The following is a 288,358-nucleotide window of genomic DNA, read 5'->3' on the forward strand; positions in this document are numbered from 1 at the left end:
GTTGAGCTCGAGTTTAAAATGGTGCATTCGATCCACTTTGAAAATGCATCTACAACTACAAGGAACATTTTTGCCCATGAATGGGCCCGCATAGTATACATGCACCCGCGACCACGGTTTGGTAGGCCAGGGCCAGGGGCTCAGTGGAGCCTCCCTGGGAGCATTGCTGAGTTGGGCACAAATGGTGCACCTTTGGACGCAGAGCTCCAAGTCCGCGTCAATACCAGGCTACCAGACGTGGGATCTGGCTATGGCCTTCATGAGAACGATCCCCAGGTGCTCGCGGTGGAGCTCCTGGACAAATGCCTCTCTGCCTCACAGAGGCATGACTACTCGGCTGCCCCACATCAGGCAGTCTGCTTATAGTGATAGCTCATGCATGTGCCTGTGAAAGGGTTTTAATTCCTCGGGGCAGGCATCGCAAACCTCTGCCCAGTCACAGGTTAGGACACATCTTTTTACTAAGGATAACGTGGGGTCACTGGCCGTCCAGGCTCTGATTTGGCAAGCCGTCATGGGCGAACCTGTGGACTCAAAGGCATTGATTTCCATGACTATCTCACAGTCCTGTTCGTCAGACCCTTCCGTGGTCGCCAGGGGTAGCCTGCTGAGCACGTCGGCACAGTTGTCTGTGCCTGGTCTGTGTCTTATGGTATAGTCGTAGGACGCCAGCATGAGTGCCCACCGTTGAATTCACGCCGAGGCGTTGGCATTTATTGCTTTGCTCTCGGATAGGAGGGACGTGAGGGGCTTGTGGTCGGTTTCTAACGTGAACTTGGCCCCGAAAAGGTATTGGTGCATCTTTTTGACACCGTACACGCATGCGAGCGCCTCCTTCTCAACCATTCCATACCCGCGCTCTGCCCGCGAAAGTGACCTGGAGGCATAAGCTATGGGTTGTAATTTGCCCGCACTATTGACATGTTGCAAAACGCACCTGACCCCATACGCTAACGCATCGCATGTGAGAACTAGCTTTTTACCTGGGTCAAAGAAAGTCAAAACACTGTTGGAACACAGAAGATTGCGTGCCTTGTTGAAGGCACGTTCTTGGGCATCCCCCCAAAACCAATCGCACCTCTTCCTGAGTAGCACATGGAGAGACTCCAGCAGCGTGCTTAAGTTCTGCATAAAGTTCCCAAAGTAATTGAGTAGCCCAAGAAAGGCGCGCAGTTCTGAGACATTCCGGGGCCTGGGTGCCAGGCGAATTGCTTCTGTTTTGGACTCTGTTGGACGGATTCCATCAGCGGCAATCCTTCTGCCCAAAAATTCAACCTCGGGTGCGAGAAACAGGCACTTGGATTTCTTGACTTGTAGGCCTACCGATCCAACCGCTTTAGTACTTCCTCCAAATTACGGAGATGGGAGTCGGTGTCCCTGCCCGTGATAAGTATGTCGTCTTGAAATACAACCGTCCCCGGGATGGACTTGAGCAGACTCTCCATGTTGCGCTGGAATATGGCAGCTGCCGACCTGATGCCGAATGGACATCGATTATACATGAAAAGGCCTCGATGTGTGTTGATGGTGGTGAGTAGCTTGGATTCCTCGGTCAATTCTTGCGTCATATACGCAGATGTGAGGTCTAATTTTGAGAGAAGTTTACCTCCAACCAATGTGGCAAATAAGTCCTCCGCTCTGGGCAGCGGGTACTGGTCCTGTAGGGAGACTCTGTTTATGGTAGATTTGTAGTCCTCACAGATTCGTATGGATCCATCAGGCTTCATGACTGGGACGATGGGACTTGCCCAGTCGCTAAATTCCACAGGTGATATATTGCCTTCCCGCAGAAGCCTGTCTAGTTCGTGTTCAATCTTTTCCCTCATCACATAGGATACAGCTCTGGCCTTGTGATGGACCGGTCTAGCATCCTGTGTGATGTAGATTTTGACTTTGGCCCCTTTGAAAGTGCCCACACCTGGCTGAAAGAGATGTTCAAATCACTTTATAACTGTTGAACAGGAGGTCCGTTCCTCTAATGACATGGCATGGACATCATCCCATTTCCAGTTTAGTTTTGCCAGCCAGCTTCTCCCCAGCAGTGCAGGGGGTTCTCCGGGGACAGTCCACAGGGGAAGTCGGTTCACTGTCCCTTTGTGTGTGACAAAGAGCATGGTGCTGCTGAGGACTGGTACGATTTCTTTGGTATAGGTCCTTAGTTTGGTGTCGATCCTTGTGAGTTTTGGTCTGTCTCTTTTATGCGGCCACAGTTGTTCAAATTGTTGAGCGCCCATAAGAGATTGACTTGCTCCCGTATCCAGCTCCATGTTGACAGATATCCCGTTAAGTAGGACCCTCATCATTATACGAGGCGTCCTGTTGTAGGAGCAGCGGCCATTGATCGTGTTGACCCGCTGTACATCGGTGTCCCGGGTACTGTCCCCACCATCTTCTGATCCGCTTTCCGACCCATCCGATTCGTATACCAGCCGAGCTGCCATTTATTTGCACATGCGGGCCAAATGCCCTGTATATGCACAATTTCTGCATACAGCCTGCTGAAATCGACATCCCCTTGACAAGTGCCCACCCCCACACCTCCAGCACAGACCTGTTCCATTGTTCAAAGTGAACCCAAAGAATGAGCTGCGTCTGGCTGATCTCTCTTGAGCTTCTCTCAGTTTGTAGTTGATTGCTCGCATTGTGGGTTGATGAGGTGTGAACGGCCGTTCCTGTGGCCCTTGATGGCTTCTGCCTGCTGTCGAGAGCCTGTTCTCCCGGTTTTGTCTGTGTGTGGGGGTAGCAGCTTGTTTAGTGCTGTGAACTTCTTGTTCCGATATTTCATCAGTTGTCGTACCTGCATTGTAAATCAACCTCGTTTCTTCTTCCCCGACCAAGAATGTCTGTGCAACCAGTGCTGCTGCCTCTAAGGTCAGGTTCTTGGTCTCTATGAGCTTTCGGAATATGCCTGCGTGGCCTATTCCTTCAATGAAAAAGTCTCTCAGCATTTCTCTCCTCAGTTCATCGAAGAACTCACATAAACTAGCCAACCTCCGAAGTTCCGCCACGAAGTCGGGTATGCTCTGGCCCACACAGCGTCTGTAGTTGTAGAACCTGTGTCTGGCCATGTGTAGGCTGCTCGCTGGCTTCAGGTGGTCTCTTACCAGTGCGCTCAATTCTTCAAACGACTTGCTTGCTGGTTTCTCGGGTGCTAACAGATCCTTCATTAAAGCGTATGTTTTCGAGCCACAGCTGGTCAAGAGATGGGCTCTTCTCTTGTCTGCTTTATCATCGCCTAACCAGTCTTTGGTTACAAAGCTTTTCTGGAGCCTTTCTATAAAGTCCTCCCAATTGTCTCCCACATTGTACTTTTCATCTGATCCGTTGTTCGCCATTCTGTGGATTCTGTAATCCCATAACTCGTCGCCATTGTAAAGTCCTGTCCACTCAGTACAGATTCACACGAGGCATGTAGTGAAGTCAAGGTCACTCTGGACCTGCACCTTTATTTCACAGCTCTGGAATGCTGCACTTGCCTGAGACCTGTCCTTATATACCTGTCTCTTGCAAGTGCACCCCTGGTGGTAAGGTATGCTGGTGGTTACAGGTCATATCTTATTACAGTCATGTATAGCATGTTAGGATACAGTTATATATAATAATGTAAGATACATGACAGGATATTTCGCAATGGTAAAGTCATGAAATTTATTTCTTTTGTCCCTGTTTGGACCAAGGCTGGAATGAGGTCTGCAGCCGAGTGGTCCTGGCAGAATCTAAACTGAGCATTAGTGAGGACGGGTGGTAAGTAGTAGGGGATTTCCTTGCCCATGTTTCACTTGATCATAACAACCTGCTCTGTTCATAGAAAAAAAACATTCTGCTCATTTCCCCTTTGGTTCTTTTGCCAATTATGTTAAATCTGTGTCATCTGGTTACCGATCCTCCCACAGTCTAGGATCTATAAAATGTGCTCTTTACACTGACTGAGTTGAATGTGTCAATCTCATGCACTGCAGAATTAGGTTTAATTGCTTTCTTTTTTCACCTCCAGTTGTGATCTGATGTGTTTTGGTTTGCTGTAGCTGTATTTTGTTGAAGTATTTAAGACAGCCATAGACTGGACACATAGTTTGTGTATTTTCCAATAGAAAAACCTCCTGAATAGCATGTTTTACTCTAATGCTTTCTATTCAGTGTTGAATCTGAAGGTATTTGTGAAAGTTTTTCTCTAATCCACATTCTTCCTTAAGATTTTTGTCTTCTCTTGCTATAACTTTTAATGCTACATATTTTTGTCCCACGCAAGGCAAGATGATTGCTCTTACCTTCAGTAAAGGGATCCGACATAGTGGTGCCTTCCTAGATTTAGCCTAGTCGACTTGGAAAAGCTCAGTCAGAATTCTCATTGATTTAATTATATGATTTCATATTACCACATCTTAACGTCTTAAGTAAAACTAAGAAAAATTCTTAAGGAATTTCACTTCTTAAATTAATAATCATGTAGGTGTCTTATCCAGTAGCTCAATCAACTGATGGTATTTCACTTTGAATGACAAGTTGTAAAGATCAGTTAAGCCAATTTCCTATCCATTTATGACATTTCAATTTAATAACACTGATCCTGGGTGGTTTGCTCTCCCACAAAATCTAAACATCATGTTAATTATTCTAAACTATTCTTGAGCATAATGAAAAATACGTAGTTTATTCTTGGCCTCATATTTATTTTGAAAGGTATTATCTTGCTACATACTAAACCAGAAGGGGCTTGACAGGGTAGATGCTGGGAGGAAGTTTCTAGCTGGAGAGTCTCAGAATAAGGGGTCGACCATTTACTACAACAACAACTTGTATTTATATAGCACTTTTAATGGAGGAAAACGTCCCAAGGCGCTTCACAGAAGTGTTATAAGACAAAACAAATAAATTTGACACTGAGCCACATAAGAAATTACGGCAGATGACCAATAGCTTGGTCAAAGAGGTAGGTTTTAAGGAGTGTCTTAAAGGAGGAAAGGGAGGTAGAGAGGCGGAGAGGGTTAGGGAGGGAGTTGCAGAGCTTGGGGCCCAGGCAGCTGAAGGCACGGCCACCAATGGTTGAGCAGTTAGAATCAGGGATGCTCAAGAGGGCAGAATTTGAGGAGCGCAGCCATCTCGAGGGGATTGTGAGGCTGAGGGAGATTAGAGAGATAGGGAGGGGCGAGGCCATGGAGGGATTTTAAACAAGGATGAGAATTTTGAAATTGAGGCATTGCTTAACCAGGAGCCAATGTAGGTCAGCGAGCACAGGGTGAATGGGTGAGCGAGACTTGGTGTGAGTTAGGACACGGGCTGCCGAGTTTTGGATGATCTCAAATTTATGTAGAGTAGAATATGGGAGGCCAGCCAGGAGCGCGTTGGAGTAGTCAGGTCTAGAGGTAACAAAGGCATGGATGAGGGGATTCAGCAGTGGATGAGCTGAGGTAGGGGCAGAGATGGGCAATGTTATGTAGGTGGAAATAGGCAGTTTTAGTTATGCTGTGGATCTGTGGCCGGAAGCTAATTTCAGGGTCAAATATGACACTTGGGTTGTGAATATTTAGGGCTGAGATGAGAAATGTCTTCACTCAAAGGGTTGTGAATCTTTGGAATTCTCTGCCCCAGAGTGCTGTGGATACTCAATTGTTGAGTATATTCAAGATGGAGTTCGATAGATTTTTGGATACTAAGGGAATCAATGGATATGGGGACAGTGCGGGAAGGTGGAGTTGCTATAATATTGAATGACGGAGCAGGCTCGAAGGACCCTATGGCCTACTCCTTCATCTATTTCTTATGTTCTAGAAGATTTCTGTAACAATCAGGACTTTACTTATTCATTAAAGTAGTCAACCCAGATTCACCCCCACATTCAGTTCCAACTTGAAAGCAATTGTAATCCTCAGGTTTAACATTCCCACCGGTTCTAGGTGAATGAATTTTGTTCCTGCTCTGAAGGCAGTAATGATTTATCCTTGTTTCTTTTGTGTTTTGATATCTCTATCTACCTATAAGTTTGTGTACTGTTACAAAAAACACGGCACTTGTTCCACTAGACCACTTCAGGGAACTTTATCTAATGTAAAAAGGATAGCCTGTTTGCTACATGATCTAACAAAGAGGGCAAAGGTTGCTTGCTTCTCCCTTTTCTGTTGCCATGATTCAATTTTTGTCATCATTTCTGTCTTTTAAATTTTTTTTTATCAGATTATGTTTCTGTGAAGAGACATGGGAGTTTTTCCTATGTTAAAGGCGCTATATAAATACACGTTGCTGTAGCTGTGGGAGCACAGGCCCGCATTTCTGAACTCTTTGCTTCAGCATGGTCTGGAGATCGAAAGGGTTAAAAGATGGAAGATTCAAGATTGGATTAAAACAGGCTGCTAGACGATATGGTGCCTTTAAGCCATTGAAATGAGTAGCTGGTAAATATTTGAGTACCTTGTTACTATTTGATGGCATCATCTCTATGTTAGGCATTTAGGTGTAACTTGTTACTAAGCGAATTCATGACATTGTCTGTATGTTAGGTATTTGAGTACCTTGTTACTATGTGAATAATAGTAATTCGTGACATGTTTGTATTTGAGTGTATCTTGTTACTATAAAAGTAATTCATGATATATTTGAGTACCTTGTTACTATTTGATGACATCTGTATGTTAAATAATCTGTTTTGTGTAAAGTAATTCAGAAAGCAGTAAGCCGTGATTGAACTCTTATTTCTTTGCATTTAGACAAAGGTTTTTTAGGTATAAAGGGATGGAACTGGCTTTTGTCACACACGCACACCCGTAAGACTGGAATCTCAAAAGGTGTGTCACAGCTTGGAGAGTTGCCTTTGCAAGCAGAGAGTTTGTTTAGTATGAATGTCGAAATAAAAGACCTGATCTTGCCTTTACTACAACTGAGTGTGTGCGTAATTCGACGTTTAAAGCAACAAAACGAAAAGAGCAAGACAGCCGTACAACTATAAGTGATAACTATAGGAAGTTATCTTATACAGGGCTATGGTGAGACCACACCTGGAATACAGTATTGGTCTCCTTATTTAAGGAGGGATATACTTGCATTGGAGGCAGTTCAGAAAAGGTTCACGAGGTTGATTCCTGAGATGAAGGGGTTGTCATATGGAGAAAGGTTGAGCAGGTTGGGCCTATACTCATTGGAGTTCAGAAGACAGAGGTGATCTTATTGAAGCGTATAAGATTCTGAGGGGGCTTCACCGGGTAGATGCAGAGAGGATGTTTCCTCTCGTGGAGGAATCTAGAACGAGGGGGCATAGTCTCAGAATAAGGGGTCAGCCATTTAAAACGGAAATGAGGAATTTCTTCTCTGAGGGTTGTGAGTCTTTGGAATTCTCTACTCCAAAGAGCTGTAGAGGCTGGGTTATTGAACATATTTCAGGTGGAGCTAGACGGATTTTTGAGATAAGGGAGTCGAGGGTTATGGGGAGAGGGAAGGGAAGTGATCATGCAGGTTGGGGTGAACCAGCGAGAGTCTGGTTTTCAGTGTCCTTTTCATGAGTAGCTCAGCCGGGGGCACCCCTGTGAGTGAGTGGGGTCTTGTGCGGTAGCTGAACAGTACTCGGGATAGGTGGGTTTGGAATGAGCCTTCTGTGACTCATTTAAGGCTCGGTTTGATTGTTTGTGCTGCCCGCTCTGCCTGCCCATTGGAGGCTGGTTTAAATGGGGCTGAGGTGACATGTTTGATCCCATTGCGGGTCATGAATTCTTTAAATTCAGCACTGGTGAAACAAGGCCCTTTGTCACTGACCAGCATGTCAGGCAGGCCGTGGGTGGCAAACATGGCCCTCAGGCTTTCAATGGTGGTGGTGACGGTGCTTCCCGACATTATTTCACATTCAATCCATTTTGAAAAAGCATCCACCACCACCAAGAACATTGTACCGAGAAACGGGCCTGCATAGTCGACATGGATCCTCGACCATGGTCTGGAGGGCCATGACCACAAACTTAGTGATGCCTCTCTGGGCGCGTTGCTCAACAGAGCACACACGCTGCATTGCCGTACACAAGACTCTAAGTCAGAGTCGATACCGGGCCACCACACGTGGGATCTGGCTATCGCTTTCATCATTACTATACCCGGGTGTGTGCTGTGGAGATCCGAGATGAACGTCTCCCTGCCTTTTTGGGTAGCACTACGTGGTTGTCCCACAACAGGCAGTCTACCTGAATGGACAGCTCGTCCTTTCGCCGCTGGAATGGCTTGATTAGCTCTTGCATTTCAACGGGGATGCTGGCCCAGCTCCCATGCAGTATGCAGTTTTTTTTTACTAGGGACAGCAGAGGATCTTGGCTGGTCCAAGTCCTAATCTGGCGGGCTGTGACAGGTGATTTATCATTTTCAAATGCTTCCATGACCATCAACAAGTCTGCGGGCTGCGCCACCATCAACAAGTTTGCAGGCTGCGGAATTTCCACCCCCGTGGTGGGCAACGGTAGCTGACTGAGAGCATCCACACAGTTCTCGGTGCCTGGCCTGTGGCGGATGGTATAGTCATACGCTGATAGCGCGAGTGCCCACCTTTGTATGCGGGCTGAGGCATTAGTATTTATCCCCTTGTTTTCAGCGAACAGGGATATGAGGGGCTTGTGATCGGTTTCCAGCTCAAATTTGAGGCCAAACAGGTACTGATGCATTTTCTTTACCCCGAACACACACGCTAATGCTTCTTTCTCAATCATGCTGTAGCCCCTCTCAGTCTTAGACAAGCTCCTGGAGGTATGGGCGACAGGTTGCAACTTCCCCGCAACGTTAGCTTGTTGTAATACACACCCGACTCCGTACGACGACGCATCACATGCCAGCTCAAGTCTTTTACACGGGTTATACAATACAAGCAGCTTGTTGGAGCATAAAATGTTTCTGGCTTTCTCAAAAGCAATGACTTGTTTTTTTCCCCATACCCAGTTCTCACCTTTACGCAATAACACATGTAGAGGCTCTAAGAGGGTGCTTAACCCCGGTAGGAAGTTACCAAAATAGTTGGAGTCCCAGGAACCGACCGCAGCTCCGTGACATTCTGTGGCCTGGGCACGTTCCTGATAGCCTCTGTCTTGGCATCTGTGGGCCGAATGCCGTCTATCGCGATCTTTCCCCCCAAAAACTCCACTTCTGTTGACATGAAGACGCATTTCGACCTCTTCAGCCGCAGCCCTACGCGATCCAGTCGCTGGAGGACTCCTCCAGGTTTTGTAGGTGCTCGACGGTGTCTCGACCCGTGACCAATATGTCGTGCTGAAAAACCACCGTGCGTGGTACCAACTTGAGTAAGCTCTCCATGTTTCTCTGGAAGATCGCTGCAGCTGACCGAATTCCAAACGGGCATCTGTTGTAGGTGAACAGTCCCTTGTGTGTGTTGATCAGATGAGGCCCTTCAAAGACTCCGCCAGCTCCTGCGTCATGTAGGCTGAAGTCAAGTCGAGCTTGGTGAACGTTTTGCCTCCTGCCAGCGTCGCAAATAGGTAGTCTGCCTTACGTAGCGGGTATTGGTTCTGTAGCGAGAAACGATTAATAGTTACTTTATAATCGCCGCAAATCCTGACTCTGCCATCACTTTTGAATACTGGAACAATCGGGCTGGCCCACTCGCTGAATTCCACTGGGGAGATGATGCCCTCATGTTGCAGCCTGTCCAGCTCGATTTCCACTCTCTCCCTCATCATGTGAGGTAGTGCTCGCGCCTTGTGGTAAATGGGTCGTGCCTCTGGGACCAAGTAGATCCGTACCTTCGTCCTGGAAAAGTTTCCAATGCCTGGCTTAAAAAGGGAAGGAAATTTGTTAAGAACCTGGTTACATGAGGCCTCATCGACCTGTGATAGCACTCGGATGTCATCCCAGTTCCAGCGGATTTTGCCCAGCCAGCTCCTTCCAAGCAGTGTGGGGCCATCGCCCGAGACAATCCAGAGTGGCAGTTCGTGCACCATGCTTTCATAGGTGACCTTGACCATGGCGCTGCCCAGGACAGTGATGAGCTCTTTGGTGTACATTCTCAGTTTCGTGTGGATGGGGCTCAGGGCTGGTCTGAATGCCTTGTTGCACCACAGTCTCTCAAACATCTTTTTACTCATGATGGATTGGCTAATGCCAGTGTCCAGTTCCATGGCTACGGGTAAGCCATTCAATTTTACATTTAGCATTATAGATGGACATTTCATCGAAAATGTGTACACTCTGTGTACTCCAGCATCTGCCTACTCTCTCTGAGGTTCAAAATTGCTTTGATTCACCATAGACTGATCTTCCTCTGCCACGTGGTGGTTAGCAGGTTTTGCAGAGCTTGCAGCTTGTCGGAGGTGCCCCATTGTTCCACAGCTCTTGCAAACATACCCTTTGAAGCGGCATGAATAGCCTGAATGGAAGCCTCCACAACATCAACAAGGTGTGAATTGCTTTGCATTCAGCCTTTGTTGCGGATTCTGAGTCATCTGGGTCACCTGAGGCCTGCTGGCAGTTGCAGACTCGTGGGTTCTGCCCTGTACATTTCTGCTTGCAAACACAGTTCCAGTTAATTTATGAACATTGCTAGCACTTGTGTGCTGAGAGATTTGTTTGGTATTATCACTGGTGGACATAAACGCCTGTGCTATCGCAATGGCCTTACTGAGGGTCGGTGTCTCTACAGTCAAAAGTTTCCGTAGGATGGTCTCATGGCCAATGCCCAGTACAAAAAAGTCCCTGAGCATCTGCTCCAGGTAGCCATCAAACTCACATTGTCCTGCAAGTCGCCTTAGCTCGGCGACGTAGCTCGCCACTTCCTGACCTTCAGATCGCTGCAACGCTTCCTTCTCCGTCCAGCTCGTTGGCTACAAAGTACTGGTCTAGCCATTCGACATAGGCTTTCCAGTCCGCACCCTCCGAGAACTTCTCCAGGATGCCCATAGTTTGCTGCATCTTTGCATGGATTCGTATACTCGTCGCCAGTTATTGTGTTCCTAACACAGATGAGACTGCACACAGGTTAAAGTAACAGTGACCTCAGTCTTTATTAAGACACTCCAGAGTCAAGAACAGGCCTTGGGGCCTGGCTTATCTATAGTGCTCCCAAGGGATGCTGGGATCCCTTGGGACTTCAGGGGATGCACTCCCTGGTGGCAGAACATGGGAATGCATGCTTTACAGATACACAACACACATGTCCCTTCATTATTTTATAAACGTCAATCAAATTGCCCCGAGTCTCCGCTTCTCTAAAGTTTACAGACCCAATTCTTTAAGCCTATCTGGGCAACTAAAGTATTAAACAATTTTCTTATCCTCCTCTATACTTTTCTTTGAAGCCTTTTGGTGTCATAGTCAATATTTATCCCTGAGCCAACATCACCAAAACAGATTATCTGGCCATGTATCATGTATTAGAAAATAGAAGACTTAGAGGATACCTGATAAAGGACTTTAAAATTATGAATGGGTTGGACACGGAATAACCAGAAACTAATGAGATGATTGGTCAAGAAAGACATACACAGGTTCAGCTTTTTCCCACAAATAGTTGTCGCCTGGAACCAGTTAAATAATAAAATAATAACTGCAATGTCATTAGACGTATTTAAACATAAGTTGAAGAATCTGAATTAGTAATTTCACTGTTGCGCTTGCTCAGTGACCTTACCCCTTACAAAGTTAGTGGAGTCATCATATCATCATAGGCGGTCCCTCGAACGAGGATGAATTGCTTCCACAAGTGTTCACAGCTGTTTCAATGAAGGACTCGATGTTTCAATCCTGAATTCCAATTGAGGGGGTGGAAGATGCCTGTGTGTGGATTTTTTTAACGTGTGGTGACTGTTGCACATCAGCCACCACATGGGCTCGACAGAGCTAAGCCTTTATCCAGTGGCAAGATGTTGAACCAGGACGACTGGAGACCTGCTCTGCTGCACTGACTTGGTGGAGTACAGCTAGCTAGACTGCATATGCAGACTCAACCGAGACAAGACCAATTTGGAGAGAATGTTTTCACTTGTGGGAAATACAAAACTAGGAGCCATCAATACAAGATAGTTACTAATAAATCCAATAGGGAAGTAAGGAGAAACTTCTTTAGTCAGAGTGGTTAGAATGTTGAACTCACCACAGAAAGTAGTTGAGGAAAATAACTTAGATGCTTTCAAAAGGAAACTAGACGTGTACATGAGAAAAAAGGGAATAGAAAAATATTCTGAAAGGCTGAGATGAGGCAGATGGAATGGGAGGGAGACTCGTGTGGAGTATAAACGCCAGCACAGACTAGTTGGGCCGAATGACCTGTTTCTGTGCCATATATTCAATGTAATTCTATGTATAAACAACCTGTAAACTGCTAGAAGTAAAGGAGTGTTGCATTGTTGAAAGTGCCATTTTTTTGAATGAGAGGCCCTCACCTTCCTGATGATAAAATGAAAGATTGCACAGCACTATTTGAAGAAGAGCAGGGAGTTCTTCTGACGCACTGGCCAACATTTATCCCTCAACCAGCAACACTGAAGCAACTCGCTTGCTTGCTGTCTGTATCACCTTGCATTGGCTGCCGTGTTTGCCTTCACTATGCTTCAAAAGCAATTCATTTGGCGTCATCTAATCAGCATTTCATCTCTTTTTTTCAACCATGGTATATAGAAACTCTTTTATAAAAAGTTGTACAACTCTTTTGGGAGGAAACTAAACATTAAATTGTGCCCCCTGATCTGGGGGACACACCAAACATTTTCAAGGCCCTTTTTTTGTGTTTTTTTTTTGGGCACTAAAATCATATTTTTTTTTCCCAAGTGCCCCCTATAAAAGGGGAGGGGGACACTAAAAACACCGGCAATTAAAACAAATTAAACTTTAAAACATAAAATCAAATTAAAATTTGGTTGCCGGGGTTGATGATGCACTCCAGTCCCTCCGGCACCCACCTCTCGCGGAAGGCCACGAGCGTACCGGTGGACACCGCGTGCTCCATCTCCAAGGACACCCTGGCGTGGATGTACGCGCGGAAGAGAGGCAGGCAGTCAGGCTGAACGACCCCCTCGACCGCCCGCTGCCTGGACCGGCTGATGGCACCCTTGGCCGTGCCCAGGAGCAGTCCTACGAGGAGGCCCTCGGACCTACCCGCTCCCCTCCGCACAGGGTGCCCAAAGATCAGGAGTGTGGGACTGAAGTGCAGCCAGAATTTCAGGAGCAGCCCCTTTAAATAATAAAACAGGGGCTGCAACCTCGTGCATTCAATAAAAACATGGAACACGGACTCTTCCAGACCGCAGAAATTGCAGGCGGCCTGGGAGCCCGTGAACCGGCTTAAAAATTTGTTGCACGGGACTGCTCCGTGCACCACCCTCCAGGCCAAGTCCCCGATAAATAGTGGGAGGACTCCCGCGTAGAGTGCCCTCCATCGGGGACCCCCGCCTCCTCCGGACGGCAAGATGGTACAAAGTTGTACACATTTTTTTTTTCCTCCAGTGCCCCCTATAAAAGGGGAGGGGGACACTAAAAGCACCGGCAATTAAAACAAATTAAACTTTAAAACGTAAAATCAAATTAAAATTTGGTTGCCGGGCGTGATGATGCACTCCAGTCCCTCCGGTGCCCACCTCTCGCGGAAGGCCGCGAGCGTACCGGTGGACACCGCGTGCTCCATCTCCAAGGACACCCTGGACCGGATGTAAGAGCGGAAGAGAGGCAGGCAGTCAGGTTGAACGACCCCCTCGACTGCCCTGCTGCCTGGACCGGCTGATGGCACCCTTGGCCGTGCCCAGGAGCAGTCCTACGAGGAGGCCCTCGGACCTACCCGCTCCCCTCCGCACAGGGTGCCCAAAGATCAGGAGAGTGGGACTGAAGTGCAGCCAGAATTTCAGGAACAGCCCCTTTAAATAATAAAACAGGGGCCGCAACCTCGTGCACTCAATAAAAAACATGGAACACGGACTCCTCCAGACCGCAGAAATTGCAGGCGGCCTGGGAGTCCTTGAACCGGCTTAAAAATTTGTTGCACGGGACTGCTCCGTGCATCACCCTCCAGGCCAAGTCCCCGATGAATAGTGGGAGGACTCCCGCGTAGAGTGCCCTCCATCGGGAACCCCCCCCCCCGCCTCCTCCGGAAGGCAAGATGGTACAAAGTTGTACATATTGACAATGTTGCCTTCAGCTGACACTTCCCTGCAGATGGCGATGTCGGTGGAGCCGCCGAGTCACGTTGGTGCGTCTGTTGACTTTCGTTTTTAACGGTCGCTGTTTGAACAGTTGGAACGTTCCCGCGAGCTGTACCGCGCGAGGAAGCCGTTTAAAAATAATAAAAAGAAAGAACCCGCAGGGAAAGAAGAGCAGAGCGGCACACATACGGGAAGAGGAAGAGAAAGAGAAAGAGAAAGAGGCAGCACCGCACGGTCAGTGGGCATTAAAGTCCCCCGTGAGAGCTGTTGTCATTTAAACAGGGTTTAATTATTTAAAGGAAGGAAGGCAGGAGGGCGAGGCAATGGGCGAGTCCGCCTTCCCCCACCCCGGGCTGCCAGCTTCTTGTGGAGCCCTGGCTGCTGGAAAGGTCTTCTAAACGAGAACAAGAAATTTATACGATTTAAAAAAAACTTGTAATCTATATATTTTGAGTATGGCACAGCCATTATGAAAGAACCTCAATTAAATGCTGTAAATACTAAAAGAAAGCCATATTTTTTGTTCTTCAGCAATGGCTGGACTGGACTTTACAGATCAAGATGTTATAGAGCAGTTGCATCTGTTGGGCTACCACAATGTTCCACAACATCAACTTCGAGAGTTTAGAAGAGGTAAGGAACTGCGTCACGCCAAGCAGTGGTTGTAGAAAATAGCTGTTTATTTCCACGAGGGGGCTATTTAAGTCCTACACATAAATTCGACACTGATAGGATAGATGGGTTTTTAATTTTAATCCTTTCCTGAAGATGGAGATATATGATGGGATATTGTAACTTTTACAATCGTGTGACTTTGATCAAGTGGCCGCCCCCAAGTGTAGTTGGACTATTTTGAGCTGTGACCATTCCTGTTCAAACCTGTGTGAAGAAAGTGGGGCAAGTGGAGGAAAGGAAGAAGATACTCATCTCGTTCCCTGATCCTAAGATCAAGCACCGTGCAGTTCATCTTGTGAGAGTGGAATTGTGCAGCTCTTAACACCTATCCGATTTAATAAAAAGCTGCATGAATTGATGCACAAACTATGATTGATTGGGGGGGGAACCAAGGAACCAAAGAACAATCAAACTCGGGAACATCATCTGTTGCTGAGACATACATTTAGTAGCCTGGCTTGCTCTAAACTAAAGCCTACATCATCTGGCTAGTAAGTCAGGGCTGTAATAGTTAACACTATGTGGGTGCAGACTGCATCCCTTTTTAGTATTAACAATTTAATTTGGTTAGTGTTCCCACTCTAACTGGAAATCATAAATCTTCATGAAAAAAAATGAAGTTACAGATCAGTTCAAAACCTTGATTAAGGATGCATTGCTGTAACTCTTCCAAACAGAATCTGTGCTAGGACTAAATGCAATTACACTTTCTGTTCTTTCAGATCTGGAGGAGCTGATCAAGCATGAGCGTTCAAAGAGTCAAAGCTCCAGTAAAACCAGTGATACAATGGAGTCACGAGGCAGTATAAAGTCATCAAACTATGGTATGACAAGTTATGCTTATTCTGGGCATTTGTGATTAAAATAGCTTGTCTTGTGTTTGGGCAATCAAGCAAGTGAAATGTAATCAATGAAGGATAAAAGAGGAAATAAAATACTGTCCCTTACAATGTTGGTTTATTAAACCTGGACTGAAATTTTGTGTGGGACTGTCAAAAGTTGGGAGCAATTCTTTGAGTTGTCAAAGTTTCTGGTGATAGGAGTGTATGGAATCTATGGGAAGATGGTGGACGGGATGGAGGCGGGGAGCTTGTTTCCGCTGGTCGGGGGGGCTGGAGCTGGGGGGCGCGGCCTCGGGATGCGGGGGAGCCGGTTTGTAGCCGAGTTGAGGGGGAATTTCTTCTCCCAGAGGGTTGTGAGTCTGTGGAATTCTCTGCCCAGGGAGGCGGTTGGGGCTGGCTCATTGGGTGTGTTCGGGTCGCAGGTGGATGGATTTTTAACCAGTGAGGGAATTAAGGGTGGGTGGAGCTGGGTCCGCGGCCGTATCAGCTGTGGTCTTGTTGGGTGGTGGAGCGGGCTTGGGGGTGCTGGATGGCCTGCTCCTGTTCCTAATTCTTGTGTTCTTCTGTTCTTCTGTTCTTATTAATGTTGGGGAGGTCCAGAACCAGGGGTCACAGTCTGGGGATGGGGGGTGGGCCATTTGGGACCGAGATGAGGAGAAGCTTCTTCACCCAGAGAGTGGTGAACCTGTGGAATTCTCTGCCGCAGAAAGTTGTTGAGGCCAATTCACTGGATGTGTTCTTGGGGGGGAGTTAGATGTGGTCCTTGCTACTGGGGGGATCGGGGGGTATGGTGAGAAAGCAGGAATGGGGTACTGAGGTTGCATGTTCAGCCATGAACTCATTGAATGGCGGTGCAGGCTCGAAGGGCCGAAAGGCCTACTCCTGCACCTATTTTCTATGTTTCTATAAGATTATTACAAACATTAAGCTTAGTATTGGAGCATTTGAAGAGAAAATAGGAGTTTAGATTTTTGAAGGTCATAGTACTGTATAACATTAATCCATTCATTTTGCAGAAGGGGGGACTTTCTGAATGCACAATGTAATTGCAACTTCCAGTAATCAGGCTCAAAATTATGGGGGTTAATTTTAACCTAACCCACCCATCGGTAAACGGATCGGATTGGCTGCCTGTTTTACACCCCGCTCAATTTTACTTTCCATTGACTGCCAGCCTTTTCCTTAGCTATACTCCTTCAATCTCATTAGTCCGTACATGCATAGGCCAAACTGGCAAATGGTCGAACTCTTGTTTCATGTTTCTCTCTGCCTATTCTTGGCTTATTTGGTTGTTTGATGTTACCAGTATCAGGATTGAGTGCTGCTGTCAAGCAAACGAATGCTGCAGATGAGATGATAACTATTTAGATCCATGAAACAAATGTGAAAGGTTTCCTTTGAAACTTTGCTTTAATAATTTATAATATTGATTACCTTTAATTGTGATAATTAAAGTGATAGCTGCCCCAAACTGTTGGAAGTTGCACTAAACTGCATTCAGAAAATGACATGAAGGGCCATTCTGTTAGTCAGCTGGTCTTGTTGCATGCATGTTTTCAGAGAGCGAGAGATACTGGACAAAGGATCATAGAATCATACAGCACAGAAGGAAGCCATACGGCCCAGCGTGTCTTTGAAAGAGCTATCCTATTATTCCCACACCCTTGCACTTTCCCCATAGCCCTGCATTTTTTCCCCCTTCAAGTATTTATCCAATTCTATTTTGAAAGTTACTATTGAATTTGCTTCCATTCTACCACCCTTTTAGGCAGTGTATTCCAGATCACAACTAGCTGCTAAAAAAAAATCTTCAGTCTGATAAACAATTGTGCACCACTACTCTTGCTTTCTGTCCCTCAGCCAATTCTGCATCATATATCAATGAATATGCTGGTTTGAATTAACCAATAGAATATTAGCTCACATAAATGAAATGTAAAAATGACCGCTATTATGGAATTATTGATTGATACGTGACACCAACACACGGTACTGTCAAATCAATACAGCAGCCATGCTAAGATAGAAGGAAAAAGGTTACTGAGAAAGTAACCTTGAAGCAAAGTGGAAGACAGATGCAATTCATTATCTAAATTGTTTACATGAAAAACTTAATGTTTCTTATATGACTTTGCTCATATGTTAAATGGCTGGTCACTTACAGAATTTTAAAAATTCCACAAACCTATCCCTCTATGTGAAAAGTTTAGCTCTTGTGACTGCTGAATTCATTTGCAATACTTTTGATAGATTAGACTGTTCAAATGCAATAAGTAGAAAATATTTGTAGAGAGCAGGATGCTATTTTTAGAACATTTTTTTAAACTCTGGTTTCCTATTAAGTTTCACAGATGAGAAATCGTTCCATACATCATCCTCTTTCAGCAACCCAAACTACAACTCAACGAGCGTTCAACTCAGAAAAAGAAAATCTGGTTAGTTGATTTTTGTTTGCTAGTAACACAATAGAGAAAACAGTGGAGACAGAGGATGCAGCTAAAAGTTTACAAAAGGATTTAGGTTGATTATGTCATTGGTCAGACAAATTGAATATTAAATTTACAAGTATAAGTCAATAAATACAGATTACAAATGTATAATGAATGGAATAAACTTAGTCCCGTGAGACCTCTTGAGTAATAGCAGACATATCATTTTCATTTTCCCGACAATATGGCGAATGAATGAAATTCTCCAGAAGTTATATTAAGACTTTACAATGCACTGATCAAACAACATTTAGGCCCGTAATTTGCGGTCAGTGGCAAAGAAAAGCTGTGCCAATCTCACAACGGGAAGGTTGGCTTTTCTCACGTTCAGTTGAGATCAGTGTAAGTTAATTGGGATCCCCTAGTGCGAGCTGCTGTGACATCAACAAGCTGTCAATGCAGCTAATCATAATGCAGAATTTCTCAGTGGGAATCAGGAAGTGACTTTATAAAAATGTTGGAGCGAGTAAATCAAAGATTGGGGCTGTCACATGGAGAAATGGTAAACATGAAATAAAGTTAAACAAACTTTTTAAAACAATTTTTTTTAAAGGTTTCTTAATTGTAAATTTTATTAAAATGGATAAATTTGACACTCCATAAAATTAAAAATAAATTTTTTCAGGACCATAATGTTTGTTTAGGAGTCAATGCACTGTTAAAACCCCAGTTACACCTAATCCAGAAAGGTCTAACTTTTAATGGGGTATTTAGCGGCGATATTACTGCGGAACATAAGAATTAGGAACAGGAGTAGGCCATCTAGCCCCTCGAGCCTGCTCTGCCATTCAACAAGATCATGGCTGATCTGGCCGTGGACTCAGCTCCACTTACCCACCCGCTCCCCATAACCCTTAATTCCCTTATTGGTTAAAAATCTATCTATCTGTGATTTGAATACATTCAATGAGCTAGCCTCAACTGCTTCCTTGGGCAGAGAATTCCACAGATTCACAACCCTCTGGGAGAAGAAATTCCTTCTCAACTCGGTTTTAAATTAGCTCCCCCGTATTTTGAGGCTGTGCCCCCTAGTTCTAGTCTCCCCGACCAGTGGAAACAACCTCTCTGCCTCTATCTTGTCTATCCCTTTCATTATTTTAAATGTTTCTATAAGATCACCCCTCATCCTTCTGAACTCCAACGAGTAAAGACCCAGTCTACTCAATCTATCATCATAAGGTAACCCCCTCATCTCCGGAATCAGCCTAGTGAATCGTCTCTGTACCCCCTCCAAGGCTAGTATATTCTTCCTTAAGTAAGGTGACCAAAACTGCACGCAGTACTCCAGGTGCGGCCTCACCAATACCCTGTACAGTTGCAGCAGGACCTCCCTGCTTTTGTACTCCATCCCTCTCGCAATGAAGGCCAACATTCCATTCGCCTTCCTGATTACCTGCTGCACCTGCAAACTAACTTTTTGGGATAACCAAATTTTAATTTGATTTTACGTTTTAAAGTTTAATTTGTTTTAATTGCCGGTGCTTTTAGTGTCCCCCTTCCCTTTTATAGGGGGCACTGGGGAAAAATTGTGATTTTAGTGCCCAAAAAAAACCCAAAAAAACCAAAAAAAAGAAAAACACAAAAAAAAAAAGGGGGAAAAAAAAAGGGGCCTTGTAAATGTCTGGTGTGTCACCCAGGTCGGGTGGCACGGTTTAATGTTTCTTTGTTTTGCAGATAAACTCCAAAAAGAGTTTCATGCACAAGGACCCCCAGGTCCCTCTGCACCCCATTCAAATAACATTCTAATTTCTCCCCATTCAAATAATATTCCCTTTTACTTTTTTTTTTCCCAAGGTGGATGACCTCACATTTTCCGACATTGTATTCCATTTGCCAAACCTTAGCCCATTCGCTTAACCTATCTAAATCTCTTTGCAGCCGCTCTGTGTCCTCTACACAACCCGCTTTCCCACTAATCTTTGTGTCATCTGCAAATTTTGTTACACTACACTCTGTCCCCTCTTCCAGGTCATCTATGTATATTGTAAACAGTTGTGGTCCCAGCACCGATCCCTGTGGCACACCACTAACCACCGATTTCCAACCCGAAGAGGACCCATTTATCCCGACTCTCTGCTTTCTGTTAGCCAGCCAATTCTCGATCCATACTAATACATTTCCTCTGACTCCGTGTACCTTTATCTTCGGCTAAGAGCCGAAGCTTTTGTCAGTTTCACTGATTTTCCTGATTACACTGATTGCCGGCCGGTGAAGCCAATGTTGGAGCAGTGAATGACTGATCGCAACTTCAGGATTTCCACGTTAGGATGTGCATGCACCAAATCCTGAAGTTGCAGTCAGGTTCAGAAGGGTAATTACAGCAAACGCTGTTCGTTCACTGTTATTACCCACCGCAAATTCCAGGCCAATGAATATTGTGTTCAGCTTTTCCACAAATAATATGTATGCACATAAAGGGTACTGGGAATAACAACGCAGCTGATCTCAAATGTAAAGGGGATGACTTATGAGGAAAGCATTTAAACTTTATACTCTATAAAGAAGGCACTTGAAGGAGGATCTCAGTGATGAATTTAAAATATTACATAGTGCAGATAAGGTAAACTCAGATTAGTGCTTCAAAGTGACTAGAAAGCAACGAGAATTCGTGAAAAGTAAATTTTATAACCGATATCGGGAAGTACTTGTCCACTCGGGTTGATAAATGTTTGGAATAATCTACCAGGCAGAGGAGTAAAGGCAAGAATATTGGGACTGCAATGGGAGATTTAGGGACTGAAACTATGAACATCAATGCACAGAATAGCCTATTCTTAACTGTGGAGTGCCTGGCACACTCGGGTCAATTGCTTACTGTCTTAATTATTAAAAAGAAGTTCAAAATCTTAAACTTATTTTCCTCATCAATAATTATGGATATAAATATATAGGAAAAGTTAAGTATTGGAAGCATAGGTATGAACCTAGTAAGACTGTCTACCTGAGTCAGCTTGTTGAGGTTATCTCCTGAGGCCTGGACTAATAATCCAGAGAACATGAGTTCAGTGACTTTCTAATGAAATTGTTGAGTTTAAAAACTACCTTTTTAATTGGTGCATTCTTCTCTCCTATTTTATAGTCTTCATATTGGAGGGGGGTAGAGACTTTTTATGGTCATCCTACAGAATTTCATCAGTGTGACACATATAGCAGATACTCAGTAGCCCCAAATCGTTTTCGATGTACATCAGCACCATCTAGGCTAATTCTTCAGACCAGCCCAGATCAGGAGAGTAATTGCAGTCAAGTGGAGCCTGAGAACAGCAACACATGCAGTCCTGAAGCACCATCTGAAAGCAACAGAAAACCGATTATCCGGAGAAAAGTATTGCGGTATGTAAAATGAAAATTCGCTTTTTGGTCAGGTTAGAAGAATGTACTACAGATCTATACATCAGTTTGCTGAATTTAAATTAACTTGATGATTAAAAATTTGTGTAGCACTAAATTCACAATTTGCTGTATTATTTAAATTGCTTAATTTGAATTATTGATTTGTTTGAGAGCAAAAATGATGTTGCATGGTCAGGAATAGACTGTAATACAATTATCACCCTTCTCAGCTTTGTTGAAATGTTGAAGTAATATTTTGAGTTCTTAATTTCCATGGTAACATTCAAAATATCTTAAGCAGACTAATTTCACCTGTAAAGTTTGAGTGCTGAACAATGTAAAGTAGAACCATGAAATATATGGAACCACAGTACATTTTTCTGTTCACAGTACTCTAGGGACAACATCAGAAACTTGTTGCATTTCATTTTCATAGCTGGAATATTCTTGGAATTCTCAGAATTAAATAGCTGTGATACAAATGTGGAAATTGTCAGGCTTTTGTTTTTATAAGTGGCAGATGAAATGGCCAAATAAGTTTTCTTAACACAGCTATGTATTTATCAGAGTTTGACTGCAGCATTACTTTTATTTAATGGCCAGTGATTTTCTACTCTTTGATCTCCCCCACAAATTATTGCTAAGCCATGCACCTTCAATCATTATGGGATAGGAAGATGGCCTATTCTGCAATGGCTTGCAGTGCTCACAAGTGGTGGGGTGACTGCCTGCCTGTTTCTCTTCCCAGCTTTTGATGTTTGTAAATAGAAACAAAAGTTCTAAATACCATATGCAGAATGTTTTAAAGGGTTTAAATGACTACTGTTAACGATTTATAGGATCCACATTGGATTTCTGACTGGTGCATTAATACATTGTGTAACAGGGAATCGACCTCGTTTGTCCCAGTCACAGCTACATTTGGTTAACTGTAAAGGACATTTTTTAATCTGGAACGTAAGAGAAATATTCTTTTTTAAAAAAAAAAAAGTAGCAACCAAATCTGTTAATATAGAGTGAATTTTGTGACCATAAAGGAAGCAGTGTTGATGCTTGAAAATTGATCAATTTCTCACTTTTTGCACCCAGTATCCAGTACTGCCACAGTTTGCATGTTGCATGGGTTCGACACAGACTTTTGTATTTAGAAAATTAATTGATCTATATTTTGCAGGAAGAAGAATGGACAATTGCACATTTATGATGAATCAACAATCAGTGAGACTGACTCTGGTAAATATAATGGGTTAGTTATTTGTTACTTCTTGGGGCGTACTTCATGCATGTAAGCCATTTCTAATTATTGAAGGACAGCTTATTCCATTAGGCAGATTGCCCAAAATGAGATTTGGTTGTCTGCTCAGGTATTGGCTCTGCAGTAATTAAATGCTGCTTCATGTAATTGTGCCCTAAGCCTCTTACCTTACTACTCTCTTCATGAAAGAGTTATTAAGCCTCTCCATCTGCTGAAATGTATTGCCGGTGAATTGTTAGTTGTCAAAGAGGACGTAGAAAACTAGACTGTGTAGTAGTTAATTGAGTAATCATGTCTAAAAATGCATGATCACTCACTGAAGAGTGACAATGATGATGAAGAAGAAAAATCATCATCCTTGTTTTGTTCTGAACAATCGAGTCAAGAGGACTCTGATCAATCCACAGTAAATGTTAAAAAGTCTCAGGCCTTGGGAGACGTTGAAGAAAATAGCTTCTCAGACCACCTGACTGGGACTGATATTTTGAGTCAAAGCAAGGACAATTCACAGGATCAGACCAACAGTGATTTACCCAATTCTTTCAACCAGCGGCCTCTGCTTACACTGGATAGCATAAAAAGTGATGGGTCGTCTAATAATACAGATACAGTCAGCCAGCATAGCAGTAGAAATGGATCTTCTAACTGCATTTCAGTAATAGATGATCTTGACAAACCACAAGAGGAAGTGTTCGGTAAGAGCGCATATTTAGAGGATGGGGGTGCTTGAAGGTTTATCTGCTTCTTGCCTGTGTATTCTTAAATTTTGTTTTGAGTATACAGGAAATTATGGGGTCAAGTTTCGGCCTGAGTTGCTCCTATTTTTTTGGAGTAACTGGTTTAGAATGGAGTATTTTAGAAATTGCAATTCTCGGCATTTAGTTTGCTCCAGTTCTAGTCTGTTAGAACAGTTTCAGTTTAGAACAGATTTGTTTTTCAAAAGGGGGCGTGTCCAGCCACTTACGCCTGTTTTGAAAGTTTAGGCAGTGAAAACTTACTCCAAACTAACTTAGAATGGAGTACGTGTAGATTTTTGTACGCTCAGAAAAACCTTGCCTACACTTAGAAAATCAGGCGTAGGTTACAAATCAGGCGTAGGGAACGAAGGGGTGGGGGGGGGGAGGGGGTTAACAAACACTAAACACTTCACTTTTACAAATAAAGAGCCATCATCAATAATAAATGATAAATAAACCAATAAATCAATCCAAATAAATTAAAAAATTAAAATTAAAAAATAAAATTAAAAATCACAAATAAAAAATTATTTCTACTCACCAGCACCAGGGAGAAGAGGGGAAGAGAAGATGATGATGGAGGGGGGGAGGGAGGAGGAGGAGGAGGAGAGAAGAAGAGGGGGGGGGGAAGAAGAAGAGGTGGGGGGGGGAGGGAAAGATGATGATGCCGGGCCGCCGACTCTTCGGGCGGGGCACGCCCCAGCGAGAGACCGGGTGGGTGAGCCCCGCCACTGAGGTAAGATGTGCAGGCCACTCGGCCGGGGATAGGGGCGACGTCCTTTCGGCCTGGGATAGGGCCGTCGCCCCAGAGACAGGACGCCGGCAGCTACTGAGCATGCGCGCAGCCTCCACTGCGCACGCGCGCAGCTGCCGGCACTGTTTTCGGCGCAGGGCTGTAGCTTCGCCCCCAGCAGCTCCTGCTGCGCCGCGCCGAGGTGGAATTGGGCCCACAGCTATTGGAGAATCGCGAGGTAAGTATTCGCCGCAATTTTTGTTCTATAAATTAGGCGGGCCTCTCCGATGTGCACCATTCTAGGGGCCAGCCGAAACTTGACCCCTATATGTTCAGAGCTCTTTGATCAGCTTTAGAATGATATGTGCTTGCTTTGTGTTTTTTTTAAATAGACCTTTGTGGTTTTAAAAATCACATGGTCACAGGTTTGAACCCCTACTGCATTCCTGCTCCTGCCTTGGCTGAGATCATGTAACTTGGGGATTAAACAGGGAACCTTCCTAGCCTGTGTGGCTAATTACATTTTTTTTTTTGTTAATTTTGTGCTCATCAAAATGAGGGATGAGCTAGGGAATGGAATATTTCCATTTTGGCTACCCGGAATTAGAATCATGCACTCCCAGGTCAAGAATGAAATGTTTAGATGCAGAGTAAAGCACCCTCTGTCTCTGCTCCAACTTCCAGAAAAAAATTCCCCAGTGCAGAAATGCGCAACCTTTCGGAGCGGGGGTACAGGATCCATGTGATACAAGTAATGAGTGGGTTGCATGTGATTATACAAAAATGCAGTTCCCCATATGCAATAAATCCAAGCCCCCAATACAAAGACTTTCTAGACTGGTAGTTGCATAACTCAATAATCAAGTTGCTGATTAATTGTCACAATCAGTCTCTCTCAATTTATCTACAACAGACCCAAACGTGAGATGAGGAAAATCCTCAGCAGTGGAAAGCTTTGGGAACTGTAGGTCCAATGTTCTCTGTTCTCCCCAAGCATGCTACACTTGCAATATGTCATGTCTCAAATTACTCGTGCTATATTCGATAATATTTTCTGAAAGAAAGCTATCTAATTTATATTTGAATGAATCAACACTGTCTGCTTCCACCATCTCCCTAAAGTGCTTGTTCTATGGATTTTCCACTTGCTCACTGAAATGATCTTTCTTCAGATTCGTTTTGAATTTACCGCCCTTCAAGTTCAGGCCATGTCTTCTGGTTCCACAAGGATCAGTGCTCGGACGACTGTGCATAATTTACATTAATGATCTGGACTTGGGAATAAGTAATTCAATATAAAAAATTTGCAGATGATACCAAAGTGGGGGGTATAGCTAACACTGAGGAAGAATGCAACATAACACAAGAAGACATTCATAAACTTGAAGACTGGGCAGTTAAGTGGCAAATTAACTTTAACATAGATAAATGTAGGAAAAACAGAAACATCACCGACACCTTAGAAAAGAAGAAAGCAGAGATCTAGGGATACAGGTGAACAAATCATTAAAAGCAGCATAGCAGGTCTGCAAAGCAATGAAAAATGTTAACAAAGCACTGGGATTTATTTCTAGGGGTTAGAATTCGGAAGTAGTGAAGTTATGTTAAACTTGTGTGTAGGATCTTGGTCAGGCTGCACTTAGAACTGTAGACTAGTCAGCTTAACTTCAGTGATGATAAAGATACTTGAATCTGTGCACAGCTCTGGTCTCCATACTATAAAAAGGGCATAGAAGCACTGGAAACAGTGCAAAAATGTTTTACAAGGATGCTACCAGAACTAAGAGATTACAGCTATCGGGAAAGATTATACAGGTTGTGGCATTTCTCTTTTAGAAAAGTGAAGGCATAGAGGTCTTTAAAATTATGAATGGGCTGGACAAGGTAAATGTGGAGCGAATCCAAAAATAGGGCCATCAATACAAGATAGTTACTCTTAAATCCAATATGGAAATGAGAAATGTCTTTTACTCGGAGAGTGATGAGTAGTTGAGGCAAATTGCTTAGATGCTTTTTAAAAAGGAAACAAGATGAGTACATGAGAAAAGGGAATAGAAAGATATGCTGAAAGGCTGAGATGAGGTAGATGGAATGGAGGAGACTCCTGTGGAGAATAGAAACATAGAAAATAGGTGCAGGAGCAGGCCATTCAGCCCTTCTAGCCTGCACCGCCATTCAATGAGTTCATGGCTGAACATGAAACTTCAGTACCCCCTTCCTGATTTCTCGCCATAACCCTTGATCCCCCGAGTAGTAAGGACTTCATCTAACTCCTTTTTGAATATATTTAGTGAATTGGCCTCAACTACTTTCTGTGGTAGAGAATTCCACAGGTTCACCACTCTCTGGGTGAAGAAGTTTCTCCTCATCTCGGTCCTAAATGGCTTACCCCTTATCCTCAGACTGTGACCCCTCGTTCTGGACTTCCCCAACATTGGGAACATTCTTCCTGCATCTAACCTGTCTAAATCCGTCAATTTTAAACGTTTCCATGAGGTCCCCTCTCATTCTTCTGAACTCCAGTGAATACAAGCCCAGTTGATCCAGTCTTTCTTGATAGGTCAGTCCCGCCATCCCGGGAATCAGTCTGGTGAACCTTCGCTGCACTACCTCAATAGCAAGAATGTCCTTCCTCAAATGAGGAGACCAAAACTGTACACAATACTCCAGGTGTGGCCTCACCAAGGCCCTGTACAACTGTAGCAACACCTCCCTGCCCCTGTATTCAAATCCCCTCGCTATGAAGGCCAACATGCCATTTGCTTTCTTAACCGCCTGCTGTACCTGCATGCTAACCTTCAATGACTGATGTACCATGACACCCAGGTCTCGTTGCACCTTCCCTTTTCCTAATCTGTCACCATTCAGATAATAGTCTGTCTCTGTTTTTGCCACCAAAGTGGATAACCTCACATTTATCCACATTATACTTCATCTGCCATGCATTTGCCCACTCACCTAACCTATCCAAGTCACCAGCACAGATTAGTTTGGCCAAATGGCCTGTTTCTGTGCCGTATGTCCTATGTAACAAAGGCATGGATGTTTCAGCAGCAGATAAGCTGAGGTACAAGTGGTGATGGGTGATACTATAAACTTGCTATTTAGTCTGCATGTATAACACCTTGTTCTGCTGCATGGGCCTAGTCGTCTTGGTTAATCCTTACCACTGGACCAAGACCTAGCTCTGTCAAGCCCGTGTGGTGGTTGGTGTGCAATGGCCACCACACGTTTTTAAAAAAAAAAAAAAAAAATCCACACACAGGCATCTTCCACCCTTCAACATGTAGTTCAGGACCTGGAATATTAAGTCCTTCATTAAAACACCTGTGAACTCCTTTTTTGGTGTGGAAGCAAGTCATCCTCGTTTCGAGGGACTGCCTATGATAACACCTTGCTTTTAATTATTCTTGTCTTGAGTACCTATGGTTGTGCTGTGATAAGAAACAAAAGGGCAATAAAGCAAATTAATATGTAGGACCTGAAAGTTTATCGCATCATTCGATAGGTTTATGTTGATCTTTTTTGGACAATATTCTAAATTCTGGGTAACAGATGATGTAAACAGTGGCACCAGCTTTGGTGAAGCTGTAAACTGGAGAAACCTCTTTTACAGTACACAAGTCAGGACTTGAGAAATATTTTAAAATATAATCTGTTTTCAAATACAGAATTCTCCAGGGACAGATGTGTTTTTTTAGTACCAACCGTATTCAGAAGCGAGAGCTTGGATATAATAGCAGTTCAGGACTGCCAATATGTTTCTTCGTACATCGTAGTAGATGGTGACAAACTTTTGAGGTTTCTCAAAGAAGACGTGCTGCAACTTTTCCTGATCCTCTTTTGATGCAGCAAAGAACCGATGAGGTTCTGTGGGAGGAGAGGGAAGAGTGGGAAGCCTATCTGCTGCTTTTGCTCACACTTTGAGGAATTTATCGAATTCTTCACTCTTGGTCACAGTAATTGATTATAATCCTGAACTGAAAAGTACTGGTGGACTTTTGCATTATTTATTGCACATCACAACAGCTTCCTTATCTTTGGTTACATTTTTTAAAAGATGCAGTCAGTGAATTGGGACAGAGGATCAGCAGATTTCAGACTCTCCGCAGTGAAGCAGAGTCTGACACTGAAAGCGAAGAATTGAGCAGCACAACTGATGCTGGAAGCATAGCTGGAAGACGACCAAATTCTGCCCAACCATTCTTCACAAGAGATCTGGTAACTAATCTGAACTTTGCTTGTTTTGTGGTCAGGGACATTTCTTTCTCGAGTACATTTAATTCTGATTGATGTAGGATATAAATTGCAGAATTATAAAATATATTCAAATAAAATATGATCAATTCATGTTCTAATGAGGACACTTAAAAATAAAAAATAAATAAATTGCATGGAATTAAAAATATACGTAACTGCTTTTCATAAAAATTATTTGTTCTTGGGATGTGAGTGACACTGGCAAGGGTATTGACCAGCCTCAATTGCCCTCTGGTAATAAGAGTCAAACTACATATTGCGGTACAGGAATCATGTGTCGGCTAGATTAGGCAGTTTTTCTTCCCTGAAGGTTTGTTGGGATAGTACAAACGAGGCATCAGGCTGATTGAGAAATATTTTCCTCTCCTCTGCAGTGGAGCCATAGGCCTGTAGGCTACAGTTGTATTTCAAATGCACCAAAATCATGTGAGTATTACATTTTCATCTTTCCTCTATGTTAGCTTCTCACAATTTAAGAACTTTTTGTAAATCTTTTGTCCAAAGAAACTAATGTTCAATGAAACTATTCTAATCTATATTCTAAGCTGAAGCATGATTAAAATCAAGAGGCTATCAGAGACTTTATTAAATTCAGTTTTATACACTGCTTTCTTAGTTAGGATTCCAGGAGACTAGCATAAAATATTCAATGACACTATTCAAAGGGAAGAGAGTTCTCCAATTCCTGGTCAAAATTCCTCTTCTACCAACAACTGATCATTCATCTCGCTTGTTTATGGGACCTTGCTATACAAATTGCTTCCCTGCATAAGACTGAACATTCAAAAGTATTTAATTGACTATAAAGTGCTTTGGGATGCACTTGGTATGTGATGAGGCACTGTATAAATTTAAGTTTATTCTCTCATTGAAATGGCACGGAATATGCGTTTAACTTTTTAAAATCAATGCCATTGCAGTTATTAGACCAGTAATGGATCATCCTCATACAAGAAACATAAAGAAAACTGATCCTGTAGCAAAGTAAGTGCTGGATTTGTTAGTCATTTCCATTTTTTTAAATCAGTAACAGGATTGGAATGTAAGATTCTCCGAGCTGGGCGCCGTTTTTCGTGCCACAAAGTGCGCCTAAAAAAACACTCCGTATTCTCCACCTCCCTGCAGGTCCTCTGGCCCTCGGCGCAGCAGGAGCTGTAGGGGGCGGAGCTAGGACCCTGCGCCGAAAACAGTGCCGGGAGCTCTGCACATGCGCGCTACAGTGGGCACGCAAGTGCAGTAGCTCCAGGTGCCCGAAACTGTGTGGGAGGGGCCTGAAGCACGCAGCCCTGGCCGAATGGCCTCACTGGGGCTGCGTGAATAAGGCTCCTCCCACGGCCAGCTTCTGCTTCCTGCCGACTCCCGCTTTTCCCCCCCCCCCCCCCCCCCCCCGACTCTCGCCCCCGGACTAGATCCGACCCGACCTCCCTCTCCCCGACCCGACGCCACCTACCTCTGGTGCTGGGGACGGGCCCTGCCCGAAATCCCTTCCTGACGGCAAACCGCTTCCTAAAGACCTGCCTGAAGAACTTTCACACAGGTAGGAACATGGTTTATTTAATCTTTTCTTTGCTTATAAATGTTTATTCAGGTTGGATTTATTTGTATAATATTTGTATAAGTATAAATAAGGATTTATTGTAGAATTTAATGACTTCCCTCCCCCCCCCCCCCCCCTCGTTCCCTACGCCTAATTTGTAACCTGCGCCTGATTTTTTAATGTGTAGAACAGGTTTTTTCAGTTCTACAAAAATCTTCACTTGCTCCATTCTAAGTTAGTTTGGAGTACGTTTTCACTGTGGAAACTTTGAAATCAGGCGTCAGTGGCCGGACACTCCCCCTTTTTGAAGAAAAAATTCTGTTCCAAAGTAGAACTGTTCTACCTGACTAGAACTGCAGAAAAAAAAATGTGGAGAATTGCGATTTCTAAGATAGTCCGTTCTCCACCAGTTGCTCCTAAAAAATCAGGCACAAATCATGTGGAAACTTGGGCCCAATATTTCAATTATTTTGCTCTGTGCTATTAATGCATACTTCCTCTTTTTAGATGCTGACATACCTGACACACATTTTCAGCAGTGCAGTTCATTCTTGTTAAGTTCCAGTGCTATTTAAACAGGGGTCACGACCCAAAGTATTTCTCAAAACTGAGGGTTAATCGTCATTCTCCCATCTCTCATATTTACTTAAGTTTTGTCATCAGTTGAATACTTCCAGTTTTTATTATCGTGCTTCCAAAAAGATCCCCTTTACTATTTGCCATAAAAATGTACCTTCTTACCTTCAAGAGTGTCCACTACTGCATTAATGTAAGTTTTTCTGGTTCTCCAGCCATCTTGGAGTGTTTATGCCGATTATGATCAAAATTTTGCTTGTGAAGCCACTCACTATAAATATGATTACTACAGAAACCCATTACTTTTGAATCCTTAGTGAAGATAGTTGAGACTTTTATTCGTCTAGAGCTGTTTTTACCTAATTGGAGTTCCCTTGCCCAAAAGGACCATCTTACTTTAATTTATCAGATACCATAGACCCAAATTCTCTCGAGTCTCACCAGCTGCAGTTGAGTCTCTTGTGCACCAATTCTTATGTAAAAGTATTGCAGTGTTTCTTATCTAGCCTGTTAAGCCAAGTGATGAGCTACACATCTTGGGTGTCTGTTGAGCAGAGATTTTACTACATATATGCAATTGTCTCTTTCAGGTATTTTGAATACAAGCGAAACTGGGAAACATTCAAAACTCCTGGAGAAAAAGATAGGAAAGAACTGCGATGGGGAATAAGGGTATGTATCTCTTCCTTTACCAGGACAGCTGCAATTTTAAAATAGTGATGTTAGCACTCTTGGATAAATATCTCAAGTATAACTTGTTCTTCCTCAGGAACAAATGCTTTATAAGAGCCAACCAGCTCTGGTGAGTCTATTTTCTTCTCTCTATCTACTGACTCCCACTATCTCTCACAACCACTAATGTAAGCTAAGTTCTCTTGAATCAGGGTGGTCATATTAACTTTAATATAGCTGGTGTAAATCCAAATTAAAAGATTATATACCTTGCTGCTGATTAGTATTTTTATACTTTGCACTTGCAATATTGTAAATAAATATCTGCTGCAGTTTATATCTACAATATTTTCACTGTTTATTGGACTAAGTTGATATGTTTGCTGTGCACTTCTGAGTTATGTAACTGAGTAGATCTCCATTTTTTTGTTGTTGTAAATGTTAATCTGGCTGTTAAATTGCTTCGTAAGTTTAGAAGTAGCTTTTGGTTTATCAATAGATTAATGATCTTTGAATTCCCTCCACCCCTCTATAGAAACCTCAACGTATTTATGTGCCAAATGACTATGTTGTACCAACAGAGAAGAAAAGGTCTGCATTGCGATGGCAAATTAGACACGAACTAGCAAGTGGAACGATTCCACAGAAGTTTTTCTTCCCTTTATAGCTGAATTAACTTGGGACACTTTTAATATAAATAATGACCTTTTGTAATTGAAGTCAAATGATTTTATTGAAATCATACAAAATAAAAATTATTTTGTCTAAATTTGTTTTTCCAATCAATTCTTAAGGAAAGTCTCTGTAAGGTAGTTTGAATGGATAGAGGGGGGAGAATCTGGTATCATGCCACAGCAGCTTCTTCTCTAGAAAACAGACCGCATCCAATGTTAGAACCAAGGTCTCATGTTTCAGCATACTGTGAACATTCAGCCCTGAAAGAAAATAGAGCAACATTTCAAAAGCCAGTAAAACCCAGACCATTTGGAAGCAGCTTTCCTTTGTGATTAAATTACAATGTTTTTTTTACATCTCATGATAGCACAAGTTTTTAAGGTCAGCATAAAGTGAAAATTAGATGTAGGATAAATCCTCAACATAGCTCCAATTATGCTTATGACAGCTAATTAATATTGAATTGAGTAGGTTTGTGATTGAGGACTCAACCAACTGTAGAAGCATGGACTTCTTAAAGTTGTCATTCATCTCAACAGGTTCCTAAATAAAAAATATAATCTTTTCTCCCTCCCCCTTCAGAATTTAACAAATTATACTATAGTCATACAGTTCATACTCTAGGAACAGTGGGTCTGGTGAAGGATCTAAAACAAATTCAGATTAAAGCAGCCTCCTTAAATTACAATCTTTACTGAATGACCTGTTCGTTCCTAATATATTGCATCTTTTTTCCCTGTGAACACTGGCAGTAATGACAAGAAGCATGGTAGGGTAGCAATAGATCATCATCATAGACAGTCCCTCAAAATCAAGGAAGACTTCCACTTTAAAAGTGATTTCTCAGGTGACTGTACAGTATGGGAATTACAGTCTCTGTCACAGGTGAAGAAAAGGGTGGGTGGGGAGTCTGGTTTGCCGCATGTTCCTTCCACTGCCTGCGCTTGTTTTCTGCATGCTCTTGGCGACTAGACTCTAGGTGCTCGGGGCCCTCCCAGATGCTCTTCCTCCACTTAGAGCGGTCTTTAGCCAGGTATTCCCAGGTGTCGGTGGGGATGTTGCACTTTATTGGAAAGCAGGTTGGAAAACTGCAAATGTAATGCCCCTATTTAAAAAAAAAGGAGGCAGACAAAAAGCAGGAAACTATAGACCAGTTAGCCTAACATCTGTGGTTGTGAAAATGTTGGAGTCCATTTTAAAGAAGCAGTAGCAGGACATTTGGAAAAACATAATTAATTCAGGCAGAGTCAGCATGGATTTATGAAGGGGCAATCATGTTTGACAAATTTGCTGGAATTCTTTGAGGATGTAACGAACAGGGTGGATAAAGGGGAATCAGTGTATTTAGACTTCCAGAAGGCATTTGACAAGGTGCCACATAAAAGGTTACTGCACAAGATAAAAGTTCACGGAGTTGGGGGTAATATATTAGCATGGTTAGAGGATTGGCTAACTAACAGAAAACAGAGAGTCGGTATAAATGGTTCATGCTCGGGTTGACAATCAGTAACTAGTAGGGTGCCACAGGGATCAGTGCTGGGACCCCAACTATTTACAATCTATATTAACGACTTGGAAGAAGGGACCGAGTATAACGTAGACAAGTTTGCTGACGATACACAGATGGGAGGAAAAGCAATGTGTGAGGAGGTCACAATAAAGCTGCAAAAGGACAGACAGTTAGGCTAAGTGATTGGGCAAAATTTGGCAGAAGGAGTATAATGTTGGAAAGTGAGAGATTATGCACTTTGGCAGAAAAAAAATCAAGAGCAAGTTATTATTTAATTGGAGAAAAATTGCAATGTGCTGTAGTACAGCAAGACCTGGGGGTCCTGGTGCATGAAACAAAAGGTTAGTATGAAGGTACAGCAAGTGACCAGGAAGGCCAATGGAATCTTGGCCTTTATTGCAAAGGGAATAGAGTATAAAAGCAGGAAAGTCTTGCTGCAGTTATACTGGGTGTTGGTGATGCCACACCTGGAATACTGTGCACAGTTTTGGTTTCCATATTTAAGAAAGGATATACTTGCTTTGGAGGCAATTCAGAGAAGGTTCACTAGGTTGAATCCGGAGATGAAGGTGTTGACTTATGAGGAAATGTTAGAAACATAGAAAATAGGTGCAGGAGTAGGTCATTCAGCCCTTCGAGCCTGCACCACTATTCAATAAGATCATGGCTGATCATGCAACTTCAGTACTCCATTCCTGCTTTCTCTCCATACCCCTTGATCCCTTTAGCCGTAAGGGCCACATCTAATTCCCTTTTGAATATATCTAACGAACTGGCCTCAACAACTTTGTGGTAGAGAATTCCACAGGTTCACAATTCTCTGAGTGAAGAAGTTTCTCCTCAACTCGGTCCTAAATGGCTTACCCCTTATCCTTAGACTGTGACCCCTGGTTCTGGAATTCCCCAACATCGGGAATATTCTTCCTGCATCTAACCTGTCCAATCCAGTCAGAATGTTATATGTTTCTGAGATCCCCTCTCATTCATCTAAATTCCAGTGAATATAAGCCTAGTCGATCCAGTCTTTCTTCATATGTCAGTCCTGCCACCCCAGGAATCAGTCTGGTGAACCTTCGCTGCACTTCCTCAATAGCAAGAATGTTCTTCCTCAGATTAGGTGACCAAAACTGCACACAATACTCAAGGTGTGGTCTCACCAAGGCCCTGTACAACTGCAGTAAGACCTCCCTGCTCCTATACTGAAATCCCCTTGCTATGAAGGCCAGCATGCCATTTGCTTTCTTTACTACTTGCTGTACCTGCATGCCTACCTTCAATGACTGATGTACCATGACACCCAGGTCTCGTTGTACCTCCCCTTTTATTAATCTGTCACCATTCAGATAATAATCTGCCTTCCTGTTTTTGCCACCAAAGTGGATAACCTCACACTTATCCACATTATACTGCATCTGCCATGCATTTGCCCATTCACCTAACCTGTCCAAGTCCCCCTGCAGCCTCCTAGCATCTCGCACTGCCACCCAGCTTAGTGTCATCTGCAAACTTGGAGATATTACATTCAATTCCTTTGTCTAAATCATGAATGTATATTGTAAATAGCTGGGGTCCCAGCACTGAACCCTGCGGCACCCCACTAGTCACTGCCTGCCATTCTGAAAAGGACCAATTTATTCCCACTCTTTGCTTCCTGTCTGCTAACCAGTTCTCTATCCACATCAATACATTACCCCCAATACCATGTGCTTTAATTCTCTTGTGTGGGACCTTGTCAAAAGCCTTTTGAAAGTCCAAATACACCACATCCACTGGTTCTTCCTTATCCACTCTACCAGTTACATCCTCAAAAAACTCGAAGATTTGTCAAGCATGAATTCCCTTTCATAAATCCATGCTGACTTGGACCGATCCTGTCACTGCTTTCCAAATATGCTGCTATTACATACTTAATAATTGATTCCAGCACTTTCCCCACCACTGATGTCAGGCTAACCAGTCTATAATTCTTTGTTTTCTCCCTTTTTTAAAAAGTGGTTACATTAGCTACCCTCCAATCCACAGGAACTGAACCAGAGTCCATGGAATGTTGGAAAATGACCACCAATGCATCTACTATTTCTAGAGCCACTTCCTGAATACTATGGGATGCAGACGATCAGCCTTCAGACCTTTCAACTTCCCTAACACCATTTCCTGACTAATAAGGATTTCCCTCAGTTCCCCCCTTCTCGCTAGACCCTCGGTCCTCTAGTATTTTCGGGAGGTTATTCGTGTTTTCCTTAATGAAGCCAGAACCGAAGTATTTGTTCAATTGGTCTGTCATTTCTTTGTTCCCATTATGAATTCCCCTGATTCTGACTGCAAGGGACCTACATTAGCGTTCACTAATCTTTTTCTCCTCACATATCTATAGACGCTTTTGCAGTCAGTTTTTAATGTTCCCTGCAAGCTTACTCTCATACTCCTATTTTCCCCCTCCTAATTAAACCCTTTGTCCTCCTCTGCTGAATTCTAAATTTCTCCCAGTCCTCAGGTTTGCTGTTTTTTCTGGCCAATTTATATGCCTCTTCCTTGGATTTAACACTATCCTTAATTTCCCTTGTTAGCCACGGTTGAGCCACCTTCCCTTTTTTATTCTTACACCAGACAGGGATGTATAATTGTTGTAGTTCATCCACGTGATATTTAAATGTCTGCCATTGCCTACCTACTGTCAACCCTTTAAGTATCATTCTCCTGTCTATCCTAGCCAATTCACATCTCATACCGTCGAAGTTTCCTTTCTTTAAGTTAAGGATCCTAGTCTCTGAATTAACTCACTCTCCATCTTAAATGAAGAATTCTACTATATTATGGTCACTCTTTCCCAAGGGGCCCCGCACGACCAGATTGCTAATTAATCCTCTCTCGTTACACAAGACCCCGTCTAGGATGGCCTGCTCTCTAGTTGGTTCCTCGACATATTGGTCTAGAAAACCATCCCTTATACATGGCAGGAAATCCTCTTCCACAGTATTGCTACCAGTTTGGTTAGCCCAATCGATGTGTAGATTAAAGTCACCCATGATAACTGGTTGAGTAAGTTGAGCCTCTCCTGAATTCTAATGAGTAATGAGAGGTGATCTTATTGAAGGGGGCTTGACAAGGTGGATGCAGAGAGGATGTTTCCACTGATAGGGGAGACTAGAACTAGGGGGCATAAACTGAGGATAAGGGACCGCCCATTTAAAACTGAGATGAGGAGGAATTTCTTCTCGGAGGGTTGTAAATCTGTGAAATTCACTGCCTCATTGTATAAATTTAAGACAGAGATAAACGGTTTGTTAACCGATAAGTGGTTATGGGGACTCGGCAGGGAAGTGGACTTGAGTCCATGATCGGATCAGCCACGATCGTATTAAATGGCTGAACAGGCTCGAGGGGCTGTATGGCCTACACCTGCTCCTAATTCTTATGTTTATCAAGGAGGCTATGAGGGTGTCCTTGAAAAGTTTCTTCTGCCCACCTGGGGATCGCTTGCCGTGTAGGAGTTCCAAGTAGAGTGCTTGCTTTGGGAGTCTTGTGTCGGGCATGCGGACAATGTGGCCTGCCCAACGGAGCTGGTCGAGTGTGGTCAGTGCTTCGATGCTGGGGATGTTGGTCTGAAGGAGAAAACTGCCATTGGTGCATTTATTCTCCCAGGGGATTTGCAGGATCTTACGGAGACATCGTTGGTGGTATTTCTCCAGCGATTTGAGGTGTCTACTGTACATGGTCCATGTCTGAGCCATACAGGAGGGTGGGTATCACTACAGCCCAGTAGACCATAAGCTTGGTGCCAGATTTGAGGGGCTGGTCTCCGACCACTCTCTTCCTCGGGCGACTGAAGGCTGCGCTGGCACACTGCAGGCGGTGTTGGACCTAGTTGCCTGTCTGCCCTTGCTGATGGTAGCTTCCCAAGATATGGAAAGTGGTCCATGTTGTCCAAGGCCATACCATGGATTTTGATGACCGGGGGGCAGTGCTGTGTGGCGGGGTCAGGTTAGTGGAGGACCTTTGTCTTATGGATGTTTAATGTAAGGAATGTTAAAGAATGTTCTATAGGTTCAGCAGAGACAAGAAAATCATCACCAAGATTCTCACTTTCCCTAACATGAGGACTTTTTACCCCTCTTTTCCTCACCCAATGTTACACAGGATGTATAGCACAGAAACAGGCCATTCGGCCCAACCAGTCTTGGGTGAGGGGGCCAGTGTAGTGTTCAGCAGAGACCATGGATTTTACTGATAAAATGAAAACCATTGACAAGATTAGTGAAAAATAGACATTTCCTTAAAGTATTCCTCTTAATTGCTTCAAAAAGCAATTCAATTGCAGCTCAGCAAACCAGCTAACAGCTGCTAAGTCAATAATTAGAAGTAGAATAGCATTACTAGATTACCTGCAGGCTTGATAGCCAACAAGTTTTTACAGATAAGATGAGTGCTTTTCTTAACTTTATTTTCTCACCTCAAGGCACTGACTACTTGCCAGATTACACTTCCTTGGGCAGTAGTCACCCTCCATGAACCTCTCCCATGATCGTTATTCACAGTCAGTATAGGCAGGATACCTAATAGCAGGGGCATCACAGCTTAACCCAATCCTGTTCTCATGCAATAGCAGCAGGATTGCTGGAGCCAATTGTAATTCAGGGATTCCGACCTGGTCTATATGACTCGGCATTCTTGCATTTATATAGCACCTTTCACGCCCAGTTGATGTCGCAAAGCGCTTTACAACCAATTAAGTACTTTTTCCAAGTGTAGTCACTGTTGTAATGTAGAAACACTATTCATTTTTGAATTGGTACGGTTACTGAAACATGAAAATAAATTCCCTATTCTAACATATTGACCTAAGTGCTACTCTCTGGAAACAATGTACAACAGTTGCAATCCACTTAATGAAGGAATATAAAGGGGGTTTCGATATTATACTGTGAGAGAAGAAAACAGTTGCTGATGTTTTGTGTTATTTTGCTCGCCCCACCCTATTCTGAAAGCATTGATTCTTCTTGTAGAGTGCCATGGGCATTGGCAGCACTAATATCTCACCCAGATGACCATTCGTCATTAGTTAACCTGGAAAAAGACATCACAGTCCAACTTTATCCTGTCCTCATCCAAAATCTACAGACACTTTCCATTAGAGGTTAATGATTAAGAATCAGAATCCCTGGCTGATTTTGTTTTCCCTCTCCCTAGCCCAGAGACACAGAAGCCAATTGCGCTTCTGCAGCAGAGATATTGAGATGGGCCCAATTTTGGCTATGACTTGCATCAATTTTTTTGGAGCAAGTTGTTTTTTCTGGCGTAAGTTAGAAAATGCCATTTTCCCCCAAAAAGTTGCTCCAGAGTAAGTCAGTTAGATATGATTTTTTTTTTCCAAAAGGGGGCGTTCCCACACACTTAGGTCAGTTTTGGCCATTTATGCCACTTTGGCCAGCAAAAACGTACTCCAGATGCACTTAGGTCAGCGTATGTGGCCAGCTCTGAAAAACCTTGCGGGTAGTTAAGAAAAAGCAGCGCACATTCAACAGACATTAGAGCAGGGATAGGGGAGGGAAAGGAACTGGAGGACCTCAACATACAAGCAGCAAACATTAAGGAAAAGCTCAAACCAAATACAATTTAAAAAAAAAAAAGTAAATCCTACCTTATCTTTAAAGTCTGCCAGGAAAGGCAGCCGGTCAGCCTGTGTGTGAGGCCATTCGGCCTGGGATAGGGCAGGGAAAACACACCGGAGAAGTTGCAGCTGCTGGAGCTGCAGCGCGTTTAAGCGCGGTGGGGGGAGGGGGGGGAAAGAAAAGAAGAGAGCCCGCCGAGTCACCAGAGAAGGTCGGCCTGGGAAAGGCAGCGGGCCTGGGATAGGGGAGAGAAGTTGCAGCTGCTGGAGCCAAGTTTTCTTTCTATCTCTGTCTATTGCGCATGCGCGCACGACGGGGCCGGCACCACTGCGCATGCGCGAAGGTGCTGGCAGTGTTTTCGGCGCGGGCGTTTGGCTCCTCCCTCCACTTCAACATCGACGCCACGCCAGGACTCAGGGGACTGCATGCAGCGGCCAGGATGGGGTGGGTTTTTGCCGGTGCCATTTCCAGTGCGCAAAGTCGGCGTGCTTGAGGTCAGTGCGCCGACAAAACTTTTGGGAGAAAATCTAGCCCATTGAACCTAGAGAACCTTCCTGTTCTGTAAAGCTTCGAATCATGTCAAGGCATGGATTTACCTGCTGAGCCACTGGGCGAATGTATATTGCATGTTAAAGGTTACACCACAATGACAAATGGATATGGGCTATTTGATATGAATTGTTAGATATTTTGAAATGTTCCTTAGATTTATTTTGGACCAAGCAATAAGTTAAGCAAAAGAAACAAAATCTTACCTATAACAGGCATCACCGTTACAGTTTTAGAATATTTTGTTGCCTCTAAAATATTTTCTGGCATGTCTTCATTACTAAAGGAATGAACAGTAAGTGAATCAATTTCATAATACATACAGAAACTTTTAAAGTAATTGTTCCATCTAATTTAAAGTATCTTGCCACAGTAAAACAAATTTCAGTTGATATTTCTTGGAAAAATAACCTGTTTTTCTCCTCAACAGCTTGCTTATAAAACTACTGGAATAAACTACTAAAACTTAGGATTTCAGAGATTTTTAGGTCATTAATTGCACCAAAAAACAAGCATTCTTTTCATGTTACCCAACTGTTGAACTCAAAAGGGAAAGTCTATAAGGTAACATTTTTTTGTTGAAAGTACTGGCCCAATGCCCACTTTTTTTTAATCATGAAAATAATTATTTTAAAATAATAAATCTGCTTCCTTTCCTTACTTTGTTGATGTCACTGAGGGGGAAAGCTGTCAACATCTCAGAGCAGCACCATTCATTCTTACTGCAGCTGCAACTCTGAATCTACCCAAGAGCTGATCCAGAGCCACCACACCCCCCAAAAAAAAGTTACATGCAGCATATTGCAAATTTTGCTGGTTGCATGTTTTAGTTGAACTGCAATGCAAGATATTAATGTTAGGGTATTGCAGGAACATTTTAAGCTCCACTGAAAGCCAAATTTACTCCAATTAAAAAGTAATGGAAAAACACTGCTTATGACACTTTTTGAATAATTCATTCAATTCTGAATAAGTCCACATTTTGCAGAATCCCTGGAAATGTTTGAGTTCCTTTTCTACTTTTTGGTTTACCATGGCTAGTTTCCTTTTAAATGGGTGTCTTGTGTAGTAGGGTAGATAATGTGTTTGGGTAGCTCCTGCCAGGTTGAACATTCCCATTTAAGGAATTTCAAACAGAAAGAGATGGCCACAGTAAAGATTGCGTATGAATTGTCATAGTGCCATGCCTTAAAGTAAAAACGAATTTAATAGAAAACACGTTTGTTTGTATTTATTCTCTGGATGTGGACACTAATTGCAAGACCGCATTTATTGCCGATCGCTAGCTGCCCTGATAGCGTTGGACAACTGAATGTCATGCCAAATCTCTTCAGAGGGTTGTGCACAGGTGGACGGTACTCCTTCCTGAAAGATTAGTGCACCATTTGGGTTCTTATGACAATCTATCAACTTTCATGGTCTTTTTCAACCACTTATGAGCAGATTTATTTAATTCAATTTCACAACTTGCCATGGTAAGATTTGAACTGATGATCTTATGGTAGCTCATCCAGTACCTACTACACTACCAAAACTTTTACACTACGATACCCTCTATACTCTGAACCGAGTGATTCAAATAAAATGCATTTCAACTGACTTTCCTTTGGTAGACTAAGTTTTGATTTTTATTCAATAGTATTCAAATTCAAATTTTCCTGTGATGACTAATTGACCAGCAGTTGAACTCAATTCCCCAGAATAAGGGTAAAACATGATCAAATGCTAGTGACAACTGTACAATGAAAGAATCAATCATTAAATGGCACATTTATTAATGTATAGCCAGTAAAGGCAATATTGCATCTACATTATCTTTCTTCAATAGTGGAAATTAAAGAACTTGCACTAATTTTCTCTCAAGTTATATTCAGTTAACCCTATGCTTATAGGAAGTTCACATATTACATCATAGTAGTACAAAAGAACAAATACTTACACATCTACAATAAGGACAGAATCTCCCCAGTGTCTATACTGTGCCAAGTCAAGAAGGTATTGAGGATCTGGGCTGGGCATCTCCAGGGAATCGATAATGTGAAGGTAATCCTAAAAATACAGCCATCAGAAGTTACTGCCAGTAAGTGCCAGTTAGGGTGTGGAATAAAAAAAATCAGTAGTAGGTGAGTAAAGTGATTAAATATTCTGACAAATTTTGCTTTGTATTAAAAGGTGTAGTTTCGCTGGCAAATAATTGCCTTCATTTTTATAATTCAACTATCTGGCATGGTTTGGAGAAAAACTGGAGAACAACCTAATTTGCAGATTTCTCCACTACAACCATCAGCATAACTCAGTCAACGAGAGATATATTTACACTGAGACTAGGCAGATAGTGACAGATGTCACTTCAACCCACCTGTGGTGGTGGAGTTAAGAACTGACAAAGCTTCACTATTGAAAGTCACTTTACTTAGTAGCTCCCATATGATAATTAAATGAATAAAATGTTGTATGTGGTTAGAATAAAGGTGATTCACACCGTAAATCTTTGTTCATTCTAATCGCGAGCATAGTGGGCTGCTTTCCTCAGCGGACATGACATAACAGTGTGTGGGCAGGGATTAGTTTTGCATTAGAAATAGTCTCAATTTTTCTTAATGCATAACTGCAGAAAGTCACTGGTTTAAAAACTAAAGAAATAGATGCATAGCTGTAATTTATGTTCAGCTACCTTTGGATTATGCTGCTGCCTTGATTAACCCAGAAACCTTAGCAGTGACAGAAGAGGTTTGTTAGGTGCTGTACAGCTGGTAATTATGAATAAAATTGCCATGGCTAGATATGCTACCTAGTGGTCACAACTTAAAAGAAAATTGAGGTTTGGAGACACCAAATAGGGGAATAAAACTTATAAAATTTACATCAATCAGGGTTACAAAGAGCAACCACTAGTCCTTACCTGAGCAAACTTCATAGTGAGAGCCACTTTCAGACCCATTACACGAACTTTCATGGGCAACATATAATAATAACTAGTTGGCCCTCGAGGACCATGGGCAACACCACCTATGAAACAAAACAATTTCTTTAATGCTTGATAACTTTTTTTCGTCCAGATCTTTGCCCAGCTCATATTTTGGTGTTCTCTTCAAACTGGCTTGCACCAATTATTTTACGATAAATAGCAAACAGTGGAAACCTTTCCTCATAGAAACATAGAAAATAGGTGCAGGAGTAGGCCATTTGGCCCTTCGAGCCTGCACCACCATTCAATAAGATCATGGCTGATCATTCCCTCAGTACCTCCCTTCCTGCTTTCTCTCCAGACCCCTTGATCCCCTTAGCCATGAGGGCCATATCTAACTCCCTCTTGAATATATCCAATGAACTGGCATCAACAACTCTCTGGAGCAGGGAATTCCACAGGTTAACAATTCTCTGAGTGAAGAAGTTTCTTCTTATCCTAAGACTGTGTCCCCTGGTTCTGGATTTCCCCAACATCGGGAACATTCCACCCGCATCTAACCTGTCCAGTCCTGTCAGAATCTTTTATGTTTCTATGAGATCCCCTCTCATCCTTCTAAACTCCAATGTATAAAGGCCCAGTTGATCCAGTCTCTCCTCATATGTCAGTCCTGCCATCCCGGGAATCAGTCTGGTGAACCTTCGCTGCACTCCCTCAACAGCAAGAATGTCCTTCCTCAGATTAGGAGACCAAAACTGAACACAATATTCCAGGTGAGGCCTTACCAAGGCCCTGTACAACTGCAGTAAGACTTCCCTGCTCCTATACTCAAATCCCCTAGCTATGAAGGCCAACATACCATTTGCCTTCTTCACTGCCTGCTGTACCTGTATGCCAACTTTCAATGACTGATGAACCGTGACACCCAGGTCTCGTTGCATCTCCCCTTTTCCTAATCTGCCGCCATTCAGATAATATTCTGTCTTCGCGTTTTTGCTCCCAAAGTGGATAACCTCACATTTATCAACATTATACTGCATCTGCCATGCATTTGCCCACTCACCTAACCTGTCCAGACTCCTAGCATCCCCCTCACAGCTCACACCGCCACCCAGTTTAGTGTCATCTGCAAACTTGAAGATATTACACTCCATTCCTTCATCCAAATCATTGATGTATATTGTAAAGAGCTGGGGTCCCAGCACTGAGCCCTGCGGCACTCCACCAGTCACTGCCTGCCATTCTGAAAAGGACCTGTTTATCCTGACTCTCTGCTTCCTGTCTGCCAACCAGTTCTCTATTCACATCAGTATATTACCCCCAATACAATGTGCTTTGATTTTGCACACCAATCTCTTGTGTGGGACCTTGTCAAAAGCCTTTTGAAAGTCCAAATACACCACATCCACTGCTTCTCCCTTGTCCACTCTACTAGTTACATCCTCAAAAAATTCCAGAAGATTTGTCAAGCATGATTTCCTCTTCATAAATCTATGCCAACTTGGACAGGTCCTGTCACTGCTTTCCAAATGCGCTGCTATTTCATCCTTAATAATTGATTCCAACATTTTCCCCACTACTAATGTCAGGCTAACTGGTCTATAATTACCCGCTTTCTCTCTCCCTCCCTTTTTAAAAAGTGGTGTTAAATTAGCTACCCTCCAGTCCATTGGAACTGATCCAGAGTTCCATAGGAACTGATCCACTGTTCCGTACTACAATAATTGTTTACATTTTCTGCACATGGCCTTATTGTATAATGTTGCAAGAAGCACTCATTTTAATGTACAGATACAGCAGAGAATTTGGAACTCTCGGGACCGAGGCCATTCCGGGTATTTCTGGACTTCGGAACGTCTTGCTGACATCACGAATCCGGAAATACTCGGACCGTCAAGGTGGTGTTCGGACGGGCGGACCCCGCCAAGGAGGTGTGCGGGCCGGCAGCGGGTCCGAATTCCGGAACATTTTATGGATTCCGGACGACCCCGCCACCGATCGTCCCGGAGTCTGGACTCCGGATTTTCAACGCTGCACCTATATATATTTTCTGTGAGCACTGTTTACATTTCCAAAGATTTCAAAAAAGACTATTGTAGCTTTTTAAGAAAAGAGTGAATAAACATTTAAAGCAGAGGAAGATACATGGGAATGAGGAGAGCAGAGCAGTGGGATTTGTACTGGATTGCTCTGCAAAAAGCCAAATGCCACCACCTATGTTTTAAATGTCTATGATTCTGCTTTAACTTAGAGTTATTTAAAATTTCAAGCTAGGCTTTGTCTAATCCATAAAAATAATAGTTCCTCTAACAATTTATTAGATAGTTGATACATATTATTGGAGAAGACTAAAAGGAATGCAGCTATTGCTAGGAATGTGGTCAGTCAGGGCAATAGTCTAGGGACAATATTGTCCTGGCTTCTGGAATACAAAAAAATTGAGATCTGTGAAAACAATCATCATAGGCATCCCTCGGAATCGAGGAAGACTTGCTTCCACTCTTAAAATGAGTCCTTACGTGGCTGAACAGTTCAATATAAGAACCACAGTCCCTGTCACAGGTGGGACAGATAGTTGTTGAGGGAAAGGGTGGGTGGGACAGGTTTGCCGCACGCTCTTTCCGCTGCTTGTGCTTGATTTCTGCATACTCTCGGCGATGAGACTCGAGGTACTCGACGCCCTCCCGGATGCACTTCCACTTAGGGTGGTCTTTGGCTAGGGACTCCCAGTGGGGATGTTGCAATTTATCAGGGAGGCTTTGAGGGTGTCCTTGTAACGTTTCCTCTGCCCACCTTGGGCTCGTTTGCCGTGAAGGAGGTCCGAGTAGACCGCTTGTTTTGAGAGTCTCGTATCTGGCATGCAGATAATGTGGCCTGCTCAGCAGAGCTGATCAAGTGTGATCAGTGCTTCAATGCTGGGGATGTTGGCCTGGTCGAGGACGCTAATGTTGGTGAGCCTGTCCTCCCAGAGGATTTGTAGGATCTTGCGGAGACATCGTTGGTGGTATTTCTCCAGTGACTTGAGGTGACTACTGTACATGATCCATGTATCTGAGCCAAACACGAGGTTGGGTATTACTACAGCCCTATAGCCAGAGCTTGGTGGCAGTTTTGAGGGCCTGGGAAAACACTTTTCCTCAGGCGGCCGAAGGCTGCACTGGTGTACTGGAGGCTGTGTTGAATCTCGTCGTCAATGTCTGTTCTTATTGCTAAGAGTCTCCTGAGGTATGGGAAATGGTCTACGTTGTCCAAGGCCACGCCGTGAAAACAAACAATGCAAATAAAACACCTGCAGATTAAAATGTGTGCTTTGTGTGGAAGAACAATTGGGAGGGGGAGTGAAAGAGGAAATTCGACTGTTAGTGACTAAGTGCTTACTTTATAACAATTGCAAATTTGTATTGAGAAACAGCAAAAATCTTCCCCAAAAGTCACTGTGAATAAAAAATTAAATTAACAGAATTATTGAAACGATTATGCATATTTTAAACAATAGATGATTACCTCCTCTCCATATTGGTGACCGGATGCTGCCATGGCGTGCCCTGCCACTTCCTTTCTGTCGCCATGGCTTCCTACCTCCACCACGCACTTCAGCTCGAGTCTTTACCTTAGCATGGCTCTACAAATTTCACAAAAAAACTGAATTAAACCTGATTTTTCCCCCCCTCCCACCCCGAGTATTTTTTCAGTACTGATCTACATTAGTGTTAAATTATGAGAACGGTTTGTTTAAACTTAGCTTACATTCCCTGAGTTTAGAATCAAAGTGTTTAAAACACCGGATTGCCGCCCAAATGATCGGCAAGATCCTTAAATTAACGGCGTCGAAAAATTGCACAAAGAAAGGAAAAAATACCGCCCGGCAAGAAAAAAATGGGTCTTATACGCAGATTCCCAGCAGAAAACGTGATCCTGGGCAAATTGGCCGATTCTTAATCAAATTGGGCAGTAATTACTCAAATTTAGACCGAGGCTGTGGGTTGGGCCTGGGGGGGGGGGGGGTGGGGGGTGGGGGGTGGGGGGGAGGGGGGAAACACACAAAATATTTTTTCCAAAAAACATTCTCGGGACCCTTTTTAAACTTAATCGCTGTAAAATAATTTTAAAATAATTATAAAAAAACACTAACTTTCGTTTTTTTGCAGGGCTACTTACCTATCGCCCAGCTCCAGCTGATTTTCTAGGGCATTTTTTTTCAATCTTAGCTACAGGTCACCACTGAGTCCAAAATTGGGCAGTAACGTGTTTTTTTTAAACGGTGCACACCGCGGTCCGCTCCCTAGCGGTATTTCGAAACCAGTGACGGAACTCTGAAATGGAGTGGAAATTTTCGCCGGGTGGTTTTCCGCCAAAAATGAGCAGTACTGCCGAGAAAATCGGTGGAAATAAAGAGTGGAAATTCTAGTCCTTTAAAGAAACTTATTTCCTCCAGAGTAGTGGAAATCTGGAACACTCTTCCCTCAAAAGGTTGTGGATGCTGGATCAATTGAAATTTTCAAGACAGAGCAATAGATTTTTTTTTAGGCAAGAGTATCAAGGGATGCAGTGCAAAAGTAGTAAATGGCGTTAAAGGTACTGATCAACCATGATCTAATTAAATAATGGACAGGCTCAAGGGGCTAAATAGCCTACTCCTGTTCCTAGATCTGTATGACCTTGAAAATGAGATTAGTTGTGACCTGAACAGACTGCATTCTAAACAAGCAGAAGAAAAAATACTTACTATTCTTTTAAAGTTTTTCTGCCATATTGCAACTTCATGTAGTATATCAATTCTGTTTAAAAATGAACAAAGTGAATCCTTGGCATTTGTTTTCTTAAGTAGCAACAACCATAAGCACATCATATTGGTCAACATTAGTTCAAATAATAAAGTATGTTACCGTAAATAAGAAGTGCAACAATTGCTCTAAGAATTACATGCGTAGGCGCTACTTTTCATACAGCTGACAATTACAACAAAAGCTTGGTCCATTTTTTGGCACCCAAGGACAAAGCAGGCTACTTGATCAGTACCTCATCAACTAGCCTAAACATTCACCCCAACATACCGTGCCTACAAATGTATTCTATCTACAAGATGTACAGCTTTTTTGGCAGCACGTTCCAAACCTGCGACCACCAAGAAGGGACAGGGATAGCAGGTGCATGGGAGCAGCAGCACTTTTGCAAGTTCCCCAAGACACACATCATCCTAAGTGGGACATATATCGCCATTTCTTCATTGTCGTTGGGTCAGAATCCTGAAACTCCGTACCTAACAGCATCACATTCACCACACGAACTGCGGTAGTTCAAGAAGGTCCACCACCACCTTCTCAAGGGCAACTAGGGATGGGCAATAAATGCCTTGCCATCGCCACCAACATCCCGAGAAAAAATGGGGAAAAAAATCTCTTCTTCCTTATCAGATTCCCTCTGACCAGCTAAACCCTGTAATGAGTTCTATCACAGGGAACCGTATGCATTAAGTGATTATATTAAACAAATAGAAGGTATTAACTTGAAGCGTCTTAGCAAACCTGTTTATTTTTAACCTCAGTAATTTTAAGCAGCCTTTGAATTTGCCTTTGAATGCTACAAAATCTACTAAGGGGATGAAGAAACAGCATATCCTTCAACTCACCATGAGCAATGCCATGAGAGATCAGCAGATGATACATAAAAATTCTTGTGTGTAGGGTGCACTTACTTCCCGCCACAGATTTCTGTCATATTTAACCATCATACTTAAACTTACCATGTATTATACTTAGCTACTAATGAATCCTGCCTCCCTCTTCAGGCTGTGACACTGCGCGCCACAGTGCCACCACCTTCGATCTATTAAAATCAAGCCTGTTGCCCAATGGTCCCTTGCTACTTCGCTCACTACTGAGCCCCTTTTCCCCTTCCCAAGGTGGCTGTTTACCACCCTGCAGTCGCTTACCCCATGACTCAACCCTACTGCTCGACCCCTTCCATCTGGCCCCACATTGAAAAATCCATGGTCTTGGGAGTATCAAAGCAAAAGTGCTTAATACTTGTAATAAGAATACAATTTCAATTATTTAATTGCCATAAATCATTGATCCCGATAATATATTGTACCTTAAATAGCATAAAACAGTAGATCCTCTAAATTCACCATGAGCAATGTTACAGGAGACCCACTGGTTAGATTATTGTTATATCTGTGGACAGGGACTAATCAACAGTGTTACATTAGAAAAAATACATTTTCAATGTTCTAATTGTTTTGGGAGTCCTATATTCAGTAAACTTGGTCTCCACTTGTTCTTACATTTATTTGTATAACTATGCACATAATCGAATACCATAGGGAAACACACTGGTTATAAAATGCAGCTTCTGAACTCCAAGAACACACTACATTTATAGTGCCAAACTAATACAATGACATTTAGTGTTTTCCTTTAAGGTAGTCAGGAAAGATGGTGGAACAACATGAAGACAATCTTAAATAAACAAATTAGATGATATTTCAGTTTTGTTGCAATCTTGAAATGTAGTGAACATATTACCTTGGAGGTACTGCAAAGACATCAGGATGCAAATCAACGATGCCTAGCTTGTCATCATCATACCCCTGCAGAGACTCTAGCCAGGCCTGTTTCGGCTTCAGATGTGAAGGAACTGCTATCTCACACTTTCTCAAAACAGGCAGCCCAGATTCAATTGGGGATGGTCCTGAAATATATTAACCAGAGTATGAATGCTGACGTAATAAAACACACACATTGTATTCAAGACAAGTGAGATCAATGTTAGCAATTAAAACTGTCGTGAGAAGATTATGTTGCTAAGAGTCTATAAAAAACACACTATCTCAGACTGAATGCAATGCATTCAAGTAAATAAAGCCTACTATGGCCCTTCCAATTTTGGCTGCAGCAAATGATCGACCATTGAGTTACTGAAATCAGAATCACCTAGAACTATAGGCAGGGTGCTGGTTTTGGTTAGTTTTCCTCTTCAAGTAGTCAACTTTATTGGTCTCTTAGTATTAGAATGTAAAATAACTTGTCCATCACCTTTTGCTTTCAATAAGCCTGATTTTTTTCTACATAAACTGTAAGCTATTGGTGATAACTGTATTCACAGCCTTATTGCTTAGTCTAAAACAACTGCTACAATTTAAATTGTAGACAGCAAAAAGTAATTTTTAGATGCTGAGGCCATTAGTACCAGCAAGTAATGATAATCGCCCGATGATAATCTGTTCAAAACTACAGGCTGTTATTAACTTGCGGCAGAATAGAATCTAGTTTCTTTAGCAGAGGATTACCACAAAGGAAGCAATGAGATAATTCATTGTACCAAACTGATAGGATAGATGGATGCACGTCCAACCCACCCATTTCCAATCTTCTTGCCAACTGAATAAAAGCACAGAACCGAAGTTAGACTATGCCGACAAACTGAGGGGAGGGAGGTAGGGAGAGTCACCCTGGCCTTTGATAAAGTGCTTCATTAACCAAAACAATACTGAATAGCATACCTTTTTTTTTAATTTCAATTAAGTTTGCTTCGAGATGGAGATTGGTTGGCAACTCACTTCCTCCAGATAGAGTTGACACAAACTATTTCAAGAGGAACAAAACACACCTTTAATTAAAGCAATGGCAGCACACTAAAATATTGTCCCACTGAGAACATAATAGGAGCAGGAGTAGGCCATACGGCCTCTTGAGCCAGCTCCGCTATTCAACAAGATCATAGAAACATAGAAAATAGGTGCAGGAGTAGGCCATTCGGCCCTTCGAGCCTGCACCACCATTCAATAAGATCATGGCTGATCATTCACCTTAGTACCCCTTTCCTGCTTTCTCTCCATACCCCTTTAGCCGTAAGGGCCATATCTAACTCCCTCTTGAATATATCCAATGAACTGGCATCAACAACTCTCTGCGGTAGGGAATTCCACAGGTTAACAATTCTCGGAGTGAAGAAGTTTTTCCTCATCTCGGTCCTAAATGGCTTACCCCTTATCCTTAGACTGTGTCCCCCGGTTCTGGACTTCCCCAACATCGGGAACATTCTTCCTGCATCTAACCTGTCCAGTCCCGACAGAATTTTATGTTTCGATGAGATCCCCTCTCATCCTTCTAAACTCCAGTGAATACAGACCCAGTCGATCCAGTCTCTCCTCATATGTCAGTCCTGCCATCCCGGGAATCAGTCTGGTAAACCTTTGCTGCACTCCCTCAATAGCAAGAACGTCCTTCCTCAGAGTTGGAGACCGATCATGGACCTCAACTCCACTTTCCTGCCCGATCTCCAGATCCCTTTATTTCCCATGACTCTAAAAATCTATCTCAGCCTTCAATATATTCAGAAATTCCACATCCCCAGCCCTCTGGTGTAGAGAATTCCAACCCTCTGAGTGAAGAAATTCCTCCTCATCTCTGTCTTAAATGGCCTACTCCTTATCCTGAGACAGTGCCCCCTAGTTCTAGACACTGCAGCCAGGGGAAACAACCTCTCAACATTTACCCTGTCAATCCCCTTCAGAATCTTGTATGTTTCAATGAGATCATCTCTCATTCTTCTAAACACCAGAGAGTTTAAGCCCATTCTACATAACTCTGTATTTATCTATTTGATGAAAAAAAGTTGTGTTGCTATTGAGTGAGTTGATTGGCTTATAGGACATGAGATAAACAATGATCGACCTGAAAGAGGTCTGATTTCATTCATTTTTCTAAAGCAAGTTTTCAACAGTTGCATTTTGTTAAGATATGTATACAACTAACACTAGAGTATCATATTTATCAGAAAGTCTGGAAAGAACCCTATCTCCAATCAATTTTTAGATCTCTGAAAGCAGTATTATTAGATATAACTGGTTGGGAATTATTTTTCTCACTGTCCAATGTCCTTTCATTTATGGCACAACGGCAGCATATTACATCAAGCATGGGGCATCTGAGATACAGTAACAACTTGATAAGGGTGTTTGATTAGAGGGAGAGAGAGACTGATTAATGGTTGTGATCATTTAAAATGTCAAATGAAAAGCACAATTCAGAATATATTTATATTAATTATAAGTTGTATAGTCTATGGAGAACAGTCAGTAGGTCTGACAGGTGACAAGTGATATGCAAGATCTCAGTGGTCTAGACAGTCAATTGTGCTTGGGCAAGCACAGATCTTATCCGGCGCCTCAGGACTTTTTCCTCCCAACATGACAGGTTAAATATCCAGGAAAGGAATCTGGTAAAGTAATATTAATGCATGTGTGAGGATATCTGTTAGTTGTGGCTCACTGGTAGCATACTCACCTCAGTCAGAAGGTTGTGGGTTCATGTCCCACTCCAGAGACTTGAGCACAAAATCTAGGCTGACACTCCAATGCAGTACTGAGGGAGTGCTGTACTGTCGGAGGTGCTGTCTTTCGGATGAGACGTTAAATTGAGGTCCTGTCTGCTCTCTCAGGTGAACGTAAAAGATCCCATGACACTATTTTGAAGAACAGCAGGGGAGCTCTTCCCAGTGTCCAGATAATATTTATCCCTTAACCAACATCAGTAAAACAAATTATCTGGTCATTATCACATTGTTGTTTGTGGCATTGTGCGTGCAAATTGGCTGCCGTGTTTCCTACATTACAACAGTGACCGCATTTCAAAAGTACTTATTTGGCTGTAAAGTGTTTTGGGACGCCCAGAGGTTGTGAAAGGCGCTGTATGGCATGTTTGCCTTTACTGCATGGTGGTTCGAGTACAAGAGTAAGAAAGTCTTGCTCAATTGTACAGGGCTTTGGTGAGACCAAACCTGGATTACTGTGCAGTTTTGGTCTTATCTGAGGAAGGATATACTTGCCTTCATCATCATAGGCAGTCCCTTGAAATCGAGGAAGACTTGCTTCCACTCTAAAAATGAGTTCTCAGGTGACTGTACAGTCCAATACGGGAATTACAGTCCAATACGGGAATTACAGTCTTTGTCACAGGTGGGACAGACAGTCGCTGAAGGAAAGGGTGGGAAGTGGGTCTGGTTTGCCGCACACTCCTTCCACTGCCTGCGCTTGTTTTCTGCATGCTCTCGACGACGAGACTCGGGGTGCTCAGTGCCCTCCCGGATGCTCTTCCTCCACTTAGGGCGGTCTTTGGCCAGGGACTCCCAGGTGTCGTTGGGGATGTTGCACTTTATCAAGGAGGCTTTGAGGGTGTCCTTGAAACATTTCCTCTGCCCACCTGGGGATCACCTGCCGTGTAGGAGTTCCAAGTAGAGCGCTTGCTTTGGGAGTCTTGTGTTGGGCATGCAAACAACGGAGCTGGTCGAGTGTGGTCAGTACTTCGATGCTAGGGATGTTGGCCTGATCAAGAACACTGACATTGGTGCATCTATCCTCCCAGGGAATTTGCAGGATCTTGCGGAGATATCGTTGGTGTTATTTCTCCAGCAATTTGAGATGTCTACTGTATATGGTCCACATCTCTGAGCCATACAGGAGGGCGGGTATCACTACAGCCCTGTAGATCATAAGCTTGATGCCAGATTTGAGGGCTTGATCTTCGAACAATCTTTTCCTCAGGCGATTGAAGGCGGCGCTGGTGCACAGGAGACGCTGTTGGACCTCGTTGTCGATGTTTGCCCTTGCTGATAGTAGGCTCCCGAGGTATGGAAAGTGGTTCACGTTGTCCAAGGTCAGCAGTGGATTTTGATGACCGGGGGGACAGTGCTGTGTGGCGGGGTTAGGTTGGTGGAGGACCTTTGTCTTACGGATGTTTAGTGTAAGGCCTATGCTTTCGTACGCCTCAGTGAAGATGTTGATGATGGCTTGGAGTTCAGTCTCTGAACGTGCGCACACGCTAGCGTCGTCCGCATACTGTAGTTTGACGACAGTGGTTGGGAACGGTCTTGGATCTAGCCTGGGGCGACGAAGATTGAACAGGTTCCCACTGGTTCCACTCCAACGGGGAGCTTGTTTAGTGTGAGATGGAGCATTGCAGCGAGGAAGATTGAGAAGAGGATTGGCGCAATGACGCAGCCCTGCTTGACCCCAGCCCGGACGTGGATTGTGTCTGTGGTGGCTGAGTTGGCCTTAAAGGCAGTGCAAAAAAGGTTCACTAGACTGATTCCTGGAATGAGAGGATTGTCCTATGAGGAGAGCTTGAGTAAATTGGGCCTATACTCTCTGGAGTTTAGATGATCTCATTGAATCATACATGATTCAGAAGGTGACTGACAGTGTAGATGCTGAGAAGTTGTTTCCCCTGGCTGGAGAGTCTAGAACTAGGGGGCATGGTCTCAGAATAAGTCGGCCATTTAAGACTGAGATGAGGAGGAATTTCTTCACTCAGCAGGTTGTGAATCTTTGGAATTCTTTACCCCAGAGAGCTGTGGATGCTGAGTTGCTGAGTATATTCAAGGCTGAGATAGATAGATTTTTAGACTCTAAGGGAATCAAAGGATCAGGTGGGAAAGTGGAGTTGAGGGCGAAGATCTGCCATGATCTTATTGAATGGCGGAGCAGGCTCGAGGGGCCATATGGCCTACTCCTGCTCCTAATTTTTATGTTCTTATAAATGCAAGTCTTCCTGCCAAAAAGTATTTAATTCAATACTAACAATTGTTCGCATAAATATTGTAACTGGATCACAGTGAAGTCATACAGATTTATTGATAAAAGAGCATTACCTGTTTTAATTAGAGGAAGAAAAATAATGAGAGAATGTCAAAAAAGATAGAGGCAATGAGAGATAGTTTGTGTGAGAAAAGAGGGAAGACAGAGTGGAAGACAAACAGAACAAAATGAGAGTGGGATACAAAGTAGTGTGAGATACAAACTTATTTATAAAATCTGTCCATGGATAACAACCAGATATCAACTAGTTTTCAATTAGGAATAATAAGAAATAATGTTGAAATATAGATGCCCTTGACCCATCTCCCAAAAACTTTTCAAATCTGTACAGCAACTGTTGTAGTGGAAGAAACAGTATAGTGGACTAAAGCTATTTCCAAATTGTAGTTAATGCATGACATTTTCTTCCCCTGTAATCTGCAATGCATACAATAACTTACATTTATATATCACCTTTAGTGTAGTAAAACATCCCGACGCGCTTCAGAGGAGCGTTATCAAACAAAAATTAACACCAAGGCACATATGGAGATATTGGTCCGGATTTTGCAGTCAGCGGCAAACGAACGGCTCCAGCCGTTCATTGCACTTACACTCGCCCAGACTTTCTATGAGCTTTTGCAGTGTTGAGAAATCCATTTCAGCGCAGTGCCCTCTACAGGGGATCTTGGACCTGAGTGAACAAGGCAAGTAACTGTGTATCTCCTCAATCAATCAGATTGAAGAATTCTTAATGAGGAATGCAGAGTCTGAAGCAGGAAGTGTAAGTTAGAGTTCAATGCCAAATCACGTACACAAAGTGAAGAGAGGAAAAGAAAGACTGGATTGAGATATAATAGAGACAGAAAGAAAAAGATTTAAAAAATGTAATTACATTTTTTTTAAATCTCCAACAATAATTAAAATCTGAAGGAATTGTAAAAATTAATTTTCAGTGCCATAGTGGTTGTCTGGCAGTAATTAAGGCCTATCACATCGTTAAAAATTTACTTATACTGGAATGGACAAGCCCCAACGGGGAAATATTCAATTGCTGGCGCAGAGTTGGGCTAATTGCCCACCAACCGCCCAGTAATTACGGATGAAAATGTTACAGTTAGTGAAAGCAGGCGCAGGAGTCTGTTTCACTGGGGAAGGAACCACCTTTCTGTTCTTTAGCAGGTTAAGCCACGTTAATGGTGAAAATAAATAAGAGTTTGCATTTAACCAGGCTGGTTCAGCAATAGCCAAAATGCTTTTTTAAAAAAAATTTAATTTGTCAAAAGTGTTTTTCATTTTAGACAGGCTGTAATATAATTTGATATCTTGAATAAATACACTACAATTTAATTAATGTGAAGAAAAAAATCTAATATCAATTTGTATGTCTCCCTCCCCGTTATGTGTAAAAGCACCTTCCTTTCTCCTGTCACCTTAGTACAACAAACAACAGCTTGACGCCTGGCAGAGGCAGGGGCTTTGGCTCTCTTGCATAAAGGACCGTGTTCTACCTGTTTAAGCCCTGAAATGAGTTCCAAAGTTAGCTGGTGGACCCGAGTTCAGGCCAGGGACGTCCCAATTCGGCAGGAAAGACTAAGTCCCAGCCTGGGTAAATCTAACCAAAAAAGACTTGGTTGCTGAAAGGTCATACCAAGTGATTCATGACAAGAGAATCAAGTCTAGCATCACAGTCACAACCGGCAACAACCTGAGCAGACACTCTGAACGTAACTGCAATTAATGAAGTGACAGACTTTTAGCAACAGAATTTTACCTCTAAACTGTAACTTTATTCCTGTGTGTACCAGTATCCTATTGAACAATTAACTATAAAAGCCTGATGCTGGTTCCCACATATCTGTCAAGAGGAAACTCGGCGTTTCCACTGATTGGAGCACCAGACCCACGTGATCCCAGGTAAACTTCCACACAGGCTGTGCCCCTGGGATCCGTGGGCCATTGTGCTGCTCTCGAGTACGCAGCGTCAGAGAGCAAGTTCACGAAGGAGGGCCGTCGTCAGGTAGGTTCGTACTCTTGTCGCTGCTCCGTGGTGTACTCCATAGCTATGCCACTGAATGCAATTTCTGGGGTACACGTTTTTTGGTAACATCTAAAGCTCTGATTGGGTCCCCTTGATCACAAGGTCTGATTGTTGATTAGTCCTCTTGGAGGATAAAACACACCCAGCAGTGACTTCGCAAAGTGGAATTCGAGCCATCCTGACTCCCGACAGAACAGAGCTCACTTGGAACAGACAGGGCTCACTCTCGCGGGTTCAGACCATCTCCCACCCGCAAACTGGTTCCTGCCCCCACCCCCCCCGCCCCAATCCAAGTTTTTGACCTTCTCTTCCATGCCCCCCCCCCAAGTTTCTGACATTCTCCATTGGGAGTTAGATATGGCCCTTATGGCTAAGGGGATCAAGGGGTATGGAGAGAAAGCAGGAAAGGGGTACAGAGGGAATGATCAGCCATGATCTTATTGAATAGCGGTGCAGGCTCGAAGGGCCGAATGGCCTACTCCTGCACCTATTTTCTATGTTTCTATATTTCCCCCCACCTAAGTGCCTGACCTTGTCCCCCCCCACCCGAGTCCCTGACCTTCTCCCCCTCTCGCCCCCCCCCCCCGGTTGTTGACCTTCTCCCCCTGCCCAAGTCCCCCCCCCCAGGACTCATGACCTTCTCCCCCCAACAAGTTCCTGGCGTCTCTGCCATAGAAGGGGCATTGTGTGGGTCATGGATTGCTAACAGATTTATTGGGTATGAAGTGAATAGAGAGCGTCGAGACTTCTGGATTTCGTCCACTCCAATGATGTCACTTGCCACACACGCATCGAGCTTTCCAAGAAATCAACCAGGTGTAGGGGGAGGAGAGGGAGAACATGATGTGGGTGTAAAGGGGGTGGAGTTGGAAGAACGTGAGCCATCTCCCGTTTAGAAGTGAATCACGTTCTTCCCCCCTCCCCACCGCCACGGTTCCTGATCTCCTCTCCGAGTTCCCGCTCTCTCTCTGCCCCAGTCTCTCTCTTTTTCTGTCCCCCACTCTCTCTCACTGACTATCCCCAGTCTCTCTCTCTCTCTCTCTCTAATCTATCTCCCACCTCCAATTTCTTCTCTCTCAGAAGGCCGCAAAAATGTTCATGTGGATAATCACAGCGATATTCTAGGCAAAAGTCCTGGAGGCTCCTTTAGCATAGCCATTGATTTTCGATAGGTAACCCAAAAGCCCCAGTAGCAGCTCCAGGCTCAGCAACATGGTTCGACCCAACTTCCGGCTTCCTCGTTTATCGTATGGCGCATACACAACCGGATCGATCACGTATGTACATAAAGGGGCGGAGTCCATGGTGTGCATGCGCAGGACACAAAACTGTTGGTGCAGCTAATCACTCCGATTTCTGGACCAATAAATAACAGATGCACTGATATTCTCCCTTACAACAGTTGTGCGTGTGCAAACACTTCTAAACGCAAAGGGTGGTAGAAGTTTGGAATTCTCTTCCGCAAACAGCAATTGATGGCAGATCAATTGATAGCTTTTTGTTAACCAAAGATATTATAAAAGCAGGGAAGTCTTGCTACAGCTATATAAGGTACTGGTGAGGCCACACCTGGAATACTACATGCAGTTTTGGTTTCCATATTTACAAAAGGATATACTTGCTTTGGAGGCAGTTCAGAGAAGGTTTACTAGGTTGATTCTGGGGATGAGGGGGTTGACTTATGAGGAAAGGTTGAGTAGGTTGGGCCTCCACTTATTGGAATTCAGAAGAATGAGAGGTAATCTTATCGAAACGTTTAATATTATGAGGGGGCTTGACAGGTTGGATGCAGAGAGGATGTTTCCACTGATGGGGGAGACTAGAACTAGAGGGCATGATCTTAGAATAAAGGGCCACTCATTTAAAACAGAGATGAGGAGACATTTCTTCTCTGAGGGTTGTTAATCTGTGGAATTCGTTGCCTCAGAGAGCTGTGGAAAGTGGGACATTGAATAAATTTAAGACAGAAATAGAGTTTCTTAAACGATAAGGGGTTATGGGGAGAGGGCAGGGAAGTGGACCAGAGTCCATGATCAGATCAGCCATGATTGTATTAAATGGCGGAGCAGGCTAGAGGGGCCGTAAGGCCTACTCCTGCTCCTATTTCTTGTGTTCTTATTAAGGGCTATGGGCCAAAGGCGGGGGTATGTGGAGTTAGATCGCAGATTAGCCATGATCTAACTGAATGGCGGGACAGGCTCGAGGGGCTGAATGGTCTACTTCTGTTCCTATGCGTGTGTGTCTGGTAATTCAAGAGTACACATTTGCAGATCATCCAACCTGTGAGCGTGAAGGTTTAACCCTCTGCCAAAAGCTGGAGACGGGATTGGGGAGCTACTGGAAGCTTTAGGCGGATTATTCATTCTAATTGGTGAAAAATACACCAGCAAACTGAGTAAGGTAATTGCATAGAATGTAATTTATTTTTACAACCATTAGTTGGACGCTCTGCGGCTGTGCCCCTTTAAGACGCTTCAGCCACGCTGGGATCAGGCTCGCTCCCGCCCACCGGGAGCCGCCGACCTTTTAACGATCCTTACCCTTGTCCCAAAATCCCTGCAACACGTCGCGCGAGCAATGCGCGTGACCCGGGCGATCAACATCCTGTCACGTCCGAGGATCACACACCGACCGCTTAATGTTTGCCCATGGCAATCGCCACTTCCCACACCGAGGCAAAGATCCGGGACACACAGAGGGCGCCAAACTCATCGCGAGATCGGCGGCGTGAAATCCCGTGCTGGCACATTGACGCCAAACTCTCCGCGGTGAAGAAGCCGCCGCCGCCATCTTAGTAGTGGTTCAAATGTTGACGTCATGGCGCACGAGCGAGCGCGACGGTTATGCGGCAGCGCGCCGCCCAAAGGCCGAGCGAGGATTGCTGCTGCGATCAGACAGAAAGACTTGCATTTATCATCATCATCCATCATAGGCGGCCCTTCGAAGGAGGATGACTTGCTTCCACATGAGTTCACAGATGTTTCAATGAAGGACCCGATTTTCTAGTCCTGAACTCCAATTTAAGGGGTGCAAAATGCCTGTGCTTGGATTTGTTTTTAAAGTGTGGTGACTGTTGCACATCAGTCACCGCCCGGGCTTGACAGAGCTCGGCCTTTACCCAGTGGCAAGGGCTAACCAGGACGACTAGAGACCTGCTCTGCTGCACGGATCCTAGTGCCGCGCACACATATCGCAGTGTGGGCTGGCCTGTGCTGCCCCTGGACCCTCGCCCGTGTGGTGACTGATGTGCAACTGATGGCCTGTGGGCGGCGCGCTGCCGCATAACCGTCGCGCTCGCTCGTGCGCCATGACGTCAATACGAGACGAATTTAAGGAGCTAGGAGCTAAATTAAAAAGTAGGACCTCAAAAGTAGTAATCTCAGGATTGCTACGAGTGCCACGTGCTAGTCGGAGTAGGAATTGCAGGATAGCGCGGATGAATACGTGGCTTGAGCAGTGGTGCAGCAAGGAGGGATTCAAATTCCTGGGGCATTGGAACCGGTTCTGGGGGAGGTGGGACCAGTACAAACCGGACGGTCTGCACCTAGGCAGGACCGGAACCAATGTCCTAGGGGGAGTGTTTGCTAGTGCTGTTGGGGAGAAGTTAAACTAATATGGCAGGGGGATGGGAACGAATGCAGGGAGACAGAGGGAAACAAAATGGAGACAGAAACAAAAGACAGAAAGGAGATGAGTAAAAGTGGAGGGCAGAGAAACCCAAGGCAAAAAACAAAAAGCCACTGTACAGCAAAATTCTAAAGGGTCAAAGTGTAATAAAAAGGCAAGCCTGAAAGCTCTGTGCCTCAATGCGAGGAATATTCGGAACCCAGGAGAGGGCTCTGAGCTAGTTAGAGTGGGTGAGAGCGCAGATGAACAGGACCCCAAGAATGAATACAAAAGGCAGGAGGCAACAGAGCAGAGTAGCACTTGGGTAAGTGTAAACCACAAGGTGATAGGAAGGGACATTATGTATGAATATAAAGGGGCTGCAGGAGGGGTCAAAACTAAAAATCATGGGTTAAAAACTAGTATTAAAACACTCTACCTAAACGCACGCAGCATTCAAAATAAATTAAATGAGTTGACGGCACAAATCATTACAAATGGGTATGATTTGGTGGCCATTACAGAAACGTGGTTGCAGGGTGGCCAAGACTGGGAATTAAACATACAGGGGTATCTGACAATTCGGAAAGATAGACAAGAAGGGAAAGGAGGTGGGGTAGCTCTGTTAATAAAGGATGATATCAGGGCAGTTGTGAAAGATGATATTGGCTCTAATGAACAAAATGTTGAATCACTGTGGGTGGAGATTAGAGATAGTAAAGGGAAAAAGTCACTGGTGGGCATAGTTTATAGGCCCCCAAATAATAACTTCACGGTGGGGTGGACAATAATCAAGGGAATAATGGAGGCATGTGAAAAAGGAACGGCAGTAATCATGGGGGATTTTAACCTACATATCGATTGGTCAAATCAAATCGCACGGGGTAGCCTGGAGGAGGAATTCATAGAATGCATACGGGATTGTTTCTTAGAACAGTATGTTACAGAACCTACAAGGGAGCAAGTGATCTTAGATCTGGTCCTGTGTAATGAGACAGGAATAATAAATGATCTCCTAGTAAAAGATCCTCTCGGAATGAGTGATCATAGTATAGTTGAATTTGTAATACAGATTGAGGGTGAGGAAGTAGTGTCTCAAACGAGCATACTATACTTAAACAAAGGGGATTACAGGGGGATGAGGGCCGAGTTGATTAAAATAGACTGGGAACACAGACTAAACGGTGGCACAATTGAGGAACAGTGGAGGACTTTTAAGGAGCTCTTTCATAGTGCTCAACAAAAATATATTCCAGTGAAAAAGAAGGGCGGATTAGAGAAGGGATAACCAGCCGTGGATAACCAAGGAAATAAAGGAGAGTATCAAATTAAAAACCAATGCGTATAAGGTGGCCAAAGTTAGTGGGAAACTAGAAGATTGGGAAAATTTTAAACGACAGCAAAGAATGACTAAGAAAGCAATAAAGAAAGGAAAGATAGATTACGAAAGTAAACTTGCGCAAAACATAAAAACAGATAGTAAAAGCTTTTACAGATATATAAAACGGAAAAGAGTGACTAAAGTAAATGTTGGTCCCTTAGAAGATGAGAAGGGGGATTTAATAATGGGAAATGTGGAAATGGCTGAGACCTTAAACAATTATTTTGCTTCGGTCTTCACAGTGGAAGACACAAAAACCATGCCAAAACTTGCTGGCCACGGGAATGTGGGAAGGGAGGACCTTGAGACAATCACTATCACTAGGGAGGTAGTGCTGGACAGGCTAATGGGACTCAAGGTAGACAAGTCCCCACGATCCTGATGAAATGCATCCCAGGGTATTAAAAGAGATGGCGGATGTTATAGCAGATGCATTTGTTATAATCTACCAAAATTCTCTGGACTCTGGGGAGGTACCAGCGGATTGGAAAGCAGCTAATGTAACACCTCTGTTTAAAAAAGGGGGCAGACAAAAGGCAGGTAACTATAGGCTGGTTAGTTTAACATCTGTAGTGGGGAAATGCTTGAAGCTATCATTAAGGAAGAAATAGCGGGACATCTAGATAGGAATAGTGCAATCAAGCAGACGCAACATGGATTCATGAAGGGGAAATCATGTTTAACTAATTTATTGGAATTCTTTGAGGATATAACGAGCATGGTGGATAGAGGTGTACCGATGGATGTGGTGTATTTAGATTTCCAAAAGGCATTCGATAAGGTGCCATACAAGAGGTTACTGCAGAAGATAAAGGTACGTGGAATCAGAGGAAATGTATTAGCATGGATCGAGAATTGGCTGGCTAACAGAAAGCAGAGAGTCGGGATAAATGGGTCCTTTTCGAGTTGGAAATCGGTGGTTAGTGGTGCGCCACAGAGATTGGTGCTGGGACCACAACTGTTTACAATATACATAGATGACCTGGAAGAGGGACAGAGTGTAGTGTAACAAAATTTGCAGATGACACAAAGATTATTGGGAAAGCGGGTTGTGTCGAGGACACAGAGAGGCTGCAAAGAGATTTAGATAGGTTAAGCGAATGGGCTAAGGTTTGGCAGATGGAATACAATGTTGGAAAATGTGAGGTCATCCACCTTGGAAAAAAAAACAATAAAAGGGAATATTATTTGAATGGGGAGAAATTACAACATGCTGCGTTGCAGAGGAACCTGGGCGTCCTTGTGCATGAATCCCAAAAAGTTAGTATGCAGATGCAGCAGGTAATCAGGAAGGCGAATGGAATGTTGGTCTTCATTGTGACAGGGATGGAGTACAAAAGCAGGGAGGTCCTGCTGCAACTGTGCAGGGTATTGGTGAGGCCGCACCTGGAGTACTGCATGCAGTTTTGGTCATCTTACTTAAGGAAGGATATACTAGCCTTGGAGGGGGTACAGAGACGATTCACTAGGCTGATTCTGGAGATGAGGGGGTTACCTTATGATGATAGATTGAGTAGACTGGGTCTTTACTCGTTGGAGTTTAGAAAGATGAGGGGTGATCTTATAGAAACATTTAAAATAATGAAAGGGATAGACAAGATAGAGGCAGAGAGGTTGTTTCCACTGGTCGGGGAGACTAGAACTAGGGGGCACAGCCTCAAAATACGGGGGAGCCAATTTAAAACCGAGTTGAGAAGGAATTTCTTCTCCCAGAGGGTTGTGAATCTGTGGAATTCTCTGCCCAAGGAAGCAGTTGAGGCTAGCTCATTGAATGTATTCAAATCACAGATAGATAGATTTTTAACCAATAAGGGAATTAAGGGTTATGGGGAGCAGGCGGGTAAGTGGAGCTGAGTCCACGGCCAGATCAGCCATGATCTTGTTGAATGGCGGAGCAGGCTCGAGGAGCTAGATGGCCTACTCCTGTTCCTAATTCTTATGTTCTTATGTTCTTTCACGACCACCAGGACGTCCCCAAAGTGAAGCACTGACCACACTCGATCAGCTTCGCTGGGCAGGCCACATAGTTCGCATGCCAGATTCGAGACTCCCTAATCAAATGCTTTATGCAGAGCTCCTTCATGGTAAAGGAGCCAAAGGTGGGCAGCGGAAACGTTACAAGGACACCCTCAAAGCCTCCCTGATAAAGTGCGACATCCCCACTGACACCTGGGAGACCCTGGCCGAAGACCGCCCAAGGTGGAGAAAGTGCATCCGGGAGGGCATGGAGCTCTTCGAGTCTCAGCGCAAAGAGCATGAAGAGATCAAGCGCAGGCAGCGGAAGGAGCGCGCGGCAAACCAGCTCCACCCATCCCTTCCCTCGACGAATGTCTGTCCCACCTGTAACAGGGTCTCTGGCTCTTGTATCGGACTGTTCAGCCATCAAAGAACTCACATTGGGAGTGGAAGCAAGTCTTCCTCGATTCCGAGGGACTGCTTATGATGATGAAAGTGCTTTGCAGCCATTTAAGTATTTTTGAAGTGTAGTCACTGCTGTAATGTAGGAAACACAGCAGTCAATTTGCGCACAGCAAGCTCTCACAAACAGCAATGTGATAATGACCAAATCATCTGTTTTTTAGTGATATTGATTGAGGGATAAATATTGGCCAGTACACTCGGGATAACTCCCCTGCTGTTCTTTTAGTGCCCTGAGATCTCTTTCATCCACCTGAGAAGACAGATGGGGCCTCAGTTTAAAAAAAGAAAGACTTGCATTTATATAGCACCTTTCATGACCACCAGTCGCCCCAAAGCACTTTACAGCCAATAAAGTACTTTTGAAATGCAGTCAATGTTGTAATGTCTCATCTAAAAAATGGCACCTCGAACAGTGTGGCACTCCCTCAGCCTAGATTTTTGTGAAACTTGAACCCACAACCTTCTGACTCAGTAGCCAGAGTGCTGCTCGCTGAGCCACAGCTGACACGGTCATTAATATTGTGTAAAATGTATCAGAATGAAGTAAAGACATTACATTTGTATTGCAATAAAAATAGAAAATGCTCAGCAGGTCAGGATAGCATCTGTGGAGCGAGAGAAACAGAATTAACAGAGTTGGACAGCTATTTGAGGATGAGCAATTTACTGGTTGTGGACAAAAAGCAGGGATGTGTGATTAAGCACGACTGCTCTTTCAAAGAGCCAGCACAGGCACAATGGGTCGAATGGTCTTCTGTCTGTAAGTATCTATGAATCTATTTATGAATCTATGTGTTAATGTTTCAGATGACCTTTGATCAGGACTGGAAGAGGTTAGAGATTTAACAGTTTATAATCAAGTACAGAGCCAGGAAGAAAAAAGGAAGAGGTGAAGGAGAGAAACATAGAAAATAGGTGCAGGAGTAGGCCATTCGGCCCTTCGAGCCTGCACCGCCATTCAATGAATTCATGGCTGAACATGCAACTTCAGTACCCCATTCCTGCTTTCTCGCCATACCCCTTGATTGCCCTAGTAGTAAGGACTACATCTAACTCCTTTTTGAATATATTTAGTGAATTGGCCTCAACAATTTTCTGTGGTCGAGAATTCCACAGGTTCACAATTCTCTGAGTGAAGAAGTTTCTCCTCATCTCGGTCCTAAATGGCTGACCCCTTATCCTTAGATTGTGACCCCTGGTTCTTCCCCAACATTGGAACATTCTTCCTGCATCTAACCTGTCTAAACCCGTCAGAATTTTAAACGTTTCTATGAGGTCCCCTCTCATTCTTCTGAACTCCAGTGAATACAAGCCCAGTTGATCCAGTCTTTCTTGATATGTCAGTCCCGCCATCCCGGGAATCAGTCTGGTGAACCTTCGCTGCACTCCCTCAATAGCAAGAATGTCCTTCCTCAAGTTAGGAGACCAAAACTGTACACAATACTCCAGTGTGGCCTCACCAAGGCCCTGTACAACTGTAGTAACACCTCCCTGCCCCTGTATTCAAATCCCCTCGCTATGAAGGCCAACATGCCATTTGCTTTCTTAACCGCCTGCTATACCTGCATGCCAACCTTCAGTGACTGATGTACCATGACACCCAGGTCTCATTGCACCTCCCCTTTTCCTAATCTGTCACCATTCAGATAATAGTCTGTCTCTCTGTTTTAACCACCAAAGTGGATAACCTCACATTTATCCACATTGTACTTCATCTGCCATGCATTTGCCCACTCACCTAACCTATCCAAGTCACTCTGCAGCCTCATAGCATCCTCCTCACAGCTCACACTGCCACCCAACTTAGTGTCATCCGCAAATTTGAAGATACTACATTTAATCCCCTCGTCTAAATCATAATGTACAATGTAAACAACTGGGGCCCCAGCACAGAACCTTGCGGTACCCCACTAGTCACTGCCTGCCATTCTGAAAAGTACCCATTTACTCCTACTCTTTGCTTCTTGTCTGACAACCAGTTCTCAATCCACGTCAGCACACTACCCCCAATCCAAAGTGCTTTAACTTTGCACATTAATCTCTTGTGTGGGACCTTGTCGAAAGCCTTCTGAAAGTCCAAATACACCACATCAACTGGTTCTCCCTTGTCCACTCTACTGGAAGCATCCTCAAAAAATTCCAGAAAATTTGTCAAGCATGGTTTCCCTTTCACAAATCCATGCTGACTTGGACCTATCATGTCACCTCTTTTCAAATGCGCTGCTGTGACATCCTTAATAATTGATTCCATCATTTTACCCACTACCAATGTCAGGCTGACTGGTCTATAGTTCCCTGTTTTCTCTCCCTCCTTTTTTTAAAAGTGGGGTTACATTGACTACCCTCCAGTCCATAGGAACTGGTCCAGAATCTATGGAATGTTGGAAAATGACTGTCAATGCATCCACTATTTCCAAGGCCACCTCCTTAAGTACTATGGGATGCAGTCCATCAGGCCCTGGGGATTTATCGGCCTTCAATCCCATCAATTTCCCCAACACAATTTCCCGACTAATAAGGATTTTCCTCAGTTCCTCCTTCTTACTAGACCCTCTGACCCCTTTTATATCCGGAAGGTTGTTTGTGTTCTCCTTAGTAAATACTGAACCAAAGTACTTGTTCAATTGGTCTGCCATTTCTTTTTTCCCCGTTATGACTTCCCCTGATTCTGACTGCAGGGGACCTACGTTTGTCTTTACTAACCTTTTTCTCTTTACATATCTATGGAAGCTTTTGCAGTCCGTCTTAATGTTCCCTGCAAGCTTCCTCTCGTACTCTATTTTCCCTGCCCTAATCAAACCCTTTGTCCTCCTGTGCTGAGTTCTAAATTTCTCCTGGTCCCTGGGTTTGCTGCTATTTCTGGCCAATTTGTATGCCACTTCCTTGGCTTTAATGCTATCCCTGATTTCCCTTGATAGCCACGGTTGAGCCACATGCCCTTTTTTATTTTTACGCCAGACAGGAATGTACAATTGTTGTCGTTCATCCATGCGGTCTCTAAATGTCTGCCACTGCCCATCCACAGTCAACCCCTTCAGTATCATTCGCAAATCTATCCTAGCCAATTCACGCCTCATACCTTCAAAGTTACCCTTCTTTAAGTTCTGGACCATGGTCTCTGAATTAACTGTTTCATTCTCTATCCTAATGTAGAATTCCACCATATTATGGTCACTCTTCTCAAGGGGCCTCGCACAACGAGATTGCTAATTAATCCTCACTCATTACACAACACCCAGTCTAAGATGGCCTCGCCCCTAGTTGGTTCCTCGACCTATTGGTCTAGAAAACCATCCCTTATGCACTCCAGGAAATCCTCCTCCACTGTATTGCTTCCAGTTTGGTTAGCCCAATTTATATGCATATTAAAGTCACCCATGATAACTGCTGCACCTTTATTGCATGCACCCCTAATTTCCTGTTTGATGCCCTCCCCAACATCACTACTACTGTTTGGAGGTCTGTACACAACTCTCATTAACGTTTTTTGCCCTTTGGTGTTCTGCAGCTCTACCCATATAGATTCCACATCATCCAAGCTAATGTCCTTCCTAACTATTCCATTAATCTCCTCTTTAACCAGCAATGCTACCCCACCTCCTTTTCCTTTTATTCTATCCTTCCTGAATGTTGAATACCCCTGGATGTTGAGTTCCCAGCCCTGATCATCCTGGAGCCACGTCTCTGTAATCCCAATCACATCATATCTGTTAACATCTATTTGCACAATTAATTCATCCACCTTATTGCGGATACTCCTTGCATTAAGACACAAAGCCTTCAGGCTTGTTTTTTTAACACCCTTTGTCCTTTTAGAATTATGATGTAGTGTGGCCCTTTTTGTTTCTTGTCTTTGTTTACTCGGCCTTCCACTATTGCTTTTTACCTTTCTACCATCTGTTTCTGACTCCATATTACTTTGCGCTGTCTCACTGCATAGGTTCCCATCCCACTGTCATATTAGTTTAAACACTCCCGAATTGCATTAGCAAATGTTACCCCCAGGACATCAGTTCCAGTCCTGCCCAAGTGCAGACCGTCCCTTTTGTACAGGTCCCACTTCCCCCAGAACTGGTTCCAGGGTCCCAGGACTTTGAATCCCTCCCTCTTGCACCACTGCTCAAGCCACGTATTTATTCTAACTATCCTGCTCCCTCTACTCTGATTAGCATGTGGCACTGGTAGCAATCCAGAGATTATTACCTTTGAGATCCTACTTTTTAATTTAACTCCTAGCTCCCTAAATTCAGCTTGTAGGACCTCTTCCCGCTTCTTACCTATATCGTTGGTACCTACATGTACCACGACAACTGGCTGTTTACACTTCCTCTCCAGAATGCTCTGCAGCCGCTCCGAGACATCCTTGACCCTTGCACCAGGGAGGCAACATACCATCCTGAAGTCTCGGTTGCCCTTACAATAGAGTCCCCTATCACTATAGCTCTCCCACTCTTTTTCCCGTCCTTCTGTGCAGCAGAGCCACCCATGGTGCCATGAACCTGGCTGCTGGAAAGAACAGCAGGGAAAAGTCTGTAATATAGGGTTGCAAACTCTCCAGGGTTGTTTTGGAGTCTCCAGAAATTAAATATTAATCTCCTGGAGCAACCCAGGAGAAAAATGATAGGGGCATTGAAAAAAAAATATTTTTAATGTTCTTTGAACACTCTTATTAGTTATAAAAATATTGAAGATATTGAAAAAAAAAGCTATTTGACTGGATAGGGCAGTTGGAGGTGGGAGGTCATGCAATGAAACCTCCAGGAATACATCCAACTAGAAATGGTAACCTACTGTGATAATGTGGAGGACAGGAGTGATTAAATGTCAAAAGGGTTGATGGTGGAAGGCAAACGGGAGTGGTAATGGAACAATGAAGAACCAAAAGACAGGTCCAAAGAAGGTGTAAATGTGTCAGCAGAACCATGACCAGCAACTGGTATCTGAGAAAATGGGAGCAGTGGTTTTGATCTGAAGTTGTTGAATTCAGTTTTGAGGCTGGAAGGTTGTAAAGTGCCTAATCAAAAGATGAAATGCTGTTCCTCAATTTTGCATTGCGCTTCATTGGAACAGTGTAGGAGGCCAAGGACAGAGAGGTCAGAGTGGGAGGGTTTCATTAGCTCCAAATTGCTATTGCCAGATATGTCATCATGGAGACAACTTGATCCCAAAGAGGCCTTACGTAACCCCTGCCCCCCCATGTATAGTTACTGGATACTTGTTAGATAACTGATGAGTGGAGATTCAATATGTGAACACCTGGTAGCAGAAGTTTTTGTGAGAGCATGGTGAGCGACATGACTAGTGAGGTTGGGGACAGCATCAAACAAGAAATAAGATATGTGTGCAATAAAGGTACAGCAGTAATCATGGGCGACTTTAATCTACATACTTATTGGGCTAACCAAACTGGTAGCAATGCGGTGGAGGAGGATTTCCTGGAGTGTATGGTTTTCGAGAACAATATGTCGAGGAACCAACTAGAGAGCTGGCCATCTTAGACTGGGTGATGTATAATGAGAAGGGACTAATTAGCAATCTTGTTGTGCGAGGCCCCTTGGGGAAGAGTGACCATAATATGGTAGAATTCTTTATTAAGATGGAGAGTGACACAGTTAATTTGGAAACTAGGGTCTTGAACTTAAGGAAAGGTAACTTCGACGGTATGAGGCGTGAATTGGCTAGAATAGACTGGCAAAGGATACTTAAAGGATTGATGGTGGATAAGCAATGGCAAATATTTAAAGATCACATGGATGAACTTCAGCAATTGTACATCCCTCTCTGGAGTAAAACATAAAATGGGGAAGGTGGCTCAACCGTGGTTAACAAGGAAAATTAAGGATAGTGTTAAAACCAAGGAAGAGGCATATAAATTGGCTAGAAAAAGCAACAAACCTGAGGACTGGGAGAAATTTAGAATTCAACAGAGGAGAACTAAGGGTTTAATTAAGAGGGGGAAAATAGAGTACGAGAGGAAGCTTGCAGGGAACATAAAAACTGACTGCAAAAGCTATAAATACGTGAAGAGAAAAAGATTAGTGAAGACAAACGTAGGTCCCTTGCAGTCGGATTCAGGTGAATTTATAACGGGGAACAAGGAAATGGCAGACCAATTGAACAAATACTTCGGTTCTGTCTTCACAAAGGAAGACACAAATAACCTTCCGAATGTACTAGGGGACAGTGGGTCTAGTGAGAAGGAGGAACTGAAGGATATCCTTATTAGGCGGGAAATTGTGTTAGGGAAATTGATGGGATTGAAGGCGGATAAATCCCCGGGGCCTGATAGTCTGCATCCAAAGTACTTAAGGAAGTGGCCCTAGAAATAGTGGATGCATTGGTGATCATTTTTCAACAGTCTACCGACTCTGGATCAGTTCCTATGGACTGGAGGGTTGCTAATGTAACACCACTTTTTAAAAAAGGAGGGAGAGAGAAAATGGGTAATTATAGACCGGTTAGCTTGACATCGGTGATGGGGAAAATGTTGGAATCAATCATTAAGGATGAAATAGCAGCGCATTTGGAAAGCAGTGACAGAATCTGTCAAGGTCAGTATGGATTTATGAAGGGGAAATCATGCTTGATGAATCTTCTGGAATTTTTTGAGGATGTAACTAGCAGAGTGGACAAGGGAGAACCAATGGATGTGGTGTATTTGGACTTTCAAAAGGCTTTTGACAAGGTCCCGCACAAGAGATTGGTGTGCAAAATCAATCTCATGGTATTGGGGATAATGTACTGACGTGGATAGAGAACTGGTTGGCAGACAGGAAGCAGAGAGTCGGGATAAACGGGTCCTTTTCAGAATGGCAAAGCAGTGACTAGTGGAGTGCCGCAGGGCTCAGTGCTGGGACCCCAGCTCTTTACAGTGTACATTAGCGATTTAGATGAAGGAATTGAGTGTAATATCTCCAAGTTTGGAGATGACACTAAACTGGGTGGTGGTGTGAGCTGTGAGGAGGACGCTAAGAGGCTGCAGGGTGACTTGGACAGGTTAGGTGAGTGGGCAAATGCATGGCAGATGCAGTATAATGTGGATAAATGTGTGGTTATCCACTTTGGTGGCAAAAACACGAAGGCATAGAAACATAGAAAAAAAGGTGCAGGAGTAGGCCATTCGGCCCTTCGAGCCTGCACCGCCATTCAATAAGATCATGGCTGATCATTTCTTCAGTACCCCTTTCCTGCTTTCTCTCCATACCCCTTGATCCCCTTAACTGTAAGAGCCATATCTAACTCCCTCTTGAATATATCCAGTGAACTGGCATCAACAACTCTCTGCGGCAGGGAATTCCACAGTTAACAGCTCTCTGAGTGAAGAAGTTTCTCCTCATCTCAGTCCTAAATGGCATACCCCTTATCCTAAGACTGTGTCCCCTGGTTCTGGACTTCCCCAATATCGGGAACATTCTTCCCGCATCTAACCTTTCCAGTCCAGTCAGAATCTTATATGTTTCTATGAGATCCCCTCTCATCTTTCTAAACTCCAGTGAATAAAGGCCCAGTTGATCCAGTCTCTCCTCATATGACAGCCCAGCCATCCCTGGAATCAGTCTGGTGAACCTTCGCTGCACTCCCTCAATAGCAAGAACGTCCTTCCTCAGACTAGGAGACCAAAACTGAACACAATATTCCAGGTGAGGCCTCACTAAGGCCCTGTACGACTGCAGTAAGACCACCCTGCTTCTATATTCAAATCCCCTACCTATGAAGGCCAACATACCATTTGCCTTCTTCATCGCATGCTGTACCTGTGTGCCCACTTTCAGTGACTGATGAACCATGTCACCCAGATCTTGTTGCACCTCCCCTTTTCCTAGTCTGCCGCCATTCAAATAATATTCTGCCTTCGTGTTTTTGCCCCCAAAATGGATCTCACATTTATCCACATTATACTACATCTGCCATGCATTTGCCCACTCACCTAACCTGTCCAAGTCATCCTGCAGCCTCTTAGCGGCCTCCTCACAGCTCACACTGCCACCCAGTTTAGTGTCATCTCCAAATTTGGAGATATTACACTCTATTCCTTCATCTAAATCGTTTATGTATATTGTAAAGAGCTGGGGTCCCAGCACTGAGCCCTGCGGCACTCCACTAGTCACTGTCTGCTATTCTGAAAAGGACCCGTTTATCCCGACTCTCTGCTTCCTGTCTGCCAACCAGTTCCCTATCCACGTCAGTATATTACCCCCAATACCATGTGCTTTGACTTTGCACACCAATCTCTTGTGCAGTACCTTGTCAAAAGCCTTCTGAAAGTCCAAATACACCACATCCACTGGTTCTCCCTTGTCCACTCTGCTAGTTACATCCTCAAAAAATTCCAGAAGATTCGTCAAGCATGATTTCCCTTTCATAAGTCCATGCTGACTTGATCTGATCCTGTCACCGCTTTCCAAATGCACTGCTATTTCGTCCTTCATGATCGATTCCAACATTTTCCCCACTACTGATGTCAAGCTAACCAGTTTATAATTACCCATTTTCTCTCTCCCTCCTTTTTAAAAAAGTGGTGTTACATTAGCTACGCTCCAGTCCATGGGAACTGATCCGGAGTTGATAGAGTGTTGGCAAATGATAACCAATGCATCCACTATTTCTAGGGCCACTTCCTTGAGCACTCTGGGATGCAGACTATCAGGCCCCAGGGTTTTATCGGCCTTCAATCCCATCAATTTCCCTTACACAATTTCCCGCCTAATAAGGATATCCTTCAGCTCCTCCTTCTCACTAGACCCTCGGTCCCCTAGTACTTTCGGAAGGTTATTTGTATCTTCCTTCGTGAAGACAGAACCAAAGTATTGGTTCAATTGGTCTGCCATTTCTTTGTTCCCCATTATAATTTCACCTGAATCCGACTGCAAGGGACCTACGTTTGTCTTTTTAAAATCTTTTTCTCTTCACATATTTATAGAAGCTTTTGCAGTCAGTTTTTATATTCACTGCAAGCTTCCGCTCGTACTCTATTTTCCCCCTCTTAATTAAACCCTTAGTCCTCCTCTGTTGAATTCTAAATTTCTCCCAGTCCTCAGGTTTGTTGTTTTTTCTAGCCAATTTATATGCTTCTTCCTTGGCTTTAACACTATCCTTAATTTCCTTTGTTAGCCATGGTTGAGCCACCTTCCCCGTTTTATGTTTTACTCCAGACAGGGATGTACATTTGCTGAAGTTCATCCATGTAATCTTTAAATGTTTGCCATTGCTTATCCACCGTCAACCCTTTTAGTATCGTTTGCCAGTCTATTCTAGCCAATTCACGTCTCATACCGTCGAAGTTACCTTTTCTTAAGTTCAGGACCCTAGTTTCTGAATTAACTTTGTCACTCTCCATCTTAATAGGAATTCTACCATATTATGGTCACTTTTCCCCAAGGGGCCTCGCACAACAAGATTGCTAATTAGTCCCTTCTCATTACACAATACCCAGTCGAGGATGGCCAGCTCCCTGGTTGGTTCCTCGACATATTGGTCTGGAAAACCATCCCTAATACACTCCAGGAAATCCTCCTCCACTGCATTGCTACCAGTTAGGTTAGCCCAGTCAATGTGTAGATTAAAGTCACCCATGATTACTGCTGTACCTTTATTGCACACATCCCTTATTTCTTGCTTGATGCTGTCCCCAACCTCACTACTACTATTTGGTGGTCTATACACAACACCCACTAGCGTTTTCAGCCCTTTGGTATTCTGCAGCTACACCCATACCAATTCCACATCATCCAGGCTAATGTCCTTCCTTACAATTGCATTGATTTCATCTTTAACCAGCAACGCCACCCCGCCTCCTTTTCCTTACTGTCTATCCTTCCTAAATGGTGAATACCCTTGGATGTTGAGTTCCCAGCCTTGGTCCCCCTGGAGCCATGTCTCCGTGATGCCAATCACATCGTATCCGTTAACTGCTATCTGCGCAGTTAATTCATCCACCTTATTCTGAATACTCCAGACTGATTCCAGGGATGGCTGGACTGTCATATGAGGAGAGACTGGATCAACTGGTGGGCCTTTATTCACTGGAGTTTAGAAGGATGAGAGAGGATCTCATAGAAACGTGTAAGATTCTGACAGGACTGGAAAGGTTAGATGCGGGAAGAATGTTCCCAATGTTGGGGAAGTCCAGAACCGGGGACATAGTCTTAGGATAAGGGGTAGGCCATTTAGGACTGAGATGAGTAGAAACTTCTTCACTCAGAGAGTTGTTAACCTGTGGAATTCCCTGCCGCAGAGAGTTGTTGATGCCAGTTCATTGGATATATTGAAGAGGGAGTTAAATATGGCCCTTATGGCTAAAGAGATCAAGGAGTATGGAGAGAAAGCAGGAAAGGGGTACTGAGGGAATGATCAGCCATGATCTTATTGAATAGCGGTGCAGGCTCGAAGGGCCGAATGGCCTACTCCTGCACCTATTTTCTATGTTTCTGTTTCACCATAAAATGTGAAGTATATGTGAAGAATGGGTCCTCATTTTTACATTCAAATAACTGGGTCTCTGCACTCAGCAGAGCCCAGATGTGTAATTCAAAGCATAAATAGTAAAAAAAAGAGGTGCATTAAGGTAATTCTTACTAATCAAGGAACAGTGGAAAATAGGCTTCATTAAAGCACCTTTAACCCTTCATCAGCAACATTAATCTCTTGTGATTAACAGTTAAGATATTGGGGTAAGTTTACCATAAAACTACAAAAAGACCCATTTTAAATTTTATAAATGTCACAGAACAATAACTGTCTTCATACTCTCTTCTTACAGTCTCAGAATAAGGGGTCGACCATTTAGGATTGAGATGAGGAGAAATTTCTTCAGAGGGTGGAGAATCTTTAGAATTCTCTATCCCAGAGGACTGTGGTTGCTCAGGCGTTGAGTATATTCAAGGCAGAGATCAATAGATTTTTGAATATTAAGGGAATCAAGGGACATGGGGATAGTGCAGGCAAGTGGAGTTGAGGTAGAAGATCAGCCATGATCTTATGGAATGGCAGAGCAGTCTCGAGGGGCCGAATGGCCAACTCCTGCTCCTAATTCTTATGTTCTTATGTACTAATAACTATTGGATACGACTGCTGCCAACGAACCGGAAGTAGTTGCAATAGTTTTTGTATGTTTGTTATCGCCGAACTTCCCAAATTGATAATTAAGGAGCGAATTTAGAGAATTCTGTTCGACATTCATTTGAAATAAAATTCGAATTGTGAGTTTATTTGTAAAAGTTGTCATTTGTCCTATTAGAACTGTTAATTTTAAATAAAATTCAAACTGTGAGTATATTTTTAAAAGTCGGTGTGTCCTTCAAGACAGCCTGGTAGGAGTCACACTGTTTCTTTAATTTTGTCAAGCATGTTTAACTGGTAAAACACAAGTGAACCAGCAGTAGGGGGCAGCACCCCTCCAGCTTAATTGATGTCCATCCATAATCAGAGAAGGGAGAGAATAAGTACCAGAGCTTAACCAAAGTTCCTTGAACTTGAATTGTTTCATCTAATTGCAATGTGTGTATCAGGGGTTTTACTAGAAACAGGCAACAGAAAATTTCCTCATTTAATCTTTTTTGAATAAATGGTTACTCATTAATTCCTGTGGGTTTAATTTCTAATGGGTGCCAATTTTAGGGACTTGTTTATGCATTCACATAAATTTTGCACTATTTTAAGTTATTTCTTAAAAAATAAAAGGGTTAGAATTAGGAAGGCAAATGGAATCTTGGCATTTATTGCAAAGGGGATGGAGTATAAAAACAGAGAAGTTCTGCTACAACTGTACAGGGTATTGGTGAGGCCACACCTAGAGTACTGCGTACAGTTTTGGTCTCCTTATTTAAGGAAGGATATACTTGCATTGGAGGCAGTTCAGAGAAGGTTCACTAGGTTGATTCCGGAGATGAGGGGGTTGACTTATGAAAGGTTGAGTAGGTTGGGCCTTTACTCATTGGAATTCAAAAGAATGAGAGATGACCTTATCGAAACGTTTAATAGTATGAGGGGGCTTGACAAGGTGAATGCAGAGAGGATGTTTCCACTGATGGGGGAGACTAGAACTAGAGGGCATGATCTTAGAATAAGGGGCCGCCCATTTAAAACTGAGATGAGGAGAAATGTCTTCTCTCAGAGGGTTGTAAATCTGTGGAATTCGTTGCCTCAGAGAGCTGTGGAAGCTGGGACATTGAATAAATTTAAGACCGAAATAGACAGGGGATAGGGGGTTATGGGGAGTGGGCAGGGAAGTGGAGCTGATTGCATGATCAGATCAGCCATGATCTTATTGAATGGCGGAGCAGGCTCAAGGGGCCGTATGGCCTACTCCTGCTCCTATTTCTTATGTTCTTAAATTCTCAGATAGGAATTAACATATACTAAAAATGGTCCATGGAGGGGATTAAATTCCCCCGGTATATTGAATAACTATCTATCACAAATGGAAGTAAGCCTAATAATATTTTCATGAAGTTCTAAATATCTTCAGCTGAAGTTACGCACCGCTCGCAGAATGGATAGCAAATTGGCTACGAAACAGAAAACAGAGAGTAGGGGTCAAGGTAGCTACTCAGTGGCAAAAGGTGGGAAGTGGTGTTCCAAAGAGATTGGTGCTAGGACAACTGTTGTTCTAGATAAGCACAGGAGGGAGAAAGGAATAGAAGGATATGCTGATAGGGTTAGATGAAGAGGGGTGGGAGGAAGCTTGTGTGGAGCATAAACACCGGCATGGACCAGTTGAGCCAAATGGCCTGTTTCTGTGCTGTAGACTCTATGGGGCCGAAATTGCACTTCACCTTAAGGCCCGTTATCGCCGAAATCGGCGGCCACGCTGCGGAGTGCAATGGCCGCCGGTTTATCGTGTAATGGCCGCCATTTTAAAAATTCCACTCCTGCGGTATCCCGGCTGACCTGCTCCGCGGCTGCCGATCCGTCCTAAGTGCGCCATAAGAGCGTGCACCGCCGATATTCGCCCCCGATGGCGAAATACCGCCAAAAAAATCTTGCTGCCGCTGCGCTGCTTTTTTCTGCCGTTGCAGTGAGGCTGTAGTCCTTGCAAAATGGCAGTGTGGTTCCTATTAAAGGGGAGGACCTACTTCCGTTGCCGCTGTGTTTTTTTTTTGTCGGCAGATTGTCATGTCGGGCCGACAAACATGCCCCCGGGTCCGGCTGGGTCGCCAACAGGCCAGCTTGCAACCCCTCTTGGGGACCGCTGGCCTGGCTGAAATCCTCCCTGGTGAGCCGAACTTAAACAATCGTGTAGGCTCTCCCCTTTAAGTGAAAGGGAGAACTGCGGTGACGCGGCACAGTGATGACGTTATTAGCACTACGCTGATGACTGACAGCGGCGGCCATTCCGTCCGCCCCCAACTTCCACCCCTCCAATGTGCTCACGGCCACACTTGCGCTCCCATTATGACCGGCTTCCAGTCCGCCAGAAAAAAAAGCCAAAGAGCAGAATTTCACTCAAAAGGCCACCGCATCCACTGCGCCGGTAAAAACACGAGAAACAGGGTGGGTGCAGCCCGTTTCCAGTGGTGGGCAATTTTGGCCCCTATGTAACAGATTCGACCTGAGAGAGTAACTAGGGAGAATGATGGTGTTGGAGCCGGAGCATGTTGCTGCTGGTGGGAGCTGAAAAGGATGGTTTCATTTATTGACATTAATTCATCCAGGGCTTGATGTTAGTCAAACTAACTTTTACCAAATTGTATTACCTGTACTATTTTAGACAAAGTTTAAAAAGTATTACATATTCTCAATTTTGCTGTTTGGACACACAAATGATTCACGATTGTACATAGTTATGATACAATGAGACACAAATGTTTAAAGCTGTTAGAATTACAGTAAAGAATGATTGGTGGGATCATTTTTGGGTACAGCCAAGTGCTTTCAAGATAACATCTCGACCAGTATTCACAGTAGATGCAACTTCTTCCTCTGTTTTTCCTAAAGATGGATTAACTTCCACTAGATCAATTGCTGACAGCAATCCTGTAGAAGAAAATATAAAATACTCATGTACAGTACAATTATATAGTTAGAAACAAATTTAACATTTAATATAGCATTGGTCAGCACAAGAGGCATGAGCAGTGGCAGCTAATTAGTGGCGAGTACTAAGATTATAGGAGAATACTAAACTATTCGGTGAAAAATTGGAATGGTGCTTCGATTTAAGACTGAATCTTCCTTGAACGCCCTTGATTAAGCCAGGGAGAGTTTATACCAAGTGACATGGACAAAGGGGAATGTCTAGAGAAGATGCAATGCAAGTAATTGAGACCATAGCAATATGGAATCGAGATAAAGCCATTCATCAATGTGTTCCATTATCTAAGTTTGACTTCAGTTTCTGATCGGACATTTTTTTTTATTAACTCCTCTGAACTGAATCACGATTTTTTCCAACATATTTTTGAATGATCCAGCTGAGTCAGCATTTACAACATGCATTGACAGATAACACAAGCCAATGACTGGAATACTCCTTCTAGTGGTGGTGTTCTAACAGGGCGAAACTTCCATCTGGCCTTCCAACAATACTGGGATACCGACCTATCTCTCTAAGTCAGCCTTCATCAGATATACATGATGGGCTCCTGTTGGGATTACCGCAGCCAAGTGGGAGCCTGTCATTGGCTGGCCATAAAGTTACAGCATTTCTGTAGCTGGATTGCCACTGCAACAGCAGAAGAGTTGGGAGTACTATTAAAGAGGCAACGATCAGACTCGTCCCACTGAAGGCCTTGTCTAGGACCAGGGCCTTTGACAGGTGGAATGGAGGGAGAGTAGTCCAATACAAGGTCCTCTCCTTCCATGGCTCAGAAGATCAAGATGCAGAATCAGTCTGGGTGGAGATAAGGAATAATAAGCGGAAGAAGTCATTGGTGGGCCTAGTCTATAGGCCCTCTAGTAGTAGCTACATTGTTGGATGGAGTATAAATCAAGAAATAATGGAGGCTTGTAAAAAAGGAATGGCAATTATATATATATATATTCAAAAAGGAGTTAGATGTAGTCCTTACTACTAGGGCAATCAAGGGGTATGGCGAGAAAGCAGGAATGGGGTACTGAAGTTGCATGTTCAGCCATGAACTCATTGAATGACGGTGCAGGCTAGAAGGGCCGAATGGCCTACTCCTGCACCTATTTTCTATGTTTCTATGTTTCTATAATCATGGGCGACTTTCATCTTCATATTGATTGGACAAATCAAATTGACCAAGATAGCCTTGAGGAAAAGTTCATAGAGTGTAGCCGGGATAGTTTTCTTGAACAGTACTTTGCGGAACCAACCAGGGAGCAGGTTATCTTAGATCTGGTGCTGTGTAATGAGACAGGATTAATAAATGATCTCATTGTAAAAGATCCTCTAGGAAAGAGTGATCATAGCATGGTTGAATTTCAAATTCAGTTGGAGGGTGAGAAAGTTGGATCTCAAACCAGTGTCCTAAGCTTAAAGGTATGAAGGCAGAGTTGGCTAAAGTGGACTGGGAAAATAGACTAAAGTGTGGGACGGTTGATGAGCAGTGGCGGACATTTAAGGAGATATTTCATAACTCTCAACAAAAATATATTCCAATGAGAAGGAAAGACTTTAAGAGAAGGGATAACCATCCGTGCACCTGGAGTACTGCGTGCAGTTTTGGTCACCTTACTTAAGGAAGGATATACTAGCTTTGGAGGGGGTACGGAGACGATTCACTAGGCCGATTCCGGAGATGAGGGGGTTACCTTATGATGATAGATTGAGTAGACTGGGTCTTTACTCGTTGGAGTTCAGAAGGATGAGGGGTGATCTTATAGAAACATTTAAAATAATGAAAGGGATAGACAAGATAGAGGCGGAGAGGTTGTTTCCACTGGTCGGGGAGACTAGAACTAGAGGGCACAGCCTCAAAATACGGGGGAGCCAATTTAAAACCGAGTTGAGAAGGAATTTCTTCTCCTAGAGGGTTGTGAATCTGTGGAATTCTCTGCCCAAGGAAGCAGTTGAAGCTAGCTCATTGAATGTATTCAAATCACATATAGATAGATTTTTAACCAAAAAGGGAATTAAGGGTTACGGGGAGCGGGCGGGTAAGTGGAGCTGAGTCCACGGCCAGATCAGCCATGATCTTGTTGAATGGTGGAGCAGGCTTGAGGGGCTAGATGGCCTACTCCTGTTCCTAATTCTTACTAATGTTCTAACTAAGGATGGTATCAAATTGAAAACAATGGCATACAAAGTGGCCAAGATTAGTGGGAGACCAGAGGATTGGGAAACTTTTAAAAACCAGCAAAGAACAACTAAAAAAAATAAAGAATGGGAAGATAGATTATGAAAGTAAACTAGCAAGAAATATAAAAACAGATAGTAAGAGTTTCTACAGGTATATAAAAAGGAAAAAAGTGTGGCTGAAGTAAATGTTGGTCCCTTAGAAGATAAGACTGAGGAATTAATAATGGGAAACAAGGAAAAGGCAGAGATTTTGAACAAATATTTTGTATCGGTCTTCACGGTAGAAGACACTAAAAAAATCCCAATAATGGATAATCAAGGGGCTATAGGGAGGGAGGAACTTAAAACAATCACCATCACTAAAGAAGAAGTACTTGGTAAAATAATGTGAATAAATGTGGACAAGTCCCCTGAACCTGACGGCTTACATCCTAGGGTATAAGAAGTCGCTGCAGAGATAGTGGATGCATTGGTTGTAATCCACCAAAATTCCCTGGATTCTGGGGAGGTCCCAGCGGATTGGAAAACCACAATGTAACGCCCCTATTTAAAAAAGGAGGCAGACGGAAAGCAGGAAACTATAGACCAGTTAGCCTAACATCTGTCATTGGGAAAATGCTGAAGTCCAGTATTAAGGAAGCAGTAGCAGGACATTTGGAAAAGCATAATTCAGTCAAGCAGAGTTAGCATGGTTTTATGAAAGGGAAATCATGTTTGACAAATTTGCTGGCGTTCTTTGAGGATGTAATGAGCAGGATGGATAGGGGGGGGGACCAGTGGATGTGGTATATTTGGATTTCCAGAAGGCATTCGATAAGGTGCCACATAAAAGGTTACTGCACAAGATAAAAGGTCACGGGGTTGGGGGTACTATATTAGCATGGATAGAGGATTGGCTAACAGAAAACAGAGAGTGGGTCACTTTCCGGTTGCCAAACAGTAACTAGTGGGGTGCCACAGGGTTCGTTGCTGGGGCCTCAACTATTTACAATCTACATTAATGACTTGGATGAAGGGGTCGAGTGTAATGTAGCCAAGTTTGCTGATGATACAAAGATGAGTGAGAAAGCAAGTTGTGAGGAGGGCATAAAAAATCTGCAAAGGGATATAGACAGGCTAAGTGAGTGGGCAACAATTTGGCAGATGGAGTATAATGTTGGAAAGTGTGAGGTTGTCCACTTTGGCAGAAAAAATAAAAAAGTTAATTAATTAAATGGAGAAAAATTACAAAATGCTGCAGTACAGAGTGACCTGGAGGTCCTTGTGCAGGAAACACAAAAAGTTAGTATGCAGGTACAGCAAGTAATCAGGAAGGCAAATGGAATGTTAGGCCTTTATTGCAAGGGGGATAGAGTATAAAAGCAGAGAAGTTCTGCTACAACTGTACAGGGTATTGGTGAGGCCACACCTAGAGTACTGCGTACAGTTTTGGTCTCCTTATTTAAGGAAGGATATACTTGCATTGGAGGCAGTTCAGAGAAGGTTCATGAGGTTGATTCCAGAGATGAGGGGATTGAATTATGAAGAAAGGTTGAGTAGGTTGGGCCTATACTCATTGGAGTTCAGAAGAATGAGAGATGATCTTTCTGAAACATATAAGATAATAAGGGGGCTCGACAAGGTGGATGCAGAGAGGATATTCCACTCATGGGGGAATCTAGAACTAGGGGGTATAATTTCAGAATAAGGGGTAGCCTATTTGAAACTCAGATCAGGAGGAATTTCTTCTCTCAGAGGGTTGTAAATCTGTGGAATTCTCTGCCCCAGAGGGCTGTGGAGGCTGCTCATTGAATATATTTAAGGTGGATAGACAGATTGTTGAGCGATAAGGGAATAAAGGGTTATGGGAGCGGGGAGGGAAGTGGAGCTGAACCCATGATCAGATCAGCCATGATATTGAATGGCGGAGCAGGCTGGAGGGGCCAAATGGCCTACTCCTGCTCCTATTTCTTATGTTCTTATGACGGTATCAAAGGGCCATTCCCATTGCCTACCATTAGCTTTCCCATGGCTGTCTTTGGAAGCTGTGGCAACAGGTGGATGGAAATCCACAAGGATCTAGGCCTCACCCTTTTTGCCATTAACAAGCAGTAAGAGGCAAGAGTGGCCAGCAGCATTCTCAGTCAGGGTAAGGAATGCAGGTCAGGTGGTGAGGCAACGCTAAGGCTCACTGTCCAGATTTCCCCTCATGGTTTGCCGCATTCGCACACGATTTTGGTCGGGATTGTAGAAAAGCATCTCTCCCACTGACTCTATATTTGAAGAAAGATTTCCCTCAAGTTAAATTTAGCTTGTGCCTTCTTTGGTTTCTATTCATGGTCTATAGTTCTCTTGCCCTGGTTCTTTATGTGATGAATTCATTAATTCTGTGCTCCCAGTGGAAAGAAAAAAAGAACTTACATTTATTGGTAACTTGCATTTACTGTGTCTATCAGTTCTGACAGAGTTTATGGAACATATATTGCGGTTGTAATGATGACGAAACTGTCAGTCCTCGCTGTCATTACAACTGTGAAACTGACAACAACGTCTGGTGTCCACATATGTGCAATTAAATGTGAATATCCAGAAGTTGCTGTCAGTCATGCTCCTCCACAGACTGCGCTGCTGAACTCTCTGCAGCTGGCAATCAATTGAAATGACTTAACTGACGAAAATGTCCCTTTTTACGCTGTAATATCACTGTTACTGTCATGTCTTGAATAAAGAGTCAGACTAGATACTGCAAGCTCAAAGTAGGTGTGACCATAGTCCTTTATTACAGATCTCAGAGTTCCTTTCCAGCCTGTGAGGCCTCCTTATATACAGGTGCTCGCAAGGGATTGTGGGATCCTTTGGGACGCCAGGGGATAAGCCCTCTGGTGGTTAGACATTGTAATTACAGGTTTACATACATAACAACTCTCCCGCCCCTCCCTCCAAAGTCAATAGTGTAACTATTTACAATGTGAGTCGATCTGGGGCCCTCCTTTCCCTGGTTGATCATCTCGGTGCAAATGCTGGTGTTGGCGAGTCATTTGTTGGGCCTTCGCTGGGCTGCTGCGCAGCTGGCCTTGCTGGACTGCTGGGGATGGTGAGCCTTGCTGGGCTGCTGCGGGTGATGGGTTCTGCTCCGTGGTCAACCGCTGGGTCGGTTGAGTGTGTGTGTGTTGGAGGGTCGAACAAGGTAGAGTCTATTATGGGTTGTTCTAGATAGTCCGTGAATCCAAATGTTTTCTGCAGGTGAGTCCATTTGCGAGTTTGACCACAAACACCCTACTCCCCTCTTTGGCCAAAACAGTGCCAGCAATCCACTTGGGACCTTGTCCATAGTTCAACACAAATACAGGATCATTTACTTCAATTTCCCGTGACACATTTGCACGATCATGCTATGTGTTCTGTTGAAGCCGCCTGCTCGCTACCTGTTCGTGTAGAGCATTGTCTTAAGTGCCCAGTTCAGCGGGAGGGACCCCGGTGAGCGAGTGAGGTCTTGTGCGGTAACTAAGCAGGACTCGGGATAAGCGAGTCTGCAGTGAGCCTTCAGTTACCCTTTTCAAGCTCTGCTTGATTGTTTGAACTGTTCATTCTGCCTGACCGTTGGACGCTGGTTTAAACGGGGCAGACGTGACATGTTTGACCCCATTGCGGGTCATGAATTCCTTGAATTTGGCACTGGTAAAGCACGGCTCATTGTCACTTACAAGGACATCGGGCAGGTCGTGCGTAGCAAACATGGCCAGTAGGCTTTCAATGGTGGCAGCGGACGTGCTTGCCGACATTATCACACATTCAATCCATTTGGAGTACGCATCTACAACCACTAAAACATTTTTCCTAAGAATGGGCCTGCATAGTTGACATTTGAACCCTAGACCACGGTTTGGAGGGCCAAGACCATAAACTTAATGGCGCCTCCCTGGGTGCATTGCTTAACTGGGAACATTTATTACATTTGTGCACACAGGACTCTAAGACTGCATCGATACCGGGCCACCACACGTGGGATCTGGCTATCACTTTCATCATTACAATGCCTGGGTGGGTACTGTGGAGATCACTAATGAAAGTGTCCCTGCCCTTTTTTGGCACAACGACCCGACTGCCCCATAGGAGGCAGTCTGCCTGTATAGATATTTCAACTTTGCGCTGCTGGTACGGCTTTATTTCTTCCTGCATCTCTAACGGGACACTAGACCAACTCCCGTGGAGCACACAGTTTTTTACTAAGGACAGTAAGGGGTCCTGGCTCGTCCAGGTTCTAATCTGTTGGGCGGTAACAGGTGATTGCTCACTCTTGAATGCTTCCATCAGGAACATAGAAAATAGCTGCAGGAGTAGGCCATTTGGCCCTTTGAGCCTGCACCACCATTCAATAAGATCATGACTGATCATCACCTCAGTACCCCATTCCTTCTTTCTCTCCTATCCCTTGATCTCTTTAGCTGTAAGGGCCATATCCAACTCCGTCTTGAATATATCCAACGAACTAGCATCCACAACTCTCTTGCTCACTCTTGAATGCTTCCATTAGGAACATAGAAAATAGGTGCAGGAGTAGGCCATTTGGCCCTTTGAGCCTGCACCACCATTCAATAAGATCATGACTGATCATCACCTCAGAATTCCACAGTTTAACAACTCTCTGAGTGAAGAAGTTTCTCCTAATTTCGGTCCTAAATGGCTTACCCCTTGTCCTTAGACTGGGTCCCCTGGTTCTGGACTTCCCCAACATCAGGAACATTCTCCCTGCATCTAACCTGTCCAGTCCCGTCAGAATTTTATATGTTTCTGTGAGATCCCCTCTCATCCTTCTAAACTCCAGTGAATACAGGCCCAGTCGATCCAGTCTCTCCTCATATGTCAGTCCTGCCATCCCCGGAATCAGTCTGGTGAACCTTTGCTGCACTCCCTCAATAGCAAGAACGTCCTTCCTCAGATTAGGAGACCAAAACTGAACACAATATTCCAGATGAGGCCTCACCAAGGCCCTGTACAACTGCAGTAAGACCTCCCTGTTCCTATACTCAAATTCCCTAGCTATGAAGGCCAACATGCCATTTGCTTTCTTCACTGCCTGCTGTACCTGCATGCCAACTTTCAATGACTGATGTACCATGACACCCAGGTCTCGTTGCACCTCCCCTTTTCCTAATCTGCCGCCATTCAGATAATATTCTGCCTTCGTGTTTTTGCCACCAAAGTGGATAACCTCACATTTATCCACATTATACTGCATCTGCCATGCATTTGCCCACTCACCTAACCTGTCCAAGTCACCCTGCAGCCTCTTAGCATCCTCCTTACAGCTCACACCGCCACCCAGCTTAGTGACATCTGCAAACTTGGAGATATTACACTCAATTCCTTCATCTAAATCATTGATGTATATTGTAAATAGCTGGAGTCCCAGCATTGAGCCCTGCGGCACCTCACTAGTCACTATCTGCCATTCTGAAAAGGACCCGTTTATCCCGACTCTCTGCTTCCTATCTGCCAACCAGTTCTCTATCCACGTCAATATATTACCCCCAATACCATGTGCTTTAATTTTGCACACCAATCTCTTGTGTGGGACCTCGTCAAAAGCCTTTTGAAAGTCCAAATACACCACATCCACTGGTTCTCCCCTGTCCACTCTACTAGTTACATCCTCAAAAAATTCTAGAAGATTTGTCAAGCATGATTTCCCTTTCATAAATCCATGCTGACTTGGACCGATCCTGTCACTGCTTTCCAAATGCGTTGCTATTTCATCTTTAATAATTGATTCCAACATTTTCCCCACTACTGATGTCAGGCTAACAGGTCTATAATTCCCCGTTTTCTCTCTCCCTCCTTTCTTAAGAAGTGGTGTTCCATTAGCTACCCTCCAGTCCATAGGGACTGATCCAGAGTCAATAGACTGTTGGAAAATGATCACCAATGCATCCACTATTTCTAGGGCCACTTATTTAAGTACTCTGGGATGCATACGATCAGGCCCTGGGGATTTATCGGCCTTCAATCCATCAATTTCCCTAACACAATTTCCTGTCTAAGAAGGATTACATTAACTAAATCTGCAGGCTGTGCCATCTCCACCCCAGTGATGGGCAATGGTAGCCTACTGAGAGCATCGGCACAGTTTTCTGTGCCTGGCCTGTGGCAGACAACGTGACAACGTGAGCGCCCATCTTTGGATGCGGGCCGATGCATTCATATTTATTCCCTTATTTTCAGAAAAGAGGGATATAAGCGGCTTATGGTCGGTTTCCAATTCGAATTTGAGCACGAACAGATATTGATGCATTTTCTTTACCTAGTAAACACATGCTAACACTTCTTTTTTGATCATACTGTAGGCCCTCTCGGCCTTAGACAGACTTCTGGATGCATAAGCAACCAGTTGCAATTTCCCAAAATCATTAGCTTGTTGCAATACACACCCGACCCCGTACGATGACGCATCATATGCCAGTACCAAACGTTTACATGGATCGTACAACACAAGCAATTTGTTTGAACATAACAGCTTCCTAGCTTTCTCAAAGGCATTGTCTTGGCTTTTACCCCATACCCATTAATCTCCCTTATGCAGTAAAGAGTGCAGGGGTTCTAACAATGTGCTAAGATCCGGTAAGAAGTTATCAAAATAGTTCAGGAGTCCTAGAAACGACCGCAGCTCCATCAGGTTCTGTGGTCTTGCTGCGTACTTGATTGCCTCGGTCTTTGAATCGGTGGGCCTGATGCCATCCGCCGCAATTCTTCTCACCAGGAACTCCATTTCAGGCGCCAGGAAAACACACCGAGTGTTTTAGCCTGAGCCCCACACGATTAAGCCAACTAAGAACCTCCTCCAGGTTCTGCAGGTGCTCGACTGTGTCCCGACCTGTAACCAAGATGTCATCCTGGAAGACCATAGTGCGCGGGACCGACTTCAGCAAGCTTTCCATGTTCCTCTAGAATATCGCCGCACCTGTCGAATCCCAAATGGGCATCTGTTGTAAACGAAAAGACCTTTGTGCGTATTGATGCAGGTGAGGCCTCTCGAAGATTCTTCCAGCTCCTGTGTCATGTAGGTCGAGGTGAAGTCCAGCTTCGTGAACGTTTTCCCATTGCCAGCGTCACAAATAGGTCTTCTGCCTTTGGTAGCGGGTATTGATCCTGCAGCGAGAAATGATTGATAATTACTTTGTAATCACCACAGATTCTGACGGTGCCTTCTCCCTTGAGGACTGGAACGATCGGACTGGCCCACTCATTGAATTCGATCGGCGAAATGATGCCCTCTCGTTGCAGCCTGTCCAGCTCGATCTCCACCCTCTCTCATCATGTAAGGTACTGCTCTCGCCTTGTGATGGATGGGTCGTGCCCCCGGAATCAAATGGATCTGCACTTTTGCTCCTTGGAACTTCCCGATGCCTGATTTGAACAGTGAGGGGAACTTGCTTAGGACCTAGGCACATGAGGTGTCGTCGATGGACAAGAGCGCTCGGATGTCGCCCCAGTTCCAGTGTATCTTTCCCAGCCAGCTCCTGCCCAACAGCGTGGGGACATCGCCCGGTACCACCCAGAGTGGTAAATCGTGCATGGCTCCATCGTAGGAGACCTTTACGGTAGCATTGCCAATTATGGGAATCAGTTCCTTTGTGTACGTTCTGAGTTTGGTACGAGTGGGAGTCAGGACTGGCCTTGAAGCCTTGTTGTACCACAACTTATCGAAAGTCTTTTTACTCATTATGGACTGGCTTGCGCCCATGTCCAGCTCCATGGACACTGGGAGTCCATTTAATTCAACCTTCAGCATTATCAGGGGACACTTTGTGGTAAATGTGTGCACCCCATATACCTCTGCCTCCTTGGTCTGAGGCTCTAGTTCGTCATGATCCAGCGTGGATCTGACCTCCTCTGCAACATGGTGGTTTGCAGGATTAGTAGGGTTTGCAGTTCGCCTGCACATACATTGGAGGTGTCCCATTGTTCCACAGCCTTGCAAACGTATCCTTTGAAGCAGCATGAATGGCAGCGCCAACAAGGGGTGTTAATTGCCTTGTATTCACCACCCTTGATGGCGGACTCTGAGTCATCTGCGGACGTGTAAGTCCTGACATGTACATTTCGATTCGAAAACAACATTACTTTATTCACAATACTTGCAGCAGTACTAGTGTGCTGGGAAATTTGTTTGGTATTGTCACTGGTGGCGATAAACGCCTGGGCTCTCGCAATGGCTTTACTCAATCAAGGTTGGGGTCTCTACAGTCAAAAGTTTGCGAAGTATTACCTCATGACCAATGCCAAGTACAAAGAAGTCCCTGAGCATGTGCTCCAAGTGTCCTTCAAATTCGCAATGTCCTGCAAGGCGCCTTAACTCGGCGACGTAGCTCGCCACTTCCTGGCCTTCAGACCTCTTGTACGTGTAGAACCGGTACCTCACTATCAGAATGCTTTCCTTCGGGTTTAGATGCTCCCGGACCAGTGTGCACAACTCATCGTACGACTTGTCTGTGGGTTTTGCTGGAGCGAGCAGGTCTTTCATGAGGCCATACGTAGATGCCCCGCAAACGGTGAAGAGGATCACCCTTCGTTTGGCAGCGTTCCCTTCTCCTTCCAGCTCGTTGGCCACAAAGTGTTGGTCAAGTCGCTCCACGAAGGTTTCCCAATCATCTCCCTCTGAAAATTTCTCTAGGATGCCCACAGTTCTCTGCATTGTTGCGGTGGGGTTCATCATCTGTATCTCGTCGCCAGTTGTTATGTCTTGAATAAAGAGTCAGACCAGATACTGCAAGCTCAAAGTAAGTGTGACCGTAGTCCTTTATTACAGATCTCAGAGTGCCTCTCCAGCCTGTGAGGCCTCCTTATATACAGGTGCTTCCAAGGGATTGTGGGATCCCTTGGGACTCCAGGGGATATGCCCTCTGGTGGATAGACATGGTAGTTACAGGTTTACATACATAACAGTTACAAACCCCTGAAAAAGTTCAGCCTTGTTCACTCAGGTGTAATTGGGTTTTCAATAGCGTATTGAACAATGTTCCCTCTAAAAAAAAATTTGAGAGAGGTTCTTTTAAACCGGCTGTGCATGCGTGGTATCCTCCAGCGGCAACCACTTGTGAGCCGCCTGTGCGGGACCTCCCGAATGATGCGCAGCCTTGCGCCTGCACACCTTAGGGGTAACATTGGTACTGAGTCATAACTACTGCTGAACAACCATTCAGGCCCTGAAAATCTAGTTTTATCTTTGTGGAATGTCAAATGTTTCCATTATGATAAAAATCGCATGGTTTTTAATATAATTTTTTTTACAAAAGTTTGTTTATGATATTTCAGCTTCGACCTTCATCTCATGTGTATGTCCTAATCTCTATTTCACTCTCTGGAGTGATGTCACTGAGCAGTTCCAGAGCAATCTGGTTTGCTGTCTGTGAGAATTCTGCTTAGCCTGCTTGATGACATCACTATTGCTGGACATAGAAACATAGAAAATAAGTGCAGGAGTAGGCCATTCGGCCCTTCAAGCCTGAACCACCATTCAATAAGATCATGGCTGATCATTCACCTCAGTACCCCTTTCCTGCTTTCTCTCCTTGATCTCTTAACCGTAACGGTCATATCTAAATCCCTCTTGAATATATCCAATGAACTGGCATCCACAACTCTCTGCGGTAGGGAATTCCACAGGTTAACAACTCTCTGAATGAAGAAGTTTCTCCTCACCTCAGTCCTAAATGGTTTACCTCTTATCCTTAGACTATGTCCTGTGGTTCTGGACTTCCCCAACATCGGGAACATTCTTCTTGCATCTAACCTTTCCAGTCCTGTCAGAATTTTATATGTTTCTATGAGATCCCCTGGCATCCTTCTAAACTCCGGTGAATACAGGCCCAGTCGATCCAGTCTCTCCTCATATGTCAGTCCTGCCATCCCAGGAATCAGTCTGATGAACCTTCGCTGCACTCCCTCAATAGCAAGAATGTCCTCCCTCAGATTAGAAGACCAAAACTGAACACAATATTCCAGGTGAGGTCTCACTAAGGCCCTGTACAACTGCAGTAAGACCTCACTAAACCTATACTCAAATCCCCTAGCTATGAAGGCCAACATACCATTTGCCTTCTTCACTGCCTGCTGTACCTGCATGCCAACTTTCAATGACTGATGTACCATGACACCCAGGTCTCCCCTTTTCCTAATCTGCTGCCATTCAGATAATATTCTGCCTTTGTGTTTTTGCCACCAAAGTGGATAACCTCACATTTATCCACATTATACAGCATCTGCCATGTGTTTGCCCACTCACCTAACCTGTCCAAGTCACCCTGCAGCCTCTTAAGAGTTCTCCTCACAGCTCACACCGCCACCCAGCTTAGTGTCATCTGCAAACTTGGAGTTATTACACTCAATTCCTTCATCTAAATCATTAATGTATATTGTAAATAGCTGAGGTTCCAGCACTGAGCCCTGCGGCACCCCACTAGTCACTGGAGATCCCCCAGACTCGGCATTAGATTCAAACTGGGAGATCACTAGAATTTTGTGGGCAGCTTCTTCGAGGTCAGCGGCGCGCGTCACCACTTCGCCGCTGACTGCAAAATCAAGGCCACTATATCCCTAGAAAATTTAAAGTGAGGTGATTATTTCAATACCAGCTCCCTCTGCACCAAGCTACCGCCAATGGCATTGCCACAGACTGTATATCATGAGTTAAAGACAATGGTTATCTTACCTAGGTTTTTTAAAAGTTCTTTTGTAAGAAATCATGCATTGAAAGAAATTGCGAATATGGGGTCCCTAGCTCTGCAGTTTGCCCAAGTTGATGACACAGAAGGATTCCAGTCATATCAGATAAGGAGTTGTACAGAGAGCTGAGTTATAAGGCTGTAATGCAGAAACATAAAGAGGTCGAGCAAGGAGCCTTGAGATAAACAAACTGTCCAAGAGAAGGTAACCTGAGGCCCAAACAACAAAAGCAAGGTATGATCTCATGGGACGGGGGAGGGTTTCATCTGAGAGTTGAGACAAAGAACTCGACATACCATTGGGCACCTTGGTTTGGGAAGAGCCCTTACAGGTTAGATAGTCCTGTCCATCTTCTACCCCAGGCCCACCCCTAAAAAGAGAATAAAAGAGATATCTAAAGGGCTTTTTAGCACAGACGATGGAGCGAAGAGCTGTTCGCGCATGCCAGCTGTCTGTTCGATCAGGACCGATACCAGCTGCTTGTCACAGTCGTATGTCTACTATGTCTATCCTGATTATGTGTTGCATTTGACTATATTTGAACTACTGCTCCTTAATAAAATGGCCTATGACTTCTAAGACCCTTTTTAGGTAATGGCCTATGACTCCTAAGACCCTTTTGGGTAATCTGTGTGTGACCCGTGATCCAAATCTTACACCTTCTTGAACAATCCACAACTACCCCAGCTTTGGTATACAGAAACCCGACAAACTGGTTTGGGATCTCTAAATGTCTCTGTCTCACCGGGCTTCCCAATTTGCATAATTATCCAATGGGGCCATTCACAATATAAACATCTTCTATTTTGTTCCTCTTTCCCATACCTGTTTTATGGATTTCATTTGCCACGAAGATACCCTGTTCATATGTGAAACCTCCATCTACGGGCGTTCCTGTAGCAGGTGCCAGAGTGGGATCAAATCCATCAATGTCAAAACTAAGATGGATCGGTTTCTTTACTCTATGAGAAAGTTAGATATAACATTAGAGTTAGAGTTTATTACAAATCAGTTTACACCCCAGTAAAAATAATGGACAAAAGAATGTAATAGAAACTGTTAAGCATTTGTCTACTAACATCAATGGTAAGTTCTAGCCTTGAAATAACAGTTGTTTTTGGGTATTAAATATAATTTATTCTGGTCACTTCCATTTAGCGGTACCAAACCAGTTTGTTTGGTACCAGTACACCAAAACTGGGGTAATTGTGGTTTGTTCAAGAAGTAAGTGAAAAGAAACCTAGGTAAAATAACCATTGCTTCGGCTCATGCCATCCAAGCTGTGGCATTGCCACCAATTCCATCCCTCCCCCAGGCCACTGTTTCAGGCTTGACCAGACTCTTTACAGCCAGGTGTCCTATTCAACCTGGAGATGAGCTTCTAACCAAATATTCTGTTCCTCTCAAAGACTGTCGACTTCCACCTCTGTCACATCGTCTGCCTCCACCCCTACCTCAGACTACCTGCTGCTTCAACCCTCATTCATGCATTTATCACCTCCACACGCAACAATTCCAATGCTCTCCTGGCTGGCCTCCCATCCTTCACACACTGTAAAGTTCAGGCCATTCAAAACTCTTTTGTCAGTATCCTATCACACACCAGGTTCGTCTCACATATTGTTCCTGTCCTCGCTGACCTACATTGAAACATAGAAATCTACAGCGCAGAAGGAGGCCATTTTGGCCCATCGTGTTCGTGCCCGCCAACAAAGAGGCACACGGCCCTCAGTCATCATCATCATCATCATCATAGGCAGTCCCTCTGAATCGAGGAAGACTTGCTTCCACTCCCAAAGTGTCGAGGAACCAACTAGAGGGCTGGCCATCCTAGACTGGGTGATGTGTAATGAGAAGGGACTAATTAGCAATCTTGTTGTGCGAGGTCCCTTGGGGAAGAGTGACCATAATATGGTAGAATTCTTTATTAAGATGGAGAGTGACACAGTTAATTCAGAGACTAGGGTCCTGAACTTAAGGAAAGGTAACTTCGATGGCTAGAATAGATTGGCGAATGATACTAAAAGGGTGGACGGTGGATAGGCAATGGCAAACATTTAAAGATCACATGGATGAACTTCAACAATTGTACATCCCTGTCTGGAGTAAAAATGGGTTGACGGTGGATAGGCAATGGCAGACATTTAAAGATCACATGGATGAACTTCAACAAAAATTAGGGATAGTGTTAAATCCAAGGAAGAGCCATATAAATTGGCCAGAAAAAGCAGCAAACCTGAGGACTGGGAGAAATTTAGAATTCAGCAGAGAAGGACAAAGGGTTTAATTAGGAAGGGGAAAATAGAATATGAAAGGAAGCTTGCTGGGAACATGAAAAGTGACTGCAAAAGCTTCTATAGATATGTGAAGAGAAAACGATTAGTGAAGCCAAACATAGATCCCTTGCAGTCAGATGAACCTTCAATGCACTCCCTCAATAGCAAGAAAGTCCTTCCTCAGATTAGGAGACCAAAACTGAACACAATATTCCAGGTGAGGCCTCACTACAACTGCAGTCAGACCTCCCTGCTCCTATACTCAAATCCCCTAGCTATGAAGGCCAACATACCATTTGCCTTCTTCATCACCTGCTGTACCTGCATGCTAACTTTCAATGACAGATGAACCATGACACCCAGGTCTCGTTGAACCCTCCCCTTTTCCTAATCTGCCGCCATTCAGATAATATTCTGCCTTCGTGTTTTTGCCCCAAAAATGGATAACCTCACATTTATCCACATTATACTGCATCTGCCATGCATTTGCCCACTCACCTAACCTGTCCAAGTCACCCTGCAGCCTCTTAGCGTCCTCCTCACAGCTCACACCGCCACCCAGTTTAGTGTCATCTGCAAACTTGGAGTTATTACACTCAATTCCTTCATCTAAATCGTTAATGTATATTGTAAAGAGCTGGGGTCCCAGCATTGAGCCCTGCGGCACTCCACTAGTCACTGCCTGCCATTCTGAAAAGGACCTGTTTATCCCGACTCTCTGCTTCCTGTCTGCCAACCAGTTCTCTATCCACGTCAGTACATTACCCCCAATACCATGCGCTTTGATTTTGCACACCAATCTCTTGTGCGGGACCTTGTCAAAAGCCTTTTGAAAGTCCAAATACACCAAATTCACTGGTTCTCCCTTGTCCACTCTGCTAGTTACATCCTCAAAAAATTCCAGAAGATTCGTCAAGCATGATTTCCCTTTCATAAATCCATGCTGACTTGGACCGATCCTGTCACTGCTTTCCAAATGCGCTGCTATTTCATCCTGAATGATTGATTCCAACATTTTCCCCACTACTGATGTCAGGCTAACCAGTCTATAATTACCCATTTTCTCTCTTTTCTTCCTCGCTTTTTAAAAAGTGGTGTTACATTAGCTATCCTCCAGTCCATAGGAACTGATCCAGAGTCGATAGACTGTTGGAAAATGATCACCAATGCATCCACTATTTCTAGGGCCACTTCCTTAAGTACTCTGGGATGCAGACTATCAGGCCCTGGGGATTTATCGGCCTTCAATCCCATCAATTAAGACAAGGCTCTCGTTAGTTCACCCTGATCTACATGAACAGGTAGAGAGCAGGCGGCTTCAACAAAGTGCATACCATGATAGCGCAAATGTGTTACGCGAGATTGAAATCAATGATCCAGTATTTGTGTTAAATTACGGACAAGGTCCCAAGTGGCTTCCCGGCACTGTCGTGGCCAAAGAGGGGAGCAGGGTGTTCCGGGTCAAACTTTCAAATGGACTCTTTCACCGGAAACAGTTGGACCAAATCAAACTCAGATTCACGGACTATCCTGTGCAACCCACCTTGGACCCTACCTTTTTTGATCCCACAACATACATACCAGTGCCACGTTGACCACGAAGCAGAACCCATCATCCACAGCAGCCCAGCAGGACCCAACACACCAGGCAGCCCAGCAAGGCCAGCTGCACAGCAGCCCAACGAGGGCCCAACAAATGATTCAACAACACCAGCTTTCACACCGAGACGATCAACCAGGGCAAAGAGGACCCCAAATCGACTCACATTGTAAATAGTTACACTATTGACTTTGGGGGCGGGGTGGGGGGGCGCGGGGGAGTGTTGTTATATATGTAAACTTGTATTTACTCTGTACAGCCACCAGAGGGCTCATAACCGGGAGACCCAAAGCATCCCATAATCCCATAATGGGAGCACAGGTATTTAAGGAGGCTTCGCAGGTTGGAGAGGCACTCTGGAGACCTGCAATAAAAGACTAAGGTCACACTTTACTTGGAGCTCATTCTTCCATACTGACTCTTTCTCCATACACAACAGTTACCTCCTAAAAAAATTAAATCAGGTTAGTCAAACGTGATCTTTCTTAACAAACCCGTGCTGACTGTCCCTAATTAATCCTTGCCTTTCTAAATGTAGATTTATCCTGTCTTTCAGGATTTTTTCCAATAATTTTACAACCACTGAGGTTAGGCTGACAGGCCTGTAATTACTTGGCCTTCTTAAACAAGGGTACCACTTTAGCAGTTCCCCAGTCCTCCGGCACCACACCCAAATCCAAAGAGGACTGGAAAATGATAGTCAAGGCCTCTGCTATTTCCTCTTTTGCTTCGCTCAACAGCCTGGGATGCATTTCATCTGGGCCTGGGGACTTACCTACTTTCAAAGCTGCTAAACCCCTTATTGCCTCCTCTCTCACTTTGTTCATTTCATCCAGAATTTCACACTCCTCCTCTATAGCAGTAACTGCATTGCCCCTTTCCTTTGTGTAAACAGACGCAAAGTATTAATTGAGAACCATACCAACATCTTCTGCCTCCACACAAAGATTACCCTCATGGTCTCTAATAGGCCCTACCCTTTTTTTAGTTATCCTCTTGCTCTTAATATAGAAACATAGAAATTAGGTGCAGGAGTAGGCCATTCGGCCCTTGGAGCTTGCACCGCCATTCAATAAGATCATGGCTGATCATTCAACCTCAGTACCCCTTTCCTGCTTTCTCTCCATACCCCTTGATCCTTTTGGCCGTAAGGGCCATATATTTATAGAACATCTTTGGGTTTTCCTTACTTTTACTTGCCAAGAATTTTTCATGCTCTCTGTTAGCATTCCTAATATCCTTTTTAATTTTACCTCTGAACATTGCCAATGCCTCAATTTTAAAATGATCATCTTTGTGGTTAAATCTCTTCATGGCCTCGCTCCTCCCCTCCCGATCCTCCCCAGCCCTACAACACATCCTGAACTCTCCGTCCTTCTGACTTAGATCTCTTGTGCACAGCTCCCCCCATCCTTTAGCCCCACCATTGGTGGTTGTGTGTTCTGCTACATAGGTCCACTCCACACTTTGGAATTTTCTCCCTACCTCTTTGACCAAGCTTTTGAGTACCCTTCCTAATATCTCCCCCTTCGGCTCGGCATCCATTTATTTCTGATTCTGCCTCCGTGAAGCATTTTTATATATTAAAGGTCTGGATAAATGCAGATTGTTATTGTTGAGGATAATTTTCGAGGCAACAAATGAACTCAGGGTTGGTAAAATCCATACCTTGAAAACAAATAATCGCTGGTCACTTCCATGACTTTCTGTATTCCCATCTGATTCACGTCTGTCATTGAGAAGATTTTAATTCCTAATTTTTTTATAATATCCCTGAAAAAAATAAAGTATCGTTAACGTAATACATAAGAACATAAGAATTAAGAGCAGGAGTAGGCCATTCGACCCCTCGAGCCTGCTCCGCCATTCAATAAGATCATGGCTGATCTACTTCAACTCCACTTTCCTGCACTATCCCCATATCCCTTGATTCTCTTAATATCCAAAAATCTATCGATCTCTGTCTTGAATATAATCAACGACTGAGCATGCACAGCCTGCTGGGGTAGAGAATTCCAAAGATTCACCATGCTCTGAGTAAAGAAATGGAGATTCTGAGCAACGAATGCTGCACAGTAGGCTTCTGCCTCCAAAAAAAGAGTGCCAAACCAGCACTGCAAGAGAGGGGGGCCCGAAATTTCAGCATGGTGTAAGGCTGCTCCTTTTATCCCCACTGCCTCCGGTGTTCCCTCCTAGGTCGGGTCGGCACATTGTGTCCTGGGGCTGGCTGCTCCTCTTATCCCTGCTGCCTTCGATGTTCCCTCCTAAGTTGGATCGGCGCAGAGAGGGAGCGAGGCCTGAGTTTTGCAGCCGGAGGCGTTCTGGAGCCCAAGTGCTGTCATCAGGACCCGGTAAGTCTATGGTCGGCATGACCTCCTGTGGTCCAGAAAATTCTCTGGTATGGCACCGATCAGGTCCCAAGGGTGCCGGACTGGAGGGGTACAACCTGTACTATAGAAGCCCATTTTCAGTTTAAAAAAAATGAAACCTGTCTTTCTGTTTTTGCGACTCTTTACCCAACTTTCTGCAGGTTTGCTGCACAGCTTCCCTGCTCATACACTGGTTCCCCCTTATCTACTCTGCTAGTTACAACCTCAAAAAACTCAACAGATTTGTCAAACATGATTTCCCTTTCATAAATCCCTGTTGACTTTGCCCAATCCTATTATTATTTTCAAAGTGCACTGTTACCAATTCCTTAATAATAGATTCTAGCATTTTCCCTACTACTGATGTCATGCTAACTGGTCTGGAGTTTCTCTCTCCCTCCTTTCTTAAATAGCGGCGTTATATTTGCTACCTTCAATCCACGGGAACCTTTCTAGATTCTATAGAATCTTGGAAGAAGACAACCAATGCATCCACTATTCTATAGCCACCTCTTTCAAAACCCTAGGATGTAGGCCATCAGGTCCAGGGGATTTATCGGATTTCAATCCCATTAATTCCTCCAGTACCATTTTTATACTAATTTCTTTCTGTTGCTCTTTCTCGCTCGCCCCTTGGTTCTGCACTATTTCTGGGAGGTGTTTTACTTCTTCTTCTGTGAAGACACACACAAAGTATTTGTTTAATTTCTCTGGCATTTCCTATTCCCCATTATAATTTCTACTGTCTCAGCCTATAAGGCCACATTTACTTTTGCTAATCTTTTCCTTTTTACATAGTGTGTCTTTTTACATAGTTTTACTAGAGTCTCATCTGTGGCTCAATGCATAGCACACTCGCCTCTGAGTCAAGATTGTCGGTTGAGCACATAAATTTACACTGATACTCCAGTGCAGTACTGAGGGAGTGCTGCACTGTTGGAGGTGTCGTCTTTCAGATGAGACATTAAACCCTGCCCCTGTCTATTCTCCCAGGTGGACATAAAAGATCCCATGGTACTATTTTGAAGAAGAGCAGGAGAGTTATCCTCGGTATCCTGGCCAATATTTATCCCTCAGTCAACATAACAAAAATTATCTGGTCATTATCACATTGCTGTTTGTGGGAGCTTGCTTGTGCAAATTGGCTGCCGAGTTTCACACATTACCACAGTGACTACATTTCAAAAAAGTACTTCATTGGCTGTAAAGAGCTTTGAGACATCTGGTGGTTGTGAAAGGCGCTATGTAAATGCAAGTCTTTCTTTTCTTTCTTACATATCTATAGAAGCTTTTAGAATCTTTTTTTATGTCTCTCGCTAATTTATTCTCATTCTATTTTCCCTTTCTTTATCAATTTCTTGGTCCTCCTTTGCCAAATTCTAAAAACCTCCTAACCCTCAGGCTTACTGCTCTTTTTGGCAACATTATAAGCCTCTTCCTTTGATCTAATACTATCTTTAACTTCTCTTGTTAGCCACGGTTGGACTATTTTTCCTAGGGAGTTTTTGTGCCTTAAAAGAATTTATATTTGTTGTAAACTATGTATTAATTTAAATGCTAGCCATTGCTCATCTACATAATATGGTGGAATTCTGCATTAGGATGGAGAATGAAACAGTTAATTCAGAGACCATGGTCCAGAACTTAAAGAAGGCTAACTTTGAAGGTATGAGGCGTGAATTGGCTGAGATGGATTGGCGAATGATACTTAAGGGGTTGACTGTGGATGGGCAATGGCAGACATTTAGAGACCGCATGGATGAACTACAACAATTGTACATTCCTGTCTGGCATAGAAATAAAAAAGGGAAGGTGGCTCAACCGTGGCTATCAAGGGAAATCAGGGATAGTATTAAAGCCAAGGAAGTGGCATACAAATTGGCCAGAAATAGCAGCGAACCTGGGGACTGGGAAAAATTTAGAACTCAGCAGAGGAGGACAAAGGGTTTGATTAGGGCAGGGAAAATGGAGTATGAGAAGAAGCTTGCAGGGAACATTAAGACGGATTGCAAAAGTTTCTATAGATATGTAAAGAGAAAAAGGTTAGTAAAGACAAACGTAGGTCCCCTGCAGTCAGAATCAGGGGAAGTCATAACGGGGAACAAAGAAATGGCGGACCAATTGAACAAGTACTTTGGTTCGGTATTCACGAAGGAGGACACGAACAACCTTCCGGTTATAAAAGGGGTCGGGGGGTCTAGTAAGGAGGAGGAACTGAGGGAAATCCTTATTAGCCGGGAAATTGTGTTGGGGAAATTGATGGGATTGAAGGCCGATAAATCCCCAGGGCCTGATGGACTGCATCCCAGAGTACTTAAGGAGGTGGCCTTGGAAATAGTGGATGCGTTGACAGTCATTTTCCAACATTCCATTGACTCTGGATCAGTTCCTATGGAGTGGAGGGTAGCCAATGTAACCCCACTTTTTAAAAAAGGAGGGAGAGAGAAAACAGGGAATTATAGACCGGTCAGCCTGACATCGGTAGTGGGTAAAATGATGGAATCAATTATTAAGGATGTCATAGCAGTGCATTTGGAAAGAGGTGACATGATAGGTCCAAGTCAGCATGGATTTGTGAAAGGGAAATCATGCTTGACAAATCTTCTGGAATTTTTTGAGGATGTTTCCAGTAGAGTGGATAAGGGAGAACCAGTTGATGTGGTATATTTGGACTTTCAGAAGGCGTTCGACAAGGTCCCACACAAGAGATTGATGTGCAAAGTTAGAGCACATGGGATTGGGGGTAGTGTACTGACATGGATTGAGAACTGGTTGTCAGACAGGAAGCAAAGAGTAGGAGTAAATGGGTACTTTTCAGAATGGCAGGCAGTGACTAGTGGGGTACCGCAAGGTTCTGTGCTGGGGCCCCAGCTGTTTACACTGTACATTAATGATTTAGATGAGGGGATTAAATGTAGTATCTCCAAATTTGCGGATGACACTAAGTTGGGTGGCAGTGTGAGCTGCGAGGAGGATGCTGTGAGGCTGCAGAGCGACTTGGATAGGTTAGGTGAGTGGGCAAATGCATGGCAGATGAAGTATAATGTGGATAAATGTGAGGTTATCCACTTTGGTGGTAAAAACAGAGAGACAGACTATTATCTGAATGGTGACAGATTAGGAAAAGGGGAGGTGCAAAGAGACCTGGGTGTCATGGTACATCAGTCATTGAAGGTTGGCATGCAGGTGCAGCAGGCGGTTAAGAAAGCAAATGGCATGTTGGCCTTCATAGCAAGAGGATTTGAGTACAGGGGCAGGGAGGTGTTGCTACAGTTGTACAGGGCATTGGTGAGGCCACACCTGGAGTATTGTGTACAGTTTTGGTCTCCTAACCTGAGGAAGGACATTCTTGCTATTGAGGGAGTGCAGCGAAGGTTCACCAGACTGATTCCCGGGATGGCGGGACTGACCTATCAAGAAAGACTGGATCAACTGGGCTTGTATTCACTGGAGTTCAGAAGAATGAGAGGGGACCTCATAGAAACATATAAAATTCTGACGGGGTTAGACAGGTTAGATGCAGGAAGAATGTTCCCAATGTTGGGGAAGTCCAGAACCAGGGGTCACAGTCTAAGGATAAGGGGTAAGCCATTTAGGACCGAGATGCGGAGGAACTTCTTCACCCAGAGAGTGGTGAACCTGTGGAATTCTCTACCACAGAAAGTTGTTGAGGCCAATTCACTAAATATATTCAAAAAGGAGTTAGATGAGGTCCTTACTGCTAGGGGGATCAAGGGGTATGGCGAGAAAGCAGGAATGGGGTACTGAAGTTGAATGTTCAGCCATGAACTCATTGAATGGCGGTGCAGGCTAGAAGGGCCGAATGGCCTACTCCTGCACCTATTTTCTATGTTTCTATGTTTCTATAACTTTTAATGTAGTTGCCCAATCTATCTTAGCCAACTCGCCCCTCATACCTAGTTTGCTTTGTTTAGATTTAAGACCCAAGTTTCGGATTTAACTAAATTACTTTCAAACTTAATGTAAAATTCTATTATATTATGGTCACTCTTCCCTAATGACCCCCTTTACTATAGGGTTATTAATTAACCTTTTCTCATTGCACAATACTAGATCAAAAATAGCCTGCTCCCTAGTTGGTTCCTCAACATACTGATCTAGAAATCTATCTTGTATACATTCCACGAAGTCATCATCCACATTATTACTGCAAATTTGGTTTGTAGATTAGAGTCCCCTATGATTACCGTATTACCCTTGTTACATGCGCCTCTAATTTCCTGATTTATACTCTGCCCTACATTAAAACTACAGTTTGGTGAGAATGAAATAAGCAAAGAATGTTATAGTACAGAAGGAGTTCACCCGGGGGATCATGCCTGTCCCTAGCTCATCCCATTCCTCTACCATTTCCCTGTAACTTTTTACAGAAATATATCCATTTTCCTTTTAAAAGCGATTATGGATTCTGCATCGATCATTTTTCCTGATTGGGTATTCCGTATCCTAAATGCCTCTGCATAAAAAATTCTCCTAACCATGCCCTTCGTTCTATTAATGTTGATCTTAAATGTCGGACTACTGATTAGGATAGCTGTTTTTCCCTATTTACCTCATCAAAACCCCTCATATTTGTGAACATATCTATCGGATCTACTCTTAAACTTCTCTATATTCTAATGAAAACTACCCCAATTTCTCTGTCCTTCCTCAAAACTAAAGCTTTTCATCCCTGATATAATCTTATTGAATCTCTTCTGTACCTCTCCATGGTCTTGACCAGTATGTAAAAAGTGGACATGTTATTTTAGCAACGTTGGTGCCAATTAAAGCAGATTAACTGTTATGGACACTCCTAGGTATATCCAAGGCTGCATCAAGGGTCTCAAATCTAGGCATTTATAGTTTGGAGGGGTAGACCCATCATTGGGTACTAGGAATTCTTTTCAATTGGCCCCAGTCTTGCAAACCAAATGTAATAGGTAGAGTGTTCCTAGCTGTACAAGTGGTGGGATACTTACCAATGTTCTGTGTTGGTAACCTGTGCAATTTTGGCTGTGTAACTCCAGTAGTATGCTTAGCGTTTTTGTCTGTTGACCTGCACCTAAACTTTCTGGACTTAGATAGGTGGGCTGGAATCTTCCCAGCCCTGTGAGTGCAGGTTTGGAGGCGAGCCCACTGTCAAAATGGCCGAGATTGACAGCGGGGCGGAATCACGCTCTAAATCCGCCTCCATGCCAGACCCGAAAGCAAGCGGCGGGCCAGTTAATTAAGATAGTTAGGGAGTTGTTGAATGCTACTTAATAGTATTAAAAGCAGGCACTTGCAATTTTACTAACCTTTTAACGGGTTTGCTGTCCCTCGGGGAACACGCCAAGTAAGTGGAGTTGGGTCCTCACTTACTCTCCATTACTTTGGCTAGTTGACAGCTGCTGAAGTGGTATAACAGCTACTATTTCATAGCTGTTCACTTTCCAATGTCAGAAGCTGAAGGCTTCATGATTTGGAAGAAACTTTTGACCTGTATGCAGTTTGGAAGTGTTTGCAGTGAGCTCTCTATTCACTGTCACCTCCTTGAAACAACCTCTCTCACCATTGACAGATCGCTTCTGTCATTTCAACCTCACCTGACATCTATTCCAGCAGCACCAGTGCCTTTGAAAAATCTCACCTTGGTCCTTGAATCCCACCACAGCCACTATCAGCCCCAACATCACTAAACTCACCAGCATCACCAACAACACCACCAACCTTCTCCGTAATCACTTGATACTGTACAGGACACAGGGCATCAGCACCTGATCCCACTGCTGCCCAAGGGGCCAAGGATGACCTCACCATGACCACATTTACTTTACTTGATGCTGTACATCTTGGCTGCCACATAATGTGCCAGGTTGGCACCACCCCACACCAGCTCCATAAAGCATCCCTGCAATACCCAAGCCATTCCTTTCACACTCATCACCATTGTCTGTGTGTGTGTGTGTGTGTGTGTGTGTGTGTTGCGGGGGGGGGGGGGGGTAACCTTATGTCTCACTATTCACTACAACTCACTAAGTCACTTGCAAAGGTGCCCACCAAATCTGTCCAAGAATGCAAAGTGCTGAAAATAAAGATTTCAATGTTTGACAACACATCAACAGAGACTTTACATGAACATTGGATAAAGGACCTAAGTGCCTATCCTTGATTGTTATTAGTTGGTATGATTGGACAAGGATGAGGACGAGTGTGAGGGGTGGCTAGTGAGATGGGGAAGTGATAATGTAGATAGAGAGGGATGGGTGGAGGTGCAAGGTTAGTTGGTGGGAGTGAGGATGTGCAGGAGTAGGGTCGAGAAGGCAGTGATGGGGATGTGATGAATGGCACAGCAGGATGAGGTTGAGTCTGGCTTTGCAGTAACATTTCGTGATCTACTGAGATCATTGAAAGGTTTGCGTCTAGTCCTCCTGACGACATCCCCAGGCTGCATTGGTGTCCTGGGGAGGTCTCTTCCGTCCATTGGAAGGGAAGAGGACCTCCCTGCATGCTGTATGGCAGAGCCTGGGTGCAGCCGTGCACCTCTGTGCAGTGCTTGTCAGTGTTTGCAGCAGTTCAATGCTGCAGAACACTGAGAGAAGAACTGTCAAAAGCAATGTGCGCATGATCCCTTTAAAGAAACTGGCTGATGACGCGTCATCAAATTATATAATCAGATCAGCTTCCTGTTAATTGGCCGGGAACCCTGCAAGGCGGGCTTAACAAGCCCCATCAACGGAAGATTGGGTACAAAGGGCGGGATGGAGTCGGGAACGGCTTTCCCACACACCACCAATGCTGGTCACACCCAACCTGTCACGGGTGGCGAAATCATGGCCGTGAAGTGGGTTAGTGTCAGGAGAGAAAATGAACTTCATACCTATGTAGATTTCTCAGTATCTTGATTTGTAATCTCTTATACATGGTAATGGGTTTCTGGCAATGACACATACCTGGCTGACTATAAAATATATAGTTTGCAATGCAAAATATAATTTTTGCCTTGTTTGCATGTATATTTTGTAAGTGCCCACTGCATACTGGGTTGGATTCTACTCTTTGAGGTGGAATTCGCAGACCTATTTCCCTGGGTTTGGGTCATGGCAGGCTCCAGGCAGGATTCTTGCTGCCAAGATGGAGTCCACAGTGGAAAGGAGGGAAATCCCAGCAATGCTGCAACAGTGATACTGGTCCAGCACCACAAGAGGCAGTGAGGAACTATAAAGGAGCAGCATTGACCCGAAATGGGAGAGGACAAGGCCAGAGCAGGTGGAGCTTTGGGTAGAAATAGAGAGATAGGAGGCCCTCTTCCTCCATTTGAACAATTTTAGGACCTTCCTGCCGCTACTCTATGTCTATCTCTACCTTCCTCCTGGGGAGCGGCAGTAACTGGGGCAGATGAGAGGGAAGGCCAGTCCGCATGCCCCCACCAGAAGTTGCATGCGGTGGGCAGAGAAGGGTCTCGGCAGGGGCAGGGTGAGGGAAATCAAGTTTGGGGTGATGAAACAGTAATAGCCCTGATCACCCTATTTTCATGCCGTTTTCTCCATGATCCTGTCTGATTTTTGGCAAAATTATGAAGGAAAGTCCAGACATATATGCCCCTATTTCCTTCACCAATTTTATGAAGATGTTGGATCTTTTGTTTGAGTGATCATTCTTCATTTGTATCTTAAACTGGAAGATATAAATCGTGTCCCTCATTTGTAAAACGAACGCACAAGTATGACTATGAATAATTAAGACCATAGAAGTTTACAGAAAGAAATACTTGAATTTATATAGCGCCTTTCACAACCTCAGGACATCCCAAAGTGCTTTACAGCCAATGAAATAATTTTAAAGTGTAGTCACTGTTGTAATGTAGGAAACACGGCAGCCATTTTTTACACACAGCAAGCCCCCACAAACAGCAATGTGATAATGACCGAATAATCTGTTTTTTTTTTAGTGATGTTGATTGAGGGATAAATATTGTCTAAGACACCAAGAATAACTCCCCTGCTCTTCTTTGAAATTGTGCCATGGGATCTTTTACGTCCACCAGAGAGAGCAGAGGGGGCCTCAGTTTTACGTCTCATCCGAAAGATGACACCTCCGACAGTGCAGTGCTCCGAGTACTGCACTGGAGTGTTAGCCTAGAATTTTTGTGCTCAGAGGCAAGGGTGCCATGGTTGACACAGCACAGAAGGAGGCCATTTGGCTCATCATGTCTGTGCCGACTCAATTAGTGGTAGAGTACTTATCACTGTTCTCAAAAAGCTTCCTACCACCACAATTTAACCACCCAGTTTTCTGAGTTGGCCGAGGCACCACCAGAGACAAGCAGGGGCCTTGTGAGTACATATAAATTGGGGTTCTATGATGTAATTAGCACTCCGATGCCAACTGTACACAAAATCACAGATCCTTCACAGTGCCTAACCTGCCAGTAAAGCCTCGCGGGATTGGTCTCTTGGAGCCAGTGAAGCAGTATTTAAAGGGGCACTCAGCTGCAGGTAAATGGATCAGAGGATCTTTGTCAATTTGGATTACCAGAAGAATTATTGCAGCTTCAAGGTCACTTCTTTCTGATATTGTTTGCTTTATTTACCGTTGTAAGCTTAATCTACTTTTCATGGGTGTTATTATAGGCAGTTTTATTTGGATGCAGGAATAGTTGGAGCAAGAGAAGCAGCAGCCAGCAGCCTCGGCAACCAGCACTGAGTTGCTCAGCATCAGGTGGGGCATGGGCTGCTCACTGGCCAAACCCAGCACACAGGCTGTACAGGTGGAGTCATTTTCTTCGATTTATCCAAGGAGCAGTGCATCAGGAGGCTGCACTTCTCCAAGCAGGCCTCTGTAGTCTCCTGAAATCTGCTGCCTGTTTTACTAAATGGTCATGTTTTGTCAGTGGCTGTTAAAGTTGCATTAAGCAGGCCACCGATGCCCTGTTCACCAGGGCTAACCAGTACTTAACCTTCTCCATTGACCTCAACAGTCAGCAGGAAACGGCTTGGAGACTTGCAAGGGTGGCTGGCATCCCTCATGTCCAGGGTCTCATTGACTGCACACAGGCTGTCATCAGGGCACCAGAACATCAGCCAGCAGCATTCATGAATAGAAAAGGCTACCAGTCCATTAGTGTCCAGGTAGTGTCCAATCATGGAAACAGAATCATGCAAGTTTATGCAAGATACCAAGCAGCTGTCACAATGCATTTATCCCGCAACAGTCTACCATCCCCCAATACAAGTTGAGCGTCTGAAATCTGGAAACCTCGGGACTGAGGCCGTTCCAGATTCCTGGCATTTCCGGATTTTGGAACGTCTTTGCCTGGGCCGAGGTAGGTAAGGTCGGGCAGCCAAGGTAAGGGGGCGAGGTCGAGTCACCGAGGTAAGGTGGAGGTGGGGGGGGGGGCATGGGAAGGCGAGGTCAGGCCGGCGAGGGCCAGGGCGTGGTCGGGCAGGGGCGAAGTCGGGCCGGGGTGAGGTTGGGCCGCCAAGGTAAGGGGGCGAGGTCGGGCCGCCGAGGTAAGGCCGCCGAGGTAAGGAGGCGAAGTCGGGCCGCCGAGGTAAGGGGGCGAGGTCGGGCCGCCGAGGTAAGGGGGCGAGGTCGGGCCGCCAAGGTAAGGGGGCGAGGTCGGGCCACCGAGGTAAGGGGGCGAGGTCGGGCACCAAGGTAAGGGGGCGAGGTCGGGCACCGAGGTAAGGGGGCGAGGTCGGGCCACCGAGGTAAGGGGGCGAGGTCGGGCACCAAGGTAAGGGGGCGAGGTCGGGCCACCGAGGTAAGGGGGCGAGGTCGGGCACCAAGGTAAGGGGGCGAGGTCGGGCCACCGAGGTAAGGGGGCGAGGTCGGGCACCAAGGTAAGGGGGCGAGGTCGGGCCACCGAGGTAAGGGGGCGAGGTCGGGCCGCCGAGGTAAGGGGGCGAGGTCAGGCCGCCATGATAAGGGGGCGAGGTCAGGCCGCCGAGGTAAGGGGGCGAGATCGGGCCGAGGTGAGGTCAGGCCGCCGAGGTAAGGGGGCGAGGTCGGGCTGGCGAGGGCCAGGGTGAGGTTGGGCCGCCGAGGTAAGGGGGCAAGGTCGGGCCGCCGAGGGCTGGGGCGAGTCCGGATTTCGGAACATTTCCGGTTTCCGGAAGACCCCGCCACGGATCGGCCCGGTGTCCGTATTCCGGAACTCTGGATTTTGGATGCTCAACCTGTATTCACCTCTTCTAGGAATGTGGCAGATTGGCTGCTGGGGGATAAGGGATACCGCCGACAGACGTGGCTCATGGCACCTCTCCCCAGGCCCACCACACCTGAGCAACACAGGTATAATCAACGCCACGGGATCACCAGGATGATTACTGAGCACACTATAGGGCTGCTGAAGATGAGGTTCAGGTATCTGGCCAGGTCTTAGATCTCCCTACAGTATGCAACCAGAAAGATTTTCCTGCATCATAGTGGCGTGCTGCATACTGCACAAGTTAGCCATACAGAGAGACCTGCATTTGGAGGAGGTACAACAGCAGCAACTATCCTTGTCAGATGAGGAATACTAGGGGGAAGACTAGGAAGTAGGAGAAGGAGATGTGAGGGATGAGTTAATTGTGAAGCAATTCTGGGGACCTGCTCACTCTTCTGTCCTAAAAACGTACAGAAACCTCCTGTGCATTAACAGTCCTTGTTACATCTTCATCACTCCCTTAATCTGCATTAAAGAACACTGAAGCCATCTGGCTCAAGTCTATATCAATGACATAATGACGATGCAGACTTAGAAGCTGCTATGAAATCACAGTGCCTACCAATGTGTCAAATGTGATAAAGGTGATGAATTTAATTCCCAACACCAATTGTCTTCTGTTCATTTCTCACCCGAGTGTCAAGCATGCTTACTAACTCTACTATTTCTACGAGGTGTTCCCCAACGACCTCAGCAAAGCTGGTGGAAGGCTGCTATTACTCATGTGGGGACGCTTGAGATGCTCATGGCCAATGAGTTCTGGGTGCTTGAGCCTGTGAGGGTACGGCTGCAGACTGCTGCACCGTGGCTGCTGTTGGGGCCGTTTGGTCCAACCACTCAAATAAGCCGCCAGTTGTGTCTTCCCCATTACTCTGACTCTGCCTTGGCCACTAATCTCCAGGGCTTTGTGCTCTGCTTGAGTGAGCATTATGATATCGGACACATCTCCCTGGGTCTCTACCTCGCGTTATGTGCTGCTTTATCCTGCAGAAAGAGAGGGCATAAGTTAGTGAGTGGCTGTTGATATATAGTAAGTAGCGATGTGTAGGTCATGTTCATATAGTGCATGTGTTGAGAGGTGGAGAAGATGCAAGATGGAATTAGGATGGGTGGTGATGAATGTAAAGGCAAATGTGTGCAATGGAAGATGAGGAAGGAGTGCTGGGAGGAGTTAGTTGGTGGTTATGAAAGTGCTAAGATGCAAGAAAAAATTTATGTTAGTGTATGGTTGAAGAGAGTAAAGGAAGAGGTGTATGTGTTTTGAATCAGAAAAAGAGGTGTTGCAGTGTGGCTTTGTGATTGTATGCTGAAAGATAGATGGAGGGGAGGGAATTGTTCAGAGTGGTAAAGGAGGGGGTGAAAGGAGTGTTGTCAGGTGCTGTGGAAAGTGAATGAGAGAAGAGCTGTACTCACCCCTTGCTGTTTGTGTGAGGTCATTGAATTTCTACCTATGCTGAAGCCAGATCCTGGGCATGATATTGCCGGCGCTCATCTTGTCAGCCACACCTCTCCAGGTTTGCTGAACAGTGGCCCTAGGGATGCACCTGTAGGTGCTGGGGACCAGTACCTCCCCCGATCTCCTCCACAAGGACCTCCAGGAAAGCATCGGAAAACCTGAGGGCAGCCTTCTAACTCTTTAGTCCCAGCAGAATAGTGTGCAGTCTTGAAATGCAATTTGTCTTCAGGGAATGTCACCTTGCTTGAAGATAGGACTTGGGAGGCCCGCTTGAAAATTCTTGCATAAAGTGGTCACGATGCTCATTTTGGGGAGAGATTGGGGGGGGGGGGCAACTTGTCAATTATATTGAAATGAGGCTTGGAAGTTGAAATCGCCCAGGCATTACACTGTCATGGGAGCTTCTATAATAGATTTGTGGCAATTACTGCACAATTACGAGAAGTTGATCTACCTTACAACAGTGACTGCGCTTCAAAAATACTTATTGATGGTAATGCACTTTGGGACATCCTGAGATCGTGAAAAGCGAAGCTTTTTATATATTAATGGAAAATTATACTCAAACAGATATAAGGGGGGAACGGGGGGGTGGGGGGAAATTGTGGTGGAAGGCTTCCTTCATATGAATGCTTCCAACCCGAAAAAAATCTACGAAAGTACCTGGTGGTCCCGGAGGAACGTAGGATTCCGGTCGGAGGCCTAGATTCGCTGCGCAGTGCATGGGAAGATGTCTTTCAGGTACGTATGTACATGCTGGAGTCATGTGGGCCTGGACCACCAATCACTATGCAGTATTGTCATTGATAAAAATGGAAGCTCCGTTTGTACGAGTTCCCATTACTATCAATGAGAATAACCCAATAAAACACTGAAACACAGCACAATAAATAAATAAAACACCTCACATATTTAAAATTAATTGAAATTAAATGTAATTAAATGTTTTAGAAAAAAAATCTATATTTTTTAAATGTGTTTTAATAGTGTTAAAAATAAACTTATGGTTTTATGAAAGGGAAATCATGTTTGAGGATGTAACGAGCAGGGTAGATAAGGGGGGAACCAGTGGATGTGGTGTATTTGGATTTCCAGAAGGCATTTGCTAAGGTGCCACATCAAAGGTTAAAGCACTAAATAAAAGTTCACCGGGTTGGGGATAATATATTAGCATGGATAGAGGATTGGCTAACTAACAGAAAACAGAGAGTCGGGATAAATGGATCATTTTCCGGTTGGCAAACAGTAACTAGTGGGGTGCCGCAGGGATCAGTGCTGGGTCCTCAACTATTTACAAACTATATTAATGATTTGGATGAAGATACCGAGTGTAATATAGCTAAGTTTGCAGATGATACAAAGATCGGTGGGAAAGCAAATTGTGAGGAGGACACAAAAAATCTGCAAAGGGATATAGACAGATTAAGTGAATGGGCAAAAATTTGGCAGATGGAGTATAAGGTGGGAAAATGTGAGGTTATCCACTTTGGCAGAAATAATAGAAAAGCAAATTATAATTTAAATGGAGAAAAATTGCAAAGTGCTGCAGTGCAGAGGGAGCTGGGGGTCCTTGTGCATGAAACACAAAAAGTTAGTATGCAGGTACAGCAAGTAATCAGGAAGGCAAATGGAATGTTGGCCTTTATTGCAAGGGGGATAGAGTATAAAAGCATAGAAGTCCTGCTATAACTGTACAGGGTATTGGTGAGGCCACACCTAGAATACTGCGTACAGTTTTGGTCTCCTTATTTAAGGAAGGATGTATTTGCATTGGAGGCTGTTCAGAGAAGGTTCACTGGGTTGATTCTTGAGATGAGGGGGTTGACTTATGAAGATAGGTTGAGTAGTTTGAGCCTTTACACATTGGAGTTCAGAAGAATGAGAGGTGATCTTATCGAAACATGTAAGATAATGAGGGGGCTCGACAAGGTGGATGCAGAGAGGATATTTCCACTCATAGTGGAAACTAAAACTAGGAGGTATAGTCTCAGAATAAGGGCTGCCCCTTTGAAACTGAGATGAGGAGAAATTTCTTCTCTCAGAGGTTTGTAAATCTATGGAATTCTCTGCCTCAGAGAGCTGTGGAGGAATTCTCTGCCCCAGCGAGCTGTGGAGGCTGTGTCGTTGAATATATTTAAGGTGGAGATAGACAGATTTTTCAGCGATAAGAGTTCTTCACCGCAGTCAAGACCACCTACGGCCCAAGCACCCAATGCCCCACCCCAATGCTGGCCAAGAACGGGGAGACACTCATCAAGGACAACAAGGCAGTCCGGACCCGCTGGAAAGAGCCCTTTGAAGATCTCTTGAACCGAGACTCTGCCTTTGACTTGAGTGTCCGTGACTCCATCCCGCAGCATGCTACCCACCACCATCCCAGCAAAACCCCAGGCCTGCACGAGGTAGAAAAAGCCATAAGACAGCTTAAGAACAACAAGGCTACGGGAGCGGATGGAATCCCCGGTGAGGCACTATTGGCATGAATGCATGACCTCATCTCTCTCATCTGGAAGGAAGAGAGCATGCAGGGAGATCTCAGAGATGCAGCAAACGTGACCATCTTTAAAAAAGGGGACAAGTTTGACTGCGGCAATTACAGAGGAATCTCCCTGTTATCAGCCACTGAGAAAGTCATTGCTAGAATCCTCTTCAACCGTTTTCTCACTGTGGCTGAGGAGCTCCTTCCGGAGTCTCAGTGCGGATTTTGTCCACTACGAGGTACAACGAACATGATCTTTACGACGCGACAACTGCAAGAGAAATGCAGGGAACACGACCAACCCTTGTACATGGCCTTCTTTGACCTTACAAAGGTCTTTGACACTGTCAACCATGAGGGACTATGGAAGGTCCTCCTCCGTTTCGGCTGTGCCCAAAAATTTGTTGCCGTCCTCCGCCTGCTGCATGACGACATGCAGGCCGTGATCCTGACCAACGGATCCATCACAGACCCAATTCACGTCCGGACCGGAGTCAAGCAGGGCTGAGTCATCGCGCCAACCCTCTTCTTGATCTTCCTCGCTGCAATGCTCCACCTCACACTCAACAAGCTCCCCGCTGGAGTGGGACTAAACTACAGAACCAGTGGGAACCTGTTCGACCTTCGTCGTCTCCAGACCAGATCCAAGACCGTCCCATCCTCTGTCGTCAAGCTACAGTACGCGGTCAACGCTTGCGTCTGTGCACATTCAGAGACTGAACTCCAAGTCATAGTCAACATCTTCACTGAGGCATATGAAAGCATGGGCCTTACACTAAACATCCATAGACAAAGGTCCTCCACCAACCTGACCCCGCCACACAGCACTGCCTCCCAGTTATCAAGATCCATGGCGTGGTCCTGAACAATATGGACCACTTTCCATACCTCAGGAGCCTATTATCAGCAAGGGCAGACATCGACGACGAGGCTCAACACCGCTTCCAGTGTGCCAGCGCAGCCTTCGGCTGCCTGAGAGAGTGTTCGAAGATCAGGCCCTCAAATCTGGCATCAAGCTCATGGTCTACAGGGCTGTAGTGATACCCACCCTCCTGTATGGCTCAGAGACATGGACCATATACAGTAGACACCTCAAATCGCTGGAGAAATACCACCAACGATGTCGCCACAAGATCCTGAAAACCCCCTGGAAGGACAAACACACCAATGCTGGCGTCCTCGATCAGGCCAACATCCCCAGCATCGAAGCACACACTCAACCAGCTCCATTGGGCGGGCCACACTGTTCGCATGCCTGACACAAGACTCCCAAAGCAAGCGCTCTACTCGGAACTCCTACATGGCACCGAGCCCCAGGTGGGCAGAGGAAACGTTTCAAGGACACCCTCAAAGCCTCCTTGATAAAATGCAACATCTCCACCGACACCTGGGAGTCCCTGGCCAAAGACTGCCCTAAGTGGAGGAAGAGCATCCGGGAGGGCGCTGAGCACCTTGAGTCTCGTCGCCGAGAACATGCAGAAACCAAGCGCAGGCAACGGAAGGAGCGTGCGGCAAATCAGTCTTCCAACCCACCCTTTTCTTCAACGACTGTCTGTCCCACCTGAGACAGAGATTGTAATTCCCGTATTGGACTGTTCAGTTACCTAAGAACTCACTTTTGGAGTGGAAGCAAGTTTCGAGGGACTGCCTATGATGATGATGGGGAGCAGGCAGGGAAGTGGAGCCGAGTCCATGATCAGATCAGCTATGATCTTATTAAATGGCGGAGCAGGCTTGAGAGGCCAGGTGGCCTAATGCTGCTCCTATTTCTTATGTTCTTATGTCTAATGGACAGGGTTTTTAATATAAAAATGAATGTTTAAATTTAATTTTTATAGGTTTTAAATTGTTACGCTGGTAAAAGTAAGCTATATGCCTGCTTTTACCAAGTGTAAAAGTTTGAAAGACATTCGTTGGGGATGAGTTGGGCAAAATTGCCCAATCTCTCCCGCGCAGATGTCTTTCTCCCAAGGTTGTGAAGGATCTGACAAGATCGGAAAAGCCGTTTTTTGGTGCATGCGCATCACACCCCAAAAACCGACTTTTGCAAGGCCTCGCTGGGTACTAAAGAAATGACAAATGCTTCTAATGTTTGACAATAATTCGAAATATATGTTAAATATGTATTAGACTAATTATAGATTCTCAGTATATCTTCAATTAAGAAACGTACTTCTCACCAGGGTCCACGTCTCTAAGACCAATATAAACAATATCTTTCGCAGATAAACATGGTTCCAGCCAACTGAATCCTGGGACTGCTGGAATCTAAGATAGAAAATATAAAAAATGACTCAGAGTTTAAAGAAGCTTGAACCGACTAGCTAACATATAGCAAATTGTTTTTGCATTAAACAAGAAATTGTAGGAGCTTGTAACAAAGGTAATGCAGTAATCATGGGAGACTTTAATCTTCATATAGACTGGACAAATCAAATTGGCAAAGGTAGTTTGGAGGACGAGTTCATGGAATGCATTTGGGACAGTTTCCTAGAATACATCATGGAACCAACCAGGGAACATGCTATTTTAGGTCTTATATTGTGTAATGAAACAGTGTAAGATGAGTACATTTGTAAGATACCCCCTATACATACATAGGATTGGGATTTGGTTTAATCTCATATAGACAAAAGTTTTTGGTTTCTTTTTACTTAATGAAATTGTTAAATTTTGTTCATTCCCAGGATGCTTTAGGGTTTGATGTGTCAGGGAACAATTTAGCTGACACTTTGTTTTAATTGCTTGTTGAAACAGGATGCAAGATTCGTGACTTGTTTTCATGGCGACAGTGGGAAACTGTTACGGCAGTTTTGAGATAAGAGATGAACAATGGATGAACAGGATTAAAAACATGTTGCTATTGGTTGTTGTGTAGGAAATAAATCCTTTCTAGGGGTCTTGTTCACAATCCGTAATCAGTCAGCAATGACGGTGTTTTGTGAGAAGCAGACTATAAGATCTGAAGTTTTTCTTTAACAGTTTGTAGAGAAGATCAGAATTGGAAAGGAACAACATCCGTGAGTTAAATGCGCGACTCAAAGAGTAGTGTGGGAGGAAGGGGTTTCAATTCATGGGGCACAAGCAAGAGGGAGCTGTTCGTCAGGACGGGCTCCACTTAAACTGGGTTGGGACCAGCGTCCTGGTGAATCAAATAACTAGGGCTTTAAATAAGGGCTTTAAATTGAAAAATGGGGGGGAGGGGTCAGGCGAGGGGAAACTTAGATAACTAAAGAGAAAGGTCAATGCAATAGAGCAGTGTAACGATTTGGTTAAAAATATGCAGAGTGTGACAGGAAGGGACAGAGAGTTTAATGGTAGCAGTGCAGCAGAGAATAAGGTCAAAGCAGGGAACAATGGTAAAACAAATTAAATTATAGACTCTTTATCTGAATGCACGAAGCATTCGTAATAAGATAGATGAACTAGTGGCACAAACAGAGATAAATGGGTTTGATCTAATAGCCATTACGGAGAGGTTGCAAGGTGATCAAGATTGGGAACTAAATGTTCCAGGGTATTTGACGTTTCGAAAAGACAGGCAGAATGGTAAAGGTGGTGGGGAGGGGGGAGGGGGGGGGGTAGCCCTATAGGTAGCCCTGATAATAAAAGATGACATAAGGAAAGTAGAGAAAGGATCTTGGCTTGGAAGATCAGGAAGTAGAATCAGTATGGGTGGAGATAAGGAATAGCAAGAGACAGAAAACACTGGTGGGAGTAGTATATAGCCCCCCTAACAGTAACTATATCATTGGACAGAATATTAAACAAGAAATAGTAGGAGCTTGTAACAAAGGTAATGCAATAATCATGGGAGACAATAATCTTCATATAGACTGGACAAAACAAATTGGCAAAGGTAGTCTGGAGGACGAGTTCATGGAATGCATTTGGGACAGTTTCCGAGAACAATAAGTCATGGAACCAACCAGGGAACAGGCTATTTTTGATTTTTTATTGTGTAATGAGACAGGGTTAATTAGCAATCTCATAGTAAAGTATCTTCTGGGGCAGAGTGATCATAATATGATAGAATTTCACATTACGTTTGAGAGTGACTTGCCTAAGTCTGAAACTAGAGTGTTAAACTTAAATAAAGTCAATTATATCGGTATTAAGGGTGATTTGGCTGGTAGATTGGAAAAATACATTAAAAGGTATGTCAGTAGATAAGCAGTGGCTAGCATTTAAAGAAATATTTCATAATTTGCAACAAAAATACATTCCATTGAGAAACAAAAACTCCACAGGAAAAGTGATCCATCCGTGGCTAACTAAAGAAGTTAAGGATAGCATTAGATTGAAAGAGGAAGTTTATAATGTTATGAAGAATAGCAGTAAGCCTGAGGATTGGGAGAGTTTCAGAAACCAGCAAGTGGTAACCAAAATATTGATAAAAAGGGAAAAAATAGACTATGAGAAAAAACTAGCAAGTAATATAAAAACAGATTGTAAGAGCTTCTACAAATATTTAAAAAGGAAGAGTAGCAAAAATTAATGTTGGTCCCTTAGAGGCTGAGGCAGGAGAATTTATTATGGGGAATAAGGAAATGGCAGAAACATTAAACAAATATTTTGTATCTACTACACAGTAGAAGACATAAAAATCATACCAAAAGTATAATGAGGGTAAGGAACTTAATATAACTAATATAAGTAGAGTACTTGTGAAACTAATGGGATTAAAAGTCAACAAATCCCCTGGACCTGACGGCCTACATCCCTAGGGTTCGAAAAGAGGTGGCTGCAGAGACAGTGGATACATTGGTTTTGATCTTTCAAAATTCCTTCAAATCTAGAATGGTCCCAGTGCAAATGTAATTCTGCTGTTCAAGAAAGGAGGGAGAGAGAAAACAGGGAGCTACAGGCCAGTTAGCCTGACATCAGTCATCGGGAAAATGCTGGAATCCATTATTAAGGAAGTGGTATCAGGGCACTTAGAAAATCATAACATGATTAGGCAGAGTCAACATGGTTTTAGGAAAGGCAAATTATGTTTGACAAATGTATTAGTTTTTTGAGGATGTAACTAGCAGGGTACATAAAGAGGAACCAGTGGACGTAGTATATTTGGATTTCTAAAAGACATTTGATAAGGTGCCATATAAAAGGTTATTACACAAATAAGGGATCATGAGATTGGAGGTAATGTATTAGCATGGATAGAGGATTGGTTAATGGACAGAAAATAGACAGTAGGGAATAAGTGTGTTTTTTTCAGGTTGGCAAGCTGTAATTAGTGGGGTATCGCTGGGATCAGTGCAGGGACCTCAACTATTTACAATCTATATTAATGACCTAGATAAAGGGACCAATTGTAATGTATCCAAGTTTGCTGATGCAAAGCTAGGTGGGACAGTAAGCTGCGAGGAGAACACAATGCATCAGCAAGGGGATAGAAACATAGAAAATAGGTGCAGGAGTAGGCCATTCGACCCTTCGAACCTGCACCACCATTCAATAAGATCATGGCTGATCATTCCCTCAGTACCCGCTTCCTGCTTTCTCTCCATACCCCTTGATCCCTTTAGCCTTAAGGGTCATATCTAACTCCCTCTTGAATATATCCAATGAACTGGCATCAACAACTCTCTGCAGTAGGGAATCACATAGGTTAACAACTCTTTGAGTGAAGAAGTTTCTCCTCATCTTAGTCCTAAATGGCCTACACCTTATCCTAAGACAATGTCCCCTGGTTCTGGACTTCCCCATCATCGGGAACATTCTTCCCGCATCTAACCTGTCCAGTTCCGTCAGAATCTTATATGTTTCTATAAGATCCCCTTTCATCCTTCTAAACTCCAGTGAATAAAGGCCGAGTTGATCTAGTCTCTCCTCATAAGTCAGTCCCGCCATGCCGGGAATCAGTCTGGTGAACCTTCGCTGCACTCCCTCAATAGCAAGAACATAATTCCTCAGATTAGGAGACCAAAACTGAACACAATATTCCAGATGACGCCTCACCAAGATCCTGTACAACTGCAGTAAGACCTCTCTGCTCCTATACTCAAATCCCCTAGCTATGAAGGTCAACATATCATTTGCCTTCTTCACCGCCTGCTGTACCTGCATGCCAACTTTCAATGACTGATGAACCATGACACCCAGGTCTCGTTGCATCTCCCCCTTTCCTAATCTGCCGCCATTCAGATAATATTCTTCCTTCGTGTTTTTGCCCCTAAAGTGGATAACTTCACATTTATCCACATTATACTGCATCTGCCATGCATTTGCCCACTCACCTAACCCATCCAAGTCACCTTGCAGCCTTTTATCGTCCTCCTCACAGCTCACACCGTCACCCAGTTTAGTGTCATCTGCAAACTTGGAGATATTACACTCATTTCCTTCATCTAAATCATTAATTTATATTGTAAAGAGCTGGGGTCCCAGCACTAAGCCCTGTGGCACTCCACTAGTCACTGCCTGCCATTCTGAAAAGGATCCGTTTATCCCGACTCTCTGTTTCCTGTCTGCCAACCAGTTCTCTATCCACATCAGTACATTACCCCCAGTACCATGTGCTTTAATTTTGCACACCAATCTCTTGTGTGGGACCTTGTCAAAAGCCTTTTGAAAGTCCAAATACACCACATCCACTGGTTGTCCCTTGTCCACTCTACCAGTTACATCCTCAAAAAATTCTAGAAGAATTGTCAAGCATGATTTCCCTTTTATAAATGCATGCTGACTTGGACCGATCCTGTCACTGCTTTCCAAATGCGCTGTTATTTCATCTTTAATAATTGATTCCAACATTTTCCCCACTACTAATGTCAGGCTAACCGGTCTATAATTACCCGTTTTCTCTCTCCCTACTTTTTTAAACAGTGGTATTACATTAGCTACCTTCCAGTCCATAGGAACTGATCCAGAGTCGATAGACTGTTGGAAAATGATTAACAATGCATCCACTATTTCTTTGGCCACTTCCTTAAATACTCTGGGATGCAGACTATCGTGCCCCGGGGATTTATCGGCCTTCAGTCCCATCAATTTCCCTAACACAATTTCTCGCTTTATAAGGATATCCTTCAGTTCCTCCTTCTCACTAGGCCCTCGGTCCCCTAGTATTTCCGGAAGGTTATTTGTGTCTTCCTTCATGAAAACAGAACCAAAGTATTTGTTTAACTGGTCCGCCATCTCTTTGTTCCCCATTATAAATTCACCTGAATCTGACTGCAACGGACCTACGTTTGTTTTCACCAATCTTTTTCTCTTCACATATCTATAGAAGTTTTTGGAGTCAGTTTTTATGTTCCCAGCAAGCTTCCTCTCATACTCTATTTTCTCCCTCCTAATTAAACCCTTTGTCCTCCTCTGCTGTATTACAAAATTCTCCCAGTCCTCAGGTTTGCTGCTTTTTCTGGCCAATTTACATGCCTCTTCCTTGGATTTAACACTATCCTTAATTTCCCTTGTTAGCCACGGTTGAGCCACCTTCCCTGTTTTATTTTTACTCCAGACAGGGATGTACAATTGTTGAAGTTCATCCATTTGTTGATAGACTAAGTGAGTGGGTAGTAAGGTGCCAGATAGAGTATAATGTAGGGAAATGTGGTAGGAAGAATAGAAAAACAGAATATTTTTTAAATGGTGAAAAACTTTTAAATGTTGGTGTTAGAAACATTTGGTTGTCCTTGTGCAAGAAACACAAAAAGCTAGCATGCAGGTACAGCAAGCAATAAGGAAGGCAAATGGCATGTTGTTCTTTATTGCAAGAGGGTTGGAGTAAGGAAGTCTTGCTACAATTGTACAGGGCCTTGATGAGACCACTTCTGGAAACATAGAAACATAGAAAATAGGTGCAGGAGTAGGCCATTCGGGTTTCGAGCATTGCACCACCATTCTATAAGATCATGGCTGATCATTCACCTCAGTACCCCTTTCCTGCTTTCTCTCCATACTCCTTGATCCCTTTAGCCGTAAGGGCCTTATCTAACTCTCCCTTGAATATATCCAATGAACTGGCATCCACAACTCGGAGGTAGGGAATTCCACAGGTTAACAACTCTCTGAGTGAAAGAGTTTCTCCTCATCTCAGTCCTAAATGGCTTACCCCTTATCCTTAGATTATGTCCCCTGGTTCTGGACTTCCCCAACATCGGGAACATTCTTCCTGCATCTAACCTGTCCAGTCCCGTCAGAATTTTATGTTTCTATGAGATCCCCTCTCATCCTTCTAAACTCCGGTGAATACAGGCCCAGTCGATCCAGTCTCTCCTCATACGTCAGCCCTGCCATCCCAGAAATCAGTCTGGTGAACCTTCGCTGCATTCCCTCAATAGTAAGAAAGTCCTTCCTCAGATTAGGAGACCAAAACTGAACACAATATTCCAGGTGAGGCCTCACCAAGGCCCTGTACAACTGCAGTAAGACCTCTCTGCTCCTATACTCAAATCCCCTTGCTATGAAGGCCAACATACCATTTGCCGCCTTCACCGCCTGCTGTACCTGCATGTCAACTTTCAATGACTGATGTACCATGACACCCAGATCTCGTTGCACCTCCCCTTTTCCTAATCTGCCGCTATTCAGATAATATTCTGCCTTTGTGTTTTTGCCACCAAAGTGGATAACCTCACATTTATCCACATTATACTGCATCTGCCATGCATTTGCCCACTCACCTAACCTGTCCAAGTCACCCTTCAGCCTTTTAGCGCCCTCCTCACAGCTCACAACGCCACCCAGCTTGGAGATATTACTGCAAACTTGGAGATATTACTCTCAATTCCTTCATCTAAATCATTAATGTATATTGTAAATAGTTTGGGTCCCAGCGCTGAGCCCTGCGACACCCCACTAGTCACTGCCTGCCATTCTGAAAAGGACCCGTTTATCCCGACTCTCTGTTTCCTGTCTGCCAACCAGTTCTCTATCCATGTCAGTACATTACCCCCAATACCATGTGCTTTGATTTTGCACATCAATCACTTGTGTGGGACCTTGTCAAAAGCCTTTTGAAAGTCCAAATACACCACATCCACTGGTTCTCCCTTGTCCACTCTACCAGTTACATCCTCAAAAAATTCTAGAAGATTTGTCAAGCATGATTTCCCTTTCATAAATCCATGCTGACTTGGACCGATCCTGTCACTGCTTTCCAAATGCGCTGCTATTTCATCTTTAATAATTGATTCCAACATTTTCCCCACTACTGATGTCAGGCTAACCGGTCTATAATTACCCATTTTCTCTACCCCTTCTTTCTTATAAAGTGATGTTACATTAGCTACCTTCCAGTCCATAGGAACTGATCCAGAGTTGATAGACTGTTGGAAAATGATCACCAATGCTTCCATTATTTCTAGGGCCACTTCCTTAAGTACTCTGGGATGCAGACTATCAGGCTCTAGAGATTTATCGGCCTTCAATCCCATCAATTTCCCTAACACAATTGCCCACCTAATAAGGATTTCCTTCGGTTCCTCCCTCTCACTAGACCCTCGGTCCACTAGTATTTCCGGAAGGTTATTTGTGTCTTTCTTCATGAAGGACCAAAGTATTTGTTCAACTTTTTCTCTTCACATATCTATAGAAGCTTTTGCAGTCAGTTTTTATGTTCCCAGCAAGCTTCCTCTCATACTCTATTTTACCCTCCTAATTTGTCCTCCTCTGCTGAATTATAAAATTCACCCAGTCCTCAGGTTTGTTGCTTTTTCTGGCCAATTTATATGCCTCTTCCTTGGATTTAACACAATCCTTAATTTCCCTTGTTAGCCACGGTTGAGCCACCTTCCTTGTTTCATTTTTACTCCAGACAGGGATGTACAATTGTTGAAGTTCATCCATGTGATCTTTAAATGTTTGCAATTGCCTATCCACCGTCAACCCTTTCAGTATCATTCGCCAGTTTATTCTAGCCAATTCACGCCTCATACCATCAAAGTTACCTTTCCTTAAGTTCAGGACCAAGTCTCTAAATTAACTCTGTCACTCTTCATCTTAATAAAGAATTCTACCATATTATGGTCACTCTTCCCCAAGAGGCCTCGCACAACAAGATTGCTAATTAGTCCTTTCTCATTACACATCACCCAGCCTAGGATGGACAGTCCTCTAGTACTGTGCACAGTTTTGGTCTTCGTATCTAAGGAAGGATACACTTGCCTTGGAGGTGGTGCAACAAAGGTTGACTAGGTCTATTCCTGGACTGAGAGGGCTATCTTATGATGAGAGATTGTGTAGAATGGGCCTATACTCTCTGGAGTTTAGAAGAATGAGAGGTAATCTCATTGAAATATACAAGATTCTGAAGGGGATTGACAGGGTAGATGCGGAGAGGTTGTTTCCCCTGGCTGGGATGTCTAGAACTAGGGGGCACAGTCTCAGGATAAGGGGTTCATTGGCAGTCCCTCAGAATCAAGGAAGACTTGCTTTCACTCCCAAAGTGAGTTCTCTGGTGGCCGAACAGTCCAATACGAGAGCCACAGACTCTGTCACAGGTGGGACAGACATTCGTTGAGGGAAGGGGTGGGTGGGGCTGGTTTGCCGCGCACTCCTTCCGCTGTCTGCACCTGACCTCTTCACGCTCTTTGCTTTGAGACTCTAAGAACTCAACGCCCTCCCGGATGCACTTTGTCAACCTCGGGTGGTCTTCGACCAGGGTCTCCCAGGTGTCAGTGGTGATGTCGCACTTTACCAGGGAGGCTGTGAGGGTGTCCTTGTAACGCTTCCACTGTCCACCTTTGGCTCATTTACCATGAAGGAGCTCCGCATAAAGTATCTGGCATGTGAACTATGTGGCCTGCCAAGCGAAGCTGATCGAGTGTGGTCAGTGCTTCAATACTGGGGATCTTAGCCTGGACGAGGACAATGATGTTGGTGCGCCTGTCCTCACAGGGGATTTGCAGGATCTTGAGACGACATTGTTGTTGATATATTTCCAGCGACTTGAGGTGCCTTCTATACATCGTCCATGCCTCAGATCCATACAGGAGGACTGGTATTACTACAGCCCTGTAGACCGTGAGCTTGGTGGTAGATTTGAGGGCCTGGTCTTCAAACACTCTTTTCCTCAGATGGCTGAAGGCTGCACTAGCGCACTGGAGGCGATGTTGAATCTCCACATCAACGTCTGCCTTTGTTGATAAGCGGCTCCCGAGATATGGGAAATGGTCCACGTTGTCGAGGGCAGTGCCATGAATCTTGATGATTGGGGTAGACCATTTAAGACATGATGCGGTGGAATTTCTTCAGTCAGAGGGTGTGAATCTTTGGAATTCTCTATCCCAGAGGGCTGTGAATGCTGAGTCTCTGAATATATTGAAGGCTGAGATAGATAGATTTTTTTGAGTCTCGGGGAATCAAGGGATATGGAGATCGGGTGGGAGTGGAGTTGAGGTTGACGATGAGGCATTATCTTATTAAATGGTGGAGCAGGCTCGAGGTGCTGTGTGGCCTACTCCTGCTCCTATTTCTTCTGTTCTTACGTCTTTACCTGGGGAAAGAACACGCGGTAGTATCGTTTATTTCTCTGTATGTTTACTATTTAAAGATTATTGTTTGTATATGGACTTGATCTTGTACAATAAACCATAATTTGCTGTCAGGAATCCAACTTTTTACATATTACAATTATTTTAATGGTAAAGATTGATCACTTAATTGCCACTTCCTCCTACTTCTTGGAATGTGGTGAACAAAGGCCACAGACAAATTTATGTTTGAAACAATTCATATATATTGTACATGATGTTCATTAATTCATCTTGTTCAGCTTTGTTTTCCTAGCTCACACCCAGGGGCAGATTAATATATGGGCCTATGGGGCCTGTGGCCAGAGGTCCGAGTCAAATATGGGGCTCCTGGTAAAACTCACCATAACACAGTAAAACAGCAAACTACCACTAGATCAGTTTCAATTAAGCATAATATATTGTGACATGATTTGCTTTATTATTAATGTAATGTGTAAACATTCTATTGTTTTCATGCATTTTACTGCATTTAAGTCCCGATTTTAACCCTACTTGCCTGGCAGGAAAAATGCGTGGAGACATTTTTAACCATATTTTCAACAGAAAAAAAAGGGGTGAGTACTAAAAATCTTGCATCTATGTACACTTTTTGACAATAAAACTACTTTCTGTTGTCATGTTTTTGTCAAACCTTTATGTCAACTTTTCCAAATATAAATTTCTATTTCCAAATTTATAATGGAAATTTCTTATGTAAACTTGTCATGTTGTAAGTATACCCTCCCGCCAGTAGTGGCATTGTAGCACATCAGTTTTGCATTTCCCAGTTTCTCAGCCTATACTGCAGAGAAACTCCTATCCTCAAACCAACTCTACTTCTCTGCTTCCCAAATTGCCATATTTTTTGCCTTGTAATCATGAATAGTATCAAATCAAAATATTATATAAAAATAAGGGCACAATATTTTGCTAAAAATCTTTCTTGTTCCATTTATTCCCTGTCCTCTTACCCCGCTTCACCTGTAGACTCCATTTGGTCTTGAATTCCCATGTGCAATGCTAAGAAGATCGACTAGTATCAATGATACATTTGTACAGGAAATGTAATTAAGTTAATTTTAAATAAATAATAAAGGGAGTCTGTTAAGTCAGATTAATCATCAACAAGGTTCAGAAATAAATGCACCTAGCTAGATTCAAAGGTTACTCTGGTTATTAGCATGTATTTTTCCTGTAGCAATACTTTTACTATTGCTAGTCTATTCTGTCAAGAATAAAGGCTACAGTAAAGTAACTATGGGTCGAAATTTGGTACCGTCATTTTTGAAATTTTTAACGCCTCAATTCAGGTGCACTCACCAAATTCAAAATTTAGTGTTGACGCCTAAAGAATTGATAGCAGCGTTAAATCATGGCATTGCACACTTACCTGGATGCACTATGCTGTGTTAAATGGGCCGTTAAGCATGGACTCAACATCCAGGATTTAGGCATCATTTGGAGCTGCGTCAGACATAGTGGCACCACCTGGATTGAATTGAGACATTGATTGACCGCCTCAACGCCTCGTGGCTATATTCGCTTCCTCCGCACTCGCTCAGAGAGTGAGGATGGCAAACTTTACAGCAGCAGCTCGTCAGCGTGCCCACCGGTTCACAGACACCGCAGTGGATGCACTCCTTGATGCCCTGGAGAGGCGTCAGCAGGTGTTGAGGACAGAGGCTGGGAGGAGACACCAAACCCAAACATATCGAAGGCTTTGGAGGGAGATAGCAGTGACACGGCGCCAAGGACAGCGATGCAATGTCAGAAAAAGTGCAACGATCTGACAGATGGTGAGTATCTTTCATTTCAAACTTCAACATGCTATGCTCTCACCTCAATGTGCACTCTGCTCAATGTAGCGTTTCGGAATCCATACTCGAAGTGGGTGAGGCCACAGTCAAGGTTCCCATTTGCAGCCTCTCCGACTGCAAGGGCCTATATAAGAACATAAGAACACAAGATATAGGAGCAGGAGTAGGCCATTCGGCCTCTCGGCCTGCTCCACCACTTAATAAGATCATGGCTGATCTGATCTTGGGCTTAGCTCCACTTCCCTGCCCATTCCCCATTACCCTTCATTCCCTTATCGCTCAAAAATCTGTTTATCTCCACCTTAAATATATTCAATGGCTCAGCAGCATTCTGACGATGAGCCCGACCTAGAGGTTGTCGCAAGACCATCCCTGCAATTGCACAATGATCAGTTGGGTGCCACAGAGTCTTGATGCACTAGCTGTGAGGATGGATGAGTCCACCTCAACTGTTGCTCATGCCTCTCAGGAGCCCATCGAGCCCATCCTTGGTAGATACCAACGGATGCTGGATGCAAACAGTGACCATAGGGTCCCAGACATGGGGGCACGGACTATGGCTGAGGTTGCAGGTGTCATTGAGCACCAGGCCGATGCTATTGTAGACCTCTATACTCAAATATTATCAGTACGTGGTGTCCTGAGTCAGCTCTCTGGTATACTGCAGTCGCAGACACTCTTGATGCAGAAGCAAATCGATTCAACGGACGTACTGACTGCTGCCATCCGGTCTGGGGCCCCATCAGTTGAACGGCGACTTAACTTGCGCTCATCCTAGTCTTCCCTTGACATGCTGAACTTGATGTAGTCCAAACTTTCGCCGTAGAGAGCGTCGATCACCAGGTGAATGCAGCAATGCACTGCAAACTGCGAGATATTGCATATAGCGCCTACAGGAGATTGGAAGGTGCCGGTAGCATAGAAGTTTAGTGTTGCTGTCACTTTCACTGCCACTGACAGCGAGGTTCTAGTGCCGATGTCAGCTGCCAGGAAAGTCCGCAGAAGGTGGCAAAGCTCCGTGACTACCTCCTTGTGGAATCTCAGCCTTCTTAAGCATTGCCCCTCGGACATCTCAAGATAAGAGTAATGTGCATGGTAAACCCTACGTGTGTATGGCCTCCTGCCCCGCCGTCTGGGGCCTCTCCTCTGGGGAGGATCCACACTGGCCCTAAGCTGTCACTGCAGCTGGCGCCTTTCAAGTCAGCGCCGCAGGACGATGTGGTGTGCCATCACTGCCCCCATCACTTGGCACAGGTCACAGCGAGATAGAGATTTCAAAGTTAGCTGAGATGGCAGCCAATGTATCCCAGATACTAGTAGTCAATCTGACGAGTCAGCAACACCGAGCGCCACTCCCAGATACCTAACTCCCAGATACCTAACACCGGCGTTATCAGCATGCGTTATAAACCGAATTTTGACTCCTATGTGTTGATGGTGCGTCATGTTTGCTTTGGCAACTGAATTAGAGTGCACTCCATTCAGTATTTTGTGATAAATGCAGCGGCTAAGGGATAGCCAGGAAGTGTCGAGAGATGGTACCAGCTAGATTAGGAGCACCAGGCTGAGAAAGATAGTTTACTGTGTAGCATGCAAAATATACCTACGCTGTTTGGGGCCTTTATTCACTACAATTGCAAAGCTTTTGCCCTCGAAATTTGATTGCTTATTGCCCGTTGTTTTGGGCGCTATTTTAGTTAGAAAGTGGGGTCCGAGCAGTGCGTTCACAATTCTGGTATGTGCCATTCCAGACGGCATCATGGTAGGGTGGTAGCGTCGGCGCTGGGGGCATGCGCCAGATGTATGTAGAGTAGGCAGATCGTGACATTAATCAGTGTGCAAGGCTGATTTGACTCTATATCTGCCATTTCGTCCTCAACGCTGTGTTAACCTCACGCAGCTGAACAAGCGTTCAGCAGCTGCAAGGACACCCTATCAGTGATATTTAATGGGATCATCAACCACTCTCGGGTCAGTTGTTGATTACTTTCCACTGGTTCTATGTAAGTTTGTGGAAGTGCTTGCAGCTTTCTAGAGCTGTTTGAAGTTGGTGAGGTGACGGGGAGTGATGCTACAAGTGGGGAAGGCCTTGGTCCTGGTCAGACCACTTGCTCCCAGTCATAGGTGCTCCAGTTGTCATCCCCCTTGGCCTGCAGCATGACAGGGAGATGGAGCAGAGGCAGTGTAAAAGAGAACAAGCTGCTTGCAGAAGGATGGGGAGGAGGGATCTCAGCAGGAGGCCTTACCCACCTTGGATCTTCCAAGAGAAATTCTCTTACCTCAGCCTGAGCCAGGAGCAGTGTGTGAGGCGTCTGCATATTACGAAGGAGGTGCTCACAGAACTCTGCCACCTCTTGCAACCAGACCTGCAGCCTCACACCAGGGAAAAGACAGTGCTGCCAGTGGTTGTGAAGGTGACCATGACTCTGAATATCTTTGTGTTGGGATCCTTCCAGGCTGGAGCAGGCTATATCTTTAACATCTCACAGTTCACTGTCCACTGCTTCATAAGAGAGGTGACAGAAGCTCTTCATGCCAGGAGAGGGAACTTTATTGTCTTCTCCCTTTGCCAGGATAGTGGGCTTCCCCATGGTGCAGGGCATCATCGACCGCATGCACGTGGCTTTACAGGCCTAAATGCTGAGATGTACCACTACCGCAAAGGTTACCACTCACAGTTGCTATGCAACCATGCTCAGCACATCATGATGGTGAATGCCCAGTATCCTGGCAGCAGTCATGATGTTTTTATTCTGCACCTGTCTGCTGTTCCCTCAGCCTTTGAGCAACCAAGACAAACCTCAGGCTGGCTACTGGGCGACAAGGGCTATCTGCTGACCAGCTGCCTCATGACTCCGCTCCACAACCCAACCACACATGGGCAGCATGTGTATAATGACAGCCATGCTGCTACACGGAATCTGATAGGGGAGGATTAAGCAGGAGGAAATGGGAGAGGAGGAGTAGGAGGCGGAAGGGAGGAGACACCCAGGTAGCCCTTTTTTTCCCCGGGCTGTCCGTGATTGACTCACCCAACTGTGGTTAGAGTGAACGCAACCCCAATTCCCCAATCCACAATAGTCTTACACCTTCCCTCTGCTACTGACCGTCTTGGCCACTATGTTGAAATGCAAGCCATCAGAAAAGAAACATTCCAATCCAACTTTATCAATCCAATATAACCTAACAAGGTCAATTAAGCACCCCTGTGCATTCCCTTAGTGCCTGTCTTCAGTGCCTTTCTCTGTCCTGGTGCTCCTATGAAATGCTACCTCAGTGTCTGCAGCATGGCTGGTAGAATGCTGCTGACTTTCTGTGGGGGAGACTGCAGATGGCCTTTCAGGATGACCTCAAGTAGCTCTGTGCCTAGAAAGCCCGGCTGCAGAATGCACCATCTCGGCATTGGCGGCAGCAGTCTGAGCTGATTGGTGGAATGGCAGTGGTGGGAGGTAAAAGGACGAGGACGAATGCTGTCAGCCTGAGAGAAGACAGCGGGTTTGTCCTCCACGGAGCCACTGCCACTCCCGAGGTGATGCCTCAGCATTCCAAGCCATCTATTGGAGGACAGACTGCAGGAATGCTGTGACAGCCTGCAAGCCCCGTTCCACTCTGGTAAACCCAGCCACCATGGCAGCAAGCTGAGCTTGCATTACTTGAGTCTGAGCTTCCACTGTAGCACTCAGATGCAGGATGGCTTGTGCTTGTGCTGCAATGGAAGCTGAGACATCAGCCATTAGAAATTGCATGATGGTTGGGTCAACAAGTGCGTTAATGGATCTACTCACCCTTTCCATGCTGGAAATCATGGGCTGCAGGCTCTGTGCAAAGTCCTGTGCAAGGTTAGTGCAGGATTCCTCCATGCTCCTCAACAGTCTTTCAGTCAGTCTTTCTGGCAGGCCTGCCAATACACCAAACATCACCATCAGCGATCTTCTGTAGGCCGGCCCATCAAAGTCCTCATCTGTGTCCGCTGCAGCAGAATATGTGTCTGACCTCACCTTGCAGGGAGCTGGCACCTGCGCTTTTCTTTCCCCCTGCCCTGGCTGTAGCCCACTCATTCACCATGTGCAGATCCCACCTCCAAGCTACCCTCTAAACTCCTTGATTTTGGCTTGGTGCAGCAGGAAGCATGCAACCTCAACAGCCCCTTTCCAGCCGGAATATCCGGGATGGAATCATCTACCTGCGGTACCAGTTTCCCACACCTTACCTTGTTTCTGTTACTGACTGTCACGGCAACCTCTTGGCCACAATGCTGAAATAAAAGCCACCACAAAGCAAACTTTTCTATCCATCTAATATGACATCAAGAAATCAACTCATCACCCTTATGCATTCACTTAGTGACTGTCTTGTGTGAGCCTTTGTCTATCCTACTGGTGTCACGCAGTGCTACCCCAGAGATTGCCGCATGTCTGGTGGAAGGCTGCTGAATTTCAGTGCGAGACACTGCAAATGGCCTTGCTGGTCGCCCTTGAGGAGCTGGTGGCTGGGAGTGTCAAACCAAATGATTGTCTTTTTCTTCTGCTCCTCCGCCTTCCCTTTCTCCTCCTCCTCTCTCCTCTCCCTCTTCTTGGTCAACCATTGTCTGGGCAGGCTGCATTTCTTGGGTGTATGAAATGAGGAAGGCACAAGGGTGGAGTTGTGAGGGAGGTTGGGCGGGGGCAGCACGAGGTGCATGCGAGAAGGAGGATAATGTATGAGGATACCAGCATCTTTTATCCTTTCAGTCCCTCCACTGGCCAAGGGCTCAGCCCATGCCTCTGCCATGAATAGCCAGCACCGTCTCCTCCAAGTGGATGAGGTAAAGCTAGGAAGGGAGGTGTTTGTTACAGATTGTTCTTGGGTGAGTGATTTGAGGTGGGGGTGTGGGTGGGAAGAGGGAGTTGTGAAGCTGGAGTACTATGTACGAGACCCTGGGTATCCCTTCCCTGGCTTGCTGAGCCATTTCTGTTGGTGCTGAAGCACTTTTAGCATTTTTTTTTAGGTGCTAAAGGCAATTCAGCTTTAGGAGCTGAAGACTCCCATTTGGCAATTCTTTTTAATGTAATTTTTTTTTCATAAGGAAGTTGAGCTTTAAGGGCTAAAAAATGCCTATTTTTACATGATTTTAATTTTTTTTCATTTTGAAAGGCAGTTCCCTTTAAGGAACCGAATTGCTTTTTGAAATGACAGCCTTGCTTTAAGAGAAGGCTGTTCTTGCTGCAATGATGCTATGGCCATGTTCATTGGGGCCTCCTGCTGGGACAAATGCCACCAGAACAGCCTTGCACAGTAAGTTTAGCGTTTGGCTAATGTTAATTAGCCACCAGCTCCAATTTACTGGTCCTACCAGCGCCACCATTTTCGACAGCTGTTAACACCAGCCTGCGGTGGCACTGGCAGGTTTTTACTGGTAGCGAATTTCTAGGCCTATGAATTTTAGTAACTAGTGATGAAAATTAATTCTATTTTAGATTGCAGTAGTTGCAGTTAAGTGATCACTGGTTTGGGGTCATTTCCAGCAATAGTATTAGCAAATAAGCACAGAATAGTAGGAGTATGTTAGAATTCAATGACATAGCAACAGTGGATTGAAGGAATACCTGTAAAACTGGTGAAAATGCCATACTTCAGCGCCATGGAGACACTAGCAACTTTTTATGGAGAGCAGAACTGTCATAGTGGTCAGCTCGACCATGGGAATAACCGCTCCAGGCCAGCAGAAGAAAACAAGCCCAACCAATAATGAACAGCTCGAGTAGGGCATATCATGGCAAAGAGGAATCCAACTGCATTCTGATTGGAGATCAGGAGTGGGTCTCATGTGTCTCCTTGTTGGAGTCAACATGCTCAGCAATCACTCTGGTGAAGTCAAAGTACTGCTCGTAAATGCTGGACAAAAACCTAGAAGCTGCACTAAGATGTCCTGTATTAGATGTTTGTTAAGTAAATTTACATTTCAAGCTAAATTAAAAAGTACATTTACTTGCATTGTGTGTGTTATGTTCAGAATAACTCCACAAGACTGTATACTGTAAGCTCAAACTGTTGTGACTTTGGTCTCTTTAATCTAACTCCAGAGTGAGGAAGCAGCACGGTAGACTGCCTTTTTTACCTCCTTGCCCGGGGTGTGCAGGTGACCCTTGGGTCTTCAACAGGTGCGCCCCCTGTTGGCAAGTTTTACACACTAGTAAAGTTTACATACATAACATCACTCCCCCCACCCCCAAAGTCTTAGATATGAGTTATTTACAAGTTGAGGCGATCCAGGGCTCTACGTTCCCGGGTTGATCGCCTGAGTTGAAGTCCTGGCATGGCAAGTTGGTCGGATCATTGCTGCACTGCAGCGTGGCTGGTCTGGTCGGACTATTGGGCATGGTGGGTTCATCCTCATGGTTGACCGCGAGGTCAATTGCTGGTTGGATGTGTGTTGGTGGATCAGTGATGGTAATGTCCTCTTCAAACTGTTCTTCGTTGTCAGTGAATCGCAGTTTGGTCTGATCCAAGTGCTTTCTGCACGTTTGTCCATTCAAAAGTTTGACAACAAACACTCTATTCCCTTCCTTGGCTAAAACAGTGCCAGCAACCCATTTGGGACCATGACCGCAATTAAGAACAAACACAGGGTCATTAACCTCAATGTCATGAGATACAGCCGTGTGATCGTGGTACACGTTATGCCAGTGACGCCGGGTTTCTACATGATCACTGATATCCGGGTGGACGAAGGAGAGCCTGGTTTTGAGTGCTCTCTTCAATAACAATTCTGCAGGGGGAACACCAGTAAGCGAGTGGGGTCGCGCCCAGTAGCTGAGCAGAACCCGAGATAACCGGGTCTGCACGGAACCGTCCATCACACCTTTCATGCTCTGCTTGATAGTTTGGACTGCCCGTTCTGCTTGACCATTGGATGTGGGCTTAAACGGGGCAGATCTGACATGCTTGATGCCATTGCGGGTCATGAACTCGTTGAATTCCGAGCTGGTGTAATATGGTCCATTGTCACTAACAAGGACGTCGGGCAAACCATGGGTGGTGAACATGGCCCGGAGGCTTTCAATGGTGGCTGTGGACGTACATGGTGACATTATTATACATTCAATCCATTTAGAGTAAGCGTCCACTGCTACTAGGAACATCTTTCCTAGAAAGGGGCCAGCGAAATCTATGTGGTCCCTGGACCACGGTTTGGAGGGCCATGATTACAGACTCAGAGGGGCTACCCTTGGTGCATTGCTCAGTTGCGAGCAAGTGTTGCACTGATGCACGCATGACTCCAAAAGTCTGAGTCAATGCCTGGCCACCAAACATGCGGCCTGGCAATTGCCTTCATCATGATAATGCCTGGATGGGTACTGTGTGGGTCGCGTATAAACTTTTCTCTGCCTTTTTTTGGCAAAACCACGCGATTCCCCCATAGGAGATGATCTGAATGGATGGACATTTTATCCTCGCGTCGGTAAAACGGCTTAATTTCGTCTTGCATTTCCCCGGGAACACCCGAACAGCTCCCATTAAGGACGCAGCTTTTTACTAGTGATAGCACAGGGTCCTAGCTAGGCCAGGTCCTGATCTGGCGAGCCGTGACGGGTGACCCCTCACTCTCAAAAACATCCATTACAAGAAGCAAGTCTGCTGGTTGCGCCATTTCCACCCCGGTGGTGGGCAATGGTAGCCGACTGAGGGCATCAGCACAGTTCTCAGTGCCTGGTCTGTGGCGGATTACATAGTCATACGTAGATAATGTTAGTGCCCATCTTTGGATGCGGGATGAAGCATTGGAGTTAATACCTTTGCTATCTGAGAACAGCTAAATGAGCGGTTTGTGGTCGGTTTCGAGCTCGAACCGGAGTCCAAATAGGTATTGGTGCATTTTCTTAACCCTGTATATGCATGCCAATGCTTCTTTCTCAAGCATACTGTAGGCTCTTTCAGCCTTAGATAAACTTCTGGACACATATGCAACCGGTTGCAGTTTGCCTGACACATTTGCTTGCTGTAACACACAACTGACCCCGTACAAAGATGCATCACAAGCTAGTACTAAACGTTTACACGGGTCATACAATACAAGTAACTTGTTAGAACATAGCAGGTTTCTGGCCGTATTAAAGGCTGTCTCTTGATATTTATCCCAAACCCAGTCGTCACCCTTGCATAGCAATAAATGCAAAGGTTTCAGCAAAGAGCTCAACCCCGGTAGAAAGTTAGTAAAATAGTTGAGGAGTCCCAGGAACGAAAGCAGCTCCGTCACATTCTGTGGTCTGGATGCATTCTTGATGGCTTCCGTCTTGGAGTCCATGGGTCTGATGCCGTCCGTTGCAATCTTTCTCCCCAAACATTTGACCTCTGGCGCCAGGAAATCACACTTGAAGCGTTTCAGCCTGAGTCCCACTCTGTCCAGTCGCTTTAGAACCTCTTCCAGGTTGTGCAGGTGTTCGGTGGTGTCACGACAGGTGATCAGGATGTCGTCTTGAAACACCACGGTGCGCGGAACCAATTTCAGCAGACTCACCATGTTCCCCTGGAAGATGGCCGCAGCCGAGCGAATCCCAAAGGGGCAGCTGTGGTATATTAACAGTCCTTAGTGCGTGTTGATTCATGTCAATTTTTTCGAAGGTTCAGCCACCCCCTGTGTCATGTAAGCCGAGCTTAGATCCAGCTTGGTGAACGACTTCCCCGCTGCTAGTGTTGCGAACAGGTCATCCGCTTTGGGTAGTGGGTACTGGTCCTGTAACGAGACTTGGTTGATCGTTACCTTGTAGTCCCTGCAGATTCTGACCGTCTCATCGCTTTTCAACACCGGAACAATTGGACTGGCCCATTCCTTGAACTCGACAGGCGATATGATCCCCTCTCGTTGCAGTCTGTCCAGCTCGACCTTGACTTTCTCTCGCATCATATATGGAACCGCTCGGGCCTTGTGATGAACGGGCTGTGCATCAGGGACTAGGTGGATCTGCACTTTGGCGCCTGTGAAGTTGTCGATGCCTGGCTCAAATAACGACGGGAATTTGTTTCGCACTTGGGCGCACGAGGCGTCATCCACCGAAGACAGTGCTTTGATGTCGTCCCAGTTCCATATGATCTTTCCTAGCCAGCTTCTGCCGAACAGCATTGGGCCATCGCCTGGTACAATCCATAATGATAAATCATGCACAGTTCCATCGTACGATACCTTCACTGCCGCACTGCCAATGACTGGTATGAGCTCTTTGTTGTAAGTGCGCAGCTTTGAGTGAATTGGGCTTAGTTTTGGCCTTTTTGCCTGGTTGCCCCACAGTTTCTCAAAAGCCTTCTGGCTCATAATTGACTGACTGGCCCCCGTGTCCAAATCCATGGAAACTGGAATGCCATTTAATTTGACTTTCAACATTATCGGAGGGCTTTTGATGGTGAAGGTGTGTACCCCATACACTTCCTCTTCAGCTTCGGGTTGAGTTGCCTCTCTTACTCGTTCAGCGTGATCTGCGCTGGATCGGTCATCTTCTGCCGACTCTGCCACGTGGTGAGTCGCAGTATATTTGCATATTCGCTGGAGGTGCCCCATTGTTCCACAGCCCTTGCACATGTAATGCTTGAATCGACATTGATGAGCCCGATGATTACCCCCACAGCGCCAACATGGTGTTAATGGATTCGCATTCACGTCCCACAGCGGACTCGGAATCATCCTAGGTCTGGCCTCTGCGTGTAGGCCCTGCCACGTACCGTTCTGCCTGCTGAAGGCGTCATTTTATGCACAATACTTGCCGGTGAGCTTCGATGCTGCAAAGATATCTGTTTAGTGTTATTGTTCGTGGACATGAAAGCCTGGGCTATCATGATGGCCTTGCTCAGATCTAGGGATTCGACAGACAGCAGTTTGCGAAGAATGACCTCGTGGACGATTTCAAGCACGAAGAAAGTCCCGCAAAATTTCCCCCCAAAAATCCAGCAAATACGCACGGTCCCGCAAGGCGTCTTAGGTCAGTTCTTGTCCTCGGAGCGATGGTGTGTGTAAAAGCGATACCTGGCCATTAAGATGCTCTCCTTTGGCTTGAGGTGTTCCCGAACCGGTGTGCACAACTCTGCATATGTCTTGTCTGTTGGTTTCGTCGGTGCTAGCAGATTTTTGACAAGGCCATATATTGTGGACCCGCAAACGGTGAGGAGATCCGCCCTGCGCTTGACCGCGGTATCTTCCTATCCAGCTCGTTGGACACGAAGTACTGGTCAAGACGTTCAACGAAGGCTTCCCAATCATCACCCTCAATAAATCTCTCAAGAATACCAACGGCAGCCATAACCGCGTGAAAGTTCGTGATCTGTTACTCGTCGCCAATTGTTACGTTCAGAATAACTCCACAAGACTGTATACTATAAGCTCAAACTGTTGTGACCGTGGTCTCTTTAATGTAACTCCAGAGGAAGCAGCATGGCAGACTGTCTTTTATAGCTGCTTGCCCATGGTGTGCAAGTGATCCTTGGGTCTCCAACAGGTGCACCCCCTGGTGGCAAGTCTTACACACTAGTAAAGTTTACATACATAACAGTGTATAAGGCATTTTCTAAAATTAGTGCATGTGGCTAAAATGGTGTCATCATAGCCACACGTGGCTAGTCTGTGATCTCTATTGGACTTCTATAAAGGGTGGGCAATCCACTCTGCCAGATTGCTACCCAGACTGTGAAGTTGAAAATCCACCTCAATTTGTCTTCACACAATGATGTATTTAATTCTTGCACCTACTTCACATTTACCTCAGTCTTGAGTTCCTTGATGAGAAATGACACTGGTTGTCCATGCAAATTGCCAGATGGTGTTGTGTCAGGAGTGTTAATGTCAGCATGGGCATCTACCCACACCACACAGAGGTTTGAGTGAAATGCTGCATGCCCAGAAATTGATCCGATTGCCAAACTGTAATGAGAAAGTGAATTAATATTACATCAGGATTTTATCTCAGCTTAAGTACATTTCAAATTGTTTCTACTGTAACAGGAGGTCTACATGTTGCTTCTCTATTGTATGTTTTTGCTCGTCTCTGTGAGATTGGCGGCATGAAAGGATTTGCTACAGAACAGTCTGTGATATGGTAAATTGAACAAATCTGTTTGTACAATGCAACTGACAAGTGGCACAGCTCTAATCCATGGAGAGACTGTCAAGCATAGTATCTATAATATGAATATTAAAAAATAATGGCTTTTTATCTCTCATAAACATACACATACACCACTGGTCACTGGTTGTCTTACTTTAATAAAGCACTACAGAAGACATTTCTACCACCAATCTGTTCTGTTGGCAACAGATAAATGGGAGTCATTATAAGGAGACAAAGGGAGCAAAATTCCCCAGTGCCCCGATTGGGGGCAGTAATCAGCGTGAGCTGCTCCCCACCTCCCCTTTAACTTCAGCCCGGTGAGCAGATGTTGGCCCGGTTCACGACCAGCAAAGCTGGTGCTTACACCACTCATGGCAGTCTCGCAGGGTGCTGGCCAATTTCCGCCATGGGGTGTAAAGGGGTCGCTGCGCACGACAATGACGTCATCGGCGCTTGCACGACGGCCCGGGGCGCAACTGGCAGGGCGTGGCGCTACTGTGGCAGAGCCTCCGTTAACTCCCGCGCAATTTTGTGGGAGCTGGAACCTCCCCCCCCGCCAACCCCCAGGCGAAAATTGTTTCACGCCCCATTAGAGGCGCTAACGGGAGGCACAATACAGGGCAATTTCGGCCCTAAAGAGTTAGATTACATCAAAAATAGCAAGAGAACAGGCACCTGAATCCGGAGATGAGATTGTTCTCAGTGTAGTCACCGCCACCCACTATTATCATCTCAAAATGAGTCAGTTGATATGCTGTAATATCCCATGTAAAGTACAAAATATTTTATATGGGCCATTGATTTATGGTGATCAAAGAAGTGAAATTGCATTTTATTATATTGTGGGAATGCTAGCAGTCTTTTCATGCTCGAATTCCATGGCTGTGTACATATTTGAGGTGAAGAGGATGATGATGGAGAATATATTATTGCAATGGAAAGTTTTACGTGGGAATAAGAGTAATATTGATTACAAATAAATGAATGTAATGTAAACGGAGGGAGAAATTAAACTGAGATTGTAATGAAACTAATTTTAATGAATAATAGATTAAATATGTTGTATTCCAGTGGCTACTCTGGGACTGTGCCGATTGGTGCTCTCCTGCACTGACCCCATTAGAGTTTGCACCTGATTTACATGCGTCCTTCAGACACCTATGGGCAAATCTTCAGTTCCTGCCTACACTATGGGGCTGGAAAATCTAGTGCCTGCCCACCATTAGAGAAGTATGCAGCCCCCCTCCCCTCCCCCCGAACATCTGATCTGCCCCCCTCATCATCATCATAGGCGGTCCCTCGAACGAGGATGACTTGCTTCCACGAGAGTTCACAGATGTTTCAACGAAGGACCCGATGTTCCAGTCCTGAACTCCTGTTGAGGGGGTGGAAGATGCCTGTACATGGATTTTTTTCATGTGTGGTGACCGTTGCACATCAGCCACCACACGGGCTCGACAGAGCTAAGCCTTTATCCAGTGGCAAGGGCTAACCAGGACGACTGGAGACCTGCTCTGCCTCACGGACCTAGTGCGCACACATATCGCAGTGTGGGCTGGCCCGTGCTGCCCCTGGGCCCCCGGCTCTTCTGGGCCCCGAACCCTCATTCGCCGCACCTCCACCCACGATGTTCCAGGGCCCGGCGCTCCAGCTCTATTTATGCCCCCCCTCAGCCCTCAATGTGAAGGGACCATTCCTCATCTCTCTTGGTGACCAACCTCTAGGCAGTTCCCTTCTGAACTGGGGGAGCAGCTAATCCCGGCACAGGGAATTTCTATCTCTGGCTCCACCTCCTCAGCACCATTGGAGTTTTAAGGAATAGGGGAGGTTCCACCCCTTATAAAACTGACTGGCAACTCTTGTAGTTATGGCAGGAGTGTGGCAAAACCCAAGAGGAAATTTGAGGCCAAATTATTTTCCTTAGTGTAATTGAGTTCATCTTTGGAAAAAATTAGTTGGATTTTAAAGCAAACATCCTACAATTCATGTGATTATCACCTGTTAAGTTGACCATTAGAAAATGTAATCTTTCTAATTGCTAACAGCCATCAGAGACAGAGACAAATCTAATGTCTTTCTTCATTTCATTTGCTTTTTTCAATTAAGAACACAAGAACATAAGAATTCGGAGCAGGAGTAGGCCATTCGGCCCCTCGAGCCTGTTCCGCCATTCATTAAGATCATGGATGATATTCTACCTCAGCTCCACGTCCTTAATAGATTCTAGCATTTTCCCTACTACTGATGTCAGCCTACTAGTCTGTAGTTCCCCGTTTTCTCTCTCCCTCCTTTCTTAAATAGTGGGGTTACATTAGCTACCTTCCAATCTGCAGGAACCTTTCTAGAATCTATAGAATTTTGGAAGATGACAACCAATGCATCCATTAACTCTATAGCCACCTCTTTCAAAACCCGAAGGTATAGGTCATCAGGTCCAGGGGATTTATAAAATAAAAAGCACACATGTTAATTTTGAAAGCTCTAATTCTCATTTGTGTTTTGTTGATAGTATTTAGAATGTTTATATTTTCTTTTAAATATGTGAAAGAGAGAGTATATGAAAGAAAGAGTGACAGAGATGGATACAGAGATACACGTAAAGGAAGCAATCACAAAACGCCAATTTCAATGTTTACATAGATGTCTTAGAATGTCACAACCTGGTTTTGCCAGACATAGAATCTCAGCCAACCAATACTGTCAGGTGCATGCCCTCTCCCCCCCCTCATTGCGGACAAACACCAGGAATCTACCAGTGAACCAAAACTTACATTCATCCCCCACCAACCTATCAGAACTGCTTCTGGTGCATAGCTACTGATTACTGTTCTGATAAGTCCAATGTGCACTTCTAGAAATCAGCAGGCATCAATTTATAGGCGGTGGTTGACTGCACCCATGTGACCATCAGACACCTCCCAATGAGCCAGCTACCTTCATGAACAGAAAAGTCTTCCGCTGGTGAGTGATCACCACCAATGCTCACCTACTGAACAGAGATACAACCATAGCCTTGGAACCATCATCATCATTATCATAGGTGGTTCCTCGAATGAGGATGACGTGTTTCCACAAGAGTACACAGCTGTTTCAATGAAGGACCCGATAATCCAGTCCTGCCACTGCGCCCATCACTGACCACACCACTAGACTGCTCAAACAATGTGTTTGCTGCCTGCGCAGGTCTGGAGGTTTTCCAGAGAGAGAGAGAATGTATGAAAGAGAGAAAGAGTGACAGAGATGGATACAGAGATACATGTAAAGCAAGTAATCGCAGAACCACACAGCCCACAGTCTCCTGGATTGTAGTCATCTGATGCATTCTGCACAACTTTGCTGTGCAACGGGGACAGCATATTGAGTCTGCACATCAAGAAGGCCTTCCATAATCTGATGAGAAAGACCCTAATGGGAGCAATGGTGGAGCAGAAACAGGAGGGCAACAGCACTAGCCTGCAGTCAGAGCTCTTCACCAGCAGTTGATTTGTGAACCCTTCAGCTGATCTACTCCTTCTCCCCACTCCGGCATTAACAGTCCCCAACGCCATCTCTATCAGTCCTGTAATAAAGAACGTCCAATCTCTGACCAACATTGATATACATAATACTTCACATTGTATGCTCAGCAACTACTGTCAAAGCACACTGCAGACAAAATCACAAAGTCAAAAGCTCTGATTTTTTTTACTGGTTGACAGAAGAACCCAATTATAATATTTTCACCCATGTGTTAACCCATAGTGTTTTTCTTAAGTGACTTCTTGCCTATTCTACTACTTCTAAGGTCCTACCCACAATGGCTTCAGCATGAATAGTGGAAGACTGCTGATGCTCTGATGAGAATCTGGGTGATGCTTCTCGGTGGTGACCTTTAGGAGGGCCTGGCTTCAGACTGCAGCATCTTGGCTACTGCCAGGGCAGTCTGGCCCATGAGGAGCACTTCGAAGATCTCCTCAATCGAGACTCTGCCTTTGACTCAAGTGTCCTCGACTCCATTCCGCAGCATGCTTACCACCTCAGTAAAATCCCAGCACTGCACGAAGTAGAAAAACCTATAAGACAACTTAAGAACAACAAGGTTACGGGAGCGGATGGATTCCCCGCTGAGACACTGAAGTATGGCGGTGAGGCGCTGTTGGCACGAATGCATGACCTCATCTTTCTCATCTGGAGGGAGGAGAGCATGCCGGGAGATCTCAGAGATGCAGTGATCGTGACCATCTTTAAAAAAGGGGACAAGTCCGACTGCGGCAACTACAGAGGAATCTCCCTGCTGTCAGCCACTGGGAAAGTCGTCGCTAGAATTCTCCTCAACCGTCTTTTCCCTGTGGCTGAGGAGCTCCTCCTAGAGTCACAGTGCGAATTTCGTCCCCTATGGAGCACAACGGACATGATTTTTACAGCGCGACAGCTGCAGGAAAAATGCAGTGAACAGCACCAGCCCTTATACATGGCCTTCTTCGACCTTACAAAGGCCTTTGACACTGTCAACCGCGAGGGTTTATGGAGCGTCCTCCTCCGTTTCGGATGCCCCCAAAAGTTCGTCACCATCCTCCACCTGCTCCACGACGACATGCAGGCCATGATCCTTACCAATGGATCCATCACACACCAAATCCATGTCTGGACCGGGGTCAAACGGGGCTGCATCATCGCCTCAACCCTCTTCTCAATTTTCCTCACTGCCATGCTCCATCTCACAGTCAACAAGCTCCCTGCTGGAGTGAAACTAAACTACAGAACCAGTGGGAACCTGTTCAACCTTCGTCGTCTCCAGGCCAGGTCAAAGACCACCCCAGCCTTGGCCCAAGCATGGACAAAAGAGTTGAATTCCAGGAGTGAGGTGAAAGTGACTGCATTTGACATCAAGGCAGCATTCGACCGAGTGTGGCATCAAGGAATCCTAGTAAAACTGATGTCAATGGGAATCAGGGGGGAACTCTCCATTGGCTGGAGTCATACCTAGCACAAAGGAAGATGGTTGTGGTGGTTGGAGGTCATCATCACAGCCTCAGGACATCGCTGCAGGAGTTTCTCAGGGCAGTGTCCTAGGCCCAACCATTTTTAACTGCTTCATCAATGGCCTTCCCTCCATCATAAGGTTAGAAGTGGAGATATTCGCTGCACAGTGTTCAGTGCCATTCGCAACTCCTTAGATAATGAAGCAGTCCATGCCCGAATGCAGCAAGACCTGAACAACATTCAGGCTTGGGCTGATTTGTGTCAAGTAACATTCGCACCACACAAGTGCCAGGCAATGACTATCTCCAACAAGTGAGAGTCCTACCATCGCCCCTGGACATTCAACAACATCACCATCGCCGAATCCCATACCATTAACATCCTGGTGGTCACCATTGACCAGAAACTTAACTGGACCAGCCACATAAATACTGTGGCAACAAGAGCAGGTCAGAGGCTGGGTATTCAGTGGAGAGTGTCTCATCTTCTGACTCCCCAAAGCCTTTCCACCATCTACAAGGCACAAGTCAGGAGTATGATGGAATACTCTCTACTTGCCTGGATGAGTGCAACTCCAACAACACTCATGAAGCTCAACACCATCCAGGACAAAGCAGCCCGCTTGATTGGCACCCCATCCACCACCTTAAACACTCAATCCTTCACCACCAGCGTACCAACTCGCCCAGGCTTCTTCGGCAGCATCTCCCAAACCCGCGGCCTCTACCACCTAGAAGGACAAGGGCAGCAGGCGCATGGGAAAACCACCACCTCCAAGTTCACCTGCAAGTTCCCCTCCAAGTCACACACCATCCTGACTTGGAAATATATCACCGTTGCTTCATAGTCGCTGGGTCAAAATCCTGGAACTCCCTCCTTAACAGCACTGTGGGAGTACCTTCACCACACGGATGCACCGATTCAAGCCGGCGGCTCACCACCACCTTCTCAAGGGCAATTAGGGATGGCCAATAAATGCTGGCCTTGCCAGCGACGCCCACATTCCATGAATGAATTTTTAAAAAAAGAATATCTGCTCATTATTTCATTGGTGTTTGTGGGACCTTGCTCTGCATAAATCTTCTGCCGCGTTTCCCCATATTACAAGAGTTCACTATACTTCAAAAGTATTTCATTCGCTGTGAAGCATTTTGAGACGTCCTAAAGTCGTGAAAGGTGCTATATAATTGCAAGTTCTTTCTTGATCTCCTCTGCACCTATATTGTGTATGCTTAGCGGGGAGGAAGTATGCAGTTGCAAACCACATCCACATAGCTCTATTTTTCTTCTGGGTTGCTAGCAGGAGTGCTCGGGAGATTCATCTTCCACAAGTCAGATATAGTTCAAAGATATGAGTGTCTCTGCTTCAAGGGTCCTGATTGAAATTTAGACAATCTCTACTCTTACAATATTCATTGATTCTACACAAACTGCCATTCCTTTGCTACTAAGTGATCTCATTTAAAGAAAATTGTAGGGCTAAGCTTTGAGGGTGGTGAACTTTTTCTGCATTGTACCTTAGCTGAATCTGGCAACAGATAGGAAAAGATCATTAGAGGTACTGTGGTCCCTATCTTAAGCACACGAAACACAGGAAAAACAAGTGAAAGCCAGTACAGATAGAGCAGTTTATGATTTGTTACACAGCGCTTCAATAAGGTACTTTAGAAAACACCAAGAATCCAAATCTAAAAACCACACAACTGAACCCAGAGCATTCCGAACTTCAGCACAAATCACTCCCACAAAAAAACAAACAGAAATCATGCAAATGAATAACCTTGCTGCCCAGGATGGGATAAATAAATCATTGCTGTTCAGGAGGTCCCTCCTCCTGGGTGCTGGGTCTGTAATGATTTTCTAAGCCAGTTATCAGAGAAAGCTTCAGTGAAAATTGAAACCTGAGCCTCACATGTGCTTCTTGGTTCCGCTCCAAGGCGACTGCCTGAAGGTCACTCAATCCACCGGCATAAACAAAGTAGAGTGCACAGTAGAAGTGGAGCTCAACCTGGCTCCAGATCACCTGCCCCCTAGACATAGTGGGGTCTCTGCCCGCTACTCAACCAGCTACAACTCAGGCAATTAAACACTTTCAAATCTGAAACAAAGGTCACTTACTTAGCTGGCTATGTCACCTACTCCATTGGACGGGCCACATCGCCCGCATTCCCGACACAAGACTCCCAAAGCAAGCGCTCTATGCGGAACTTTGACACGGCAAGCGAGCCTCAGGTGGGCAGTGAAAACGCTTCAAGGACACCCTCAAAGCCTCCTTGACAAAGTGCAACATCCCCACCGACTTCTGGGACTCCCTGGCCCAAGACCGCCCAAATTGGAGGAAGAGCATTCGGGAGGGCGCTGAGCACCTCGAGTCCCATCGCTGAGAACAAGCAGAAAACAAACGTAAACAGCGGAAGGAGTGTGCGGCAACCCAGGTTCCCCAACAACCCTTTCCTTCAACCACTGTCTGCCCCACACTGTAGGTCCCGCATTGGATACCTCAGTCACCTGAGAACTCAGTTTTAGAGTGGAAGCAAGTCATCCTCGACTCCGAGGGACTGCCTATAATGACGACTTCTGGTTTTCTAGCAGCAATACGCAAGAGATTCACCTTCCATTCCGAGACTCCCAGACAATCCGGGAGCATTGGCAGCTCTACACTTCTTCCATCAAGGAGAACATGACCAGCCTATTTCTTCTTACCTGCTCCAGAAGCACCTTCTCCACTATGTCAGAGAAACAAGATGATCTTGCCTGCAACATATTGCTCTCCAAAAATCTCCCCGTGGCAGATTTACACAGAGTTGAATGACACTCCACTTTAAGAGGTGCATTCAATCTTTATGTGGGTGCACTGGAACAGTGAATATTGGAACATCAGGCAGGTCAGAGTACATGCCTTTAAAGGAAATCAAGGAAGTATTCCTACTATTTTAAATGAATGGAGGGAAATCAGGAAGCTTCCTTTACAGCAGGGGTGGGTTGGCTGGAGGCCCGCTTAAGGTGCGTGGCCGCATGATCGTGAACCAATTGCGAGGTCCCGTGTAGGCCGCACACCAGCTCCTGCCGCTAGAAGAGATACCACGCATGCATGGCGGCGCAGCAAATTTAAATGGATCACGCATGGAAGAGAGAGAACGTTGCTGCACACATAAAATGAATTGTGTTAACACCTACTATTAAAATTAAAACCAGTGAATGCAATGTCCAATGTACCGGGTCCATTTAGTTATGCCTCCCCTATGCTAATGAAGTGGGAAAATATTAAAACAAGTGAATAATTTTGCAAGAATTAATAACCCCACTAACAGTCATTGTTGAGGGCAAAGTGTTAAATTGGTAAATTTGAAAAAGGCCAACTCATAGGGCCCAAGTTTCCACAAGAAAAGAAACGGGCGCCCCTCCGAGCTGGGCGCCCGTTTTTCGCGCCTAAAACGGCGCCTAAAAAAATCCTCGGTATTCTCCACCTACTTACAGGTCCTCTGGCCCTCGGCGCAGCCAGAACGAGCTGTGGGGGGGCCGGAGCCAGGTCCCGGCACTGTTTTTTGCGCGCTACAGTCGGCACGCAAGTGCAGTAGCTCCAGGCGCCGAACTGTGTGGGAGGGGCCCGAAGCACGCAGCTCCTAGCCCTGGCTGAATGGCCTCACTGGGGCTGTGTGAATAAGGCTCCTCCCCCGACCAGACCCGACACTCGCTACCCCCCCCCCCCACCGACCAGACCCGACCCGACACCCGCTCCCCCCCCCGCCGACCAGACCAGACCCGACACCCGCTCGCCCCCCCCCGCTCTCTCTCTCCCTCCCTCCTCTCTCTCTCCCTCCCCCCTCTCTCTCTCCCTCCCCCCTCTCTCTCTCCCTCCCCCTATCTCCCTCCCCCCTCTCTCTCTCCCTCCCTCCCTCTCTCTCTCTCTCCCTCCCTCCCCACCCTCTCTCTCCCTCCCTCCCCCCCCTCTCTCTCCCTCCCTCCCCCCCCTCTCTCTCTCCCTCCCTCCCCCCCTCTCTCTCTCCCTCCCTCCCCCCCCTCTCTCTCTCCCTCCCTCCCTCTCTCTCTCTCTCCCTCCCTCCCCACCCTCTCTCTCCCTCCCTCCCCCCCCTCTCTCTCCCTCCCTCCCCCCCCTCTCTCTCTCCCTCCCTCCCCCCCCTCTCTCTCTCCCTCCCTCCCCCCCCTCTCTCTCTCCCTCCCTCCCCCCCCCTCCCCACCCCCTCTCTCTCCCTCCCTCCCCCCCCCTCTCTCTCCCTCCCTCCCTCCCCCCCCCTCTCTCTCCCTCCCTTCTCCTTCTCCTTCTCCCTCTCTCTCTCTCTCTCTCTCTCGCTCTCGCCCTCCCGCTCCCGCTCAGCGGCACGAACGGCTGCAGAATTCTCCCTGGCTGAAGCACTTTGACACAGGTAGGAAGATGGTTTATTTAATCTTTTCTTGGCTTATAAATGTTTATTCAGGTTGGATTTATTTGTAGAAGTATAAATAAGGATTTATTGTCGAATTTAATGAGTTCCCCCCCCCCCCCACCTCGTTCTGGACGCCTAATTTGTAACCTACGCCTGATTTTTTAATGTGTAGAACAGGTTTATTCAGTTCTACAAAAATCTTCACTGGCTCCATTCTACTTTAGTTTGGAGTACATTTTCACTATGGAAACTTTCAAATCAGGCGTCAGTGGCCGGACACACCCCCTTTTGAAGAAAAAATTCTGTTCTAAACTAGAACTGTTCTACCTGACTAGAACTGCAGAAAAAAAAATGTGGAGAATTGCGATTTCTAAAATAGTCCGTTCTCCACCAGTTGCTCCTAAAAATCAGGCGCGAATCATGTGGAAACTTGGGCCCATAGTGTTAATCATCACTCCTATTTCTACCCGCTCAATATTTTACAAACATAAATTCAGATTGTAGTCAGATACTATCTTAAGTACACAAATTTAGTGTAAATAGTAAAATCTTCCATTACTAAATTAATTAAACTGATCAATCGATTAAATGTTGTATTGAAAGTCCACGTGGCTGTTTGGCAGAGCAGCTCGAGTCTGGGAGGCATCCGATGCGGGTGATGCTCTCTTTTTAATGTGCTGAGTATGCGAGCCCGAGGCTACGCAGAGCCTGAATTACAATGGCATACCATTACCTGGAGTCCTTGTGCTCTGGGGTCCGCTCCTGTGTCAAAGCTGGCAATGAGAAATCTCCCTGCCATTGTACTCAGGAGAGGAAAGTTGCAACGGCGGCCTCTTTCGTCAGTAAAAAAGTCATCGAGATGAGCAGCCATGACGCGACTCTAAACTGGATAGGGCATATCTGCATATGCAGTGAGAACCTGTTCAACCTTTGTCGTCTCCAGGCCAGATCCAAGACCGTCCCAACATCTATCGTCGAACTACAGTACGCAGACGATGCACATTCAGAGACTGAACTCCAAGTCATAGTCAACAACTTCACTGAGATGTACGAAAGCATGGACCTTAAACTAAACATCCGTAAGACAAAGGTCCTCCACCAACCTGACCCCGCCACACAGCACTACCCCCCCCAGTCATCAAGATCTACGGTGCAGCCCTGGACAACGTAGACCCCTTTCCATAACTCGGGAGCCTCTTATCAACGAGGGCAGACATCAACGACGAGATTCAACACCGTCTCCAGTGCGCCAGCGCAGCTTTTGGCCACCTGAGGAAAAGAGTGTTCGAAGATCAGGCCCTCAAATCTGCCACCAAGCTCATGGTCTAAAGGGCTGTAGTGATACCCGCCGTCCTGTATGGCTCAGAGAGGTGGACCATATACAGTAGACACCTCAAATCGCTAGAGAAATACCACCAACGATGTCTCTGCAAGATCCTGCAAATTCCCTGGGAAGACAGATGCACCAACGTTAGCGTCCTCAACCAGGCCAACATCCCCAGCATCGAAGCACTGACCACACTTGACCAGCTCTGCTGGGCGGGCCACATTGTTCGCATGCCAGACACAAGACTCCCAAAGCAAGCGCTCTACTCGTAACTCCTATACAGCAAGCGAGCTCAAGGTGGGCAGAGAAAGTGTTTCAAGGACATCCTCAAAGCCTCCTTGATAAAATGCAACATCCCCACCGACACCTGGGAGTCCCTGGCCAAAGACCGCCCTAAGTGGAGGAAGTGCATCCGGGAGGGTGCTGAGCACCTCGAGTTTCATCGCCGAGAGCATGCAGAAAGCAAGCGCAGGCAGCGGAAGGAGCGTGCAGCAAACCAATCCCATCCACCCTTTCCTTCAAACTGTGATAGAGACTGTAATTCCCATATTGGACTGTTCGGTCACTTAAGAACTCATTTTTAGAGTGGAAGCATCCTTGATTTCGAGGGACTGCCGATGATGATGCATTTTGGATACTGGGTGCAGATAGCCACCATTGGGGCCCAGAATCATGGAACGAATCCTTTTAAGATCGGGCTGACGAGAATCTCTTTTGCGAATTGATAAATTGATTTAAGTGTTACTGTATGTTCCCTGGCTGCAGTTCGGGTCTGTCTCTGACCCACGAGAAGTGAAAGTGGATAGACTAATGTGCAGCTCGAGCTTTGGCTCGCGCTCTATTTCTGCCTCGTCCAGTGTGCCAGATAAAATGATTTGTCTGGTTGGGTATTTTTCCCACCACTGCTTTACAAGCATGCTATCTGACCTCCCTGATCTTCCAATATTCACTACGTTCAAACAATCCAGTGTGCTTGGGTGCAGACCAAGAAACTCTTCCAATATACCCAATTATATGGCCTGAATGTACAATGGGTGGAATTGTACGTTTTGTGCCCATGCCGTAGTTAAATTTCACCCCCAGTGTGCTCAGAGAATAGCCGTACGGTGAAGTGTTAGAATGCTGTGCCATTGTGAATTGTATTATGGCGATATCCTCAGCCTCATGCTCTACATCTTAGTAAATAACTAATGGCATAGGCTTGCTGCAGTCTACTGAACAGTTCCTTAAAACTTTGTCAGCACTATCTCTATGTATTCATGCACGAGAGCTCAGCAATTACTCCAGCAGCACCCCCAAAACATTTCTTTACATAGGTAACATCCATCTCATGTCCATTGCCACCTTCGATATTTCAATCTGACCTTCTTCCCCTTCAATCAAGCTAGCACATGGAGTAGGTAACTATATTCTCTGATGATAGTTGTGTACATGTCCTAGGTCTTACTGTTCAAACAATTTTTCTACAAGTCATCCATGAATAGGAAATACACTTTCTATTTTAATAAATTTCCTACATTTTCAGCAGTTGCATTTGGATTATTTTCTTGTACATGTCTTTAAAGTCTTTAATTTGAACAAAAGGAGAAGAAATACCTGTGATCTCCCCCAAGAATGACACAGACCCGGCCATCTGCTTTCACTTTGCTTACAGCTTGAGATAGCTTTTCAGTTGATTTTCCCACAGTTCGTGGCATTTTGACTGTTCTGAATAGCTCGTCTTTCCGCTCATCTTCAAATTTCAAATCGCCATAGTCTTTCAGGTTATAACCTCAAAAAGAAACATTGAGGGGAAAAAGTGTGTGGAGAGAGGCAAATTCAAACTGACTCAATTAAATATAAATTCATGAATCAGTAAATAATCTTTAAGGACCTCCTCTGGTTCACTTGGTAAACACACCCCTCATTGTGCAGTGAGCTCATACAGACTAAGAAGGTGCCAGGTTGATTGCCATTCTGTGATGAGTTGGCTAATCTAATCCAGAGTGCGAGGGGTGCTACAACTGACTTCAGTATTTCTGGGCTACAGAACGAAAAAACACCAGCAGGGTTCCCATTCCTGATCACTAGGCTGCGATCTCTGCTTGCGTGCGACTATTGGGTGAGGAACTGAATTGGCTGTAATTAAAGCCTTCTGATCTGTATCATCCAGGCCCACATATTGGGCTCAGGTTTTGGACCCCTGCTAGAACAGCGCACATCGGAGAGGCCCGCCTAATTTGTAGAACAAAAATTGCGCCAAATACTTACCTTGTGATTCTCCGATATCTGTAGGCCCATTTCCAGCTCGGTGCGGCGCAGCAGGAGCTGCTGGGAGCTACAGCCCTGCGCCAAAAACAGCGCCGGCTGCTGCGCGCGTGCGCAGTAGTTCCTGGCCCTCCCAGCGCGTCCTGTCTCCGGGCGACGACCCTATCCCAGACCGAGTGGCCTGACACATCTTTCCTCGGTGGCGGCGGGGCCCACCCGACCGGCATCTCGCTGGGGGCGGGCTCCGCCCGAAGTTCTCTGTGGCAGTCGTTGTCGTCGTTGTTGTTGTCGGCGGCGGCGGCGGGGCCCGTTCAGCCCGCCCTCCCTCCCATTCAGCCCCCCCGTTCAGCCCGCCCTCCCTCCCATTCAGCCCCCCCCCCCCGTTCAGCCCGCCCTCCCCCTCCCTCCTCCTTCCTCTTTCCTCCCCCGATTAGGTTTTGCAGCCTTCTGACCTCAACATTGAATTCAACAATTTCTGATCATAACCACTGCTCCCATTTTTTTCAGACAGCAGCTGTTGGTAATGATTCTGCTGTTGCCATGTATGCCTCCTCTAGACCCATCTTTTGTTTCTTTACTAGTCCCTTTTGCCTTGCACCACCATCCCTTTTGTCATTTAATCTCTCCTGCCTTCCACCTTATTGCAGACCTTTTGTTCTTTCCTCCCCGCTTTCCCGACCCCTGCACTCGCTTAAAACCTGTTACATCTCTAACTTTTTCCAGTTCTGAGGAAAGGTCGTGAACTCTGCCTCCCTCTCTCTCTCTCTCTACAGATGCTGCCTGACCTTGCTGAGTATTTCCAACATTTTCTATTTCTTGAACTCTCGGGAGTCCTCTGTGATATCCAGCCACGGCCGGTTTGGAAGTGTCATTTACTCTTGCTGTTCATGTTGAACAGTTTAGTGTTACCACTGATTGCTCGAGAAACGGCGAGTTAAAAGTTAATAAAAGCGCGTTCGGTCTTTACATTTATGACTCCCAAATTATTGATTATTTTAATTTTCGAGGGCAAGAACCCCATTCTTTCGCCTTGTTCGCAGGTGCAGTCGACCCCAAGTAAAATGAACTGTGTTAGCAGATTGTGGTATTATGGTAATAGGCACGCGGATTTTAAAAAAAAGTGACTTTAATTCATAAACAGCCCACAAAGCATGCATTTTATTTCTAGCACAAGCTGAGAATTGAAAAGCTTCCTATGATATTATTAATTTGCCCCGTTTGGGGGGTAATGTCAATATTTAACATTCTAATGACCATGTGTATTACCTCCAGCCTGAAGCGCTGTCAGCAGCCCTGACTTCCTCAAACTGTCTGGTCCCATTTTTACACCCTCCTTTCCCTACAGACATGCAGAAGAAGCTTTTGGTAAATCAGAAGGTAAACGCGCCTCTTAAAAATAACAATAAACACTTCGATTTCTAACTGTAGCATCCGTGTAATGTACCTGCCCCCTCGATAAAGGTACTCCAAGGATCCCGACCTTTTGATTAAATCTTCTGCTGATCATACTGACCCCACGGTGGAAAAGAACCAAACTCTTTCCAGACAACATCTTGCTTCTTGGTTTCTCAAATAACTCTTCGTAGTTCCACGGTGATGGACAGCTTGGCAGCGCTGAGTCACGGAACTATTTGCAAATTATATTTGAATGAACTCAGATACCCATCTAGCAGAGCCGAGAACTTTATCGTTGGAGGGAGACACCTGAAGTAAAAAAATAAAATAAACAGTAATCTATTAAGTTACATATACTCATTATTGTAGTTAAATTGGCCATCAGTGGCATGAAATGACGAGTCACGGCGACACGTGGGGGTGACGCTTGCAAGCACTGTAATTACAGGATTGTTTTTCAGGTTTATAAAATTACATAAATATATAATAAAAGGGAAAATACTGGAAATACTCGGCAGTAATGGCAGCATTTATTAGGGAGGAATTGACATTTGGGGTAAGGATCCTTTGTCAAAACATGGTATAAAATTGTCATACCAGTGTTATGCTGCAGGTATGATCAGTGGCTGCTCAGAGCCGATCAGCCCCACTAAAACAAAAGCTAAATACTGGGGTTGCTGGAAATCTGAAATAAAAACTGAAAATGCATGAAACACTCAGCAGGTCAGCCAGCATCTGAGAGAAACAGAGTTGCTGGGCTGAATTTTATTGGTGGGAGTCGGGGGCTCCAAAGTGGTCGGGAAACCCGGGCGAACCAGCAAGGGGGAGAGGGGAGGGTTTGGAGAATGATCGGGGACTGGGACCAGCACTGGGGAGGGGAGGGGGGGGGGAGTTGGTGAGGACCGGGGAATGGAGGAGTGTGGGGCGGAGGGGTGTTGGATGAGGATCCGGGGGCCAGAGAGGTGCGGGGCGGGAACACCTCCTGGATCCAGCAATCCTTGCCTTGCAACTCTTTTTGAGTAAACAAAACAAACATCAGGTCAAGTGCCCCCCCTCCCCCGATCTGGGGGACACGACAAACATTTCCCAAGGCCCTTTTTTTTGTGTTTTTTTTTGTTTTATTTTTGTAGTTTTTTTTGTGGTTTATTTTGAGCTCTAAAACCATAATTTACAAGTGCTCCTCGCCTTGCATTAGCTGGCGGGTTTCACAACACCTGCAAGGCCCGACCAGCTAAAGTTAAATTCAAATTGGAGGTTAAAGCAGAGGCTTCCAGCCTCATTATAATATTTAACTAGATGACCGCCTCATTTGAAGCAGGTTGCCTGCCACTTATCCCGCCTCCGTTAAAACCAGAAGTAGACAGGGTGAATCATAGAAATTTACAGCACAGAAGGAGTCCATTCGGCCCACTGTATCTGTGCCGGCCAACAAAGAGCTATCCAGCCTAATCCCACTTTCCAGCTCTTGGTCCGAAGCCCTGTAGGTTACAGCACTTCAAGTGCATATCCAAGTACTTTTTAAATGCTATGAGGGTTTCTGCCTCTACCACCCTTTCAGGCAGTGACTTCCAGACCCCCACCAACTTCTGGGTGAAACATTTCTCCTCAAATCCTCTCTCAATCCCCTACCACTGTGTTTAAATCTATGGGCTAGAACCTCTACTTTTGAGCTTATCGCCCAAAAATGGGCGTTATTAACGGCGTGGGCGGTAAAAAAGGGTTTTTAGATCGCCGGCTTCTTGGCCATTCTCAAAAGACCTAGTTTACATTTTTGAAAATGGGCGTTACCACAAGCGATATCAAATGGGCAGTAACGTAAAATTTTTCTGACCTTCTGCCGTAAACATAAGAATTAGGAACAGGAGTAGGCCATCTAGCCCCTCGAGCCTGCTCCGCGTAAAGTGTGGCCGTCTTAAGCAACGACATGGCAACGCTTGATTCCTGCAATTCAGGAGGTCAGGGGTCATCATGACATGCGCAGAAGAGGAAACAGAGTTAGAAGGAGCTCAGAGACGCTGAAAGCAAGTGTGTGGCTGTGGTGTGTGCTTGTATCGGCTGTTGTGGGAGGAACAACGGAGATTCACCAGCAGCAAAAAGCCCACTAAGCACCAAGAACATAGTTGGCACCAAGTTTTTGTCCAACAAATAAGATATAACATGGAAGGTGTTAGCGCAAGTGTTTTCTGGAAGAATCACTCGTCACTCTGGGTCGGTTCCATACATCAAAATGGTTTATTACGCCGGCGGGGAGATGAAGCCACTGGTTCTTCCAGGCACTTCTCTCCACCGAACAGGAGATTTCATGGATATTTATATGTTTTACAACAGTTTACTACAGCTACTTCAGCCCATTTCGGCTGGACATATCCAATCACCTTGATTATAGATTATATATAGATTCAATTAGGCCAATAGAATTGGTCTCTAAACATCAGGTGGCCGCGTGATCGCTTTGTGTGTCACCAAGGGTTACTCATGGTCTTGTGACATTGTCCAGGCTCCCCTTATCTTACTGTCCTTGGATGCTGTCTCTGTGTAGTTTCCTTATCTTAATCCTGTTACAGGAGTACTATTGTTCTATCATTCTACCAGGACATCTTGTCTGCGGCCTGGAGATCTGTTGATTAAAGACATCTGCTGAGTTTGTCTTTTGTGTGTATTCCTGTGGGAGGAACGACAGTTATCAGTAACTAGGAATGTGGTCAATTCTGCTAGCTACACTCCCTTAGTGCTTTGCTGAATCACTGGCAGCTATCTTTATATATATCCTGCCACCATTTTACACACACAAAAATGTAATTCTAACATTATACCACAGGTGCCTTTGCTCTATGGAAACGCCCTTCAACAATCCCCCCTTTCGGTAAAGGGGCTAATCTTAGCCCCTTAAACCGACACTAATTTATATTATTTATGTTTTGTATCACCTGCCTCAACGTGCTGGCCAGTCATGTGATTTCAGGAGTCCCAGTTGCTTAGATCAAATTGATATAGTTCGAATTGCCCTTTGCATCTGTTACACAGTCTTCCTTGCTTATCTGAGCTCTGGTGTTAAACCTCCGTTGTTGTGCATAGTATCTGCAGGACCGGCAAGCCATGACACCCCATGTTAATGCTAGGACTAGCTGGCGACCAGTATTTGTGATATTATTCGAATCCAGGGGTGGATGTTGACATTCATCCCCCAGTTCCAAACCCTCCTCCACCAACTCTCATCCTGAAACTCTGTGTCGGTGTCTTTCTCCAGTATTTCAATCTTTGTCTGTCGTTGGTGGTAGAGTTTGACAGACTGGCCTACTCTGAGTCTTAGTTTCCTTAACACTTCAGCTAAATGTGGAATAGGAGCCTGCTCTGGCTCGTCGTTGTCCTGCAGGTGATCATGGAGCTGATCGGTAACGTTAATGATTTCGATACCTCACCGTCTAACTTGGATAATATGGGCTTGCCCTATAGTAATGGGTCGTAGGGGTGTAAAGCAGAAGTTTGGTTGCGGGATCTGGCATTGCAAGCCGTTATACCGATATGAACGTTCCGTGGTGGAGACACAGTGTCTCCCTTTGCCTCCGTACCCGGCCCGGGCAAAATGTGTAGGGGTAGGTACTATTTCCAGAACGCATCCATCGGTTCGATTAAAACCACACTCATCTAGTTCTCCCTGTCCCACTGGGTGGGGACACACTGTGATCTCGCCCTTTTGTTTGCACCCTGTCAGGGAGACGCCGCATAGCGTGCTATCTCTACGGATAGCGGAGACTGCAGTTAAGTAGTAACGGAGGGAGGCATTGTCACGAACGACCCCGATATTCTCCAGTTGATAAAGGGGAAATGGACCTGAGTCTTGTGTGACTATAGGGATCATCAAGACAATCCCCACTCTGGCAACTTTGCCCATTTGGCAGTTTGGGATCACTGGGTATACTCTGGTTAGTCCCTTTAGAGTGCAGTTGTCCAGTGTCCCCATCAGCTTGGCTAGCTGAGCCAGATGTGAGCTGTCTATCCAGTCTGGTACCTCCCCCCTTTGGATCTGATCGAGGTTGTGTCGTATCTGTCCCACCACCCATAAACCATAACGTGACAGAGTTGCCCCTGCCAGAGCTTTCCGGCATCTTCCTTTTCTCTGTCAATTAGGCGATTAATTGTTTTGGCATGTGTCTCGATTATTGAAATTCCATCTAGCTGTATCTCCATGCCTTCCCTTCCTAGGTCGGCTTGGTCTTTCTGATTCTGCTCTGCCCGCTCTAGTAATTTCATCACCCCTTTAAGTGTTCCACTTTTTCATTCAGCCCTTGTATATCCAGTGAGTTTACTATGGAGGTTCCGGTATTAAAACTGGTAGCAGCATCATTAACTATTCCTCTCTTATTCCTACGCACCTGCTCTTGTCCTCGGAACATACTGGCGCCCATGGCATCGGCAGCCTGCTGCATTACAACCTTACTTAATAAACTATACATATTCCTTGCCTGTTCCATACAATATTCCGGCATTTGTATGCCTGAGATATTGATCAGAACCGGCACAATTTCATGCTTGACATTATCATATAATAGTTCACCTTCGTTAAGTAATACAATCCCGTTCTGCGGTCCCGTTGTGGTTGGGGGGCATGTTAAGATTTCGGGTGAGGTGGGGGTCGTTATGGGGCGCAACATCGGAGGAGGTGAAAAGCATACGTACAAAGATACAACGGCTGCCCCTACCTCCTCATAATAGCCACACACCCCCACCCCCTTTCTGTAAGTGCCTGCCGGTTGGGCTTGACGGGGCGTGCAAATTATCCCGAAAGTACACTTATCGGGTCCCCAGGCCTCCTCTCTTCTGATACAGTTGACCCTGGTATTAGTGGAGCAGTGCACGCATACTGTGTCCTTGCTCGAGTGTACCTGCAGCCAAGCATTAAAATAAGTTCTGTCCTTGCTCGAGTCTTTGGCTGCTAGGATGCTTATTCCGGCAGTTAAGTTAAAAAACATCCCATAGTTCGGGTAAGTATGTCTTTCCTGCGTTTGCTGCATCCCTCGTAGTCCATCCGAGTTATCTGATGCTTGTATGAGTGTCGAGATCCCTAGTATCATGCTACAGAGCTGAAGTGGCCGCTGCAATTCCATCTCGGTGAGTGGTTTATCTGAAAACTTTAAACAGACAGCCTGGTCATCACCAGGTATTAGGTACTGATTTGTTCGCGCCGAGGTTGCTCTATAAAATTAGAGGAATTAGAGGTGAAGATGAGGTTATCCATACTTTTTATAGCCGTACCATCTCTATCGCTACCTGTCCTCGTCAGTGTGGTCGTCGGTCCTGTACTAATGCAGGTCGAACTCGAGCTTGCTCAGTAACCCATCTAAATACCATCCATACTCCTACCGATATTAAGGCCACCATTATGCCTGCAAACATTCCATCCTTTAATGTGTTTTGCCGCTCCTGATATTTAGCAGCATACCAGGCGGTCTCCCTGAGGGTTACTATTTCGGGGTCCGACTTGGTTTTAGTTATATCTCTTCAACTGGGACCAATGCTTCCACCGGCCCTTTCCTTTCATATCAATACATGCACAGGTGTCACTAGTTAAGATTATGATATAGGGCCCAGTCCACCTTGGGGCAAATCCCGTGCGTTCAGGGGTGACTTGTACCAAGACTTTGTCCCCTACCTGTGGCAGGTGAGGTTCGGTCGTGCCCTGGTCTTGGGTCTCGAGGTCACGTATGGTCTGCTGGTCCCTCACGTCCTGTCGCAATTCTTTTAACTGTGAATCTAATTGTTTAAAATATTGTTTAATGCGATCTCGTAAGGGTCCCATATCTTCACCTCCCACTATTACATTCTCAGGGAATTTCGTGGCTCTACTGGTCATTAGTTCGAAAGGGGTCAGACCCGTTGTTCAATTTGGGGTGGCCCTAAGCCTCATTAATATACAGGGTAGAACGTCCACCCATCCCTTTCTTGTCTCAGCTACTGCCTTAGTGATTGTCGTCTTAAGAGTACGATTCGTGCGTTCCACCATTCCTGAACTTTGGGGGTGATAGGGGATATGGAACCGTTGCCGAATCCCTAATAGTCCGCACGCCTATTTCATGACCTGTCCTGTAAAGTGTGTGCCTTGGTCAGAATTAATTTGGAGGGGTAGCCCCCCAGTGTGGGATTATGTCGAAGGCAAGAATACGGGCCACGGTGGTGGCCCCACAATCCCGAGTGGGGTATGCCTCCACCCATCTGGTGAACTGATCGATGATTACCAAACAATATTTCTTCCCCCTGCTGTTGGGTAACGGTCCGGTGAAATCAATCTGTAATGTTTTCCCACGGGCCTTTAGGACGCGGCTGATGTCCCAATTTAACCTTTCTAGGTTTCCCGGGATTATGTTGCGCGCATATCAAGCAGTGCTGGCAATGCTTCGCTATGTCTCGTCCTATTCCGGCCCACCACTAGTCCTTTGTTAAACGACTTAATGTCCCATCCCGCCTTGTATGGTCCGGTTCATGGTGTAGTTTGAGTAGCTCGGTCTGAATAGATGGTGGGGCCACTACCTGTCTTCCCTTTCTCCATACACCGTCTCCCCCCTTTACCGGCCCTTGTTGTTCCCACTTGAACTGTTCTTCTGGGCTACTTTCCTCCTGTACTTTCTGAATATTCAGTTCCTCTGGCCCTATCATGGCTACTGAGATAGTTTGAGGCTCAGCCTTTACCGCAGCGCTTCGGGCTGCCTGATCTGCTAGCATGTTTCCCCGTTGCTCTTTGCTTTCGATCTTCTGGTGAGCCTTGATTTTTATTACAGCCGCTGTAAGAGGCAGTTTGACGGCTTTTACTAGTTCTCGGACTACATTCTCGTGTCTAATATGTCCCCCTCCCGATGTTATATATACCCGTCTATTCCAGGCTGTCATATAGTCGTGAACCACCCCAAACGCGCATCGACTGTCCGTGAAGATGTTCACGCGCTTTCCCTCCGCTAGTTTTAGGGCTTCTGTTAGCGCCACAAGTTCGGCTACCTGAGCTGATACTGTGATCCATCGACGCAAAGGGTCAGGTCGGGGTCGGTCAGGGGTTCATCGGCTATTTCTCCCTCCTCTCCCTGATCTATCTCTATCTGACACTAGTGGGGCTCGCCTTCAGTCACTATTCCTTCGGCTGGGTTAAATCCTACGTCCCTTATTATCTGTACTGATTGATCTTTGGGTATCAATACTGCTTCCCAAGTAGCCCATCAGGCATCTGACACCGTTTTTAACCTTCCAGTCTTCAGCAATTCCACTATAGTATGCTTAGTGTGTATAACCAACTGCTGAACATGGTCACGGGCTCACATACTCTCGCAGCCCATGCTGCACAATTGAGAGCAGCTACGCATCGATGGAGTCCCTTTACTATCGGGGACTCTTGTGTGGAGTAATATGCTACAGGTCTCATTGCACCCCCTTTTCTTGGGTCACTACTGCACTGTAAAAGCCCCCCTCCAGGTTGTAATACACGTGGAATGGTTTGGACATGTCTGGTAATTTTAGAGCAGGGGCTGACAGCAGCTCAGCCTTTAATTGCTCATAGGCTTCTTCCTGTTCCACTCCCCATTCCACCTGATCTGTTCCGGGTTTTCCGCCCTTGACTAAACGCTGAATGGGTTCTGCAATTGTTGCGAACTGGGGAATGAAACTCCTACAATAGTTGAACAGCCCCATCACCCGCCGTACGCCCCGCACCGTGGTGGGTCGAGACGTGTCGGCAATCGGCATTTTTCGATCTGCCGGGAGAGTCTTAGTTTCTTGACTAATGTCGTGCCCCAAGTATTGTACTCTAGCCTGTCCAATTTGTGCTTTCCTCGGATTTATCTTAAATCCTGCCTTCCCTAATGTTCTCAATAATGTTAGGGCGTCCAGATGCTCTCAGTCATTTGATGAGGCTATGAGAATGTCGTCCACGTATTGTAGGATCGTACTGTTGTACGGTGTTAGATCGCATTCTTCCAGGGCCCTACTCATGACTCGATGGAAAATGTTTGGGCTATCGTGGAATCCTTGAGGGAGTCGGGTCCATGGGTACTGCTTGCCCTGGGAAGTGAAAGCGAGCTTTTCCTGGGACTTGGGATCCAATGGGATCGATCAGAATCCATTAGCAATGTCTAGAACGGTAAAGACCTTGTGTTCCGGACTCAGACCGTTAAAGATCGTGGCCAGACTGGCTATGATTGGGTGTTCTTTGGGGGTCACTTATTCAGGGCTGTATAGTCTATGGTTAATCGGTAGCTATCATCGGGCTTTTTCACCGGCCACATTGGGGAGTTCGTGACTGATACTGTTTGTCTTAATATACCTTGTCTGCCAGGTCTTTTATGATGATCTCAGTGGCCCTTATGGCTTCAGGTTTAATCCGGTACTGCTTGTGGGGAGGGTGAGTTGGCCCTATAATCTTCTCTGGTAATATATTAATAAGTCCGCAGTCCTGTTTGTCTTTCACCCAATTATCAGGCAGAGCTTAACATCCCATCTTTAGTCCAGTCCCTAGTTAACCTAGCCGCACTACCTACGGTGGCTACATTCCTCACGGGGACCCATTTTCCGGTGATTTTGTCTTTCTGTCCCTTTTTTGCCGTCCAAATTACTTGTCTATTTCGGACGTCTACTATCGTGCCTAACTCATTTGACAAATCTATTCCTAATATGGTACCCTCCGGGTTTGGACATACCCAGAACTGTACCGGTAACATAATCCCGCCTACTTCTAGTAATTGGTATTCACTCTGATATGCAACGGCTTGGCTTCCTTCCACTCCCTGTATAATAATCAATCGTTGGGTTGTGGGCAGGTCAAGGTTGGTCAGGGACACCGATGCAGCCGTATCTATTAACATGTCGCACCGCCGGCCCCCTAACGATGCGTTGACCCACATACGAGGGTCGTGTCCCTGGTTGGGGGCCGATGCGATTCACTGGGGCCACGCCTGTTGCTGGGTTAGCTGCTGTATAATGTTCCGGCACTTTTTGCGAATCTCTCGCTGTGGGGCTTTGTACTCTACACGGCACTCCACACGGCGGTGTTCCGGTTTGTGGCAATTAAAACACACTTCCCGTGCCTTTGTGGCAGCTGCTACACAGGTTTCTGTGGTGTTGGCTGCCACTTTAGATTTCTGCTGATTATTTACCGTGGTGGCCCAGTTTTCTAGATCGTCATAATTGTTAAATGCCACTAGCCCTGTTTTCAGTATAATTTGATGTGCGGGGCTTAGCCTGTCTTTATACAGCTGTACAAAGGCTGGGTTCTGCCTATCTACATTTGGCACTCCACTATGTACTAAGAAGGCTTCAAATTTCCTAGTTCCATATTCCTATGCTCCCTCGCCTTCCTTTTGTGTTACTCCTACTATCGAATTCCAATTCATGGGGACCTGCCCTAAGGCTGTTGTAACTTCTACTTTAAATGCTGCTATTTCCTGCTGTTGCTGGTCAGTGGACAGGTCCTCACACCAAACCCCGTCCCTATAAGCTGCGGGTAACCCGCCCAGTAGTTTTCAGGCATCTTGGTCCTAACTAATCCCACTATGTCCCGGCTGTGGAGTTGGTGGCAAATGCGCATTTCTTTGATTTTTTGCCAGAAAACTGCATTGCTACTCCGGGGTACCAGGACGGGTAATTTGTCCAGCAGCTGCTTTGTATCCTCGGGAGATAGGGATATGTATGTCATTTTTACTTGCGGGGGTCGAGCGGCTCGTCCCAGTCTTCCTTGTCCAGGGCGTCGCGCTGGGGTCCCTGGTATGTACTCTAGTTTTTTTGGGGCTGCTTTGGCTGGGTACGTCGGGGCATATGGAGGGGGCAGGGCACCACCTTCGTCCCGATCATACCCATCCATCCCTTCGTCTGGGAGTCCCCAGTCAATGTCTTCCTCACTAGGTGGTGCTCCACCCCCTTTGTTAGGGTAGGCAAGACAGTCCGTCCAGACATGACATTTACCTGCTCCCTTTTATTTTTTATATATTGGTTTACTTTTCCTGTCAGTATTATATGGGCCCGGAGGATCAGGATCAAGGCTTTTTCGTCTTTATCTTTCTTCTCCTGTTTCCACCACTCACTGTTCTTCCAGCGAGTCGTGGGGTCTCCAGCCTGATGTAATCATTCGGGCGATCATCTTTTTCTGTTTCTCCGCCAAGTGGTGGGTAAGGGACCCTTCTGGCCCCCACTTGAGTTTTGTTGTTACATTGCCCATATTTGGTATGATTAGCTCGTTAGGAATCTTACTCTCAGAGGTCCGCTTTTGCCCAGCGCAACTTGTAGTAGACTGTCTCTAGCTACTGTCAGGTCACAAGTCTGTTATTACACAAACTTAGTCAATTCTTAAAGCATCTTTAAGCAATTTCCGCAGTGCCCTACGTCTCCTTAACGACTACCTACCACCGTTTTGCCTGATGGTCCGACCCTTCTCGCAGGTTGGATATTGCATCGGCCTCCCGACACCACCTGGTCCCTTCCCCCTGGGATCAACTGCCAATTCCCTTCCAGGAGGTGTTGCTTGGTCTCACGATCCTATGGTCTCAGGGGGGTTCTCTACGCCTACTTGATCCTGGCCGTCACGTGGGACTAAGTCCTCTTAATTCAGGCTCAGGCTAGGTGTGTGAGATACTGGACCATCCACCTGTGTCGATCAACCTGTGCGTTCACCTCCAGCACCCTGCTATTTTTACACAGACTTATATTCACCCGGTCTCTCCAGGGGTGTCCCCAACGGCCTCTGCAATATCCCGCCGACTACGCCATTTGTTAGCGCGAATGTTTTCTGGAAGAATCACTCGTCACTCTGGATCGGTTCCATACATCAAAATGGTTTATTACGCCGGCGGGGAGATGAAGCCACTGGTTCATCCAAGCACTTCTCTCCACCGAACAGGAGATTTCATGGATATTTATATGTTTTACAACAGTTTACTACAGCTACTTCAGCCCATTTCGGCTGGACATATCCAATCACATTGATTATAGATTACATATAGATTCAATTAGGCCAATAGAATTGGTCTCTAAACATCAGGTGGCCGCGTGATCGCTTCGTGTGTTACTAAGGGTTACTCATGGTCTTGTGACATTGTCCAGGCCCCCCTTATCTTACTGTCCTTGAGTGCTGTCTGTGTAGTTTTATTATTTTAATCCTGTTACAGGAGTACTATTGTTCTATCATTCTACCGGGACATCTTATCTGGAGCCTGGAGGTCTGTTGATTAAAGACATCTGCTGAGTTTGTCTTTTGTGTGTATTCCTGTGTGAGGAACGACAGTTATCAGTAACTAGGAATGTGGTCAATTCTGCTAGCTACACTCCCTTAGTGCTTTGCTGAATCACTGGCAGCCATCTTTATATATATCCTGCCACCATTTTACACACACATATATTTAATTCTAACATTATACCACAGGTGCCTTTGCTCTATAGAAACGCTCTTCAACAGAAGGGATGGAGGAGGCCCTGGAGCTGTTAGCCAGGAACACTGTTGGCAGAGGGTTCCCATTGGTTCGGAGCGCCGCACTGCACCCAAAGGTGACGCACCCCCATTGCCAACCACATGTGAGAGCCAGCAGCAACATCTTCCTTATGGCTCGGAGCACACTCCCACCTCGGGACCATCCTCTCCCATATCCATCCAAGCAGCGCTTTGGCAATCCACCCTGCCGCCCCCCTCCCAATGAAGCATCGCCTGAGGATCTCCTCGGCCAGGCGACTTGGAGTCAGAAGGAGAAGGGGTAGAGGTGGGGAGGAGAAGCTGTGGGGGGGGGGGGGGGAGGATTGGTTTGTACAGAAATACTAATGATTTCAGACTAATGTTCGGTTTAAATGTTTTTTATTTAACCAAATCTTGCAGCACATTGGCTAAGATAGCTACACCTTTACACGCTGGTGATTCCTTAACATCAAAGGGTATAATCACATTTAACTTCAATCAACTTAAAATTTAACTGTTACCAAGGTGATGTCCACCATTGATGTATGACCTGCAGACCCAGCAGTGTGTCAGCCTTGTAAATAACTCAGGCAAAGCGATCATTGATGAGCTCCTGATGTAAGGCTCTTGCAGCTATCATGCCACCATGGGCCCATTCATGCGGTCTGCAGGGGAGCAGGGGCATGACTTCAGCGTCAGCCTGATTGTCTGGCCCGATGTCAGCGTCCGCCTCCTTGTCCTCCTCTTTCTCTCTCTGGTGAGGTGGACTGTCAAACTCATCAGGCAATTCATGTCCCCTCCTGATAGCCAAGTTGTGTAGCATGGAGCAGACCACCATGAATTGAGCTACCTGCTCAGGGTGATATTGGAGCTCGCCTCCTGAGTGGTCCAGGCATCTGAAGTGCTGCTTCAGCACGCCAATGGTTTTCTGCACGATATTGCGAGTTGCTCTGTGGCTCTCGTTATATCGCCTCTCGTCCTCGGTGTGGGTGTCACGCAGAGGGGTCATCAGCCAGGTGGCGAGGCCATATCCTTTGTCACCAAGCATCCAGCATTGACCTTGTGGCTCATTGTTAAACAAGTCAGATGCAGTGCTCTCATGCAGGATATGCGCATCATGGATGCTGCCCAGAAATTGAGCATTCAATGCCAGTATAATTTGTTGGTGGTTGACAGCCAGCTGGACATTCAGGGAGTGGAATCCCTTGTGGTTCCTGAAAACCTCAGCATCCTGAAAAGGTGCCCGCATTGTTATGTGCGTACAGTCTATTGCTCCCTGCACCTTGGGGAAGTTTGCAATTCTGGAGAATCCTAGAGCCCTCTCACTCTGTACCTCCCTGGTCATAGGGAAGCTGATCAAGTCCCTCCTGCATGCATACAGGGCTTCAGTTACCTGTCTAATGCAGCGATGTGTGGCATGCTGAGCAAGTCCGCAAATGTCGCCAGCTGTGGCCTGAAAAGAACCCGAGGCGTAGAATGACAGTGCCGCGGTGACTTTGACCTCGACGGACAGTGCAGTAATGATGGTGCTGGCAGGCTGCAGATCTGCCCTTATCAGCTGACATACATCAGTGATAACCTCTTTGTGGAAGCGCAGTCTCCGAAGGCAGGTGGTGTCGGGCAAGTCGAGGTAAGAATGCTTAATCCAACCATTTGTGTGAAATCATAATTATAACTAAAAAACACTCCACCCCACCCCACAACAAATTTAGCACATTTACATCATTCGATTGGTCACCATTTCCAGCAACACAGAACACAAATGCAAACCAGCAAGGTAGCTCCCTTGCCTCTTCCCCCGACCCTCCCATCAAAATAGCACCAACAACATAAAAATATGCCCAAGACAACACTTGCGGCCATGCACCTCACTTTCCTTCCCCGCCCCACCGCTTCTCCGCCCCAGCTCTACCGCTTCCCTTTCCCCTCCTGACTCTAAGCCGCCTGGCCGAGGAGCTCCTCAGGCGCTGCTTCATTGGGGGTGGGGGGATGACGGCAGAACGCTGCTTGGACGGACACAGGAAAGGATGGTCCCAAGGCGGGCACCTTGTGGTGCAGTGCCGCGCTCCGGGATCACTGGGAGACCTCTGCCACCAGTGTTACTGGCTATCAGCTTCAGGACCTCCTCCATCTGCGGCACGTACTCCGTCATGGTGGCGGACATGCTGGCCAACTGGAGGGATATGTTCCCCCCCCCCATGTCTGTTGGATCTGCTGACCTATGTCAACACTCCTCCTGGACAAGTGCACGATGTCCCCGCTCAGATCTGCCGCTCGTGGAGCAAACCTGCTGCATCGAACCAACCTACGCTTAGTCGGCGCCGTCCTGGAGACACCTGGGGTCCCCTGTGGCAAGGTGCCTTGGCCCGGTACCTCCACGGTGGATGTGGGAATGGCCACAGGAGCATTAGATGTCATCGGTGTCGACTGGATTATGAAGGTTGAGGATGCAGGCTCCTCGAAGTCGGCACTGTCATCCGTTGAGAAGGGACCCAGCACGGGCGAGATTCAGTGCTTCTCAGCACCAGATGGAGGAAAGTTCGCCAAGTCCATACCCGTGCCCCCAGCTTCTAGGCTCTGTGTTCTTGTACGGGGCCGCGCTGCTGGCTGAGCTGCAAAACATAAATGAGGTTATTAGAGGAGAAGGGGGTGCTTGGGTTACAAGGTGAGTCCCACTCTACACACAGCATATGCACGACAAAACATTACAACACCGCTATCAAGGTCATCACAGGCATCACATTTCATGACCATCACCAAATTCTGCATTGTAATGATTCTCATGAGGACATCATTATTTAAGAGTAGAATTTTATGATTCATCTATCATATAATATTGGTCGGATATGAGTGGGTTTAGCATCTATTGCCTTTACATCAGGCAATGGTGTATATTTTACTCACGTGACAGCACATCAGGCTCTGCTGCTGCTTGCGTGGCCGACCGGGGGTGGGTCCCCAGTAGTGCCAGCACCCACTCCTCGATGTCGGTGAGGTCGATGATGACTGGTGACCCCTCACCCGTTCGCCTCTGCTCAGCCCTATTCCTCGAAAGCTTCTTCTGTAAAAAGTAACAATAGCACGACATGGCATGAGATCATTGCGTGATATCATTGCTAGGTACTGTCACAGAGACTGATACAACACATAACCGACAGACGTAATCATGATTATAATGAAAATGATTATTCTTCATCTAAAGACATACACCGTGACCGCGGGCTTTAAGTACAACCTTCCCAGACATCACATCTGATTTTAATCACTTATTACACTTACAATTCCAATTATATAAATATATAAGTACATGTAAAGAAATGTAATACTTACTCTGGCGGCATTGGTTGCCCTCACGCACCTCATTGGTCGTCAATGAGACCACCTCGACTATCACGGCCCATATTTTCTGGTAGGCCTTTGGGGTGGGCGTCCCACACCTTCCCTGGGTCAATTGATCCCAGCGTGACTCGATCTCCTGCATGAGGGTGGCATTTGCTTCATCCGAGAACCGCCTTGCTCTTTTGCGTTCTCCCAATTGTTCCTCTCCCAGCTCATTGCTTTCACCAGCGTCCTCAGTCTCCACAGCATGCTGGGTCATCTCCTCCATTCCTTTCATGTTAAATATTATTTTTTCCACAAAAACTCAGTGCCAACTGCCATCTTTGTGCTTAGTAGGCTTTTTGCTGCTGGCGAATCTCCCTTGTGCCTCCCACAACAGCCAAAGAAGCACACACCACACCCACACGCATGTTCAGTCCCTCTCTGCTCCCCCTCTCTCTGTCTCCTCTTATGCGCATGTAATGATGACCCCTGACCTCCTGAAATGCGGGAAACGAGCGTTGCTATGCCGTTGCTATGGTTGGTGACACTTTACGGCAGAAGGTCAAAAAAATTTAACGCTGACGTCCATTTCACATCGCTCGCGGTAACACCCATTTTCAAAAATGGAAAATTGGGGCTAGACTTTCCACTTCACATCGCCCATCTATGGCCCATATATCGCCCAAAACCTAGTGGAAAGTCTAGCCCTTAGGGTTTTGAAAATGAGCGATATTCCGGTGATCTCAAAACCCATTTTTGCCGCCCATGCTGGAAATAATGCCCATTTTTGGCCGATCTGCACAAAAGTGGAAGTCTAACCCATAGTCATGCACAAACTTCAAAATCAAAATCATAATTACTACTCAAATTTAAATATTAGTATATACATAATTAGTAAATATAAATAGTTATAGACAGAGTCATCTGGCAATTTCAATAACAAATAATAAATAGCGTTACCTAACAAAATGTATAATAGACGCTGTAAAGGTAGATCACCGTAATTCAGCATTAACTGGATCACTGATTCTCAAACTGTAGTTGCGATCAGTGCTTGAGACTACAGTAAATTGGTAAAAGTAAATTAGGATTAACTCCTTAGATAGATGACAAGTTAATATCATCAGACAGTCTATTGGATAGATTATAATCTATGTGCTGACTGTTAGCAATACTTCCACAACTTATATGACCTTGTGCTAATGAGCTTCTTGGTGGAGTTGGTTATTTGCCTTCCTTGGAATCATGGCGCTGGCTTTTGGTACGTTGAGGTGATGAGCCTCTTGCTGTAAAGGTATTGGGCCTGAAATTCATGGACATACCGCCCCCTACCGCCCGCATACCGCCCGCTTACCGCCCAACATACCGGCGACATACCGCTCGGCGGAATATTCATCACGGCACACCGTCCGCCATGCAGGACCGCCTGCATACCGCCCAAAAAGTCCGATTTTCAGCGCATACCGCTGACATGCCACCGGAGCTGCATACCGTCCTAGAAAAGGTGGTTTTACGCGATGGTAAGTGCGCGGAGTGCTCGGAGCCGCCATTTTTAATCGGGAACAGTCAGCTAAAGCAGCACCTCTGTATTTCTGAGGTGAACAATGACTTTACAGTGCGATTTATAGTGGAAAAGGTATTTTTATTGCTACTGAGTAACTTATTAAGATCAACGGCATTTCAGATATTTTTTTTCATTGAAAAATATTCTGGAGATTTAAAAAGAATGGGGCCTGTACTATCTCAGCCTGTTTTGCTGACTACCGTTCGAATGGAAGATCCAGATGTGAGAAGGTTTATTGAGCAGAGTTATCAGGGTAATAGAGGAGGTCGCAGACTGATGAGGAGGAGGAGGAGGCCTTACCCGCAAAGGATTTTCAGGGTGAAGCGTTCATACTTGGACCTGACCGATCGACAGTGCGTTCGAAGGCTGCGCTTCCAAAAAGAGGTGATCAATGAGATTTGCCAGCTCACTAAGGCAGACCTGCAGCCCAGTACCACCAACATTACTGCACTCTCTGTCGAGATGAAGGTAACTGCAGTACTTTGCTTTTACGCATGTGACTCTTTTCAGGCATCCGCTGGGGACACATGCTCTATTTCTCAGTATGCTACTCATAGGTGTATTCGACAGATAACCGAAGCACTGTATGCATGTTGGATGGAATTTATAAACTTCCCAATGACCAGGGAGGCACAGAGTGACAGGGCTTTGGGATTTGCACGCATTGCCAGCTTCCCCAAGGTGCAAGGTGCTGTTGACTGTACCCACATTGCCCTGTGAGCACCATTACAGGAGGCGGAGGTGTAGCGAAACCGTAAGGATTTCACTCCCTCAACATGCAGCTCGTATATGACCATACACAGCGCATAATGGCAGTGAATGCCAACTTTCCAGGGAGCATCAAGTCTGAGCCACAAGGTAAATGCTGGATGCTGGGGGACAAAGGGTACGGCCTCACCATCTGGCTCTTGACCCCCCCTGCGAAACCCTCAGACAGAAGCCGAACAACGATATAGTAAGAGCCACATGTAATATCGAAAAGACAATTAGAGTGCTGAAGCAGTGCTTTCGATGCTTGGACCACTCGGGAGGCAGGCTGCAATACCAGGTTGCTCAGTTCACAGTGGTGTGCTACATGTTGCATAATTTAGCAATCATCTGGGATTTGGAATTGCCACAGGGGACTGTGGGACCACCTGGGGAGAGATTGCAGGAGACGGAGAAGGAAGAAGAGGAAAATGAAGGGGAGGAGGATGAGGAGGAGCTTCCAGATGAACCCATGGCAGCAACCCACCCCCCCAACACCACAACAGAGGGCACAGGGAGCATATGCCACTACAAAATTGTTACCGCAGCAGCTCATAGAAACATAGAAAATAGGTGCAGGAGTAGGCCATTCGGCCCTTCGAGCCTGCATCACCATTCAATATGATCATGGCTGATCATGCAACTTCAGTACACTTTCTCTCCATACCCTGTGATCCCTTCAGCTGTAAGGGCCACATCTAACTCCCTTTTGAATATATCTAACGAACAGGCCTCAACAACTTTCTGTGGTAGAGAATTCCACAGGTTCACAATTGTCTGAGTGAAGACGTTTCTCCTCATCTCGATCCTAAATGGCTTACCCCTTATCCTTAGACTGTGACCCCTGATTCTGGACTTCCCCAACAATGGGAACATTCTTCCTGCATCTAACCAGTCCAGTCCCGTCAGAATTTTGTATGTTTCTATGAGATCCCTTCTTAATCTTCTAAATTCCAGTGAATATAAGCCTAGTCGATCCAATCTTTCTTCATATGTCAGTCCTGCCATCCCGGGAATCAGTCTGGTGAACCTTCGCTGCACTCCCTCAATAACAAGAATGTCTTTCCTCAGAATAGCGGACCAAAACTGAACACAATATTCAAGGTGTGGCCTCACCAAGGCCCTGTACAACTGCAATAAGACCTCCCTGCTCCTATACTCAAATCCTCTTGCTATGAAGGCCAACATGCCATTTGCCTTCTTCACCGCCTGCTGTACCTGCATGTCAATTTTCAATGACTGATGTACCATGACACCCAGGTCTCGTTGCACCTCCCCTTTTCCTAATCTATCACCATTCAGATAATATTCTGCCTCCCTGTTTTTGCCACCAAAGTGGATAACCTCACATTTATCTACATTATACATTATACTGCATCTGCCATGCATTTGCCCACTCACCTAACCTGTCCAAAGTCACCCTGCAGCCTCTTAGCATCCTCCTCACAGCTCACATTGCCACCCAGCTTAGTGTGATCTGCAAACTTGGAGATATTACATTCAATTCCTTCGTCCAAAGCATTAATGCATATTGTAAATAGCTGGAGGCACAGCACTGAATCTTGCGGTACCCCAGTAGTCACTGCCTGCCATTCTGAAAAGGACCCGTTTATCCCGACTCTCTGCTTCCTGTCTGCCAACCAGTTCTCTATCCACGTCAGTACATTACCCCCAATACCATGTGCTTTAATTTTGCACACCAATCTCTTGTGTGGGACCTTATCAAAAGCCTTTTGAAATTCCAAATACACTACATTCACTGGTTCTCCCTTGTCTACTCTACGAGTTACATCCTCAAAAAATTCTAGAAGATTTGTCAAGCATGATTTCCCTTTCATAAATCCATGCTGACTTGGACCGATCCTGTCACTGCTTTCCAAATGCGCTGCTATTTCATCTTTAATAATTGATTCCAACATTTTCCCCACTACTGATGTCAAGCTAACCAGTCTATAATTACCCATTTTCTCTCTCCCTTCCTTTTTAAAAAGTGGTGTTACATTAGCTATCCTCCAGTCCATAGGAACTGATCCAGAGTCGATAGACTGTTGGAAAATGATCACCAATGCATCCACTATTTCTAGGGACACTTCCTTAAGTACTCTGGGATGCAGACGACCAGGCCCCGGGGATTTATCGGCCTTCAATCCCATCAATTTCCCCAACACAATTTCCCGCCTAATAAGGATTTCCTTCAGTTTCTCCTCACCAGACCCTCGGTCCCCTAGTATTTCCGTAAGGTTATTTGTGCCTTCCTTCGTGAAGACAAACCAAAGTATTTCTTCAACTGGTCTGCCATTTCTTTGTTCCGCATTATAAATTCACCCGAATCTGACTGCAAGGGCCCCACGTTTGCCTTCACTAATCTTTTTCTCTTCTCATATCTATAGAAGCTTTTATGTTGCTGGCAAGCTTCCTCTCATACTCTATTTCCCCCCTCCTAATTAAACCCTTTGTCCTCCTCTGCTGAATTCTAAATTTCTCCCAGTCTTCAGGTTTGCTGATTTTTCTGGCCAATTTATGTGCCTCTTCCTTGGATTTAACACTATCCTTAATTTTCTTTGTTAGCCACGGTTGAGCCGTCTTCCCCGTTTTATTTTTACTCCAGACAGGGATGTACAATTGTTGGAGTTCATCCATGTGATCTTTAAATGTCTGCCATTGCCTAGCCACCGTCAACCCTTTTAGTATCATTTGCCAGTCTATCCTAGCCACTTCACGTCTCATATCAGCGAAGTTACCTTTCTTTAAGTTCAGGACCCTAGTCTCTGAATTAACTGTGTCACTCTCCATCTTAAATGAAGAATTGTACCATATTATGGTTACTCTTCCCCAAGGACCCTCGCACAACAAGATTACTAATTAATCCTTTCTCATTACACAAGACCCAGTCTAGCATGGCCTGCTCTCTAGTTGGTTCCTCGACATATTGGTCTAGAAAAGCATCCCTTATACACTCCAGGAAATCCTCCACAATTCTATTGCTACCAATTTGGTTAGCCCAATGTATATGTAGATTAAAGTTATTGTGTTCCTAACACAGATGAGACTGCAAACAGGGAGGTTAAAGTAACAGTGACCTCAGTCTTTATTAAGACACTCCAGAGTGAGGAACAGGCCTGAGAGGCCGGCTAATATACAGTGCTCCCAAGGGATGCTGGGATGCCTTGGGACTTTAGGGGATGCACTCCCTGGTGGCGGAACATGGGAGTGCATGCTTTACAGATACACAACATCACTTCCTCCCAAAGTCAAAGTGAAAACTATTTACAAGGTGAGGCACTTGGGAGCCTTTCTTTCCCTGGTGGACTACCTCGGTACAAATGTCTGTTCTGGTGTGTTGGCTGTGCCCTCGCTGGGCTGGCATGTTGTTGGCCCTGCAGGGCTGCTGGGTGAGCCTGGCCTTGCTGAGCTGTTGGGCGTGATGGGTTCAATTTCCTGGTCCGGCGTGGTGTCGTTGTTCATTTGGGTGTGCGTTGTGGGCTCGAAAAAGGTGGTGTCTGCTGTGGGTTGTTCAGGGCAGTCTGTGAACCGCAGCCTTGTTTGGTCCAGGTGATTTCTGCAAATTTGTCCATTGTCTAGTTTGACTACAAACACTCTACTCCCTTCTTTAGCTATCACTGTGCCCGCGATCCATTTAGAACCATATCCATAGTTTAGCACATACACGGTCATTCAGATCAATTTCCCGTGACACAGTGGCGCGACCATCATTTACATTTTGTTGTTGCCGCCTGCTTGCTACCTGATCATGCAGGTTGGGGTGAACCAGCGAGAGTCTGGTTTTAAGCGTCCCTTTCATGAGTAGCTCAGCCAGGAGCACCCCTGTGAGCGAGTGGGGTCTCGTGCGGTAGCTGAGCAGTACTCGGGACAGGCGGGTTTGAAGTGAGCCTTCTGTGACTCGTTTAAGGCTCTGTTTGATTGTTTGCACTGCCCGCTCTGCCTGCCCATTGGATGCTGGCTTAAACGGGGCTGAGGTGACATGTTTGATCCCATTGCGGGTCATGAATTCTTTAAATTCGGCACTGGTGAAACATAGCCCATTGTCACTGACCAGTATGTCAGGCAGGCCGTGGGTGGCAAACATGGCCCTCAGGCTTTCAATGGTGGCGGTGGTGGTGCTTCCCGACATTATTTCACATTCAATCCATTTTGAAAAAGCATCCACCACCACCAGGAACATTTTACCGAGAAACGGGCCCGCATAGTCGACCTGGATGCTTGGCCATGGTCTGGAGGGCCAGGACCACAAACTTAGTGGTGCCTCTCTGGGCACGTTACTCAACTGAGCACACACGCTGCATTGCCGTACACAGGACTCTAAGTCATAGTTGATACTGGGCCACCACACGTGGGATCTGGCTATCGCTTTCATCGTTACTATACCTGGGTGTGTTCTGTGGAGATCCGAGATGAATGTTTCCCTGCCCTTTTTTGGTAGCACTACGCGATTACCCCACAACAGGCAGTCTGCCTGACTGGACAGCTCGTCCTTTTGCCGCTGGAATGGCTTGATTAGCTCTTGCATTTCAACAGGGATGCTGGCCCAGCTCCCACGCAGAACACAGTTTTTTACTAGGAACAACAGAGGATCTTGTCTGGTCCAAGTCCTAATCTGGCGGGCCGTGACAGGTCATTTATCATTTTCAAACGCTTCCATGACCATCAACAAGTCTGCAGGCTACGCCGCCATCAACAAGTTTGCAGGCTGCGCCATTTCCACCCCCGTGGTGGGCAATAGTAGTCGACTGAGAGCATCCGCACAGTTCTCGGTGCCTGGCCTGTGGCGGATACGCTGATAGTGTGAGTGCCAACTTTGTATGCGGGCTGTGGCATTAGTATTTATCCCCTTGTTTTCAGCGAGCAGGGATATGAGGGGCTTGTGATCGGTTTCCAGCTCAAATTTGAGGCCAAACAGGTACTGATGCATTTTCTTTACACTGAACACACACGCTAACACCTCTTTCTCAATCATGCTGTAGGCCCTCTCGGCCTTAGACGAGCTCCTGGAGGCATAGGCGACAGGTTGCAACTTCCCCGCAATGTTAGCTTGTTGTAATACACACCCGACTCCGTATGACAACACATCACATGCTAGCACAAGTCTTTTACATGGGTGATACAATACAAGCAGCATGCTGGAGCATAAAATGTTTCGGGCTTTCTCAAAAGCAATTACTTGGTTTTATTCCCCATACCCAGTTCTCACCTTTACCCAATAACACATCAAGGGGCTCTAAAAGGGTGCTTAACCCCGGTAGGAAGTTACCAAAATAGTTGAGGAGTCCCAGGAACGACCGCAGCTCCGTGACATTCTGTGGCCTATGCGCGTTCCTGATAGCCTCTGTCTTGGCGTCTGTGGGCCGAATGCCATCCGCTGCAATCTTTCTCCCCAAAAAACTCCACTTCTGTTGCCATGAAGACGCATTTCGACCTCTTCAGCCGCAGCCCTACGCGATCCAGTCGCTGCAGGACCACCTCCAGGTTTTGTAGGTGCTCGAGCAATATGTCGTCCTGAAAAACCACCGTGCGTGGTACCAATTTGAGTAGGCTCTCCATGTTTCTCTGGAAGATCGCTGCAGCCAGAAGGCACTGATGCTCCACCTCAGGAGAGAGAGGAAGAGGATGATGAGGGGCTGGGTGCTGACCTAGGACCAGACAATCAGGCTGGCTATGCAACCATGCCCACGACCCCCTCCAGACTGCAGGAAAGGGCCCGTGGTGGCTACATAGCTGCAAGACTCTTACGTGAGCAGCTGATATCTGAACGATTTGACTGAAACAGCTTTGATGTGAGTGACAACGCTGACACACTGCTGTGTGTGTGCAGCTCAGACATCAATGGTGCCCATCACCTTGGTGCCAGTTAAAGTTTAATGTTGATTGATGTTAAGTTGTATTTAACCCTTTCATGTTAAGGAATCACCAGTGTGTAATGGTGCAGCTATTTGAGACAATGCACAACAAGGTTATGTTCAATGAAAAAAATGTTATACCAACATTGGTCTGAAATCATAAGTATCATAGGCAATAACACCCAACCCCTGCCCACACACCACTTTTTCCACCATTGACATAAATCACATGTTCGACATGTCCAGCAACACAGAATACGCGGGCAAAGCAGGATGGTGGACCCCAGCCCCCATACATTGCAACAAATTGCATACACCCAGATGGAGATATAACACAGCCATCACCTACGGACATGCACCTCACTTTCCTTCACCCCTCCTCTACCCCTTCCCCTCCTCGCTCCATGGCGCCTGGCCGAGGAGTTCCTCAGGTGGTGTCTCATTGGGGGGGGGGGGATGAAGGCAGATGCGGTCGTTGCACGGGTACAGGAGCGGGGGGTGCCGAGGGGGCAACATTCTCTGATGCAGAAACAGGATCTTGGTCCTTGCTCTCATCTGTCGTATGCAGTGGTGGTGCGGAACCTAGGGGTGGAGTGCCACGCTCGGGGACCACTGGGAGGCCTGTGGCAGCAGTGTTCCTGGCTATTGCATCCAGTGCCTCCGCCATTCACGGAATGTATTCGGTCATGGTGGCCAGCTGCCGGGATATCCCCCTCAATGTACCATCTCTCCACTGTCATGTAGCGTTCGTGGAACAGACCTGCCGCGTCCACGAGATCCCCTGGGGACAAATGGGGTGCCCTGTGGTGAGGTGCTTGGGGTTGGGGTACCTCCAGAGTGGAGGTGGGAATGACCGGAGGACCACTAGATGGCCTTGGATGGAATGGCTTCTGGAGCGTGGCAAAGGTTCCTCGAAGTCGGCGCTCTCATCCGTGGAGAACAGACCCAGCGGATTGACGGGCGAGAATCGGAGCTCCTCAGCACCAGATGTTGGATCGTCCGGAGAGTCGGGCCCCGCGCCCCCACCTTCTGGCCTCTGTGGTCTTGTCTTGGGACACGCTGCTGGCTGAGCTGCAAAACACAAATTAGGTTATTAGAGGAGAAATGGGTGCTAGGGTCATAAGGTGAGTCCAGCGCTACACACAGCATATGCACGACAAAAGCACCACCACTCTCAAACTCATCGCAGACATCACATTTCATGACCATCAACACATTTGCATTGCAATGATTTTCATTAAGCCATCATTATTTCTATGACAATTTTAGAAATCATCCATCGTATATATTGTTCGGATATGAGTGGGTGTGGCATCTATTGACTTTACCTCACGCAATTGTGTAAGCTTTACTCATGTGGCATCACTTCAAGGTCTGCAGATGCGTTCATGGCTGTCTGGAGGTGCTTCCTCATGAGTGCTCGCACTCGCTCCTCCATCTCAGTGATGTCGCTGGGGACTGGTGGCCCCCCATCCATTTGCCTCTGCATGGACCTCATCGTCGATAGCTTCTTCTGTAAAAGGTGACAGGACGACATGGCATGAGATCATTGTGTGTTATCATTGCTAGGTAATGTCACAGAGATTGATACAACACATAACCGACAGATGTAATCATGATTATGATGAAAATTATCATTCTTTACCTAAAGACGTGCACCAGACCGCAGGCTTTGAGTAAAACATTCCTGGTAAAAGTGAAAGACCTCACATCTGCTGATGGTCACTCAAGTTACAAATCAAATTATATAAATACATAAGTACATGTAAATCAATGTAATACTTACTCTTGCGGATCCCACAAGGTCGTTCCATTGTTTGCGGCATTGTTAGTCCTCACGAACCTCGTTGGTCGCTGAAGAGACCACCTCTGCTATCTCAGTCCATATCCTCTGGTAGGCCTTTGGGGAGGGCTTCTCACACCCTCCCTGCGGCAAATCACCCCAGTGTAACTCGACCTCCTGCAGGAGAGAGGCATTTGCCTCATCCGAGAAACTCCTGGCTCCTTTGCGCCCTCCAATATGCTCCTCTCCCACCTCACTGCTCTCTCCAGCGTCAGTCTCCACAGCGTGCTGTGATACCTCCTCCCCTCTCTCTCCATTATAGGCCAAATTCGGGCAAATAGGTGGGTGGCTGGTAACAGCTAATTTTTGTTTGCCTATTTGCTGTGAAGCTCTAAAGTCTCTCTCCTTCCTCCCAAAGCAGCCACACCACACCCAGACACGCCTTCAGTCCCTCTGAGCTTCCTCTCTCTCTCTCTCTCTGTCCTCTTCCGCGCATGTCATGATGACCCTTGACTTCCTGAAATGTGGGAATCGAGCGTTGCCATGCCATTGTTAAGGACGGCCACACTTTATGGCAGAACGTCAAAAAAAATTTAACTCTGCCGCCCATTTCATATCGCTCGCGGAAACGCCCATTTTCAAAAATGGAGACTAGGGGCTAGAACCTCCACTTTTTTTGCATGCTTAATGCCCACTTAACACCCATTTTACTGCTGAAATGATGTATAACGCCCATATATTGTCCATTTTGGCACAAAATAAAAACTGACGTGCATTTTTAGGAGACTTATCGGCGAGTGTTATTTTCCCAATGGGCTTAACGCCGGGAAAAAATATTATCGCCCGCCCACTTTTTTTGGGTGGAATCAGCAGAATGAGCAAAATCAATGCCCACACCAGCACCATACAGCATCCCTGCAATGCCCAAGCCATTCCTTTCACACTCATCACCATTGTGCAGGGTACCCTTATATATAACCATTCACTACAACTCATTAAGCCACTTCCAAAGGTGCACACAAATCTGTCCAAGAACACAAAGTGTTCAAAATAAAGATGTCAATGTTTGACAACACATTAGCAGAAACTCTACATGAACATTGGCTAAAAGACCCAAGTGTCTGCCCTTGTCTGTTGTTATTTGGTAGGATTGGACAAGGAGGAGTGTGAGTGTGAGGGGTGGCTAGTGAGATGGGGAAGTGATAATGTAGATAGAGAGAGAGGAATGGGTGGAGGTGCAAGGTAAGTTGGTGTGAGTAAGGACGTGCAGGAGTCGGGTAGGGAAGGCAGAGTGATGGGGATGTGCTGTGTGGCACAGTAGGATGAGGTTGAGTCTGACTTTGCAGTAATATTTCGTGATCTACTGAGATCATTGAAAGGTTTGCGTCACTGCGGCCAGGTCCTTATGAAGACATCCCTGCTTGCATCCTCCTGTGCAATGTGCAACCTGGGATGGTCTCTTCCGTCCATTGGAAGGAAAGAGAACATCCCTGCGTGCCGTGACTCCCTCCATAAGCATCTGGAGGGAGTCATGAGAGAGCCTGGGTGCAACCATGCACTTTTATAAGCATCGGCATAAACATCGACATAGATTTCAACATTTTGGACACTGCTTTTTCATATTTCAGAAGAGCTGACAGCATGACTGGGACAGGCCCAGGCATGTTCCACAGGAATACACATCAAGTGGGCGGGGATCGTCTGGGATGGCTGAAAACAGATGGAGGACCTGTTTGTCATGTAATGGGAACCCATCAGTGAGAGATCAGGTAAACTGGTCAGTGCTCAAGCCATCGAAATGACTGAGAGCCCCGGAGCACGGGAACCTCAGGACAAAGGAAGCTATTTGGCCACCCAGGCTCGTTGGAGCCTTTATCCCCAGGAAGAGCCCGGTAACAAAGGCACAGGCCAAAGATGTGATTCATTGCTCTTTAGTTGGACTGCCTCAGGCAAAGGACTAATCTTTGACGCAAGGATTCAGCAAGCATTTTTCAGGTATAAGAGACAGCAGTTTGCTGCCATATCTCTTTCTCCTCTTCTAGACTTGCTTGCTTCGTTCAACGCATTCAAGGACCGAACACTCCGTCTGGGACGGAGAGAAGAAACCTTCACCTACGAGCAAAGAGAGCCTCGCTATTTCAACTGGAAGCTGACCTTGAGACTGAGACTTGAATACCACAGATTGGTACGAAACCAGAAGTTACGCCTCATCGGGAGAGCAAGCAAAAGGGGTAACTGGTGAGCATTATCCCAGCCCACACATCCTTTAGACCAACACATAGTGTGAAAGGGTATCAGGTATCCCAACCAAGCCTAAGGGGTTTAGTGGGGAGGTTCTGCACAGATCATAGGCATACGCACAGTCTGTTGGACAGATTCGGTGGTGCACTATTGAGCCGAGCAGGGGTGTTTTAGTAGTGGGTACTTCGAGATAGGGGCCTGTTCAGATGGGCCAGTGTTGTGTGTCGTACTGTGTTTGTTTTACGCCACCAGGGTGTGTTTTACTGGAAGCAAGTGTGTGCTTTAACTTGAATAAAAGCATTGTGGTGGTTGAGACCAAAAAATCTGTCTATAATTGAGTATTCTGTTCACTACTATAATTCCCAGGGTCTAGAACTATTGTAAGGGGGGTGATTCAAAACCAACAAGGGCAAAACCACTTACACCATTGTGCAGTGCTTGTCAGTGTTTGCAGCACCTCAATGCTGTAGAACACTGACAGAAGAACTGTCAAAAAAGTTGGCCATGGTCCCTTTAAGGAAACTAGCTGATGACCCTTCATCAGATGATGTCATCAGACCCGCTTCCTGTTAATTTACCGGGAACCTCGCAGGGTGGGCTTAACAATGGAAGATTGCGTTAAGAGGGCGGGATGGAGCCGGGAGCACGTTCCCCATACGCCACCAATGCCGGTTGCACCGGTCTCGCCACTGTTGGCGAAATCAGACAAATCATATTAGAATAACTGCTCCGCAGAGTTGGTGGAACTGGATCACGGCAAGCAAAGCACTCGTATCTTTTGCAGCATGCTGACTTTGTGTGCTATTACAAGGTCACTGATTGTAGGGAAGAATAAACTGCGCAGTAGCAACTATGAAAGGGCTGCTGCTTTTTAAAGGGGAGCAGCATGTAATTTTGTTAACTGAATTTTTTTGCTGATGGAAGAAAGGAGTAAGACAGTAGCTTGTGCAGATGCTATCCTTGAGGTGCTACAAGGTCAGGCACCAAAAAAGAAACTTAACCTCATTGGGGTTGAGCGGCAACCACCTTGCAAAACAATTGTCTGCACCACATGGGAAGAGGTGGCGGAAAGACCGACCACTGTCCAGAGAGAAATGCATAGGAATTGGGAAACCTCCAGCAAATTGTCATGGTAGAAGTACTCAATATTTGCCTACACAAAGTATACAACCATAATATGCATGACACAAAGCAGGTGAATTTGCAAAGAGGTTCTCCAGCTCATCTGCTGTAACTTCCGTGGAAGAGTCACAGAATATATCAAGATATCAAGAGCGCACTGGATACAGCAAAGGCTATGGGCCCCGACAACATCCCGGCTGTCGTGCTAAAGGCTTGTGATCCAGAACTAGCTGTGTCTCTAACCAAGCTGTTCCAGTACAGCTACAACACTGCCATCTACCTGACAATGTAGAAAACTGCCCAGGTATATCCTGTCCACAAAAAAACAGGACAAATCCAGAATGGCCAATTCCTGCCCCATCATTCCACTCTCAATCATTAGCAAAGTGATAGAAAGTGTCGTCAACAGTGATATGAAGCGACATTTATTCACCAATAACCTGCTCACCGATGCTCAGTTTGGATTCCGCCAGGACCACTTGGCTCCAGACCTCATTACAGCCTTGATTCAAACATGGACAAAAGGGCTGAATTCCCAAGGTGAGGTGACATCAAGGCAGCATTTGACCGAGTGTGTCATCAAGGAACCGTAAAAAAATTGAAGTCAATGGGAATCAGGGGAAAGTCTCTCCAATGGCTGGAGTCATACCTAGCAGAAAGGAAAATGGTTGTGGTGGTTGAAAGTTAATCAACTCAGCCCCAGGACATTGCTGCAGGAGTTCCTCAGGGCAGTGTCCGAGGTCCATCCATTTTCAGCTGCTTCATCAATGACCTTCCCTCCATCATAAGGTCAGAAGTGGGGATGTTCGCTGATGATTGCACAGTGATGAGTGCCATTCGCAACTCCTCAGATAATGAAATAGTCTGCATGCAGCAAGACCTGGCGACATTCAGGCTTAGGCTGATAGGTTGCAAATAACATTCGCACCACACAAGCTCCAACAACACTCAAGAAGCTCGACACCATCCAGGACAAAGCAGCCCCCTTGATTGGCACCTCATCCACCAGCTTAAACATTCCCTCCTTTCACCACAGGTGCACTGAGGCTACAGTGTGTACCATCTACAAGATGCACTGCAGCAACTTGCCAAAGCTTCTTCGATAGCACCTCCCAAACCCATGACCTCTACCACCTAGAAGGACAAGGGCAGCAGGCTCATGGGAACACCATCACCGCCAAGCTTCCCTCCAAGTCACACACTATCCTGACGTGGAAATATATCACCGTTCCTTCATCGTCATTGGGTCAAATTGGTGCTGTGGGAGTACCTTCTCCACAAGGACTGCAGCGGTTCAAGAAGGTGGCTCACTGCCACCTTCTCAAGGGCAATTAGGATGGGCAATAAATGCTAGTCTCCCAGTACTGAGAACGCTCCTTATTGGAAGCTCACAATACATTTGCCTGCATATAAGAAATATTTGCTTGTTAAAATACCCAAACGCCTGCTGCAATGCAGAGTGTTCCACTTCTATGCAGATTCTGATATTGATCTGATCTGATCCCTCCTCAGATCCTCCCCTTTGTTTCTCCACCCACTTAAACCAGGCTGGGACCAGTGTCCTGGTGAATCGAATAACTAGGGCAGTAGACAGGGCTTTAAACTAATGAAGGGGTAGTGGGAGGATTCAGGAAAGAGTAAATATAAAAGCAGCAATAGAGAATGTCAAGGCTCTAGAGCAGAGTAGAGTTTTGGGTAAAAATAAGATGAGTGGGTCAGGAAGGGACAGAGAGAGTAATAAAAGTAATAAGGCATCAGTGACTAAGGTGACATCAGGGAAGAATAGAAATAAGTCAAAGCTATGTATGCAATATAGTTTTCTAGATCCTTATGCTGAGGAACCGACGAGGTAATAGGCTATTTTAGATCTTGTGTTGTGCAATGTGAAAAGGTTAGTTAAAAAGCTTATAGTAAAGGGGCCTTTAGGGAAGAGTGACCATAATATGATAGAATTTTTTGAGTTTGAGTTTGAAAATGATTTAGTTGAATCCGAAACTAGAGTCTTAAATCTAAACAAAGCAAACTACGTAAGTATGAAGGGTGAGTTGGCCAAGATAGATTAGGAAACTGCATTAAAAAGTTATGACGGTAGACAAGCAATGGATACCATTTAAAGAATTAATACATAATTTACAACAAATAATAATGGGGGAAAAATTCCGATCAGAGGCTTCCTTCGGATGAACGCCTCCAACCCGAAAATGTTTTGCAAAAATAATTGGTGGTGACAGAGGCACCTTCGATTCCGATCGGAGGCCTTCATTCAATGCGCAGTGTAAGGGGAGATGACTTCCCCGTATGTAGGGAAATGCTGGAGTCACGTGGGCCTGGACCACCAATCACTAGGTAGTATTCTCATTGACAATAATGGGAACTTCCATTGGTATCAATGAGAAAACCCTCCTAAAGCAAGAAACACAACGTAATAAATTAAAAAAAAAACACCTCACATATTTAAAATTAATTGAAATTAAAATTAATTAAATATTTTAGAAAAAAAATATATTTTTTGGAATTTTTTAAAATGTGTTTTAATAGGGTCTAAAAAAATTTTACCTTAATGGACAGGGTTTTTAATGTAAAAATGTATGATTAGATTTCATTTTTATATGTTTTAAAACTCTTACGCTGGTAAAAGTAAGCTATATGCCTGCTTTTACCAGGCGTCAAAGTTTGAAGGACATTCACTGGGCAATGATGGGCAAATAGCCCGATCTCTGCCCTGCGGATGTCCTTCCTGCAGGGATGCAGAGGATCTGTCAAGGGAAAAGCCGGTCTTTGGCGCATACGCACGGCGCCCCGAAAACCAGGCTTTTGCGAGGCCTTGCCGGGTCCGCGCGCACTTCGTATGGACCCGGTGAGGTCTGAATTTTTAAGCACATACATTCCTTTAAGATACAAAAATCCCACAGAAAATGTGGTCCAATTGTGACTAACAAGAGAAGTTAAAAATAGTATTAGATTAAAGGAACAGGCTTATAATGTTGCCAAAAAATTGTAGTAAGCCTAAGGATTGGGAGGAGTTTAAAATTCAGCAAAGGAGGAACAAGAAATTGATAAAGAAAGGGAACATAGAATATGAGAGTAAACTAGCGCGAGACATAAAAACAGACTGGGAGAGAGTTTAAACTAGCTTGGTGGGGTGGGAACCGGAGAACAAATTTAAGAGGGAAGGAAGTAAAACTGAAATTCCAAAGCAAGAACGTAGAAAGTGAATTTGTAAGACAGAGGAAACAAGAGTTAGTAAGTAGTAATCAAGGAGATCTTCCTGTGCTAAATGGTATATACTTCAATGCAAGGGGTATAGCGAATAAGGCAGGTGAGCTGAGAGCACAGGTAGACACTTGGGAGTATGACATTATAGCCATTACAGAGGCATGGCTGAAAGAGGGGCAGGTTTGGCAGCTCAATAATCCTGGTTACAGGCTTTTTAGACAAGACAGAGAGGGGTTAAAAAGGGGAGGGGGTGGCGGCATTGATTAAAGAAACTATTATAGCTATAAGGACAGATGATATCTTAGAGAGATCAACAAATGAAGCCACATGGGTCGAACAGAAAAGTAAAAAAGGGGCGATGACACTGCTGGGCGTACATTATAGATCCCCAAACAGGGGGAGGGAGATAGAAGATTAAATATGTGAGCAAATTTCTGTGAAATCCAAAAACCGTAGGGCAGTAATAGTAGGGGATTTCAACTATCCTAATATTGATTGGGACAAATATAATGTGAAGGGTATAGAGGGTGCGGAATTCCTAAAATGCATTCAAGAAAACTTTTTTAGTCAGTATGTAACAAGCCCAAAACGAGAGGGGGTGGTTCTGGATTTAGTTTTGGGGAATGAAGCTGGGCAGGTGGAAGGGGTATCAGTGGGAGAGCACTTGGGTGCCAGTGACCATAATTCAGTCAGTCAGATTCAAGGTAGTTATGGATAAGGACAAGGATAGACCAGGAATAAAAGTTCCAAATTGGGGAAAAGCTAACTTTGCTAAGTTGAGAAGTGATTTAGCTAACAGCTACTTGAAGGTACGAATACACAACCACATCTCTCTCATCTGGAGGGAGGCGAGCATGCCGGGGGATCTCAGAGATGCAGTAATCATGATCCTCTTCAAAAAAGGGGACAAGTCCCTGCTATCAGCCACTGGGAAAGTCGTCGCTAGAGTCCTCCTCAACCGTCTTCTTCCTGTGGCCGAGGAGCTCCTCCCGGAGTCACAGTGCGGATTTCGTCACTTACGGGGCACAATGGACATGATTTTTGCAGCGTGACAGCTACAGGAAAAATGCAGAGAACAGCGCCAGCCCTTATACGTGGCCTTCTTCGACCTTACAAAGGCCTTTGACACGGTCAACCACAAGGGTCTATGGAGTGTCCTCCTCCATTTCGGATGCCCCCAAAAGTTCGTCACCATCTTCCGCTTGCTCCACAACGACATGCAGGCCGTGATCCTTACCAACGGATCTATCGCAGACCCAATCTACGTCTGGACCGGGGTCAAACAGGGCCGCGTCATCACCCCAATCCTCTTCTCAATCTTTCTCGCTGCCATGCTCCACCTCACAATCAACAAGCTCCCTGCTGGAGTGGAACTAAACTACAGAACCAATGGGAACCTGTTCAACTTGTGCCATCTCCAGGCCAGATCCAAGACCACCCCAACCTCTGTCATCGAGCTACAGTACGCGGATGACGCCTGCGTCTGCGCACATACAGAGGCCGCAGTCCGGGACATAGTCGATGTATTTACTGAGGCGTACGAAAACATGGGCCTTACGCTAAACATCCGTAAGACAAAGGTCCTCCACCAGCCTGTCCTCACCACACAGCACTGCCTCCCAGTCATCAAGATCCACGGCACACCGTGGACCAACTATTTACAATCTATATTAACGACTTGGAAGAAGGGACCAAGTGTAATGAAGCCAAGTTTACTGATGATACAAAGATGGGAGGAAAAGCAATGTTTGAGGAGGACACAAAAAATCTGCAAAAGGACATGGACAGGCTAAGTGAGTGGGCAAAATTTTGGCAGATGGAGTATACTGTTGGTGTAAAGTCCTTACACAATACCACAAATCCACACGAGGCACATTCTATGGACAAGGTCACTCCATGACCTGAACCTTTATTCACAGGACCAAGAAGTGATGACCCTGCGTGGGACCTCCCTTTATATACCTGGATGAGCAGGTGAGGAGTGTCTCCCACAAGTTCACCCCCTGTGATCAAGGTGTACATTTCTTACGTATATACAGTATTGCAGTGATGTTACATGAAGGTTACATACATGACATCACCTCCCCCTCAACATCTTATTGGGATCATAGGTTAAGTCTCTCAGGTGGTCTGCGCTCTCGTGGAGCGCCGCAGTTGGGGCTCTGGTTGTTGAGCCTTGGTATGCGTGTCTGTCACCTGTGGTGATTCCGGCCTGTCTGGGCTGACCGCAGGTACTGTGCATGCTGCTGAATGTTCTTGTTGCTCGTTCACTGGCGGTGGTGTGAATACCATCTCATGGTCTTCCTCAGGTTCCTCAGTGTCCATGCTGAACCTTATTTTTTTTTAAACTTGGTCCAGATGGTTGCGGCATAACTGCCCATTGTTAAGTTTAACCATTATGACCCTATTCCCCTCTTTGTCTATTACAGTACCCTCAAGCCATTGGGGCCCCAAAGCGTGATTGAGAACAAATACGGGGTCATCAATTTCTATACATCTCCCCCTTGAATTTTGGTCATGGTACTCATTTTGGGACTGCCGCTTGCCCTCAACAATGTCGGACAGGACTGGATGAATGAGGGACAGCCGAGTTTTGAGTGTTCGTTTCATGAGTAGCTCCGCGGGCGGGACCCTCATGAGCGAGTGCGGCCGGGACCTATAGGCCACCAGGAGGTGCGATAGGCGGCATTGAAGGGAGGGTCCGGAGCATGCCTTGTTTTATGATTTGGACTGCACGTTCCGCCTGGCCATTGGAGGCTGGCTTGAACGGTGCTGTCCTGACATGGTTAATGCCATTACCCGACATGAACTCCCGGAATTCGTAGCTTGTGAAACATGGGCCATTATCGCTAACAAGGATGTCCGGCAAGCCGTGGGTCGCAAAGACCGCGCGCAGGTGGTGGATGTCATGCATGAATTCAAAATGATGCACTCGATCCATTTCAAGTACGCATCAACCACAATGAGAAACATTTTTCCCAAGAACGGGCCCGTGTAGTCTATGTGAATACGTGACCATGGCCTGGTGGGCCAGGGCCACGGGCTGAGTGGGGCCTCCCTGGGCACACGTTGTGCACCTGCGAACAGAGTGTTCCAGGTCTGAATCAATTCTCGGCCACCACACATGTGACCGAGCAATGGCCTTCATCAGCATTTTGCCTGGGTGCTCGCTGTGGAGTTCCCTGATGAATGCTTCCCTGCCCCTCTGGGGCATGACTACCCGGCTGCCCCACAGTAGGCAGTCGGCTTGGATGGAAAGCTCATTCATCTGTCTGTGAAACAGTCTGACCTCCTCAGGGCATGCTCCGTGTGCGGGCTCCCAATCCCCAGTCAGGACACATTTCTTAATCAAGGATGGTCCAGATTTTGATCTGGCGGGCTGTGATGGGGGAACCTGCGCTGGCAAAGGCATCGACAGCCATGACCATCTCAGTGCTTTGCTCCGCTGCCCCCTCAGTGGTGGCCAGTGGAAGCCTGCTGAGCGTGTCAGCGCAATTTGCGGTGCCGGGCCGGTGCCAGATGGTGGAGTCATACGCAGCGAGCGTGAGAGCCCATCGCTGTATGCGAGCTGACGCATTGGCATTGACAGCCTTGCTGTCTGACAGCAGGGATGTTAACGGCTTGTGGTCGTTTCTAATTCGAACCTCCTGCCAAAAAGGTACTGATGCATCTTTTTCACCCCATAGACACATGCGAGTGCTTCCTTCTCAACCACCCCATATCCCCGTTCAGCTTGAGAGCACGACCTGGAGGCATAAGCCACAGGTTGTAGTTGGCCCTCAGGGTTACCCTGCTGTAATGCGCACCCAACCCCATAGGACGATGCATCACCTGTCAGAACCAATTTTTTACAGGGGTCGTACAGGGTCAACAACCTATTTGAACAAAGTAGGTTCTGCGCCCGATTGAAAGCTCGTTCCTGACAGTCTCCCCAAAAACCAATCACAACCCTTACGCAGGAGCACGTGTAGTGGCTCCAACAATGTGCTTAAGTTTGGCAGAAAGTTCCCGAAATAGTTCAAGAGTCCCAGAAATGAATGCAACTCCGATGTGTTGCAGGGCCTGGGCGCTCGTCGAATCGCCTCAGTTTTGGATTCGGTAGGCCGAATCCCGTCTGCAGCAACCCTCCTGCCCAGAAACTCGACCTCAGGAGCCAAAAACGCACACTTAGACTTCCTGAGTCGCAGGCCTACCCGGTCCAGTCGGCGTAGCACCTCCTCCAGGTTGTAGAGGTGTTCCTCGATGTCACGACCGGTGATGAGGATGTTGTCCTGAAATACAATTGTTCCAGGAATGGATTTGAGCAGGCTTTCCATGTTTCTTTGAAAGATCGCGGCCGCTGATCGAATGCCAAATGGACACCTGTTGTAAACAAACAGTCCCTTGTGCGTAGTGATGGTGGCCAGTAGTTTAGATTCGTCGGCCAGTTCTTGGGTCATGTAGGCTGAAGTGAGGTCCAACTTGGTGAACAGCTTGCCGCTTGCCAGCATGGCAAAAAGGTCCTCCGCTCTCGGGAGCGGGTATTGGTCTTGTAGGGACACCCGGTTGATAGTGGCCTTGTAGTCGCCACAGATCCTGACCGAGCCATCCGCTTTTAGGACGGGAACGATGGGGCTCGCCCAGTCGCTGAATTCAACGGGCGAGATGATCCCCTCTCTCAGCAACCGGTCCAACTCGCTCTCAATTTTCTCCCGCATCACATACGGCACAGCTCTGGCTTTGTGGTGCACTGGTCTGGCGTCCGGGGTGATGCGTATCACTACTTTGGTACCTTTGAACGTCCCGACGCCAGGTTGAAATAGTGACTCAAATTGCTGTAGGACCTGTGAGCATGAACTTCGCTCCACAGATGACACTGCGTGCACATCCCCCCATTTCCAGTTCATCTCAGCTAACCAGCTCCTCCCAAACAGTGCGGGACCATTGCCCGGAACAATCCAGAGCGGCAGCCGGTTCACCGATCCATTGTGTGTGACCGCCAACATTGCACTGCCTAGCATTGGAATGATTTCTTTGGTCTACCTCCGTAATTGCGTCTCAATGCGTTCTAGTTTGGGTCTGCTGGCTTTGAGTGGCCACAGCTTTGCGAATTGTTGAACACTCATGAGTGACTGGCTGGCCCCCGTGTCCAGCTCCATGCATACTGGGATGCCATTTAATAGGACTTTCATCATCATAGATGGCGTTTTGGTATATGAGCTGTGAATGTTTGCCACATGAACCCGCTGAACTTCAGCGTCCATTGATTTGCCCCAAGCGTCATCCTGCCTCATATATTAGCCTGGTTACAGGCTTTCTGCACATTCTGGCCAAATGGCCACTGAGGTTACAATTTCTGCAGACGAACTGTTGAAACCTGCAAATCCTGGCAGCATGTCTGCCCCCACACCTCCAGCGTGAACTGAGATTCCCTTGTTGTGAACAAAAGAGCTGTTACAAGGCATTCCTCGCTGATTGTCCCTTTGACTGCTCTTGAGCACCCTATTAGTGGGTGTCACTGGCCCCATCCCGGGCCACATTGTCCACTGGGGGGGTGGGAGGGGGTGTAAATGTCCATTTAGCATGCCATTGTCTCTGTTGGAGACTTACTCTTGGGTCTATTGCTGCCTGTGTTGAACTGCCCTTGCCTGCCTGTGGGGCTCTGTCATGTTTATGATATTAACTCCCTGATCCATCGCCACGTTGGAGGCAGAATTGTGCGCGTATATTATCTTGGTTTCCTCCTCCCCCGCCATAAAAGTCTGAGCCATCAACATCGCCGCTTCCAAGGTCAAGTCCTTGGTCTCAATTAGCTTTCTGAAAATCCCAGCATGACCGATGCCCTCAAGAAATCCATTAGCAACTCCCCTCTGCAGGCGTCTGTGAACTTACAAAGGCTGGCCAAGTGCCGGAGGTCCGCAACGAAGTCCGGTATGCTCTGTCCTTCCCGACGTCGGTGGGTATAGAATCTGTGTCGGGCCACGAGTACGCTGCTTGCCGGTTTGAGGTGCTCACCGATTAGTTTGCTGAGCTCTTCAAAGGTTTTGTCCGCCGGCTTCTCAGGTGCTCACAGGTCTTTCATGAGCGCGTAAGTCTTAGGTCCACGGCTGGTCAGCAGATGAGCCCTTCGCTTGTCGGCCGCTGTGTCTCCCAGCCAGTCCTTCGTGACAAAACTCTGCTGGAGCCTCTCAATGAAATCGTCCCAGTCCTCACCAACACAGTACTGTTCATCTGTGCTGCCGGTGGCCATTCTCGTGGGTCGTTGATTCCCATTTCTCGTCGCCAATGTAAAGTCCTTACACAATATCACAAATCCACACGAGGCATATTCTATGGACAAGGTCACTCCATGATCTGAACCTTTATTCACAGGACCAAGAAGTGATGACTCTGCGTGGGACCTCCCTTTATATACCTGGATGACCAGGTGAGGAGTGTCTCCCACAAGTTCACCCCCTGTGGTCAAGGTGTGCATTTCTTACGTATATACAGTATTGCAGTGTTGTTACATAAAGGTTACATACATGACAGTTGGAAAGTGTGAGGTCATGCACTTTGGCAGAAAAAAATCAAAGAGCAAGTTATTATTTAAAAATGGAAAAAGATTGCTAGGTGCTGCTGTACAGTAGGACCTGGGGGTATTTGTGCATGAAACACAAAAGGTTAGTATGCAGGTACAGCAAGTAATCAGGAAGGCCAATGGAATCTTAGCCTTTATTGCAAAGGGGATGGAGTATAAAAGCAGGGAAGTCTTGCTACATTTATACAGGGTATTGGTGAGGCCACACCTGGAATACTGCGTGCAGTTTTGGCTTCCATATTTACGAAAGGATATACTTGCTTTGGAGGCATTTCAGAGAAGGTTCACTAGGTTGATTCTGGAGATGAGGGGGTTGACTTATGAGGAAAGGTTGAGTAGGTTGGGCCTCTACTCATTGGAATTCAGAAGAATGAGAGGTGATCTTATCGAAACGTATAAGATTATGAGGGGGCTTGACAAGGTGGATGCAGAGAGGATGTTTCCACTGATGGGGGAGACTGGAACGAGAGGGCATAATCTTAGAATAAGGGGCCATCAATTTAAAACTGAGATGAGAAGAAATTTCTTCTGAGGGTTGTAAATCTGTGGAATTCACTGCCTCAGAGAGCTGTGGAAGCTGGGACATTGAATAAATTTAAGACAGAAATAGATAGTTTCTTAAACGATAAGGGAATAAGGGGTTATCGGGAGCAGGCAGGGAAGTGGACCTGAGTCCATGATCGGATCAGCCATGATCATATTAAATGGCTGAGCAGGCTCGAGGGACCGTATGGCTCCTATTTCTTATGTTCTTATGTTGTTATGTTCTTAAATGGAATATAGGGCCCAAGTTTCCACATGATTTGCGCCTGATTTTTAGGAGCAACTGGTGGAGAACGGACTATCTTAGAAATCGCAATTCTCCACATTTTTTTTTCTGCAGTTCTAGTCAGGTAGAACAGTTCCACTTTGGAACAGAATTTTTTTCTTCAAAAGGGGGCGTGTCTGGCCACTGACGCCTGATTTCAAAGTTTCCACAGTGAAAACGTACTCCAAACTAACTTAGAATGGAGCAAGTGAAGATTTTTGTAGAACTGAAAAAACCTGTTCTACACATTAAAAAATCAGGCGCAGGTTACAAATTAGGCGTCCAGAACGAGGTGGGGGGGGGGGGAAGGGAAGTCATTAAATTCTGTAATAAATCCTTATTTATACTTCTACAAATATTATACAAATAAATCCAACCTGAATAAACATTTATAAGCAAAGAAAAGATTAAATAAACCATCTTCCTACCTGTGAGAAAGTGCTTCAGGCAGGCCTTTCGGGACCGAAGGCTGAACGGGCCGGCCCGAGACTTCGGGCAGGGCCCGTCCCCAGCACCAGATTTACAGGTAGGTGGCGTTGGGCCGGGTTGAGGAGGTTCGGTTCGGTTCGGGTCGGGGGGAGGGAGGGAGAGAGTGGGGGGGAGGGAGGGTGAGAGAGTGGGGGGAAGGGAGAGGGAGGTCAGGTCGGGGAGGGGGAGGTCAGGTCGGATCCAGTCCGGGGGCGGGGCGGGGGGGGGGGGAGGGAGCAGGAATCGTGTCGGGTCCAGTCGGGGGGGGGGGGGGAGCGGGAATCGGGTCGGGTCCAGTCCGGAGGCAGGGGGGGGGGGGGAAACGGGTGTCGGGTCTGGTCCGGGGGGGGGAGCAGGAGCTGGCCGTGGGAGGAGCCTTATTCACACAGCCCCAGTGAGGCCATTCGGCCAGGGCTAGGGGCTGCGTGCTTTGGGCCCCTCCCACACAGTTCGGCGCCTGGAGCTACTGCACTTCGGTGCCCACTGTAGCGCGCATGTGCAGAGGTCCCGGCACTGTTTTCAGCGCAGGGACCTGGCTCCGCCCCCCCACAGCTCGTGCTGCGCTGCGCCGAGGGCCAGAGGACCTGCAGGGAGGTGGAGAATACGGAGGATTTTTTTAGGCACACTTTGTCATGCGAAAAACGGGCGTCCAGGTCGGGACTGCGCTGTTCTAGGCGAGTGTGGAAACTTGGGCCCATAATGTGGAGAAATGTGTAAGTTATCCACTTTGGTCAGAAAAATAGAAAAGCAGAGTATTTTTTAAATGGTGAGAGATTGGGAAATGTTGGTGTTCAGACGGACCTGGGTGTCCTTGTACACGAATCACAAAGTTAACATGCAGGGTCAGCCTGCAATTAAGAAAGCAAATGGTATATTGGCCTTTATTACAAGAGAATTTGAGTATAAAAGTAAAGATAAAGTCTTACTGCAATTATATAGGGCCTTGGTGAGACCACACCTGGAGTATTATTTTGGTCTCCTTACCTAGGGAAGGATATACTTCCTCCTGGACAGTGGGGGAGGGCTCTTGATGGACCTGTGGGAGAGTAAAGAGATGAGTTAGATATGACATATCAGTGTGTGCCAGCCCACACTGCGATGTGTGCGCACTAGCTCCGTGCAGCAGAGCAGGTCTCCAGTTGACTTGGGTAATCCTTGCCACTGGACTTAGACCTAGCTCTGTCAAGCCCGTGTGGTGGCTGATGTGCAATGGCCACCACATGTTAAAAAATCCACACACAGGCATCTTCCACCCTTGAACTCATCCTTTTTTTTGGCGTAGAAGCAAGTCATCCTCATTTCGAGGGACTGTCTATGATGAAGAATGGGTACAGATACCATTATGCACGTGATGAACATTCACTGGCTGCTGACATTAGTCCCCATATGAGTGACTGCTGTTTGCCATGTGGCTGTATGAGATGTAATTCCGATGCCAGGTTGCTGAGATGTCCCCCTCTCTGTCTCCCACCTCCTGCTGCTCTGCAATTTCGGACACTTTAAGGCAACCTCCTTAGCTGCTGTTAAACATAAGAACATAAGAAATAGCAGCAGGAGTAGGCCATTTGGCTCCTCGAGCCTGCTCCGCCATTCAATAAGGTGGTGAAGGATGGAGTGCCACCTCCGATTCTCTCCCTCTCCCTCTTATTGTGGACTCTCTTTTCCTGCAAGGAGGGAAGGAATATAATTTTGAATGAGAGTGATGGAATGAGTGTAGGGAATGGATGAATTACATCTTTAGAGGGTGATTATGATGGAGTGGGGTGGCAATGCCAAGTGGTCTCCTTGTGAGTTGTTAGTTGGTATGATTGCATTCGGATGAGGGTGAGTGTGAGGTATGGTTAGTCAGATGGGATGTCATAATGTAGCTAGAGTGAGAGGAATGGGTGGACATGCAAGGTTTGTTGGTGTGAACAATGATGTGCAGGAGTGGGTTGGGATGGCGGAGTGATGGGGATGTGAGGAGAGGTACAGCAGGATGAAGTTGAGTTTGGCTTTACACTCACCTTTCCTGATCTAATGAGATCATTGAAACATTTACGACACTGCACCCAGGTCCTCCTGACAACATCCCTGCTCTTGACTTCCTCTGCAATTGGAGCCAGGCTCCTTTGATCTTCTGCCCATCAGAGGGGAAGAGGACCTCCCTGCGTACCCTCACTCCCTCCACAAGCATATTGAGGGAGTCATTTGAAAACCTGGGTGCAGCTTTCTGTCTCTGTGCAGTCATGTCTGGCACTGTTTGGAACACTCTAATGGTGCAGTGCCATGGCTGCACTATTCTAGATGAACCTTCAAATGCAATGTGGCCATGGCTCCTTTAAATATCCCGGCTGAAAACGCGTCATTGATGATGTCATAAGACCCGCATCATTTAATAGGGCCGGGTAACAGGTAGAGAAGCCTTAATAGGCACTGTCATGTATTTAACTGTCATTGTAACCCATGTATAAACTGACTAGTTGTACACTGTGAGAACATTGACCACTAGGTGGTGAACTTGTGGGAGACACTCCTAACCTGCTCTTTCAGGTATAAAAGGGGAAGCTCCACCCACCTTCATCACTTCAGTGCTGGAAAAAATGTTGCTGGTCACAGAGTGACCTTCTCTCAAGCATGGGCCTCGTGTGCATTTGTACTGTATAATAAGGACATATCAGGCACCATTAATGAAAAGTCGATTTCAGCAGCGGGGTGGAATGAAGAATGGGGTTGTGACCTGCTATGGCAACCGCCCACACCTGACCTGCCCAGTTACAGAAAATTACGGCCATTAACTCTGTTTCTTAATCTACAGATGCTGCCTGCCCTGCTGAATATTTACAGCATTTTCTGATTTTATGTCTAGTTAGCAGGAGGAAGCAGCAGTGGCCATTTCTTGTTCGAAGTCCTGGACTAAATACAAAGTTTTTCTTTGATGTCACAGACAATTTTTAGCCATTATAATCCTCAGGCATGTATAAATGTGTATAAATAGAGATACAAGTTATGTGTTGCTTGTTATGATTAAAGAATACCAGGATATTTTAGTCCTTGTTTGTAATGTAGGTGATGATAGTAGTAGATAAGCCAGACATAGTGATGATTAATGTTTGTTTTATGTGTTGCATGCTGTCGCACTCGTGATGCTCCTACTTGTCTTCTGCAATCTGTACTGAAATTTTCCTTTACCATGACTCAAGGTTAATTGTGCAACTACAAGGTTAAGTTTTATGTAGCCATTATTTCTCCAGTTTTCACTTCTCTTCTGGACATTTGGATTCTCGTTAGACTTTGGCACCACTGGTGCCAGCTGTCCGCTCAGCCATTGTGAACACAGACAGTGAATGTTGACGGTCTATTTTGTCATCGAAGGCTGAAGTCACCACAGCTGTCCTCACCCAACATTCATACATACATAGGGGGAATATTAACCCTAAAAAGTGGGTGGACTCGGCTCGGGTGGGAAATAAAAGTGTTAACAATCTGAATCCCGAACAGAACCCGCCTCCAACACAGTCACTTCCAGTTTTAACAGAGATTACATTTTTAATGAGGCTGGTATGCCTCAGATTTAACCACCATTTATAATTTACCAGTGGCAGGTCGGGTTTTGCAGGCCTCATGAAACCCGCCAGCTAATGCAAGATGAGGACTGCTGGAGCTAGGAGGTAAGTGCCTTTACACTTACATAAGCACATAAGAAATAGGAGCTGGAGTAGGCCATTTGGCCCTTCGAGCCTGCTCCACCATTCAACAAGGTCATGGCTGATCTTCTACCTCAAACTCCACTTTCCTGCACTATTCCCATATCCCTTGATTCCCTTAATATCCAAAAATCTATCGATCTCTGTCTTAAACATATGCAAAGATTGAGCATCCACAGCCCTCTGTGGTAAAGAATTCCAGAGATTCACCACCCTCTGAGTGAAGAAGTTTCTCCTCATCTCAGTCCTAAATGGCCGACCCTTTATTCTGAGTCTGTAACACTGGTTCTAGACTCCTCAGTCAGAAGAAACATCCTCCCTGCATCTACCCTGTCTAGCCCTGTAAGAATTTTGTATATTTCAACCACTTATTTTTCTAAACTTGTAAGTGGTTTTGCCCTTGGTGGTTTCGAATCACCCCCCTTACAATAGTTCTAGACCCTGCGAGTTATCGTAGTGAACAGAATACTCAGTTATAGACAGATCTTTCGGACTCAACCGTCACAATGCTTTTATTCAAGTTAAAGCACACACCTGCTTCCAGTAAAACACACCCTGGTGGCGTAAAACAAACAGTACAACACACAACACTGGCCCATCTGAACAGGCCCCTATCTCGAAGTACCCATGACTAAAACACCCCTGCTCGGCTCAATAGTGCACCACTGAATCTATCCAACAGACTGTGCGTATGCCTATGATCCGCGCAGAACCTCCCCACTAAACCCGTGAGGCTTGATTGGGACACCCGACACCCCTTCACACTATGCCTTGGTCTAAAGGATGTGTGGGCTGGGATATTGCTCACCAGTTACCCCTTTGGCTTACTTGTTGCTTCTCCCGATGAGGTGTAACTTCTGATTTCGTACCAATCTGTGGTATTCAAGTCCCAGTCTCAAGGTTACCTTCCCAGTCGAAATAGCGAGGCTTTCTTTGCTCGTAGATGAGGTTTCTTCTCACCTACCCCAGACGGAGTGTTCGGTCCTTGAATGCGTTGAACGAAGCAAGCAAACCTAGAGGAGGAGAGAGAGCAAAAATGCTTGTTGAATTCTCGCACCAAAAACCAGTCCTTTGCCTGAAGCAGTCCAACTAAAGAGCAATGAATCACATCTTCAGCCTGTACCTTTGTTACCGGGCTCTTCCTGGGGATAAAGGCTCCAACGAGTCTGGGTGGCCAAATAGCTTCCTTTCTCCTGAGGTTCCCGTGCTCCGGGGCTCTCAGTCATTTCGATGGCTTGAACAATGCCCAGTTTACCTGATCACTCACTGATGGGTTCCCATTACATGACAAAAGGGCCCTCCATCTGCTTTCAGCCATCCCAGATGATCCCCGCTCACTTTATGTGTATTCCTGTGGAACATGCCTGGGCCTGTCCGTGTCATGCTGTCAGCTCTTCTGAAATATGAAAAAGCAATGTCCAAAACTTAAAGTCCAAAATCTTGAATTCGGTGTTAATGTTTATGCCGATGCTTACAAACTCTAGAGAATATAGACCTAGTCTACTCAATATCTCCTCATAGGACAATCCCCCCCATCCCAGGAATCATGTTCTTGCCCACTCACTTAGCCTGTCTATATCCCCTTGAAGTCTCTTTGCATTGTCCCCACAATTTACATTCCCACCTAGCTTTGTATCATAAGCAAACTTGGATATATTACATTTGGTCCCCTCATCCAAATCATTGATATAGATTGTGAATAGCTGGGGCCCAAGCACTGATCCTTGTGGCACCCCACTAGTTACAGCCTGTCAACTTGAAAATGACCTGTTTATTCCTACTCTCTGTTTTTTGTCCATTAACCAATCCTTAATCTATGCTAGTATATTCCCCCCAATCCCATGAGCCCTAACTTTGTTCAATAAGCTCTTGTGTGGCACCTTATCAAATGCCTTCTGAAAATCCAAATCCACTGGTTCCCCCTTTTCTATTCTGCTAGTTACAACCTCAAAAGACTCTAACAGATTTGTCAAACATGATTTCCCTTTCATAAATTTGTGTTGGCTCTGCTCAATCCTATTATTCTTTTCTAAGTGCCCTGTTACCACATCCTTAATAATAGATTGTACCATTATTCCTTCTACTGACGTCAGGCTAACTGGTCTGTAGTTCCCGGTTTTCTCTCTCCCTCCTTTCTTAAATAGCGGGGTTACATTAGCTACCTTCCAATCTGGAAACCGTTCTATAACCTATGGAATTTTGGATGTTTGTACAGTGTGCACAGCCAGAGGTTTAGAAGCTGGTATGTAGGAGGTGTGGAAGCATGTACTCACCTTCACCACACGACTGAAGTCGTTGAATTTCTTTCTGCACTGTGTGAGGATTCTGTCCACCAGTGTGCTGGCCGACACCTCCTGGGCCACCTATTGCCACATGGCCCTGAAAACCTGTGGAGATGGCTTCCTTCCAGATGGAGGAAATAGCGACTCCCTCCTTCTCTTCACTGTCCCCACCAATGTCTCCAGCACCACATCATTAAACCATGTGGCCCTCTTCCTTGAAGCGGGATTCGCAGCTGCCATTTCACAAAAGGTCTCGCAGCTGTTGAAATGCAGATCACTGACTCAAGTGCAGCAATGCTAAAAATGAGCAGTAGCAGGTTGAAATGACCTGCCCTTTAAGAGCTAAATCGAGCTGGAGTCAACAATTGAAGGCTGATTGCTGAATGCAAGTTGGCTGTAATTGGGTAACTCTCTGTGACTAGCACCCCTGCAGCACCCAGCTGAGGCCATTAGCACCTCATTTACCGTCCCCCTTCACTCCTGGGGTGAAAGCAGGTGCGAGGGACCAAATGACCTCTCCTGCTCCTATTTCTTACGTTTCAATATTCTAAAATGTTCCAATTTCATACAATTTTGTAAGGCATCTCGCTGGGCACTAAATTTTCTAAAAGCTAAAAGTTACTGCCCCAAACGGGGCGCTACCAAATTTAGCCCCCCCTACTCTCTGTTTTCTGTTCATTAACCAATCCTCAATCCATGCTAATATATTACCCCTATCCCATGAAGTCCTAATTTTGTGTAATAACCACTTGTGTGGCACCTTATCGAATGCTTTTTGAAAATCCAAATACACTTCATCCATTGGTTCCTCCTTACCTATCCTACTCAAAAAAATTCTAACAGAATTGTCAAATTTCCCTTTCATAAAACTATGTTGACACTGCCTGGATCCTTCTGGATCCAGCGTTCCTGCCTAACCCCACCCCCACAATCGGAAACCACCCTCCAGGCCTCCAATCCCCTCCACAAAGCTTCCATTCCCCCCAACGAGGCCTATGATGCCCCCCACAACCATCTGATCCCCTCTCTTGGTAGTCTGTCGTATCCAACAAAGACGTTGATGTGCTAATCATCAATGGCATGTGTCTTCAAGTGGCTGTATGGGCCAATTCTGGATGCACATAGTCTCTTCCACGTTGGACAAGGGAAGTTCGATGTGCCTGATGCTGACAGTACTGCCACCTGATATCGTCTATCTCCAGTGTCCCGCAGGCGTTGACATCGGCTTTCTTCGAAGGTCTGGCAGGCAGTCCTCATGAGGGTTCACCACTGGATTTTATTGGCTGCTGTATTCTCGAGGTCCTTTGGTCGGATGCCACAGTACTGGAGGTTAGCCTTAATGCAATCTTTTTAGCACTTGCGGGGGCACCCCTGGGGTCTTCGACCTTCACAGAGCTCACCGTGAAGAAGCTGATGAGGGATCCTTGACTCATCCATGCAGATGACATGTCCAGCCCACCGGAACTGGGCTCGCATGATCATCATCTCGATGCTAGTTGATTGTGCTCTCTCCAGAACCTCAAGGTTTGACACCCGGTCTTGCCAGCGTATGTGGAGTATAGACCTGAGACTGCGCATGTGGAAAGCTTCCAGCTTTTTGGTGTGTCGCCTGTAGGGTGTCCAGGTCTCACATCCATAAAGGAGAGATGAGAGAACAACTGCTCTATACACCGACAATTTAGTTGACAATCGGATGTGGTGGTGACTCAACACCTTAGTGCGCAAGTGACCAAGTGCCTGGCTGGCTTTGCAGATCCTTGCATCAATCTCCTTGTCCAAGGACCCATCACTTGATATGGTGCTGCCAAGGTACTTGAAGCTGTCCACTGTTGTATACTGCCGATGGAGATTGTGGGAGCAGGTGCTGTGGTGCCAGGGGCAGGCTGATAGAGAACCTCGGTTTTACGAAGGCTGATGGTTAGACCAAACAGTTCTGTTGCCCCTGCAAATTTGCTGAGTATGAATTGTAGGTCACTCTCCTTGTGTGCCATGAGGGTGTAGTCGTCAGCAAAGAGTGCCTCTAGGATGAGTCGTTTCCGTACTTTGGTCCTTGCAGCAAGGCGGCGGAGGTCGAACAGCGAACCATCTAATCGATATTTCAGGTAGACCCCAAACTCCAAGTCTTTTATGGCATAGTTTAAGACGCAGGTAAAGAATAGGTTGAACAGAACTGGAGTACACAACCTTGTTTTACTCCAGTTGAGATAGCAAATGGGGCTGTGGTTGTGCCGTCTGAGAGCACTTCACCTATCATGTTGTCATGAAACAGCTCGATGATGTGGACAAACTTCCTTGGGCACCCAAGTTTCGTCAAGATTGACCACAGTGCTGCTCTGTTGACAGTATCAAAGGCCTTAGTGAGGTCAATAAATACAGCGTACAGGTCCATATTCTGCTCAATGCACTTCTCCTGCACTTGTCTGAGTGCAAAGATCATGTCCGCTGTGCTCCGACCAGGTCGAAAGCCACACCGTGTTTCTGGAAGATTTGCTTCTGAGACACTAGCTATGAGTCGGTTCAGCACTATGCGGGCAATGATCTTCCCAGCAATGGACAGAAGCGATACTCCTCTGTAATTGCCACAGCCTGCTTTGTTGCCCTTATTCTTGTAGAGGGAAACTATCATAGCGTCACAAAAGTCCTGTGGCATGTCTTCCTCTTCCCAGATGCTGGTTATTATGTCATGAAAGGCCTCAAGAGTTGCTGGGCCTACTGCCTTGTAGATTTCGGCAGGGATTCCATCCTTTCCTGGAGCCTTTCCTGTACCCATCTGGTTGATGGCTTTCTTTACTTCGTCCATGCTGGGAGGAAGATCAAGATCTTCTTTGATAGGTTGCTGGGGTATGTAGTCAAGTGCTTCTTGACTCCATACTCCATCATCTGTATCATGTTTGGTACAGATTGTCGGTGGGGGAGGGGAGGCGGGAGTCGTGCATTGAGAGGTGTGTGAGGCTAGTGATGCAGTTGGTAGGACATGGCTTTTGAAGATCCTCTCTACGAAGCTTCTAATCCCACCCCAAGGTCTCTGATTCCCTCACACGAGTGCTCCGGTCTGCCTCACGCAGCCTCCACCCCCACATGCTGCTCCTGGCCCCCCGATGAGCTCCCGGTGCGCCCCCGCACCTGACTCCTCAGCCGACCTCACCACCCCGCTCCCCCGCCTCTCCCCCCCCCCCACCGTGATTATCTCCCCACAACTCCCCTCGTAAGCATTGCTCTTATTATTATTATTCCCTCATGTTTGGTACAGATTTTCGGTAGGTGAGTGATTGGGGTGGGGGCGGGGGGAGGGGGGCGGGAGTCGTGCATTGAGAGGTGCGTGAGGCTAGTGATGCAGTTGGTCGGACATGGCTTTTGAAGATGCATTCACTGATCTTGACCACTGGTCTGAGGTCATGAATCTTTTTTGTGCACTGGAGCCAGGTCTTGGGGGTGACACTGCTGATAGTGATGGCCCCGGTGATCTGGTCCCACAGCCTTCTTTCTGGAGGGCCTCCTGGCCCCTGTGGGTGGAGGACCTCTCTTGCAGTGTTCACCCCCTGCACGAAGCTGGAGTGCTGCATGCGAGACCCTGGGTGTTCCTTCCTGGCTTGCTAAGCCATTTGTGTTAGTGCTGAAGCACATTTAGCATTTTTTTTAGGTGTGGAAGGGAATTCTGCATTATGTTCTTATGTTCTTATGTTCTTAAGAGTTGAAGAATCCCATTTGGGAATTCTTTTTAATGTTTTTTTTTCAGAAGGCAGTTGAGCTATTAAGGGCTGAAAACTGCCTATTTTTACATGATTTTTATTGTTTATCATTTCAGAAGGCATTGCCCTTTTAAGATCCCACCATTCTTTGTGAAATCACACCCTCGCTTTCAGCGGCTGTTTGAAGCTGCAACGCCACATTGGGCCTGCTGCCGGGACGAACACCACCAGGACGGCGTTACACAATGAGTTTAGCACTGGGCTAATAATCATTAGTCCCGAGCACCAATTTTTCAATCCTACCAGCGCCACCATTTTTGGCAGCCGTGGCACTGGCAAGTTTCGTGGCGGCCACGAATTTCTAGGCTCATTTGTATGTTAGGGTTTTTACACTCTTTCCTAATGTTCAACGAGACTCCAATATGGTACAGTGTTATTTTATTAGGTATTACACAAAGGTCAACACCTATATGTGCCTTAGTAGTAGTTTACAGTACAGAACAAAAATTATATCACGCGTGCTGTCCTGGGTAGATTTTGTGCCCTTTTGATAGGAGGTTTGAAAGACGTTTCCACCTCACTTGGGGTCATTTCTGTTATGTATGCAACCCTATGTAACCAGTATCATACCGCCACCAGAGGGCGTACCTGTTGGAGTCCCAAGGGATCCCAGCATTCCTTGGGAGCACTGTATATAAGCAGGCCTCCCATGCTGTACCGACACTCTGGAGTTAGAATAAAGGAACTAAGGTCACACTTAGTCATGTCCACAGTTCTCAGTTACATTACTTTGTTATGAACATAAAAACTGGCGATGAGATAACGAACCATCACGCGAAAATGCAGAGAACTGTTGGTATCCTGGAGAAATTTTGAGAAGGGGATGATTGGGAGGCCTTCATGGAGCGACTCGACCAAAACTTCGTGGCCAACGAGCTGGAAGGGGAATGAGAACGCTGCCAAATGAAGGGCAATCCTCTTCAGCGTCTGCGGGGCAACAGCCTATGGCCTCATGAAGAATCTTCTAGCTCCGGTGAAACCAACAACCAAATCGAATGAAGAACTGTGTACACTGGTCCGGGAGCACCTAAATCCGAAGGAGAGCGTTCTGATGGCAAGGTATCGATTTTATACATGTCAATGGTCTGAAGGCCAGGAAATGGCGAGCTACATCGCCGAACTAAGGCGCCTTGCAGGACATTGCGAATTCGATGGATTTCTGGAGCAAATGCTAAGAGACTTTTTTGTGCTTGGCATTGGCCATGAGGTTATCCTTCGCAAACTATTGACTGTTGAAACACCGAACCTGAGCAAAGCTATAACGATAGACCAGGCATTTATGTCCACCAGAGATAACACCAAACAAATTTTGCAGCATAAAGAGGTTTCAGCAAGTACTGTACACAAAGTAACGTCGTTTTCAGGCAGGAATGCATATGACAGAACGTACACGCCTGCAGCTGCACGACCTCAGATGCCCGCCATCAAGCGTGAATGCGAGACAGTTAACACCTTGTTGGCGCTGCGGAGGTGATCATCGAGCCCATCAATGCCACTTCAAACACTATGCATGCAAATGCTGTGGAACAATGGGACACCTCCAGCGAATGTGCAGACGAGCTGCAAACCCTGCAAACCACCACGTTGCAGAGGAAGATCGATCCATGGTGGATCAAACTGAACTAGAGACTCGAACCGAGGAGGCAGAAGTGTACGGGGTACACACCTTCACTATGAAATGTCCACCGATCATGTTAAAAGTCAAATTGGATGGAATTCCAATATCCATGAATTGGACACGGGTGCGAGTCAGTCTATGATGAGCAAAAAGGCTTTCGAGAGGCTGTGGTGCAACAAGGCACAAAGGCCCAAGCTGAGCCCTATTCATACCAAGCTGAGAACTTACACCAAAGAGCTGATCCCTGTAATTGGCAGCGCAGCAGTAAAAGTTTCCTATGATGGAGCAGTGCACGAACTAACACTATGTATTGTACCAGGAGATGGCCCCACAGTGTTCGGCAGAAGCTGGCTGGGAAAATCCGCTGGAACTGGGACGACATCTGAGCGCTCTCGTCCGTCGACGACACCTCATGTGCCTAGGTTCTGAGCAAGTTTCCATTGTTGTTTGAGCCAGGCATCGGAAGTTTCTCGAGGACGAAGGTGCAGATCCACTTGGTTCCCGGTACACGACCCATCCATCACAAGGTACGTGCGGTGCCATACATGATGTGAGAGAAAGTGGAGATCGAGCTGGACAGGCTGCAGCGAGAAGGCATAATCGTGCCGGTGGAGTTCAACGAGTGGGCCAGTCTGATTGTCCCGGTTCTCAAGGGCGATGGCATGGTCAGAATTTGTGGGGACGATAAAGTAACGATTAACCGTTTTTCGTTGCAGGACCAGCACCCTCTACCCAAGGCAGACGACCTATTTGCGACCCTGGCAGGAGGAAAGATGTTCACCAAGTTGGACCAGACCTCGGCCCACATGATGCAGGAGCTGCCGGAATCTTTGAAAGACCTCATCTGCATCAACACACACAGAGGTCTTTTCATCTACAATAGATGCCCATTTGGGATTGGATCGGCCGCGGCTATTTTTCAAAGGAACATGGAGAGCCTGCTAAAGTCGGTTCCGCGCACAGTGGCGTTCTAGGACAACATATTGATCACAGGTCAGGACACCATCGAACACTTGAAGAACCTGGAAGACATTCTAAGTTGGTTAGTTCGGGTGTGTTTTCCTGGTGTCAGAGGTCGAGTTCTTAGGAAGAAGAATCGCGGCAGACGGCATCAGACCCACCGATGCCAAGATGGAGGCCATCAAGAACGCGCCAAGACCACAGAACGTGACGGAGCTGCGGTCGTTCCTGGGACTCCTCAACTATTTCGGTAATTTCCTACCCGGGTTAAGCGCCTTGCTAGAACCCCCACAGCGAGAGGCGGGAGCAACGTGGCGAGGCCTATAAAAGGCCCAGCGGGTGTTCCACAGGCAGTGGCAGTCGGCGAGAGGCGGGAGCAGCGTGGTGAGGCCTATAAAAGGCCCAGCGGGTGTTCCACAGGCAGCGGCAGTCGGCGAGAGGCGGGAGCAGCGTGGTGAGACCCATAAAAGTCCCAGCGGATGTTCCACAGGCAGTGGCAGTCGGCGAGAGGCGGGAGCAGCGTGGTGAGGCCTATAAAAGGCCCAGCGGGTGTTCCACAGGTAGTGGCAGTCGGCGCGAGGCGGGAGCAGCGTGGTGAGGCCTATAAAAGGCCCAGCGGGTGTTCCACAGGCAGTGGCAGTCGGCGAGAGGCGGGAGCAGCGTGATGAGGCCTATAAAAGGCCCAGCGGGTGTTCCACAGGCAGCGGCAGTTGGCGAGAGGCGGGAGCAGCGTGGTGAGGCCTATAAAAGGCCCAGCGGGTGTTCCACAGGCAGTGGCAGTCGGCGAGAGGCGGGAGCAGCGTGATGAGGCCTATAAAAGGCCCAGCGGGTGTTCCACAGGCAGCGGCAGTCGGCGAGAGGCGGGAGCAGCGTGGTGAGGCCTCTAAAATGCCCAGCATGGGCAGCTCCAGACGGGAGAAAAAGCAGAAAAGAAGAAGAAAGGAATCAAAAGGTGACGTCACAGCCAAAGGGGTAATTGATTGGCTGGTGATTGGTAAATAGTTTTTCTTTTTCTTTTTTATATCAGTAAGTAACCTGTAACAGTGTTGTCACCAATTTAAGTGTATCTAAGGGTTAAGTCATGGCAGGAGAGCTCGGTCACGTGATATGCTCCTCCTGTACCATGTGGGAACTCAGGGAAACTTCCGGTGTCCCTGACGACTACATCTGCGGGAAGTGTATCCGCCTCCAGCTCCTGACGGACCACGTTGCGGAATTGGAGCTGAGGGTGGATTCACTCTGGAGCATCCACGATGCTGAGAATGACGTGAGTAGCATGTGTAGCGAGTTGGTATTACCGCAGGAGAAGGGTCCACAGCCAGCTAGGGAATGGAAGACCAGCAGGAAGAGTAGTGCAAGGAAGGTAGTGCAGGGGTCCCCTGTGGTCATCCCCCTGCAAAACAGATACACTGCTTTGAGTACTGTTGAGGGGGATGACTCATCAGGGGAGGGCAGCAGCAGCCAAGTTCATGGCACCATGGCTGGCTCTGTTGCACAGGAGGGCAGGAAAAAGAGTGAGCGAGCAATAGTGATAGGGGATTCAATTGTGAGGGGAATAGATAGGCGTTTCTGCGGCCGCAACCGAGACTCCAGGATTGTATGTTGCCTCCCTGATGCAAGGGTCAAGGATGTCTCGGAGCGGGTGCAAGACATTCTAAAAAGGGAGGGAGAACAGCCAGTTGTCGTGGTGCACATTGGTACCAACGACATAGGTAAAAAAAGGGATGAGGTCCTACGAAACGAATTTCAGGAGCTAGGAGCTAAATTAAAAAGTAGGACCTCAAAAGTAGTAATCTCGGGATTGCTACCAGTGCCACGTGCTAGTCAGAGTAGGAATCGCAGGATAGCGCAGATGAATACGTGGCTTGAGCAGTGGTGCCGCAGGGAGGGATTCAAATTCCTGGGGCATTGGAACTGGTTCTGGGGAGGTGGGACCAGTACAAACCGGACGGTCTGCACCTGGGCAGGACCGGAACCAATGTCCTAAGGGGAGTGTTTGCTAGTGCTGTTGGGGAGGAGTTAAACTAATATGGCAGGGGGATGGGAACCAATGCAGGGAGACAGAGGAAAACAAAAAGGAGATAAAAGCAAAAGACAGAAAGGAGATGAGTAAAAGTGGAGGGCAGAGAAACCCAAGGCAAAGAACAAAAAGGGCCACTGTACAGCAAAATTCTAAAAGGACAAAGGGTGTTAAAAAAACAAGCCTGAAGGCTTTGTGTCTTAATGCAAGGAGTATCCGTAATAAGGTGGATGAATTAACTGTGCAAATAGATGTTAACAAATATGATGTGATTGGGATTACAGAGACGTGGCTCCAGGATGATCAGGGCTGGGAGCTCAACATCCAGGGCTATTCAATATTCAGGAAGGATAGAATAAAAGGAAAAGGAGGTGGGGTAGCATTGCTGGTTAAAGAGGAGATTAATGCAATAGTTAGGAAGGACATTGGCTTGGATGATGTGGTATCTATATGGGTAGAGCTGCAGAACATCAAAGGGCAAAAAACGTTAGTGGGAGTTGTGTACAGACCTCCAAACAGTAGTAGTGATGTTGGGGAGGGCATCAAACAGGAAATTAGGGGTGCATGCAATAAGGGTGCAGCAGTTATAATGGGTGACTTTAATATGCACATAGATTGGGCTAACCAAACTGGAAGCAATACGGTGGAGGAGGATATCCTGGAGGATATCCTCCAGGCAGACAGGAATGTACAATTGTTGTAGTTCATCCATGCGTTCTCTAAATGTCTGCCATTGCCTATCCACAGTCAACCCCTTAAGTATCATTCGCCAATCTATCCTAGCCAATTCACGCCTCATACCTTCAAAGTTAGCCTTCTTTAAGTTCTGGACCATGGTCTCTGAATTAACTGTTTCATTCTCCATCCTAATGCAGAATTCCACCATATTATGGTCACTCTTCCCCAAGGGGCCTCGCACAACGAGATTGCTAATTAATCCTCTCTCATTACACAACACCCAGTCTAAGATGGCCTCCCCCCTAGTTGGTTCCTCGACATATTGGTCTAGAAAACCATCCCTTATGCACTCCAGGAAATCCTCCTCCATCGTATTGCTTCCAGTTTGGTTAGCCCAATCTATATGCATATTAAAGTCACCCATTATAACTGCTGCACCTTTATTGCATGCACCCCTAATTTCCTGTTTGATGCCCTCAACTAACCGCAGGTGCTATGCTAGCCTGCCTGCTACAGGTGGATCCTTGCTGTCCAGGCCAAGGAAGCTATAACCACACCAAGAAACATGACTTAAGAGTCAGCTTGGCTCAGTGGCAGCACTCATGGCTCTGAATCAGAAGTTTGTGACTTGAGCACGTGATCAGTGCTGCATTTCTGGGGTAGAATTTCCGCAGGCGATTCCTGATTTTACTACCACAACTTCAGCGGAAACCCTGTAGAAACGGAACAACTGGCTAATCACGCCATTTGTCCATGTTTCCAACAATCACCAAAGTTACAGCAGGGGCTCAGGAGAACCCCCACACCAGCTTTTAGCTAAGACATTAAACAGGCCCTGCCTATGTGCTAAAGTTCATGTAAAATATTCTATAGCACTATACTCTGAAGAGCAGGGAATTTTCCCAGTGTCCTAATCAACAATCCTTCCCCCAACCAACACCACCACAAACAGATTACAATGGACTCCTGTTAATTCAGTTGTTTCTGGTTGAAAAAAAATCTAATGATCTCGTAATTCAAATCAAGCAATGTCAATAAATTATCAAAAGACCTTTTTTTACACTCCTTGAAAACTCTGGTTCAATGCTGAAATCTAGTTGCATATTACTGCGCACTTATTGCAACTGATTTATTTATGCACATCAGGCTTAATTTGTGACTGATAGGTACATCTCTTTAAACTAAACTAATAAACCAAGCCACACAAGCAACAATGAGGCTACCTGATTCCTTCCACGAGCAGGGAAGACCTGATCATTTGATTTGCAAACATCTTCCACATAAGAATAATAAATGGATTGTTCTAATATTCTGCCATGCATATTTTGTTTCTACCACAGCTGGAGTCATTTTATTTTTGAAATTTGTATTGGAAATTTACACAGGCACTTCTTAATACACTCACATTATTCATGTCAGCTCTTTCTGAACACAACAGGCTGCCATTTGCAAACTCGACAAAACAGTATTCACTTCCTGTAATTCGCAGCCAAGTATTTGTTTTGCAAATCATTCAGTGTGGCTAATAACATTTCCTATCTCGGGCTGTAGATATGGAGTCACTGGGACAGTTCCATATCTCGGGCTGTAGGTATGGAGTCACTGGGACAGCTCCATATCTCGGGCTGTAGGTATGGAGTCACTGGGACAGTTCCATATCTCGGGCTGTAGGTATGGAGTCACTGGGACAGTTCCATATCTCGGGCTGTAAGTATGGAGTCACTGGGACAGCTCCATATCTCAGGCTGTAGGTATGGAGTCACTGGGACAGCTCCATATCTCAGGCTGTAGGTATGGAGTCACTGGGACAGTTCCATATCTCAGGCTGTAGGTATGGAGTCACGGGACAGTTCCCGAGCTCAGATTGTAAGTATGGAGTCACTGGGACAGTTCCATATCTCAGGCTGTAAGTATGGAGTCACTGGGACATTCCATATCTCGGGCTGTAAGTATGGAGTCACTGGGACAGTTCCATATCTCAGACTGTAGGTATGGAGTCACTGGGAAAGTTCCATATCTCAGGCTGTAGGTATGGAGTCACTGGGACAGTTCCCGAGCTCAGATTGTAAGTATGGAGTCACTGGGACAGTTCCATATCTCAGGCTGTAGGTATGGAGTCACTGGGACAGTTCCCGAGCTCAGATTGTAAGTATGGAGTCACTGGGACAGTTCCATATCTCAGGCTGTAAGTACAGAGTCACCGGGACAGTTCCATATCTCGGGCTGTAAGTATGGAGTCACTGGGACAGTTCCCGAGCTCAGATTGTAAGTATGGAGTCACTGGGACAGTTCCATATCTCAGGCTGTAAGCATGGAGTCACTGGGACAGTTCCCTATCACAGGCTGTAGGTATGGAGTCACTGGGACAGTTCCATATCTCAGGCTGCAGGTATGGGGTCACTGGGACTTTAATGAACTTTAATGAACAGCAAATCCACCCCCCCCCCCCACTCGCCCAGAAACACTTCAATAAACAGGAAATCCCCCAGCCCCGAAACACTTTAATAAACAGCAAATCCACCCCCCACAGAAACATTTAATAAACAGCAAATCCCCCCCCCAGAAACACTTTAATAAACAGCAAATCCCTCCCCCAGAAACATTTAATAAACAGCAAATCGCCCCCCCAAGAAACACTTTAATAAACAGCAAACCCCTCCCCCAGAAACACTTTAATAAACAGCAAATCCCCCCCAGAAACACTTTAATAAACAGCAAATCTGCCCCCCCAGAAACACTTTAATAAAGAGCAAATCCCTCCCCCAGAAACACTTTAATAAACAGCAAATCCCCCCCCCCGCAGAAACACTTTAATAAACAGCAAATCCCCCCCCCAGAAACACTTTAAAAACAGCAAATCGCAACCCCCCAGAAACACTTTAATAAACAGAAAATCCCTCCCACAGAAACACTTGAATAAACAGCAAATCCCTCCCCCAGAAACACTTTAATAAACAGCTAATCCCTCCCCCAGAAACACTTTAATAAACAGCAAATCGCACCCCCCCAGAAAGACTTTAATAAACAGCAAATCCCCGCCCCCCCCAGAAACACTTTAATAAACAGCAAATCTGCCCCCCCCAGAAACACTTTAATAAAGAGCAAATCCCTCCCCCAGAAACACTTTAATAAACAGCAAATCCCCCCCCCGAGAAACACTTTAATAAACAGCAAATCGCAACCCCCCAGAAACACTTTAATAAACAGAAAATCCCTCCCACAGAAACACTTGAATAAACAGCAAATCCCTCCCCCAGAAACACTTTAATAAACAGCTAATCCCTCCCCCAGAAACACTTTAATAAACAGCAAATCGCACCCCCCCAGAAACACTTTAATAAACAGCAAATTCCTCCCACAGAAACACTTTAATAAACAGCAAATCCCTCCCCCAGAAACACTTTAATAAACAGCTAATCCCCGCCCCAGAAACACTTTAATAAACAGCAAATCCACCCCCCCCCCAGAAACATTTTAATAAACAGCAAAACCCTCCCCCAGAAACACTTTAATAAACAGCAAATCGCATCCCCCCATAAACACTTTAATAATCAGCAAATTCACCCCCCATCCAGAAACACTTTAATAAACAGCAAATCCTCCCTCCCCAGAAACATAGAACATAGAAACATAGAAAATAGGTGTAGGAGTAGGCCATTCGGCCCTTCTAGCCTGCACCGCCATTCAATGAGTTCATGGCTGAACATGCAACGTCAGTACCCCATTCCTGCTTTCTCGCCATACCCCTTGATCCCCCTAGTAGTAAGGACTTCATCTAAGTCCTTTTTGAATATATTTAGTGAATTGGCCTCAACAACTTTCTGTGGTAGAGAATTCCACAGGTTCACCACTCTCTGGGTGAAGAAGTTTCTCTTCATCACGGTCCTAAATGGCTTACCCCTTATCCTTAGACTATGACCCCTGGTTCTGGACTTCCCCAACATTGGGAACATTCTTCCTGCATCTAACCTGTCTGAACCCATCAGAATTTTAAACGTTTCTATGAGGACCCCCCTCATTCTTCTGAACTCCAGTGAATACAAGCCCAGTTGATCCAGTGTTTCTTGATATGTCAGTCCCGCCATCCCAGGAATCAGTCTGGTGAACCTTCGCTGCACTTCCTCAATAGCAAGAATGTCCTTCCTCAAGTTAGGAGACCAAAACTGTACACAATACTCCAGTGGTGGTCTCTCCATAGCCTGTACAACTGTAGCAACACCTCCCTGCCCCTGTACTCAAATCCCCTCGCTATGAAGGCCAACATGCCATTTGCTTTCTTAACCGCCTGCTGTACCTGCATGCCAATCTTCAATGACTGATGTACCATGACACCCAGGTCTCGTTGCACCTCCCCTTTTCCTAATCTATCACCATTCAGATAATAGTCTGTCTCTCTGTTTTTACCACCAAAGTGGATAACCTCACATTTATCCACATTATACTTCATCTGCTATGCATTTGCCCACTCACCTAACCTATCCAAGTCACTCTGCAGTCTCATAGCATCCTCCTCGCCGCTCACACTGCCACCCAACTTAGTGTCATCTGCAAATTTGGAGATACTACTTTTAATCCCCTCGTCTAAATCATTAATGTACAGCGTAAACAGCTGGGGACCCAGCACAGAACCTTGCGGTACCCCACTAGTCACTGCCTGCCATTCTGAAAAGTACCCATTTACTCCTACTCCTATTCCTGTCTGACAACCAGTTCTCAATCCATGTCAGCACACTACCCCCAATCCCATGTGCTTTAACTTTGCACATTAATCTCTTGTGTGGGACCTTGTCGAAAGCCTTCTGAAAGTCCAAATATACCACATCAACTGGTTCTCCCTTGTCCACTCTACTGGAAACATCCTCAAAAAATTCCAGAAGATTTGTCAAGCATGATTTCCCTTTCACAAATCCATGCTGACTTGGACCTATCATGTCACCTCTTTCCAAATGCGCTGCTATAACATCCTTAATAATTGATTCCATCATTTTACCCACTATTGAGGTCAGCATGTCACATCTGCCCCGTTCAAGCCCGCATCCAACCTGCCAGGCAGAACGGGCAGTCCAAACCATCAAGCAAAGCTTGAAACGCGTGTCGGAAGGCTCCCTGCAGACCTGTCTGTCCCGAGTCCTGTTCAGCTACCGCACCAGTCCCACTCGCTCACCAGGGTTCCCCCAGCCGAGCTGCTCATGAAAACGGTGCTCAAAACAAGGCTCTCTCTTGTCCACCCTGATCTCCATGATCACGTCAAGGACAGGTGGCATCAACATAGCATGTACCATGATCGCGCAAACTTGTCACGCGATATTGAAGTCAATGACCCTGTATTTGTACTCAACTATGGCCATGGTTCCAAATGGCTTGCTGGCACTGTCATAGCCAAAGAAGGGTGTAGGGTGTTTCAGGTCAAACTCGCAAATGGACTAACTTGCAGAAAGCATTTGGACCAAACCAAACTGCGATTCACATACTGCCACGAGCAACCCAAAAAGGACACCAGCAACTTCGACCCTCCGACACACACACAAGTGGCAACCGACATCACGGTTGACCACGAAGCTGAAATCACCATCCCCAGCCGCCCAGCAAGGCCAGCTGCATAGCAACCCAGCGAAGAACCAACCAACTCACCTACACCTGCATTTGTACCGAGACGATCGACTAGGGAGCAAAAGGCCCCAGATCGTCTCACCCTGTAAATAAGTGTACTATTGACTTTGGGAGGGAGTGATGTTGTGTATGCAACCCTATGTAACCAGTATCATATCGCCACCAGAGGGCATACCTGTTGGAGTCCCAAGGGATCCCAGCATCCCTTGGGATCACTGTATATAAGCAGGCCTCCCATGCTGTACCAACACTCTGGAGTTAGAAAAAAGGAACTATGGTCACACTTACTCACGTCCACACTTTATTATGAACATAACCACTTCCACCTCAACCCGCCTGGGCTAACCTCTGCTCAGATCTGGCTCCACTCTTGTGGGCCACTGCTGCCTGGTTCTTCTCCAGGATCAGCCCTTGCTCCTGGTGCTCTACAGCTTACCTCTTGTATGTAGTCCCTCTTTTATGCCACTTTTGAGGGCAGTTACAGAGGTCGATATTGACACAGGTATCTGCCCTATTGGGGTCTTTCCAAAGGGTGGGATGGCCAATAGGGCATTGAGTATCTTTCAGACAAAGGAAAGAATCAATCCACTCCCCATCCCTGCCTTTGATGGACAAGGGATGATTGACTGATCCTCAAGATGTCATACCTTCATGGCTGACTAATCATCGGCCTGCATCCTATCCGGCTCTTGCTTTTTCTCAAGGTCTTAGCCAGCACATGTTATCCCTTGTCTTACAGTCATTGTCTGGTCCCAGGCCTGGTAATTCTAAGACCCTATTGTCTGTAAAAACAGTGTCTTATCTGGTCCCAAGAGCAGTTAGTTGATTATCACACAGTGTTAATTGCGTGAAGGCAGAATGCTTCTTTTTCTCACAGTTTTACAAATTTTAGGTTTTATGACTACTGTATACTTGTTTGATTAATATGAAAACGGTGATCATATAAAGAACTGTAAAAGTTACATATCAAAAATACATGTGGTACAATGAATCAAGGTGCATGTGCGAGGTTATAACAAGCGCTAACAATCTATTAGTAGTCATCAGGTGCATTTTTGGTTAATACAAAGGTGATTTCACAAAATACATATCCAATACAGATTTGACATATCGTGAAATAGTTTTTCATGTAGCCATTTGTAAATGGGCTGTAGTGGAGAGTGACAGTGAATTGCTAGAATACAGGGATCGATTTAGCTGCAATATCTAAAGCTGAATTTACATTACAATGTTGTGCTGGTATTGAAGTTGCAACTCCCTTTGGTGACAATGCTGTAATATAAATGAGGCAGATCTAGAGGCTACAGAGCAGAGAAGAACATTGCAGGAGATAGTTCTTGCCCATGGTGATTGATGACAGAAATAGAAGCCCGACTTCAACTCGGGTCGGGGGTGCCAAGGCAGGCAGCAAAGCATACCATCCTCAGTAGTGTGAGAGACCCAGGAGATTTTAATCCCCAGACTTCATTTGCCTAGCCTCAGGCAGTTTCCCACCCAAAACTGTCAGGAAGCAGCAGGGGTCCTAATGATATGATCTTGGGTAGTCTCAAACTATTTCCTACAAGCCAATAGGAGAAAGCTCCCATAATATAATATAATCATTAACTACAACTTGTATGTATATAATGTTTTTAGTGGCAGCTGTGGCTCAGTGGATAGCACACTCGCCTCTGAGTCAGAAGGTTGTGGGTTCACATTCCACTCCAGGGACTTGAGCACATAAAGCTAGGCTGACACTCCAGTGCAGTGGTGAGGGAGAACTACACTGTCGGAGATGCCGTCTTTCGGATGAGACATTAAATCGAGGCCCCGTCTGCTCTCTTAGATGGATGTAAAAGATCCCATGGCACTATTTCAAAACAGAGCAGGGGAGTTATCCCCAGTGTCCTAGCCAATATTTATCCCTCAATCACCCTAACAAAAACAGATTATCTGGTCATTATCACATTGCTGCTTGTGGGAGCTTGCTGTTTGCAAATTGGCTGCCGCGTTTCCCACATTACAACAGTGACTACACTCCAAAAAAGGTACTTCATTGGCTACAAAGCTCTTTGAGACGTCCAGTGGTCGTGAAAGGCGCTATATAAATGCATCTTTTCTTTTTTTTCTTTAACATAGAAAAACATCCCAAAGTGCTATGCAGAGGCATAATAAGACAAAATTGGATGCTGAGCCAAAGAAGGAGATATTAGGAGGGGTGACCAAAGATTTAATCAAAAAGGTGAATTTTGAGGAGGATCTTAAAGGAGGAGAAGGAGGTGGAGGGGCAGAGAGGTTCAGGAAGGGAATTCCAGAGCATATGGCTAAGGTGGCTGAAGGCACAGCTGCCAATGGTGGGTGAAGGGATACAGGAGGCTAGAGTCAAACATGTTCTGGGGGAGATGTAGGACTAGAGGAGGTTACAAAGATGGGGATGGTGGGGGCGCGAGGCAATGGAGGGATTTAAACAAACCACCTGAACAGCTTAATATCTCATTCAAACAAGGGAACTTTTAACAATGCAGCATTCCCTCAGTAGTATATTGGACAATGGCGTTTAGACCCAAAGACAAGAATGCTACCAACTGAGCCAAGGTACTATTAATGTGCATGTTATTAATTGGGAAGCAGTCAAGATACTTCCCCTTGATATAATTTAAGAATATTTTAAATATAAAGGGCTAAGAATTCAGTATAGCCCAGTTTGAGGCGATAACACCATCTAGCACCGGGACACTTTAGAAGTAGGCGATGTTTACCGGCCCCAACCGGGATATTCACTTTAAATGCCCCAAGAGGGGAGTGGAGCGCCCTCTTCGGGCGCTAACCGTGATTCCTGGGATGCTATCGCAGGAGTGTTGCTGAGGTTCTGCTGCTAGGAAACCGGCCTCCGAGCGCTTAAAGGGATGGTCAGCTGGACCACTCGAAAAGTTAAAGAAAAGCCAAGGCAGCTAATCAGTGTCCAGCATCTAGGAGAGATGCATTAATGGGAAAATAAATTATTTTAACTGCCCGTCTGCTCCCCCGCGGACATATCGCCCTGGTAGCTTCTCCATGATTCCTGCTTTCCCTGTCAGAAGTAGCGGCAGGCGCTAAGGCAAGCGAAAGCAGTCGAGTTTGCGACCGTTGCGCTGCGGGGTCGTTGCACACTCAGACATCACCAAGTAGGTGGCGCTAGAGTGCGCAGCGTTAGCTCTTACTGCCGCAGGTAGACCTCGACTGAAGGTCACGGGAGGCGCTGCCATTGTGGCGCTCGGCCGGTAAGAGCTTAACAGCCCGCTAGCGACCCTCTCGGGCGCTAACGGGTGGCGTTAAGCAATTGGATTTTTAGCTCTAAATATTTAAGAAAATATCGTGAGTTGGACTTTCAGGGGGCCCTAATATTTCAGGTTGGTTGGAGACTCAGATACATTCAATTGGCATCAGTGGTAGACTCTGTTCATTGGGTGTCTACATCCTTTAGGCATTGACATCCTTTTTTGTTTCTTGACCTTAATCTAGCCCTTAGTTGTTTCTGTATTGTGGTTTGGTGTTGATAAGTGACATCCTAGTTACTTAGAAGATTTTTCCTTAAATGTTTTATTAAGATTTAAAAGAGTAAAATATTTTGGATCATACATACAGCTCCTTTAGAATACCCTTCCTTTTTAATTAACTTGTGTTTAAAAAAAAAGAACAGTTGAAAGACCAGCTTTACCACAATATAATTAATACACCTCTATCCCCCAACAGGATGGCTTGAGGGCGCTCCGCTTCTACTGTGAAAGAGGCCCAACCAGTCCCCATCCATCAACACCCTCCTCCATCTGTCTGAACTGGTTGACTAAGTTCTCTGTTGACTCCACTCACTTCGTCCAAATAAAAGCTGTTTTTATGGGAACAGCATGGCTCCTAGCTATGTCTGCCTTTTTGTTGGAATATGTGAAACATTCTTTGTTCCAGTCCTACTCAGATCCCCTCCCTCATCTCTTTTTCTGGCACTGAAACCTGGGAGACCCTGGCCGAAGACCGCCCGAGGCGGAGAAATTGCATCCGGGAGGGTGTTGAGCTCTTTGAGTCTCAACGCAAAGAGCGTGACGAGGTCAAGCGCAGACAGCGGAAGGAGCACACGGCAAACCAGCCCCACCCACCCCTTCCCTCGACGAATGTCTGTCCCAACTGTAACAGGGTCGGTGACTCTCGTATTGGATTGTTCAGCCACCAAAGAACTCACTTTGGGAGTGGAAGCAAGTCTTCCTCGATTCCTAGGGACTGCCTATGATGATGACATTGATAACTGTATCGGTGTTCTTTCCTGCTCTCGCACTGAACTGGAAAATTTCACTCACTGTACGCCACCACCTGCTTCAAACCTGTTACATCTCGAACATTTTTCAGTTCTGCCGAAAGGTCATTTAGAGACCGCATGGATGAACTACAATTGTACATCCCTGTCAGGCGTAAAAATAAAAAAGGGAAGGTGGCTCAACCGTGGCTATCAAGGGAAATCAGGGATAGTATTAAAGCCAAGGAAGTGGCATACAAATTGGCCAGAAATAGCAGCGAACCCAGGGACTGGGAGAAATTTAGAACTCAGCAGAGGAGGACAAAGGGTTTGATTAGGGCAGGCAAAATAGAGTACGAGAGGAAGCTTGCAGGGAACATTAAAATGGACTGCAAAAGCTTCTATAGATATGTAAAGAGAAAAAGATTAGTAAAGACAAATGTAGGTCCCCTGCAGTCAGAATCAGGGGAAGTCATAACTGGGAACAAGGAAATGGCAGGCCAATTGAACAAGTACTTTGGTTCGGTATTCACGAAGGAAGACACAAACAACCTTCCAGATATAAAAGGGGTCAGACGGTCTAGTAAGAAGGAGGAACTGAGGGAAATCCTTATTAGTTGGGAAATTGTGTTGGGGAAATTGATGGGATTGAAGGCCGATAAATCCCCAGGGCCTGATGGTCTGCATCCCAGAGTACTTAAGGAGGTGGCCTTGGAAATAGCGGATGCATTGACAGTCATTTTCCAACATTCATTAGACTCTGGATCAGTTTCTATGGAGTGGAGGGTAGCTAATGTAACCCCACTTTTTAAAAAAGGAGGGAGAGAGAAAACAGGGAATTATAGACCTTGATAGTGGGTAAAATGATGGAATCAATTATTAAGGATGTCATAGCTGCGCATCTGGAAAGAGGTGACATGATAGGTCCAAGTCAGCATGGATTTATGAAAGGGAAATCATGCTTGACAAATCTTCTGGAATTTTTTTGAGGATGTTTCCAGTAGAGTGGACAAGGGAGAACCAGTTGGTGTGGTGTATTTGGACTTTCAGAAGACTTTCAACAAGGTCCCACACAAGAGATTAATGTGCAAAGTTAAAGCACATGGGATTGGAGGTAGTGTTCTGATGTGGATTAAGACAAGAAGCAAAGAGTAGGAGTAAATGGGTACTTCTCAGAATGGCAGGCAGTGACTAATGGGGTACCGCCAGGTTCTGTGCTGGGGCCCCAGCTGTTTACATTGTACATTAATGATTTAGACGAGGGGATTAAATGTAGTATCTCCAAATTTGCAGATGACACTAAGTTGGGTGGCAGTGTGAGCTGCGAGGAGGATGCTATGAGACTGCAGAGTGACTTGGATAGGTTAGGTGAGTGGGCAAGTGCATGGCAGATGAAGTATAATGTGGATAAATGTGAGGTTATCCACTTTGGTGGTAAAAACAGAGAGACAGACTATTATCTGAATGGCGACAGATTAGGAAAAGGGGAGGTGCAACGAGACCTGGGTGTCATGGTACATCAGTCATTGAAGGTTGGCATGCAGGTACAGCAGGCGGTTAAGAAAGCAAATGGCATGTTGGCCTTCATAGCGAGGGGATTTGAGTACAGGGGCAGGGAGGTCTTACTGCAGTTGTACAGGGCCTTGGTGAGGCTACACCTGGAGTATTGTGTACAGTTTTGGTCTCCTAACTTGAGGAAGGACATTCTTGCTATTGAGGGAGTGCAGCGAAGGTTCACCAGACTGATTCCCGGGATGGCGGGACTGATCTATCAAGAAAGACTGGATCAACTGGGCTTGTATTCACTGGAGTTCAGAAGAATGAGAGGGGATCTCATAGAAACGTTTACAATTTTGATGGGTTTAGACAGGTTAGATGCAGGAAGAATGTTCCAATGTTGGGGAAGTCCAGAACCAGGGGTCACAGTCTAAGGATAAGTAGTAAGCCATTTAGGACCGAGATGAGGAGAAACATTTTCACCATGAGAGTGGTGAACCTGTGGAATTCTCTATCACAGAAAGTTGTTGAGGCCAATTCACTAAATATATTCAAAAAGGAGTTAGATGTAGTCCTTACTACTAGGGGGATCAAGGGGTATGGCGAGAAAGCAGGAATGGGGTACTGAAGTTGCATGTTCAGCCATGAACTCATTGAATGGCGGTGCAGACTGAAGGGCCGAATGGCCTACTCCTGCACCTATTTTCTATGTTTCTATGTCATCGACCATTATACTCTATTTCTCTCTCTCCACAGATGCTGCCTGACCTGCTGAGTATTTCCAGCATGTTCTGTTTTTATTTTATATTATAATTAAGTGCTGATGGCTTTGGGGAGGTTGCAGCAATCAGACTGAATTTGAGGAGGGAGTAGCAGTCTCTTAGTGATGTAAGACTATCCTTGGGGAAGGCAGTACTGGATGGTTTTAAAAATGCTTGATAAACCACTCTACTGTAATCCTTGTTGTCATGGAAATATAATGTTCACTCCACGGAATACATTGCATCCTCACTCACCTTGCAACGTGTGGGATAATGTATTAACTAATGTGTTACAGGCAGTAACACATTAAGGCAACATCAAATGCAAGAATGAACCAAGAGCTGCTTATTTGTCGAATCCTGACATATTTTACTTGCCAGGAAACTTGCTCCTATGTGCGTTGTTCTGTATATCATTTACATTAGTTAATACTTTAAAAAAGGGGTCAAGTCCGACTGCGGCAACTACAGAGGAATCTCCCTGTTGTCAGCCACTGGGAAAGTCATCGCTAGAATCCTCCTCAACCGTCATCTCCCTGTGGCTGAGGAGCTCCTCCCGGAGTCACAGTGTGGATTCCGTCCACTAAGGGGTACAACGGACAAGATCTTCACGGGGCGACAACTGCAAGAGAAATGCAGGGAACAGCACCAACCCTTGTACATGGCCTTCTTTGACCTCACAAAGACCTTTGACAGTGTTAACCACGAGGGACTATGGAGCGTCCTCCTCCGTTTCGGCTGCCCCCAAAAGTTTGTCACCATCCTCCACCTGCTCCACGATGACATGCAGACCATGATCCTGACCAACGGATCCACCACAGATCCAATCCACGTCCAGACCAAAGTCAAGTAGGGCTGCATCATCGCGCCAACCCTCTTCTCGATCTTCCTCACTGCAATGCTCTATCTCATGCTCAACAGCTTCCCTCTGGAGTGGAACTAAACTATAGAACCAGTAGGAACCTGTTCAACCTTCATTGCCTCCAGGCTAGATCCAAGACTCTGTTGTCGAACTGCAGTAGGTGGACGGCGCTTGCGCCTGCGCACATTCAGAGGCTGAACTTCAAGCCATCAGCAACATCTTCCCCAAGGCATACGAAAGCATGGGCCTTACACTAAACATCCATAAGGCAAAGGTCCTCCACCAGCCTGACCCCACCACACTGCACTGCCCCCCAGTCATCAAAATCCAAAGCGCGGCCTTGGACAATGTGGACCACTTTCCATACCTCAGGAGCCTAGTATCAGCAAGAACAGACATCGATGACAAGGTCCAACATCACCTCCAGTGTGCCAGCGCAGCCTTCGGTCACCTGAGGAAGAGAGTGTTCAAAGATCTGGCACCAAGCTTATGGTTTACAGGGCTGTAGTTATATATGTAAACCTGTATGGGCCTTACACTAAACACCCATAAGACAAAGGTCCTCCACCAACCTGGGATATACCTTGGATAGCCACCAGAGGGCTTATCACCTGGAGTCCCAAGGGATCCCACAATCCCTTGGGAGCACAGGTACTTAAGGAGGCCTCACAGGCTGGAGAGGCACTCTGGAGACCTGCAATAAAAGTCTATGGTCACACTTTACTTTGAGCTCACAGTATCCAGTCAGACTCTTTATTCATACATAACAACTGACGATGAGATACAGGTGACAAACCCAACGATGCAGAGAACACTGGACATCCTGGAGAAATTCTCGGAGGGAGATGATTGGGAAACCTTTGTGGAGTGATTAGACCAATACTTCGTGGCCAACGAGCTGGAAGGAGAAGCAAACGCTGTCAAACGAAGGGCGATTCTCCTCACCGTCTGCGGGGCACCAACATAGGGCCTCATGAAAAACCCACAGAGAAATCATACGATGATTTGTGCACACTGGCCCGGGAGCATCTGAACCCAAAGGAAAGCGTTCTGATGGCAAGGTACCGGTTCTACAACTACAAAAGGTCTGAAGGCCAGGAAGTGGCAAGTTATATTGCCAAGCTAAGACGCCTTGCAGGACATTGCGAATTTGAAAGACATTTGGAGCACATGCTCAGAAACTTCTTCGTACTTGGCATTGGCCATGAAATGATACTTCGCAAACTTTTGCCTGCAGAAACCCCAACCTTGAGTAAAGCCATAGCGATAGCCCAGGCATTCATTGCCATCAGTAACAATACGAAGCAAATCTCTCAGCACACGAGTGCTGCTACAAGTACTGTGAACAAAGTGATGTTGTTTTCAAATCGCAACGTACAGGGCAGGCCCCACATGCCTGCAGCTGTACATCCGCAGATGTCTCAGAGTCCACCATCAAGCGTGATGAAAGCAAGGCCATTAACGCCTTGTTGGCGCTGTGGGGATGATCATCGTTTCCATTCATGCTGCTTCAAAGGGAACGTTTGCAAGGGCTGTGGAACAACGGGACATCTCCAACGTATGTGCAGGCGAGCTGCAAACCATGTTAATCCTGCAAACCACCATGTTGCAGAGGAGGACAGATCTACGGCGGATCAAAATGAACCAGAGCCTCAGACCAAGGAGGCAGAGGTATACGAGGTGCACACATTTACCACAAAGTGTCCCCCGATAATGCTGAAGGTTGAATTAAATGGACTCCCGGTGTCAATGGAGCTGGACACGGGCGCGAGCCAGTCCATCATGGGCAAAAAGACTTTCTCAAGGCCAGTCTTGACTCCCATTTGCACAAAACTGAGAGCTTACACAAAGGAACCGATTCCCGTAATCGGCAGTGCTACTGTAAAGGTCTCCTACGATGGAGTGGTGCACAAGCTACCACTCTGAGTGGTACCAGGCGATGGTCCCACGCTGCTCGGCAGGAGCTGGCTGGGAAAGATACGCTGGAATTGGGACACCATCCGAGTGCTCTCGTCCACTGATGACACTTCACGTGCCCAGGTCTTAAACAAGTTCCCTTCGTTGTTTGAACCAGGCATCGGGAAGTTCCAAGGAGCAAAAGTGCTGATCCACCTAATTCCGGGGGCGCGACCCATCCATCACAAGACGAGAGCAGTACCTAACATGATGAGAGAAAAGGTAGAGATCGAGCTGGACCGGCTGCAACGAGAGGGCATCATTTCACCGATCGAATTCAACGAGTGGGCCAGTCCGATTGTTTCAGTCCTCAAGGGAGACGGCACCAGCAGAGTCTGTGGTGATTACAAAATAACTAACAATCGTTTCTCTCTGCAGGATCAATACCCACTACCAAAGGCTGATGACCTTTTTGCAACGCTGGCGGGAGGAAAGACGTTCACGAAGCTGGACTTGACCTCGGCCTACATGACACAGGAGCTGGAGGAATCATCGAAGGGCCTCATCTGCATCAACATGCACAAAGGTCTCTTCATTTACAACAGATGCCCGTTTGGGATTCGATCAGCTGCGGCGATATTCCAGAGAAACATGGAAAGTTTACTGAAGTCGGTCCCGTGCATGATGGTCTTCCAGGACGACATCTTGGTTACAGGTCGGGACACAGTCGCGCATCTGCAGAACCTGGAGGAGGTTCTTAGTCGACTGAACCACATAGGGCTCAGATTAAAACGCTCAAAGTGCTTTTTCCTGGCGCCTGAAGTGGAGTTCCTGGGGAGAAGAATTGCGGCGGACGGCATCAGCCCAACTGATTCGAAGACGGAGGCAACCGAGAATGCACCGAGGCAACAGAATGTGATGGAGCTGCGGTCATTTCTAGGACTCCTGAACTACTTTGGTAACTTCTTACCGGGTCTCAGCACACTGTTAGAACCACTGCATGTCTTACTGTGTAAAGGGGACCAATGGGTATGGGGCAAAGAAAATGCCGTTGTAAAAGCTAGAAAATTGTTATGCTCAAACAAATTTCTTGTGTTGTGTGATCCATGTAAGTGTTTGATACTAGCATGTGATGTGTCGTCATACGGCTTGGGTGTGTAGTGCAACAAGCTAATGAATCTGGGAAATTGCAATCGGTTGCTTATGCATTCAGAAGTCTGTCTAAGGCTGAGAGAGCCTACAGCATGATTGAAAAAGAAACGTTAGCATGTGTTTATGGGGTAAAGAAAATGCATCAATATCTGCTTGGGCTCAAATTTGAATTGGAAACCGACCATAAGCCACTGATATCCCTTTTTTCCGAAAGTAAGGGGATAAATACGAATGCATCGGCCCGCATCCAGAGATGGGCGCTCACGTTGTCCACATACAATTATGGCCAGACACAAAAAACTGTGCCGATGCTCTCAGTAGGCTGCCATTGCCCACTACGAGGGTGTAAATGGCACAGCCCGCAGATTTAGCCATGATTATGGAAGCATTTGAGAGTGAGCAATTACCCGTAACCGCCTGACAGATTAGAAGCTGGACGAGCCAGAACCCCTTACTATCCCTAGTAAAAAATTGTGTGCTTCACGGGAGCTGGTCCAGTGTCCCAGTGGAAATGCAGGAAGAGATAAAGCCGTACCAGTGGCGGAAAGATGAAATGTCTATACAGGCAGACTGCCTTTTGTGGGGCAATCGGGTCGTGGTCCCCAAGAAGGGCAGGGACACTTTCATCAGTCCACAGTACTCACCCAGGCATTATAATGATGAAAGTGATAGCCAGATCCCATGTGTGGTGGCCCAGTATCGATACGGACTTAGAGTCCTGCGTGCACAAATGTAACACATGCTCGCAGTTAAGCAATGCACCCGGGGAGGTGCCACTAAGTTTATGGCCTTGGTCCTCCAAACTGTGGTCCAGGGTCCATGTCGACTATGCAGGCCCGATTTTGGGTAAAATGTTCCTTGTGGTTGTAGATGCGTACTCCAAATGGATTGAATGTGAGATAATGTCAGCAAGCACGTCCACTGCCACCACGGAAAGCCTGCGGGCCATGTTTGCCACTCACGGAGTGCCTGATATCCTTGTGAGCAACAACGGGCCATGCTTCACCAGTGCCGAGTTCAAAGAGTTCATGACCCGTAATGGGATCAAACATGTTACACCTACCCTGTTCAAACCTGCATCCAATGTTCAGGCAGAGAGAACAAACTATCAAGCAGGGCTTGAAGAGGGTAACTGAAGGCTCACTGCAGACCCGCCTATTCCGAATCCTGCTTAGCTACCGCACGAGACCCCACTCGCTCACTGGGATTCCACCTGCTGAACTGCTCATGAAAAGGGCACTTAAGACAAGGCTTTCGTTAGTTCATCCTGATCTACATGAACAGGTAGAGAACAGGCGGCTTCAACAAAGTACATATCATGATTGCGCAAATGTGTCACGCGAAATTGAAATCAATTTGTGTTGAACTATGGACAAGGTCCCAAGTGGCTTCCTGGCACTATTGTGGTCGAAGAGGGAAGCAGGGCATTTCGGGTCCATCTTTCAAATGGACTCATTCACTGGAAACACTTGGACCAAATCAAACTCAGATTCACGGACTATCCAGAGCAACCCACTTTGGACCCTACCTTCTTTGACCCCCCAACATACACACCAGTGGCAACCGACACTGCAGAACCCATCACCTGCAGCAGCCCAGCAGGGCTCACCACACCAGGCAGCCCAGCAAGGCCAGCTGACAACAAATGATTCACCAAAACCAACATTTGCACCGAGATAATCAACCAGGGAAAGAAAGGCCCCAGATCGACTCACCTTGTAAATAGTTACACTGTTGACTTTGGGGCGGGGGGGGGGGGGGGGGAGTGTTGTTACATATGTAAACCTGTATATACCTTGTATAGCCACCAGAGGGCTAATCCCCTGGAGTCCCAAGGGATCCCACAATCCCTCGGGAGCACAGGTACTTAAGGAGGCCTCACAGGCTGGAGAGGCACTCTGGAGACCTGCAACAAAAGACTAAGGGTCACACTTTAGTTTGAGCTCACAGTATCCTGTCAGACTCTTTATTCATACATAACAGTAGTGATACCCGCCCTCCTGTATGGCTCAGAGACATGGACCATATACAGTAGACACCTCAAATCATTGGAGAAATACCACCAACAATGTCTTCGCAAGATCCTGCAAATCCCCTGGGAGGATAGACACCGTCAGTGTTCTCGATCAGGCCAACATCCCCAGCATCGATGCACTGACCACACTCGACCAGCTCCATTGGGTGGGCCACATTGTCCGCATGCCCGACATAAGACTCCCAAAGCAAGTGCTCTACTCGGAACTCCTACACGGCAGGCGATCCCCAGGTGAGCAGAGGAAATGTTTCTGAGACACCCTCAAAGTCTCCTTGTTAAAGTGCAACATCGCCACTGACACCTGGGAATCCCTGGCCAAAGACCGCTCTAAGTGGAGGAAGAGCATCCGGGAGGGCGCTGAGCACCTCAAATCTCGTCGCCGAGAGAATGCAGAAAACAAGCGCAGGCAGAGGAAGGAGTGTGAGGCAAATCAGACTCCCCACCCAGCCTTTCCTCCAATGACTGTCTGTCCCACCTGTGACAGAGACTATAATTCCCGTATTGGACTGTTCAGTCACCTGAGAACTCACTGTTAGAGTGGAAGCAAGTCTTCCTCGATTTCAAGGGACTGCCTATGATGATGATGATACAGAAATACTTAACATTTCACGAAAATAAATAACGAATTGGAACAGAAAATTACCCAACAATGGGAAGCCATGACATACTTGTTAATGCCCCGCTATTCAGTTATATTTTCATTTTCGCTCAATGCATATGTTAACTATTCTTATCAGTTTTGTAAGATACAATTATTACATGTTATCTATTGGATATTTCATTTCATGTACCTGTTTCTCTTATAATCTGGTTGATCTCCAGTATGATTTTATGAAAAAAATGGTTCTTTGCTGATTAAGGCAGAGGGTAACTGAGCTACACAGACCAGAACAGTCCCAAATTCGATCTTTAATCTGTGCTCAGATAACTGATCTCAGCTTGATTGACAATAGCCTTGGCTCAGTGGCAGCATTCTTGCCTCTGAAGCAGAAGTCTTATTCCAGAAACTTAAGTGCAGTACTGAGGGAGTGCTGCATTGTTGGAAGTGCTGCCTTTTGGTTGAGGTGTTAAATCTGTCTGCCCTCTTAGTTGGACATAAACAATCCCATGGTACTATTTGAAGAAGAGTAGAGTAATTCTCCTGATGGTCTGGCCAACATTTATCTTTCAACCAACACCACTAAAACAGAAACTACGGTTATATAACTCATTGCTATTTGTGACAGCTTGCTGTGCACAAATTGGCTGCCCCATTTGCCGACATTACAACAGTGACTACACACTTCAAAAGTAGCTTATTTGCTGTGAAGTGCTTTGGCATGTCTTGAGGTCATGAAAGGCACTATTTAAATGCAAGTTCCTTTTTTCTTTACATTTGACTTCAGTGTCCCAGGTTAGAAAGGGGAAAAAGCAATCAACGTTCTCATGTTCTGATTGCTATCCAACAACACAAAGGCTGGAATTTTTACATTCCAGAGAGTGTGCGTTCACAAGCAGGTCGGCAGTTAAAAGCACTGAAATTGACAGCGCATCGGGTACCTGCCTTCACCCGCTGACTTCTGCATTTAACTCGGGCGTGTTTCCCAGTGTGCCACGGGCCCACTCAGGAGAAGTGGGCGACCTCATTGAAATGCTTAACAGCTCATTGAGACCCTTAAGAAGCTTTTTAATGTGAACTTTCAGCTTTTGCTGCTTGTGCACAGAATTCACGGACTTTCTGAAGTTTGCTAGTGAAAGCAAAGTGAGAGCTCAATGGCCATTGTGCAAGCTAACATAAGAATTAGGAGCAGGAATAGGCCATTCAGTCCCTCAAGCCTGCTCCGTCATTCAATGGGTCACGGCTGATCTTCTACCTCAACTTCACTTTCCTGCACAATCCCCATATCCCTTGATTCCCTTCAAAAATCTATCGATCTTTGTCTTGAAGAGCCTCCACAGCCCTCTGGGGTAGAGAATCCCAAAGATTCACCACCCTCTGAGTGAAGATGTTTCTCCTCATCTCAGTTCTAAATAGCCAATCCCTTTTTCTGAGACTGCGACCCCTGGTTCTAGATTCCCCAGCCAGAGGAACCATCCTCCCTGCAAGAATGTCGTATGTTTCAATGAGATCACCTCTCATTCTTCTAAACTCTAGAGAATATAGGCCTAGTCTACTCAATCTCTCCTCATAGGACAATCCACCCATTCCAGGAATCAGTCTGGTGAATCTTCATTGCACTCCCTGTATGGCAAGTATATCCTTCCTTAGGTAAGGAGACCAAAACTGTACACAATACTCCAGGTGTGGTCTCACCAGGGACTTTCATAATTGGAGTAAGACATCTTTACTCTTATACTCGAATCCTCTTGTAACAAAGGCCAACATTCCATTTGCTTTCTTAATTGCTTGTTGTCCCTGCATGTTAACTTTCAGTGATTCGTGTACAAGGACACCCAGGTCCCTCTGAACACCAACATTTCCCAATCTCTAACCATTTAAAAATATATTCTGATTTTCTAGTCTTGCTACCAAAATGGATAACTTCACATTTCTCCACATTATATTCCATTTGCCATGTTCTTGCCCATTCACTTAGCCTGTCTATATCCCCTTGAAGCCTCTTTGCATTCTCCTCACAACTTACATTCATTCCCACCTAGCTTTGTATAAGCAGGAAACTTGGATATATTACATTTGGTCCCCTCATCCAAATCATTAATATAGATTGGGAATAGCTGGGGCCCAAGCACTGATCCTTGTGGCATCCCACTAGTTACAGCCTGCCAACCCGAAAATGACCCGTTTATTTCTACTCTCTGTTTTCTGTCCGTTAACCAATACTTAATCCATGCTAGTACATTATCCCCAATTCCACGAGCCCTAATTTTGTTTAATAACCTCTTGTGTGGTATCTTATCGAATGCCTTCTGAAAATCCAAATACACTACATCCACTGGTTCTCCCTTATCTATTCTATTAGTTACTAGCTCAAAAACACGAACAGATTTGTCAAATATGATTTCTCTTTCATAAATACGTGTTGACTCTGCCCAATCCTATTATTATTTTCTAAGTGCCCTGTTACCAGATCCTTAATAATAGATTCTACCATTTTCCATACTACTGATGTCAGGCTAACTGGTCTGTAGTTCCCCGTTTCCTCTCTCCCTCCTTTCTTAAATAGCGAGGTTACATTAGCTACCTTCCAATCTGTGGGAACCGTTCTAGAATCTATGGAATTTTGGAAGATGACAATCAATGCATCCACTATCTCTATAGCCACGTCTTTCTAAACCCAAGGATATAGGCTATCAGTTCCTCATTCTTGTTAGACCCTTGGTTCTCCACTATTTACGGCAAGTTTTTTGTGCCTTCTTCCATGAAGACGGACACACAAAGTATTTGTTTAATTTCTCTGCTATTTCCTTACTCCCCATTATAATTTCTCTTGTCTCAGCCTGTAAGGGCTCCACATTTACATCCGCTAATCTTTTCCTTTTTACATACCTAAAGAAGCTTTAACTGTATGTTTTTATGTCTCTAGCTAGTTTACTAGCTAGCTATGTGAAGAGAAAAAGATTAGTGAAGACAAATGTAGATCCCTTGCAGACGGATTCAGGTGAATTTATAATGGGGAACAAAGAAATGACAGACCAATTGAACAAATACTTAGGTTCTGTCTTCACGAAGGAAGACACAAATGACCTTCCAAATGTACTAGGGGACAGTGGGTCTAGTGAGAAGGATGAACTGAAGGATATCCTTATTAGGCGGGAAATATTGTATTAGGGAAATTGATGGGATTGAAGGCGGATAAATCCCCGAGGCCTGAGAGTCTGCATCCCAGAGTACTTAAGGAAGTGGTTCTAGAAATAGTGGATGCATTGGTGATCATTTTCCAACAGTCTATCGACTCTGGATCAGTTCCTATGGACTGGAGGGTAGCTAATGTAACACCACTTTTTAAAAAAGGAGGGAGAGAGAAAACGGGTAGTTAGCCTGACATCAGTAGTGGGGAAACTGTTGGAATCAATCATTAAAGATGAAATAGCAGTGCATTTGGAAAGCAGTGACAGGATCGGTCCAAGTCAACATGGATTTTTGAAAGGGAAATCATGCTTGACGAATCTTCTGGAATTTTTTGAGGATGTAACTAGTGGACAAGGGAGAACCAGTGAATTTGGTGTATTTGGACTTTCAAAAGGCTTTTGACAAGGTCCCGCACAAGAGATTGGTGTGCAAAATCAAAGCGCATGGTATTGGGGGTAATGTACTGACGTGGATAGAGAACTGGTTGGCAGACAGGAAGCAGAGAGTCGGGATAAACAGGTCCTTTTCAGAATGGCAGGCAGTGACTCGTGGAGTGCCGCAGGCCTCAGTGCTGGGACCCCAGCTCTTTACAATATATATTAACGATTTGGATGAAGGAATTGAGTGTAATATCTCCAATTTGCAGATAACACGAAACTGGGTGGCGGTGTGAGCTGTGAGGGGGACGCTAAGAGGCTGCAGGGTGACTTGGACAGGTTAGGTGAGTGGGCAAATGCATGGCAGTTGCAGTATAATGTGGATTTTGTGTTCCTAACACAGATGAGACTGCACACAGGGAGGTTAAAGTAACAGTGACCTCAGTCTTTATTAAGACACTCCAGAGTCAGGAACAGGTCTTCGGGGCTGGCTTATATACAGTGCTCCCAAGGGATGCTGGGGTCCCTTGGGACTTCAGGGGATGCGCTCCCTGGTGGCGGAACATGGGAGTGCATGCTTTACAGATACACAACATCACTCCCACCCCCCCCCCCCCACCCCCGCAAAGTCAATGTGAAAACTATTTACAAGATGAGGCGGTCGGGAGCTTTTCTTTCCTTGGTGGACCACCTCGGTACAAATGTCTGTTCTGGTGTGTTGGCTGTGCCCTCACTGGGCTGGCGTGTTGTTGGCCCTGCAGGGCTGCTGGGTGAGCCTGGCCTTGCTGGGCTGTTGGGTGTGATGGGTTCAATTTCCTGGTCTGGGGTGGTGTCGTTGATCCTTTGGGTGTGTGTTGTGGGCTCGAAAAAGGTGGTGTCTGCTGTGGGTTGTTCAGGGCAGTCTGTGAACCACAGCCTTGTTTGGTCCAGGTGCTTTCTGCAAATTTGTCCATTGTCTAGTTTGACTACAAACACCCTACTTCCTTCTTTAGCTATCACCGTGCCCGCGATCCACTTGGGATCATGTCCATAGTTTAGCACATACACAGGGTCATTCAGATCAATTTCCCGTGACACAGAGGCGCGACCATCGTTTACATTTTGTTGCTGCCGCCTGCTCTCTACATGATCATGCAGGTTGGGGTGAACCAGCGAGAGTCTGGCTTTAAGTGTCCTTTTCATGAGTAGCTCAGCCGGGGGCATGCCTGTGAGCGAGTGGTATCTCGTGCGGTAGCTGAGCAGTACTCAGGATAGGTGGGTTTGGAGTGAGCCTCCTGTGTCTCGTTTAAGGCTCTGTTTGATTGTTTGTACTGCCCGCTCTGCCTGCCCATTGGAGGCTGGTTCACTGGTTCAAACGGGGCCGAGGTGACATGTTTGATCCCATTGTAGGTCATGAATTCTTTAAATTCGGCACTGGTGAAACATGGCCCATTGTCACTGACCAGTATGTCAGGCAGGCCGTGGGTGGCAAACATGGCCCTCAGGCTTTCAATGGTGGCGGTGGCGGTGCTTCCTGACATTATTTCACATTCAATCCATTTTGAAAAAGCATCCACCACCACCAGGAACATTTTACCGAGAAATGGGCCCACATAGTCGACATGGATCCTCGACCATGGTCAGGAGGGCCAGGACCACAAACTTAGTGGTGCCTCTCTGGGCGTGTTGCTCAACTGAGCACACACGCGGCATTGCTGTACACAGGACTCTAAGTCATAATCGATACCGGGCCACCACACGTGGGATCTGGCTATTGCTTTCATCATTAGTATAGCCGGGTGTGTGCTGTGGAGATCCGAGATGAACGTCTCCCTGCTCTTTTTGGGTAGTTCTACTCTGTTACCCCCCCACAGACAGTCTGCCTGAATGGACAGCTCGTCCTTTTGCCGCTGGAACAGCTTGATTAGCTCTTACATTTCAAGGGGGATGCTGGCCCAGCTCCCACGCAGTACACAGTTTTTTACTAGGGACAGCAGAGGATCTTGTCTGGTCCAAGTCCTAATCTGGCGGGCTGTGGCAGATGGTTTTTCATTTTCAAACGCTTCCATGACCATCAACAAGTCTGCGGGCTGCACCACCATCAACAAGTTTGCAGGCTACGCCAGTTCCAGCCCGTGGTGGGCAATAGTAGCCGACTGAGAGCATCCGCACAGTTCTCGGTGCCTGGCCTGATAGCGCGAGTGCCCATCTTTGTATGAGTGCTGAAGCATTGGTATTTATCCCCTTATTTTCAGTGAATAGGGATATGAGGGGCTTGTGATCGGTTTCCAGCTCAAATTTGAGGCCAAACAGGTACTGATGCATTTTCTTTACCCCGAACATACACGCTAATGCCTCTTTCTCAATCATGCTGTAGGCTCTCTCAGCCTTAGACAAGCTCCTGGAGGCATAGGCAACAGGTTGCAACTTCTCCGCAACATTCGCTTGTTGTAATACACACCTGACTCTTTACGATGACGCATCACATTGCTAGCACAAGTCTTTTACACAGGTTATACAATACAAGCAGCTTGTTGGAGCATAAAATGTTTCTGGCTTTCTCAAAAGCAATTACTTGTTTTTTTCCCCATACCCAGTTCTCACCTTTATGCAATAACACATGTACGGGCTCTAAGAGGGTGCTTAACCCCGGTAAGAAGTTACCAAAATAGTTGAGGAGTCCCAGGATCGACCACAGCTCCGTAACATTCTGTGGCCTGGGCCGTTCCTGATAGCCTCTGTCTTAGCGTCTGTGGGCCGAATGCCATCCACCGCGATCTTTCTCCCCAAAAACTCCACTTCTGTTGCCATGAAGACGCATTTCGACCTCTTCAGCCGCAGCCCTACATGACCCGTGACCAATATGTCGTCCTGAAAAACCACCGTGTGTGGTACCGACTTGAGTAGGCTCTCCTTGTTTCTCTGGAAGATCGCTGCAGCCGACTGAATTCTAAACGGGCATTTGATGTAGATGAACAGTCCCTTGTGCGTGTTGATGCAGGTGAGGCCCTTCGAAGACTCTTCCAGCTCCCGCATCATGTAGGCCGAAGTCAGGTCAAGCTTGGTGAATGTCTTGCCTCCTGCCAGCATCGCAAATAGGTCGTCTGCCTTAGGTAGCGGGTATTGGTCCTGTAGCGAGAAACGATTAATAATTACTTTATAATTGCCGCAAATCCTGACCGTGCCATCACTTTTGAGTACTAGAAAAATCGGGCTGGCCCACTCACTGAATTCCACTGGGGAGATGATGCCCTCACGTTGCAGCCTGTCCAGTTCGATTTCCACTCTCTCCATCATCATGTGAGGTAACGCTCGCCCTTGTGATGACTGGGTCGTGCCTCTGGGACCAAGTGGATCTGCACCTTCACCCCAGAAAAGTTTCCAATGCCTGGCTCAAAAAGGGAAGGAAATTTGTTAAGAACCTGTGTACATGAGGCCTCATCGACATGTGATTGCGCTCGGATGTCATCCCAGTTCCAGCAGATTTTGCCCAGCCAGCTCCTTCCAAGCAGTGTGGGGCCATTGCCCGGGACAATCCAGAGTGGTAGTTCATGCACCGTGCCCTTGTAGGTGACCTTGACCATGGCGCTGCCCAGGACAGTGATGAGCTCTTTGGTGTACGTTCTCAGTTTCGTGTGGATGGGGCTCACGGCCAGCCTGCGTGCCTTGTTGCACCACAGTCTCTCAAACATCTTTTTACTCATGATGGATTGGCTAGCGCCAGTGTCCAGTTCCATGGCTACAGGTAAGCCATTCAATTTTACATTTAGCATTATAGGTGGACATTTCATCGAAAATGTGTGCACTCCGTGTACTTCAGCATCTGCCTCCTCTCTCTGAGGCTCGAAATTGCTTTGATCCACCATGGACCGACCTTCCTCTGCCACGTGGTGGTTAGCAGGTTTTGCAGAGCTTGCAGCTCATCTGCAAGCTCGTTGGAGGTGCCCCATTGTTGCACAGTGCTTGCAAACATACCCTTTGAAGCGGCATGAATAGGCTGAATGGAAGCCTCCACAATGCCAACAAGGTGTGAATTGCCTTGCAACATCCTTTGTTGTGGACTCTGAGTCATCTGGGTCACCTGAGGCCTGCTGGCAGTTATAGACTCGTGGTTTCTGCCCTGTACATTTCTGCTCGCAAACGCAGTTCCAGTTAATTTACGAACATTGCTAGCACTTGTGTGCTGAGAGATTTGCTTGGTGTTATCACTGGTTGGACATAAACGCCTGTGCTATCGCAATGGCCTTACTGAGGGTCGGTGTCTCTACAGTCAAAAGTTTTCGTAGGATGGTCTTGTGGCCAATGCCCAGTACAAAAAAGTCTCTGAGTATCTGCTCCAGGTAGCCATCAGACTCACATTGTCCTGCAAGTCGCCTTAGCTCGGCAACGTAGCTTGCCACTTCCTGACCTTCAGATCGCTGGCACGTGTCGAACCGATACCTCGCCATCAGCATACACTTCCTCGGGTTAAGATGCTCCTGAACCAGTAAACACAGCTCCTCATACGACTTATCTGTGGGTTTCACCGGAGCCAGAAGATTCTTCATGAGGCTGTAGGTCGGTGCCCCGTAGACCATGAGGAGGACCGCTCACCTTTTTGTAGCGCTTCCTTCTCCGTCCAGCTCGTTGGCTACAAAGTACTGGTCTAGCCGTTCGACATAGGCTTCCCAGTCCTCACTCTCCGGGAACTTCTCCAGGATGCCCACAGTTTGCTGCATCTTTGCTTGGATTCGTATACTCGTCGCCAGTTATTGTGTTCCTAACACAGATGAGACTGCACACAGGGAGGATAGAGTAACAATGACCTCAGTCTTTATTAAGACACTCCAGAGTGAGGAACAGGCCTTAGGGACCAGCTTATATACAGTACTCCCAAGGGATGCTGGGGTCCCTTGGGACTTCAGGGGATGCACTCCCTGGTGGCGGAACATGGGAGTGCATGCTTTACAGATACACAACAGTGGATAAATGTGAGGTTATACACTTTGGGGGCAAAAACGCTAAGACAAAATATTATCTGAATGGTGGCAGATTAGAAAAAGGGGAGGTGCAACGAGACCTGGGTGTCATGGTTCATCAGTCATTGAAAGTTGGCATACAGGTGCAGCAGGCGGTAAAGAAGGCAAATGGTATGTTGGCCTTCATAGCTAGGAGATTTGAGTATAGGAGCAGGGAGGTCTTATTGCAGTTGTACAGGGCCTTGATGAGGCCTCACCTGGAATATTGTGTTCAATTTTGGTCTCCCAATCTGAGGAAGGACGTTCTTGCTATTGAGGGAGTGCAGCGAAGGTTTTCGGGATGGCCGGACTAACATATGAGGAGAGACTGGATCAACTGGGCCTTTATACATTGGAGTTTAGAAGGATGAGAGGCGATCTCGTAGAAACATACAAGATTCTGACGGGACGGGACAGGTTAGATGCGGGTAGATTGTTCCCAATGGTGGGGAAGTCCAGAACCAGCGGACACAGTCTTAGGCCATTTAGGACTGAGATGAGGAGAATCTTATTCACTCAGAGAGTTATTAACCTGTGGAAATCCCTGCCGCAGAGAGTTGTTAATGCCAGTTCATTGGATATATTCAAGAGGGAGTTAGATATGGCCCTTATGGCTAAATGGATCAAGGGGTATGGAGAGAAAGCAGGAAAGGGGTACTGAGGGAATGATCAGCCATGATCTTATTGAATGGTGGTGCAGGTTCGAAGGGCTGAATGGCCTACTCCTGCACCTATTTTCTATGTTTCTATGGTAGAAAGACTGACCATTCATAATGTAAATGATGACTTTGCAAAATTTGTGAATAAAGAAGCTGCTCCGAATGTGTTCAAACGAGAACAGTTGGTAACGCACCCAGTTGAGGAACTGGTGTAGCTGTGTCTCCCTTGATCAAGCAATTAAACAATTCTTTTCTCCACAATAAACCTGGGTTGAGTGTGTTTGTCATACTCCACGATTGCATTAGGCGTGTCAGTGGTGGATAGTCAGATGGTGATGTGAGTAGGTGCATAGACAGCGAGGGATGGGTGGATCTGCAAGGTAAGTTGTTGTGAAGAGTGATGTGCTAGAGTAGGCATGTGAAGGCAGAGTGATGGGGTTGGGGTGACAGATACATCAGGATGTAGTTGAATGTGGTATTGCATTCACTTTTCCTGACTTCATTAAATCTCCTCCTGCATTGGATCCATCACCCCTGCTGCTCAGTTCTGGTGCACTCTCTATCCAATCCCTCTTGGTGCCATCACCAGGGAACAGGACCTCCTTCCTTGCTCTCAGTCCCTGGAGCAGAATGTCCATGGAGGAATCTGAAAATCTGGGCGTTGCCTTCTGGCGCTGAGACTGCATCATTGCCTCTAAATGATTGCACCCTCGCAGTCAAAGCCAAACTACTGACAGAAACACCGACAGGCACTTCTTACAAGCATCTCTGGCCCATCTCCAACAACCTTCAGCTCTCAAATGTCCACCGCCCCTTTTAATAGGTAAACTGAAGTCAAGTCATCCGTCACGTCATCCGACCCGTTCCATTTAATTGGCCGGGAAATCCGCATGACTCAGTCAAGTGATTTAATTAAGTTAAATGTGCAGTGGAGAGTGCGCTGATAAACCATTCGTAATGGTAACCCGCTATGCAGCCCCCCGAACCCCCCACACCCAAACCCACTCAAAGATAAAAATTCAGCTCAAAGTATGCATGTGAGACATCACGTGAGGACAGAATTGGATGTGGCCATGATGATCTGACAGTGAGTAGGATGTTGACACTTACTGAGAAGGCTCATGCAAGGATAATCTTGCTCTTGGGCAAAGTACTGCAAGGTAATGAGTACCAGCATGGAGTTAACCACCTTAGGAGAGGCAAGGCAGAAAATTAGTGCAAAGAAAGACTTTAAGAAATCTGTGACTTGGAGTACATGACCCTGAGATTCTTCTGCGATCTCAGCGAACTGAGGGTTTTATCAGGGCAGGTGGAGGCGGAAAAAAGGGAGAATTGAAACAGGACCTGGTTATGCCAGGTCTTGTCTTGCACCAAAGTTTTCCTCAGGTGATTGAAAAAATGGCCTTGTTTCCAAGATGGCTACTTAGAGCAGTGAATTACTTTGCAACTAGCTGCTGCAAGGAAACCAGCCCTTTCCACTTTGGTGGGCTCCACCTCTGCCAGCTTATTGTACCCTTCCTCTTGGGCAAGCTACTGTAGGGTGGCAAAAACCAATTACATCAAAAAACTGAACTTGCTAAAGGAGTGGGTAACTGAGCTATACAGGCCAGACAGATCTTAGATTCAATTCTTAACCTTTACTTGGTTAACTGATCTCAGCCAGATTAGCAATAGGGGATCTACAACTGGCCTCAGTGATCCTGGGACAAGGAGAGATGACAACAAAATTAGAGGTGAGACTAGTGGAAAGATGACACCATTCCTGCCTTAAGTATCCCCAACATACTGTATACTTACATTAAGCAGGGGTACATTATTGTAAGCCAGCAATGGTGGAGCCCACCAAAGTGGGAAAGGTTGGTTTCCTGATAGCAGCCAGTTGCATAGCAATTAACTGCTGTACTTTGGCAGATAGTTGAAAGCAGGAATCCCACAGCACTTCAAAGAAAGAGGTCGGTGTGAAACTGGGTCTATAAATACAAGCAAATGTATAACCTGGGCAAAACAGAAATATTCATTGAACAGCAATTAAACATTCTTTAATAGAGATAAATTCAGGAGCAGGAATAGATAGGAAATTGTAGGAGATTTCTGTTTCTATTCATTAAACATAAATCATCAGTTGAAGTTGTTGTACGATATGATCTTTGCCACATTAATTATACATATTGACAACTATTTTCAAATGTTTGTGCCAAGAACAACCTTGAAATGTGTAATTAACAGAAAGTACTCTAGGCTGTCAATACACATGTGCTTTGTCTTGTTAAGTGACATCTTCCCAGCTTGTAAATGCCTAGTGCATGTTCTTCAGTGCTGGTTATAAGGGGAAGGTGGCCACAAGCAAAAGAGGATCACATTTTGAAGAGAGACATTATTGTTGTTCAAAAGGGTGGGTAAGGGAGCAGTAGAGGCACCAGAAGCAATCAGGTTAGAACTTAGCAATAAGAAGGGCAGGGCAATAAACTGTTAACTGCTAGCATCTCCCCCAGTTCAAGGTGAACAGGCAGTCAAGGAAACGGTTTAAGTAGTTCAGAGAGCCTGCGCGTAATCATAATGTAACAATCATAGGGGATTTCAATACTCGAGGTGAAGTAGACAGACGAGGAACAAGCAAAAGGGAGGGGCAAAAGTGCAAGCAATTTCGTTGTGGAGTAAGTGGAACTGCTTAGTATGATATGCGAAACAGAGTATGAGGCAAGATGCTATATTACATTCAGTACTCAATGGTCCACCAGAACTCATTACCTGAAAATGGGTGAACACTCGATTTCTAATTTATTTAGGCTCAATGCTGTAATAAAGGCAAAAACCAAAGTAATAATATTGATGTGGAAGACGGTGCCGCCATTTTGAAATCAGAACACTCGGCAAAAGCAGCACCTCAGTATTCAGAGGTGAACAGTTACTTTACAGTGCGATTTACAGTGGAAAGGTATTTATTTTGGTACTGAGTACATTATAAGATAGAAGGCATTTGAGTTTATATTTTTTTATCGAAAAATCATTTGAATTTATCTCAGGATGTTTCAGGAGATTCTGGAAATTTAAAAAGAATGGGGCCTGTACTATCTCAGCCTGTATTGCCGACTGCTTCTCTAATACAGGATCCAGATGAGAGAAGGTTTATTGAGCAGAATTATCAAGGTAATGGAGGAGGTCGCAGACTGATGAGGAGGAGGAGCCCTTACCCCCCAAAGGATTTTCAGGGAGAAGTGTTCATACTTGGACCTGATCGATCCACAGTGCGTTCGAAGGCTGCGCTTCCAAAAAGAGGTGACCAATGAGATATGCCAGCTCATTAAGGCAGACTTGCAGCCCAGTATCACCAACATTACTGCACTCTCTGTCGAGGTGAAGGTGAAGGCACTTTCCTTTTATGCATGCGGCTCTTTTCAGGTATCAGCTGGGGACATATGCTGCATTTCTCAGCACGCTACTCATCGCTGCAATCGACAGGTAACCAAAGCACTGAATGCATGCCGGTTGGAATGTATAAACTTCCCAATGACCAAGGAGGCACAGAGTGACAGCGCTTTGAGTTTTGCACACATTGCCAGCTTCCCCAAGGTGCAGGGTGGCATTGATTGTGTTAAGTCCTGACTCTAATGTACTGACTTACACGAGACACATGCTGAAGTCAAGGTCACTCAGGACCTGCACCTTTAATTCCAGCTCTCCAGTGCTGCACTTGCCTGAGACCTCCCTTTATATACCTCAATGGGACAGGTATGGAGTGTCTCCTGCAAGTGCACCCCTGGTGGTAAGATATGCTTATGGTTACAGGTCATATCCAGTTACAGTCATGTATAGCATGGTAAGATACAGTTATATACAGTAATGTGAGATACATGACATCACCCTCCCCCAAGGTCTTATTGCCTTTATAGATTCAGTTACTCAGGTGGTCTGCGCTCTCGCGTAGAGCGTCTTAGTTGTGGTTCAGTTGTTTGTCTTGGTGCCTGTGTTTCGTTCGGTGTGATTGCTGGTATCTCACCTGGGCTGTCTGTTGAGACTGCCCTTTCCTCAGGTTGTTCCACCTGTCTGTCCACCAGGTGTGGTGTGAGTTCTACATTGTAGTCTGCCTCTGGTTCTTCAGTGTTATCGGTGAATCTACTTTTTACTTGGTCTACATGCCTCCGGCAGGTTTGGCCATTGTCCATTTGTACAACCAGTAGCCTGTTTCCCTCTTTGTCTGTTACTGTCCCTGCAAGCCATTTGGGACCCCGGCCATAGTTTAGCACAAACACTTTGTTCCCTATCTCATTCCACCTCCCCCTCGAATTTCGGTCATGGTACTCAGTTAGCTTTTGATGCTTAGCCTCAACAATTTCATGCATGTCTGGGAGGATTAACGAGAGCCTGGTCTTTAAGATTCGTTTCATCAATAGTTGCGCGGGGGGAACCCCAGTCAACGAATGAGGACGTGATCTGTATGCCAGCAGCAGTCGCGACAGGCGGTTCTGCAGCGTGGGACCTTGGATTCTGAGCATGCCTTGTTTAATGATCTGCACTGCTCGCTCTGCCTGGCCATTGGAGGCCGGCTTGAAAGGTGCCGCCTTAACGTGATTTATTCCGTGGTCAACTATAAAATCGTGAAATTTTGCGCTGGTGAAGCACGGACCATTATCACTGACCAATATGTCAGGAATGCCGTGCGATGCAGATATAGTTCTAAGACTCTCCACAGTGGTGGAGGTGGTGCTTGAGTTTAAAATGGTGCACTCGATCAATTTTGAAAATGCATCAATGACTACGAGGAACATTTTGCCCATGAATGGGCCTGCATAGTCTACATGCACCCGCGACCACGGTTTGGTGGACCAGGGCCAGAGGCTTAGGGGGGCCTCCCTGGGGGGATTACTGAGTTGGGCACAAATGGTGCACCAACGGTCGCAGAGCTCCAAGTCCGCGTCAATGCCAGGCCACCAGACATGAGATCTGGCTATGGCCTTCATAAGGACGATCCCCGGGTGCTCGCGATGGAACTCCCGGACAAACGCCTCCCTGCCTTGTAAGGGCATAACTACTCGGCTGCCCCACATCAGGCAGTCTGCCTGTAGTGAGAGTTCATGCATGCGCCTATGGAAGGATTTGACCTCCTTGGGGCAGGCATCACGAGCCTCTGCCCAGTCACCGATTAAAACACATCTTTTAACTAGAGATAACGTGGAGTCGCTGGTCGTCCAGGCTCTGATTTGCCGAGCCGTCATGGGCGAACCTGTGGATTCAAAGGCATTGATTGCCATGACCATCTCACAGTCCTGTTCATCGGACCCTTCTGTGGTCGCCAGGGATAGCCTGTTAAGCGCGTCAGCACAGTTGTCTGTGCCTGGTCTGTGCCTTATCGTGTAGTCGTAAGCCGCCAGCATGAGTGCCCACTGCTGGATGCGCGCCGAGGCGTTGGCGTTGATTGCCTTGTACTTGGATAGTAGGGACGTGAGGGGTTTGTGGTCGGTTTCTAACGCAAACTTGGCCCCGAAAAGCTATTGGTGCATCTTTTTTGACACCGTACACGCACGTGAGTGCCTCCTTCTCAACCATACCGTACCCGCGCTCCGCCCGCGAAAGTGACCTGGAGGCATAAGCAACGGGCTGCAATTTACCCGCATCATTGACGTGCTGTAAAACGCACCCGACCCCGTATGCTGATGCATCACATGTAAGGACTAACTTTCTACCTGGGTCAAAAAAGGCTAAAACACTCTTGGAACATAGAAGGTTGCGTGCCTTATTGAAGGCGCGTTCTTGGGCGTCTCCCCAAAACCAATCGCACCCCTTTCTGAGTAGCACGTGGAGAGGCTCCAGCAGCATGCTCAAGTTCTGCATAAAGTTCCCAAAGTAATTGAGTAGCCCGAGAAAGGCGCGCAGTTCCGAGACATTCCGGGGCCTGGGTGCCAGGCGAATCGCTTCGGTTTTGGATTCGGTTGGGCGGATTCCATCAGCGGCAATCCTTCTGCACAAAAATTCAACCTCAGGTGCGAGAAACAGACACTTGGATTTCTTAACTCTTAGGCCTACCCAATTCAATCGACTTAGTACTTCCTTAAGATTGCGGAGATGAGAGTCGGTGTCCCTGCCCGTGATGAGTATGTCATCTTGAAACACAACCGTCCCCGGGATGGACTTGAGCAGACTCTTCATGTTGCGCTGGAATATAGCAGCTGCCGACTTGATGCTGAATGGGCATCGATTGTACACAAAAAGGCCTCGATGTGTGTTGATGGTGGTGAGTAGCTTAGACTCTTCGGTCAGTTCTTGCGTCATATACGCAGATGTGAGGTCAAATTTCGAGAAAAGTTTTCCTCCAGCCAACGTGGCAAATAGGTCCTCCGCTCTGGGCAGCGGGTATTGGTCCTGTAGGGAGACTCTGTTTATGGTAGACTTGTAATCCCCACAGATTCGCACGGATCCATCAGGCTTCATGATGGGGGCGATGGGGCTTGCCCAGTTGCTGAATTCCACGGGAGAAATTATGCCTTCCCGCAGAAGCCGGTCCAGTTCGTTTTCAATCTTTTCCCTCATCACATAAGGCACAGCTCTAGCCTTGTGATGGACCGGTTTGGCATTCTGTGTGATGTAGATTCTAACTTTAGCCCCTTTGAAGGTGTCCACACCTGGCTGAAAGAGATGTTCAAAACAGCTTAGAACTGTTGAGCAGGTGGTCCGTTCCTCTGACGACATGACGTGAACATCATCCCATTTCCAATTAAGTTCTGCTAGCCAGCTTCTCCCCAACAGGGCTGGGAGATCCCCGGGGACAATCCACAGGGAAAGTCAGTTCACCATCCCTTTGTGTGTGACCGAGAGCATGGCGCTGCCAAGGACTGGGACGATTTCTTTAGTATAGGTCCTTAGTTTGGTGTCGATCTTTGTGAGTTTTGGTCTGTTGCTTTTGTGCGGCCACAGCTGTTCAAATTATTGAACGCTCATGAGGGATTGACTGGCCCCCGTGTCCAGTTCCATGTTGACGGGTATCCCGTTGAGTAGAACCCTCATCATAATTGGAGGCGTCTTGGTGTAAGAACAGTGGACATTGATCGTGTTAACCCGCTGTACCTCGGCGTCCCGTGCACTGTTCCAACCGTCTTCTGGTCCGCTTTCCGACCCTTCCGATTCATATACCAGCCGAGCTGCTGTTTTTCTGCACATACGAGCCAGATGCCCTGTGTAGTTGCAGTTTCTGCAAACGGCATGCTGAAATCGACACCTGGTTGAGTGCCTTCCCCCACATCTCCAACACAGACCGTTTCCATTGTTTCCGAAGGATGAGCTGCGTCTGGCTGATCTCCCTTGAGCTTCTCTCAATCTGTTGTTGATTGCTCGCATTGTGGGTTGATGAGGTGTGATCGGCTGTTCATGTGGCCCTTGATTTTGTCTGTGTGTGGGAGTAGCGGTTTGTTTCATAATGTGAACCCCTTGTTCCGATGCCTCGTTGGTTGTCGTACCCGAAGTATAGATCAGCCTCATTTCTTCTTCGCCTGCCAAGAACGTCTGGTTGACCAGTGCTGGTGCCTCTAGATTCAAGTTCTTAGTCCCTATAAGCTTTCGGAATATGCCTGCGTGGCCTATTCCTTCAATAAAAAAGTCTCTCAGTACTTCTCTCCTTAGTTCATCGGGGAACTCACATGAACTAGCCAGCCTCCGAAGTTCCGCCACAAAGTCGGGTATGCTTTGGCCCACACAGCGTCTGTAGTTGTAGAACCTGTGTCTAGCCATGTGTAGGCTGCTCGCTGGTTTCAGGTGGTCTCTCACCAGTGTGCTCAACTCCTCAAACGACTTGCTTGCTGGTTTCTCGGGTGCCAGCAGGTCTTTCATTAAAGCGTATGTTTTCGAGCCACAGCTGGTCAAGAGATGGGCTCTTCTCTTGTCTGCCTTATCGTCACCCAGCCAGTCTTTGGTCACAAAGCTTTGCTGGAGCCTTTCTATAAAGTTATCCGAATTGTCTCCAGTATTGTATTTCTCATCTGAGATGTTGGTAGCCATTCTGTGGATTCTGTGATCCCGTAACTTGTTGCCACTGTTAAGTCCTGACTCTAATGTACTGACTTACATGAGACACATGCTGAAGTCAAGGTCACTCAGGACCTGCACCTTTAATTCCAGCTCTCCAGTGCTGCACTTGCCTGAGACCTCCCTTTATATACCTCAATGGGACAGATATGGAGTGTCTCCTGCAAGTGCACCCCTGGTGGTAAGATATGCTTATGGTTACAGGTCATATCCAGTTACAGTCATATATAGCATGGTAAGATAGAGTTATATACAGTAATGTGAGATACATGACAGATTGTGCCCATATTGCCCTGCGAGCACCATTACAGGAGGCGGAGGTGTACCGAAACCGTAAGGGATTCCACTCCCTCAACGTGCAGCTCATCTGTGACCATACGCAGTGCACCATGGCAGTGAATGCCTAATTTCCAGGGAGCATCCATGATGCGCACATCTTGCGTGAGAGCACTGTGTTTGACCTGTTGAAGTCTGGGCCACAAGGTAAATGCTGGATGCTGGGGAACAAAGGGTGCAACCTCACCAGCTGGCTCTTGACACCCTTGCGGAAATCTCAGACAGAAGCCGAGCAATGATATAAGAGCCATATAGCCACACGTAATATTATCGAAAAGATAATTGGAGTGCTGAAACAGCGCGTTCGCTGCTTGAACCACTCGGAAGGTGTCATGTATCTTACATTATTATATATAACTGTATCCTAACATGCTATACATGACTGTAATAAGATATGACCTGTAACCACCAGCATACCTTACCACCAGGGGTGCACTCGCAAGAGACAGGTATATAAGGACAGGTCTCAGGCAAGTGCAGCATTCCAGAGCTGTGAAATAAAGGTGCAGGTCCAGAGTGACCTTGACTTCACTACATGCCTCGTGTGAATCTGTACTGAGGGGACAGGACTTTACAGTGGCGACGAGTTACGGGATTACAGAATCCACAGAAAGGCGAACAACGGATCAGATGAAAAGTACAATGTGGAAGACAATTGGGAAGACTTTATAGAAAGGTTCCAGCAAAGCTTTGTAACCAAAGACTGGTTAGGCGACGGATAAGGCAGACAAGAGAAGAGCCCATCTCTTGACCAGCTGTGGCTCAAAAACATACGCTCTAATGAAGGATTTGTTGGCACCCGAGAAACCAGCAAGCAAGTCGTTTGAAGAATTAAGCACACTGGTAAGAGACCACCTGAAGCCAGCGAGCAGCCTACACATGGCCAGACACAGGTTCTACAACTACAGACGCTGTGTGGGCCAGAGCATACCCGACTTCATGGCGGAACTTCGGAGGTTGGCTAGTTTATGTGAGTTCTCCGATGAACTGAGGAGAGAAATACTGAGAGACTTTTTCATTGAAGGAATAGGTCACGCAGGCATATTCCAAAAGCTCATAGAGACCAAGAACCTGACCTTAGAGGCAGCAGCACTGGTTGCACAGACATTCTTGGTAGGGGAAGAAGAAACGAGGTTGATTTACAATGCAGGTACGACAACTGACGAAATATCGGAACAAGAAGTTCACAGCATTAAACAAGCTGCTACCCCCACACACAGACAAAACCGGGAGAACAGGCTCTCGACAGCAGGGAGAAGCCATCAAGGGCCACAGGAACGGCCGTTCACACCTCATCAACCCACAATGTGAGCAATCAACTACAAACTGAGAGAAGCTCAAGAGAGATCAGCCAGACACAGCTCATTCTTTGGAAATACTTTGAACAATGGAACAGGTCTGTGCTGGAGGTGTGGGGCTGGGCACTCGTCAAGGGAATGTCGATTTTAGCAGGCTGTTTGCAGACATTGTGAATATACAGGGCATTTGGCCCACATATTGCAAAAAAACGGCAGCTCGGCTGGTATATGAATCGGATGGGTCGGAAAGCGGAACAGAAGATGGTGGGGACAATATCCGAGACACCAATGTACAGCGGGTCAACATGATCAATGGCCGCTGCTCCTACAACAGGACGCCTCCTATAATGATGAGAGTCCTACTCAACGGATATCTGTCAACATGGAGCTGGATACGGGAGCAAGTTAATCTCTCATGGGCGCTCAACAATTTGAACAACTGTGGCCGCATAAAAGAGACAGACCAAAACTCACAAGGATCGACACCACACTAAGGACCTATACCAAAGAAATCGGACCAGTCCTCGGCAGCACCATGCTCTCTGTCACACACAAAGGGACAGTGAACCGACTTCCCCTGTGGATTGTCCCTGGAGACCCCCCAGCACTGCTGGGGAGAAGTTGGCTGGCAAAACTAAACTGGAAATGGGATGATGTCCATGCCATGTCATTAGAGGAACGGACCTCCTGCTCAACAGTTATAAAGCGATTTGAACATCTCTTTCAGCCAGGTGTGGGCGCTTTCAAAGGGGCCAAAGTCAAAATCTACATCACACAGGATGCTAGACCGGTCCATCACAAGGCCAGAGCTGTACCCTATGTGATGAGGGAAAAGATTGAACACGAACTAGACAGGCTTCTGCAGGAAGGCATTATATCACCTGTGGAATTTAGCGACTCGGCAAGTCCCATCGTCCCAGTCATGAAGCCTGATGGATCCGTACGAATCTGTGTGGACTACAAATCTACCATAAACAGAGTCTCCCTATAGGACCAGTACCTGCTGCCCAGAGCGGAGGACTTATTTGCCACATTGGCTGGAGGTAAACTTTTCTCAAAATTAGACCTCACATCTGCGTATATGACGCAAGAATTGACCGAGGAATCCAAGCTACTCACCACCATCAATACACATCGAGGCCTTTTCATGTACAATCGATGCCCATTTGGCATCAGGTCGGCAGCTGCCATATTCCAGCGCAACATGGAGAGTCTGCTCAAGTCCATCCCGGGGACGGTTGTATTTCAAGATGACATACTTATCACGGGCAGGGACACCGACTCCCATCTCCGTAATTTGGAAGAAGTACTAAAGCGGTTGGATCGGGTAGGCCTACGAGTCAAGAAATCCAAGTGCCTGTTTCTCGCACCCGAGGTTGAATTTTTGGGCAGAAGGATTGCCGCTGATGGAATCCGCCCAACAGAGTCCAAAACAGAAGCAATTCGCCTGGCACCCAGGCCCCGGAATGTCTCAGAACTGCGCGCCTTTCTCGGGCTACTCAATTACTTTGGGAACTTTATGCAGAACTTAAGCACGCTGCTGGAGCCTCTCCATATGCTACTCAGGAAGGGGTGCGATTGGTTTTGGGGGGACGCCCAGGAACGCGCCTTCAATAAGGCACGCAACCTCTGTGTTCCAACAGTGTTTTGACTTTCTTTGACCCAGATAAAAAGCTAGTTCTCACATGCGATGCATCAGCCTATGGGGTCGGGTGCGTTTTGCAACATGTCAATAGTGCGGGCAAATTACAACCCATAGCTTATGCCTCCAGGTCACTTTCGCGGGCGGAGCATGGGTACGGAATGGTAGAGAAGATGGCGCTCGCGTGCGTGTACGATGTCAAAAAGATGCACCAATACCTTTTCGGTGCCAAGTTCGCATTAGAAACCGACCACAAGTCCCTCACGTCCCTCTTATCCGAGAGCAAGGCAATAAACGGCAACGCCTCGGCGCGAATTCAACGGTGGGCACTCATGCTGGCGTCCTATGACTATACCATAAGGCACAGACCAGGCACAGACAACTGTGCCGACGCGCTCAGCAGGCTACCCCTGGCGACCACGGAAGGGTCTGACGAACAGGACTGTGAGATAGTCATGGCAATCAATGCCTTTGAGTCCACAGGTTCGCCCATGACGGCTCGCCAAATCAGAGCCTGGACGGCCAGCGACCCCACGTTATCCTTAGTAAAAAGATGTGTCCTAACCGGTGAATTAAAACCCTTTCACAGGCGCATGCATGAGTTATCACTACAAGCAGACTGCCTGATGTGGGGCAGCCGAGTAGTCATGCCTCTGCGAGGCAGAGAGGCATTTGTCTGGGAGCTCCACCGCGAGCACCTGGGGATCGTCCTCATGAAGGCTATAGCCAGATCCCACGTCTGGTGGCCTGGTATTGACGCGGACTTGGAGCTCTGCGTCCGAAGGTGCACCATTTGTGCCCAACTCAGCAATGCCCCCAGGGAGGCTCCACTGAGCCCCTGGCCCTGGCCTACCAAACTGTGGTCGCGGGTGCACGTAGACTATGCGGGCCCATTCATGAGCAATATGTTCCTCGTAGTTGTAGATGCATTTTCAAAGTGGATCGAATGCACCATTTTAAACTCGAGCACAACCTCCACCACTGTGGAGAGCCTCACAACCATGTTTGCAACGCACGGAATCCCTGACATATTGGTCAGTGACAATGGTCCGTGCTTCACCAGCGCAGAATTCCAAGACTTTATAATTGACCACGGCATAAATCACGTCAAGACGGCACCGTTCAAGCCGGCCTCCAACGGCCAGGTGGAGAGAGCAGTGCAAATCATTAAACAAGGCATGCTTAAAATCCAAGGTCCCAAACTGCAGGGTCGCCTGTCACGACTGCTGCTGGAATACCGATCTCGTCCGCACTCACTGACTGGGATCGCCCCCGCGCAACTGTTGATGAAAAGGACTTTAAAAACAAGGCTCTCGTTAATCCTCCCAGACATGCATGAAATCGTTGAGGCAAAGCGCCGTAAGCTGACTGAGTACCATGACAGAAATTCGAGGGGGAGATGGAATGAGATAGGGGACAAAGTGATTGTACTAAACTATGGCAGGGGTCCCAAATGGTTTGCAGGGACAGTAATGGGCAAGGAAGGAAACAGGCTACTGGTAGTACAAATGGACAATGGCAAAACCTGCCGGAGGCATGTAGACCAAGTCAAAAGCAGATTTACCAACAATACTGCGGAACCAGAGGCAGATTACAATGTGGAACTCGCATCACACCTGGTGGACAGACAGAGGGAACAACCTGAGGAAAGGGCAATCCCAACAGACAGCCCAGGCGAGTCAACAACAATCACACCAATCGAAACAGACAGCCCAGGCGAGATACCAGCAACCACACCCAAAGAAAAACAGACACCAAGGCAAACAACTGAACCACAACTCAGACGCTCCATGCGAGTGCGTAGACCACCTGAGAGACTGAACCTATAAAGACAATAAGACCTTGGGGGAGGGTGATGTCATGTATCTTACATTATTATATATAATTCTATCCTAACATGCTATACATGACTGTAATAAGATATGACCTGTAACCACCAGCATACCTTACCACCAGGGGTGCACTTGTAAGAGACAGGTATATAAGGACAGGTCTCAGGCAAGTGCAGCATTCCAGAGCTGTGAAATAAAGGTGCAGGTCCAGAGTGACCTTGACTTCACTAATGCCTCGTGTGAATCTGTACTGAGGGGACAGGACTTTACAGGAGGCAGGCTGCAATACCACCCTGAGCAGGTTGCTCAGTTTACAGTGGTGTGCTGCATGTTACATAATTTACCCATCATGCGGGGACAGGAAGTGCCACAGGGGACTGCGGGACCAGCTGAGGAGAGAGTACAGGCGATGCAGGAGGAAGAAGAGGGGGGGGAGGATGAGGAGGAGCTTTGCGATCAACCCATGGCACCCCACTCCCCCCTCCCAACGCCACAGTGGAGGGCTCGCGGAACGTATGCCACTGCAAAATTGTTACGTCAGCAGCTCATAAATGAATGTGTTGCTTGAATGTGGAGAGCCAGTTTCATCTTTTCCTGCACCGTGTGTGGGACCCTGCTGACTGTTACTCCAAAAGTTTGACACTGTACAAGAGTGCTTAAATTCAATTGAAATGTTTATGTAAAAATGTAAAAAAATAGAATTGTAAAACTTATAACTTTGAAAAACTGTAACAATTTTAAATAAACTTTAAAAAATCAAACTTCAACTATTTAAAATTAACAATGAACAATTAACTATACAACAAAGCACCCTTTACTGAACTCCCCCACCTCTTTCTTACTGCCGCCCTTCCCTTTCCCATTGCCCCTGAGCCCAGACCTCCCCGTGGTGGTACCAAGTCAGCGTGCAGCAGTGCACCCCGAGGGCTGTTGCTGTCGTTGGGGGTGAGACATTGAAGGTGCAATAAATGGGGCCTCAGGAGAAGCTTGTGATCCAGAAGGCACAGCTTCAGGACTGGAAGCTGCTGGTAGCTCCCCACCCTCAGGTGCTGTTGACCCGACTACAATGGCATGGGGGGGGGGGGTTCCGCGTCATATCCCGATCCCGTTGATTGCCGTATGGCATCGACGGAGTCGGCGGTTCGCTCCACCACGGTGATCATACGCAACATGTCCTCCGACTGTCGTTCTGAATGCGCCGCAATGTTTCCGGCTATCATAGCCATGGCCTTGAGCAGCTCTCGACCTATGTCGACGATGGCCTGTGACAGACATACCATGTCCTGGTACGTGCCTATCTGTACCTGGAACGCCAGGGGTCCCCTAAATATAGAGTCGATGGTGGAGGATGTTCCAGCTGGCCCAGATGTAATTGTTATCTCCTCCTCCGTCTCCATCCCCACCTCCACTGGCTCCAAGATGAGCTGCTGTTCCTCTTCCTCCTCTCTGACAGGGGTGAAGTCGGAAGAGGGCTGGGTGACGCCAGAGGTGGAGGTAGTGGGTCTGTCCTCGGGTCTCTCTACGGAGGTCTGGTTTGAATCCTCCGAGTCTGGAAGTAGAAAACGACATTTAGGGGCTTGGCACCAGGGGAGTGGTTAGGGTTACATGAGTACAGTCACGTAGCGCAGTCTTGCTTAAAATGTCCAACACTGCTGCGTTACATATCGCAGACAGACAATACAGGCCCCCAACATTGCAGTACATCACATGAACCCAACATTACAGTGCAATAAAACTTACATTACATGAGGCCAACATTACAGTTACATTACATGACCGCAACACAGACTGGGGATTGTATTGAACTGACCATCCTGTGTGGATGGGTCAGCTCCAACGCCGGTGGTGGAGCGGTTGCTATCCCCAACACGGCACGGATCTCAATTTCCATTAATGCTTCTTGCGTTGGGGGTCCTCCCCCCGTGTGCCGCTGATGAGCTGCTATTGCAGATGTCTTCTTCTGCAGAAATGAAAGTAAAAGTCTTCAATCCAGTTAACACCGCACAAACATAGGTTCACACACACTCACGTCAAAACACTAGTCCTTATTTTAATCTACCATTAATGTCCAAGCAATGTACAATGAAGCCTCATATAGTTTGTGAGGCAAAACTCCAGTGTGCTGAAGCACAAATACATCGCCGTAACCTTCGAATAAAGAGCATCATCCATGTGACACTGAACCTACACTTACATGGTACATGGCACATGTGGGGGGTGCATAAATAAAATCATTACTTACTCTTGCTACCCTCACCAGGTTGGTCCACCTCTTACCACACCTTTCTCCAGTTCGTACCATGGTACTTGTGGAGGAGACAGCCTCACCGATCTCGTCCCATATTTTGTTGTACAGCTTTGGGGGCGGGCTTTCCACGACCACCCTTGGTTAAGTCAAAGTATCTCTCCGTGATGTTCGACAGCAGGGCAGGTAGCTCCATTTCATCGATGGCGGGCGCCCTCAACCTCCCATCATTCTCGATATTTCTGCGCTTAGACTTCTTTTTAAGCATTTCCATTGAGTATTGAGGTATATTTATTATATTACATGATTTGTTATTTATAAAGTGTATTATTATTATTGATACTGTATTATTATTAATATTATTTGACTATGGAATTTCTGATGAAAACAACTGACCCTCGAATACTTTGCTGCTCCTTCTCACTCTCTCTCCCTCAACTCCAACTCGCTGCGCATGCACAAGTGACCCCTGACCCCCAAAATTGCAGGGGAAAAGGAGCTGTAAAAAAACAGCAAAAAAAAATTCATACATGCGCAGTGCAGTGTTGCACCATTCATCGAGAAGAAAGTTGATCTTGATCGACTATAATGCTGAATACTGCCCACCACTCGCATACCGCCGAAAAATATATGATGAAACTAGCAGACTTTGATCTCCCAGTTTTAAACCACGCACCGCTGGAATACCGCCGAGAAGTGGGCAGAACTTAAGTCTTGATGAATTTCGGGCCCAAAGTACCATTTTAACTATGTGACAAGTGTTAATGACTGCTGGTCAACCTCTTTGGCACTAGAAATGAACTATTACAAGTGTAACACCTCATTCCTTTAGATTTTAAATTGTTGGAGATTTAAAAACATTTTCAAATTATGTTTTACTTGTTCTCTGTCTCTTTTTTTTCTCTTAATCCAATCTTTCTTTCCCCCTCTGTTTCTCTTTTTGTACCTGATTTGGCATTGAATTCACCATTGTAAATGACACTTCCTTGTCATTGTGGTGCTAATTTCACAATCTTTCAATCTGATTGGTTAAAGAGATATCCAGTTGCTTGCCTTGTTCACTCAGATCCAACATGCCCTTCTTGCACTTCCACCAACTTGTGGGGCAAAATATCGTCGGCATGAAACGAGCAAGGGCAAGTCTAACAGTGGGCACCATTCGTTGGCCTGCCACTGCAATTTTTGGGCTATTATTTTTTTAAGAAGACTGCTTTTAGGGATGTGGAAAAGAAATATATCTATCCTTTTGAGGAAAATTAGCAACACCACTGGGCTAAAATTATTCCGTGCAGTATCAAAAACATGTTCACACATTTGTACGAAATTCCTCTTTTAAACAAGGTGTAAATCTTTTTCATTTTTTTAATGTTAGCTTTTCCTAAAATAGTAGAGAAAGGATATCCAATCGGAATGTGTTGACATATTTATTACTGGCACACAATGCAATTTCAACCCACAAGACTGAAATGCTGGATAAGAATAACACAAGTAACCTAAAGGTGAAAAAAAGTGACTTTTAAAACATAAGCAAGCAGAATGGTAGTGAGGACTGTGAGTTATAGGAAAGTCAGCCATATAACAATAATAAAATATTTATTGCAAGAGATAAGATGACAGTAGAAAGGAGGATTGTGGACAGCAACAAGAGGGATCTAAAGAAATTCCTCCACTATATAAGTAGATGGAATGGTAATGACCAGATATGTCCTTTAAAGAATGTATTGGTTAGAAATATTGTGGGATTGGCTCCCCCTAATGGCATTATCTGGTGTAGTACTAAGTAGTACAGGCAACAAGATCTGAGATTTAAACTCTGGTCTACATTGTGGTAGTTAATCACACCTGGGCAGTAATTGGGATAAGGAGGGGAAAATTAACCACAGTGTGGGTGATGTCAGTCCCCAGGTATCGTAATTCTCCCATAGTCCTCAGTTTAAAAGAATTGATTTTGGGATGTAGGCATCGCTGGCAAGGCCAGCATTCATTGACCATCCCTAGTTGCCCTTGAGAAGGTGGTGGTGAGCCACTACCTTGAGCTACTGCAGTCCATGTGGTGAAGGTACTTCCACAGTGCTGGAGATAATGAAGGAATATTGGATAGATTTCCATCTTCAGTGCCTGGGCATTGCGCATCGCCTGGGCAGAGCACAGAAAGGAAAATTGGGTGGGAGTATTGCACGCTATTACAGATCCCACTTAATGCTCCCTACCCAATTTTCCATTCTCTTCTTGGCCCAGGTGCTGCTCAACACCTGGCAATGAAGACAAAAATCTACCCTATTATAATTTGCAATTACTCAGTAGTGGATAAAATGATGGAATCAATTATTAAGGATGTCGTAGCAGCGCATTTGGAAAATGGTGACATGATAGGTCCAAGTCAGCATGGATTTGTGAAAGGGAAATCATGCTTGACAAATCTTCTGGAATTTTTTGAGGATGTTTCCAGTAAAGTGGACAAAGGAGAACCAGTTGATGTGGTATATTTGGACTTTCAGAAGGCTTTCGACAAGGTCCCACGCAAGAGATAAATGTGCAAAGTTAAAGCACATGGGATTGGGGGTAGTGTGCTGACGTGGATTGAGAACTGGTTGTCAGACAGGAAGCAAAGAGTAGGAGTAAATGGGTACTTTTCAGAATGGCAGGCAGTGACTAGTGGGGTACCGCAAGGTTCTGTGCTGGGGCCCCAGCTGTTTACATTGTACATTAATGATTTAGACGAGGGGATTAAATGTAGTATCTCCAAATTTGCGGATGACACTAAGTTGGGTGGCAGTGTGAGCTGCGAGGAGGATGCTATGAGGCTGCAGAGTGACTTGAATAGGTTAGGTGAGTGGGCAAATGCATGGCAGATGAAGTATAATGTGGATAAATGTGAGGTTATCCACTTTGGTGGTAAAAACAGAGAGACAGACTATTATCTGAATGGTGACAGATTAGGAAAAGGGAAGGTGCAACGAGACCTGGGTGTCATGGTGTCATGGTACATCAGTCATTGAAGGTTGGCATGCAGGTACAGCAGGCGGTTAAGAAAGCAAATGGCATGTTGGCCTTCATAGCGAGGGGATTTGAGTACAGGGGCAGGGAGGTGTTGCTACAGTTGTACAGGGCCTTGGTGAGGCCACACCTGGAGTATTGTGTACAGTTTTGGTCTCCTAACTTGAGGAAGGACACTCTTGCTATTGAGGGAGTGCAGCGAAGATTCACCAGACTGATTCCCGGGATGGTGGGACTGACCTATCAAGAAAGACTGGATCAACTGGGCTTGTATTCACTGGAGTTCAGAAGAATGTGAGGGGACCTCATAGAAACGTTTAAAATTCTGACGGGTTTAGACAGGTTAGATGCAGGAAGAATGTTCCCAATGTTGGGGAAGTCCAGAACCAGGGGTCACAGTCTAAGGATAAGGGGTAAGCCATTTAGGACCGAGATGAGGAGAAACTTCTTCACCCAGAGAGTGGTGAACCTGTGGAATTCTCTACCACAGAAAGTAGTTGAGGCCAATTCACTAAATATATTCAAAAGGGAGTTAGATGAAGTCCTTACTACTCGGGGGATCAAGGGGTATGGTGAGAAAGCAGGAATGGGGTACTGAAGTTTCATGTTCAGCCATGAACTCATTGAATGGCGGTGCAGGCTAGAAGGGCTGAATGGCCTGCTCTTGCACCTATTTTCTATGTTTCTATCAACACAAAAATTGAAATGGTACAAGAATGGATTTTACAACAAAATTTCACAATTGTGTATATATTATAAATACCTGATACAGTTCAGCTTGTTACAAGCATCGCCTTGAGATGACAGATGATAAAACTGTTTGATCTTCACTTTCATAGCTTTCAATGTTAGCTGATTAGACTAGGTGGTGTCCAAGACACAGCCCACTTGTTCCTTTGATTCGGCCCATGAAGCTCCTGCCAGTTCCTTTCTCCTTCACAGTTGTGGGCAAAGTTGGGCAGCAGCTTTTGGCTTGGGTCTCAAAGACTGGAAAAGGCTGCTTGCTGATTAGTAAATTTTGATCATTTAGGAACCAGCGTGGAGGCCCCGACCTGCATGAGAACATGCGGCAGGTTGGGGCCATAAAAGGAGTGGAGGTGCGACGGCCGGGAGCAGTGCGAGCTGGTGTAGGAGGGCGACGGCAGCGAAGAGTGACATCATCAAGGTCCAGGTCGGTGCTTGGAGCATAGGCAGATACAGCAGGAGCAGTGAGAGATTGTGGAGGGATGTGATTGGGGCCCAGGAGAGACATGAGTTCGGGGCCAGGGGCCCAGGGGCAGCATGGGCCAGCTCATACCGCGATATGTGCGTGCACTAGGTCCGTGCAGCAGAGCAGGTCTTCAGTCGTCTTGGATAACCCTTGCCACTAGCTCTGTCAAGCCCGTTCGGTGGCTGGTGTGCAACGGCCACCACACGTTAGAAAAATCCACGCACAGGCATCTTCCACCTTTCAGGATATAGTTCAGGACTTGTAATATTAGTTCCTTCATTGAAACACCTATGAACTCATCCTTTTTTGGCGTGGAAGCAAGTCATCCTCGTTTCGAGGGACTGCCTATGATGATGATGATGTATCAGCAGCCCAAATTCTGGAAATTTAAAGGGGGTTATTTTGGTAAAAGACTGAAAGCAGGTGTTAAGAGGGTGCTGTGCTAATAAGACACACCTATTTGAAAGTATGGTTTTAGCACACAATTTTGGGCCCAATTGCTGATTCCCATAATTTGAACTTGCTGCGAGGTAGTAATTTTGCAGGTTTAGCACTCAAGTGCTGATTAGAAGCAATTTTCGTGGAGCAGTATATGTGGGCTCCACACACTCACTTCCACTGAAGATGTGGAGTGCACTGACTGAGTCACAACAACAGGTTTCAGGATGGCTCAGGGAGAGGGCACACATGTTCTCGGTCACAGCACTGGATGTGCTGATGGAGGAGGTCCAGTGGAGGAAGGATGTCCTGTCCCTGCAGGGGTAGGGAGTCCACCTCACCCTCCTGTCCTTCTCTCCTGCAGCAGCTAGTGCTGCTTTGCCTAGCCTCATATCCTTCTCCTACTCCACCTGCACTTTCTTTCTCTTGCTGATTCCTATAGTAGAGTACCACAGCACTTACTGTTTTTAGGTGAAGTTCTCTGAGAATTTCCAGAATAAATGTTGATAGAGTGCCAGTGAAGTCTTGATAAACTGTCCCAGAAAGTCTCCCAGTGAGTTTCAAAAGTCCTTTTCAAACCTCCAGAAGCAAGTGAACAGTGAAAGCTGAATATGCCCTTAAGTCTAGCTCAAAATCCTCAACAACAACTTGTTTACTTCATTCAGCTTGTCGCTGTTGGGGGAGGGCATTAGTTCAAGTGCTTGTTAGCCACCAAACTACCGTGCAGCCTCTTTAATGAGAGCTGGCAAGCAATCTAACTGGCAATCAGCCGCTTAACAATCCTCCAGGCAGTCGTTCCGAGCATGTGTTTCAACTCCTTTACTCGGATGTCGTCTTGTGCTAAACATGGGCTAAACCGGTGTTGTAGCTCAAGACCCCATCTTTGTCACCTCAGAGATTCTTTAGCACCTAAAGTATCCAGGAAAAATCTTCCCCATAGAGTTGAGACTTTCAGGTTTTCATGATAAAAAGAAGAGGATGATGGGGCTAAGGAGATCTTGATTTTTGTGTGCATGAAAGTTTTGCATTTTTGTGTATGGAAGTGTCACATTTCTTGTGTGGAGGGACTTGCATTTTTGTGAAGGAGATCTTGCATTGTTGTGTATGGGAATCTTGCATTTTACATATGGGGGTGTTGCATTTTTGTGTCTGAGGGCTCGCATTACTTTGAAACCACATGTATGCCATTCGCTCCCCAGCCTCAAAAGGTTGGACATCCCTGTATTAAATGCTCAAAGTTAATGATGGGTATCTGTAATCCTCAGTATTGAACATAAGAACATAAGAACATAAGAACTAGGAACAGGATTAGGCCATCTAGCCCCTCGAGCCTGCTCCGCCATTCAAAAAGATCATGGCTGATCTGGCCGTGGACTCAGCTCCACTTACCCGCCCGCTCCCCGTAACCCTTAATTCCCTTATTGGTTAAAAATCTATCTATCTGTGATTTGAATACATTCAATGAGCTAGCTTCAACTGCTTCCTTGGGCAGAGAATTCCACAGATTTACAACCCTCTGGGAGAAGAAATTCCTTCTCAACTCGGTTTTAAATTGACTCCCCCGTATTTTGAGGCTGTGCCCCCTAGTTCTAGTCTCCCCGACCAGTGGAAACAACCTCTCTGCCTCCACATTGCACACACATTTAGTAGTCGAGGAAATATGTATGTTCAAAATTTACAAACACATACACATGTATGGACACACAAATATAACTGACGCAAATATTTAATAAATTGGCTATTTGATGTCAATGGTTATGACATTTGGTGCTCAAAAAAGCATCCCAGTGAGAAGAGTCAACAGATATCACCGGGTGTATTTACAGTACATAAATCACAATAGCTTCAGGCCACTTTTGCTAACGTAGTTGTCTGGAAATTGTAATGTAAACTGTCAGGTCATGTGTAGACACAGTTTTGTCGCAAGTAGCTTTAGGGACATACATTAAAACCAATATAGTTGTAATGTTGGTTTTCCAAAGTGAAAACATGACCTAGTTCCAAAACAGTACTGGAGGAACGTGTTACATACAAATAGAAAGGCATTTAACCTATTTCCTATGTTTTAAAAAGTACTCGGAAGAAAGGCAATTTATATAATGCCTTGCCTTGTATAATGATCACTCCTATTCCTCAGTGTTGTTGTGCAGCTGCTCCACTTAAAACCTTTCCTACTGTGCCCATATGGCTCAAGTGCATGAGGTAAAATAATAGTCATGAAATTCTGTTTTACAAAACTTGACAAAAAATATTCTACAGACCTGGAACCTTAACATTCTCTATCAGCCTTGATACTATAATGATATTAGTGCTATTTTGAGCTTGAGTGTAGTTTCATATTTTAAATGGATCCTGCCAATTTTAATACTTAACTAATACTGAGGGGAGAGGAAGAACTTGGCAACAGCCATAGATGCAGTAAATCTGTCATTTTACATCCATATTTAGTTAAATATCGCGAGAATGTGAAACATCTGTGTTGGAAATGTATCGCAAAACATGTACTGTACCCTTTATGATTTCTTATAATGTAGAATTATCTAGAAATGGGTAAAATAAACATGCATTTTTATAAAAATAGGAGGCAAGGAAAGCCCAGAGGTGAAAGATTACAGATTACATAATCTTTTTAGGCAGTCCCTCGGAGTCGAGGATGACTTGCTTCCACACTAAAATTAGTTGTCAGGTGACAGATGAGTCTAATGCGGGACCTACAATCTCTGGTTGAAGGGACGGGTGGGTGGGGTGCTTGGGATGTCGTACGCTCCTTCCGCTGTTTGCGCTTGGCTTCCGCGTGCTCCCGACGAAGAGACTCGAGGTGTTCAGCGCCTTCCCGGATGCTTCTCCTCCACTTTGAGCGGTCTTGGGCCAGGGATTCCCAGGTGTAGGTGGGGATGCTGCACTTTTACAAAGAGGCTTTGAACGTGTCCTTGAAGCATTTCCTCTGCCCATCTGGGTCTCGCTTGCCGTGTTGAAGCTCCGAGTAGAGTGTTTGTTTTGGGAGTCGGTTATTGGGTATACGGACGATGTGACCCATCCATCGGAGTTGATCGAGCGTGGTCAATGCTTCGATGCTGGGGATGTTGGCCTCAGCAAGAACACTGACGTTGGTGCACCTATCCTGCCAATTGATTTGCAGGATCTTGCGGAGGCAGCGTTGGTGGTACTTCTCCAGTGCTTTGAGGTGTCTGCTGTACATAGTCCATGTCTCAAGCATATTGGAGGGTGGGTATTATTACTACACTATAGACCATGAGCTTGGTGCCGGGTTTGAGGTTCTGGTCTTCAAACACTCTCTTCCTCAGGCGACCGAAGGCTGCACTAGTACACTGAAGGTGGTGTTGGACTTCGTCATCAACGTCTGCCCTTGTTAGGCTCTCGAGGTATGGAAAATGGTCCACGTTGTTCAAGGCCTCATCGTGGATTTTGATAATCGGGGGGCAGTACTGTGTGGCAGGGGCAGGTTGGTAGAGGACCTTTGTCTTACGGGTGTTTAGTGTGAGGCCCATGCTCTCGTACGCCTCAGTGAAGGTGTTGACAATGATTTGGAACTCAGCCTCCAAGTGTGTGCAGACGTAAGTGTCGTCTGCATACTGTAATTCAATGACAGTGGATGACCTTTTCAACCTCATGCCAGGCTGGGGTTGTGATGAGATGGTGGCGGGTAGCATGCTGCGGGATAGAGTCGAGGACACTCACGGCGGAGACAGAGTCTCGGTTAAGGAGATCTTCGGAGGGCTCCTTCCAGCGGACACTGACTGCCTCTCTGTCCTTGATGAGTACCTCTCTGTTCTTAGCCCACAGTGGCGTAGGACCTTGGACTGTAGGTGGTTTTGACTTTGCTAAAGAATCCACGCACATCATGGTTGTCGGCTAGTTGCTGGATCTCCTGCGCTTTCACCACCCACCATCTGTTCTTTTGGTCGCGAGTTTTTTGTTGGACCTCGGCCTTCAGACGTCTGTAGAGCTGCTTTCTTGCTCTCGAGTTGTGTGTTGTTTCCAGTTCAAGAATGCCTTGCGCTTGCGGCTTATTAGCTTCTGGATCTCCTGGTCGTTCTCGTCGAACCAATCTTGATGTTTCATGGTCGAGTGACTGAGCGTCTCTTCACAGGTGCTAATCATGGAGGCCTTGAGGGCAGACCAGGAGCTGTGGACACTCTGCATCTCTGGATCACTGGGAGTCATCAGGTTGGTTGTGAGGCACTGGTAGAATAGGGCTTTCTTAGCAGGGCCTTTGAGTGCTCCAGCATTGATTTTCCTGTGGCATCGTTTCTGTTGCCGCCACTGTTTTGCGGCTACATTGATGGAGATGACAGAGTGGATTAGCTGGTGGTCCATCCAGCTGTTGTCAGCTCCTGTCATGGCGCGGGTGATGCGCACATCTTTGTGGTTCCTTGCTCAGACGATGACATAGTCTAGCAGATGCCAGTGTTTGGAGCGAGTGTATTGCCTTGAAACCTTGTACTTGTCTCTGATGGAACATGATGTTGGTTATGACAAGGCCATGTACTAAGCATTTTGTCAGGAGGAGGGTACCGTTGGAGTAGGTTTTCCCTACACCCACTCTCTGCTGATCACACCTCCCCAGAGGTCTGTGTCCTTTCCAACTCTGGCGTTAAAGTCGCCAAGGAGGATAAGCTTGTCGCCCGTTGGGACTCGGGACAGGGATTGTTTAAGGCTGGAGTAGAATTCCTCTTTGGTCTCGTCTGTAGCTACCAGTGTTGGGGCGTACACACCAATAGCGCACTGGTTCTGGGCTAGGGTGAACCGAAGGGTCATGAGGCATTCGTTTATCCTGCAAGAGGCATCTCTAAGACGGCCAACTAGCTCATTTTTTATGACGAAGTCTACCCCATGGAAGCGACGTTCTTCTTCTGGTTTACTTTTCCAGAAGAAGTTGTAACCACCACCTTGTTCCTTGAGCTGGCCTTCTCCTGCCCGCTGAGACTCATTTAGGGCGGTGATATCTAAGTCAAAATGCCTGAATTCCCAGGTAACTATAGCAGTACTGCGTTCCGGTCTGTGCTGTTGGGGTTGTCCATGAGTGTCCTGACATTCCAGGTCCCAAACTTCATTTTAAAGGGTGGATCCTGCCTGTGCATGAATTCTTTTAATGTGGGGTGGCCGTTGCACATCAGCTACCACACGAGCTTGACAGAGCAAGGTCTTCGTCCAGTGGCAAGGGGATCCAAGACGACTGGAGACCACGCTCCACTGCATGGGCCTAGTACACACACACACACACACACACACACACATACTCCTACTGTCCTCCTTCCCACAGGTCCTCTCTCCCTGGGATTCATAGGACGCAGTGTAGGCCTCCCGACCTCACTGTTGACCCATGCTGCTCCTCCTCTAGGCCCCGACCCCAATGCTAGTCCACGCTGCTCCACGATCTCACTCCTGTGCCCCGACCTTGCCGCTCCCGACATCCAGATCTCTGCTCCTCGCCGCTTCCGACCTTTCCTCCCGACCTCCGGGCTTCTGCTCCTCGCCGCTGCCGACCTCTGCTCCTCGGCCTCCAGACCTCTGCTCCTCGCCGCTAGTGACCTCTGCTCCTTGGCCTCCAGACCTCTGCTCCTCGCCGCTAGCGACCTCTGCTCCTCGGCCTCCAGACCTCTGCTCCTCGCCGCTAGCGACCTCTGCTCCTCGGCCTCCAGACCTCTGCTCCTCGCCGCTAGCGACCTCTGCTCCTCGGCCTCCAGACCTCTGCTCCTCGCCGCTAGCGACCTCTGCTCCTCGGCCTCCGGACCTCTGCTCCTCGCCGCTGCCGACCTCTGCTCCTCGGCCTCCAGACCACTGCTCCTCGCCGCTGCCGACCTCTGCTCCTCGGCCTCCAGACCTCTGTTCCTCGCCGCTAGTGACCTCTGCTCCTTGGCCTCCAGACCTCTGCTCCTCGCCGCTCGCGACCTCTGCTCCTCGGCCTCCAGACCTCTGCTCCTCGCCGCTAGCGACCTCTGCTCCTCGGCCTCCAGACCTCTGCTCCTCGCCGCTAGTGACCTCTGCTCCTCGGCCTCCAGACCTCTGCTCCTCGCCGCTAGTGACCTCTGCTCCTCGGCCTCCAGACCTCTGCTCCTCGCCGCTAGCGACCTCTGCTCCTCGGCCTCCAGACCTCTGCTCCTCGCCGCTAGCGACCTCTGCTCCTCGGCCTCCAGACCTCTGCTCCTTGGCCTCCAGACCTCTGCTCCTTGGCCTCCAGACCTCTGCTCCTCGCCGCTCCCGACCTCTGCTCCTTGGCCTCCCGACCTCTGCTCCTCGCCGCTCCCGACCTCTGCTCCTTGGCCTCCGGACCTCTGCTCCTTGGCCTCCAGACCTCTGCTCCTTGGCCTCCAGACCTCTGCTCCTCGCCGCTCCCGACCTCTGCTCCTTGGCCTCCGGACCTCTGCTCCTTGGCCTCCAGACCTCTGCTCCTCGCCGCTCCCGACCTCTGCTCCTTGGCCTCCCGACCTCTGCTCCTCGCCGCTCCCGACCTCTGCTCCTTGGCCTCCGGACCTCTGCTCCTTGGCCTCCAGACCTCTGCTCCTCGCCGCTCCCGACCTCTGCTCCTTGGCCTCCCGACCTCTGCTCCTTGGCCTCCGGACCTCTGCTCCTTGGCCTCCAGACCTCTGCTCCTCGCCGCTCCCGACCTCTGCTCCTTGGCCTCCCGACCTCTGCTCCTTGGCCTCCGGACCTCTGCTCCTTGGCCTCCAGACCTCTGCTCCTCGCCGCTCCCGACCTCTGCTCCTTGGCCTCCGGACCTCTGCTCCTCGCCGCTAGTGACCTCTGCTCCTTGGCCTCCGGACCTCTGCTCCTCGCCACTCCCGACCTCTGCTCCTTGGCCTCCAGACCTCTGCTCCTCGCCGCTCCCGACCTCTGCTCCTTGGCCTCCGGACCTCTGCTCCTCGCCACTCCCGACCTCTGCTCCTTAGCCTCCAGACCTCTGCTCCTCGCCGCTAGCGACCTCTGCTCTTCGGCCTCCGGACCTCTGCTCCTCGCCGCTAGTGACCTCTGCTCCTTGGCCTCCAGACCTCTGCTCCTCGCCGCTAGCGACCTCTGCTCTTCGGCCTCCGGACCTCTGCTCCTCGCCGCTAGTGACCTCTGCTCCTTGGCCTCCAGACCTCTGCTCCTCGCCGCTAGTGACCTCTGCTCCTCGGCCTCCGGACCTCTGCTCCTCGCCGCTAGTGACCTCTGCTCCTTGGCCTCCGGACCTCTGCTCCTCGCCACTCCCGACCTCTGCTCCTCGGCCTCCGGACCTCTGCTCCTCACCGCTGCCGACGTCTGCTCCAGACCTCTGCTCCTCGGCCTCCAGACCTCTGCTCCTTGGCCTCCAGACCTCTGCTCCTCGCCGCTCCCGACCTCTGCTCCTTGGCCTCCCGACCTCTGCTCCTTGGCCTCCCGACCTCTGCTCCTCGCCGCTCCCGACCTCTGCTCCTTGGCCTCCGGACCTCTGCTCCTTGGCCTCCAGACCTCTGCTCCTTGGCCTCCAGACCTCTGCTCCTCGCCGCTCCCGACCTCTGCTCCTTGGCCTCCGGACCTCTGCTCCTTGGCCTCCGGACCTCTGCTCCTTGGCCTCCAGACCTCTGCTCCTCGCCGCTCCCGACCTCTGCTCCTTGGCCTCCGGACCTCTGCTCCTCGCCGCTAGTGACCTCTGCTCCTTGGCCTCCGGACCTCTGCTCCTCGCCACTCCCGACCTCTGCTCCTTGGCCTCCAGACCTCTGCTCCTCGCCGCTCCCGACCTCTGCTCCTTGGCCTCCTGACCTCTGCTCCTCGCCGCTAGTGACCTCTGCTCCTTGGCCTCCAGACCTCTGCTCCTCGCCGCTCCCGACCTCTGCTCCTTGGCCTCCGGACCTCTGCTCCTCGCCACTCCCGACCTCTGCTCCTTGGCCTCCAGACCTCTGCTCCTCGCCGCTAGCGACCTCTGCTCCTCGGCCTCCAGACCTCTGCTCCTCGCCGCTAGCGACCTCTGCTCCTCGGCCTCCAGACCTCTGCTCCTCGCCGCTAGCGACCTCTGCTCCTCGGCCTCCAGACCTCTGCTCCTCGCCGCTAGCGACCTCTGCTCCTCGGCCTCCGGACCTCTGCTCCTCGCCGCTGCCGACCTCTGCTCCTCGGCCTCCAGACCACTGCTCCTCGCCGCTGCCGACCTCTGCTCCTCGGCCTCCAGACCTCTGTTCCTCGCCGCTAGTGACCTCTGCTCCTTGGCCTCCAGACCTCTGCTCCTCGCCGCTCGCGACCTCTGCTCCTCGGCCTCCAGACCTCTGCTCCTCGCCGCTAGCGACCTCTGCTCCTCGGCCTCCAGACCTCTGCTCCTCGCCGCTAGTGACCTCTGCTCCTCGGCCTCCAGACCTCTGCTCCTCGCCGCTAGTGACCTCTGCTCCTCGGCCTCCAGACCTCTGCTCCTCGCCGCTAGCGACCTCTGCTCCTCGGCCTCCAGACCTCTGCTCCTCGCCGCTAGCGACCTCTGCTCCTCGGCCTCCAGACCTCTGCTCCTTGGCCTCCAGACCTCTGCTCCTTGGCCTCCAGACCTCTGCTCCTCGCCGCTCCCGACCTCTGCTCCTTGGCCTCCCGACCTCTGCTCCTCGCCGCTCCCGACCTCTGCTCCTTGGCCTCCGGACCTCTGCTCCTTGGCCTCCAGACCTCTGCTCCTTGGCCTCCAGACCTCTGCTCCTCGCCGCTCCCGACCTCTGCTCCTTGGCCTCCGGACCTCTGCTCCTTGGCCTCCAGACCTCTGCTCCTCGCCGCTCCCGACCTCTGCTCCTTGGCCTCCCGACCTCTGCTCCTCGCCGCTCCCGACCTCTGCTCCTTGGCCTCCGGACCTCTGCTCCTTGGCCTCCAGACCTCTGCTCCTCGCCGCTCCCGACCTCTGCTCCTTGGCCTCCCGACCTCTGCTCCTTGGCCTCCGGACCTCTGCTCCTTGGCCTCCAGACCTCTGCTCCTCGCCGCTCCCGACCTCTGCTCCTTGGCCTCCCGACCTCTGCTCCTTGGCCTCCGGACCTCTGCTCCTTGGCCTCCAGACCTCTGCTCCTCGCCGCTCCCGACCTCTGCTCCTTGGCCTCCGGACCTCTGCTCCTCGCCGCTAGTGACCTCTGCTCCTTGGCCTCCGGACCTCTGCTCCTCGCCACTCCCGACCTCTGCTCCTTGGCCTCCAGACCTCTGCTCCTCGCCGCTCCCGACCTCTGCTCCTTGGCCTCCGGACCTCTGCTCCTCGCCACTCCCGACCTCTGCTCCTTAGCCTCCAGACCTCTGCTCCTCGCCGCTAGCGACCTCTGCTCTTCGGCCTCCGGACCTCTGCTCCTCGCCGCTAGTGACCTCTGCTCCTTGGCCTCCAGACCTCTGCTCCTCGCCGCTAGCGACCTCTGCTCTTCGGCCTCCGGACCTCTGCTCCTCGCCGCTAGTGACCTCTGCTCCTTGGCCTCCAGACCTCTGCTCCTCGCCGCTAGTGACCTCTGCTCCTCGGCCTCCGGACCTCTGCTCCTCGCCGCTAGTGACCTCTGCTCCTTGGCCTCCGGACCTCTGCTCCTCGCCACTCCCGACCTCTGCTCCTCGGCCTCCGGACCTCTGCTCCTCACCGCTGCCGACGTCTGCTCCAGACCTCTGCTCCTCGGCCTCCAGACCTCTGCTCCTTGGCCTCCAGACCTCTGCTCCTCGCCGCTCCCGACCTCTGCTCCTTGGCCTCCCGACCTCTGCTCCTCGCCGCTCCCGACCTCTGCTCCTTGGCCTCCGGACCTCTGCTCCTTGGCCTCCAGACCTCTGCTCCTTGGCCTCCAGACCTCTGCTCCTCGCCGCTCCCGACCTCTGCTCCTTGGCCTCCGGACCTCTGCTCCTTGGCCTCCGGACCTCTGCTCCTCGCCGCTAGCGACCTCTGCTCCTTGGCCTCCCGACCTCTGCTCCTCGCCGCTCCCGACCTCTGCTCCTTGGCCTCCGGACCTCTGCTCCTTGGCCTCCAGACCTCTGCTCCTCGCCGCTCCCGACCTCTGCTCCTTGGCCTCCGGACCTCTGCTCCTCGCCGCTAGTGACCTCTGCTCCTTGGCCTCCGGACCTCTGCTCCTCGCCACTCCCGACCTCTGCTCCTTGGCCTCCAGACCTCTGCTCCTCGCCGCTCCCGACCTCTGCTCCTTGGCCTCCGGACCTCTGCTCCTCGCCGCTAGTGACCTCTGCTCCTTGGCCTCCAGACCTCTGCTCCTCGCCGCTCCCGACCTCTGCTCCTTGGCCTCCGGACCTCTGCTCCTCGCCACTCCCGACCTCTGCTCCTTAGCCTCCAGACCTCTGCTCCTCGCCACTCCCGACCTCTGCTCCTTGGCCTCCGGACCTCTGCTCCTCGCCACTCCCGACCTCTGCTCCTTAGCCTCCGGACCTCTGCTCCTCGCCGCTAGCGACCTCTGCTCTTCGGCCTCCGGACCTCTGCTCCTCGCCGCTAGTGACCTCTGCTCCTCGGCTTCCGGACCTCTGCTCCTCGCCGCTAGTGACCTCTGCTCCTTGGCCTCCAGACCTCTGCTCCTCGCCGCTAGTAACCTCTGCTCCTCGGCCTCCGGACCTCTGCTCCTCGCCGCTAGTGACCTCTGCTCCTTGGCCTCCGGACCTCTGCTCCTCGCCACTCCCGACCTCTGCTCCTCGGCCTCCGGACCTCTGCTCCTCACCGCTGCCGACGTCTGCTCCAGACCTCTGCTCCTCGGCCTCCAGACCTCTGCTCCTCGCTGCTAGTCCGGACCTCTGCTCCTCGCCGCTAGTGACCTCTGCTCCTCGGCCTCCAGACCTCTGCTCCTCGCCGCTAGTGACCTTTGCTCCTCGGCCTCCAGACCTCTGCTCCTCGCCGCTCCCGACCTCTGCTCCTTGGCCTCCGGACCTCTGCATCTCGCCGCTAGTGACCTCTGCTCCTTGGCCTCCCGACCTCTGCTCCTTGGCCTCCGGACCTCTGCTCCTCGCCGCTCCCGACCTCTGCTTCTTGGCCTCCGGACCTCTGCATCTCGCCGCTAGTGACCTCTGCTCCTTGGCCTCCGGACCTCTGCTCCTCGCCGCTCCCGACCTCTGCTCCCGACCTCTGCTCCCAATCTCTGCTCCCAACCTCCAAACCTCTGCTCCTTGTCGTTCCCAACCTCTGCTCCTTGGCCTCCAAACCTCGCTGCTCCTCCCGCTCCTGGGTCACGACCTCGCCCCTGGGCTCAATCGCACTCCAAGATACGCAAACAATCAGCTACCTGGATTCCGGTGATGTCACACTTCGATTTTGTCGCCCTCTCAGGACGGCTAGCGCTGCCTCCTGCGGTGGCTAGCTCCTCTTATCCCCGGTGTTGCTGGAGTCTCTAACCAGGTCGGGTCACACCATGCTGGGTCCTGGGGCACTGCTCCTCTTATCCCCGGTGTTGCTGGAGTCTCCAACCAGATTACATAATATTTTGACCCACAATACACAAGAATGTAAATTTACCAGGAACAGTCAGGTGACAAGAGTAGCTTTCTTATTGATTTTCTGATTAACGCCTCTGTCCCTGGCCATCCTTCCCTATAGTTCAGGGATATATTCTGTCAGACAATCCTATGAAGCATATGAGGATGCAAAGGTTGTTAGACAGCCTAAGGTGGCAGCCTTAAAGCAACCCTTTACATTATTGAGATGTTCATAACAGACTTTCACATTCCACTCTGTTTAGGAAACCTCAAATATTTTAAGTACAGGCTCTGTTCAGAGGAAAGTCATAACTCAGAATTCCAATGTCGAGACCTCAAAACTCTGTAACAGAAAAATATAACAAAGCTTATTATCTATCTGTTATATTCAAAATGATGAGCGTTTTCAAGATTCCAAAGCTACTATGCCAATAGGTGGCACTGTCAATGTAACGTTACATGACAATTTGAAAACAATGAGATACCACCTAATGTTAGGTGACAGTCCAAATGGTATCCTTATAAAAATCCCAGCTAATTGTCCCTCAAAGCAATCACCATTTCTGGTATCAAAGGAAGCATTAATAAAACCATGTATAACTTTTAAAAATAATCGATTACATTTCCTTGACAAGTCTTTATAAAATAAGCAAAAGCAGAAACATTTCCTAATACTACTGAAGTGAATCACCTAAAGATAATAGTTTACGGAGGAAGGAATGCAAATGGGCATACGAGACATCTCTGAAGAAGCAAAAATTGAAAGTACTGCCAAACCAAATCAGCAGAAGAAGAATACAAGAAAACCATAGTAATAAAGTACAATCATGTTAGACCTGGTAGCTGACTTCCTGAACCCAGTCGACATTGGTCTTGTGCTGTGACTGAGAATTTTTGCTGCCCCTGCTCGCCCGATCACCAATCCCCTCTGTCCCCTTCTCACGTCCGCATGAGTACCCCCAAAAATTTAACAATCTCTCAATACTGCACTGGAGTGTGAGCCTGGATTATAAGCTAAAGTCTCTGGAGTGTGTTTGAACCCACAACCTTCTGACGGCGAGGCAAAAAAGCTACCACTGAACTAAGTTGACTAATGAACTCTGAGGAAAATTTGCTTTGTCCTGACTTTCTGTGAGCACTTCCACAAGAGATCCATTAGTATTATAAATAATTATAAAGTTCACATTTATGATTTGATAACTGAAGCAGTGGTCCTGCTGTAATTAGCCCTGCCAAGCATTCTAATCACGCTGAAGCAGCTAAGGCAGAAGAAATAAAGGGCTAATAATTGCGGTCGGAAGCATAGCTATGGTGTACGCCGCTGACCTGTGAAAAGAATACGCACTTAGAATTGTAGAACATAGAATAGTTACAGCACAGAAGGAGGCCATTCGGGCCGGTCGAGCCCATGCTAGCTCTCTGCAAGAGCACTTCAGCTTGTCCAACCCCCTCACCCTTTGTCTGCACCCCTGCACTTACCTTCAGCGAGGCCCGGAACAAAAACTTCCTCTTCAACGCTGCAGAGTTGTGCGCAGCGAATGATGTCAGGAAGGCCAGGAGCGCACCGTACAGCCTATGCGTAAGGGAAGACATGCCCACAAAAGCTGACAGAACTAAGCCACTCCTGCACAAACTTCTCTTAGTCTTTTACATTGATATTACATTTTAAATCCTTTTGAAATCTGCTAAAAATCTTCTAAAAATGTATAAAACCTTCCAAAAAACTTTTAATTAAACTGATACTTGGACTTATTTCATATATCAGCATTTTGTTTTATTTTTTTCATCCAAACTCAATTTTTTAGTCCCTATGTATACAACTTCTTGTTTAGAGGTATACATGTTAGTTCATCAAATGTAACAACTGATAATTTAACACTTAACATACATTTTGACATTAAAATATATAGTAGCATACAAGCTTTAAAGATAAGGCTGAGTACTTAAATATTGCGTACATGTCAATTCTGACAGTTATACCGAGGCTTGTGAGTCTACAATATAGGTGTGAAAGCGTTTTTCCTTGCCAGTGTAGTCCCATTCCAGTTCCCTGTTCATTTATATCAGTAGTATTGCAGTCTGTATAAAGTACAGATAACATTGAACATTCGGTGATAGTGTTATTATTACAAACCGAGTGGGTAACTAGTGCCACTTATTCGTCCTTTGACTAACTTTTTCTCCATTCTCTCCCTTCCCCCTCGCTCTCCCTATCGCTGCTAGCGCATCTGTCTGTCGCTCAAAAACAAGTTCACTACCCCACAACGAACCCATACCCTGGCCTTCATCCAATACTCCGAGTTTAGAGGCAGTAACAACTCATGCATAATGTGTTATTTACAAAGCAGGAAAATAAAACATAACAAAACTAAGTGTAACAAAGGACAATATCTAAACATGGTATGGTATGTTTGCCTGTGTGTGAATGTATGTACGAATAATATTTGTGAGGCATGTTAGATGCATTCACATTCTGATATTCAGTAAAGACAGATGTATTCTTTCTGTTAAAAAAAGCCTGTGTTCTTTAAACCATATCCAGCAAGTAAACACATCATTTATCAAGCAGTCCAGCTTGCCCAGCTTGTCAGGTAGAGATGAACTGAAAGTTAACAGGAAATCAGGTTCCTATGCTTGCTTTCAGCAATCATAAGAGTTTTGTCCATAATTGCTGGGCAGTTGATGAGCAAATAGCCCAACTCAGCGCCAGCAATTGAGAGCTTTTCAGCGTTTCGGTTGATCTGTCAAGCCGTACCTTGATAAATCACAGGACAGAATTTTCCGAGGGGTCAGCGGGTACAATCGGTAGTGTGTCGGGTGGGAAAATGTTTTATTTACAGCGGGTCGGGACCCCGCTGTCAACCCGCCACCACACACGCGCCTTTCCCAAACGTTGGGTCTGTCGTCGCGGTGCAGACCCAACGTACAGCAGCAGGGGAGGCAGGTCAGGTCATTATGATCTTGATAACAAAGGATTAAGAACTATTTCCAGTTCACCTTCGAGTTTACCAGGTTGCCCACGGAGACCATGCTGCTCGGGGTTCACGTCAGGAAAACAGGGCAGGAGTTGAATGGCCACAGAATCATCTCATTGCTTGACAGCTATAAATGTGCTATAAAAGCTTCCATCTCACAGCTATTCACTTTTCAAGCTCAGAAGCTGTTCCTCTCTGCATTTGGAAGACAGATTGAGCTTTATCCAGGTTGCAACTGTTTGGAGCAAACTCTCTATCCTGTGTCACCTCATTGGAACAACCTCTCTCACTTACCATTTATTACATCAGGATCGGTGCCCAATCTATCTTACCTTGGTCCTCAGAATCCTACCACCATCATCCCCAACACCAGCAGCACCAGGCACATCAGCAGCACCAACAACAACATCAATCTTCTCCGTAATCAACGGATGCTGCACAGGACACAGGGCATCAGCACCCAACCACATTGCTGCCCGGGACGCCAGGGATGGCCTCACCATGGCCAGATTTACTTCACTTGTCGCTATACACTCTGGCTGCCACATGATGTGCCATGTTGGCAACATCCCACACCAACACCATAAAGCATCCCAAGCTATTCCTTTCACGCTTATCATCATTGCGGGGGTACCGTTATGTCTCACCATTAACTGAAACTCACTAAGTCACTTCCAAAGGCACACACAGATCTGTCCAAGATCACAAAGTGTTCAAAATAAAGATTTCAATGTTTGACACCACATTAACAGAAATTTTACATGAATATTGTATGAAATTGTGAACCTGTGGAATTCTCTACCACAGAAAGTTGTTGAGGCCAGTTCATTAGATATATTCAAAAGGGAGTTGGATGTGGCCCTTAAAGCTAAAGGGATCAAGGTGTATGGAGAGAAAGCAGGAATGGGGTACTAAAGTTGCATGATCAGCCATGATCATATTGAATGACAGTGCAGGCTCGAAGGGCCGAATGGCCTACTCTGGCACCTATTTTCTCCCAAATGCTTACCCTTATGTGTTGTTAGTTGGTATGATTGGACTAGGATGAGGGTGAGTGTGAGGGGTGGCTAGTGAGATGGGGAAGTGATAATGTAGATAGAGAGGGATGGGTGGAGGTGCAAGGTAAATTGGTGTGAGTAAGGATATGCAGGAGTAGAGTAGGGAAGGCAGAGTGATGGGGATGTGATGAGTGGTACAGCAGGATAAAGTTGAGTGTGGCTTTGTACTAACGTGATCTCTAAGATCATTGAAAGGTTTGCGCCACTGCAGCCTGGTCCTCCTAACGACATCCCTGCTTGTGTCCTGTGCAATGTGCAACCAGACTGCGTTGGTCTCCTAGGGAGGTCTCTTCCTCCCATTGGAAGGGAAGAGAACCTCCCTGCCTGCTGTGACTTCCTCCATAAGCATATGGAGGGAGTCATGGGAGAGTCTGGGTGCAGCCATGCACCTTTGTGCAGTGCTTGTTAGTGTTTGCAACACCCCAGTGCTGTAGATCACTGACAGTACAAATGTTAAATAAATTTGCGCATGGTCTCTTTAAGGAAACCGGCTGATGACGCGTCATCAAATGACGTCATAAGACCGGCTCCCTTCAATTGGCCGGGAAATGTGCGGGGCGGGCCTAATCAGGGGAAAATCATTTTGGACACGGCTGGAGCCAGCAGCAAAGCTGGACCCGCCACTGACGTCTCCCGCCATGGGCTCGCTGAGGTTGGTAAAATCCAGCCCGCAAGTTTGGGATTTAGCACATGTGCAAGCACTTGTGGAAATCCCACACTTGCAGTGTATTTCAAAGGCGGTACAATGGTGTACCCTCAGAGTACACCACCATACCCACCACAAAAGCCGGGCCAATATTATCTGCTCTTTCTCTGGTATAAGTTAGGTGAGGAATCCTGCTCCCTGTCCAACAAGTTTGCACCAGCTGCTCATAAATATAGATACACATTTTCTTGCCCACCACTTCTGGTCATTCCAACATCTTCAGTGACCATTTATTTCTCTACATATTAGAACTTGCATTTTTTCCCCAAAAACCTTTTACCTCTTTTCTCCCTTTCTCTCCTAAAGTAGTCTCTCATAGGCAGACCTCGTGTGCCTCACACAAGTGGTTACTTTTCACATGTAAGTCTTGAAACTGAGTATTGGCCGGTTATTCAAGCATCAACTGAACCCCTCTGATATCCATATATATGTTGCTTTCCAGCAGTAATCACTGGTTAGCGATCGGGGGGGTGGAGAACTGACCTGGTCACCACGTATAGTGACATCATAAAGAAGTTATTTTTAAATCCGTGTACAATGTTATTACACATAGTGACCAGAGCAATTTTTCCCCAAAGCAATAGGAACCTGGCAGGTATTTTGCCTCCCTACCCTGTGAGGCCTCTTATCAGATACCTGATGAGGTGCCAAACTAATCACATGCCTTACTCAGAGGATATGTAAGGGTCTTTCAGGGAAATGTCCTTTGCCTCATTTGTCATTATTTGTGGATGTCTTCAAATGTGACATTGTTTTCTTTGCTAATGGCACCAACCTCAATGAATAGCTAACTCCCCACCTGAAAGACAGTGGACTGAATTGCTACAGACAGATAAACACTGAATTATCCAGTCATTAAACAAACAATGTGCTACCATCAGCAATGAGAAGACTTAAGTCCAGGACTCTCAAGAAAAATTGACTGCGATGCCACCCACCCTCTATAAGAGTTGGAAGGTCTCTTCACTTACAAACATTTAGCATATTGGCTTGGCAACAACATTTGATCTGTGCTGGGAGAAACAAGTAGGAAGTTGGCTGAAAAACGTTGCTAAAAGAATGGGAATTCTTAGGAAGGTTAACCTTGCTGGCAGCTTCACTGCTCTGCAAAGGATATATTGGTCCAGTGGTAGAATATTGTACAGCCGTTTGGCAAGCTATAAAAATCATGGGCCGTGAATTTCTTCAGAGCTGCTGCTCCTCCGCCATAACGTCACCGGAAGTGTGTCGGAAATCCCGTTTATGTGCTTAGGCAGGGTTTCTACCACACTTCTAGCGAAGTTATGGTGGTGGAGCAGGAGCAGCTCCGAGGAAATTGCCAGCCATTCATTTTTTTTCTCCTGGTTTCTGGTACAATTGAGAGTACATAGTCCACAAAATAAAAGCTAGGAACTTTATTATAAAGCATTTAACTTATTAGTCAAACTAATTTTTTTAATGGTTTCGCTTCAGTTCCTAACATTTCTGAAGCATGTACTGACAAAACAATGTGCAAGAAAACAAATATGGAAATTGCTTTGTGGGCTAAATGAAGAAATCTGATATGGGTGAATGGAAAATGCATCTCCATCCGCCTGGAAACCCTGTACAAAGGCCTTATTGAAATTCCAGTTGTAAAGACAGCTTGTTGGATCCAGATCGGGATATAAATCCATCAAATCTAATTGGAACTGATCTTAACTATCACACATTGATAAAGCTCTATGTGGTTTCACTTTTGTTCTCAGATGTGAGAAGACCACAAATCAAATAAATAAATTATAGTCAGTTTCAGGAGTATAAAAAAAAACCTCACATCAGATATTTTCTAACAGGTGTGTTTATTATATTACAAAATTAATGAATTATTTAGGTTTTTGTACACTTAATAATGGACTTAATTGTATAGTGATGTTACTACTTCATTATGTTGGCATAAATATGATAATATATGAAATATTTTAATACTATTTATTCTTTTTATTTAGTTACTTCTAGGGTTAAGGATCTAGTTTCTGACAGAAACAGCAAGCAGGTACTTGTTCCAAGGCCCTTGCTGAGTCTGCTCTATAACTCTTCACTGAGACGTGAATGAGCAAGTTGATTTGTCCCCCAGAAAGGGCAAGCAGGTACTTGTTCCAAGGCCTTGCTGAGTCTGCTCTATAACTCTTCACTGAGAGGTGAATGAGCAAGTTGATTTGTCTATGTGGTGTCCATTCTTTGTTACTGTCCTCCAAGTAGCACCTTAGCTCAGATTGGAGGCAGGACTACGTATACTGTAGATTTCTAGGAACCTGGCCAACAATTTTTATACTTCTGTGATTTAAAAAAAAGACGGTGCCCCTGATATAGTACAAAGCCGTACAGGCAAGAAGATTGCAGGTTCGATTTCAGTTACAGTGGCAGATGTGCTATCATTGGCGTCAGAAAATAGAAGGGAAAATAGAAAGAGTTTTTGCTCCTGATTCCTGTACTGTGATCTCTTAGGAGAACAGGATCAGTCTTGGCTGTAATGCCCTCAATGATTGAATAATTTGTTGACACTCACTATTTCTGCTTACATATGAGGGGCTTTATTTTCGCCACCATTGGACGCCGTTTTTTTGGTGTCTGCTGATTTTTTTTGAGCAATCTTGATTTTGCAACTTTCCTCAAAGTTTGTACGCCGGTGGCGACTGTCAGCGCTGGATTTTTTGTACGGCAGATTTTTTTGCCGCAGGTCTGGTTGAAAACTGATTTCCGCGCCGTTTGTTGACCCTTTTTGGCCATTTAAACTATTTTCGCCAACACCGATTTTTTTCAGGGCAGCGCACAGTTGCCTTAAGTACTGATCAGAAAAACCCTACGTTAACGTAAGGAAATCAGTGCTGAGTATATTTCTGAGTTTTTGGAGCGAGGGACGAAGACAATTTAAAACACAAATTCATGATAGAAACATAGAAACATAGAAAATAGGTGCAGGAGTAGGCCATTCGGCCCTTCGAGCCTGCACCACCATTCAATATGATCATGGCTGATCATTCCCTCGGTACCCCTTTCCTGCTTTCTCTCCATACTCCTTGATCCCTTTAGCCGTAAGGGCCATATCTAACTCCCTCTTGAATATATCCAATGAACTGGCATCAACGACTCTCTCCGGCAGGGAATTCCACAGGTTAACAACTCTCTGAGTGAAGAAGTTTCTCCTCATCTCAGTCCTAAATGGCCTACCCATTATCCTTAGACAGTGACCCTGGTTCTGGACTTCCCCAACATCGGGAACATTCTTCCCGCATCTAACCTGTCGCGTCTCGTCAGAATCTTATACGTTTGTATGAGATCCCCTCTCATCCTTCTAAACTCCAGTGTATAAAGGCCAGTTGATCCAGTCTCTCCTCATATGTCAGTCCAGCCATCCCTGGAATCAGTCTGGTGAACCTTCGCTGCACTCCCTCAATAGCAAAAACATCCTTCCTCAGATTAGGAGACCAAAACTGAACACAATATTCCAGGTGAGGCCTCAGCAAGGCCCTGTACAATTGCAGTAAGACCTCCCTGCTCCTATACTCAAATCCCCTAGCTATGAAGGTCCTCATGCCATTTGCCTTCTTCACCGCTTGCTGTACCTGCATGCCAACTTTCAATGACTGATGAACCATGACACCCAGGTCTCGTTGCACCTCCCCTTTTCCTAATCTGCCACCATTCAGATAATATTCTGCCTTCGTGTTTTTACCACCAAAGTGGATAACCTCACATTTATCACATTATACTGCATCTGCCATGCATTTGCCCACTCACCTAACCTGTCCAAATCACCCTGCAGCCTCTTAGCATCCTCCTCACAGCTCACACCACCACTCAGTTTAGTGGGTCATCTACGAACTTGGAGATATTACACTCAATTCCTTCATCCAAATCATTAATGTAAAATGTAAAGAGCTGGGGTCCCAGCACTGAGCCCTGAGGCACTCCACTAGTCACTGCCTCCCATTCCGAATAGGACCCGTTTATCCCGACTCTCTGCTTCCTGTCTGCCAACCAATTCTCTATCCACGCCAGTACATTACCCCCAATACCATGTGCTTTGATTTTGCACACCAATCTCTTATGTGGGACCTTGTCAAAGGCCTTTTGAAAGTCCAAATACACCACATCCACTGGTTCTTCCTTGTCCACTCTACTAGTTACATCCTCAAAAAATTCCAGAAGATTTGTCAAGCATGATTTCCCTTTCACGAATCCATCCTGACTTGGACCGATCCTGTCACTGCTTTCCAAATGCGTTGCTATTTCATCCTTAATAATTGATTCCAACATTTTCCCCACTACTGATGTCAGGCTAACCGGTCTATAATTACCCGTTTTCTCTCTCCCTCCTTTTTTAAAAAGTGGTGTTACATTTGCTACCCTCCATTCCATAAGAACTGAACCAGAGTTGATAGACTGTTGGAAAATGATCACCAATGCATCCACTATTTCTAGGGCCACCTCCTTAAGTACTCTGGGATGCAGACAATCAGGCCCCGGGGATTTATCGGCCTTCAATCGAATCAATTTCCCCAACACAATTTCCCGCCTAATAAGGATATCCTTCAGTTCCTCCTTCTCACTAGACCCTCGGTCCCCTAGTACATCCGGATGGTCATTTGTGTCTTCCTTCGTGAAGACAGAACCAAAGTATTTGTTCAATTGGTCTGCCATTTCTTTGTTCCCCATTATTAATTCACCTGAGTCCGACTGCAAGGGACCTATGTTTGCCTTCCCTAATCTTTTCCTCTTCACATATCTATAGAAACTTTTGCAGTCAGTTTTTATGTTCCCGGCAAGCTTCCTCTTGTACTCTATTTTCCCCCTCCTAATTAAACCCTTTGCCTCCTCTGTTGAATTCTAAATTTCTCCCAGTCCTCAGGTTTGCTGCTTTTTCTGGCCAATTTATATGCCTCTTCCTTGGATCTAACACTATCCTTAATTTCCCTTAAGCCACGGTTGAGCCATCTTCCCTGTTTTATTTTTACTCCAGACAGGGATGTACAACTGTTGAAGTTCATCCATGTGATCTATAAATGTTTGCCATTGCCTATCCACCATCAATCCTTTAAGTATCATTTGCCAGTCTATTCTAGCCAATTGCACCTCATGCCGTCGAAGTTCGCTTTCCTTAAGTTTAGGTCCCTAGTTTCTGAATTAACTGTGTCACTCTCCATCTTAATAAAGAATTCTACCATATTATGGTCACTCTTCCCCAAGGGGCCTCGCACAACAAGATTGCTAATTAGTCCCTCCTCATTACACATCACCCAGTCTAAGATGGCCAGCTCTCTAGTCGGTTCCTCGACATATTGGTCAAGAAAACCATCCCTAATACACTCCAGGAAATCCTCCTCCACCGCATTGCTACCAGTTTGGTTAGCCCAATCTATATGTAAATTAAGGTCGCCCATGATAACTGCTGTACCTTTATTGCACACATCCCTTATTTCTTGTTTGATGCTGATTTATTGCAGAGGGAACTCGGAAAATAACTTGGAAAGTAAATTATTCCCACAGAATGTTAGAAATTTAATGTGAGAGCATTATATCTATGATGTTTCAGGAGCTGCCAGAAGGGCACAGCTGGTTGCTCGGGGACAAAGGTATGGGCTTGCCACCTGGCTTAATACGCCCCTACGCAATCCCCGCACTGAGCCAGAGCGTCAGTACAACATGTCGCATATAACGACATGGAGCATCATAGAGCAGACAATTGGCATTCTGACGCAGCATTTCCAATGCCTGGATCACGCTGGATGCTACCTGCAATACGCCCCTCACCATGTTGGTCAGCTCACTGTTGTGTGCTGCATGCTGCACAACTTGGCCATCATGAGGGGCCAGGCACTGGACATTGAAGATCCTCCTGAGGCGAGAAGGGGGGATGGGGAAGAGGAGGATGAGGAGGCTGACAACAAGGATGAGGAAGAGGAGGAGGAGGATGAGGAGGACCAGCAGCAGCAGCAGGAGGAGGACAAACCACCTCAACCCGCAGGATGACGGTGGAGGAGGCGGCTTCGTGCACCTATAGCTATAGCTAGTGACTTGCATCAGTAGCTAATCCATGATCGCTTTGCTGCCTGAAGGCTAAACGGCCCGACAGTGTTGACTCTTCGCACCTGTTGGTGTGAAAAAATAAAGTACATAATAATGTGCATAATGTTGTGTTGCTTATGTTGCTTTAATTCTAAAAATAATGTGCAGGATTCTGCTTAAATTTCAACAATAATTAGGTTTATTAAACATTTGTACAGTTTTACTTAACTTTAATTTAAAAAATTGTATCAAACTGTAAACTTTTCAATGAAGAAAACAACAAGTAGCAGCAACAAACAAACAAACAAACTCTAGCTGCAGTCATCTCTCCTCCCCCTTATTCAAAGACCTTAGCGCTGTGCGCCCCTCTTGCCTCTGTTGCTGCCTCTCCCACTACCCGTGCCCGTTGTCTCAGACTTCTGCTTCCTCCCACCGACCCTAAGGTTTTTTCTGCTTTCTGCACGAAGGCGCATTTGTTGATGGTGGGGTTGGACAGGGACAGACCGAGCAGACAGCATTGTGGAAGGCCCGGGTTCCTCTTCGGACTCTTCTTCAGCCTGTGGATCAACCCGCGGCACACTACCTGAGGTTGGTCTGGGGATTGGAAAGTGACTGTCAGCAGTTGATGCTGCCAATTGCTGTTGGGCAACGAGAGCCTGGGTCAGCAGCTATCTCTGACATTCCTCCCTAATCTGCCCCGACACTGCATCAGCTGCCTTCGACATTCCCTCCCTAATCGCCGACATTCCCCCCCTCATCTGTCCCGACACTGCTCCCATTCCTCCAGTGTTGCTACTTCTACTGACAGTCCCGCTAATTCTACCCTCACCCCACCCATGGTGTCCAGGAATGATCTCGTTAGCTCAATGCTCTCCTCACTCATTCCCATGAGCTGTTCTATGTCCCCTGCATCCTGCATTTCACGATGAGCACTCCTTCCCACCCTCCTCGGCCGTGTCCCAGGTGTGGATTGCTGGAGCCCACTGGGACACGCAGCCTCAGACTGTACCCCATGAAATGTTGCATCGGTTCTATCGCTCAGCAAAGGGCTTGGCACCCTCAGGGGGTTCACCGTCTCCAATTGCAATGTAACCATCTCATTATTGGGGTCTTCCTGCTGCCCTGCATTGTCCAGCTCATCCTCATCCTGAAGTTGATGAAGACTATCTGGGCTGACGGCTTCCTGATCTTCTGCTTCAGCTTCTGTCTCTTCCTGATGTGCTAAATCAGCAAAACATAACAGAGTAGATGTTTGGTTAGCAGCAGGGGAGGGGGCAGAGGGGACAGGGTGACATGAGTACGCAGGTCACACAGCGCAGGCTCTTTTCAAAGACCACAATGCCAACCCAGACTGTGTAATTTGCAGGGCTTACCCTCGCTCGGTAACCTGGGCCCAGTCCACATTGGTGCTTGATCTTCACTTGCGAGATTTAATCATATCACCGATCCTCTCTTCCACGGCTGTTAGTTGCAGCTTACTTGGCGCACCTCCTCCAGTTTTTAACCTTTCTCAGTTGATCTGTGATGCCTTCCTCTGCAAAGGTGAAAATAGAACTTTTTAAGAGAGGGTCCTTCTGTTGTGGTGACCACGCACACACACACACACACACACACACACAATATTAGTCACATTTACAAATGTAATTGTGGTGCATAAATAAAAATATTACTTACAGTAATTGCTTGGCCAAGGTCTCTGCCACTTCTTTTTGATCTGTGTGCTGCTTCTCAGGGTCATGGCCACTGCATTAAACTCTTCTGCAACTTGGTCCCAAAGTTTTCAGTTTCTTTTGTCCCATTCTTCCTTTGTACTCAAGCACATTCCATCTCCTCTCAATGATGTCTATCAGGGGCTCAGTTTCTTCTGCTGGAAATCTTTTGGCCCTTCCTCCTTCTCCTTGTCCTTCTCCTTCCCCTTCCCCTTACCTTGGATCCATCTTTTGCAGCTAAAATTTAAATGTCCAGATCCAACTCCGATCCCAATGTGTTCTCACAAACTCTTGATCCAGGCCAGGAAGTTCACCGTGGATGCGCGGACACACCCGTCACGTGAAAAAAGTTTTTTTCCTAGTGCATGCTCACTGACTTTTCAGTGCACACTTGAAGCTCCACCCCCAGATTTAACTTCGGGTACCGCAGCGGCAAAATTAAATTTTACTTTGGTAAAAGTTGTATTTTTTTCCCCGCCGCAATGGGACACAAATAAATCGGCCGTACATCCTCCTGGGTGCCAAAAATCAGCAAAGAGGAAAACAGAATCCGAGACATGTCACTTGGGGGAAATAAAGGAGAGCTGCAAGTACCTGTGGAATTCTGTCCCAATACTTTCAGGAGAGGCATGGAGAAAATTGGAATTTGTTTCTTTAGTAATTAACATGTCACAGAAGTCAAATCTGTTGTTGCGGGATCAGCCTCTGTTATAGCAGGGGCCAATCGAATGTTATAACAGGTTATTTATCGATTGCAAATTAAAAATGGTGACTGGTCTTTGGATTCCAAAGATAGAACCTGTAGGTGATGCTGTAAATAAACCATAATGTGACTAATTATATGATAACCCTTTAATCAACCCTCAATAATAAAAAAGCATTCCCTTCTGGGAAAAAAAATCAGGGTACTGGGCACCCCAGATAAGGGTAACCCAGTGGCGGACCCTAGTCTTGAAAAGCTAAGCAATGTAAGAAATGACTACAATGATGAACAGAAAGCTTGCAGAGGCCCAGAAAAAATAATCTTAAATAAACAGTTCAGTATCAACCAATTTACTCCTCACAGATGTATAAAACAAATGAGTTAAGCAGGGCAAGCACATTCATTTTATTTCCCACTGAATAGCAACAGCAGCATTATGTTGGTGTACAATTTACTCTATTTCCTAAAGTGCAGGTTGTATTGCAGGAGCTTTGGCATACGTGGTAAACTATGAAAGAGCTCCAAGTTTGTCTGAGGGCCATCAGTAAATGTATAGTAGTTGATAGGCAACACTTTATGGCATGCATAATTGGGCCATCTCTTCACTGGCTGTTGCTCCCAAAATCCCAGTTCCCACTGCCCATGATGCTCATAATGCCATTAATGCACCAGGATTGCCTTGAAAAAATATTTAGATGAACTGACTTCTCATGATTGTGCAAAGTTAGCTCATTTCTGCACAGGCAAATGGAACATCCAAGGAACAGATCCACAGTTTCAGCCCCTAAATGTACCATGACTACTCCTAATATGTAAACTCTGCAGATGACAAGAACATTAAAAAAAAATCTACTCATAAATTGTGTGTTGTTTATTATAGCACTACATTGCAAATTGTTCATATAAACTTCATGTTACAGCAACCTTCTTTTTTTCGCCATCCAGAAGTGATTTTATTTTGGCCTAAATACACTTTTCTGCTAGGGAAGGAATGAAGTGAAGAAATACTTACATTTAAATAGCAGTTCAGCATATTACTGAATGCAATGACAGTAAACATAAATATCATAATCTTTCCATCTAAATTATGGAATAATTTTCTGCAATATTTGTATTGTTGCCAAATTTTTAACATTTATATAATCCCTTGAATTGAAACGTACCCATTAAATTGCTTGTTGTAGTATAGGTAACAAGGCTTATGGTTGACCCACTTCTTAAAATGTAACATTAAATATTTCCAAACGCAGATGAAAATTTGTATTTGATTATCCAAGTGTCTGTCTTACTAACAACAAAACTTAAAGGCACTTTGTCTAAATGCACATAGAATTTGTAACAAAATAGATGAGTTGACGGCACAAATTGAGGCAAATGGGTATGATCTGATAGCCATTACAGAGAGGTGGTTGCAAGGTGACCAGGACTGGGAATTAAATATTCTGGGGTATTTGACAATCCGGAAGGTCAGACAGAAAGGAAAAGGAGGTGGGGTAGCTCTATTGATAAAGGATGGAATCACTGCAATAGTAAGAAACGATATTGGCTCAAATGATAAGGGTGTGGGACCAGCTTGGGTGGAAATAAGGAACAATAAGGGGAAATAGTCACTGGTGGGCGTAGTCTATAAGCCCCTTAACAGTAGCAACTCTGTTGGACGGAGCATAAACCAGGAAATAGTGGGGGCTTGTAAAAAGGGAACAGCAATAATCATTGGTGATTTTAACCTCCATATTGATTGGACAAATCAAATTGGTCAGGGTCGCCTTGAGGAGGAGTTCATAGAGTGCATAAGGGACGGGTTCCTTGAGCAGTATGTAACGGAACCAACCAGGGTGCAAGCTATCTTAGATCTGGTGCTGTGTAATGAGGCAGGATTAATAAACAATCTCCTAGTAAAGGATCCCCTCGGAATGAGTGATCATAGCATGATTGAATTTCAAATCCAAATGGAGAGTGGGAAAGTTGGGTTTCTAACCAGCATACTAAGCTTAAATAAAGGAGACTATAAAGGTATGAGGGCAGAGTTGGGTAAAGCGGACTGGGAAAATAGATTAAAGTGTAGGACGGTTGATGAACAGTGGTGTACATTTAAGGAGATATTTCATAACTCTCAAGAAAAATATATTCCAGTGAAGAGGAAAGGGTGTAAGAGAAAAGATAGCCATCTGTGGCTAACGATTGAAATTAAGGACGGTATCCAATTAAAAACAAGGGCATATAAAGTGGCCAAAACTAGTGGGAGGACAGAAGACTGGGAAACTTTTAAAAGCCAGCAAAGAACGACTAAAAAAATGATTAAGGGAAGATAGACTATGAAAGTAAACTAGCACAAAATATAAAAACAGATAGCAAGAGTTTCTATAGGTATATAAAAAGGAAAAGAATGGCTAAAGTAAATGTCGGTCCCGTAGAAGACGAGACCAGGGAATTAGTAATGGGGAACATGGAGATGGCAGAAACTCTGAACAAATATTTTGTATCAGTCTTTACGTTAGAGGACACTAACACTATTCCAACAATGGATAGCCAAGGGGCTATAGGGGGGGAGGAACTTAACACAATCACAATCACTATGGAGGTGGTACTCAGTAAGATAATGGGACTAAAGGCAGATAAATCCCCTGAACCTGATGGCTTGCATCCTAGGATCTTAAGAGAAGTAGCGGCAGGGATTGTGGATGCATTGGTTGTAATTTACCAAAATTCCCTGGATTCTGGGGAGGTCCCAGCAGATTGGAAAACTGCAAATGTAACACCCCTATTAAAAAAGGAGGCAGACAAAAAGCAGGAAACTATAGACCAGTTAACCTAACATCTGTGGTTGGGAAAATGTTGGAGTCCATTATTAAAGAAGCAGCAGCAGAACATTTGGAAAAGCAAAATTCGGTCAGACAGAGTCAGCATGGATTTAAGAAGGGGAAGTCATGTTTGACAAATTTGCTGGAGTTCTTCGAGGATGTAATGAACAGGGTGGATAAAGGGGAACCAGTGGATGTGGTGTATTTGGACTTCCAGAAGGCATTTAACAAGGTGCCACTTAAAAGGTTACTGCACAAGATAAAAGTTCACGGGATTGGGGGTAATATATGAGCATGGATAGAGGATTGGCCAACTAACAGAAAACAGAGAGTCGGGATAAATGGTTCATTCTCGGGTTGGCAACCAGTAACTAGTGGGGTGCCGCAGGGATCAGTGCTGGGACCCCAACTATTTACAATCTATATTAATGATGTGGAAGAGGGGACTGAGTGTAACATAGCCAAGTTTGCTGACGATACAAAGATAGGAGGAAAAACAATGCGTGAGGAGGGTACAAAAAATCTGCATAAGGACATAGACAGGCTTAGTGTGTTATGTATGCATGCCAATGATGTAATGATGCACCGTAACACTAAACCTGTATATACCTTACCTGACATCAGAGGGTGCTGTTGCTGGAGACCTAAGGGTCACCTGTACACTGCAGGTAACCAAGTAGAAAAGGGAGCTCACCCCTTGGTGTCCTCACTCTAGAAGCTGCAATAAAGGACTAGAGTCTGTACAGTTCAAGTGCCATACCACTGCCCCGTGGAGTCATTTAGAGTGCCTACATACAAAATAACCGGCAACGAGGTCACGAATTCCACGCACATCATGTCTAATCTCAGCAACTTCCAACAATTCACCGATGGGGAAGATTGGGATGCCCTCGTGGAAAAGTTAGAACACTTCTTCATCGCCAACGACCTGGATGGGGACTCACCGGCCACACTGGCGAACAAGCGCAGGGCCATCCTGCTCAGCAGTTGTGCGCCCACCATACACGGCCTCGTCAGGACCTGCTAGCCCCAGCGAAGATGACAACCAAGAGCTATGGGGAACTTGTAACCTTAATACAAGAGCAATTGAAACCCAAAGAAAGCATCCTCACAGCCAAGCTCCGGTTCTACATTCACTGGCGCCCCAAAGGCCAAGAAATTGCTAAGTATGCTGCAGATTTAAGAAGGTTGGCTGCATCGTGTGATCTTGGCAACCACCTCACAGAAGCACTAAGGGACATTTTTGTTATTGGGATCGGCCACGAGGGCCTCCTCCACAAACTGCTCTCTGCGGACATCACAGTGAACCAGGCCTTCATGATTTCGGTCTGCGACTCCAAAACGAATGGGAGGCGGGAGTCGAGAGAGGCAGCGGCCTATAAAAGGCTCAGCAGTCCGGAGAGCGTCGAGAGAGGCGGGAGTCGAGAGAGGCAGCGGCCTATAAAAGGCTCAGCAGTCCGGGGAGCGTCGAGAGAGGCGGGAGTCGAGAGAGGCAGCGGCCTATAAAAGGCTCAGCAGTCCGGGGAGCGTCGAGAGAGGCGGGAGTCGAGAGAGGCAGCGGCCTATAAAAGGCTCAGCAGTCCGGGGAGCGTCAAGAGAGGCGGGAGTCGAGAGAGGCAGCGGCCTATAAAAGGCTCAGCAGTCCGGGGAGCGTCGAGAGAGGCGGGAGTCGAGAGAGGCAGCGGCCTATAAAAGGCTCAGCAGTCCGGGGAGCGTCGAGAGAGGCGGGAGTCGAGAGAGGCAGCGGCCTATAAAAGGATCAGCAGTCCGGGGAGCGTCGAGAGAGGCGGGAGTCGAGAGAGGCAGCGGCCTATAAAAGACTCAGCAGTCCGGGGAGCGTCGAGAGAGGCGGGAGTCGAGAGAGGCGTGACTTGTGCAGCTCCAGCTGAGAGAAGTCAAAAAAGAAGTAGAAAGAAATCAAAAGGTGACGTCACAGCCAACGTGGTAAGTGATTGGCTGCTGATTGGTGAGTAGTTTTTCTTTTTCTTTATTAGTCAGTAACTTTTAACATTGTTGTTGGCAATTTAAGTGTATCTAAGGGTTAAGTCATGACAGGACAGCTTGGTCATGTGATATGCTCCTCCTGTACCATGTGGGAACACGGGGACAATGCCAGTGTCCCTGACGACTACATGTGCGGGAAGTGTGTCCACCTCCGGCTACTGACGGTCCGCGTTGCGGAGTTGGAGCTGAAGGTGGATTCACTCTGGAGCATCCACGATGCTGAGAATGACGTGAGTATCACGTGTAGCGAGTTGGTCTTACCGCAGGAGAAGGGTCCACAGCCAGCGAGGGAATGGAAGACCAGCAGGAAGAGTAGTTCAAGGAAGGTAGTGCAGGGGTCCCCTGTGGTCATCCCACTGCAAAACAGATACACTGCTTTGAGTGCTGCTGAGGGGGATGACTCATCAGGAGCGGGCAGCAGCAGCCAAGTTCATGGCACCGTGGCTGGCTCTGTTGCACAGGAGGGCAGGAAAAAGAGTGGGCGAGCGATAGTGATAGGGGATTCAATTGTAAGGGGAATAGATAGGCGTTTCTGCGGCCGCAACCGAGACTCCAGGATGGTATGTTGCCTCCCTGGTGCAAGGGTCAAGGATGTCTCGGAGCAGGTGCAGGACATTCTAAAAAGGGAGGGAGAACAGCCAGTTGTCGTGGTGCATGTTGGTACCAATGACATAGGTAAAAAAAGGGATGAGTTCCTACGAAATGAATTTAAGGAGCTAGGAGCTAAATTAAAAAGTAGGACCTCAAAAGTAGTAATCTCGGGATTGCTACCAGTGCCACGTGCTAGTCAGAGTAGGAATCGCAGGATAGCTCAGATGAATACGTGGCTTGAGCAATGGTGCAGCAGGGAGGGATTCAAATTCCTGGGGCATTGGAACCGGTTCTGGGGGAGGTGGGACCAGTACAATCCGGACGGTCTGCACCTGGGCAGAATCGGAACCAATGTCCTCGGGGGAGTGTTTGATAGTGCTGTTGGGGAGGAGTTAAACTAATATGTCAGGGGGATGGGAACCAATGCAGGGAGATAGAGGGAAACAAAAAGGAGGCAAAAACAAAAGACAGAAAGGAGATGAGGAAAAGTGGAGGGCAGAGAAACCCAAGGCAAAGAACAAAAAGGGCCATTGTACAGCAAAATTCTAAAAGGACAGAGGGTGTTAAAAAAACAAGCCTAAAGGCTTTGTGTCTTAATACAAGGAGTATCCGCAATAAGGTGGATGAATTAACTGTGCAAATAGATGTTAACAAATATGATGTGATTGGGATTACGGAGACGTGGCTCCAGGATGATCAGGGCTGGGAACTCAACATCCAGGGGTATTCAACATTCAGGAAGGATAGAATAAAAGGAAAAGGAGGTGGGGTAGCATTGCTGGTTAAGGAGGAGATTAAGGCAATAGTTAGGAAGGACATTAGCTTGGATGATGTGGAATCTATATGGGTAGAGCTGCAGAACACCAAATGGCAAAAAACGTTAGTGGGAGTTGTGTACAGACCTCCAAACAGTAGTAGTGATGTTGGGGAGTGCATCAAACAGGAAATTAGGGGTGCGTGCAATAAAGGTGCAGCAGTTATAATGGGTGACTTTAATATGCACATAGATTGGGCTAACCAAACTGGAAGCAATACGGTGGAGGAGGATTTCCTGGAGTGCATAAGGGATGGTTTTTTTAGACCAATATGTCGAGGAACCAACTAGGGGGGAGGCCATCTTAGACTGGGTGTTATGTAATGAGAGAGGATTAATTAGCAATCTCGTTGTGCGAGGCCCCTTGGGGAAGAGTGACCATAATATGGTGGAATTCTGCATTGGGATGGAGAATGAAACAGTTAATTCAGAGACCATGGTCCAGAACTTAAAGAAGGCTAACTTTGAAGGTATGAGGCGTGAATTGGCTGGGATGGATTGGCGAATGATACTTAAGGGGGTGACTGTGGATGGGCAATGGCAGACATTTAGAGACCGCATGGATGAACTACGACAATTGTACATTCCTGTCTGGCATAAAAATAAAAAAGGGAAGGTGGCTCAACCGTGGCTATCAAGGGAAATCAGGGATAGTATTAAAGCCAAGGAAGTGGCATACAAATTGACCACAAATAGCAGTGAACCTGGGGACTGGGAGAAATTTAGAACTCAGCAGAGGAGGACAAAGGGTTTGATTAGGGCAGGGAAAATGGAGTATGAGAAGAAGCTTGCAGGGAACATTAAGACGGATTGCAAAAGTTTCTATAGATATGTAAAGAGAAAAAGGTTAGTAAAGACAAACGTAGGTCCCCTGCAGTCAGAATCAGGGGAAGTCATAACGGGGAACAAAGAAATGGCGGACCAATTGAACAAGTACTTTGGTTCGGTATTCACGAAGGAGGACACGAACAACCTTCCGGTTATAAAAGGGGTCGGGGGGTCTAGTAAGGAGGAGGAACTGAGGGAAATCCTTATTAGCCGGGAAATTGTGTTGGGGAAATTGATGGGATTGAAGGCCGATAAATCCCCAGGGCCTGATGGACTGCATCCCAGAGTACTTAAGGAGGTGGCCTTGGAAATAGTGGATGCGTTGACAGTCATTTTCCAACATTCCATTGACTCTGGATCAGTTCCTATGGAGTGGAGGGTAGCCAATGTAACCCCACTTTTTAAAAAAGGAGGGAGAGAGAAAACAGGGAATTATAGACCGGTCAGCCTGACATCGGTAGTGGGTAAAATGATGGAATCAATTATTAAGGATGTCATAGCAGTGCATTTGGAAAGAGGTGACATGATAGGTCCAAGTCAGCATGGATTTGTGAAAGGGAAATCATGCTTGACAAATCTTCTGGAATTTTTTGAGGATGTTTCCAGTAGAGTGGATAAGGGAGAACCAGTTGATGTGGTATATTTGGACTTTCAGAAGGCGTTCGACAAGGTCCCACACAAGAGATTGATGTGCAAAGTTAGAGCACATGGGATTGGGGGTAGTGTACTGACATGGATTGAGAACTGGTTGTCAGACAGGAAGCAAAGAGTAGGAGTAAATGGGTACTTTTCAGAATGGCAGGCAGTGACTAGTGGGGTACCGCAAGGTTCTGTGCTGGGGCCCCAGCTGTTTACACTGTACATTAATGATTTAGATGAGGGGATTAAATGTAGTATCTCCAAATTTGCGGATGACACTAAGTTGGGTGGCAGTGTGAGCTGCGAGGAGGATGCTGTGAGGCTGCAGAGCGACTTGGATAGGTTAGGTGAGTGGGCAAATGCATGGCAGATGAAGTATAATGTGGATAAATGTGAGGTTATCCACTTTGGTGGTAAAAACAGAGAGACAGACTATTATCTGAATGGTGACAGATTAGGAAAAGGGGAGGTGCAAAGAGACCTGGGTGTCATGGTACATCAGTCATTGAAGGTTGGCATGCAGGTGCAGCAGGCGGTTAAGAAAGCAAATGGCATGTTGGCCTTCATAGCAAGGGGATTTGAGTACAGGGGCAGGGAGGTGTTGCTACAGTTGTACAGGGCATTGGTGAGGCCACACCTGGAGTATTGTGTACAGTTTTGGTCTCCTAAGCTGAGGAAGGACATTCTTGCTATTGAGGGAGTGCAGCGAAGGTTCACCAGACTGATTCCCGGGATGGCGGGACTGACCTATCAAGAAAGACTGGATCAACTGGGCTTGTATTCACTGGAGTTCAGAAGAATGAGAGGGGACCTCATAGAAACGTTTAAAATTCTGACGGGGTTAGACAGGTTAGATGCAGGAAGAATGTTCCCAATGTTGGGGAAGTCCAGAACCAGAGGTCACAGTCTAAGGATAAGGGGTAAGCCATTTAGGACCGAGATGCGGAGGAACTTCTTCACCCAGAGAGTGGTGAACCTGTGGAATTCTCTACCACAGAAAGTTGTTGAGGCCAATTCACTAAATATATTCAAAAAGGAGTTAGATGAGGTCCTTACTACTGGGGGGATCAAGGGGTATGGCGAGAAAGCAGGAATGGGGTACTGAAGTTGAATGTTCAGCCATGAACTCATTGAATGGCGGTGCAGGCTAGAAGGGCCGAATGGCCTACTCCTGCACCTATTTTCTATGTTTCTATGTTTCTATGAATGATGACCCACACCCAGGACTCTAAACCGACGAGCGCAGTGAACAGAATGGCGACTTTCAAAGGCAGAAATGCTGCCCCAAGTCCCGCAACCCTGAATCCGCCACATGGGGTTCAACCGGCTAGCCCCGTGCTGGCGTTGTGGAGGAAACCACAGGGCCCACCAGTGCAGCCATGATCATATTGAATGGTGGTGCAGACTCGAAGGGCCGAATGGCCTACTCCTGCACTTACTTTTTATGTTTCTATGTTTCTATGTTACAAAGACTATACCTGCAAAGGCTGCAACGTGAAAGGTCACCTTCAGAGAATGTGCAGTAAAAGCTTTACTCACCGCGTCGCTGAAGAGTTGGCTGATCACCTGGGCTCTGACACTGATGAAGACGAAGCTGCTCAACCCCTGGAAGAAGAGTGCGGAATTTATACCTGCTCCACCGAGAGTTCCCCGTGGAAGATGGAAGTGGATAATCAACGGGGTTCCAGTTTCGATGGAGATCGACACAGGGGCGAGCCAGTTTTTGATGAGCCAGATGGCCTTCAAAAAACTTTGGAACAATGTCACCGAACAACCAAAGCTGAATCCTATCCAGGCAAAGCTGCTCATCTTCACCAAAGACACCATCCCAGTTGTTGGTAGTGTGGACATCCAGGTCTCCCAGAGCGGTATGATGAACAAGTTTCCCCTGTGGATTGTTGCCGGCGATGGTCCAATGGTGCTGGGAAGAAGTTGGATGAAGCAGGCCCAATTTGATTGGAGCGATGATGGCCTCTGGGCCCCAGCGATCGACATCACACGTAACCCCGACCTTGGGTCCATCGCAGCACCTAGAAATCCTACCGTCCAGCTCGACTACGTGGCGACGACTGCACAACACCGCGGCAAGCTCAACCAACCCGAACGTCCAGACCTCACCTTCCGGGCCATGGCAGGACTCCAAGGGAAGCAGATCGTTGGAAAAGGTGGATTCCCGACGTCTGTGGCCAAACCTGAGAAGAAAAAGATCACCACAGCCTACCTCGAGGAGAGCGAGAAGATGGCGGCCGCACCTTGAGGCGAAGAACCTAAAATCAAAATGGCTGCAACCAGACCACGAGGGGCAGCGTTGGAGGAGTGACATCTGGCACCGAGCGGCAAATCGGGTTGGAAGGCCCCCTTAAAGGAGACCGGTAACCCAATGAAATTAAAGGGACAGTTTCACCCGAGGCACAGCGATGCCAAGGACATTAAAGTAAAAAGTGCAGTAAGCGAATGCAGGTATGCAAATATAACGTTGAATTGTGATACCAGATTAACCAATGAGAAAAATGTAATGAATGCTTGTGAAAGTGATGTTAGCAACAAGTTTGCACTGTTAAATGATGATGCTAGAAATTTTAATACGACAAATGTAACCCTGTATGGAGACACCGATACACAAGAAAGTGTTGTAAGTGCTAAAAGTGATAATGTAAAGAGAGATAACTGTGTAGAATCGACTATTTGTGATCGGAGCCAATGTGTCATGTATGCAGAAAGTAGACTGTGAAAGGACAACGGGTTGTACAGGTACAATTTAAATGCCAGAGGTATCCCCCCGTGGGAGACCCCCAGGTCCAGCGGGCTACCTGACCATGTAGCCTGGGCTTTTGGGACAAATATGATGCCCCAGGAAGGGCTCACACACACCCAGTGGGAACAGACCCACTGCAGCGACAGTGGTCAATGGGCAGCACAGCCATCACCACTGGCAACCTGCCCCAGATCGGCCCTACACCCCCTGGCCACCAGGGCCAGCACCAGGAGCGAGAGGCCAGTAACCTCCAGCTTTCATGGTGGACCCTGGGATGACCAGACTTCCACCACCAATGGAGGACAAGGAACCCATACAGCCCTGTGGCCCTGCCCACCACCAAACACCACCACTTACCCACTCTACAGTGTGTGTACCTTACCCATTGCACTGGCTCCACTACTGAGGAAACCCCAACAGTGACACCCACATGGTCTGTGTATGAGGGGGTTGGGGGTGGAATGAATGAGTGCAGCCTCAAGCACAGGGATCACACAACCCTCACCACAACCTCCCACAGCCCACTACTGATCATCTCCCCATGTCATGGCAATAAAGACTTGGGAAAGGCTTAGGGGGGAGTGTTGATATGTATGCATGCCAATGATGTAATGATGTACTGTAACACTAGAACTGTATATACCTTACCTGTACACCAGAGGGTGCTGCTGCTGGAGACCTGAGGGTCACCTGTACACTGCAGGTAACCCAGTATAAAAGGGAGCTCACCTCTTGGTGTCGTCACTCTAGGAGCTGTAATAAAGGCCTAGTCTGTACAGTTCAAGTGTCATACCCCTGCCATGTGGAGTCATTTACAGAATGCCTACATACACAATAAAGTGAGTGGGCAAAAATTTGGCAGATGGAGTATAATGTTGGAAAGTGTGAGATCATGCACTTTGGTAGAAAAATCAAAGAGCAAGTTATTATTTAAATAGAGAAAGATTGCAAAGTGCCGCAGTACAGCGGGACCTGAGGTTACTTGTGCATGAAATACAAAGGGATAGTATGCAGGTACAGCAAGTGATCAGGAAGGCCAATGTTATATTGGCCTTTATTGCAAAGGGGATGGAGTATAAAAGCAGGGAAGTCTTGCTACAGCTATATAAGGTATTGGTGAGGCCACACCTGAAATACTGCGTGCAGTTTTGGTTTCCATATTTACGAAAGGGTATACTTGCTTTGGAGGCAGTTCAGAGAAGGTTCACCAGGTTGATTCCGGAGATGAGGGGATTGACTTATGAGGAAAGGTTGAACAAGTTGGTCCTCTACTCATTGGAATTCAGAAGAATGAGAGGTGATCTTATTGAAACGTATAAGGTTATGAGGGGGCTTGACAAGGTGGATGCAGAGAGGATGTTTTCACTGATGAGGGAGACTAGAACTAGAGGGCATAATCTTAGAATAAGGGGCCGCCCATTTAAAACAAAAATGAGGAGAAATTTCTTCTCTCAGAGGATTTTAAATCTGTGGAATTCACAGGGTCAGAGAGCTATGGAAGCTGGGACATTGAATAAATTTAAGATAGAAATAGACAGTTTCTTAAACGATAAGGGGATAAGAGGTTATAGGGAGCGGGCGGGGAAGTGGAGCTGAGTCCATGATCAGATCAACCATGATCTTATTGAATGGCAGAGCAGGCTCGAGGGACAGTATGGCCTACTCCTGTTCCTATTTCTTATGTTCTTATGTTATGTTCTTATGTTGAATCTTTTAACACAAGAAAAAACATGCTGCTGAAACCAAATCTTTCAGGTGAACACGTTTTTGCTTCATTGTCCAGCCATTTTGTGGTAAGCTGCAAAACCTTTACTTTTATTTATATAGTTGCCTTTAACATAGTAAAACATCTCAAGGCGCTTTATAGAAGTGTTACAAGACAAAACAGATCAATTTGACACCGAGCCACAAAATAAGAAATTAAGGCAGATGACCAAAAGCCTAGTTAAAGAGGTAGGTTTTAAGGAGCGTCTTAAAGGAGGAAAGGGA

The 288,358-nt window shown here is 46.3% G+C and overlaps 3 protein-coding genes across 3 annotated transcripts; 1 reads left to right on the top strand and 2 right to left on the bottom strand.

The window, feature by feature from the left end:
* Nucleotides 1–14,178: 14,178 nt before the first annotated feature.
* Nucleotides 14,179–31,980, top strand: hyls1 (HYLS1 centriolar and ciliogenesis associated). Its single transcript, XM_070889268.1, has 12 exons — nucleotides 14,179–14,336; nucleotides 14,634–14,735; nucleotides 15,500–15,601; nucleotides 17,963–18,054; nucleotides 21,188–21,441; nucleotides 22,616–22,674; nucleotides 28,227–28,387; nucleotides 28,801–28,852; nucleotides 29,347–29,410; nucleotides 31,130–31,211; nucleotides 31,309–31,341; nucleotides 31,747–31,980. The coding sequence occupies exons 2-12, from the start codon at nucleotides 14,636–14,638 to the stop codon at nucleotides 31,876–31,878; spliced, it is 1,131 nt and encodes a 376-aa protein (XP_070745369.1). The 5' UTR covers nucleotides 14,179–14,336; nucleotides 14,634–14,635; the 3' UTR covers nucleotides 31,879–31,980.
* Nucleotides 31,918–58,812, bottom strand: mrpl4 (mitochondrial ribosomal protein L4). Its single transcript, XM_070889269.1, has 9 exons — nucleotides 58,622–58,812; nucleotides 49,967–50,048; nucleotides 48,990–49,155; nucleotides 47,189–47,240; nucleotides 45,967–46,084; nucleotides 42,457–42,563; nucleotides 41,494–41,603; nucleotides 39,761–39,834; nucleotides 31,918–32,146 (listed from the first exon to the last, which is right to left on the bottom strand). The coding sequence occupies exons 1-9, from the start codon at nucleotides 58,682–58,684 to the stop codon at nucleotides 32,001–32,003; spliced, it is 918 nt and encodes a 305-aa protein (XP_070745370.1). The 5' UTR covers nucleotides 58,685–58,812; the 3' UTR covers nucleotides 31,918–32,000.
* An 18,416-nt stretch (nucleotides 58,813–77,228) lies between these two features.
* LOC139272588 (arginase, hepatic-like) lies at nucleotides 77,229–149,593 on the bottom strand. The gene is made up of 8 exons (XM_070888658.1): nucleotides 149,486–149,593; nucleotides 149,308–149,380; nucleotides 147,391–147,565; nucleotides 134,774–134,933; nucleotides 112,943–113,037; nucleotides 95,939–96,043; nucleotides 91,220–91,356; nucleotides 77,229–77,463 (listed from the first exon to the last, which is right to left on the bottom strand). The coding sequence occupies exons 1-8, from the start codon at nucleotides 149,591–149,593 to the stop codon at nucleotides 77,336–77,338; spliced, it is 981 nt and encodes a 326-aa protein (XP_070744759.1). The 3' UTR covers nucleotides 77,229–77,335.
* Between the last annotated feature and the right edge of the window lie 138,765 nt (nucleotides 149,594–288,358).

The sequence above is a fragment of the Pristiophorus japonicus genome, chromosome 9 (assembly GCF_044704955.1).
Source record: "Pristiophorus japonicus isolate sPriJap1 chromosome 9, sPriJap1.hap1, whole genome shotgun sequence".
Classification (NCBI taxonomy): Eukaryota; Metazoa; Chordata; class Chondrichthyes; family Pristiophoridae; genus Pristiophorus; species Pristiophorus japonicus.

Excerpts from the sequence above, each read along its gene's own strand:
- hyls1 (XM_070889268.1), top strand. The coding sequence starts at position 14,636 with ATGGCTGGACTGGACTTTACAGATCAAGATGTTATAGAGCAGTTGCAT. Across the intron at positions 14,736-15,499 it reads ACTTCGAGAGTTTAGAAGAG|ATCTGGAGGAGCTGATCAAG; the intron begins GTAAGGAACTGC and ends CTGTTCTTTCAG. Across the intron at positions 22,675-28,226 it reads AATCAGTGAGACTGACTCTG|ATGCAGTCAGTGAATTGGGA; the intron begins GTAAATATAATG and ends ATTTTTTAAAAG.
- LOC139272588 (XM_070888658.1), bottom strand. The coding sequence starts at position 149,593 with ATGTTGTCTGGAAAGAGTTTGGTTCTTTTCCACCGTGGGGTCAGTATG. Across the intron at positions 134,934-147,390 it reads ATTCTTGGGGGAGATCACAG|TTTGGCAATCGGATCAATTT; the intron begins GTATTTCTTCTC and ends TTCTCATTACAG. Across the intron at positions 113,038-134,773 it reads TCAAGGAACTCAAGACTGAG|ATTCCAGCAGTCCCAGGATT; the intron begins GTAAATGTGAAG and ends TTTCTATCTTAG.
- mrpl4 (XM_070889269.1), bottom strand. The coding sequence starts at position 58,684 with ATGTTGATCGCCCGGGTCACGCGCATTGCTCGCGCGACGTGTTGCAGG. Across the intron at positions 50,049-58,621 it reads GCAGGGATTTTGGGACAAGG|TTTGTGTCAACTCTATCTGG; the intron begins GTAAGGATCGTT and ends CTCTTGAAATAG. Across the intron at positions 49,156-49,966 it reads AATTGAAATTAAAAAAAAAG|GACCATCCCCAATTGAATCT; the intron begins GTATGCTATTCA and ends AATATATTTCAG.